Source organism: Pogona vitticeps, chromosome 6, assembly GCF_051106095.1.
Source record: "Pogona vitticeps strain Pit_001003342236 chromosome 6, PviZW2.1, whole genome shotgun sequence".
NCBI classification, from domain to species: Eukaryota; Metazoa; Chordata; class Lepidosauria; order Squamata; family Agamidae; genus Pogona; species Pogona vitticeps.
In genome coordinates, this window is record NC_135788.1 from 102413418 (window position 1) to 102680709 (window position 267292).

A 267292-nucleotide genomic window follows, 5' to 3' on the forward strand; every position below is an offset into this window, starting at 1 on the left:
TATATTTTGAGAATTCAGTCTCTATGGTACGGCATGCTTTTTCAAAGTCTTTTTTTTTTATCCTGTTAGAAATGGATCCCAATACTTCTAATCCTGGACCAAAACAAAAACACAGGTCATACGAAGCTGATTTCAAACTTAAGGTTGTGTCAAGAGCAGAAAAGAGCAATAACAGTATTTGCAAGTAGGGAATTTTGTGTTGACGAAAAACAAGTGAGGGAGTGGCGGAAAATGAAAGCTGACTTGGAAAAGATTCCAAAGGCAAAAAAAGCTCGATGTGGTTTAACGACTTCATATGGAGACTGAATTGCATAAATGGGTTATGGAGTGTCGTCAAAATGGTTACTGTGTAACACGCATGGGAATTCGCTTACATGCCCTTCAAATGGCCAAAGATGACAAATTAAAAACACCAGGCATTGAAAATTTTGTTGCATCAGCAGGATGGTGTACCCACTTTATGAATAGGTTTGTCTTGTGTTTGCGGCAAAGAACAAAGATTTCACAGAAATTGCCAGAAGACCTTGATGAAAAAGTGATTTCATTTCATTAATTCATCATAAAACAAAGAACGATCCATAACTATGACTTGGGAGAAATTGGTAATATGGATGAAACACTTATGACCTTTGATCTTCCAAGCAACAGAACTGTGGCAAGTTTGAGAGATAAAACTATTTTACTCAGAACCACAGGAAATGAAGAAAAAAAACATTTCACAGTCGTTCTGTCATGTTTGGCTAATGGAACTAAGTTGCAACCTGTCATTATTTTTAAAAGAAAGACCATGCCTAAAAAGGTCAAATTCCCACCACGAATTACAGTGTGGGCACATATTAAAGGCTGGATGGATAAAGATGGAACAAAAAATGGCTGGAAGAAATTTGCAACAGGTGACCAGGAACAGTCTTAAAGAAAAAAAAAAACATAATTGCTAGTTTGAGATAGGTTCAGAGCCCGCACATTTGATGATATAAAAACATTGGCAAAGTCTTCTCAAGTTACTTTGGCCGTTATTCCAAGTGGGCCTACATCTGTATTGCAGCCCCTAGATGTGTGTTTAAATAAACCTTTCAAAGATAGTGTGCGAAAGATGTGGCATGAATGAATGTCATCTGCTCAAGCTGGACTGACAAAAATTGGAAATATGATGAAACCCAACATAGAATTGATAGCAAAGTGGGTTCGTGATGTATGGGAAGACATTCCAGAGGATATGGTGCAACGCACCTTCAAGAAATGTGGCATAGTAATGCTATGGATAGCAGCGAAGACTGCTTTGTATGAGAGTGACAGCAGTGAATGGTGGTGACGGCGAACTCTGATGATGATAATGTCTATGCTGATAACCTCACACCAGCTGAAACTGAAGCTCTGGACATACAGATGATGATGAATCCAGTTTTGAAGGATTTTAACTCTGTGTGTTTTAGCTTGGTTGCTGATCAAGCTAAGGTTTTTGTACTTTTAAAGTTACTGTTGATAGCTTATTGTTTTCGTTGACCCTCTTTTCCACTTACAGAGCTAGTTTACTGTTTTTCTTTGAAATACAGTGGACCCTCGACTTACAGACGTCTCGACTTACAGACTTTTCGAGTTACAGACTTCTCTGGCTGCAAAATTTAGATTCAACTTGCAGCCAGAGAATCGACTTACAGACCAGAAAAAAATCAAAATGGAATAAAAATAGAATAAAAACCACTAGTTATAGGATTAATCGGTTTTCAGTGCATTGTAGGTCAATGGAGATTCGACTTACAGACTTTTCAACTTGCAGCCACCATTCCAATACGGATTAATTCCTTAAGTAGAGGGTCCACTGTAAATATTCAAAAACATTCAACCTACTGATGTCTCAATTAATGTAATTTTATTGGTATCTATTTTTATTTTTGAAATTTACCAGGAGCTGCTGCATTTTCCACCCTTGGCTTATACTCAAGTCAGTAAGTTTTTTCCAGTTTTTTGTGGTAAAATTGGGTGCCTCGGCTTATATTTGGGTTGGCTTATACTCGAGTATATACGGTACATATCATAGAAGACATATTAACTACAAAGGTCCATGAAAGAGATCACTCACAATAACCATCCCATATCTGATATAGTATGGAACAACAGAAGTAAATCATGGAGGCCTGGACCATTAAAGCTATCTAAAAGAAAATAGAAACATCCTCTTCTGATGCCTAGAAGATTAGAGAGTGCCAGGCAAGTGAGAGCTACTCATAAATTGTACCTGGTCTTTTGGGGGAGTGTGATACTTTCTCAGATTGGCTGCATTTCACACATGTGAACTGAAGAGCCACCTATCAACAAGGTTTGTGCCTTTTCTAGAGTTACAGCTAATTTTCAGTGAAGTCTGAAGGGTTTCATATACATTTTCACTTTTGACTGATAACGACACTGGCTTCAGCACTGGGATAACCTGCTTAGCTACTTTATGTATTGAGTATGAACTTGAAAGCCAACAACTAGGGCCAAGTATGATTTTCCAGCAGAAAAATGTCATTGAAAAATAAAGCTTTAGATTGATTAAAAAATACATAGCTGTGTTGGTCTGTCAGAAAAAAAATCTAAACATTTACAGACCAAATGGGTCTAAGCACTATTCTCAGCAGTTAATTAATGAATGCAGACTAAATTAGTTAAAACATTCTAATTTTGTACATTACCTCTCTAGGTTGAATTTTGTGTTAAATATAACAAGGCGGGCAGATCATGGTGTGCTTTCACAACTAAAACAGTCACTTCATGTCATGACTCATGATACTAGTGTATGTGTGGGGAGGTTGCTAAAATGTGTACTACCTCCCCCTGCTTAACCTTTGACTAGGTAAAAATAGTAAAATGTTAATCTTCATTCTTGAACCTGTTGGAACCATGGATAGATTTGTATATAACAGGAGTGTAATTTTCTTTATTTTGTGGCTGACCATGAAAATTAGGCTTTGTTTTCTTATTTTTGCTTAATTGAGTTGAACAGTATGTAACAAAAATAGTCTGTATAAGTGGATTTTATTTTTGTCAAGAACACACACAGAGTGTAGTCAGATAAAATCTCTTGAGTGAGACCTGTATTGTCATTGGTTGGATTGCATTTTGAATATTGAATTAAAACAGTATAATAAGATCCAGCAGTTCTATACTAAACAATAACATATCCATTTGTTTTATTATTTGTAAAATAGTATGGTTAGCTGAATCAAAAGTTCTGTGGAATTTTTTTTTCTCAGGCATGTGTATATCTTGTACACAAGCCTTCCACTCTCATCTATTAACAGAAAAACAAGACTTGAAAAAAATTAGGCTCCAGGTACAAAAATGTTAGTTTGTATTTGGTATTAAAGATGTGCATGTTGATCTCTGTGCTTCATGACCTATGTACTTCTCCCATTATTGTCAAACTTTACATATGAGTTGATTACACAAGGTAAAGCAGTTGCCCCAAGGAGCCTTAATGCCAAACTCTAAAATCACTTTTGTGTGAAATGGGTAGATAGAAGGAAAAATCAGCAGTTTCTCAAGAGTTTTGTTGTTGATTAGTCGTTGTGTCCGACTCTTCGTGACCCCATGGACCAGAGCACGCCAGGCTCTCCTATCTTGCACTGCCTCCCGGATTTGGGTCACATTCATGTTGGTTGCTTTGATGACACTGTCCAACCACCTTGTCCTCTGTCGTCCCCTTCGCCTCTTACCTTCACATTTTTCCAACATTGGGGTTTCAAGAGCAACATACACTAATAAGAACCTTACTGAGAACAATTATAAGAACCTTACTGAGAACAATTATAATTAAATAATTAAATTGTTGAAGTGCCAGTAGGGTATTGTGACAGAATGTTGGACTCATTTACTTCATTGTTAAGCACATAAACTCACATAAGTAAATACGTTAGCCACAAAATATTTTTGTTGGATGTGCAAGTCAGCCATAATGTCATTATTCATCAGAGATTGGGTTGAATTAAATGCTTTTAATGTGCTGTTTGAAATACAAAACTCCTCAAAACAAACAGCCATTCTTTTTCCAGAAGATGGAAGTTGATGCTCTTTAAAAACCACAATTTTTGTAATGAGTTAAAAAAAAATCAAACACCTTTGTTAGAGAACCAGATTTTCCATAAAAGATGAGGTATCCAGCCCTTCAGAACTGTTCATCAGATTTTTTTTTTTTTGGCCATTTTAGAAAAAAGGATGGGGATGGGGTATAAGAAGCATTTAGTTAGATACCAGTGCCACTGTAAATTCTTTTTCAGGAAAAAAAACCTTAGTTTTAAAGATACATTATATTCTTGCATATATTTAAACAAGGATACACAAATGTCAAATTACTGTACTTCCAGGTTTTGGTGGGAGTCTGATTCTGCTGAAAAGAGTAACAACGTGCTGTTCATTTTCCAGCTCTGCAGTTCTAAGATTATTAGTATAGAAAACTCAGCTTGTGTTGCCTCAAAAGATGTATTTTCCATACTGGACAAAAAACCCCACACCCAATCTAAACCCAAAGCAGTATTGTCCCCCAAAAGTGTTATTTTTCAATGGGTGTTCAAAGTGAAGCCTCTGGATTTCCTTGAGGTTTTCTCTGATGACTGCATCCGATGAACAACCACACTCCATGCAAGGGTGCGCTTTTATGAATATGTTAGTCTTCTAAGGTGCTAAAAGACTAAGCTTCTTTACTCCAGGTTGGTATGTGCCCTCAAATTGGAAACAACTTAAGGTGGCCCTAATGGGGTTTGTAAGGGAAGTGAGATATTTGGAGAGTGGTTTTACCAGGTCTCTTATGTTCCCAGTGTGGTGTAGTGGGTAGAGTGATGGACTAGGACTCTGGAGACCAGGGTTCAAATGCCCGCTTGGTCATAGAAAGTCACTAGGGGATTGGAACTCATGAAAACACTCCTTAAATATTTTATGTAACTGTATTTATTAAATTCTTATACCACCTCATTAGTGCAAAGTTAATGAATGCAACAATAAAAGCAGTAACAACTAACAAATGGAACAAATCAAATCAGCCAAGTCAAGAAACGGGCACCACAGCATTAACCGATGGGACGGGTGGCAGGGCAGAGGCACAGATTCATGTAAAGTTGCTGTGAATGACCGCTTTTAAAAACAGCATGTTGAATAACCTGAATGTGGATGAGGGGGGGCAAGGAACAGCTCTGCTGGGAGCCAATTCCAAAGGGCTGGTGCCACAACTGAGAAGGCTCACTTCTGATAAGTTTTCCTGGCCTCTAGTTGTTGTGGGTTTTGGGCTCTTTGGCAGTGTTCTGGAGGTTGTTCTTCCTAACGTTTCGCCAGTCTCTGTGGCCGGCATCTTCAGAGGACAGCACTCTGTACTCTGGTGTAGTTGGCTTGGGAGTGCACTCCCTTGGTGTCGGGATGTGGAGGACCACTGCCTGGGAAGATCTGGTGGCATGAGTTCTTAGGGACCAGATGTGCTGACAAGTACTGTAATGAGGGTCTGAAACCATGAAGAACTTTATAGGAAAGCACCAAAGCCTTGGAATTTGACCCAGGACTTGGGGGAGATGTAATCAAATTTGCTCACACTGACCAGCAGTCTGGCAGCTGCAGATCAGTTCCGTCTTGAGGGCACAGAGCTAACTTTCCTCACTCCATACCCCAACGCTGGGCATCACATTAAGGATGCTACCCCTTTGGATATTTGTTCCAAAACAATCCTGGCTTTAGATCGCGGCTATGTGGAAAAGATAAAGCCTCTCCTCTCGTTTATGTACGAAAATGGCGCTGTTTCTTCTTGGGGGGCCGCTGCAGGATGTGGACGTGAAGCACACCGAGGACAGAGGAAACCCCTTACTCCCAGTTCCCATGGCAAGGCTCTCTCTGCGAGCCAGCAGCACGGGGCAAAATCAGAAGAGATGGCACTTGCTCTATCCTGGCATTTATCGGGCATTTGCTCGGAGATTTCAAGCAAACGCCGTTAAGTCGATCAGAGGTCTGGCTGGGCTCGTACACCGCGCTATTCCAGTGGGGATCGGACGTATAAGGCTAACCTCCGTGACTGTGTCTCTTGGAATTCCAGCATTCTAAGATGCTGCCGAACGCCGGGGCGGAAATAGCCGAGGACGATTCGTCGCTGGGCTTACGGACTTCTTGGGTGTCTGATCCTTTGGGGGGCGGGGCAAATAAAGGGAAAGACGAGAGAGAGTGACAGAGACGATAATCGCCGAACGTCACTTGGTGCGACCGGAAAGGGCCGAATGCTGGGCGGAAAAGGCCGAGAACTTTGAAGCGACCCCTCTCTTCCCTTGACGAGAGGGGTCGAGTACTTCCGGAGAGCCGGAGCAGGTGGGCGGAGCTGGAGGACGGGAGGCGGAAGTTGCCGACGGTGTTCCGGGAAGGGCCGAAGGGGCTGTCCGTTGCCGTCCGACTCTCACACGCTCAGCCCGCAGTAGGAAAAGCGGCGGCGGCGGCACCAGGAGCGGCGGCGGCGGCGCTCTGAGGCGGGGCGGTCCCGGTGGCTTGGCCCCTTCCTCCCCTCTTTCGCTCTCTTGCCTCCCCCTTCTCTTCCTCCGTCCCTTTCTCCCTCTTTCCCCCTCCCTTCCCCGGTGTCCCGGCCCGCCCGAGTCACCGGTCTTTCTTCGGCCCACCCCGCCGGGCCACGCCGGGCAGGCCAAGCCAGGCCAGGCCGCCGGATTTGCCAGCGCCCCTTCTCCTTCCTTCCTTCCCTCCCTTCCTCCCTCTCCTCGGCCTTCGCCCTCCCCTCTCCCCAAAGCCCCGAGCTGGGATAGGGAGCCGGGCCGGGGCCGCGGTAGCCAGGTGGGGGGAGAGGTCGAGGTCGGGCCTGGGGCCGCCAGGAAGGAAGGAAGGAAGGAAGGGCGAGAGAGCCGCCAGCCAGCCCGCCAGCCCAGTCGCGAGCAGCCCGCCAGGATGATCAAGCTTTTCTCCCTGAAGCAGCAGAAGAAGGAGGAGGAATCGGCCGGCGGCACAAAAGGCTCGAGCAAGAAAGCCTCGGCCGCTCAGCTCCGCATCCAGAAAGGTTGGGGATTTCGGGGAGGGAGGCAGGCAGAAAGAAAGAAAGAAAGGAAAGTAATGGAGGCGCTGCCCCCTTTCCCCCTCGACAGGAAGGGAAACAAAGGGAAACTCTTTAAGAAGAGGCTTCTGTCTCCTCTCCTTTCTCTCCATCGTCCGTTAGGATGAGAATCAAGCGCTCTTAGCCTCGCTCTCATCTTCAGCAAACAATGGCAGGAGTGCGGGGCCCGGCCAGGGTGTCCTAAGAGAACGAGGTTTGCCGTTTAGGTTTTGTGCTCTGAGAGTTCAGATCTTTCCAGGCTCTCTCTGTTTTATTGTGAGCCTTTGAAACAGACCCACAAGAGTGATCGACTTCCCAAAGGCTGCCTGGGCAGAAATGGGAACCTGGGTTTAATATCATTTGTGGGCTCAGTGGATTTAAGGATGGTGCCCTGTTTGGCATTCTGATATCTTAGTACGAAATCTCCCATATTCAAAGGGATTGCTTTTTGTCCAAAAATGAGGCAGAATCCAACTCACTGGGTAGGATAGTTGGTTATTGCTTGAGCCCCTACTCAAATCATGTGCTTGTTAATTACTGTACATTTTCTTGTTTTCCTGTGTTCTTTCTAAGGAGTTCATGATGACATTATTCAGTGTCTTCCTCTCATTATCCATTGCAACAAAACTTTTGAGTTTTGATCTGTTCACCTCCATCATAGGAGAGAGAAAATAGTTCAAGCCATGCATGGAGCTTAATAGCTGTAAAAGGGCTTGGATTCCCTTTTCCTTGAATATTGTCATCTAAAACTTCATCTCGTGCACCTTACAAATGTAGTTTCTCTTAGAGTGCGGTATAGAAATAACACCTGTCCCCATTCCTTTAATGTGACTGCCCAAAGGTAGATGTGGATTCATGTGTGTGTACACATACATGAATGCATACACAGGTACACTTCAGTATTTGCAGCAAGTTGCAATGGACCAGAGAGACATAATCCTGCTGTGTTAGGCCACTTACTTTGTATTCGAAGAGCTGGTGACTCTCTTAGCCTTTCACTTTGCTAGAGACTTTTGGTGAGATGGTATCTAATTTTAGCAAGTTACAAAGCCAGGCAGGTGAAAAAAGAAGACCCATGGGTTTTGGTGTGAGAAAGGAGCTTAGTTTCCTAGTTGCCTGATCATCACTCTCACTAAGCTTTGTTCTGCAATCTGACCACTTCCCTTGTTTTCCTTCCTCAGATATTAATGAACTGAATTTGCCGAAAACATGTGAAATAGATTTTTCAGACCAGGATGATCTCCTGAACTTCAAGCTAGTTATTTGCCCAGATGAGGTGAGTGACAGCCAGGCAACTATCCAGCCTGCTTGACAAGAGTATGCTGGTGATTGTCATTCTGTTTGTGCTCTTAGAAGGCCTTGGTGGGTGTGCCAGGCAAGTGCATTGCATAACTACCCAGATCTTGGTGAAGTCAGAACAGAGAAGAAACTTCCATCAGTTGCTAGAACTGTCTCCACTCCTTATATGAAATGTTATTAAATTCCTGAACTCACTCTCACTGAAATGAGAGGCTATGTGTAGAGCTTGGCTAGATATTTTTTCCTGTAATTCCATTTGTGCATATTTGTGTGTCATTTAAAATTGTTTATAGGCTTCAGGGAATATTTAACATTTGAGATTATTGAAAACAGCATATCTAAGTGACATCACTGGTCAGTGATAGTCAATTTTGTTGCTTGCTGTACTGTAATGACATGATTCCTATCTTTCTCACATACATCTGTTATTCTGCTGCTGTGCTGTAAAGTCAGTACTCAGCCCATTCAAATTTCCCTCGTGTCAGATTGCAAATGCCTGCCTACAGTAAGTGTGTTGCCTTCGTATTTTGATTTAGTTTAGATGGCACAGCTTAGCTTTATCAATGCATATGAGAAACACTTCAGCAGTACTGTATTTAAAAGCACTTGCTTGTGCTTTTAAAATCTTACTGACCAAAATATTTGCTCTTGGTTACAGTGGGAGGGTGTCCAAAGAGTGCTGAAATAGTGCACATACACTGATCTTTTTATTTTGATTTTAGACACCAGCCTTGGCCCAGGTGTCTAGCAGTGTCTTCTAATGTTTGTGGAGAAATGCTTCATCAGTTCAGTGGACTACTTTTCTGCCCATTACTACATGTTGATTGTATTATTAATTATTGCTTTAATTAGCATTTTCCACATTTTAAATACACAAGCTACTTACAGAACTACTGGGTCATGTAGGTGGGATAAAATTTTGCTGTAGATTATTTCTCCCAGTGATGTTGTGGTTTTCACATGAAGAAAAGTATACACAGTCCCAAAGGAGGGGTTTAACAAGCCTAACAGTCTTGTTTAGTTTTTTTTCTGTTCAAGTATTATTAAAAAATACAATGGATTTTTTTTCCCATCTAAACCCTTAGGTCTACTCAAATACTATACATATTCTTCTAGTTTGGCTTATTCTATACATGTGGAATTCACAGCCCATGTTGTAAGTAGCCTGTACATAGCTTTCACCAGTCTGTGCTACTTGTAACTCTTAGCTACATACATGTTATTTAGTTGCAGTTCTGTTTTATTTAGGGTGATAGTGGACTTGAGTTGTTCTCATCTACTGTGACCTTAATAGGAATTTTAAGGTATGTGAGACATTAAAGGAGTTATTTACCATTGCCCTCCCCCCACCTCACTGAATAAGTATCCATAGCTCAGTAGGAACCTGAACCATGCCTCCTAAGTCTACTGCAACATACTGCCCACTACATTACCCTGCCTGTCAAGAACATGGGTGTGTGACATTTAAGACAGTATTGTTTTCTTTGTCTTTTTACTTGATATGTTGTCCAGGGTAGATGAAGGTGTGAATTGCCAGGTGAAAAAGAGCTTAAATCACAGAACATACAGTCTAGCTTTTAATTTTGGTTGACCTCAAATATTGGGTTTATCTTGTAACAATTGCACTTTGCCACTTGATAACCTAAACATATGTAGCTGTTGACATTTGTGATGATGGCTTTTATCACCATGCGGTGGCTTTTGCTATCATTTTCATATGAGTGAATTTCTTCCCGAACTTGATGAGACTGCAAATGAACAAAGCCTAAGTTGCTCAGGGTTGGTGTCACATCATTACATATTCAAGGCATGTGTTCCACAGAAATTACAGGAGGAAATTGCTTTGTGGTGTTTTTGCATTGTATAAAAAAATAGGCCTATGAGTCACCCGTGCATTGTTGCTTTCTACCATCTGGAATAAGCACTCAAAGTTAGGAGGCTGGCTGGGGATGGCACAATAGGGAAGTCAAATGTGGTCACTGGTGCTGGTGAAATAGCATATGTGAAACTGGGAATCTTGGTTTACCTTTTAAGACAAAGAGGTCTTCGGGTCCTCAGGAATACTGAAAAGCAGAAATGCATTGGCACGCTGCAGAAATCCAAGATGTTGTCATTCTTCTTTTTTAAGTTCAAAAACAGTTATTTTTATTCATATGTACACCAGCATTTCCTATCTTAGTATCTTATGACAGATTGCAACAAATATTGATTCCTATACTAAGTGAACTGATTGAGCATCCAGTATACAGGAAGCAAAGCAGGAGATTTAGACAGTGTTCATCACCTTGAAAAAGCTACTGTATACACTCAAATTTGACTGTTCTGCTTTAGGGATTAGGGTGTTGATTATCTTGCTGTATTTTATGCATCCCCAACTCCTCCTGGCTGATCTTTTTTGGAAGCTCGTTCCATGTGAAAAAAACTTGCTTAGAATTTCTACTTCTTGCCTTACAGGGTTTCTATAAAGGTGGTAAATTTGTTTTCAGTTTTAAGGTAAGTAACTCCCCCTTTTTTCTCTATCTCAGCCCCAGGCCTTTAATGGGGGAAGCAAGCGGTGGTACACATTCAGCTGCAAGGACTTGTCCTGGCAGAGAATCAAGATAACTTAATACTGATAACTGCCTTTCCATGCTTTTAAGGAGCAAATTATGAAATTACTTTGATACCTAAGCTACAAGCATTGAGAATTTTGGAGGAGGGGTAGTGAGTGGATAACAGTCATGATTGTTAATCCAAAAGTAAAATGGAATTTCATGTATCCCTGGGTTCTCTAGAGTTTCACTTTTAATGCTGAGTGTTTCTCTGCTTTTTGGTATTGAAGTAATGCATGGGATGAATTTTATGAATGACCGTGCAAATTTCAGTTATGACTGAGAGGGGAGCAGGACAGGGGATAGAGTTTGCCTTTGTTATTATTGCCTCTTAAGTAAACAAAACTTACTTTCTTCTCAAGGGTGTTTGGGTTGTCTACTTATAGGAAGGGAGGCACCTCTTCCTTTTAAAAAAGGAGACAATAGTAGAATATTTTGGGATTTGTGGGAAGGATGGGATGTAGCTCTTAGACAGTAACCAGGGTTAGGGGTACTGCTCAGAATGTCTCAGAAATGTGAAACAATATGTGTTTGCACAATAAGTGCAAATGACTTCTAAACCAAGGAAATGCAAATTCTGAATTTTTAATAAACTATGGAGTTTAGCTGCAAGGTTGTGGTTTGTTTGGTCAATTTGATTTTGCCTGTAGGTTTGTTTGTTTGTTTTTGGAGGGAGGGTTACCTTTAAAAATATTATTACAGTGCTTGAATTGATATTTCCCAAGGACATGGTCTGGAGAGAAGAGGTAAGGATGCTAAGCTTGACAGCTCCACTTGAGAAAGCAGCAGCTTCTTCTTATCAGCTTGTAGACAGTGTTCTCAAGCCTTTCTTTGCAAAGAGATTTTATTGTTTAATGTTAAGTATTGCCAGATATATGATTCTTTAATGCACTGCATGGTTATAACACAGCTTCTGTACGAATCAAGAGCTAGCTGTGTAGTTTGGTTACAGAACGTTTCGCCCACCAAATGTTTTGGACTGCATTTCTCATATACCTTGCCCAGTGTGACCAGTGGAGTTTGTAAATTTGAACTGCCTGAAGGTTAAATGTTTCTATGCCTGTCATCACTTCATGGCTTGGAATTGGCATCCCAACAATTTTCACCTTAATTTCAAGAAGAATGATTTATGAACAAGAAAATCATGAGGTAAAAATATGCTGAGGAATCACAGTGGGAGAAACTAAAGCTTTCTGTATATTTGCTGGCCCTTGTTATTTATTAAAACGTTCTTTCCCAGACTTTCTGATTTTAAAAAACCCAAGGTAGACTTACTTTTCTTGTTCCAAAAGCCAGTTATATTAAAGCTAAGCAGCATCTGGGGAAAATGTCAGGTTGTAGCTTTTACTTTGAAATTCAGAGTAAAAGAAACTATTATTTAGAGTTTTGCTTCACCATTCTTAAAGTTGATGAAAATTTGCCAAGTGAGTTAGAACCTTTAGTAGAAATAAGGAATTTTGCTGGAACTTTGGTCTTTCTTTAACAATATTTGAGCCAGGTTTTGCTTCCAGACAAGATGAAGGAATTTACTTTCAGTGATAAATCCTTTAGAACTAGATGTTTAGAACCAATATTAATGGGACAAACCTTGCTTTGGTTATAGAAATGTGCCTGTCTGATAAGGATGTTCAGCTTCCCTTCTCTTTGTCCACTGGGCTTGATACCTACATGGAGATATCCGTTATAATTTTATCCCATTCTTGAAGGTTCTCAAGATGTAACATGTAGTCCTTCCCACTTGGTGTTTTTTCTCATAATAAACCTGTGAAGTAGGTTTAGACTGAGAAGTTGCCTTCTTGACTAAGTAGGGATTTGAACCTGGCTTTCTCCAGTCTTTCTGCTATACCTCATTTATTCTCAAGGGTGGTGCCACAACAGATCTGTCAAGAGGATGCCCAAAGTTGTTCTTGCTAACATATCATTTCCTGATGACTTGGGACAGTTTATTATGCCTCTGTAGAAAAGATGGATCTCTGTCTCCAGAGGGCATGTTTGACTTCTCTCTTCCTTTCAATTTTAATCCTCCCTGTGTCTTTACTCACAAGGACTCACTTAAGCACCTTAGTCTCATTAGCCTACTTAGCACTATTTTCATATAGTTTTATCATATTTTCTAGGTAATTTGTGAAGAGCATAAACCTATTAAAATGCAGATTCTAAATCTGAATGTTATTTTGAAGTTTGTTGAAGTTGTAATGATTATGATGTAGTTGGTCCAAGGCAGTGGTTCTTAACCTTTGTTACTCGGATGTTTTTGAACTGCAACTCCCAGAAACCCCAGCCAGCACAGTTGGTGGTGAAGGCTTCTGGGAGTTGCAGTCCAAAACTCCTGAGTAACCCAAGGTTAAGAACCAGTGGTCCAAAGCATACATTGTGTCAGCTGTATGAATAGAGATGTTAGGGGCTTCCCACTGGTATTAGTCTGTTGCAGCAAAAGCAACAGAGTCTTGTGGCATCTCAAAGACTAACTGGTGTAATTTAACATTAGATGAAGTAGCCTGCAGTTCAGGAAAGCTTATGACTAATAGAACTTGCAGGTTTTTCTGGCCCCATGAGACTTTTGGTTGTTCTCCCTAGCATGGTGAGCAAAGTTTTGCAAGTACTGATTTAACTGACAACTGTTTTTCTTTCTTGTCTTTCAATTTCAGGTGGGACAAGGGTACCCACATGACCCGCCCAAGGTCAAGTGTGAGACCATGGTGTATCATCCAAACATAGACCTAGAAGGCAATGTGTGCCTAAATATCCTCAGGTATGTACAAAGCATGCTTTGTTGTGTTAAATTGCTCATTGACAATCTGTCTTAACTTCTAGATATTTTCTTCCTACAGATTTTGGTGAAATTTTTAGATATGCATCGTGATTACATCTACTATTTCTCATTTGTACAGTTTTCCATCCCATTTTTGCAGCTTGGTATTGCTGTGTATTGCAAAATTATTTTTCACTAGATTGGAGAAGATATGTAAAAGCCTTCGGGTCTAGTTTAGAGATAATAAGAGTTACTGGTACCTAATTGTCTTCACCAGCCTACTATGACATGAACACACTGGCTAATGTACAAGGCAGAAATGTGCCATTCTGTCTGTAGTGCTAAGTGTTTGAATATTTTAATTTAAAATGTTGAATTTACATGTGGTTATCTGGAAGTAATAATTAAATTGGTGGGTGACTGTTTGGATGTCTCAGTAAGTAATCAGAAGCACCAAAAAAGCACAGCATTCCTATGCTATCTTAACCAGAGACTCTGACTGGGATCTAGATTCCTAAGCCATGGCATGTTCTTATCCTATGACTTGGGCTTCTTTGGGACAGAGAACCCAAAATTCCAGGTTCAGATATCACAAAGGTCTATGGTTGTAAATAGTAAGTCACAGTTCCAGAGACTTACATAACACGTGAACCTGGTCTCCATGTTTTACATGTAAGATTGCTGTGTAAACATCATAAATGTGCATATAGTTCAATTTTACACCCCAAGTTATATGTAACAAATTTCTGTGTGCTTTCCAAGAGGGTAACCATATTCAGGTATTACATATATTCAGTTCTGCCCAGTGTGCAAGCAGGGCAGTGTATATCTCTGCCTCTCTGTGTTATCACGTTCTCCACAGGGTAAGCTGTCTTTGCAGAAGGGAGGTTCCTACTCATATGAAGTCTTTCCATGTAGGGAAGAATCCCAGAAAATTGGGGTTCCTCATCTGTGAAGAGCCTACATGTGATGATGAACCTCACCTCTGGATACCTTTTTTTTTTCTCCATGTGAGGCATGTGATGGTATAGAGCACTGGTTCTTAACCTTAGGTTACTCAGGAGTTTTGGACTGCAACTCCCAGAAGCCTTCACCACCAACTGTGCTGGCTGGGGTTTCTGGGAGTTGCAGTTCAAAAACATCTGCGTAACAAAGGGTAAGAACCACTGGTATAGAGGAATATGGTCCGCACTGTCCTGCTCATGTATTGGACAGAACTGGGCTAGTAGCATCTGAATAGGGTTTCAGTTTGGGAAAAATGACAGAGGCTTGTGGCAGCTTAAACGTTTACCATTTTTATTTTGCATAAATAAACAAAGACTGCTTTCATTTTAAGCAGCCACGTGGATCTGTGCTGTTTGATGTTGTTTAAGTGGTAACACAAAGTTTGAGATGTGATAAGAATATAAGTAGGCATATTATCAATATTATTCCCCATAAATTTGAGTGAGTGGGTGGTGGGGGAGATAACAAGTGTGTTTAAAGTTCCATTGTGTGCTGCTTCACAATGATGTTCTTCTTTTTGAGTAGGTGACATTTTAAACATACTGTCATTGCTCTTTGCAAAATGACATCACCTTTGTCTGGTGGAGTAAGCTGTAACCTTGCAATCAACCTAGATCTGCTCTCTTATTGTTTGTCACTTGGAGTTGCTCTTCTGTTCCTACGTTCTTTGTTTTGTATCCCACAGAGAGGATTGGAAGCCTGTACTAACAATAAACTCTATAATTTATGGCCTGCAGTATCTTTTCTTGGTGAGTATATTTGGAAATAAAAAAGCATAAGGGAGGGGAGTGTGGGACAGCTGTGACTTCCAGAATTCTGACTTCCCACCCGTCTGCACTCAGCCTGTGTGGAAAGTGTGGGTGTAAAATAGGGAGAAGGTAGAACGCAGTATGCTCCTGAAGATTATGTGGGTGTTGAGTGTGAGACGGAGTGAGTGTGAAGCATAGGCAGCTTTATATAGCTGTGTTTGGGTAAGATGTTGGATGCTTTTATGTCTGCCAGCCTGCAAGAATAACTTGAGATGGGGGTTGCCTTTGCATAGCCATGCATCTAACACTATTGGTAATGTCACTATTGTGGGGGCATTGAAGAGTGTAATTGAAATGACTGTCTCTGCATCCGTGGGAACTGATCTAAGTCTAGCTCTAACTTTCAAATACTGTATATTTTTTTCCGGATTGGCCGTATACACTATAATTTGGTGCTATAGCAATTGGAACATCTGTTTGCAACAAACTGGAGCCACAGTGATAGTACCCAGGAGCATAATCTTGAAACATCTGGTTGTGTAATATGTCTTTTACACCTTGGAATCTTAGTGCAGTTCTGTATGTATGCACTCTACTTACAGACACTTTGCCAGAAATTGACAGCACTCTAAAGTAAGTTGTATTGTGTTCAATGGGATTTACTCCCAGGGAAGTATTCCTTGAATTGCAATTTTTATCTATTTTCAACAGCAACTTGTGATGCTAAGCATTTTTGTTTGGAATTATCTATACTAAGCAAGATTACTTGAAGACCAAGTGCTGAAGATGTTGTAAATTTGAAGCTGATCGTTGCTGAACAGAATATGATATGGAAAGTAAATGTCCGTAATCCTTGGCAAACAGATCTAAAGCAGGGGAAGGCATCTTTATGGCACTGGAGACCTAGATTGCTCTCTGCACCCACACATTTTCAGGGGAATGTTCAGTGGCTCTATATTGTATTTGGGTTCTAGAGCGTCCTCCTGTGCCACAGTTTTATGAAACCACAGATAAAATTGTATTGTCAGTCCCTTTCCAAAAGATACAACAAATGTCAGCAAAACCAATGAAGTTTGGAAGGGTATTTGTGTTAGTAATGGTGGTGCAAAAGTGGTTTCAAGGATTATGAACTCTCTGTTGCTTGGCAACTGAACTGGTATAAATATTCACACATTGTACAGTATGTAAATAGTCCAACCTGTTGTGCAAGTAACACTTGTCATTAAAATACATATGTTTTGGCCTGTGTTTTGTATTAAATACCTGCATATAACATTTACCCATTATTTAAAACCAGATTTTTAAAAAGTGGAACTCAGTATAACTTTTAAAATTAAATCTAAACTGTGTGTGTATATATTAAATGAAAGAAACATTTAAATTGTTAAACATCTTAGTTTATTACACATTTATTTGCAATCATGTGCCAGGCGTTCACATTCCTTTTCCCCCCGCTTTTTGAATAAGATAAATCTGCTGGATATGTTTAACTCTAAAGATGGAGAAGTTGAAGTTGATCTGGTTATTGGATTGCAGCTCTGGGTGGCTAAAGTGAAAGGCAAGAGAGCATTTGAGGTCATGGGCACTGACGATTTGAAGCACTTCTGCCTGCTCTATGACCAAGGAGGAGAGCACCGTGTACTATCTCTCTCTTGGGAGTCAAGTCTTTGGCAGGAGGCAGGTCTCCCTCAGTTAGCATATGAAGTCACTAGACAAGCCTCAGTCTTCTTTTGAACCATTGCAAATAAGTATCTTCATTAGGTAAGGAAGCAGGATTCCAGAATAATGGAAGAAATGTCTGGCGACACACATTATCTCCTGCATTGATAATTACTGATGAGGCCGTAATCACACTTCTGCAGACTATTATAATAATTTTTTCCTATAAATCATTAAGAGGATTCTGTGGACTTCTTTTTCCCTGTATCCCTATTTTCTTGCATTCTCACTTCCTTTCTGCAGACATGGATTGATGTTATCAAGCAAAAAACCTGGTGTATTTCACTTTGATCATGCTACGGAAATTTCGAATGTTCTGTCTTAGGAATGGTGGCAGGACAAGAGTGGTGGTTCTAGTATCTTGAGAGCTTGTAACCTGGACCAATGCAGCCCCAAGTGTTGGAAGCCTTTGGCTCATGTAGGCTAAGGGCCATTGCATGTGATCTGTTCAGACAATAATTTGGGGGCTAGTTTATATTCTTGGCAAGTGAGATCAAGGTATGAGATTAGTGGCCTGGGAAGAGCTTTACCATTTGATTCTGCTTTTATATGCGATGCTTTTGCTGTTGCTTTGCTTTTTCCAGTTGACTGAAAATACGTTTGTAAAGGTAAAGCAGGCAAAGTGTAGTTGCTCAGACGCTGGATTTCTATTCCCATCATCCCTCACCATGTAGGCTTGCTAGGGCTGCTTGGAGTAACAAAGGCTACATTTTGCCCGTCCTTGTTTTAAGGACTGCCTTGTATTTTTATTCCTTTTTTTGGAAGAGATTTGCTTTTGGACATGGATAGCTGAAATGAGCATTGGCCAAATGGAGAAAAAAAGCTGTGTCAATGGGAGAAACACCAAATCTATCCGGTTAAATTTTGGTTTGGTATGGAGTGAGTTGTTTACCCCTGCTATAACATCAGCATCATTTTCCGGTAAACGTGAACCTGTTGTTGGGTCTAGTCCAGTGGTTCCCAGCCTTGAGTCCCCAGAAGGACTAAAACTCCCAGAAGCCTTTACCACTAGCTGTGCTGGCCAGGATTTCTGAGAATTGCAGTCTGATAACAAGTGGGGACCCAAGGTTGGGAACAACTAGTCTAGATGCACGTGCTAACTGCTAAACTTTCCTGACTCAAGGCCTGAGAGAGAGAAGGAGTACAATATCCTGCTGGGCATGGGTTACTCGGCAGTGGCAAGCTGTGCTTCCCAAATAAGCTGTAGGTCTTCAGAACTAGAGGACACCTTGAGGGGAGGATGCAGCTGTTTGTATTTGTGTATTTGCTGGCAAATCATGTAGTGATGATGACAACACAGGCTGACCTAAACATGCACAACAAAATGCTAAAATCCTCTTTGATATTCCGTTTTGTTCTTTTCCCTCCCTAGGAGCCAAACCCTGAAGACCCCTTGAATAAAGAGGCTGCCGAAGTTCTCCAGAACAACAGACGCTTGTTTGAGCAGAACGTCCAGCGGTCAATGAGGGGCGGCTACATTGGCTCCACCTACTTTGAGCGCTGCCTCAAATAGAACTGACCAGCTCCGGGCACAAGCCTGCCCTCCCCTTGCCCCTTCTTCATCTCCCTTCCAGCTCTCCTAAGGGACTCTGCCAACACCGCTGCCTTCAGCCATCAAGGGGGCACAGGAGTCAGGAATTGGCAGGGACCCCCTTCCATCCTCTTCCCCCCTCCTCACCCCACCTGCTCGCCTTCAGACCTTCCCTCTGCCAGCCTGGGGCCTTGGCAGCCACTGCCTCACCAAATCCCTCGTACCTCTCTCACCACTCTCCCTGTGTGCTGCTGTGGAGTGAGGGGGTGAGGTTGCTGCTGCTTTACCCCACCCACTGCATTGGGGTCACCACCTGCCCCCTGGGTGTGGGAGACCCCTTGCTGGTGGCCCATCTGCCTTTATGTGGGGCTGTGGTTTTGCTGCTAAGAACAGAAGGCTCCCTCTGCGCTCTGGCAGTCCTTGCCTATAGCGCAGTGTCATTCCGCTGTGTGATCTGCAGGCCACTTGCCCCTCCTAAAATCCTCCCCTCCTGGGCAACAAGGCTTTGATCATAACTATTTATTATACAGGGGAGGTTCTGGGCGGGGCTGGGTGAGTCTGGAAGGCTGAGGGGGGATTCTGTGCCACCTTCACCCTGCCCTGGGCACTGTGGCGCTGGGGAAGCTGGGTCAGGCCTGGAATATTCCTTTTAGAATCGACTCACTTGTGTGTCTGGTTTTTAAGGAAAAATAAAAAACGACAACAATGGCAACCAAATCAAACAATGCTAATAATAAGTAGTAATAAAAATGTAACCAGGGCCGTGCTGTTCCCACTGTGTCCATCAGGGCCTACCTGGCAGTGAACTCTCTGTCTCTCCAGTGACTCCTGCAAGCCCTTGGTCAAAATCAAGCCACTGTACTTCTAGTGTGTTGGGTTATTAAAGGGGAATGTTAGCGCACTCAATTTGCCCCTTGCCTCTCTTGCTTTCCACTTCCTTTCCCCTGGCAGTGGTGTTTGGGGGTGGGGATGGGCACATGGAATATAGACATTTGATAACAAGAAGGACGTCGTGTCTGGTGCAGTCTTTTATGGACCTGGTGTCTGATCATCAAAGATGATGCCTGTTTGTTGCTGAAGACTGAAAACAATCCACGAAAGAAGGGAAGAGTTGAAGGTGTGTGTTGAAGAGGCTTTAGAAACAAGACCTTTGAGAAAAATGCCTCCTGCCCCCAGACCTGTATTTAGAAGATGTAGTTTTGGAACAGCTCCAAACAATTTTTAAAAATGAAAATTTGGGTTTTTCTCATCAAAAGTAAGGTGCTTGGTTCTTATCACTAAGCAGAAGTTGCTTATTTTGTTGTCTGTAAACAGCATATTACCATCATAACCCTATACCTATTTACTGAGAAGTATGTTGTGCTGTGTTGAGTGTGGTTTACTTCCAGGTAAGTATACAGTTCTCCAGTATGAATGCCAAAAAAACATTTGGCGTTTCCCTCTTCAGCAATCCTAGTTTTCACCTGCTTCCCATTTTTAAGGGAACAGACAGACTTTCCCAATGCAAGTAAAGTATATTCTGTGGCAAAGCAGTCCTGCATTCTGGGTAGATTCTGCTGGTATAAAAGTTTCCATTTGTGCTCATTTCCTGAGGTTCAACTTGCACTAGAGCTACTCATTTGCAGAACAGCTTTTACTAGGGATATCTGAAGTAGTGACTCTTGAGCTACTTTAAATACTGTTGTTCAGATGTAGTAGAAAAACATAATTAGAAAGAGCTTCTGTGCAATGTCATCAAGATAGCAAAATTTCAGCAATTCTACTGGGTCATTCAGAAGTTAGCACCTCATTCACTGTATGAACAGAGGTAATGCACTCAAGAGGGAATGAATTGAATTGAATGGAGTGTCATGTTCATAGTACACCCTGTACATCCCTGTCAGTTAACCGTCTAAAAGGGAACTTTTGAAGTACCTCCAGCCTGTGATGAAACTAAGAATGGTCTCAGCTTAGTACTTTTCTTGAACAGCTTGGTAACTGGCAGCCTTGGCCCCATAACCTTACCCCATCTCCACTGAAGGAATAAAAATGAGTTCTCAAAAGGCAGCTGGGATCTATGCTGTTCTTTTGCCAAATGCTGCTATAGAAGTGGGTAACTTAGCCCTCCAGCTATGTTGGACTTTTCCTGCAAACCCCAGCAAGATTGGCTGGTGATAAGTGATTGTGGGAAATGCAGCCCCAAGCATTTAGGAGGGCCAAAAGTTTGTATCTGTTTCTCAAAAGCATGATAGCTATGGTAGAATCAGATGTGGCATCATTAGGCGATAGACCAAAATTGTAGCCCACTGTCTTTTCAACCTGGTGTCCTCCCAAACTAGAGCAGTTACCATCATTCACAGCCAGCACAGCCAGTGATGCTGAGTGCTGAAGATGATGGATGGATGAGTTGTGAGCCAATATATATGGGAGGACACTAGACTGGAAAAGGCTGCATTTGCTTCTGAGATGTAGATGGATTTAACCCCCATCCCTTGATCTAATTGCTGAGTCAAAGGTATTTGGAATTCAAGTCTGGTGTTGTCTCTGTATATCCATGATCCTTGGCTTGGACAGAGGAGAAAAAATAGCTCTGCAGTGTGGCTGCCTCTTACATTCTGCCCTTTTGCCTTGTTTGACCTGAGATGCATATGATCTTGCTACAACGTGTTGACAAAATGGTCAGAGATGGTTCTGGCTGGCATTGCTCTTCCTCACCCCCCCCCAATACATTTGCAGCTGTGGCTGTTGATACAAACATTTCTGCATGTGAATGTTTGGACCTGTCCTGTGGCATCCTGCTGATGCTCAGTCCTGAAATATCCGTTCTTTGTTTTAAAACCTGACAAGCAGCTAATCTTTCACTTTCCTGATATATTTTTTAATTGACTAGATTTCTTTTCTGTCCACCCTGAGCTTTCCTTTTTTGAAATTGCATTTACTCCATGGTAAAGATGCTGTCCTCCTGTTGACCCTTGATGGTCTGACCACTGTGATGTCCAGTTCTACTTTGTTGCAAAATAATTAGAGAAGATGGTGCTCGTTTTCTGCCATAGAACATGCTTAGAAGCCCCCAAATTTGAAGAAGTAATGTTTTCAATTCATAGCTCATGTCTTGTTAGGTCTGTATGTTGTGATTTAGCTAGTTTGTGTAAGAGAGCTAAGGGTACAGAAAGTCACTTCCTAATAGGAACCCCATTCAGTAAAATTCATAAGATCTTACCTCCCTTTGATCTTCTGATCTTTATCTCATTTCGTTTCATTTGATTTCATTCATTCATTCATTCATGTATTTATTTATTATTTATAGGCCACCTTTCTCTTGATAAAGGGATTCAAGGCAGCTCTCAATGTTAAAAAAGTAAAATTAAAACCCAGTAAATTATACATTCCAAAAGTAAAGTATAACCGGTATTAAAATACATTGAATCATTTAAAAATAAAACTGAAAAACAGCATTCAGGGACTTAGCTTTGACTGTTAAGAACCTGCCTGAAGAGGTGTGTCTTTGATTGTCGGACAGAAGGATAAAAGGGAGGGACCACCTTAAAGTCATGTGGGAGAGCATCCCACAGACTTCGACTTTTTGCACTTCTAAAACTGTTCTTAAAAGAAACAAAAAAGGAGAGCAATCCATAAGCTTGTATGTAATTTATGGGACACAAACTTCAGCCCTCTGATGATACCAGTGCATGATGTCTAGTATAGTATTGTGCCATGGATATATAACTAATTCCCTTTAGCAAAAGCAGTTCTTTGCAGTGCTGTCTTGTATATATGACATTGCCTCTGTGCAAGATTTCAGTTTGATTATAAGTAATAAGTGTGGTTATGGAGGCTCTTTTGAATTGCTTAATGGCTTCAGTTTGAAATTGAAAAATTGATTTAATACAGATAATATTCTTATATTTGGAACTAATCAGGGTGATACTAGAGGGTTTTTTTGTGGGGTGAGGAGGGAGAGGGTACTCTGAGAGACTATGAGCCTCTGGACTGGAACATTGTAGGGCATATCTGTGAAGATTGTCAGTCATCCAGGTGAGGTTATCTGGAGGTTGAGTCATGGCATCTGGACTTCTTGTTAGGTTGAAACATTTTGCTACTCATCCAAGTAGCTTCTTCAGTCAGATGAGAGTTGGTAGGAGATCCCTGATATACCCTTCACATTGATTTCACTTCCCCTTTGTCTGAACAGGCTCCTTAGAAGGACAAAGGACTGGGGGTAAGTGAAAATCTCCCTTCTGCAGTCCTCCTTCACCCATTGTAATGGGTCATTAACTGTCTAGCAGTCTCTCTTTCTGGTGGGTGTCTTTGTGGGGACAATGAAAGGGCAGCATGATAAATAGGAGACAGATTGTATCTAAGGCCTCCACCCCTGTTGAGTGAGGGATTTTCTGTATTCACATATGTGGCCTCCTTGATCCCTCTCTCAAACCACCTGTCTTCTCCATCCAAAATAAGTACATTGTAGGGCATCCTTTGCTCTTGTGCCAAAGGTTCATCTCTAGAAAAGGTTTCATATTGGAGAAAGGGAGGATTTATTTGAATACAGAAGCCTCACAACAGCTTGAAATTGGAGAGTGCACATTGCTGGTAATAATTTAAGAATTTGAAAGAGCTGAGAGAATAGGGAGAGGCAGAAAGCATATGAAAACTGCCTTTCTTAGGTTATAACCTAAAAAAAGCATTCTTTTTAAGATTTCAGCATGTGACATCTGGTACCGAAACTGCCTTTTTCAGCAGCTATTAGCAAAGCTGGTAATAGAACAGATCTTGGTTACCATTGTGTCCCTAGTCACCCACAGCTTGAAAGCAAGGTGGCAAGAGAGAGAAAAAATTAGTACTGTATAGTTAAACCAAGAATACTCCATAATTTTACAGGGTTTTTTGTTCTTTGCAGCTGCATCTCCATAGGGGGCCTGCCCACCCCCTCCCTCTCTTGCTGCCGTCTTCCCCGTATCATTATTCCTACATCCTTCTTGCCACTGGGTGAGTGGAAGGCATGTTTATGACAAGATGTACTGTGTATATGTTAAATTAAAGGAAAGTTATCAGCCTTTCTGGTTGGCCACTCTTGGAAGCAGGATGCTACAGGGAACCTTTGGATGGATTTGGCAGGGATCTTGAATCACTCCTCCTTAGTATACAGTATGTTAACTATGCAGAGGTAAAAAATTAATTGTACTTGTTCATCTGTTGCAATCACTGTGGCTAGGCACTGTGAATTTCTGGTCTTGACTCAGTAACACACTTAAGATACTATACATCTGTAAGTACAGGTGTGTATAGGAAACTATAGATTCTTTTGTCCATTTGCCCACTGGTATTTACTGGGATGGGCAACATCTGTATAGGATTCTGGGTGTAGTCCATCACTCAGTTGCAGCTCTTCCCTGTATTGCAGTAACACCGAAGATGTGTAATATAAAAACAGCATTATGCTGAGAAATGGATAGGATATTGTGAATGTCTGGAGATGGTCAGCTATCCTGCTTGTGTGCTTGCCTTGTAGGACTGTGTTACTGGACATAAAACAAGATGTAGCACACATGGTTTGTCAGCCCCTCCACCAGAATCTCTGTTCCAAGGAGGAGTAAGAGAGGTGAGGAGCTGTACTCTCCCTACTACTTTACAGCACAGATGAATTTAGTGTTAATCTGAACTAACAATAAATATTGTGATGCATTGGAGTTTGCAAGATTAATCATGGCAGAAGTGTTTGTACATCAGTGCCTGTGTCGCAGAATATGTCGAGTGTTATATTTAATTGGCAGACATGGAGGTGGGATAATAACTCTTCCTGTAAAATAAAACAAGTTATAGCCTGTAATAACTTTGATAAAAAATTGAAAGGGACAGAATAAACATAGTGTCCATAACATAACGATGATGATGATGATGATGATGATGTCCCATCAAGTCAATTCAGGGTTTTCCAGATACAGAGTACTCAGAAGTGGTTTACCATTCCCTCCTAGGGGCATCCTGGGACTGTGCAGCTTACCAAAGACCACACAGGCTGGCTCTACTCACAGAACACATTAGCCACTCCAAAATGATGAGATTTGTGTCTCCTCCACTTCCCCCCGTTAGAATAAGATCACAATTTTGTACTTTGAAAATCCATATTAACTGGATTTTTTCCCCAGGTATCATTATTTCAATATTATTTGCTGAATTTGAAGATGTCCCAGATTTCACAAACACTTTTTATTAGAATATCTAAGTGATTTGCTATTTGTGCTTTCTTAGAACAGCAGAGTCTTGTGGCACAATGCAGTCCAACATATTTTTAATTACACGCAATTTTGTGGACTTGGTCTGCTTTACCAGGAGCATGCCTAGGTTCACGGAAGCTGATGTCGAAATACCTTTGCTGCTTCATAGCCAGTCAAGCTGCATGTATAAGTGGAAATTGAACCACTCTTAAAATATATGCTGAAATGAAATTTGTCTATGAGGTGTTGCAAGACTGCTTTAGCTGCAGCAGGTTAATACAGCTCCCCTTCTGTAAACTGTATTCTGCCAGTTCTCAGCAACTGGTGCCATGGCATCTTAAAAAACCAGTCTTTACCAAGTTGAGTGTATGTGTGTAGACACAATTCTACCTTTTGAAATGTAAGTTTTCTATTTACAGATTTTATACACATCCAAAAAATTGCATTCTGCTACCATGTTGGCAAACTGGATGAAGAAAATCCATAGTGACAGTACAAAGCTGTTTTATTTTTTAAGGCTCAACCATCAGCCTGCTAATTAATGAGTTCCGTGGGATTCAAAGTTCTTTGCGACTTTTTTTAGTTGGTCCCAATAAAGTCATTACGTATATTATTATTGAGTCGGTAGTATACAGGTTGATCTTCAATCAGCTTGTCAACCCACACAGTGATCATTTCAGCAGGTTGACAAATTTTGGTTGTTAACAGTAAATGTAAACACGTACAGTACGTACTTTAATAAGGGGTCGTTTCCATCAGAGACGAATCTAACTCTTCCAAGCCCTGGGTTGTGTGGTTAACTATGGCTTTCCTTTAATAGCTCACGTGTGGGGTATTAGCGGCTTTAATGGGGACAATTATATATATTTTCTTTTTTAAAACATTTCATCTCATTACCCACACGGGGACTTTCTATGCAGGGCTTCAGATGAAGATAGCATTTTAAAATTTCCACTGGAAAGTATCTGTTGATAATGAATGAGGAAACATCTCTGAAACATCGAAAGGAAACCCAAATTAGAAACATCACTATTTTATTTTAGTTTATTGAGAGGGGATGCACGTTAACCAAAAATACGTTAAAACGGAGTTTCTCCATTGGCAAAAAAACCAATTTCCGCGCTATGAGGATATTCTGTCGAAACCTGGAAGTAAGCTTATGATGGTCCTGTCTACACTTTTCCTAACTCTTGTGCGACACTCGTCTCCCCTGGAAACCGGAGGAGCCCGCTCCCCAAACAGTCCCCGGGCCGCGTCTTTAGCCTTCCGTCCCACGCGACTCTATTGACCCCACCCCTCCCGACATCCGGTCCTTTTTTTTCTTTCAACAACATAACAAGGCGGGCTCTTGTCTCTGAGGCCTCCCTCCGCCTGCGTGACCCTGACGCTTAGTGGTACGTCTGTGACGTCACTGGGCCAAGGGCGGAAGCAGAGCGTGGAGGAAACAACAAGCAGCTTAAGGGAGATTGCAGGCTTGGTAAGCGGGGTCGGGGTGGGGTTCCTAGAGCGGTCTGGTCTTTTTGAGGTGGGGGGCCTGACTCGAGTCTTACCGTCGATCCTTGATAAGGTGAGAGGCTATTTTAGGTGTGGGGGAGAATTCACCTAAAGGGAAGGATTTGGGGGTCGGGATTGAGTGGACGTTCTGGGGGATCGAGGGGCAACCACTCCCAGCCTCCACCACCACCCATTTCCCCCTTCCTTCTTAATCTATTCACTTTTGAACTAATGACAGACCCGTTAAATAATTAGACACGTGTTTATTGCCTTCCTTTCCCCTTCCCTCCTACCAAATCCCATAATTTCAGTGCTCTTCCTCTATAAGACGAAGGCCCTGTTGTAAATTTCTGGTTGCTATTGCTCCATATCAGGAGTGAGCAATTAATTTCTATAAGGGGGGCCACATGAAAAATCTGAACTGTGTTCGGGGGCCGAGCCAACTTTACTTAAAAATGAAATGAAACTGTGATGTTATGATTGGTTTTTTTTTAAACTTGTAAATTTTCACAAATACTAAAGAGGGTTTTTTGCGATATGTTAAAGATAAGCAACTGATCAACTTTAGACAAAAAGCTATAAATGGTTTTGATGTTCATCTTGTTCAGTGAGAGAAATCCAGTCTGTCTTGGGCTTGAACAAGTGCTTGATCACCGGACTGGAGAGACGACCAGCGAGCCGGACAGGAGCGGCTCGTGGGCCATATGTGGCCCTCGGGCCGCACTTTGCCCAGGTCTGCTCTATATAATATGAAGCAGCTTCTTTTTGCCCTCTTTTTGTAAACATCAACTTTTCATGCTCCACTTCTGATTTGCTTCTCACAATAATTAGGTTTAACATTTCATCTCTTTGTAAGTAAGAGTAAAAACATTCGTTTAAGGAGACAATTTTTTTTAGAACACAAAGGAAGTGAATTTCGTTGTATGGTATACTGTGTATATACTTACAATGACAATAAATTATATTATTATAAGTGGCAGAACTGGTGGTGTTAAGGCGAGTCGACAACAGCAGTCCATATACAGTGACGTCTACAGTCCAGTGTAACTCATAGGTAAAGATACAGGAAATTAATAAAGGCATTAACCTCTAGCAACAAAGCATAGGTTTTAGTGGCATTTTCAATTCTTTTGATTTTCTTTTGAGATAGCTATAATACTGATTTTTTTTAAGTTGCATACATGACTCCTCTGAAATTTTAATTAGCCCCTTCAGGGAAAGATGTAGGCCATTGGTTGAGAATTGCTACTTTAAGGTGTTCTGTTTGCTTGCCACACCTTACCTTCTTTCTTTGATTTCCCTGTATACTGCTTACTACATTGTGATATACATTTATTCCATTTATAAACCTGACTTGATTCCGTGGCTGTAGAAGGTTTTAAAGTGTAAATAATAAATACAAATCTTACGCAATTGTTTACAAAATATGGAACAACAGTTTGGAGCTGTTGCTGGCTGCCTCAGACATGAGGTTATGGCATGAGTTGTTTGAATATGATCTTGTAGCGTTCCCCATTTATTAGGTCAATGGTTCATGTTTTGTTATGTAATGGTTCATGCATATTCATGTTGTTGAGAGGCGGAGCCAAGAGAGATGCTATAAGAGGCAAGTCAGAGAGTAAGGGTCAGTCAGTAAGAGTAACAGAGTCAGTAAGAGTGAAGAGGGAGTGAAGCGAATAGAGCAGTGGTCAGGGAACGGGTAAATTACCCCAAATGGGGTAAAAATGATAATCCTGGGGGAAATGAGGATGCAACCCTAAACCCCTTTTCTACTCCTCCTCTGCCCGGAGGGGGGTCCCTGGCTGCCCGATCACCCCCTTTCCACCCCCTTCTCCGGCTGCAACCGAGTCATGGCAAATGGCGGCTGGCGACGTGCCCCGGCCGGCGGAGTACAGCAGTCGAGGCGGTGGCAGGGCCAGCCATGGCGGCAAGGCCAGGGCGAGTGGCTGCAGTGCCCCATGCAGGAGGAGCCTCTCCTTCCAGTCCCTGGAGGGGGGGGAGGGCACAGCCATGATGGCGGCCCAGGCCAGGCTCAACCTCCTGCCACCCCACGCCCCGTCCCTGGAGGAGTCCGTCAGGCAGCAATGGAGGTGGTACCAGGTGCCCCTGGAGGGCGAGCCACCTGCTGCTGTTCGATGGCCACCCAGGAGCCGCCCGGGACTGAGCACGGCCCCGCCAGGCAGTGGCGGCGGCGAAGGAGGTGGCAGCCCAGGTGCAGGTGGCGAGGCTTCAGCGGTGGCGCTCGACTGGCCACGTGTGACCGAGATCCTTTCAAATCAAGGGGGCAATGTCGGCGTATATAAAATTTTTACGGGGTAAAAGGTAAAAAAGTTCCCTGACCCCTGGGATAGAGTGTGGATTTTGGGGAATTCTGAGGTGTGATTAGAGTTAGGAGTGTATTATCAGATAGAAGATTGTTGTTCATAATAATAGATTTAAAGAAGAGATCCATGAATCACTATCAATAACTGTAATCAATAAACAAAAGTTATATTTAAAAGACCTTGAAGTGTGGACTGAATCTTCCTGAAGCAATGGTGATTTAGTGATCACCTGGTGGCAGCAGTGTAAAAGAGGGGATTGTTTGCCTTCGTGTGCTCTGAGGCTTGATGGTCAAGCAAGGGGCATGAGGGTGAATGCCACAGTTCCCTGTAAGGTGCCCCTTTGTGCAGCTTTCTTTCTCAGTGCATGCACAGTGGGTGTTTCCAGCCTCTTTGGGGAACCCAGTGGGGGGGGTGGAGTCATGTGGGGGCTGAGCCCTGCTCCATGGGGCTGAAAATTAGAGGGAACGTTGCAACCAACCATTATCTCTGTATTTTGATGCCATGTATAAGTATTTGCCATGTTCTATCTCTCTCATGTGTGAGGAAGTGGACTTGGCCACGAAAGCTCACATTAAAACATAATGTGCCATCATATCTTTGTTTTTCTTTATTTGATCTTTTTCTTTTATTTCTTTGTTTTTACCCATAAAATATGGTAAATAGTGAGATCTTAGTTCTAAAACCACACATGTTCTTGAGTGTTAGGCAAGATGTGGAACTTGGGGAAAAATTGCCATGTTAGTTGTGGTATCTATGAGTTACAGTAATGTTTCTGAGAGACTTCCTAAATGCTAGCTTGGAATCTCTCTCTGGCTCTGGTCACTGCCCTGTGATGTCAGGCATTGTGATGCTACATAGGTTAGTGTCTTGGGTTTGTCCCTAGCTGCAGTTATCTACATCTTCTGTGTGAGTAGACTTTGTCCAAAGGTACAGCTGTGCTCCACTCCAGAGATCTAGTATGGTAGAAGTGCTTATTTTAAAGCAATTGAACAGGAAATAATTGAGACAGACTAACTCATGTAAATATCTTGAAATGACATTTAAAAGTTTAAGAACATGGTCAGGTCACTTAGAATCTGTAGCTCTGTAAGCTGAGTTATCTGCCAATGCTACGTATGTATCATTTTTCTTCTGGACTAGGGTGCCTTTAATACAGCTGTATAAAGATAAATGGTTTCCTCAGGTGCTCTATGGCAGTGGTCCCCAACCTTTTCCCAGTCATGGACTGGTTGGGGGATGGGGTCCATGCATGAGCAGGCACCCCCTGCATGTGGGGACGTGTGCACATGTGTGAGTGGGTGGGGTGCATGCATGGACGGGGGGTGCGCACAGGTGGGGGCACCCGTACCCACATGCGCAGTGGCAGGGCATCTGTCCATGCATGCGTGCATGGGGGAGAGTGCTGCGGGGGGTGGGAGAGCTGTCTCCATGGCCTGGTCCTGAGAAGACTGCAGACTGGAGGTTGGGGACCCCGGCTCTATGGAATCCCAGTATGTGCTTTTTCAAATATGACAATATTGGATTCTGTCCAACATAATTTTTTAACCAGAGCATTAGGGGTACCAAGATCTACGTCCATGGATACATAGTCTGTTCGGAGACATTGTGTTATTCTGTAGATGCTCTTTCTAAGAAAGCAACTGTGCTGTTGTGGTTCAAGATAGTTTATCATATGGCCTCACCGCTGATTTCATTGGCCAGTGAAGAAATAGGAATGGACTCTTGGTCAGTGAAGATATCCACAACTGTATCTAAGCTGGGTTATTCCAGGAGAGGGGATATGAGACCACCCAAGAACATGTTATTAAAAAATTATATGATATCAATATTTAGATTACCATGGTGTGTATGGTTGGCTGCTGCTCCAGTAGGATATAAAAAGACTTTACCTTGCCTTTTGGAAAGGTGCCCCCATTATTAGCTCACATGAGCTGAGACAATTGTCAAGTAAATGCAAATTGAACTCCTTACAGTTGAAATAGTTTTAGGGAAGTTATATGGACCCACATGGTACATGAAGATATTGCCCAGCAGGATGCTCTAAGACATGGAGGACATGGTTCATTTCCTAACATAATGCCCTGCATATGCAGATTTCAGGGATCAGTATCTTAAACACTTAACAATTGGGATCAAAAACAACTCCCCTTTATGTACAGTTTTATTCCTGCTGTCTGGTGCAGACTACTTATATATATCTTATCGTGCTTCTAGTTTATTAAATAAACCATGAGAAGACAGAACACATTGCCTACTTCACAATCTCCAAGTGAATCTTACAATTGAAACTTGATTGATAATGCTTATTTTATTATTTTATGCTTTTCTTGTTATTTATATGTATAGGAAGCAAATGTTATTTTTAAGAATAACATTTCTCTTTACATGTACAACTAGATTAGCTATCAGTCAACAAAGTAGAGTATTTGTATTTGTAAAACTGTTGAATGTGCTTTGAAACTGAATTAAGCTGCCTGATAATTGCCTTTTTTGTCACTTGTTTTTTCTTTTGAAAAAGTGATATTTCCTTGTGTGAACCAAATCACAGTTTCTCTGCATGGCTTTAATGATCAATCACAATTCACCCCTCTCTCCCTGGTTCTTCTTAGTGCCCAGTGTAAGATGGTAATTGTTAAATTCTGTTCGTAGTTTCCTTGTTCATCCGTTATTCTCATTTTGTAGTGCTCTACTCTGGTGGTGTAAGTTTCTGAAATGCAGAGACAGGCGTGTACACCTGTCTGACCCCTCTTCTGCTTTGTTTCTAAACAATTGCAGACTGATTTTTCTGTCACAATGGATCTGCTGTTTGGACGCCGAAAGACCCCGGAGGAGATGCTGCGGCAAAATCAGCGGGCACTGAACCGTGCCATGCGAGAGCTGGACCGTGAGCGGCAAAAACTGGAAGGCCAAGAAAAGAAGATCATTGCTGACATCAAGAAAATGGCCAAACAGGGACAGATGGTAAGCTTGAGAGGGATAACAAAAAAACAAGCAAACAGACAGACAAAAAAAAAAACACACCATGAATGTTGTGCATCTGTATCTCACATCTCTAACCTGTTTCTCACCCCTGCTCCATCCTAGGATGCAGTGAAGATCATGGCAAAAGACCTAGTACGAACACGGCGCTATGTCAAGAAATTCATCATGATGCGGGCCAACATCCAAGCAGTGTCTCTCAAAATACAGACCCTTAAATCTAACAACTCGATGGCTCAGGCAATGAAAGGTGTTACCAAAGCCATGGCGACCATGAATAGACAGGTGGGTCAGCTTGAGTGGCCCTCAGTGGAGAGGGGGAGCTCTGCATGGTCAGGAGAGATGTTTGACATTGTTGGGGGAAGCTATAGTTTGGTGTTGTAGCTCCTGATCTGTATGCAGAAGATCTTGGATTTCCTTCCTAGCGCTTAGATAGTGATGGGGAAAGCCTCTCACTAAGACTCTGGGGATCTGGTGTCAACCAGAATAGACGACAGTGGACTAAATGGATAAATGGTCTATAATAAAAGGCAGCTCTCTTAAATCATGAAAGGGCGTGTCATAGAATAGACATTGAGATGTGGTTTCACAAAGCATGTTAACTAGCCACAAAGCATGTTACCTAGCCACATAAAGGAAGCTTTGATTGGCTGAACAGTGTGGACAAGTGGTTGCTGGCTAAGGAAACACTCCCAGTAGGAAAGTTTTCTAAGAGAACTTGCACAGAGTCTAACCTCTGAAGAGGAGCCAAAAATATGTATAGTGATTAGGATGGGTCCTGTCCTGATCTTCATAGAATAATTGAGTTGGAAGGGATCTATAAAGCCATTGAGTCCAATCCCTTGCTTAGTGCAGGAATCCAAATCAAAGTACATCTGAGAGATGATTACCCAATTTTCTCTTGAATGCCTCCAACATTGGAGTGCTCGCCACTCAAGGTGGTGCTTAAGTATGAGCAGAACTTCTCTAAGGAAGCATCCATGATCTAAGTAGTCTCTTTGAGATCTTTTGCCATGTAATTTGTCCTTTCCAAAATGAACAGGCACACTGAAGTTCTTAAATTACTCAAAAGTATTTTTTTAAAGAATCTAAAGTGGGGTCTCGACTTACAAACGGCTTGACATACGAACGTTTCGACTTACGAACCACTCTCATAGGAATATATGGACTCGACTTACGAACTTAGATTCGAGTTACGAACTCTTTTTCCCCCTTTTTTAAAAAGCTAAGTCATCTTAGGTTAAAAGGAAAAAAAGAAAAAAATATCCCCCTCTAGTGGCAGAAGGCGGAATAGCAGCTTCCCATTAGTTTCTATGGACGAAAAGAGCAGATACGGATTAAATGGTTTTCAATGCATTCCTATGGGAAATGCAGATTCGACTTAAGAACTTTTCGACCTGAGTACTGCCTTCCAATACGGATTAAGTTCGTAAGTCGAGACCCCACTGTATAAAATGCAACCCTAGAGGAAAGAAAGCAGGATGAAGAAGGGAAGGAGCCCAACAATACCTGCAATGCTGTTGTCTGAATTAGGTGTTGTGAGTGTTATCAATGCTGGATTCTGAAGAGCAGTCATAGCAGGATTGCCATCAACTTTTTATGTTGTTCAGTTAAGATAATCTGTCTTGATCACCTGTGGCTGGGCAAGGACTGGAGTTTTCTAGTTAACTCTGCATTCTTTTAATAGTTTTTTTTTGTGTGTGGAACGGTTAAGGTTTGCTGTAAGCCTAGGGCAGGAAATATCTGGCATTCCCTGATGTTTTGGGCTTCAACTCTCAGAAGCCTCAACCAACATGGCCTGACAGTCAGTAGTTATAAGCCAGAATTACCTGTTAGTCTCACTCCTGCTAAGATGGAGGACTGAGTGAAGTGGATGTAAGCCATTTAGGGCTCTTTGTACTGAGGTCTCTTCAAGTACTGATGCTTTTAAAATGTTAATTAATTGTTTGCATCTGTTGGTGTTTCCCCTTCCTTACACAGTCAGGAAGATGCCACATTTAGTTGTGTGACTCAATTGTGTTCAGTGTATGGAAGGGGCAACAGTATCTTTATCTTCCTAGGACGTTGTCATTGCATAACTTTTTGGCTCCTTTTTAGCTCAAATTGCCCCAGATCCAGAAGATTATGATGGAGTTTGAGAAGCAATCGGAGATCATGGACATGAAGGAAGAAATGATGAATGACGCCATCGATGATGCCATGGGAGACGAGGAAGATGAGGAGGAAAGGTGTGTGAAATGGGCCCTTGGGGCAGGGGAGAGGCAAGGATAATAAGGAGTGGTCAGGGCATGAGATGGGCACGAACCATGGTTTGACGTTTTGGCCTGGTTCGGCATGGTGCTTGCACAGGCATTCCCATGGGCACTGCGTGCGCCCCTTCTCGGGCGATCACCCACTTACCAATGGCCGCGTGGGCTTCCATCTACCACCACCTTCGGGCGATTGCTCATCAGATGAATGAGTGATCCTCCACTCATTGCTGCTGCCACCAGTGAGTGTGGGATTGCCTGGAGGAGGCCAGTGTGCTACTGCTGGTGAGTAAGTGATTGTCCAAGGAGGTGGAGGAGGAAAGCACACTTCTGATAAGTGAGTGGGTGATGGGACAGAGGAGGGAAGTGCATGGTGCCTGCAGAATACGTGTGCAGGTACTGCATCAAGCTGAGTCAAACTGCTGTTCGTGCCCATCTCTAGTCAGGATGCATATCCTGTCCCTTCTTGTCTTATACAAAGAGAGCTAGAATGGAACATTACATCACAGGGGCCTCTACCTTATTTTCATGGTAGCAGCAACTTCTGCACCTGTTTTCCTGCTCCCCTGCCATGAAATGTCACAATGTGCTCTTACTGGGATTTCTGGATTGGGTATGTGTAGGTACGTGGTGATCAGGAGAAAGTGGGGAGATGTTTCTGTGGACACCACTGTGTGGCACTCTTCTAAAGGAGGCCACAGAATGAGCTGGAGAGCCCACAGAAAAGACACTGTTTTCCCTTGTAACTATCTTTGTACACATCCAGTACAGAGGAGTAAAATGTCTGTGTAAATAGATAGACTTTTTATATGTCTGGCTGTGTGTGCTGTTGCAGAGTCAGATCAAATGGTGTAATTGTAGAGCTGAAGATAACTGGAAAGAGTGGCCACTGGATTTCTTTCTTCTTAGGTTGAAATGTTTCGCTACTCACCCAAGTAGCTTCTTCAGTCTGAGGAGAGTTGGTAGGAGATCCCTTATATATCCTCCATGTTGGTATCACTTCCCCTTGGTCTGAATAAGCTGAAACCTACATTGGTCTGAAACCAACATGGATCTCCTACCAACTGTTCTCAGACTGAGGAAGCTACTTGGATGAGTAGCGAAACGTTTCATCCTATGAAGAAAGAAGTTCAGTGGCCATGACTCAACTTCCAGATAACCTCACCTGGATGACTGACAGTCTTCACAGATAAACTGGAAGGAATATGCACTGACTGTTGCTATTACAAGGAAGAGTTGGCGGTTGATTTTAAACTTTTTGTCTTTCTTTGCTGTGCAATCCAGAGTTATATTCAACAGAAACAAATGTGTAAATTGCTCCCTGAATCTCAAACAGAAACTCTATGTCTGGGGATTGAGAGGAGGTACATAGCACATGTAGACAGATGTGTCTTTCCAAGCTGAGAACTCATGCTTTCCCCTCCTCTTCTGTGTACAGTGATGCTGTCGTCTCCCAGGTGCTGGATGAACTCGGTCTGACGCTGACGGACGAGCTATCTAGTGAGTATCTCAGTGTAGTGGTGATTGGGAGTAATATGGGAAAGGCAAGAGGTCATGAATCTCTTAGACAGGGCAAGGCATGGAGTCCAGCATTCAAGTGAGCCATTTCAAAGCAATGCATTGATTCAGAGGTTCAAGAAGGAAACCCCTTGGATTCTCTAGGGCAGTGGTCCCCAACTTTTTTAGGTCCGCAGACCGGCTGGGAAAGGCGGAGCACCCCCCACTTGTGTGCATGTGCGAGCCAGCGCACTTGCATGTGTGCACAAACTTGTGTGCATGCACGAACAGTGGTGTGCTTGTGTGGGCACGTGCTTGTGTGCATGTATGAGTGGTTGCACTGCTGTTTCCACATGTGCACGAGAGGGAGAGAGCACCTGCACAAGCGTGCGCAGGCGCAAACAGCCTTTGCGGGGGTGAGTGCATGCAGGGTTGGGGCGGGAGGTCTGTCTTTGCGGCCCGGTCAGGTTCAGGCCATGGACTAGCACCGGGCCGTGGACCAGGGGTTGGGGACCTCTGCTCTAGGGAACTGATTACTGGCCTAGATCAGGGGTGGAAGTCAAGCAGCTCTTATCTCACAAGGTTTCCAAGCCTCTCAATGTCTAAATTCCACATGTGATACTTCAGCAGCTCAGTCTTCATATTTAACAGGGTGCTGGTGCCTTTCTTAGGCATAACCAGCTACAAGGTTGAGATGCTGAGAGTGTGGCAAGAACCAGGAGGAGAGCATGGAACAGTGTTTGTAGAGACCCGTGTGGGGTACTGGTTAGAATTGTTTTCGTATTGAAAATAGTTGGGTTAACATCTTGGTTGAGCTGGGAAGCTTTCTTGGGAACCGTGGACTGGCCACGCTCTTCCAGCCTGAACCTACCTCACAGGGTGGTGGTGATAAAGTGGAGAGGAAGAACCCTGTATGGTAGGTTAAAATGGCATCTAAATGTAATAAATCCTGTGCCATCTGAGACTTTTTCTTCTCTTTCGCAGACCTGCCTTCGACCGGCGGTTCTCTGAGCATAGCAGCAGGGAAGAAAGCCGAGGCCTCAGCAGCTCTTGCGGATGCCGATGCCGACTTGGAGGAACGGCTAAAGAACCTACGGCGGGATTAGTGGACCCACAGTTCGGCACCCCTCCCCTGCTAGGGTTTAGCCTCTTAAAACACTATTGATATTGGGATGATCTTTGCTTTAGCAAGGAGTGGAGCCTTGCAGCTTTTTGAGGGGTAGGTGGTGGCAAGTGGCTTAAGGCAAGGACAGGGGTTAAAATGGAGTGAGGCAAGTCTCATATTTTCCGCTCCACTTCCTTTTAAAAGGACTTTAAATGCCACTTGCTGAGGTAGGGGTGGGTAAACGGGTTTTCTTCTTTTCCTGTATCTTCTACATGCCTCCGTTCCACAAGCCTCGGAGGTGTTTAGCTCCTTGCCGAATGAAGGGCGGGCGTGGGGTGACAATAGCCTCATGTAATCCCTGCCCATTCCTCAGTTTTCTCATATTGATGGGAAGAAGGTGGATGGGGGAGAGAAAAGATGTGACAGTCAGCACCTTGGTTGACACCTCCTGCCCCTGTGAAGGTGGCAAGAGATGTTCCAGCACTTTCCAGGCCTAAAGCTTTATGTTCGGCTCAGCCTCCTGGAGACAGGAGTGCCTCATCATTGTGTCTGTCTCCTTCTTGTAATAAAGGTTGTAGATTTGTACTGAAAGCGCCTGTGGCATTTGGTGTTGCTGCTGAGATGGAGCATTGAGGGCCTGCAGCCCTGGCTATATGTGGTCCCGAGAGACCTGGTGCTGCCGTTTGTTCAGATTTCATTTGGACTGCAGCCTTTGGCCCTCAGAACAGTCTGTGTTTGCCACTGGGTTGTGTTGCATATGGGATTTATTTTTGACTTTTTTTGTCTAAACTGTTATTAGCTTTCTCCTGAGCCTGAAATTAGTTGACCATTGCTGACGCTAGCAGACCTACCACCAAGCTCTGTTTTTCTCTACTCCGTATCCACCCCGTCCATCACCTTGGAAGTTCGTGAGATGGACCACTAGGGTCCAAGTGCTCCATGCAGGAAGTTAAGCCGCTAGCTTTCAGGAACAAACTTTCTTGTTCCTGGCGTCTTCACCTGTGATGTGGATGGAACCTTGGGGCCTTTTCACATTTTTATCTGAAACTTGGAGAGACAAATGATTGCTATACAGCAGTAGGTTCCCAGATGTTCTTTGACTAAATCTTCCAGAAACCTTCACACCACTAGCTATGCCAGCCAGGGTTTCTAGGTGTTGTAGTCCAAGAACATCTGGGAACCCAAGCTTGGAAAACAGTGATATGGAGGTACAGAGAAGAATCAACAATATTTGCAAGAGGCAATGAAAAAGAAATCTACACAGATTCTGGAGGTTATGGAAAGCTTTCAGAGAAGCCCATGAGGAATGGAAATGGGTCTGGATTTAGACTAGAGCAGCGCTTCTCAACCTTGGATCCTCAGATGTTTTTGGACTACAACTCCCAGAAATCCTGGCCAGCACAGGTAGTGGTGAAGGCTTCTGGGAGTTTTCATTCAAGAACATCTGAGGACCCAAGGTTGGGAAGCACTGGAATAGGGCATGGTGCCTTCTTGTTAGATTTATATCTTGTCACTGTACTGTTTTTTGTCTTTCTGCTGCTTGATCTAGGTACTCTTGAATGAAACCTTTGCCTGCAACAGCATCCAGGATTTAAGGCTTGCTATGTTTTGCAGGTAAACATGAATGCAGCTCAGGAAATCTGTGGGCAATTGATAGCTGGATTACACTCGTGTCCTGTGCAAGAAATTTGCACCAGCTGGCTTGTCCCTTGCAGCACAAGGTCCCCAACCAGATCATGTTGGCCAGGTGCTAGTCTAGTTTAGTCCTTAAAGGTGTTTTCTTCCCTCCTATATACTTGTGGCAGGAGATCAAGTGGGACTGGCCTAACATAGGTGTCATTATTATCATCATTACCACTCAGATATCCAGCAGGTTTATAGAAGGAGACTTCTCTTTTGATGGGTAATGCGTGTTTTAAAAATCACTACTAGAATGTTAGTATTTGGAATGAGAGACCACCAAGGATTTGTCATAACCCTAAAGGCTCCCAGGTCATCGCAAATGTATCTTGTTTCCTCTGAACTGTTACCTTGGAATTCGGTGGAGGCCTCCGAGGTGGCAGAAGGAAATTTCCTGTCTCTTTCAGCACCCTGCTCCATCCCATGTAATGTAGAAAGAAGGGGATCAAATTGCTCATGGGGAGAAACAGAATACTGGACTACATTGGCCTTTGGTAGGATCTAACAGAACTCTCTTCTGTTCTTAAAATCAGAAATGTCTATTTAATGCCTCACATGCAGGTTTTTGTGGGCAGAGACAAGATCTGTGCATTTATTCCTGAGAATTTTCTGTAAAATCATTGGTGATTTCATAGGTTTGGATTTGGGCCAAAGTACCCCTGAGGATAAACAAAGTTTAAAACAGGACGGGGGAAGACAGATGCTCATGAGTTAAATACACATCACAGGCTTGCACATTCGATTATACCAGGATTCTAGTTTACTGTGTCCAAGATAACATGCTGGTACACGTTGTTGACTAATGCCACTGCAAACAAACAGTGAAGCAAACTAGGAATTTATGGTGACCATAGCTTCTTTCTATGACTTTTTGTAGGGGAGGTAAAAATTAGGGCTGGGCAATTTGTCAGGGTCTGGGTCCTTTTTATCCCTCCCCAGACCTTTGAGAATCCTGCTGCCTTGAAACACCCTACCTAGTCACTTTATATTTGTAAATAAGACCTTTAAAGATTTAAAACTGTTTGCAACTTTGTACATTGTTTTTTCCTCCTGGGGTGGGGTGCAGCATGCAGTCTGTGAACCACATTATGCATAACCCTGTGCTAAATAAACTCCCTTTGGTTTGCACAAATCCTGGCTTACTGTGATGTGCAGATGTGCCCGGTATCTCCAAAAGAGGATAACAGACTTGCTTTGTTCTGGAAAGCCGGTAATGTGCCATCTTTTGGTGCAGGGTGAACTCTCCTCTGGAGCTGGTGTGCTCTGCTGGCTTGTCCTGTATTGTTTGGAAAGACATTCCTGTGAGTCTGTCATAGGCTTGATGCACCTCTGTAAATGACCCATGGAAATTATTCCATTCTATGGTTGTCTTGACGACAACCATGTGGAGGCTGCTGCTCTGAAGTTCTAGAGCAGTGGTCCTCAACCTTGGGCCTCCAGATGTTCTTGGACTTCAACTCCCAGAAATCCTGGCCAGCATAGGTGGTGGTGAAAGTTTCTGGGAGTTGTAGTCCAAGAACATCTGGAGGCCCAAGGTTGGGGACCATTGTTCTAGAGCACTGGTTCTTCATCTCAAGTCCCAAGACGTTCTTGGATTACAACTCCCAGAAATCTTGGCCAGCACAGCCAGTGGTGAAAGCTTCTGGGAGTTTTAGTGCACAAATATCTGGGGACTCAAGGTTGGGAACCACTGGTTCAGATCTCTTCTGGGGTCCAGATGCACAACTGCTTGGGAGAGCAAGGACAAGGATTTGACAACCCAGCAACTGCATGGAAGTAGCAATAGATTTACCATGGGGCCCTGGATCGATGGGCAATTTATTTTAAGCAATAAAAGATCATAAAGCACTGTTCGAACTCTTTTTTAAAAGGTGCTATAGAAATGAATACATAGATACTGCACAGAAAGGTGCTAGTTATGTACATTCGGAGTGTCTGGAGCACCCTGATGGTGGCGTAATAATAAGCAGCAACGCAGTAACTAATGCAGGTCCAGCCTGAGTAAAATGCAAAGGGCTTTATTGCACACGGAACTCCCTTGCCTCAGTGCCTGCAGGGAGCGTAGCATCCAGCCCTGGGCAAATCCCGCTCTGGACCTTTGCTCCTTGAGTGCCATGGAATAATTGTGAGAAACCCGGAGACTTGGCCATAGAGGATCTTCAGTGACTTGACGTCTGAAAGAGAAAAGATGCACAAGGTGATGTAGCTTTATTTTTCAGTCCCCAACAATCTAGGCTGCAGTGGTTCTGCCCCCCCCCCCCCCACAACTCCCAGAGACCCACCAGTGTTCCTTTCCTGACATATCTGTCATCAGTGGAGATATCAGAGTGCTGCTAATTGCAGGCCAAATGGGAACTGAGAAGACTGAGTTTCTTCCACAGTCCTTTATGCTTGATAACATGTTTCCCTTGCATGGCTCTTGTGTTCTTAGCATACTTTGGACTGTCAGGAGATCTGCTGGTGGGGCTTCTCTTCACTATTCTGTGAGGAAAAGCTTTATCCCATCAGTTCTTACGAGACAAGGCTCCTGTAGTGCAAGCATAAAGGTCCTGCCACAAAAAAAGTTGGCAGCGCTCCTCATTTCCAGGATCTCTTTGCTAAAGGGATAGATAGGAGTGGGATGAGTCATGAATTGGGCTCCCCTTCCATTTCTGATGAAGCCTCACAAACCCCTTCTGGGCCTTAATTCCCTTTGTTAGAGACTAGGTATCCTAGAGCAGTGGTCCCCAACCTTGGGCCTCCAGATGTTTTTGGACTTCAACTCCCAGAAATCCTGGCTAGCAGAGGTGGTGGTGAAGGCTTCTGGGAGTTGTAGTCCAAGAACATCTGGAGGCCCAAGGTTGGGGACCACTGTCCTAGAGGAGTCCTGTTAAGAACAAATCCAAGGTTTTGTTGCTGTAGAGATGCTCCAACCTTGGATAACTCGGGTTCCTGGACTGCAACTCCCAGAAGCTTTTATCATCAGCAGTGCTGGGTGGGGTTTCTGCGAGCAGCAGTCCAAGAACACCAGCGTTGCCCAAGGCTGGGCACTACTCCTTCATCTCCGCAGCCTCCTTTTTGTCTCTGTGGGCATGGATGAAAACCATGTGGTCCTAACTTCCCTTTTTATGATCTGACTGCAGTTTTCCATGCTGACATAGTTCTGAGTCCTGCCATTTACCAAGTTGTTTCTGAACATTTGCGTATGTCAAGATTATACTCAGTGTAGAATGTCAGTGCCTTACCGTGGACCTGGCTTCTAGATCTGGGTGGGCTGTGCCCAGTGCACGTAGACAGGAGAGGTAAGCCTCCAGCAGCTCCTTGCATGCATCTTCACCCTTTTCTTTTATGCTGCAGGGATAATGAAGCAGTGAAGAAAAAAGTCCTGCCCTTGCAACATCAGATTCCATACAAAAAAACCAAGCATATCCTGTTCTTCGAGTGTAGCCATTCTGGTGTTATTTACTACTATATATTTATATCCCAAGGGACGTGGTGGCGCTGTGGGCTAAACCGCAGAAGCCTGTGCTGCAGGGTCAGAAGACCAGCAATCGTAAGATCGAATCCACACAACGGAGTGAGCTCCCGTCGCTTTGTCCCAGCTCCTCGCCAACCTAGCAGTTCGAAAGCATGTAAATGCGAGTAGATAAATAGGTACCATCTCGGTGGGAAGGTAAAATGGTGTTCCCTAGTCAAGCTGGCCACGTGACAACAGAAAACTGTCTTCAGACAGGCGCTGGCTCTACGGCTTGAAAAGCGGGATGAGCACCGCCCTCTAAAGTTGGACACGACTGGACTGAAAATGTCAAGGGGAACCTTTACCTTTACCTATTTATATCCCACCTTTCTAGCAAAGTACTGGCTTCCAAAGTTAATGATTCAATCAAATAAAGGCAAGTTAAAATATTAAAAGTACATCAATGGAAGAAAAAGGAATCGGTCACCCTATGAAAAACTTCTCTCTTAGCAATCCACCTTAATTGCTTAAAGTGCACTTGAATAAAAGCATCTTTGCCTCTTGGGTGAAAGGACTACATGACAAGGATAAACAAAGCTGATGTATCTCTCTTCTTTTTCACCACTTTCTTACTGTTCTCCTCCTCCAATCCAATGTATTAGTAATTCCCAACCTTGGGTGACCCCAGATCTTCTGGGACTGCCATGCCCGGAAGTCTTCACTACTAGCTGGGGTTTCTGGGAGTTGCAGTTGAAGAACACTTGGGTCAACCAAGGCTGGGAACCACTGCAACAGATGGAAGTCTAGATGTTGTTTTGCACTACTTGTATAATGGGTTTGGTCAGCCTGTTGGTCAGTTCACAGCCACACTGTCCTGTTATCTGTCACATAATGGAGCTAATAGCAAGTGAAAATACTAGTAATAAAGTGCAATAAAAAAAGAAAGATAACCCTGTAAACAGGTGCAGTCGATGAATCTGTTAGCAGCTAACATTTCCATTTTGGGTGAGAAGAAGTCTTGAGATACTTCTGAAAGTTTCTACGGTAACTAACTTCCCGTGAAGATTTAGTGAGAGCAACTGTGCTTGTTTCTCACAAAGTGCTTGTTTTGACATATAAAGCCCTAAACGGCTTGGGCCCTGGATACCTGAAGGACTGCCTCCTTCCATATGAACCTACCTGGCAGTTAAGATCTAGCCAGGGGGCCCTTTTGAAAGAGACATCCCTCAAGGAAGTAAGAGGGAGGGCTTGTAGACAAAGGGCCTTTTTGGCACCTGCCCCCAGACTATGGAATGCCCTCCCAACTGAAATTCGTCTGGCACTGACATTGATGACATTTCGGCGCCAGGTCAAAACCTTCCTGTTCCCGAAGGCTTTTGATTGAAATACTGTAACATCAACTGTGGGTCCTGATGGCAATTTTAATTGTATTTTAATCATTTTATCTTTTATTGTATTTTAATTGAATTTTAATTGTAAGCCGCCCAGAGAGTTTTGGGTAGAGTGGGCGGCATATAAGATAAATAAATAAATAAATAAATAAATAAATAAATAAATAAATAAATAAATAAATAAATAAATAAATAAATAAATAAATAAATAAATAAAGTCATGGGAGAAAAATCCTGGAGTTTGTTTTGCCATACATTCCAACCCTGAATCAGTAACTTTGGAAACTGATCAGAAGCTATTTTTTTATTTTTTGGAAAGTCAGGTGCTATAAAAAAAATAATTTAATTATAATAAAACCTGTAGTGCAGAATAAACACATCAAAGGCAAGAATACTGTACTGTACATGTGTTTCAGTGATTTGGCCACTAGATGGTAGCAGAAGGTCATAGACGAGAGAAATACCATTCTGGTTATCTTTCTCCACAGAATATATAAATATATTCAGATAAGTCTGCCCCCATTGGATGAAATGAAGCATCTGAAAGCAGTCTTCATGCAGAGGCATTGCTGAAGAATCACTCTTGTTTTTTGTTTTGTTTTGTTTGGCTGCTCTGCATGTGTTCCTCAAGGCACTAGAAGCTTTGCCAAATTATAGGGCTGGCGGTTTGGGATGGTGCTCACTTTAAAAGATTGCACTGCTTAAAAGTACTTTTGCAGAGTCCAAAAAGAGACCAAGACAGATACAGTTGCCTGTAGGCCAGAGATAAGAAACAGCTCTGAAGCAGGTGGCCGGAGGAGCACGTCTGCAATATAACCACAAGGAAGAGACTTGGAGGGGGGGGACTTCCAAATAGGGGAAGTTAGAGTGGTCTGGCTCACAATTAAGTTTTTATCTTTAATGTGATCTGTTTTACTTCTAATTTGAGATCCTTCTGTTCACACCGATTGATTTTGTTTCTACTGTGAGAAGGATCCAAATAGGATCTTTGGATCACTCCAATTTATCCCCCTTTCAATTAAAGATTCTCCCCTTCCCACCCCCTTCCCTGCACTTTTCCACAGCCATTGTTCACGACGTTTTAGCAACTTTCCTTTTGCTATTGTCGTTAAATAATGACATAGCGAAACAGCAATGCATCTATGTAGCATGACACACGTACAGTAATACTTCAGAGACTCCTCTCCCTTTTACATTTTCCTCCCAAAGAGTCAACGCTGCATCAGAAACAATGCAAGCACTGAAAGACACTTCCGATGTATCTAGAACTGCCCTGCATCTGTTAGGAATATTTTTTTAAAAGCTAGAGAAAACGAAAGTAGAGGAAGGGATTTCTCCACTTCAATGGCACAACTCACCAAAGATGTCATGGGGTTGTCACTTTAGGTAAGTCCGCCCACAGGTCTATTGTGGTGTGAACTAATCACTGCACAGGTTAAGCAACGGGCTAATTAGGAGTGCTCCTGTAGCTCTGGTGCTAATCTAAAAAAGGTGCAGGATGGATTGCTGTAAGTCAGTGGTTCCCATCCTTGGGCAACCCAGGTGTTCTTGGACTGCAGCTTCCAGAAACACTAGTCAGTATAGTCAGTGATGAAGGCTTCTGGGAATTGCAATGCAAGAACTCCTGGGTTACCCAAGGTCGGGAACCACTGTTCCAAGTCAAGGAACACATGGACAATGTAAACCAAACAACATCAACATCAATTTAAATAGCAAGTTATTTTGCCAGTGTGGAATGCTCTGGGTGTATCCAGAGAGCCTGGGTTGCCAACTCTTTGCAGTTGTCTATGTCCCACAGATTTAGATGGTGGTGCTTTTGGTGTCATAGAGATGTGTAGTTGTAACACGGAAAGGGTAACTGGGGCTTTGTCTTTGGGTGCTTGAATTTAGAAGGTGCAAACAATTGTTGTTCAAAGGGCATGAATCTGCCTATTGGTGTTTCCTGCTGAAAGGGAGCAAACCCAATATGACCATCACATGGTCAGACCCAGTTATATCTCTATATTTCTCTCTCTTCTCCCTGCACCTGCTGATCTTGTGTGATCCAAGCCTGATCAACAGGGCAGTGAAGGCTCAAGTAACGAAATGGCAAGTTAGAGTTCTGTCTATGTACCCAATAGAGATGATAGATCCCAGAGGCTACAGTTCTTAGTCCCTTGTGTTAGCAATCTTTACAACTGATCAGAATTAATTTTGAGTAGTAATCATATTTGGATTGCAAGAAAGGAGGATGTGGGAACAGCAGACTCCTCTTGGCCAGCCCCTGTCATGGAGACACAGTGGGGAATCAAACTCCCCAACACCTTGCTCCATAATCAGAAACCTAAACCACTGAATTCTATCCAGCTGTAATGTTCATTAGCACATGGATAAATGTGTGTTGGACCATTACTATTCTCATACAGCCCTTGAGATAGGACATGCTGGTAATAAGGAGTGTACAAAGGAGTGTTACTTGCTGGAGCGTTTCTCCTTAATGTCATCTGTCCGACAAGATCATCCTAGTCAAGGGTCCTCCAGGTGCCCACCCCAAGGGAGGCCCATAAATCTTTTACAAGAGGTAGGGTCTTCTTTGAGGTGGCTCCAACTTTATGGAACCAGCTTCCTTGTTTAGAGTTCTTGCATCCAAAGTCAAAATACCCAACAGGACATCAACATGACTCTAGCGGGACAGGACTGAGATGTTCCCAAAAAATACCTTGATGAGATTCTGAGCCTACCTTCGTGAAGGATCAAGATCTGCTTACATATACTTCAAATTACCGCACATCTGAACTAGACCCATGTAATCCACTGTTGAGTGATAAAACAATAGTTATGTAAATCCATTGAGTTAATGGGTCTGTTCTGGTTGGGACCTGCCAGTAGGATTCTTGCCAAGGAGTTTAGTTAGAAAACTAAAACTAAACCAAAACCCTACAGACACTTCCGTTAATAGCTGCTTAATCTGCATTAGTTGTTGATTGCATTAGTTTCCTACTGTGAAATATTATTGGCTGCTGATTTCTTGATGTCATAGGGTAAATCTGGAAGCCAGGCTGCTCTTTCTTCGTGAGTGGGAAATCCTAGAGCCAGCTCTTCGGCAAGCTGGCAATTAGGTTTGGCATTGTTGCCAGCCAGCATAACACAGCATATGCGTCAGGGATGACTGGAGCTGTAACCCAATACTTACGGAAGATGCCATATTGGGAAAGGCCTTCCTGCAGATAGATGTTCTGTACCTTTTGGAGTGAGAGGCATTAGAAAAGGCCATGTCACTTTCCCCCGTTCCCCTCGGGTTGAGTGGTTGTAACATTTCACTCTAGTGACCTGTCTGTCTCTCACACTCTCCATTAAGCACATCAGCCATAATCTCCTTAAAGCTTGAGCAGCCTCTCTCTCAGGTTGGCCTTTCCCAAAGGTGTTCTTTCTTAATACCTCTTTTGAACTAGTGATCCCTATAAAGCACCACACGTACAAAGCAAATTGTTTGCTTAATAGAAATAGGGCCCTCTTGTTCTCTTGACAGAAATAGGGCCACAGTGGATGTGATGGCGGGAGTTTAACAATCTAATATGGGAAACCATGTTTACAACTTGGACCTCCATCATGATACTGTACTGTGGAGGGCTCCTGTTCAGGTTTCCAGCCAACCAGACAACAAATCATGGCTTTTGCCAAGCTATTCCATTGCAAATGGGATCTTGTCTCAGACACTATGGTACAGCCATGAAGAATGGTCAATGGACCATGTTTGAAATGTGAAGGGAGGCGGAAACTGACTGGTTTTTGTTCCAGAGGTTTGAATTTCTGGTTAGAATTCTCCTTTTGGTACACAATAGAATTATGTAGACTACACAGAAGAGAATAGCTTCAAGTTCCTCAGATAGTCCACTCCTTTTTCATTAACTGCCACATTGAGTCTCAATAAATTACTCCCAGAGATTAGTGGCAGAAAGAATAAAAAATGTTTCACTGCTTACAGTGCATTACTTATAAACGTCTGACTTCAACAGACTTTCAACAGAAGGAAATAGAACACTCAGCAGAGAAGCAGAGCTTTCTTTGACTTCTGAGGTGGGAAGGAACAATTGGGTAATGCCGGATAAATTGACAGTTATCCAAGCCCAGAAAGATCCCTCCCACCCAAACAACAAACAGCATGCGAGATTGTAAAAACTCCAGCAATTTTAACCCTTGGTTGCTGTAGGTTTCAACCCCCCCCCTCTCTCACACACACACACTTTAAGAGGACTCATCACAGAAAGTAAAAAGTGGACTACTTCTATTTCCCAGCCTTTGTAGCTTGAACTCTAAACTGAATCACAGCGAGGACAGCACTTTATTAGACACTGCAATGGCTGTTTAATACATCACCCAAGCTATCAATAGTAGAGGACACTGATCTGTGTACAACAGCATTTGTTAATTTATAAGCACAGCTACAAAATGGGTGATAAAAAAAGTTAAACAGAATTGAAATACATCTAGATCAAGTGGAGAAGACAAGAGGCCTGTGTGCCTGCTGAGTCTGTTGTCCAGGTGTTTCCTGCAGATGGGCCACTTTAAGGTCACCAATTGTCTACTTTATGATGCCCCCGAGGCGGAACAGTTAGGTTGGATGGCACTTCAAATGGAAGATACCTTCCGAAAGAGGATTGTTGTCGGGCAGGCTTTCAAATGAAAGAGTGTCCTCTTTAAAAGTGGATGTATCACCACCTAACATAGACTGTCTTGGTGACATGGAAGGCACCGCTCGGCTCCAACACTGCAAATGTGAAGGAACCAGTCTATTTCTCCCCCACCTCTGTTTATATCATTCCTTTAAAATTACATAAAGCCTATTTAGAATAGTAACTACTGTAGTTAGCTAAAAAAAATGACATACATATTCTATGAATACAATGGTGGGATCCTTGAAATGGGGTAGCTAGGCACCTGTTTGATATTTCAATGGAAGAACTGTCTTTCCAAAATGGATATTGGCTTGGGTGGAACCATGTGTTGGGGCTCTGCGGCAGAGAAGGAGTTAATGATGTGGAACTAGGCTAGCTCCATTATTGCCGTATGGCTGCCTACTCTGTCCAGCGCTAATGAAGCTAGAGATGAGTCAGCTTCTGCCTTGATTGCTGCCTGTTGGGCGCTCATAGGTAAACATCCTTTTGCTCTTCCGATTCCTGTCTTCCCCATGTTAGTGCAGATACAGTGGTCCCCAAACTCAGGGTCCTATATGTTCTTGGCCTTGAGAGTCAGTGGATAGAGTGATGGATTATGATTCTGGAGATCTGGTTTCAAATCTCCATTGGGCCATGGGAACAGGAGGGTTGGTAATAATAGCAATATCACTCCTTAAATACAGTATCTCATATACAGTAATGCCTCCCAGGACAAAAACCTCGCAAGACAAATGGTTTTCGCAATGGGATTGATGACTCGCAAGATGAATTGTTCCTATGGCTGTGCTTCACAAGACGAATGTTTTCCATGTTTTGTTCCTGCCTCATGTTTGCTGATTTTTAAATGTTTTTCTATGATGTTTAAAAAGTTAAAGTTTTTTTTGATTGAAATTTTTGAAATCATCTGCACAATATGTATGGCTTTAAAGAGCGCTTAATAAACCCCTTGTAAACCAAATCTGACTTTGTTCTGAATTTTTTTGCCCATAGGAATGCATTAATTAGATTTCAATGCATTCCTATGGGGAAAACTCATTTCGCAAGACAAATTTTTCGCAAGACAACATTAACCGTGGAACGAATTAAATTCATCTTGCGAGGCACCAATGTATCTTGAAAATTCTTTTGGGCACTGTCATGAAATGGATGCCACTTGGTGGGGTGCAACTCAGTGCAACACAACATTTTGTAATGTTTTAGGACTACAACTCTGACCGTTGGCTATGCTGGCTAGAGTTTCTGGCAGTCGTCATTCAAGAACACTTATTCATTTTTATTTAATTCATTTGAAATATTTTTACCCTCGCTTTCTCCTTAAAAGGACCAGACCTACCGTTAGGCTACAGGATGGAAGCACTTCAGGATGCTGTGGAGTGGGCAGCAGTGACAATCACCCACCATTCTTCTTAAGCCATTTTTTCTTTCTTTCTGACGACAGGGCTGTGCGCACCTCACAGCCTGCCTTGTACCCCCAAACTATACTTTTGCCTTCAGGTGCAGTGCAGGACACTATTCCACTGCCTTCGCTGAAGTTAAACACAGGAAGGCCAATTCTTGTGTGTATGTGCAATGCAGGCAGGAAGAAGCATCTCTTTGTACCCATGCTTGCCTTAGGCAGCAAAACATCTCGAGTCTGCCCCGAACTGGATCTATTCCCTGGTGCCGCTCCTATTTTGAGAGGAACAGAGATAAGAGAAAGTTTAAACTTTCAGTGATGCCCTCAGGGCAGGGCTTTGAGGAACATGTCCAGGGCCTCATTTGGTAAAATGAGCGAGAAAAGAAGGCCCTAAAATGCAGCAGGACTGGATGACCACATTTCAAAGCAAGTGAAGCAATTAATACCTACCCACAACTCTAAAGGGTGGGTGATTGTCACAAGCCAGAGTCCAAAATTACCTAACTGTGCCATCGTAGACGCTTATGTGAGGCAATGGGTGTTTTCAAGGGAATCAAAATGTTCAGGAACAAAAGCAACAACAACAAATGCAGAAGCATTTGTGTCACTTTTCGGATGAACAAATTTATTTCAGTGTGAGCTTTTCTGGAGTGTAATCTGCTTCTTTCAGATATGAGGAGCGTAATCCACAGGAGCTGACACTGAGGTAAATTAGTTGAGTGGTAGTTTATCCATTGGGGAAAGTGGAGTTTTGTCCTACTGCATGTGCAGATTACCCCAAACCACCTGATTTCGGCCTGATTTCGGCCTGCTTTCTTACTAGAGTGTGTGTGTTTATCTAGATACTGTCTTCCCAGTAGCTCCGTGCAATGCCTGTTGCCAGGGCAACACAGCAGGAAAAGCCCAATATGGGTCAGCAATGTGCTGCTGGCAGTGGATTAGCTGGGACCCACGTGGCTGCGTGGGTGCCAGACACTGAGGCTGCTTGCCATTCAGAAACAGGATTGAGTTTGGTGTCTCTGCCTGTCACTTCCGATCACGTTCCCAAAAGGCCATGTGATAAGTTGGCATGGCAGACCAAATGTGAAGGGACACCTTCACTAGGGTTCCTTCCTTCCTTTACATACTTTTTTTGTAATAAGGCTGGTTGGGCATGGTTTACTCAGTTCAAATGTACATCAGAATACACAGTTAAAAGGCTTGAAACCTGTATTTTGTTTCAAAAGATCATCTTGGCCAGATGGGCGAATGAATTCTGATGAATTTGAATGAAAGAACAAAATATGGGCTTAAATCACTTCACTGAAATTAGAAGAGCTTACAAACACTGGATGATCACCCTGTCATATTCCAGAAATTTATATCATTGGGTACACATGCTTCCTTAATTACGTTTTTTAAAAAAAAACAACAAAGCCTCATTCAAATGGTACAGAACGTGGCCCAAATTTTGTGCAATGATAAGAAACCCTTTGTCTTGATTACAGGCTCTTCCAGAGGGAAGTAAAATTGTACCCCTTTTCTGCGGTCCTGGTTAGCTTTGTAGGACACAGGTTTTGTTTCTAAAGATTATTTTGAAAGCCACTTCTCTAAAACCTCCTTCTTTTCAGGAAATGCATTAAATTCTATAAGAAATACTGTATGTAAGACATCCACTTCTCAGCTCGAGCTTCTATTCTAAAGCTCTGTGCATGTGCATGAGAGAGAAAACTGAAAGGTAATTTAAGGCTTCCAACAAGAAATGAAAACGAAGGAAAGCCCTCTACGCTCTGCCCCTCTCTGCCCCAAATAGAGACTAAAAATAAACCATGCCTTCAGGAGAGACCGAAGAAAGCATAGAAAATCATGGAAAACGTAATCTTTTAGCCAAATAACAGAAACATTATATAGGTAGCAGGAAAAGTACCAGTGTCATCGGTATGAATCAAGTGTGTTGCAGAGGACAGATGCTCTGTCTAGAGCAGCTCTTAAGCTCAAACTAAATAACACAATTTCTTTCTTACATTTATACCCTGCTTTTCCTCTACAATATCACAGTTTACAGTCTTCATTCAATTAGCACATCATTAGAAGCAGAGCTTTCCTAAGAAGCAAAAGCAACTGGTTTCTCCTCACACATTATTGCCTCTTTTCTCATGTTGCGAATTAGGTTTCTATTTTCTAATTGACCATTTGGTTTCATTTGAAAGTCTGATAGGAGCTGAAATCAGATAGAACTGATAGATCTGGGGGGATAAGAATATAATAGCAGGAAATACACAGTTGCTTGACCACATGATTTGACCTGAGCCTCACAAGATCACAGTTCAACACACTCTAACCTCTACATCACTCAGGCTCTTTCACAGAATCCACCTTCCCACAATATTTTGCCCCTGCCTTTCCTATCACCCTTGTCCCACCTTGCCTTGTGATAAGATTTATTTATTTATTTATTTATTTATTTATTTATTTATTTATTTATTTATTTATTTATTTATTTATTTATTTATTTATTTATACCCCACCTATCTGGACCGATGGACCACTCTAGGCGGCTTCCAATATAAAATTAAACAATAAAACACAACAAATACATAGCTAATACAAAACAACTAGAATAAACTAAAAAATAGGAAAAATAATAATAAGAAGAAATCAAGAATTGGCTGGAGGGAAGGCCTGAATGAATAACCATGTTTTTAATTGGGTTTTGAAGATGCCCAGCGTAGGGGGCGCATGAATCTCTGAAGGGAGGTGTTCCAGAGGTGAGGAGCCACCGCCGAGAAGGCCCGGTTTCGTGTCATTTCCTTCTGGGCCTCTCTCAGCGTCAGGCTCCTCAGCCTCACCTCCTGACTCGCGCGGGTGATCCGGGTAGACTTTGGTGGAAGTAGGCGTTCCGCCAAGTATCGAGGTCCTCCTTTTAAGAAAACCACTTCCGGGCCTGTGGTTTTGAGGCTAAATAAGTTCTGACACACCTCTGCCTTTTTTCTAGGTGCTCTCAAATGCTCTAGACAGCTCACTCTTAGCACAGGCTTTTCTTAAATCACATGCTGAGCGGAAACTATGAGCATTGCATTACAGTCCCTGCTCTTCCGATGACCTTGGCAAGTGCTCTCTCCGTGTGTCCTTTTCCCTCCATCCACAGCCTATGAATGATGCTCAGCAACTATCAATACAGTCCCCAGACATCTCTTGCAACGAGTGACGTCTTGTCCCTACCCAAGTTATGTAATGTATTGTCCCCTGCTGATTAAAATCCCTATGGCCTCATTAGTGACAGCTGTGTTCTTGCTCCCCATGTCCCCAGGCGAGCAGATGGCAAATCACAGGGTGTTCCTGTCACCCAGCATTAACGCTGAAACGGCAGATCAGAGCCACCAGGGTTCAATCGCAGGCAGTGAGGGGCTGCGCTGCAATGTTTAAACCACTGATGCACCAACAGGATGTGACGCCCGCCTCTCCTGTCCCTGTGTAGACGTGAGAGCAGCTAATGCTATAAGCATGGAATTCTAGGCATTAAAAACAAAACACAAGACAGTAGATTTAGATGAGTTACCTAACAACACGCATACACACATAAAGCTGAAACTGTTTCACAGGGCAAAACCCAAAGGGGGAGGGGGATAATCAAAAAAAGACAAAATCTTGTGGGGACGCTGCTAATTTTATTCAGCGTTTCCCCTTAATTTGTAGTGACAATTCTCTCCCCCTCCCTTTAGGTTCCTATGTATACCTTTTACTTCTTTAATAAAGACATCCATCATGCAACTAATAAATAATTATGTCAGATGTGCCTAGACAATGGGTACAGTGATTCTTCCTGAGGGAAGTGACAGTTTGTCTATCTTGGTTTCCTAGGATCTCCTCTACAGTCTCATTCCATCCCAAGTTCTTTACTGGGATGTGCAATTTCTCCCATTGTCTTCCTCCATGTGGAAGTTGTGTACTTTTAATTCTTTTACTAACTGATGCATTTTTCTCAGTGACAACATGTGCCTGTGCACATTTTCCAAAGGCATATGTTTTAAATCATGTACAGTGGTGCCTCGCTTAACGATTGCCTCATTAAATGACAAAACCGCTTTACGATGACGTTTTTGCTATTGCTTTTGTGACTGCAAAATGATGTTCCTATGGGGAAAATTCGCTTAACGATGATCGGTTCCCTGCTTCGGGAACCGATTTTTCGCTAAATGATGATTTCGAAATAGCTGATTGGCGGTTCTAAAATGGCCGCCCGCTGTGCAAAATGGCTCCCCGCTGTGTTTTCAGGATGGATTCCCTGCTTTACAGGCAGCGAAAATGGCTGCCCCTATGGGGGATCTTCGCTGGACGGTGAGTTTTCAGCCCGTTGGAATGCATTGAACCAGTTTCAATGCATTTCAATGAGCTTTTTCATTTTGCAAGACAATGTTTTTGTAAGACAGTGATTTTTGCGAAATGAATTAACATCGTCTTGCGAGGCACTACTTCACATGTATGTGCATATAATGCTGAAAGAATTACAATACAATTGCCTGTACTGTACTTGTTTTTATTGCTTGTGATTTTCTTTCGACAAAAGGGGACTAAAAGAAACGTATACACCTTTGTTAATAGTTTCAGGGGGCACAAATTCATTCCAGTTATTGCAAACCTCCCACGATAGAAAGGCACCCTTTCAAGCTATTTGGAGGGTGAAAAACTGTTATATGCTGTACCCACCTACACCATTACCTCATCCCACCCTCTAGTCTAAAGCAATTACAGGCTTCAGAGAAGACAAGGACGACAACTTAGAACAAGACTAAGAAAAAATGCCTAGGCCAAGCCACCAGGCATTGTTAGACTACAGCTCCCAACAGCCTAAGCCAGCATAGCCAATAGGGAAGAATTCTGGGAGTTGCAGTTCAATAACAACTAGTGGACCATACTTAAAACAACAACAATTTTAAAATTAAAGAGCTGGGAGGGATACATTGGATCATCAAGTCCATCCCCTGTTAAGGAGGGCCAGTGAACAACTGAACTCCCAGTCTCTGGTTCCATAGCCAGAAACCTAAACCAGCAGCTTGTCTATGATTTAAAATAAGGGTAGCGAGTAAGGGGAGAAATTAACTGCTGCCTTCCAGGACACCACCTTTCTAGTCCTCAAAGCAAATCTACAGATTGCCACATTTTCCTGCTACAGGACAATAAATTAGAATTTTAAACCTGCATTCACAAATTTCCCCCAAATGAAGTCTAATCTGGCCCTAAAACAACTGGGCACAATTTCCTATGCTGTTGTTGCCACAAAAATGTATGCTGATAAATATTGAAGTTTTTGATTTGTAGAATTTTTGGCTACTAGGGCAAGAAGAGGAGAAACAAGAGGGGGGATAATATTATCAGTCCTAAAGCCTCTGATTGGGTAAGCTGTCAACGTTTCTGAATAACAGGGATGCTGGCATGTCTTTGGGTCCGAGTCCCGAGTTCAAGTCTCTATTAAGATCAAGCTTGGGTGGGTTCCGAGTCATGAGTCAGGTTCGAGCCATTGAAACCCCCCCAATATGAGTTGAGTCGCCAGTGTGACTTAAGTCCAACTTGACAGCGAATCCCACAACTTGACTCCCCATCTCTGAATAATAATGGTTGTGTGAACAACAGCTTCGAATTTTTCTCTGGATGTGAAAAGCTTTCAACTCGCGAGAAACTTTAGGCACCATGATAGTTTGGTGATTTGAAGATGTACAAGTGGAAGTTCTATGAGTGCGATTACATTTTTGGTGTTATTGTTTTCCAAGGGACTCTGACCTGAAGATTGCACCTTTGAAAAGTCATGATAAAGCCAATGCCTTTTCTACTGTTCCCTTTTCTTTTTCTGCAACCAACAGCAGCCTCAGATTAAAGAGTGTTTCCAGAGATGGGATTTTTTAAAGGGTACCATTCAAAAGAAGTTATGGAGATATTCTATCTTCTCCTCCTTAACAGACTGCCTGTTGTGAGAAAGAAAACAGAAAAAGCAGTGGAAAAACCCTGGAAGGTAAGACATGAAAGATAATAATGTCTGAATCCCTTGTAAAATTCCATGAATGGGATATACTCTGAAAAGGCAGAAAAGGCCTTGTAAAATTCCGTGAATGAGGTAGGGAGATTGCATAATTAAAGACCTATCTGGAAATACCCCAGGGCAATATAATTTATAGCACGTCCACCACGTTTGGAGCAGAAAGCTAAAATTTTAAGTTAATATACAAACAGAATGCATGGACATATTTATTTATAGTTATTTTGAAGAAAAAAGTGTTAGTATACAAATGGAAGGCTGCAAAATATAGCTTTGCGTATTGTCTTAGTGTAAGCCAATAAATAAGATTTAAAAAATCTGTTTCTGAATAGAATGGATGTAGTAGTTGATTGTATTGAATATTGAAGCTGAGGCTCGAATACTTTGGCCATCTCATGAGAAGAGAAGAGTCCCTGGAAAAGATCCTGATGTTGGGAAAGTGTAAGAGAAGAAGGGGACGACAGAGGACGAGGTGGTTGGACAGTGTCATCAAAGCGACCAACATGAATTTGACCCAACTCCGGGAGGCAGTAGAAGACAGGAGGGCCTGTCGTGCTCTGGTCCATGGGGTCATGAAGAGTTGGACACGACTTAATGACTGAACAACAACAAAATAGTTAAATGTAAACAGATGATATGTTTCAGAGTAACATATGCCTTCCTTGTTAATTTTCTCAGTGGAACAATCGCTACTAGGGAGAGGGTGAAATTTCATTCAAGCTCTTTAGAAAACTTAGAAATGTTAAATGCAGTATATGGAAGATCAACTTAGGGTGCGACCACACTGTCCTACAACTTAGGACTGTGATTTGATTTGCAGCCTGTAATATGTTTGAAATTGCAATCGGTCCTCACATACTGGATAAGATGCGAATTACATTCCAGCCCATCGCTGCCCTTCTTTATTTTCTTTCTTTGGTCCCACCTCTGCTGATCCTTCCTACCTCTGGTCCCACCTCTGCTTTTATGGTTCACTGTGAAGTTTGAACATTATTTTTGCAAAATATATCATAATTCACACATCAGAATGATTCACTAACAGAGGTCACCATCTTCCCCTTCCCATCCATTACTCTTTTCTCCTTCTTTCAAGTAATGTGTGAATCTCTGGTTACATATGGTTTCAAACTACTGTACTGTCATGATAAACTTTGCAAAATTACTGTTCAAACTTTTGATGTTCTGTACTCTTAGACTGCAAAGTACTAAAAGTGGATATCAAGCACCCGGGACACCCGGGGCAAGGCAAGTATTTTGGGTCATGTGTCTTCATGAAATGCATAAGCATGGTGGGACATGTGGCCATGGTGGGAGGAGTCCCCGGGATGGTGCCAGGAAGTGGTCACAGAACTGCTTGAGGTTTGTGCTGGTGGTGGCAGCGGCAGCAGCAGAGGTAGGCCTGGCGCCTCTGGTAGCTTGGACTCAGACTGCTGGGAGGGGGAAGAGGAGTGCAGAGTGGGTGTGGGAATGTGCCAGTCATTTTAAGTGGCAGTCATTGTCCGCCTGAAAGTATGTTTCAGGTTTATAAGATAATTGCTTTTGATTAGACATCTGCCTGAACTCTAGAGGGTAGCATCTGCCCTACTCCAGTTTCACGAGTCCTGACTGAAACAAACTGAGAATTAAAAGAAAGAAAGAAATGGCATATTATTCCTATCAGTGTCGATGGGCCCATCCACAGTTGCATATGGATATGGTAAACGGATTGCTGTTAGCACAGTTTGGATTGGGGAGGGGAAGACCTCATCTGCAATTGTTTCTACGTAGAACGATCCATCCTTTCCCTTTAAGAGCTGTCACGCACCTTTCTGATCCCAGCAGTAGAGCATGCATTTTTTTTGTCATATATGTTGTATGGCCTGAAGATAGCAGCCTCCAGCAGTTTCTGCCATGGTGGCTGCAGGTTCCAAGGGGAGGGGAGAAAAAAAAATACAGGGAGAATAAGGGAAAGGAAACGGAGGGGGAGGGTGAAAACAAACAGCTCTCTCTCTCTCTCACTCACTCTCTCTCTCTCTCTCTCTCTCTCTCTCTCTCTCTCTCACACACACACACACACACACACACACACACACACACACACACACACACACACACACACACAGAGAGAGAGAAATAATGTAAAAAAATCACTTCCCCTGAACTTCCACAGGGGAAGTGCTTAATTGACAGTTGATCAACTGCAAGGGGTCATTTACTGCCGAAACAGGGGGAAGCATGCTAAATGGCACATTGCTCCTCCCCCAGAGCACTCCACCCCACAACCCATACAGGCAGTCTGGACAGGCCCAATGTCTCAGCCCCCGTCACAAAATCCCCTTGCCAGGCACATTAGGATTAGCCTGATAAACAGGAATGAGTTTAGGGGGATTATAAAGTCATAGCTATGTCACGATGAATGAGAAGCAGGACTAGTGGGAGTGGGGGTGATGTGACGAGTGGGGGAATGAGTGGGAGTGGAAAGACATAAAGGAGGAAGGATTATTTCCAAAGTTGCAAAGTAAAAATGTCTTCTAGTGAGCAAGAAGGATGGAGTCCCTGGGGCACACTGCCTTGTTTTAGCTATTCCATTATCAGAGCTGAAAACAAGAAGCAAACATAACTTCAATGGCATTTGTGACTTTTTAATGCTCGCCCCCCCTTTAAAGTTGAAATGCAGCCAGTGGGTACGGCCAATCTAACTGGAGCAGGATGTCTGTCTGTCTGTATCTTTGCTTCAATCTTTTCCCTATTATCCTTGCCAGAAGCTGTGGCACAAAAAGACTTGGAAAACTCAGATAAAACCTGTTTCAGCTATTTGGACCTCTTAATGAAGTCTTTCTATTTCCAAAAATGACGATAGAATTAAAATGGGATGTTTCATTCTGCTTAAGCATCTACTACAGACAAAATCCTGATGGTAACAAACCGTACACAGAGTTCAGACTCTGGAACTGTTGTCCAAATAGGAGGACTCAAGCTGGGGACCTAGGAATAGATTATCAAGTTATAGTCTCTGGACATGTGCAGAGTGCATTTTCCACAGTGACCTCATCTCAGTAGCATAGTCACAAATTCAGACATGTAAGGTCCCTCCTTGAGACTTGCACATATACATGTACACATACTCTTTCTTTCCTGAGCATGCATGCACCCATGTTTATCTTCTCCTAGAATTCCAGAGCTGGAAGGGACCCTATGGATCATCCAGTCCAACCTCTGTCAAGGAGGCACAGTGGGGAATCAAACTCCCAACCTCCGGCTCTGCAGGCAGATGCCTAAACCACCGAGCTATCTGTCAGTTATGTCCTAGCTATAACTATGGAGTTGGAGGTGGGCAGGAGTCCATGCAGAGGGAAGGGAGAAGCTGACATCGAGAAACCAACCACTCTCTCACTCTTCTTATGTGGGGGAAGTGGCAGTTACCAAAGATTTCCTTCTAACCCTCCCCCCCTCCTGCTTCTACCCTGCCCTCCTCCTGGGCTCATCAATAGGACACTACAAAACATACCGAGGGAGTTGGGTGAGGAAGGAGAGAAGCCATGTTTTCAATTAGTGAGTTGCAGGGCAGCCCTTTTTTCTAGGTTTTGGCTGACACCTTGCATGCAAAGGCAGGGGAGCAGAAAGCCAACCAGCACCCAAGCCATCCTGCTTAGGCAGAAAGGTAGGCAGACTAGTGAGAGGACGAGCTGGCTCCCTTGGCCTTGTATGGAACTTGTTGCAGAGTTCTGAATTCTTGGTTACATTCTTTTATCGGCCCAGCAGAAGCGCAAGGGATTCACAGAGCAGGATAGCTTCAGATTCACCAGATTAGTCTACTTCTTTTCTTGTTAACTGGCACTTACAGTCCCAATAACTCACTCTGAGATACTTGTAGGAGAAGGAATAAAAGGTGTCATTACTGTACTTATAGTGGAGCAGATCATGATAGCTTGGACAACATGATAGCTTTCCGCAAATGACTAAAGAGAGGCAAAGGAACACATAACAGTGTGGTGGGGCTGTCTTTGAATTCAGAGGCGGGGGAAAATGATTGACACAGTCACTCAGACCAGAAAGGTCCCACCCAGCCAAAGACCTCTGAAATAAGGGGGGAAAAATATCTGTATGAAACAGGAAGGGAGGGCAGTTTTGAAGGATAGGCCAGTTAGAAAAGCCAGCAACCAGTTGCGACGAGGAAGTGATTTGACAGAACCAACAGGGGGAGGGATCCTGCAGGGTCCTGGTTTATTTCAGGACCAGTGTCAGCACCTTGACTCCAGACAGGGTAGCAGGAGTTTACACCTTTGCACCTTTTAAACCCTTGGCTAAAGGAGTACTAATCATAGCACTTGTTTGCTAAAACTGTACACTGTTCGTTAAAAATGCTTTGACAGACTATCTCTGCTGGGTGCTTGACACCCTGTCTATTGAATAGGGAATTACGCTGGCCCTTGGCCCAAATGGAAGATTTTCCTCTTTATACTCTAATCCTCCTGGCTGAGCTTTAGCTTCTTGAGTTAATTGATGAGGAGGAGGATCAAGGTCTGAACATTATCTCTCTAGCAGCACAGAGGGGCCCTTCAGCTCCCCATCGGTGATTTTCTACAGCACCTTTAATGTGCAAAGTCCTTTGCGATTTTTTCTGCCTCACCTTCCCACAATAGGGAATATAATTATGGGACTTGAACCAGAGTTCATAGTCATTTATCAGTTGCATTTATACCCCATGTTTCTTGCAGTAAACTCAAAGCAGAGTACATGGTTCTTCACACTATACCCAACATCCAGATTAGGTAGGTTACTCTGAAAGAGAGTGACTGGCCGAAAGCTACTTAGGAAGCTCACGGCATATAAGGATTTGAATCTGGATTTCCCAAATCTTAGCCCAGCACTCTAGCTTAAAATACCAGGCTGGTTTGTTGTCTACCACATCAATCAAATGTAGCTGATATGATAGTCCCTAGCTGCCTGGATAGCTCAATGGTTTAGGTATTTGGCTAAAGCCAGACATTGGGAGTTCGATTCCCCACTCTGCCTCCTGGGATTAGAGCCAGCCTATGTGGCCTTGGGCAAGCTGCACAGTCCCAAGGCACCCCCAGAAGAGGGAATGGTAAACCACAAGGGAAACCCTGAAGAGTCACTATGTCAAACTTGACATCATCATCATCACCATCTCCTCCTCCTCTATGGCAATCAATAACTTTTTGACATGGGCAGAATCCTGACTATGCAACTGCAGGAGATTCTGGTCTTATGACTCTTTCAGCTGCCAGTCAAAACACCTTGTGGAGATATTTAATCTTTCCCTCCATTTTATTTGATTAAAAAAAAAGAACAACCAATGGAAAAGCATGGGAGGTTTACAAAGGGAAGAATATCCCTCTCCTTTTTAAAATTATGCAAAGGACCTGCCCTTTTCATGAAATTCCATGCAAACTAATGATGCCTGTATATACTTGCACGCATCAGTATGTGAATAAAATAATGTCAACCTAGGTATACTTCCTTAAATACTATTATAGACCATGGGTACTAATACCACTTGGCTATAGGTCCCAGAATTCTAATCACCCGGACACCATGCTGGCAGGGGATGATGGGAATGGTATTGTGAAAGCTGCTAGCTGAAGAAGGCTAGAGAACAGCACATAATCAAGACCAGATTGCCATTTCTCATCCCTTTTTACTTAATTCAAACCATAGTATCTACTCAATACTTCTATTAAACCAAGTTTATGTAACTTAGTATATGCTAGAAGCTAAAATGTCCATTTGCTTTAGCATTTCAATTCTTCAGGGGGGTAGGGAAAAATCTGACCGAACACAGGGGCTTAGCTATGGCTTCTGATGTCTTTAAATATATACATATATACACGGTACATTGTACATCTGTTCTGTTCTGCTATGGGGCATTTAATGGTCTCCCATCCAGAATACTAATCAGACTGACATCTGTTTGACTTCTGGAATGCTCCAACATCTGGTATTCCTAGATTATTCATGGCCCTTCTGTGAACTCACTCTTTTAAGTTTGAATACTAAAGTTTGATTTTATTTTTATACTCTGTCGATGCTGCTGCAGATATTGCTTGGTACCAAAGGGAAGTCTAAGGTTGTGCACTTTCTGCTGCCGACAGCTCAGCGCTGGCGTAAGTAGCAGCTCCCGTCTAGCAAAGTTTCAAGTTATATTTAGATATTTGGTTCTCTTTGTGTGATTTTTTTAAGATTATCATTGCTATTTTATTATATGCGGATCTTATGATGCTGTTATTTTGTAATAACCAGAGTTGTGGCCTAGCCGCTAGATGGGCAGGATAAAAATTTAACTAATTAAAACAAACAAACAAACAAACAAACAAACAAACAAACAAACAAACATTTTTGCCAAAGAGCTGACATTTTGCTATGCACTCAGCTATGAGCTCATAAACTGAGCTCCTGAAAAACTCATCTGACAGTTAACACTGTTGAGGAAATCTCCATGAAGATAGATAGATTCAAATGGAAGAGAAGGAGGTAAGAGGTCCAGACAGGTAGTAATAAGGTGAGATCCGTGTTAAAAAATTCTTGAAAGTTGCATACTTGGTAGTGTTGTGGATTTGGTCACAAACTCAGCTAGTGCCTGGAAAAGCAGAATCCCGAGGGCAGGGCCAGGCTTTCTATGAGGCAAAATGGTGCTCCTGCCTCATTAAAGCAGATTAAAGGGTGACAGTGTGACAGTAATCTTTATTGTTCCATCTGCCTCATTTGTCATTTTGCTACAATGGGTATGGTATGGGAACATGAGTAGCGTTTTTCTGATCAGGTACCATTCCTCAGAGACCAGCACTAGGCCTGTGTGGTGAATTCAAGCATCTGTGAAAAACAGTATTCTAGATTGGGGCGATTTTCACCGTCAAGGAAGTTTTGCCTTCAGACGCTCATAAAACCCCTTGCTTAGATGTGCATTGTTTCATGCACGTCCACTTTTGCCTTCAGGCCTCCAAACCATTTCCTACGTGCGAAGCAGAAGTATCCCTGTACAGAGTGGCATTCTGTTACATTCAACCTAGAATAACTTCTTCAGTTTTCAGGGTTCCCCACTGTTGGCTTCTACCCATCCACAGCTTTTGTTGACTGGAGGAGGGTGCAGCAGGCATGTGGCTACCCCCACTCCCGTCCTCACTAGCCTCTTCTCCCCCCCCCACCCTGGCTCATCCTGCCCCAGTGGGATTTTCCAAGCAGACATGAACCTGCCCACCGCTGGGACCCATTGCCCCCACCCCGCTTCCCCAGTTTGCACCACTTACCATTTATCAGAGGCGTCTTTCAGCTCCGCACAGGGCAGCTCTTCGGCGGGGGCAGCTGGGGTGCTGTCTCCCTCCGCGGGGGCTCCCCCGTGGCTGGGGCTGTCTGACATTGCTGAAGCTGGACGTGCGTGCTGATCTCTGCAGAGAAGGAGGGGAAGCGACAGCGATCCCTCTGGCTGGAGAGGCAGCCGGAGCCCTGCCCAGTCATGCAGGAGGTGTGGATAGAGAGATAGAGCGATGGGTGGGTGGATCTTGGGTATTTGAGATATGCTCAACCGGCCCAGCACTGGGGCTTAATTCACAGAAGCTTAGCTGGGAGAGGCATCTTCTCTCTCCCTTCCTCCCTGCCTTCTGCAGCTGGATCTAGGGCAAAGAGGGGGGCAGGGCATGGCCGCAAGTGGAGGCCAAGGTGATCAGCTTGTGGCCGAAGAGTGACAGCTTTGTGCAAGGAGAGTGACAGACGCCTGCCTCTCTGGGGTTCTCGTGGCCTTGTGTAGCTGAAGGATAATCAGCCACAGACGGGACCAAGCTGTACAGGAACACTGGAGGGGTGCCAGGCAAACCAGTCCTAACCCCTAAAAAGAGCCGAAACTGATTGGTGGATCCATGGCTTTATCTCTGAAGATGGAGTCGGGAAGGATGTCAGGGTCCATGGCCCTTGCAGGCTGTAGGGCTGTCGTCCCGGGAAGCATGCGTGTGGGGAAGTGCATTTTAGATAATGTTGGGGACGTGTTGCAGTTGAGGCCTGTGTGCTTGTCCTTATTGGTCATGTTGGCATTATCTGGATGTGACCGAGAGATGCTGAGGGGGCGCAACCATGGCTTCAGTAGCTGCTTCCAGGCTGTGGAACCACTTGCCAAGGGAATCTAGGCTGACTCCTGTCCCTGTTGATCCTTTTTATTCAGGCTTTGGACGCTTGGCTGCCTGTTAATGAAGGGACTTCTAGTAGACTGATGAGGTGTTTTTTTTTAAAATGTGCGTTTACATAGCCTTTTAACTCTATCAAACAACCTTTTAATTTGTATTTTACTACTGTAAGTCCAATTGTATTTTATAACATTAAAACTTTAAAAAAAAACCATTTGTACCTCTGTCTGCTTAGGTTTCTTTTTCTCTGAACCTGATTTTTATCCTCTTGTGTGCAACCTTGAGTTCTCCTTTTGGGAGAAAGCCAGGATCTCCATTCAAACGAATAAACAAGCACACAAATGAGGACCAAGTCTGTCTTCTCTTCTGTGTGTGGAGACTAGCTATGATTATTTAGGGTTAATACTCTGGGCACAATCAGAGGATTTTGAAAGCAACAACCCTGTTCTGGGCTGTGTAACCCAGCAGCACTGAAAGCCAGGGCTTAAACCTTGGTTTAAGCCAGGATTGGTTCAGTTATGCCTGCCTGCAAAGCTGTAGACTTCCTTGGGTCTAGAGTGGATGGAAAAAAAATACTATTCATTGACTCAGTTAATGGTGGAAACTGTGGCAGGGGTGGGAATTTCCATGTCCCTGGAAGGAGTGAACATGGGTGGGATGCATCGGGCATGGAGAAGTGCTGTTTGCATTTCAGATTGTGCCTCAGGGTGGAAAGAAGCGAGATAAACACACAGACATCAGATGTTTTTGTGACAATGGAAACTGTTGCAGTGGTTGCCGGTTTGAGTCTGGTTCCAGGGAACTGGATTTCCATTTGTTGACTTGTGTTTGCTTTTGCTTGGATCTTTTCGTTCGAAGGCTAGCTGCGATGCCATGCTACAAGTACTTGACAGTGGAATGCCATATTTGTTTATTCAAAATGTATCCCCCGTGGCGTTCAAGGGACTTTACTTCTGGGGAGATGTGTGTGAGACAGAAGTCTTAGCCCCGCTGATTTCAGTGAGACCTCTGTGTTTATATAGATTGTGGTCACATATCATGTATGTGTATGAGTAACAGTGCCTGTTCATATCTGTAAATTGTGTGTATGTGTGTCTTTGTGTTTACCAATGTATGTAATGGGATTATTGTTCCTCAAAGAGAGTGCAGAGGAGGGTTGCTCGGGAAGCTGTGTTGAGTTGCACAAAGTCCCTGACAATATAATCTATGCATATTTACTTAGAATTGAGCCCAACTGAGTACATCTTATTGCCAGATAAGTATGTTCGTAATGCCAGCCTCAAAGAGTCATGTAGTATAATGCTTAAGAGTGCTGCACTGAGAGGTGAAGGATCTGGGTTCAAGTCCTCACTGAGCTGTGAAGCTCACTGGATGATTTTGGCCTGCCACTCTTTCTCTGTCTGTATGTGTTTTTGTAACTGACCTACCTCACATGGGTGTTGTGAAAATGAAGTGGGACAGAAGAGAGCCCAGGCATGCCACCTTGAGCTCATTTGGGGGAAAGACAGAATAAAAATGAATGAATGAATGAAAGGAAGGAAGGAAGACAGCACATACTTTTGTCAAGCTATGTTCATGTGAAAAGAGTGAGCAAGTATTAGATTATATATTAAATATACAAAATAATGCATGTCGACGAAGAGCCCCACGGCGCCATGGTTAAACTGCAGTACTGCATTCCAGCCTTTGCTCATGATCCGGGTTCAATTCCAACAGGTTCAGGTAGCCAGCTCAAGGTTGACTCAGCCTTTCAAGGTCAGTTAAAATGAGTGTCCAGCTCACATTCTAGAGAGTGCTCTAGAACAATGGGGTGACATACAAGCCAAAACAATAAGAACAACAATGAAAGGGTACGTTAAGAGTCACCTGATAACCTTGTTGAAAATGAGCTAATAAAGAAAATGTCTTCAAAAGAAAACACAAATAGACAAAGAAGTATGAACACAGGTTTTTTCTGATGATACAGAATCCCAAACTTTTGTAACTTAGCCATTATCCTCTTCCTTTGTGGAATTTTGGCCAATTTCTTGTTGTAGGCAAGCAGCGTGAAAGAAAAGCAACAAGGAGATGGAACGGCTGTCATTAGGCATCAGTGATTCACCATGAGATTGGACATTATATAAAAACCATGTTTGCACTTTCCTTATGAGTTCATCGGATGGTGCAGAAGCAAAAAAGGTGTCCCCAGCAGTTGCCTGTTTTAGAACCAAAAGTACTGGAGTTTTTCTATGTAGCAGCAATGACCTCTAGTGGTCAGGTATGCCAAAATGTATTTTTATGTATTTCAGTTATTGGTGAGAAGGATCTACATGTCCCTTTTATTTCCTCTTTATTCTGCAACCACTCCAGATCTAGCTTGGAATTGCCCAGATCCACACATCAGATCACAGACCCACAAGCAGAATGTAGTGCTTTTGTGTTCCTGGTCATTATTTGGGTAGAAACAATAGGAACCCCTGTCAGGGTTGAAGAACCCAGCTTCACAGCCGATTTCAGAACAAGGATATTCCCTACTCTCAGCATATCCATTCCAGGTGAGCACAGCCCCCTTAGGGAGGGATCTTTAGAACTCAACCCAACTGAGGTTCATGCCATCCAGAACTTCAAGGTTTCTCTCCAGAGACGATGCATTGCTGCTCAAGTTTACAGCTTCTCTCTCTTGCCTTTGCCTTGACATAGAGCAGCAAATAGTGGAGATGTTGAATTCAGTCCAAAAGACACAGTCAAGTAGATGCCCCACTTCAAGGCATTTCACTTCCTTTCCAAACGGTCAAGTAAATCTCCATTAGAGATGTTGCTACATCTTTCCAAAATTTAGGGGGAAATCGTTGTGTTTCACCGCATAGTTCCTGTTTCTCCTTAAATTTTTTTTTTGCAATACCACTCTTTTGATATCTTTCCTCATTATCTATTTAGATAGTGCAATTACTGTCTTGTTCTTACTTGTCTTGGCTCATTCTTTTGATGCAATCACATGTTGATACAATCATGCGGAAACTCCATGGCAGCAGAAAGTCTTAACCCTTTTCAAAATAGACTGGAGTAACTCTATAGGAGGAGAGGCTGGAGTCTTGCAGTAGTCTTGCTGGTAGTTAAGCAGATCTTGCTGCAAGCAGACGGATTTTCATTCTTACGATGGATCATAAGGTGAGTAATCACTGTTACGCATCTAGGTAGCATTTTTCTGTGTTGCCCAGTTGCTTGTCCCTCCACTTAAAGTATTTAATTTTTCCAGATAGAGAATACTCAGCAGTGGTTTACCATCCCCTTCTTCTCACAAGGGGGTTTGTGCAGCTTGCCCAAGGCTACACAGGCCGGCTCTTCTCCCAGGAGACCCAGTGGGGAATTGAACTCCCTACCTAAACCACTGAGTTATCCAGCCAGCACACTAAAAGGAATGTACATGGCCAAAAAAAGCGTACATTGAACCATGGCTCTTCCTTTCTGTCACTATGAGAAGGTTTCCTTTGTAGGAAATAACATTTAAAAATTAATCTATTGATGGTAAAATTCACATTAAACAAAATTAAATTCATTAATTTATTGAGAGAGATGAAGTAGCTATTTAAAAGGTGGGGGTGGTGATTGGTAGGAATGTGCCCGGGGCACACATTTCGATTTCATTCATTTCAGGTTGTTTCGAGGGGGTGTGCCATTCGTTCTCAGGTCCTTTCATGAAACAGGAGAGGGACCGGCTCTGTTTGTTTCTTTCATTCCGGATTTTCCTATTCGGGTTCTGTCTGGCACTCATCCAATCACACTGTCTGGCACGGCAGACTTCACAACAGTATTTGATTAAACACATCCTGGTAAACTGAGAGATGAGTGGTGAAGAAGATGAAGGGGGAAAAAACTCTGAAAGTTAATGTCTTTTTTGTGTTTTTCCCATTTGGGTTAACTCAAAAGTTCTCATTTCTAGTGACTTGTCCCTGCCGAGCAAGGCGATGAAGCATCTTTTAACAAGGAGAGAGAATGATTATCATTCTTACCATGGAGTTAACGGTGTTTCATCATTGCTTGGAACCTGGACAGCAAACTCTGTAAGAGGGATCGATCCAATCTCTGTCTCATGCTTTGAAATTAAGGACTTTTAGGGTCGAACTAGAGAAGACAGCAGCTTCACATTTAAAAACAGATCTCCTTGAAATATTGAAAGATGGCTGTTCATCATAGCACAGCCTTTTGTCTCCAACCCCATCTTGCAAACCAATTGGGTTTGCTTTGTGATTGGTCAGCAGGAGGAAAAGTTTCATTTGCAAGTCTGATTGATCAGGCCCATGGTTGTCAGAAAATACTGTTGCTAGAAGAGTGACGTGTTCAGTGCTTCTAAATACAAAGCTGCTTTCTCATTGAGTTTGACTTGTAGACTGTCTCCTACATCAAAATATGAACAGCCTCCTGATCCATTCTGAGCCCTTTTGGTGACATTTTTGGCCCGCCCAGGTTTGTAACAATATTTGCAAATGTTCGGTTCTTTGTGGAGGCTCCATTCCTGTGAATGAAGAAGTCCAAAAGGCAAGGACAGAGTATAGACTGAATGGTGCAGGGAGAAGAGAAGAGCACCAGGGAGAGTCTGCGGAGCTGGGCAATCTGTTTTATTTTTATCCTATCTCCCTTTTCTCAACAACAAAGAGAAACTCCAAGCCAGCTGGGGGCTGCTCTTCTACATTTTCCATCCTTTCTCTTTCTCCCCCTGTTCTTTCTGCTCCCTGGATCTGAAACCAGTGGTACCATACCTATAAGACTTTGATGTAATCAAATACATTTTAGTAAGAAAGACAAGGCAGGTGAATTTCTAAGAACACATTTGCTTTCTTAGTGGGTTGTTAACCAAGTATCTTCTTCAATTTTTCCTCTTTCCCCACTTCTAATTATGGTGCAGGAATGCCGTGTCAACAAGGGGGAACTGGCACTCCAATATATACATGCCTCTGGGCTTTTTGCTCTAGCCCATGGTCAGCCTATAAATGCACAAATATGCAGAAATACTCACAGTTCAATTTGTATTTACACAGTTGCCCAAAGACAGTGTATGTCTCTATTCCTGTGTGTATTGCTAACTTATTTTTCAAGCTTTTGTACGCCTGTTTTAAGAATAGTCTTTGTGTTATCTTGAAATCAATTGTAGACACTTTTCAGTGATTTCAAATTACTGAGTTCCCAGCATGAATGTGTTATCAAAATGTGAACACCACTTGGAGAATCAGTCAGTCTCTTACCTTGTATTTGAACGTTGCCAGTATTTGAATGTTTATTTTTCTAATAAAATGGGTTTTGTTTTGTCTTTTACTTTTTGTTTTTTTCCTCTCTTGTAGATGTTCAGATCATGGCCAGGTTTCATCCTCTTCTGTGTGACTTTCTCACATTGTTGGAGGAGTGGAGCCTTCGACTCCATGGAGAAAGCTCATCTGTCAGCAATCATAGACTACATCAGATGGTACCTTTGTGGCTCTCTGAGTGCTTTGCATAGCAAGGGCTCCATATATGGGAGTGGGGGACTAATCAGAATACTCCTGTAGAATTGATTTGTGAACCATATTCAAACATCGGTAAATTTGTGACTATTACTGTGTAACCGTGTTCTAGGCTGTGTGTAGACTTGAGTGGTGTGAATTTGGATAGCTTTTGCATTAAATTTCTCTTTTAAGATCAACTGAATTTCTCACCCATCACTGCTCCCTATCTTTATTTTTGCTGGTTGCACCCCCATGTATATCTGCTTCTGCAAGATAAGAATGGGGACGGGGAAAGGATATTTCAGGTAACTGGGAGGCTGGTAAAGAGGGCTTTTTTGATTTATCTAAATTGAGCCTACTTAGTTAGATTTGTACTTCCCACATTCCATCTTCCAGTTATTTGTAATGTGCAGTATCAGAGTTTTCTTCTGCATCTATGCAGTTCAGCAATTTAATCCACTCCCTCATTACCAACAATACTGTTTGTACTTTCCTGTTGCTCTTTCTTAGTAGCTGAAGGAACACTTTCTGACCTGGGAGTTTCATCTTCCAGCTCTATCTCTTGTTTTATTTTGGATTGCCTCATCAAAGGTTTCTGAGGGATAAAGTATGTGAAAGATCTTCCATCAGTGCCATCTTCCACTACTGCTGCCACCTGTTTTTCAGTGACAGCTTTCATGTGTCTGTTAATGTCAGCATATGTGTAAGCACACAGAGACATGTACGCCTACATTAACACACAGAGGCAAGAGAAGCAGTCAAGGATTCATATGTACCTCTGGTAGCGAAGAAGTCAAAAATAAGATGCTAGGATTAAGCTGAGCAGCAAGAGGCGCAGTGCCTCATTTCCCCAGGTAAGTAGGTGCCAATGTTTTTTCCTCACTGACTCTCCTCTTTCTTGTTTTTATTCTCTCCTTTCTTAGTTATGGTGTTGACTCCCATTATGCTGTGGCTGTAAGACTGGATCCAACATACTGCAAAAACCCTACACGGAGTAATTTGAGAAGGGCTTTGCCTCCAAGAGTGATGGAGGACATGAATACTGCATTAAGAAGAAAGGATGGCTTATACAACCCAAATATAGGAAACATTGTGGCAGCTAGACCTAAACTTTCATTGCCTCGAGAGCATGCTGAATGGCGCTTACTGGCTGGAGGCAAGGCAAGTCCCATAGAAAAGATGCTAGCCAATAAGGACCAAAATAGTTGTCTCCTCTTCTTCAGCAAACTCTCTCCCTGTGTAGAGCGCTGTCTCAATGAAAATGACGCAAGGAACATTGTCCGGACAATCAACCCCATTTTCAACCGGTACAGAGAAGATTCCAGGGCATTTGTTTTTGAGACTGTTTATGGCAGGGATGCAGAAAAAGAGGCCAAAGTGGTGGTGGATGCTTGGAAGCTCATCCAGAACGCCCCACTGTTTCGGTATCCTTTCCCTCCTGCCAAATGCTTTGGTAACAGCAACCAGCCTCCTAACAGCACTCCTTGCTTGGACCAATAGATGTCCAGAAAGCCAGCAGTGCAACTCGGTGGAAATGGTTGTCCTGCCTCCTGTTTGTCAGCTGGATGTTGGGCTTGATTGCCCCTAGAATCAAAGCTGCTGCACCCTCCCCCCTCGCCCCAATTTTGTTCCAGGGAAGCTTTGCATGCGAATGTCAATAAATGTTCTGAGCATTTTACAAAAGCTTTTTGTCTTTTCTCCCCCTGTTCCTGATAAATCTACACTGAGTCCACCAGAGGATTACAGTCAATATAGAGTATTTACTACTCCTCATAGCATGGCTATGCAATGTTTGGATGTGTCCATGTATGTGAGACAGGGGTTGAGAGTGATATCTCTCTCGCCGGAGTGCCGTCCCTCCTCCATACAGCAGAGAAGGAAGTATAGTGGTGCCTCGCAAGACAAATGCCTTGCAGGGCAAAAAACTCGCAAGACAAATGGTTTTGGCAATGGGGGTTGATGACTCGCAAGACGAATGTTCCTATGGTCATGCTTCACAAGATGAATGTTTTCCGTTTTTTGTTCCTGCCTCATGTTTGCTGATTTTTAAATGTTTTTCTATGATGTTTAAAAAGTGAAAGTTTTTTGATTGAAATTTAAAAAATCATCTGCACAATATGTATGGCTTTAAAGAGCATTTAATAAACCCTTTGTAAACCAAATTTGACTTTGTTCTGATTTCTTTTGCCCATAGGAACGCATTAATTAGATTTCAATGCATTCCTATGGGAAACTGCGCTTTGCAAGATGAATTTTTCGCAAGACAACATTAACCATGGAACGAATTAAATTCACCTTGCAAGGCACCACTGTACAAACTCAGCCTGCCTCATCTCCCAAGAGAACAGAGCAGCAAGGGACAGAAAAGGAAATAGAAGGAGGATTACGTAAGCTAACTATTGAGGAGACTCAGGGAAAAATGGCGGGAATAGAGCGGAAGAAGGGGGTGGAGACAGAGGCAGGGACAGCTGATATAAAGAGGAGGGAGGAACAGTTGCCACCAGGTTGGGAGTGGGTCTGGCTGAAGAATCCCTGGACTGGAGCGTGGGAGAGGCTGAGAGTTCCTAAGGAAGAGGCCAACTATAGAAAAAGAAGAGAGTTCCCCCTTGAGACCATCTTATTGGGGTGAGGCTGAAGCCAGAGAATGGAGGAGAAAGCTGAAAGAAGAAAAAGAAAGAGTAGAAAGAGAAAGGAGAGAGAAAGGCTAAAATGGAGGGTGAGCGAAATGAGGGATACAGGGAGGACCCTGGAAGACCCTTACACCTGTTGAATGTCCTGTGTGGGTGGATGGGCGGGATGACGACACCGTGCCCCTGCTGGAAGGGAGCCATTATATCCTTTAACTGGTGACTAAGTAACTTCTGGAGGCACTGAAGACCATCTGAATGAGTACTGGGTTTCAATCTGTTCTCTGAGAAAGACAACACAGAATATGGGACCAGCAACAACTTATAATGCATGAATTACTGAAAATACTGCATTTTATGAATTACTGAAAATACTATGTTTCATGCTTGGACCTCTAATTGTTAAACTCCTCAGTTTAAGGCCACAGTATTTTTTTCAGTTATAACCCAAAGCCTTTTTTTTTTTTAAGATCTATGTGAGAGCAAGGATCCCAGAAAATCCAGGTTCTTGCTGACCTGTAGAGTCTATACACAAAAAAGACCCTTCACTTCAGACAGGTCATTGCATAGACAGGCAAATTGATTAGGAAGGGCAGAGCCAACCACCCCTCTCTACCTGTGTTGACAACAAGGGATTTCAGAACAACTGAATAGGGCTTCTATCAGTTCTTGTCCATGTTGATTTCCTCCTTTCCAATGTTTTGCCTAGACACTTTTCTCTCTGACTTTCTTATATTATATCTCTGGCCTTACTTGAGATGTTCCTCCTTGTCCATTTATCCCCATGCCTGTTGTTTTTTTCTGCTGATGTCATAATCTACAAATTTGCAGGCCAATGCTCATCCTTTCAGCTGGAGAGGTGGGGGCCACTTGCATTGATATACTCCCTGTCACAGGCCACATTAAGGCCACCCCCCCCCCTTTGGAAGATGAAATTCAGGCTCTGTTAGGAAAAGATGTGATTGTTCCCTTGTACCATCCCCAAAAATGATGTTGGCATCCGGTCAGACCATCGACGCTTTCTCGGGTTTTCAGTAGGCGGAATCTCTGTTTACCCATATTTGGATAACTGGATAACCTGGTTGCTGAGTCCAAATCGCAAGCTTCTAAATACACGGTATCTCTTATTCCAAGTACTAACCAGGTGAGACCCTGCTTAGCTTCCAAACCAAACCTTCAGGGTGGTACAGTGGTTCAAAATGGTGGGCTCGTGTAAGATTTAGTTGGAACCTCTCATACCCAAAGAAAGAATCAATGGGTAGTTGTGAATGGGCTCTCAACACTAGAATCTTGGCAACTTTTTCCTTATAATGTCCTTATTGGCCAAATCTTAAATTTGCACCCTTGACCTGAGGCAGGCTCCTCCCAGTGATGGGTATACAGCCATCCTGCGACTTCCTTTCATTTCTGCTGCTACTGCTGCCTAACAACGCCCCAACAGCCCAGCCTCTGTTTTTTCTGCTGATGTCACAATCTACAAATCTGCAGGCCAGTGCTCATCCTTTCAGCTGGAGAGGTGGGGGCCACTTGCATAGAGGCCTCCCAGGGGAAAGCATCTGGGGACTTCAAAGGACTGGACCCCCCAGCCCTGTCCAGGATTATAAACTGGTGTTTGGTGGGCATAGAAACGCACCTGCTTTTGTACCAGGATAATCAACAAAGTTAGTCCAGGAGCTCCACTCTGTCCTAGTGATGATGACATCTCCAGGTAGGGCCTAAAATGTTCAGACTCTGGAGTTGAGGCGTGGGGGGAGGAAGCTAACGCATTAAGAGCCAAAGAACTTAGGAGGAGTTTGGGTTTCACAGTACAGTAATGGGCCCCAATTTAAAAGGGACGATCCCCAAAAAGGATGCTGGCATCCGGTCAGACCATCAATGCTTTCTCAGGTTTTCAGAATCTCTGTTTACCCATATTTGGATAACTGGATAACCTGGTTGCTGAGTCAAAATCACAAGCTTGTAAATACACGTCCTTGACACTGTCTCTTTTGTCAGCGTTAGGACTAAAGGTCAACATAGAGAAACCAGTGGGAGCTCACTCTACTAGAGCTGCAGCATCCTCAATGGCCTTCCTCCATGGAGTGGACATCATTTATATCTGCCAAGTTGCCACATGGCCCACTCCGTCTACCTTTGTCTCCCATTACCGCCTAGATATCCGGGCCAAGGCTGAGGCTGTGGTCGGTCAGTCGAGCTGTCCTGGCTTCGATACTTTTGTGATGTCCCTCCTCCTGGGCTTGCTAGTCACCCATTAATGAAGGTTTGTCTTCATTCATGGTATGTGGTAAGCCTGAAGCAGGAAACACAACCATGGCTTGCCACCCCCCAAGACTGTATTTAGTAATTTTGGATGGTAAAAGTGTTGAAGGAGCAAACAGAGAAGGGGTTAACAAATTATCACAGGGCTGGATGTTCTGGGAAAGATAAGGATTCAAACCCAATGTGCTGGCCAGCTGCTTCACAGAGATGAGGCACTCAGTGTAGTAGAATATTTTCGATTCTTGTTAAATCCCAGTGTTCAAGGGATTCCAGGCATTCTGCCATGCATTAAACATCAGACCCACCTGTCAGTGCAACTAACAATAGTCGCTCCCATCTGTGGGAAGAAGGACATGGGAGACATAGAATTCCACAGGCCCATTTATCACATAGTTGGATGAATGGAGATCCGGGCTGGGTGGAACAAGCTGTGTCGACAAGTGACTTTCTGTTCTGTTTTTCGTACAGGTCTTCTTCAGAACAGGCAATGTCTCTTTTCACTTCTTAAGGCCGGAGTAGCTTCCTTCTCACAAGTTCAAAAGAGACCCTCTTCTTCCTCCATTCAGCTGTTCGTCATTGGAACAATCTGTAAACCAGACGAATTAGAATTGCCTCAACATCTCTCAGGTTAATTTCGCCGACTGCTTATAAGAGCACAAGATGCTAAGTTGGTGGTATGAATCAAGCTGTCCTGTTTAAACACCATTCTCCACACCAGCGATGCCCTTGTCTCTGAAATAAGACCTAATAAAACAGTGGTCCCCAACCTTGGGCCTCCAGATGTTCTTGGACTACAACTCCCAGAAGCCTTCACCACCACCTCTGCTGGCCAGGATTTCTGGGAGTTGAAGTCCAAGAACATCTGGAGGCCCAAGGTTGGGGACCACTGTAATAAAAGATGCTCTTAAGCTTTCATAAAAAGCAGGTTCCAGACAGACAGGCTCAGGGGAGATGTCTCCAACTCCAAGTGGGTCAGGCACAGTTGCCATCCTCAATGCCAAGAAAAAGTCACGATCCAAATAAGTAAATGGGAAATGTGAATGGATTTGCACAAGAACCTGTTCAGATGGAGAAGCAAGTGCTGAGGCTGGGCCTTCATAAGCCCCGTGAAGTTCACTGATTGGTCCTTGGGTTCAGCTGACTGAATGCTTGGACAGGCTGATCCCACAATGTCAGTAGCCTCCTGGAAGTACAGAGCTCAGTCCTACCAGCCTTGCCATGTCAACAGATCTCTGTTGGCATAGGGTGATACGGCACCAGTTTCTGAATGCTGGGTGCCCAGTTTGAGAAATGGCTTTTCAATTTGAATTGCATGCTTTGTTTGCCTATTTCAGAGCCTCCGGAAGAGATGGTGATGAAGGAGGAAAACATCTGGATGTCACTAAGTGAGAACAGTTGCTGTGTGTTTACCTTAGTAGAAGAATACAGGTGAGTTTTCAGAGAATCTCATATTGGAGGAATCCAGACTGTGCTGCAGTCTGGAGCAGGCCCTTTCCTAAATGTCACTTTAAATGCCCTTTCCTGCTGCATCCTCTTGCATCCTCTTGAATTAGGTCCCAAACAGATCAGCAGTCTCCCACCCCCAAAAAGCAAAATACAAGTACAAATGGAGAATGGTAATCCAATCACTTTGAAATGAAGTGACATCCCCTTCATTCTCCTGACCAGTCAGATTTTCGCTGCCTTTGTCATCAACTTAGAACTGCAAAGCTGGAAGGGACTTTATGGGTCATCATGTTTGGCTCCTGTCAAGGAAGAGAACTGAACTTCCAATCTTTGGCTCCACAGCCAGAGACCTAAACCAATGAGTTATCCAGCAGTTCTTGTGTCACATTGGAAGAGAGACAACACAAGAATTAAGAAGGGATGAGAAGCAGTCGGTTACTCCAGTACAATGGACCTCGCTGGTCTTCTGAGGGCAGAAGGACTCTTGTCCAGCCTATTTCCCACCTAGATCTTCATGGATGTTGCGGAACATCAGCTGTACGTCTATTAAGGTGAACAAACAACTAGCAGTGTGTTCCGTCACAGTACAGCAGTTTGGAGCAAGACAAATCCCCACCCTCTTCTGGTGTCTGTCACTGTCATTTCCAAGTAAAAATTGGTTATAGCCTCAGACGGCAAGACTTTGGCTATAAAAGCATTCAGGTGAATTGAGCTTCTCTGTGTCTCTTTGAAGGAATGGCAATCAAGATCCTTGCCACGTTGCATTGCAACTTCAGATAATTGTAGTCCTTCGAGGAGGATGTGACAAGAACAAGAATTGTTCATGCTCTAGTGTAATAGTATGGCTCTGCTGCATGACAGTTTTGGCAGTTGGCCCCATGACCACATGGCCCTTAGAGAGTCATTTATGGGTCTTGATAGGAAACAGGGATCAGTACGGCTGCCTTTTTCCAATTTCAGGTCTCCAGGTCTTTTTGGGCTGCGACTCCCATCATCTCAACCCTTGGTTATGATGGCTGGTGATGATGGTAGGTGTTGAAGACCCACAAGTTTTGGGGACATAAGATGGTGACAGAATGGCTCATTGTAGCTAGCAGGAAATTTATGGAAACACAATCTATCATATTGTTCCACCAATGGTCATTGGTCTGTGGTGACCTGACAGCTTCTGCAGAACATGGCAAACAGCCACGGCTGTTGTCCAAGAAACAAGGAAGGGAAAACATTATTTATATGCTTCAGTTTTGCTACAGTGAAGGAAATGGCCACTTTGGCTGGCAAGGCGACATGGGGAGAGGCCAAACAGAGATTATATAGCAAGGGGAACTGGTAATCCATTTACTTCCTACCAATTTACCAGCCAGCTAAGGCAAGATGCTTCCCTCCTTGGCCTTCCTGATAGTGATCTGCAATCCTCAGCCAGTGAGTGCAGCGGGCACAGGTAATGGTGATGCCAAGGGATACCCCTTGAGTCTCAGGTAATGTCTTCAGGGGGTAATCACAGAGGACTGGAAGAGTTTCTTCCAGCCATAACAATCCCTGAAATGACTTGCCACAGAGCTGGCTTATCTGCAGCAGGACAGAACAAAAAAATGTATTCGCGAAGGCTTTCATGGCTGGGATCTAATGGTTGTTGTGGGTTTTTCGGGCTCTTTGGCTGTGTTCTGAAGGTTGTTCTTCCTAACGTTTTGCCAGTTTCTGTGGCTGGCATCTTCAGAGGATGGCACTCTGTACTCCACTCCCAAACCAACTACAACCTTCAGAACATGGCCTAAGAGCCCGAAAAACCCACAACAACCATCAGAACAAAAGTATCATGGGGACAAGCTGGAATTTCTACGAGCATGTGTTGAAGTTCCATTGAAGCTCCAATTTGCAATTGAAATGTGTAATTTATTGAAAACAGCAAATGTCTTCTTATTAGGGATGAGGGGATGGAACCTTACAGGCTCAAGCCAGAGGTGTCTAACAAGATTGGGAGAGATATTTCAATCAACACCACTAGAGCTGATATCTGAAACCTAAACCTCAGATTTGAGCTCCCATTTTGAGTTATTTTTGACAGAGGAACCTGGCGTGCACATCTGGCTATGATTTTTGGAACTTTAATGTGTTTTGTGCCCCATCCACAGCTCTGCAGTGCTTAGACTGATAAACAGCTGTCAGAGGTTGCAAGCAAACATCTGCTTCTCATTTTGTTTTGTTGTTAGTGGTCTAATAAAGGTATCATCCACTGTTGCCATTCAATTAAGAAATAAAGAAAATCTATTTGGAAAAAGCTTAATCCATTTTAACTGAAAATATCATCATCATCATCATCATCTTAGAACTGCAGAGCTGGAAGGGAATTGAGTCCAGCGTCTGTCCAGCTCCTCAGCCAGATGGCTAAACCACTGAGCTATCCAGCAGTTCCATATATAGTTGGGATTTGTAGTGCATATTTAATTCATAATATATACAATTTCCCTTTTAAATAGATTTAAAATACAATCAATAAAACATTAAAAGCTCTGAAATTTATTGATGGCATACATATATTGTACTCCAATGCATCAGCTCTCTTATCCTTAGGCTGTCTCATGGAAGCAGGAATTATTACATCTCCAAACAGGGGAAACTGTATATTTAAAGCAAGGATGAATGGACATAACTTTGTTCATAACTCGAGGCAATTTTGGAGTGCCATTTGGGCTATAATTCAGATAATATTAATCGAAGGTACGGTTGAAATATCAGATCTCCAAAGGGGAATTTGCTGAGCTTATAACCTCCAGACTTGGTCCAAGGAAGGCAGAGGTAGGAAATCTAAGAGTTGGTGGCCATTTCTTTGGCACCAGGGATCCCCAAGGAATACACAGGATTCCAAAACAGGAATTCCCCAGCAAAAATAAAAAAAATTAAAAAATGGGAAATCCATTTTCAAGTTTAAAAATGGTGAATTGTGTATTTGTGTTTAACTGGTGAGTTGCAGTTCATTTATTTTAAAGGGGAATTGCAGCTCTTGAAAATATCCAGAAGCTGCAACACATCATTTTTTGGGGCAGGTGGGTGGGAGATAGAAGAACCCAATGGCCTAGGATGCCACATTTATTTTATTTTATTTATATCCCGCCTATCTGGTTGGTTAAGACCACTCTAGGTGGCTAACAGCATAAAATAATACAATAAGTATATATAAAAACAGTTTTTACATAATAAAAGACATTTCAACAAGATGGGAACATGTGGCCCCAGAACCAAATTTTGAGCATCTTTGAAGTAAGGTAATATATAATAACTATACTGTAATCCATATGCAAAAAGCAGATTTCTGTAAGCATATTCTGAGTTGATTAGCAAGATTCTAGTCCTTTTTCCTTTTCTAATACAGTGTAATTGATTAGCAAGATGCTAATCACTTTTTGTGTGCTTTGATTCTTCAGTGAGCCCATACTGATTTTCCCCTTGATTTCTTATTCTTTGCTTTCAGATGTTGTCTCTTGTGTCTTCCCTTTTGTTTTTGATGGGAGATCTTACTCATCCTGCACCAAAGATGGAGCTATTGATGAGCAGTTGTGGTGTGGTACAACTTCTAACTATGATGACGATGGCCAATGGAAGCACTGTTCTCTTCAGGGTGAGTGGTTCATGCCTTGCCAGAAATGTCTTATCTGCATGTTTGATAGTATAAAAATGGGAAGTAAGGACAGAAAGATTAGCTGACGGTCACCATGCCTATATTTTCTGCATCTATAACTATTTCTTGAATTAACAGCTCTGGTTGTTCACATCTTTCATCTTCTTCACGTTTTCAGAGCATGGGGGCAGTTCTGGAGGTCAGCCTTGCATTTTCCCCTTTGTTTACAAGAACCAGACATACTACACCTGCACAGAAGAGGAGAAAGGAGGATTTTGGTGTGCTACCACAAGAAATTATGACAGGGATCATAAATGGAGCTACTGTGCTGACATCAGTAAGAGAAATGATGGCAGACAATGACTACCATAATTATGAGTACTTGTGAAAATAAAGATCTTTAAGATTTGAGTTACTTTGAGTTACGGTACTTTGGCCATTGGAAAGCTATTTCTAAAAAGAATTGATGTGACACTAGCGAATGAATATAGAGAGTAAGGAGAGCACAGAGAAAGGAGAGAAAAGGAATGGGGCAAAAATAAATCTACAAGATTGTGTGATGATTTCAATTATACATGTTTAGGGTTAGTAATCACTGGGAACTGGAGAATCTGCTTATATAATTGCATTTGTTCATGCATAAGTTAATCTCATCTAGATGATGGATCTGTTTTCATTAAGCAAAACTTCAACATAAATTCCGTATTCATATCAAATAAAGACAGACCGAATTACCTAATTTCCAAGTATAGCAGGCTGGATATGGTGGCAACTTGTCTTTGTGTGGTTTTCTTTGTTTGGAAATGAAGTGGGATGTGAGTGTTTAAAATTTAATAATAATAATAATAATAATAATAATAATAATAATAATAATAATAATAATAATAATAATAGCACTTGCTGAGATAAAATTTGCAACAGTTCTTCCTTCCCCTGACCCCTCTACATCTGCAGATCCAAAGTCAACTCTCTGTCTGCTAAAGCACAGTTGCCTTTTTGTGTATTGTACCAATATTTTCCTAACAATTACCTGGCCTTTCTGTCTTTCTACCTGCTCACCTATTTAGGACTAGATGCCAATCCCAAGGGTCCTTGTGTCTTTCCTTTCATCTACAACCAAACATCCTATTCGTCATGCACAACGGATGGGATGTCCAACAAGAAGCCCTGGTGCTCCCTTACCAACAACTATGACATTGACTTACAATGGACGTATTGTGAACCTTCAGGTGGGAAAAGGAAGAGGAAATGTGGAGGAAGCTGGGGGCCATTTGGCACTCCTATCTGACATTCTTTCTTTCTTTCTTTCTTTCTTTCTTTCTTTCTTTCTTTCTTTCTTTCTTTCTTTCTTTCTTTCTTTCTTTCTTTCTTTCTTTCTTTCTGTGAAAATAATAATAATATTGTGACAACATGATAAGAACATGGAAAGTCCACCTTGCCTCTTTGCATTTAGCTACAAAGGCATGTTTTACTCCATTTGTAATGTGGCTGGGTGAAATTAGGGAAAAGTTGCGTGTCAACAAATCTTGGATTCACCTTCTCTTCTGTTTTAAAGATCCAGATCCTAAGGTATCTGCAGAGCAAGAGCCAAATATCCAGAATCCGTCCTGTGTCTTCCCATTCATCTACAAGGGCACCTCCCACAATGCATGCACGAGTGAGGGCAGGATTGATGGAAAATTGTGGTGTGCCACCAGCCACAACTATGATGTGGATAAGAAATGGGTGTATTGTAATGTGACAGGTAGGAAGAGAGCAGAATGACCATATTTGCCAGTTTAACAGGAGTAGATTCAATTATGATGAAGGAAGGAAAGTGGCTAAAGAAATCCAACAAATATCAAATAGGAATACAAACCAATCTGGAAGGGTCCAGGTATGAAAACTTTTGGCACCATCCATCTGTATTAGCTTCTTGTTTGTTAGATGCAGTGTTCATGATGGGCAAGGCAATGGGGGAAATGAATCAATGTTCATGCCTGTACGTATTTTGTGGAATATGGGCACAATAAAATTATCCCATGAGTATCAGAACTGTTCGTCAAAATTTTTCTTTAACATAACTGCACATCAGAAAACTCATGCAAGAAAATTTAATTCAGTATAATTTGTTCCAGTAGTTTTTGAAATCAGATAGTGTGTAGACTATGTTGAAGACCTGGATTCTCACTGAAAGAAGTTTACTAGAAGCTGGTGGGTCTGCAGTGTAAGCCCTGCTTACATCAGTAAAGAAATATATAGGTCTTAGTACAAGAGTGTTAGATAATTTCGGTCCTGGGGGTTGGAATGGCCTCAGGGTGGAGCCATGCTTGCAAGTCCCACCCCTTCTCTGACACCATTGGGTCCTACTGGTCCTGACACTTGCTTCAATTTTCTGTGGACAGAGAGAGGGAGAGAGAGAGAGTTCCATGCATCAATTTCTGCACAGAGAAAATCCCTTTGGGTGCTCCTGGCAGCCCAACTGGATGGTGAGGAGTATGGAAGAGTGCATGGAGAGACTGAATGGCAGAAGGGAAATCCCATCAGACAGAAATAAGTCAGAAATAACAGCAGGATTCCTCCACATTTTCTCTCAAATGGTTTTCTCTCAAACGGTTCAGGCAAATTGTGTGTGCAAGGATGTATGAGTCTCTATATAGATGTGCATATGCCCAGGTGTATATATGTGTGCATGATTGCTACCCTTCCCAGGGCTGAAGTTTCATGAAAGAGTGGTCGAAATGACCAGATAGGCGGGGTATAAATAGAATAGAATAGAATAGAATAGAATAGAATAGAATAGAATAGAATAGAATAGAATAGAATGAATGAATGAATGAATGAATGAATGAATGAATGAATGAATGAATGAATAAATAAATAAATAAATAAATAAATAAATAAATAAATAAATAAATAAATAAATAAATAAATAAATAAATAAATAAATAAATAAATAAAGGCAGAGGGGCAGACAGCCGTCTATGCTGTGTGTGCTGCAGAAGACAAAATCTGTGGTTGCTCTCACAGATCGTTAGTCATAAGAGTACATGAGTCAGTTTGTTTCTATTCATGTGCACTTAAATTAATCTGTACAATAATTTGCATTTCAGCAAATATATAAACACACAGGGCTTCTTCCCCAAATGCATTTTCTCCTGAAGTACACCATTCAAAATATACATTATTCCTGTCTTTTGTGTGTTTGCGTGTGAAAGAGTTGAGAACTGCATCAGAACAAGCGGAACATCTGAAATCTGGTGGATTAACTGTTACTCTCTGTCCTAGTTCAAGAGGTGTGAATCTCAACAGGTTTGAATTTGTGTTGTGCAGTATCATAACTTCAGCTCATGACACATACATGTGGCTCCCACTTTCTTCCCTACCTTGCTTTTTACCTTGACAATAAACATTTCTAATTAGAGACTAAACCTTCTGATGACACATTGAGTCACAATTTGAATTTGGGATGGAGAATTCATACTGTACACGGTGTAATCTGTTCTTGTTGGATTTCAGCATCATGACTTTGTAAATTGGCCGAGATGAGATGAGCACTATATTCAAGCCCAGCTCTCTACCTTCTGGAATACAGTTGTGCCTGCTTTAAATCTACTGTACCCAAATGTCTTGGCCTTTCCTTCCCTCTTTCTGCTTAGGAGAACTGGATGTAGATCCCAGGGAACGTTGTGTCTTTCCATTTGTCTACAACCTCGAGTTCTACTTCTCATGCACTACAGATGGAATGTCTGGTGTGAAACCCTGGTGCTCTCTCACCACAAACTATAATGCAGACCTTCAGTGGACATACTGTGAATCTATAGGTAGGAAGAATGGGAGGAGCAGGAGGAAGCTCAGAGATGAGAGATGAGACATATTATAACAAATGAAACATAAGGAAGGTCAAATCAGATGCTGCTGACAATGTTCTTGGTGATAAAAGATGGAACTATCCAAATTTTGTAGAACAAGAATGTGGAATCTTTGGTCCTGTAGACCAGTTGTTTCCAAACTTGAGTCTCTAGGTGTTCTTGGGCTAAGACTACAAGAAGCCTTCACCACTAGCTGTGCTGGACAGGATTTCTGGGACTTGCTATGTGGATAGTATCATTCTATATATGAGCCACCAAATGACTCTTGACTTAGTTTTGACCAGATAAGAGTGAGGCATCTCCTGTTGTTGTACAAGAAAAATGATGAGCTTTTTGTTTAGATTTTCCCCTTGTGTGACCTCAAGACTTTCTATAAAAGCTGCATTCGGAGACCCTAGGCAGAGAATTGGAACCCATGTGCAAATTTTAATAAAGAAATAACTACCAGCTGCATTCGGAGACCCTAGGCAGAGAATTGGAACCCATGTGCAAATTTTAATAAAGAAATAACTACCTTTCCCATTTGCTTTTATTGCCTTTTATTTATTAAAATAACAGGACCTGATGAGGCTGTGGAAAGTCCACCTTGTATCTTCCCATTTATCTTTGAGGGGAGAATTTACAGAAACTGCACCACTGATGGGCAGAACAACGGGATGTTATGGTGTGCCACCACCAGCAACTATGATGCTCATAAGAAATGGAAGTTCTGTCAAGATTACACAGGTAAGGAAATCAACCGGCAGGAGATGAAAATACAGGTAAGATCCCACAGGGAATGTTAGAAGCTGCCTTTCCTATAAATGTTTTGAGTAGAAGTTAGTGACTCCCTACATCTAACTGGTACAGGATGACATACCTGTGAGGTGGCAGCTCCAAGCTAATTCATGAGAAGGTTACATTTGGATCATAGGCCTCCAATTTCTTTCCCCCTTGGTTTCTCTTTTTATTGAGATTCTGGAAAGTACACAAAGTAGCAGCAGTTGAGGGTGGAGAGAGAAAAATTTGGACAGCATCCAAACGGCAACTGTTTTGCTTTTGGTGTCTGCCACTATTATATGTTGGATCCAGTATGTCAGCCATAGGTGGGAAAATTTCCACAAATCCTTACTCTCAACTTCTTCTGTTTTTTTAGAAACTCCAGATCCAGGTCCAAAGGAAGATCATCCATTTTGTGTTTTCCCATTCATCTACAAGGGCAACACCTACAATACATGCACTACGGAGGACATGAGTGATGGGAAGCTGTGGTGTGCCAACACTAGCAACTATGATGTGGATAAGCAATGGGTATACTGTAATGCCACAGGTAAGAGTGTCACATATTTGTGTGCCTTGGTTTAAGACAGAGGTGGATGGCATGGGGCCTTGTGGGCAGCCTGCAAGGTCTCAGAGCCCCAAATTTGGCCTCCCAGCCCCCCCCCCCCCCAAATAGTTCAAAATACTTGAGGAATGTTTCTGGCTTGAAAAGCCTATTTGTATCCTTTAGGGGCCGGAGGCATCGTTTTGTCATGTTTTGAGAACCATGTTTTGAGAACCATCTCAAAACGAATTTTGAGAATTTTGATGAAACAGCTTATTAAGTTGGGGTAACTGACTGCAGAGCCAGAGTCTGGGAGTTTGATTCCCCGTTGTGCCTCCTCAGAGAAGAGCCAGTCTGTTGTGTAGCCTTGGACAAGCTGCACAGACCAGAGGGACCCCAGAAGAAGTGTGAACCACTTCTGAGTACTCCCTGCCCGGAAAACCTTGAGAAGATTTTGACAGCACACAATTATTATTATTACCATCACTTTCATGCTTTAATTTTTTTAAAATTGGCCACTAGAGGGTGCAAGAAGACTTTTTCAATTTAAATTCCCAGTTTTTAAAATAATATTCTTTGGGGGGCTAGGAGTTGTGGGTGCAGCCCCACAAGGCCCTGGGATTGACACATGTGGCCCTTGGACATCTGAAATCTGCCCACCCTTGATTTAAGAGGAAGGGGGTTCGTAATCTCTGGAAAGAAGAAACGAAAGGGGCCGTGGAATAGAATAATGTGAGAAAGGAATAACTGGGCTTTCGTCTCTAATTGCGTGGGTACATAACTGCATACAAGAATATTTTTCATACGTATGTCCAGCACAGAAGTGCTGAAAGTATGTGGATGGGCAACATAGATACTAAAACATGGTTGACAAAGGATATATTTTTATTGTCAGTAGACATAAGCGATTTGGGCCACGTATGTTGTGTGCAAAATATTCTCCACTAGATTTTCCAGGTGCTGGAGAGAGAGATCTTAGCGGAAAGAAAGGACCTACTAGATCAGTGATTCCCAACCTTGGGTAACCCATGTGTTTGTGGACTGCAATTCCCAGAAGCCTTCACTATCAGCTATGCTGGCCATGGTTTCTGGGAGTTATAGTCCAAGAACCCCTGGGTCATCCAAGGTTGGGAACTAGAGTATACTAGAGTTTGATGAGTCTCCTATTGTCCTTCACTGCTCTTCTTTGTGACTTGGAAAATCACCGAGAATGAGAATTTTTGCTGAGTATTAATTATCACACACCCAGTGCTTAGCACCTACACATGAATGGATGCTTTATTTTCACTTTGACAATTCACAGCAACTTTTGCCTCCTTTGAATGCAGCTTTCCCCTCCTTCCTTACTAGATGCCGATCCCAAGAGCCTTTGTGTTTTTCCTTTCATCTACAACCAAAAGTTCTATCTCTCGTGCACAACGGATGGGATGTTTGGCAGGACGCCCTGGTGCTCTCTCACCCAGAACTATAATAAAGACTTGCGGTGGACGTACTGTGAGCCCACAGGTAGGAGAAACGGGAACAATGGTAGACGGCTGGGTGTGAGAGGCAACACATCTCTTTGAACCAGAGCTTGGAAATTACTTGGTACAAACTAAGAAGCTGCTTGTTCCTTTGTGCAACAACTTCTGGAAAACTATGTTATACTTTGATATCAGCACTGGGAATGATTACTCTGCAACTTTTTTCATATGCTGGAACTGTTTTAGTTACTTTTGTAGTTCTGGAGGGGGCACCACTACTTAAGTGCGCTTTGTACCAAAGCTCAGCAGTTTTCAAATGTTACTAAAAGTAATTATCTTAGTTAATATTGAATAACACGAGTTACTTATTAAAAATGAACTAGAATGGTTACTAATTACTTTTGAGGGCCCAAGCTTTGCTTAGAATCTTCTCAAATGCAGTGTATGGAGGGCTGAACTTAATACAGGGGACAGCATTGCTCTGTATTACAACAGAAATGTTCCAGTCTTGTGGAAAAGATCTGCCAAGTTTCAATAAGAAAAATGCACACCAGGGAGATGATCACTCAACCCTCAGGTTTACAATTTGTTTCTGTGAAGCCATCATGCTTTGTGTATTATTCTTAGCCAAGTAGACTATTTATGTTCGAAGTTAGAAATTATACATTACAAATAGCCTGTCGTTAGAAGCTGGAATCCAGAGCGTGGTACTCCAGAGATGTGATACAAGCAGATTTTCATCACTGAGCAATCATATCTCAAAGAAACCCTGTGCTCACTTCCAGATCATGAGTCTCGAAATAAAGTAAGCTAATGGTGTGTAAATCTCTTGTTATGATGATCATATATCTTTCAACACTTGAGGAGTTCCCTCTTCTAATGACATATAATATGTAGTGCGATGTAGTAATGAGCAGAAAAGTGCTTGTGAAAGGATGCTATATGGAAGTATCCATTTTGCTGGTCTGTCTGACTGTGTCTGTCTGTCTGTGGTACTTTTTGCTGCTATATCTGGCTGAAATCCTTTTCATAGCCTAAGTCAAATTGTAACTTTTCATCTGTTCCTCCCTGGTAAACAAAGTGCCTCTTGTCAGGATTCTTGGGCCTCATGGCACAGTGGTTAAACTGCAGTACTGCAGCAAAAACTCTGCTCGGGCTCAATCCCAGGTAGCTGGCTTGGTTGATTTAGTCTTCCATTCTTCCAAGGTTGGTAAATTGAGTACCCAGCTTGCTGGCAGACGAGGGTGGAACAATGTGTAGCCTGCATAATTAAATTGTTTACCATCCAGAGAGTGCTTTAAGAGTTATGGGGCACTATATAAGCAGCACATGTTTGCTTTTTGGGAGACACATGCACACACTGGTTTGTGTGTACATACATAGTCTTGAAAACAGCAGCTGAGCTGCTTCATCTAACAGGGACGAATGGACAGAAAGTGACAATTTGGTTTATGGTATGAACAGGATTTGAGCCTCTATACACTTATCCCATCTCTTGAGATAAAGAAATGGAGGTCTCAGCTGGGTAACTCAATATGAATTATTTTCCAGATAGTCCACCGATGTGTGAAAATGCCTGCTTGCAAGATGTAGTTCTCCTTCCAGTGAGAAAGGGAAGGCAATGCAACTAATTACCAACTGGAATGACACTGCAAACAATTGTACTTTAGAATGATGTACAGTGGTGCTCTGCATGACAACGATAATCCGTTCTGGGAAAATCGCTGTTAAGCGAAATTGTTGTCATGCGAAAAACAATTCCCCATTGGAATGCATTGAAACTCATTTAATGCGTTCCAGTGGGGAAATTACCTTGTCATCCAGCGAAGATCGCCCATAGGGGAAGCCATTTTCCGAGCGCCGATCAGCTGTTAAAATGGCTGCCCTGCGAAGCATGGGTCTGGAAAACACAGGGCAGCCATTTTAGGAACCCGACGATCAGCTGTAAAGATAGTCGTCTTGCGAATAAATGGTCTGCGAAGCACGGACCAAATCGTTGTCAAGCGGAATTCCCCCATAGGAATGACTGTTTTGTGAATTGCTATAGCGATCGCAAAAAGTCACTGTCCTGCAGATTCGTCATACAGCGGGGTCATCATCTAGCAAGGTACCATTGTATTAAAATATTATGTAGAAAAATGTTGCTTATTATGTTTTCCAATAAAAATCCAGGGCCTGGTGAGATCCGGGAGCGTCCACCTTGTATCTTCCCATTCACTTACAAGGGAAAGGAGTACAGTAATTGCACTGGAGATGGGAGAAGAGACAGGAGACCGTGGTGTGCCACCACGGACAGCTACGATATGGATAGCAAAGGGAAGTTTTGTCAGGTTTCAGGTAAGGGAATCAAAAGGTGGGAGAGAAAAAAAACAGACCTGAGCTCCTGTAGAACTTAAGCTGAGGGGGAAAAGCTCAATTAAAAAGGCTAGAGAGGATTTTTGAGGCCTCTCTTCATATGCTCTACATGTGCTGATCTTCCTCAAATCTGTCAGGAAGTGGGGCCATTGTTCAGGTCCCACCCCTTGGTATCATGCCTCTACTGCTTGTGTTTCCATGATAGGGTTGCCAGATCTTGGGGCACCAACTGTAGGAATCAATGTGCTTTCCTTGGTCTTCTGGCGGGGTGACCATCTCAGGCTGAGCAGCCCTGGAGGAGAATTATGTTGATTCAAAGGTTCTCCTGCTAACTTTCACCTGGGTTTCCTCTCTTAGTCCTTCCCTATTCCTCACTTGGAGAAATAAATATTTCCATTCCTCTAAGGTCACCATTTCAGCACAAATAATTTCACCTCAGTTTCCCCCCCAAAGGTAATGTGTGGAGAAGTTAAGGCTGGATGGAGAATATTCCATTGGAGTTTTTGCAACCTCGCATGTTAGCTCTAGTAGGTGTGGCTGGGAGGGAACTTTCTCAGCTGGGGCAACTGTCAATCACTAACAACACTAACCAGTAGTTCCTCCCCTGCCTCTAATTTGGGGAGAGCCCTGCCCCTCTGCTCTGCCTCCCCACCCCTCTCCTGAGTCTGTTGAAAGACATGACTCTGTGGAGGCCTGTAGCTCCAGGCAGCCATGTTTTGTTAGTTTGCTTTTCAATTTGTTCAGTACTGGAAGAAAAGGAACTGGTTTTTTATTCTTTGTAGTTCAAATGTCTCAGATTGAATCATTGAGACTAAAAGTGCCAGTTGATGAGGAAAAAAAGGGATGGTCTACTCAGGGGAACATGAAGCTATTCTGCTCTGTGAATTCCCCGGACGTCTTCTGTGCAGCTAGAAGAATTTAACCAAAAATTTTAAACTTGGCAACATGTCCAATACCTAACACCAGTTTTTCCACCATTTCCCACCCCCCGGCATTGTCTCCAGCTGGCAGCTTTGTCAGATTTCAGTGAGTTGCAGACCAAAAAGTGACTTTTTCTATCCTCTGGGTGAGTGAAATGCAGCCCCCTGGATGTTACTGGTTTGCAATGCTTAGCATTTGTCATTTCTGGCTGCACTGGATTTGCCTTCTCCTGGTCTAAAAAGTCACCTGTTCCTGTTACAGATGATCCATGTGTCCATCCCTGAACATTTTTTTGTCTCAAACTTCAGGACCCGATCCAAAATTACAGAGCCCAACTTGCGCCTTCCCATTCATCTACAAGGGGAACTTCTATAGCACCTGTACGACTGAGGGCATGAGTGACGGGAAACACTGGTGTGCCACCACCAGCAATTATGATTTGGACAAGAGATGGATGTATTGCAACATTACAGGTAGGCGGAGGAGAGCAGAGCCGTTTGTGTTGGTTCCAGTGTGATCAGGAAACGGAGGATGGATCAACACGTTTAATCCCTGCAGCTGTCAAAATGGGATGAAAGAGGCTTTGGAGAGGTTTGGTTAAGAGGAGGTAACAATGTATACGTGGTTGCCTTTTCTTGTGCTCCCTGTTCTGTCAGCATTAAGGTTCTGTTGCAGGAGGGAGGGACAAATTCTGACTTCTGATCCAAGTCACCTTCTAGGTGTATTCAGCGAAAGGACTGGCCTTGCAGGTAAGAACAAGAAACAGTTATAGACTGTGTGCTGTCAAGTCAATTCTGATTTATAGCAACCCTTTCAGGGTTATCTTGGATACTTTACTATTCCCTTCTTCTGAGGGTGCTCTGAGACTGTGCAGTTTGAGGCTATACAGCCTGGCTGTTCTCCCTGAGAGGCAGTGGGGAATCAAACTCCCAACCTCTGGCTCCACAGCTGGATATTAAACCCACTGAACTATACAGATGGCTATAGATGGAAAAGGAGAATATAAAGAGGTAGAGCTATTGACCATTCTGACTGGAGGATTTTGGGAGCTTCATCCAGCAAAGGCCAGAATCTTATTAGTAATTTATACTTGTGTAAGAGAAATGGAGGACATTAACCAGCTTCTGGTTCTCATGCTTGAACAGGCAGCCTGGAATGCTACCAGCAGGAATTTACTGGCAAGACTTACATTAGCATGCTGGATAGTTCAGTGGTTTAGGTAGAGATTGGGAGTTCAATTCCTCATTGTGCCTCCTTGAGAGGGACACAGATGATCTATAGCAGTGGTCTCCAACCCTGGGCCTCCAAGATGTTCTTGGACTACAACTCCCAGAAGCCTTCATCACCACCTCTGCTGGCCAGGATTTCTGGGAGCTGAAGTCCAAGAACATCTGGAGGCCCAAGGTTTGGGACAACTGATCTATGGGGTACCTTCCAGCTCTGCAGCTCTCTGATGATGATGATTCTATGATGAAATCATCAGTAGGATGGCAACTTTTCCCAGCTGTGCTCTGAACTTTACCCAGCTGTGTTCTGAAGTCAATGTGTCGGCATTATTCTGGGCTGATGTCATCTCTCCCCTAGATGGGGACTCTGTGCAGTCCATAATCCCTTTCTGCGGCATTCCTTTTGATCAGGGCCAGATCCAAGCATTGAGGGTCCATCTTGCGTCTTCCCCTTCATCTTCAAAGACAAGCCTTACAACATGTGCACTACAGAGGGCAGGAGTGATGGGAAACATTGGTGTGCCACAACCAGCAACTATGAGACGGACAAAAAATGGAAATACTGCAATATCACAGGTAGGAGAAGAATCACATAAGGTTCTTGTTGCTTTAGGAACACTGAGCATCCATTTCCAATTATCAGTAGGTAAGTCTTTTAATCATCAGTGGGGAATAATATTCTGTGTATCTTTTCCAGATGATGAAGGGTCTTGAGAGAGCTCCCTAGAAGTTACAGGACTGAGTTCCAAGAAACTCCAGCCAGTGTAGCAGGGGTGCTAGTCTTCCCATCACCCCACCTCTTTTCCTTATCCCCCAAAAGAAGCATTGTTTGCTTAGAGAAAGCAAAAGGAGGATTAAAAGGGAAATGGGGGATTAATAACCATAGACCCAAGAGGAAATTTAAAAACCACATATTGCTGTATTAGTCTATCACCAACAAACCAGTTGAGAAGTTTCAGTTCCACTAGGAGTGGCTCTTTTGAAAAGTGGATGGTACTTTGTTCAGGTTCAAGCCACCCTCCAAAACTTTGCCAAGAAACAGGAATTTTGTTGTTGTTTAGTCGTTCAGTCGTGTCCGACTCTTCGTGACCCCATGGACCAGAGCACGACAGGCCCTCCTGTCTTCCACTGCCTCCCGGTGTTGGGTCAAATTCATGTTGGTTGCTTCGATGACACTGTCCAACCATCTCATCCTCTGTCGTCCCCTTCTCCTCCTGCCTTCACACTTTCCCAACATCAGCGTCTTTTCCAGGGAGTCTTCTCCTTCTGAGATGGCCAAAGTATTGGAGCCTCAGCTTCAGGATCTGTCCTTCCAGTGAGCACTCAGGCTTGATTTAGAATGGATAGGTTTGTTCTCCCTGCAGTCCAGGGGACTCTCAAGAGTCTCCTCCAGCACCACAATTCAAAAGCATCAACAGGAATAGCTCACAACAATATATAGAGTTGTGGGATGAATCCATCCCCTTCTCCTTTGCTCCGGTGAAGGCTGCAGCTGAGCTTGGAAGGAACAGAGAAGTCTCAGGGTGTTGCAGATGATATCTGTGGTGACGGCCCACGTCACTCATGCCATTCCTATTCATGAGCTGATTTGCATGAACCTATAAGAGGACTGGAGAGGTGGAGTCAGCAGCAACATGAGGCTTGGCGAGAGATAGAGATTGGGATGAGATCCAGATAGAGATAGAGCTGATTAGTCAGAGAGAGAGAGAGAGAGAGAGAGAGAGAGAGAGGGAACTGAAACTGATACTGATAGAGAAAAAGATGAGATACTGAGAGAGATAGAGCTGGTTAGAAAAATAGGTAGAGAAGGTGGTAATGATATTGCAAGAGAAAAAAAGTATGTACTGAGAGGACTGTTGATGATTTGCTTATGTGTAATGTGTATCTGAGAAACTTCTGTTATTATTCAATCTGCTTCACTTCAATAAATAAGTTCTGTTTCTGTTCATAAAACAAGTGTTCTGACAAACGTCATTTATATTCCGGATTGAGGTAATCCATTCGTGGCAGTGAGAAGAAAACGCGACATGAGCCTTTGTGATGGAAAGACACGCAGGGGCCACTAGGGCAAACGCCACAATGTCATCATCCCCGTGAATGCTTGCATTGCTTTGACCCTCTGAGACCTGATTCCACTACAGCATTGTTCAGAGTTCTCTTTATGGTAGTTCTTATGGCACACTTGAAATATATTTCTGACTTTTTTTTTAAAAAAAAAGCACAACATCTACTGGGATGCTCAAAAGATTGCTGAGTGAATCATTGATGACTTTTCACCCTCTGCTTCTTTTGTTGTTTATTATACATATGTTCATTTTATCAGCTTTATGCATCACAGAGTCTACCTGCCAGGTACCTGCATTAATGTGTCATAAAACTAGGAACAAAATCCCATTCAATGAGCCCTTTTATATTGGAAGATCGCACTAGTAGTCCCACCACCACATCAGGACCACCGACGGTGATCTGCCTAAAATGCTTCCATATTGAAGACCCCACCCTCATCCTCAGACCCTGAAAGGCTTCCCTGGGGCAAAAGAGATCCCTAGGGAGTCTCAGAAACTGGAAGAGAAGAAAAGGAAGTTGTTAATTAAATTACAATAAAGATGAAGGTCACAGGGTGATAATATCGTCTTCACTGCACAGTGTAAAGATGCATGGCAGGATTTCAGCCATTGATAGTTAATGTGTTTCTTTGTCCATTATTTCTCTGTATGCAAATAATTGTAAGAATTATGTGCTATCAATTTGTTTTTGACTCACAGTGACCCTCCTACAGTGACTCTCCCAGGGTCTTCTAGGCATGAAAAACTTTGACATGTTCTGCCAATCCCCTTTCTGATGGTGCTCTGGGATTGTGCATTTTCTTCAAGGCTACACATATGCCAGAGTACTTAACCACATCAGTCACACATTGATCCTAGATGGTCAAGAGAAATATAAACATGAGCAAGAAATAATTAGAACCATCTCTGTGTAAATGGTCCACATAGGGGATCAATATAATGTGATTTCGTCATGAACTTGGATAGGTTGACTCCGTTGACTTCAGCACTGCCTGTGAATTGTGGTGGAAATACTGTCTGTGGTGTTATATCATCCTTTCACTTATGGACAACACCATTTGATGCTATAGTCATCCAATGGTGAGCAAGTTTTCTTTGACTGTGAACTGTATAGTCCTTCACTAAATGTACAAGACTGATTGGTCATTGAGAGCAAGCAAACAAGTTAATAAAGCTGAGATAATATTGCTGTCTATAACAATACTCTTCCTTTCTCCAATGTGTTTAAAAATCAGGTCCTGATAAGAGTGTGGAAAGTCCACCATGTGTCTTTCCATTCCTTTATGAGGGAAAGTTTTACCTCAATTGCACTGCAGATGGACGAACTGATGGGAAATTTTGGTGTGCCACCAGCAGTAACTACGATGCAGACAAAAAATGGAAGTTCTGTCAGGAGGACTCAGGTAAGGATAGAAAGAGGCAGGAGAAAACAACAAGAGACAAAGTCCCTGGAAGGATGCTCAGAGGTGATTTTACCTACAATTTTCTGAGTGAACATTGTGAATGCTCAGTGGTATAAGTTGGCAAAACCTGAGGCAAACAGTGGCTCCAGCTGCATTCTCAGCATGTGATATTCGGCTTCTGGGCCTCCAACCGGAGTCCATTTTGTTCCTTTGTCTAGTGAGGCTTTGTTGCTTACTTGAAACAGCAGTTGGTGGGAAGTAAGAAAATACTTTTGTTGGCAATGACAGAATCAAAATCAACTGGCATTTTAAAAAGGGATTGGGCCAACTAGCTTCTGAGAACAAGCAAATAAGAGTATCTAGATGAGGAAACCCTTCCTGCAGATTAAAAACTCTTGTCCTTTTCCTTCTCTTTCCCCCCAGGAACAGCTTCAAGTAAAGAGCCTCCAAGGTGTGTCTTCCCATTCACCTACAATGGCAAGTATTACAACAGCTGCACAGAAGATGGACGTGAAGATAAGCAGCTCTGGTGTGCCACCACCAGTAACTACGACAGAGACAAGCAAATGACTTTTTGTACCGTCACAAGTAAGTGCACAGAGGGCCAGAGTTAACTGTTCTGTAGAAGCGGAGTGGTCTGTGGAAAGAATAACTAGTATTTTAGTCTCTCTCTCTCTCTCTCTCTCTCTCTCTCACACACACACACACACACACACACACACACACACACACACACACACACACACACACACACACACACCCCAACAACAACAACAACAACAACAACAACAACAAATCAGAGACAAAAACATTGTGGCACCTCTAAGATTAACTGTGATATTTTAATGTGAGCTTTTGTGGATGAAGTCCACTTCCTCAGACATATGACTGAGGCTATATGGCTGTTATAATTTTACATGGCCCCATGACCAAGTGGAGATACAGATAATGGACAAAGTGGCAATGATTCGTTAGTAATGGAATAGGCTATCAGACTGCTATTTGTTACCTTGTAGGCTGATAATTGAGATTATTCAGAGCCTGATAGACTATTCCACTACTAATGAACCATGGTCACATTGCGCCTTATCTGTATCTCCACCTGGTCACTGGATGCTCAATTCCCCACCGTGCATCTCAGAAGAGCCATCCTGTGTTGCACAGTTCCAGGATGGCTCCAGAAGAGGTGAATGGTAAACCACTTTCGAGTACTTACGTATTTACCTTACGTCAGCTCTGTTTTGTGCTGTCACCTAGTGGTGGCTGAAAAAAAAGAACTGATCCATTACAAGTCCCATAAAGGGCGGTGGCGGAGCGGGGCAGGGGGGGAGGGAAATCAGGAATCAGGCTGCAGTTTATAACAAGCTCCGTCAACCTAGAAATCAGCTCTTGTATGGAGTGATTTAAAACAGGGACAGTTTAAGAGATTTAAAACAGCAAAGAATTCAGAACATTCGACACAACACATCCCCATAGTTGTAATTGTCAGGATTCCTGGGAATTATGGAGCCTGGCTAAAGTCATTCACATTTGGGTATTCAGTTACATTTTTTCTCTCCCTGTTTTTCCTTCAGAGACAGGGTGTGTCTTTCCTTTCATCTACAAAGGAAAGGCATACCAAAGCTGTACCTCTGTGGAGAACAACGAAGGGAGAGCATGGTGTGCTACCACACCGGACTACCAAACAGATTACCAAACTACCAAAGTACAGAAGTGGAGATTATGTAATGGTGAGTAAAATGGGGAGGGCCAATAAGCGGAGGGAGGTGCTTTTGTGTTTATACACTGGAGTTTCGTCCAATCAAATAGTTTTTGCTTAACCATGTATAGTATGGGTTGTGGTCAACATGTCATTAATGCATGTCCTAAGTCCCATACATTTGCATATGGGAACAAATAGCTTTAAAGGCAAAATAATGCTTTTGTCCCTCTTATAAAGATGGCACTAATGTATGTCACATCAGATAACACATTGCGAGACACGAGACCTACCCACCAAAGGGGAGAGAGAATGCATCTCCTCAGATGCCGTCTAGCATCTAGAATGTTTTGAAGTGATTGTGTAGAAAATAATGCGGAGGGTGTTTTTAATTCAAATCTGAACACATTAATTTGGAGCTGCTCTTTAATTTTCAACATTTCTTTTTTAAATGTGGAAGTGTAACCAATTATGGCAGCTCACTAGGAGTTGCTGGCTGTCAGCAAGCTGGAATAGCTCAGTATGTTGGACAACTAGGCTGCATAGGGAAGGGCTAGGAGTTGAAATCTTTATTGCATTGCCTGGGAGAGAGAACAGCTGAGATTGCCCAAGGATCATGTGATCAATAGGATAACGTGCCCTGCCACGTGTGCGGTCTTGGAGAAGCTGCGCAGTCCTAGAGCATCAGTAGTAAACCACTTCTCAGTTCTTTACACCTAGAAAACACTGAGAGGGTTGCCATAAGTCAGAATTGACTTGATGGCACGCAAGTATTGCAGTTAGCAGCCACAAAAACAGAAAGGTTCTCTAGCACCCAATGGGGCACTTTTTGTGGCTCATGAGCAGTTGTATATCTTGAAAATACTTATTTTAATACTCACCCACAGCTGTATCCAAGTGAGGGCATATAAATGTAAGCAGTTGACATGATCCACATCAGTCTACCGCTTTTGCTACCAGAAACAAGTCTTTTTTACTTTTTGGTAACCTAAGAGATCAGAGTATACAACATTTATATGCTATGGAAAAAAAAAACCCATTAAACCATTCTTCTTTCTTCCCAATTAGAATCAGACTGTGTCTTCCCCTTTGTCTTCCATGGCAAGTCCTACCACAGCTGCACCAGAGATGGCCACAGTGATAAGAAGCGCTGGTGTTCCCTCACTGCCAACGCTGACACCGACAAGGCCTGGCTTTTGTGCTGATTCAAGCAAGAGAAAATTCAGGTGAGGGACATTTTGCAATAAAATTGAATCCTATCAGTTCCCATTCATTGCTCTTCTGTGATCAGGGCGCATTTCAGTCATCACAAGCCTGCTGACCTCCATGTGTTCCGAAATCCCCAGATAAGTAGTGTGTATGAATGTATGTGTGAGTCAGAGTATGTGGGTCTGGTCAATCACATTAGGGGGCACATTCCAGCGGGGGGGGCTGTGACCACATTCAGATGTGCCACCATCCACTGGTATATACCTTTTAACTTGTCTAGCTGAAGCTCTTCAAAACCTGTGTCAACCCAACCCTTACCCAACCCAATCCAATCGAATCCAAATTAACCATCATTGTTTTAAAGCAGGAGTCCCCCAAAAGCAAAAGCATATCATCCCCAGAACAGAAACAAAGAATGTGTTGCTCTCCAGATGTTGCTGGGCTACAGCTCCTATCAGCCCTAGCCAGCATCCTCAGTAGGGAAGGATTGTGGGAAAGTTGCCACCTGACATGAAAGGCCATATATTTCCATCTTTGCATAAGAGCAGTCATTCCCAGTCTTGGATCCTCTAATGTTCTTGGACTACAACTCCCAGAAATCCTGGCCAGCACAGCTAGTGGTGAAAGTTTCTGGGAATTTTAGTTCAAAGTGATCTGGGGACCCCAGGTTAGATGGGCTAGGGCTTCTTGCCAAAACAGACATGTTCTTTTCCTTCCCCACCTTGTGTTAAGACCATTAAAACAACAGTGCTGAATTTGACCAAAGATCTATCTAGTTCAGCCTCTTGTTTCTCTAGATATCACTCTTCACTGATTACACTTTTGAAGGAGGGGAAAAAAAAACTTTGAAATACAAGTTTTCTCCACACAGGCAAGGTGTTGAAGGTTTTCTGCATTTTTCACATTTTGAGACTTCACTGCAATACATTTGCAAAATTAGTTTCTATGAAAAAAAATTACAAAGTTTTAGGTGTTTTTAACATAGTTTTTTTGGCTAATGCTCTTGATGATGAAAGAAAAAGTTGTAGTCTTTTTTGTACAAGAATGAGCACTCTCTCAGCAGTTGATAGTTTTTTTTCACACACTGGGATATATGAGACACTCTTATGGGGGATGCTGCATTAATGCTGAGGTTAAATCTGGGAGTCTTGTTGGAGTCACATCATGTGTGGCTGCTGCCTTGCATTTTGCTACATATGCAGAGTGGGAAATCAGCTTCATTTTGTCACAGAGATTGGGCCTTTGCAGTAGCATTTCTAGACCTCTAAGGTCACTTCAGTGTGCATCTGACATGCCACGCTGGTGAAAGAACAGTAGTTTACTTAGATATTTTCTATATCTCTTGATCTTTTTTTCAGCTCTTCTCCATAAAACTGATCAAGCAGTCATGAGCCTTTCTGAGATGTTCGGAGTTTGTGCTTTGATGACAAGGACTTGGAGAAACCTGTAATTAAATGGATCCAGAACAACTGCATTTCTTCTATTTTGATAACTTCCATAGTTGGGAAGAAAAATTCTCTTTAACACTAACTGGTATGCCTTTTCCTTGTCTTCCTGCCTGAATCTTCCTGAAAAACAGCTCTGTTTCCCAAGTTGTTTCCCAAAAGCTAAGGATAGTACTCTACTGACTCAGAGGGTGACTACATGGTCAAATACTGCGGGATTCGCTCTGCTTATAAAATGGGTGAATTTGAAATATATTTACTGTCTGCATGACGAAAAGGCTGACTTGACTCTTAGGTAGAGGTAAAGGTTGCCCTTGACATTTAGTTCAGTTATGTCCGACTCTAGGGCGCGGTGCTCATCTCTGTTTCTAAGCCATAGAGCGAGTATTTTGTCTGAAGACAGTTTCCGTGATCACGTGGCCAGCGCGATTAGACACAGAACACCGTTATCTTCCCATTGCGGTGGTACCTATTTATCTACTTGCATTTACATGCTTTTGAACTGCTAGGTCGGTAGGAGTTGGACAAGCGACGGGAGCTCATTCCATCGCATGGATTCAATCTTACGACTGCTTGGTCTTCTGACCCTGCAGGACAGAGGCTTCTGCAGTTTAACCCACAGCGCCACCACATACCTGTTACCAGCCCATCTTGCTCTCAAAGCAGTACTTTTTCTCTGCCTCTAGGGGGCTTTTTCATACAGTGGTGTCGAACTGTGGCCCTCCAGATGTTCTTGGCCTTCAACTCCCAGAAATCCTGGCCAGCAGAGGTGGTGGTGAAGGCTTCTGGGAGTTGAAGTCCAAGAACATCTGGAGGGCCGCAGTTCGACACCACTGTCTTTCATGGAGCTTTCATCCTTGTGGATGTTCTTGTAAAGATGGAAGGGAATGTCTGTAGGTTGTGTGTTTCAGTGATGTAGCCTCTTGAGGGAGGACAAACTCAAGTGTGCACACATGTATATACACACTGAGAGAGAGAGAGAGAGAGAGAGAGATTGGGGTGGGTGAACATATGTAAAAGCAAAGCACCGCGAGTATGGTTTGCTATGAAGATGCTTTCTAAATTGAAGCTTCTCAGACTGCTACATTTCTGAAAAACCTTTCCGTAGAAAAATGACATGAGAAGGTACTTCAGAGTCTCAGAATACAGAACATCAAGATTTGAATAGTAATTTTGCAAAATTCATCATAAATAATTCCATTTGGGATAACCTCCTACACTGAATGCACTGAAGACCTTCTTAAAAAAGGTCCAAGGTAACTTACATCATTAAAAGACCATCTTAAATTCACCATCTTGGATTTATTGCATGTTTATTGGTTTTACTGTTTTTAAATTTGTAATGCCGCCCAGAGTAGATCTTTGGTCTAGATGGGTGGGGTATAAATCTAAATCAATCAATCAATCGATTGATAAAATACAGTATTTCAAAACCAAAAAGAGTAAATATAGGCATATTAAAAAGAATCAAACAAATCCCCATGTTAAAAAAATGGTAAACAAAACCAATGCTAAAAACAGATTCAAAGCAATAAGGCATAACACTCCATTAAAAACCTTTCTCAGATAGCCATTTGCTAATGGAAAGCCTGCCTGAAGACAGCATTGCAGGACAGCAATGACGGGGTAAGCCTGGCCTCCTGTGGCAGGGAGTTCCAGAGTCTGGGTGCAATGACAGAGAAGGCCTTATTTCATTTTTCCAGCAGACATGCAACATGAGAGAACAACCTGTTAAAACCCTTCAAGTGGGGAAAGCACATTAAGCAGTATTTTCATAACTCATAAAAGAGAAACAGGCAGAGGAAGAGAGAAACGGAAAGAAAGAAAAAGAAAGAGAGACAGACAACTATTTCCTTGCTTCATCACTTCTATAGTTAAGGTGAACTTTGTGTTTGTACCAAAAAAATGGAACATTTTGAAAAAAAGGGATATTCTCTGCAATGATACTGTCCATTCTACAACCATCTCATTCTGCTGCTTGTGGAGTCCATTTGCAATTGTTCCTTTAGATTAGTGGTTTCCAATTTTGAGTTCCTCTGTGTTTTTGGACTAAAAAACTCCCAGAAGCCTTCATCCTCTAGCTATGCTGGCCAGGATTTCTGGGAGTTAAAATCCAAGAACAGGTGGGGACCCAAGGCTGGAAACCACTGCTCTGGAACACAGTTAAGATTCCCCCAACTTTCTTTCCCAGTTTCAGAAAATGTGCAGCCAACAGGAGTTGGCGATTTGCCAATTTTGGAAGGTCTGGAGAAGGTAAATTTCCCACCCACCCTCCAGGGCCTGCCTGTGTGAGTGAGGCACGCAGATCACAAAAGAAAGAAAGAAAGAAAAAAGAAATTAAAAGTGGCTAGATGTCTACTTCTTTTTGGAAAGAAAAATCTGATCAAGTGGATGGTTAATAGTGTGGAGGAACCCTGTGACATCTTCAGATGGTGAACTTGGCACTACTGGAGGCCTCCTACATCATATATGTATAACAATACGTGATTTCAGCTCATAATGATAGGATATCTGTAAAGTCTAATTTGGTCCTTAGTTCTCTTGGATAAGATAGCGCTTAAGATTTAAGATGCAATGTATAAAATCTAAGATGTCATATTTTTGTCCATTTGAAATGTGCACCCAAGCACTACGAGGACTTCTTAGAATGCAGAAGATCCACCTCTCCTTATTGGATAACTGCCAATGCCTGCACCTCTCAGTCACACACACCTTTTCTCAGGTATAGGGTCCTCCCAAAGTCGAGTGAGACATCTTTAAATACACAGAGAGATCCTCCATCTATCAAAATATCATAATGATTAGCTCTCACAGATAAAATAGCACCAGGCTGCCCTGAACTATTTCTGCTTAACAAAGGAATGACCAACCCTGAACATTCATTTGGATCCTGGTGACTTGCAGACATCGGTAATTACTAACTGTGGGAGGAAGGAGTGGCCGGGTGGAGCTTATAAAGAAGGCACTCCTTGGGCCTGCCATTTTATCTTAGATGAGACATGGCTTCTATTGTGACTTCTCTCATATATGGCTGGGTGCTCCTACCATTGCTGACAACAAGTATAGGTAAGGAACATTTGCTGTAGCTCATTTAAACTGGATTAAGATATTCCTTATTCCTGATTTTGGTAGATCTCTGGCAATACAACAAGGATTATGCAAACATCTGTATATTTATTACTGGACTGTAATGAAGTCAGCTGAGAAAAAACAGAAAAGGAAGGGTTCAGAATAGCGAAGATTAACTCAAAGAAGGTGGAAGTAGGCCTTTTGTTGTGGGGGCTGCTATACAAGAAGGGAAATCAGAATAGAAGGGAAACAGATGCCTGGATCCATGGATCACAACTGTATAGAAGAGTGATGATATGCAGGAGAACGAAGAACTGGATACTGTATACGGGCACGGAACTGGGTGTAGAGGGGTTGCATGTGTTATGTCTCCATCAATTTGAAACTGGCTTATAGCCACCCTGATAGGATTTTCAAGGTAAGTGACATATTTAAGAAGTAGCTTTACCAGTTTCACACCCCTCCCCGGTGACTTCACACCCAAGTCTCCTGAATGCTCATCTGTTACTCCATACACTTCACCACAATGGGCTGTAAAACATAGTGGAGCTTCCACAGAGGAAAAAATATATATATATCATGACCTACCAGGCTTCTGATCTGGGGAGTTATAGGAGAAAGCTTGTACAGCCACCAACTCTGCATTTAAAAGAAGATACTTGGCAGACATCCACCTCTTTGGGTTATTATCCTGTGCCCTCACAAGTACTCATCCTTAAATAGCTGCCTACAACCAATAAGAAGTTACTAGGTTTAAGCATATTGTGAAGTCATAATCTAATAGCAAGTGTGTAGGCATAGCTGTAGATAGGACAAGACAGCTGTTTGCAGTCTGGCAGGTGTACAGAGATTTTAGCTGATTCTCACTGGGTCTCAATGTCAAAATTTGTTCCAGGTTCCAGACCTGTTGCTTTGTAACTAGGAACAGTCTAGGAACGAGTGGATCAGGAATGCGATCTACTTTTTTGCTTGCCTGTTCCTATATAATAGATCTTATCTGCATTCAGATAGAAGAGATCTGCTGAAATAATGAGGACTTAACTTCATCATGATAAACTTAAATTCAATTGTTCTTAATGGGGTTAATCTACATACAAGTCTAAAAATTATATTTCCACACTGCTTTCCAACCATAATGATTCTCCGAATGGTTCTGCTGAAACGAAAGAGTGCTGTGTGGTCATAACATAATACAAATGCAAGAGATGATACTGTATCTTTATGGCACACTTAAAATGCATACAATTTGCTGTCTTTCGTGGATCAGGACTATCCACTTCTCAGGCTTGTATTGGTGTAAAGAATTTATAATCCTGATAGATTTAAAACTGGGTGACGATGAGGATGAACCCTGTGACGTGTATGTTTCTAAACATTTGCTAGCTGGATAGTATGGTCGCTTCCCAGGTCCTGTGCCAGATTTGTCACATGGGACATGCTGCTCTAAAACAGGACTAACCATATGCCCCAGTGCATATGTAAGTGCTACCTGTATTTGTTGCTGCCACAATGCAAGGGACCACATTAAAATTGTTTCTCTGTGTGTGTGTGGGGGGGGCAGGATACCCGCTTTCCCTTTCTTTTATGGGTTTTGGCTATGTCTTTTGCTGTCTAACTCCATCAGATTCTAAATGGGTCATGTCAGATGACAGTGATATTATTATTATTCAAAAATACCAGGCACAGTCAATAAAAAAATAAAATAAAAACATTGATTGGTATTACATAAGAGATACAAACTTTAACAAAAAAACCTAATTATCTTTTAAATATCAGTTTCTCCTTCTCCTTCAGCAATCCTTTTCTACTGAGATCTTGATATTTTCCCTGTTTGTATCTTAGCATAAGGAACAGGGGAAGTCTGTTCTTCCCTTCAGCCATATTCTCCTGCGAATACCAAACAAAACCACAACACAACAAAGAAATCCCATCTCTCTCACACTGCCATTTGCAACAGTGCTGGGAGGAGATGTTTTCTCTTTCCCACCCAGCTGCATTCCGTATGGCAGCTTGCCTCCCTCATGAAACACAGAACTCTGTGGTAATGTGAAGATCTTCCTTTGATAGTGCCTCCTATTGAATTAACAACGAGCCTTGACTTGATTGGGCAGGGAGACACCTAGTGTCTAGAAGCTGTGTACAAATAGTGAATTTCACTATTATGAAAATAGTGAAAGTAAACTCACATGAAAGGCTCAGAACTGATTCATAGAACCATAGAAAAGTGAAGTTGGAAGGGGCCTACAAAGCCATTAAGTCCAGCCCCCTGCTCAATGCAGGAATACAATCAAAGCATATCTGCCAGGTGATTATCTTTCTTGAATGCCTCTAGTGTAGGAGCACTCACCACCTCTCGAAGTAAATGGTTCCACTGTCGTACTGCTCTAACAGTTAGGACGTTTTTCCTGATATTCAACCAAAATCTGGCTTCCTTTAACTTGAGCCCATTGTTGTGCATTCTGCACTCTGAGATGATCGAGAACAGATCATCTACACACATCATCATCATCATCATCAACAATCTACCACCCATTCTAGACAACAACACTTTGCCTTGGGGGCTGCCCTGCACATGCTTATAGATAGGCCCCAATACTGCAAACCAGTATTGACAGACAAGAGATTATATATTTTAGATATGGGGACAGGGAACAAACCCTGCTATGAACCTAGATGCCAACTCCATTCCCACATCTACTCTGGCAGCACAATTACTAGCCCCCAAAAGTCACCCAGAATATCTGAGACTGTTTTTCTTTTTGGTTCATCTGATAATGTGATCCATGCCATCCTTTGCTTGCAATGCCCTCCTCCATAATCTAGAGGACAAACAGGGCAATCTCTAAACAAGATCATTAACGGACATAAATCTGATATCAGAATTTCGCAACAGACAAAAACCTATTTTAGAACACTTTAGTTTCCCAGGACACTCTACAAAAGACATGAAAATAACTGTTGTAGGAAAAAACATAACTACAAAACAAGATTACCAAGAGACACAGTTGGAATCAGATCCATGCAAAAATTCCAGTGTGTATCAGAAGGATTAAGTATCAATCAGGGTTTCTTATTTCAAGATATGCATAAATAGTTCTCCCCTCAATCTTTTGCATGGATCAGACTCTTTGGCAGGCCTTCCGAAACTAAGGGCAAGTGATATCTTTTTTAGATTACCCAAATAATTACCTGCTGTTGATTGTAGGGTTGACCCTAAAAGGAATCGTTGTCTGCTTTCCCACCTCACAGCAAATGTGAAAACACCCACACAAACCAAGACAGCATGTAATCAACATTCTTGCAGTTAATTACTCATTTCAGCAATGCCACCTGAACCTGCCTTGTATAAACAGGTAGTTTGTTTCACTCCACATCTGATGAAGTGGATTTATCCTTGAAAGTTCACAAGGAATACAAAAAGTTAGTCTTTAAATTGTCATTATGTTTTTGTGTTTTGCTTGGTTTTTCCCCTAGATGTGTTTGCACAGTCTAACCCAACTACTTTATTGGAAACCACATGAAAGGCAGTGTGTTTGCTTTTTCCTGCTGTTGTTTTCTTCACACGAAGAGGAGAGCTTTCTCTGAGTCTGGAAGCTATCCACCATGATTTTTTTTTTTTTAAAAACTGCGGTTCAGGCCCATCTCGAAGAGAAAGGAGGCTTTATGTGTATTTCAGCTACACAGAAAGCCACCCTTCATGGATGCCAGCACCTATCTAGGCTTCGTCCTCCTCTGTTGCTGTACTTTACAGCTGAGTAGGACGGCGGTCTCGGTTCTGCTCCTGTCCCGGTACTTTCTCAGAAGCTTAGGGTATTATAGGAAGTGTAGTTATTTCAGGGTTCCCTAACTATATAGCTCAATGAACAGCAAAACTGCGCTTCTCATAATACCCTCAGCCTCCCAGGAAGGACTGGGGCAAGAAGTGGGCCTCAGGCAGCCTACTGCCCTACTCAGCTGGGCAGTGGCAGAGCAAGTAAGTTAGATGGTGGGACCCATCAGGGGGAGATGAAGCAACATGAAACACCAAAGATGAAAAAGTTCAGCATTTCACTTCACTTCATGGAAGTGTGGTTTCCTGAAGTGCCCAAGAAATAAACCAGGAACCAGCCCAGTTTGTGGGGTCGTTTTTTTTTTTTTTTTTTTGGTTCATGATTCATTTCGTGCCCATCTCTACTGCCAAATCATTCTCGCAAAACGTGTTCCTTGAGAGGTAACTAGGACGGTTAAAACAGTTTGACAGCTGTACATTTATAGGATATTTTCCAAGGTGTGTGAAAGCTATACATGAGAATTTCATTTCAGAAGCATGCTTTCACCTCAGGAAAACAGTAGCTCTCACTTGTGCAGCTGAATCACATTGCAGTGGAGACGCACCACTTTAAGTCTCTCCTGAACTGCAGTTTGCCTCAGATACATCTCCTGTTTGTCTGAAGGTCGATTGCGAAACAAGAGTGCTTCTGAGCGTATGCAGTGTCATTTCCTCAGCAATCACTTCAGTCGCCATATATGTAAATAAAAGAATATGGCTCTTGAAAACCTATTGTTTGGCTAGAGTTTGTAACAGGGGTCGGGAGAGCACTGTTCATACATGGTCATCTCTTGATTACCTTTAACAGTGTTTCATACTGTAATGGCCACTTACATCTTATATCTAACGGCTGGATAGCTCAGTGGTTTAAGGCAGAAGTTGGGAGTTCAATTCCCCACTGTGCCTCCTTGACAGGGGTTAGACTTGATAATCCATAGGTCCCTTCCAGCTCTGCAGTTCTTAGATCATTATTATTATTATTTTAAAAAGAGGAAATGAATGGCTAGAAAGGAAATCAAGAGAATACGATCCATATGCTGATTTATATTTGCAGCTGCAAAGTTAGAAATTATTTATGATTGTAACAGAATTAGAATGCTTCCTCCATAAGTGGGAGAATCAGGCACCACCTTTTTTAGTTTGCTATCCAGATGCTCAGTGTGAATTGGAAATGCCAGGGTATCAGATCTTTCATCCGTTGGTTCCTCGTCTTTAAATCAGATGGCTGGGTAGCTCTGAGTTGCAGTACCAAAGTCAGGTGTCAGGAGTTAAAATCTTCACTCTACCAACCTGGAGAAGAGCTAGCAGAAGAAGGGATTGGCAAACCGCTTCTGAGTATACCTAGAAAACTATGGAAAGTGTTGTCATAAGTTAAAATCAAACCAATAGCACGTAATTATTGTTATTATACTTAGATCAGAATTTGAAGGGATAGTTCTTCAGGCAAGATACCGTTAAAAGAAGGAATTGTCTTGTAGCAGTCTATGAATGGAAGATGTGTCCCCTATAAGGAAATATTTGGACCCGTAATTCACACTGAAGTGATACATTGTATTCCTAGCTCCATCTCGTTTGTGCCACTTCCTCTGAATGGCCCACAACCCCTTTTCTTTTAACCTCTTGTGTTTCCTTTCCAGCTCCTCGTCCTTGTGTCTTCCCATTTATATATAAGCAGAAAAGCTACTCTTCTTGCACCAAAGATGGTGCGATTGATCTGAAGCTGTGGTGTGCCACAACGGCAAATTTTGACAGGGATCGTCAATGGAAGCATTGTGCTCCTTACGGTGAGAGATGTTGAATGTCATTGAAATTGATTCTTCTGAACAATACATTGCTCTACAACGGGCATGAATCAGGAAAACATGTGATTTGTTTTGATTTGTGATTCATCAAGGTTGATGAATTATGAATTACACATTTATGATTTTTTTTCTAGTGACAAATTGATTTGTCAATTTGTTTTTGAATTTAAAATGCTATAAAACAGCCTTCCAAGCACGTAGAGACACCAAATTCACAGGAAAGCTTCTCCGACTCTCCTCTACAAGGCCTGCAAAGTTGGTGAACTTTGGGTCTTGGACATCTGAGGACAAGGAGGATCCCCAAAAGAAAGTTCTCCCCAGGCACCTAGAGACACCAAAATCACAGAGAAGCTTCTAGTTACTCTCCTCTACAGTTCTTCCATGTTTTGTGAACATTGGGTTTCATATCTCCAAGTTCTATATCCACAAAGCAGGATCCCCCAGGAAAGTGCCCTCTAGCAGGCATTCCTGCATTTTTGTTGTCCATAGACGCTTTGGGTGGCTATTTTATAGCCAAATAACTCAATGAATCAAAAGTCACTAAAAATTTGTTGGTTTGTATTCATTGGAGGCATCGTTTCATAGGAATATTAATCGATGAATTAGCAGTTTTTGAATGAATTTGGTGATTCATTTTAAAAATCTGTGCTCATCTCTAGTATGAACTGGGTTTGGGCTATCTTATTGTTGGACCCATGTATGAGTTTATCAATTGCTGCAAGGTAGATCATCACTTATGTAAATCTCATTGATTTTGGAATTAGCAATAGGATACTGGCCTTTGTGACCTTTTCTGTTAAATGAGTACATTTGTTCTAGCTTGTTTGTGAATGGTGTGTGTGTGTTTGTGTGTGTGAGGGAGAAAGAAGGCGTGTTCTCCACTCTTTTTACATGGTGTCCTTGCCCTCTGCTGGCACAATGTTCTCCAAGATCCAGACCCAATGTGAATCTTAGGCTGAAAAAAAAGGGCTCGTACTGAAAGCTTCTAAGTAATGAGTCACAAATAAGGCAGTAACCAGTGATTACTTAGCTTTTGTGTGTGTGTGTTAACAATGCTGTAGGAAGTGAAGGTGTTCTCTTTTAGATGTTTGGTTTAACTTCTGGAATCGCAGCCCTGAAACGGAAATCAGCACATCTGCAGATTTCATCCCCTGCAGGAAAGGGCTTTCTGGTGATTTATCAGCACCATTGGATTCCTCTTGCCTTCCTGCTTCCTGTGGTTGATATATAAAAGAACAAAGGAAGCTCCTGCAGTTTTTTCCTGGGAGGTGTAGTTTTTCAAGAGGAGTCCTCTGTAGATCCTCATGGGAGATTCATCTGTGCTTATGTTTGAATGGAAATAATTCACATATTTTTCACTCTATTTTTTTCCTGAATGTCAAAAACAGATGAACAGTTGGCACAATGAAAGGGAGCAGGCAAATACAAGGCTGGGATAGAACTTCCTGAAACTTTGAAAGTTCTGCCCTGATTGTGCTCAAGACACAGTTATCCTTTCACAGGATCACAGAAAATTGTTTATCCAAAACAGTCTCCGAAGAAGTGAAATAATATATTCCTATTTGTATAGCAGCATCTCTTTCTCTCTCTTTCCAGAATATGGAGGTAATTCTGGTGGGCAAAATTGCACCTTTCCCTTTGCCTACAAGAAACGGACATTCTATACCTGCACCAGTGAAGATGCGTTGTACGGGAGGTTCTGGTGTGCCACTACGGGGAGCTACGATAAAGATAGGAGATGGAGCTACTGTGCTGACACCAGTAAGAATCTTAGAGGGGCTTAAATGAAGAAATGGGTTGAGATTGGTCAAGGAGATTCTTGGAACACTGAGACTGCAGGAGAAAGAAGGTCTGGGTTTCTGAGTGGGTGACAGCAGTATGTATTCAGCAGAAAGGCTCTGCAGTTGCAGAACAAGTGTCACATAGAACTTTGGGAGATGGTGATGGTGAAAGGTGCATTGAAAGAATATAGGACCTTCAGACCTAGAGTCCAAGGTGCTGTTCCTTGTAGAAACATCCATGAATTCATTCTGGCTAATGTTTCTGTGAAGTTTACCCAATTTTCATGGCCTACAATGTCTGCAGGCTAAATGCAATTTAGATGGAGCCTTTCTGACAGATGCCTGTCAAGTTGTGCCTGTCTGAAAGATGTACATAGAAAAACTAATGATGCAGTTGTAGCAAATTTCATGTTCCTTAGGAGCAGGTCCATTTTAAAAAGGGTTTTTAAATTGCCCATTAAAGACTAGATAAATATTTTGCATTCCATTCCAATGCAAATGGATCACAATGCTGTGTGTTGAGAAAGCCCCTTTCCCCAAGGACTGCAAGGATTGCAGCTAAACAGAAGGGAATGGGAAATCCGATGGGGCAGATGACATAATTGTCCGCATTAATCAAAAAGTCTCAGCACTGTGACCCCATGCACCCTGGATCCACTACACCGGTGCATCATTTCCCTGCTTGAATGTTCCCTTTGAAAAATTCTTTTAGTCCCTCTAGGAAGGTAAAGCAGGAATAATACAGATTCCCATCCTTACTCCTAAAGTCAGTGGATTTATTGACAGATATGGCAGAGGGAAATCGGCCTCCCCCAAGGGACTAAACATTCTGCCTTTACTTCCTGATGTCACTGTTTTACAAAATTTCACTGCCCCACCTCCTTGCTTTAAAAAAACATGTTTGGAGATCTAAGAATAAAGTTCATGTATAGCTTGGCCTGGGAAGATCTTGAAAGTATTTGTCGTAAAAGAACAACTCTCTGACACAGGGACTCTCTCATGTATTCCTCTGCGTCTAGGATTAGCTGCAAATTCTCAAGGGCCTTGTGTTTTTCCTTTCATCTACAACTTCAAGTCCTACTCAACTTGCACAACAGACGGAGAACCTTCTGGGCGGCTCTGGTGTTCTCTCAGCAGCAACTATGATATAGATTCCAAGCGGGCATATTGTGACCTCTCAGGTAAGGGTTAAAATGGGGGAGAAAAGGCCCTGCTCCCTCAAAAATCTGCTTTGGAAGAGTTGATGTAGAGATGGGAAGAGCAGGATGATACAGCATGGTGGGGTAATATGATGTCCTAAAAAGAGAATTCATTCTGTAGTGACAAGGTTTGGAATTATAGCTACACAGAACTCCAGGAAGCATGAACAGACATTCTTCCTCTTCCCTCCAAAATAGAAGCCAATTTTCTGAGTCCTCAAAGTTGCAACAGTGGTTTTCCCATGCAGTTCTTCCCGGAGTGTTGTGAGCTCTGTGTGTTTCACATCACGGTATCCGTCTGCACAACCAAGTCCAACAGATCAATATGGCTGTGGGAATATTTTTATGTTGAAGTTAACTTGAGCACACACTACATTTGCGTAGGATGCATGAGCAGTAGGTTTCTTGTTCAAGTTTTGGATCCATGTAGAGTTCTGTAGAGTTTAAGGCTGGCTCAACAGAACTAAATTGCCCCTGGACCATCATCATCACTCCTCTAGCTGCCTAAGTCCACCAATCCATTTTATTAATGCTTTTGACGTGCTGCCAAGTTGCTTCTGACTTATGACAACCCTATGAAGTAATGATCTCCAAAAGGTCCCCGTTGGGTCTTGCAGACAAAAGACTATGGCTGTCTTTAGTCAACACCACCTCATGCTTGGTTTTCCTTTTTTCCTATGGCCTCCAACTTTTCCTAGCATTATTGTCTTTCCAATGAGTGTTCTCATGATACCTCTGTATTACAATAGTTTCTATTTAGTACTTGTATCTTCTAGGGAGACTTCAGACTTGATTTGATCTCAAACCCATTTATTTAGGGTTTTTTTTGGTGGTCCATATTTTCTATAAAGTGCTCCTTCAACACCACATTTTCAATTCATTGTTTTTACCTCTAGCAACCTTCCTCACACTCCAGCTTTCATATCTTACAGCACCCCTTAAACTTATTCTACTTCTCCCTCTGTATATCCTCTTCAGAATCTCGTCCTTGCATTTTTCCCTTCACTTACAAGTCGAAATCCTACTCGGCATGTACCACAGAGGGATCTGCTGAAGGACAATTGTGGTGTGCCACAACAGCTAACTATGACAAAGACAGTAAATGGAAACTGTGTTCCCTTCAAGGTAAGGTATAAGATGGCGGCAAAAAACTGCTCTGATATTTCTTCTTATTGTTGTTGTTGTTATGTGCTGTCAGGTCACCTCTGACTCAGGGCAACCCTACGAATGGAGATATTCCCTATTTGGATATCATTATTATGTCCTTCCTGCAAAATCTACAAGTCTCATTATTTCCTCTTGCCTACTATATCTGTATACTGCTGCTTGCTGTTTAACATGGCCGTCCCTGTTGTTAGGCAGAGTGAGGCATTGGCTTTAAGCAGCAGGGTGTTGGGACATAACAGCAGACTCTTGGAAGAGAGAATTGTGTGTCATTCAACCTGCTGTTCAAATGCAATAACTGAAGAAAGACTAAACTGCCAATCCTGTCAGCTTCAGCACTTGGAACTGGAGGGAGCGCCATCCTGTCCTTTGCCTCAGGCTCCAACACATGTTGGGCCAGCCCTCATAGTTACAAATAATTACCTGGTATATATATTACAGGACTGTACAGGAGATGTCATTCATGTGAGATGGAAGAATGGCATGACCCCACCATTTATTCTGTTCTTATCTTCTTGTATGAGTGAAGCTCTGTTTCCAGTTACACAAATGTACTCCTTATCTGTTTGCTTCCAATTGTTTGCTTGCTCCTTGTCTTTCTTCTTCCCTGACCATTGCTCACCTCAGAATCTTGCAGTTATGGGGGTCTCTCCTCTTTTGAGATGGTCGAGAGACCAATCCCTCTTTTTTATTCTTTTTCTTACTCTTCTGACTTTAACTGATTATCAAATGTTTTTCTACTTAGGTTACTTGTAGAATGCTTTTTTTTCTTTATATACAAGGGGCTGGTGAGAACAAAGGACTGGGCGGAAGCTGGGATTTCTGCTACTTCCTCTGATGTTTCCCCTGTGCAGCAGGAGTTGTTTTTACAGTGGTACCTCGACTTGAGAACATCCCTACATAAGAATGATTCGAGTTAAGAACAGCTCCGTTGACAAAACTTGCTTCGTCTTGAGAACGGAGCCTTGACTTAAGAACCAAACCCTCCCTTTCCTGCCCTTTTTTTGACCCAAGTTCACCTTAGGTCAAAAGAAGAATTTTTAAAAAATAATTGGCCCCCTAGTGGTAGATATGGATTAACCTGCTTTGCATTAGTTCCTATGGGAACTAATGCTTCGACTTAAGAACAGCGCCTCGACTTAAGAACGAAAAACAGCAGATACGGATTAAATGTTTTTCAATGCATTCCTATGGGAAATGGCGCTTCAATTTAAGAATGTTTCAATTTAAGAACGCAGTCCCAATACGGATTAAGTTCTTAAGTAGAGGTACCACTGTTGTACTTGTGTTCTGCTAACCACAAAAGGGAATTACCAAATTTCCACAATATATATTCTATTCTCTGTCCCAGAACTAAGACATCATGCTTTCAAATACTAGCTGCTGGGGAAGAAGGCAGGAAATGTCCCTTACATCAGTAGTCTCCAACCTTGGGCCTTCAGATGTCTTTGGACTTCAACTCCCAGAAATCCTGGCCAGCAGAAGTGGTAGTGAAGGCTTCTGGGAGTTGTGGTCCAAAAACATCTGGAGGCCCAAGGTTGGGGACCATTGCCTTACATCATTCTTTGAGCTTCCCAGGGACACCTGCACATCCACTTTAGACTACATAGACCTTTGGTGTGATCCATCAAGATTGTTTTCATATTCTGACATATCTTCTTGTTCCTTACATCCACAGAATATGAAGGAAGTTCCAAAGGGGGACCCTGTGTTTTCCCTTTTGTTGCAGAAAAACAGACATTCTACACCTGTACCAATGTACCTGCTAAGAACCAGAGGTACTGGTGTTCTACCACGGGAAGCTATGACAAGGACAAGAAATGGAGCTACTGTGCCGATACAAGTAAGATCACTGGAGCCTGGTACACCTGGACCAGGTATTCGTTTGTTGGGTAGGGCTACAAAAACGTCAATTAGACAATCTTTTGTTGTGCCTGGATTGAGCTACAAAGGAGAACTATCCTCTATTCATTACCAAAAGTCATTGCTGAGGCTATTCAATAGAGAAAACACAGCTGTGCCTGCACTGTGCATAAATCCAGCATCAAAACCTACTGAATATCAGTATTTCATCAGTGGCTACTCTGGGTGAAATTAGATTTAAAAAATTGCAGTGGATTGTGTTGGAAAAGCTCACTACCAACGTGTTATCTTAAAAGTGACCCTCTAAAGTGACCCGTCTGTTTGCTCGCGGACACACCAACCCACTCCAAAAACAGAGCACCCCTGCTGCTTGACCAAATAAACTACCCTGTTTCCCAGAAAATAAAACCTAACCTGAAAATAAGCCCTAGTATGATTTTTCAGGATGCTCATAATATAAGTCCTACCCCCAAATTAAGCCCTAGTTAAGTGAAACCCCGCCCTCCACTATTGTGCAGCAACCAGAAGAAGATGACGTGACTGTATTTGAATAAATGTAGATTGTTGTACATGAAAAAATAAAATAAAACATCCCTGAAAAATAAACCCTACTGCATTTTTTTGGAACAAAAATTAATATAAGACTCTGTCTTATTTTCGGGGAAACATGGTAGAAGAGGGGAAGAAGCAGGGGTAGGCTGGTTTGCAATCTGCAGTGTGTTGTCTGGTTGCTGGCAAATGGAGAGAACCAGACCATGGTGTCAGCCCTCCAAAATGCAGTCTAAAATCCTGCCAAATCACACATTTACTTCTAATGGACATAATACATTTGTTCTAGCTTTAATCCTACTTTATAGGAGCTGTCCAGGGTGCTAAACCCTCTCCCTGAAATATAAACCGGAGGCAATATAAAGCAATGTGAGGGAACCTTCACTCATTTTGTCCGGCAACAACAGGAGGGATGTGATTGGCTGGAAGACGTCAGAAGGACAACCAATCCTGAGGAGCCTGAAAGGGATATAAAAACAACAGCTGGAGGTTTTTCAGAGGAGTTAACCAGAAGGAGTTAGATTGTGTGTAAGGACAGGAGTTGGTGTTCCAGGGAGCTGTAGAATATAATTATTTTGTTATCAGGAAGAGCTGGTTCTGGCATGGGAAAGTTGACACTAATAATACATATAACTTCAAGCTTAAGTAGGTGCCTTTTAACCGTTGTGCTCTTTAAATAAATAACATTTTCAGCTTAAAAACCACTTAGCTCTAATGATTTGAGCTTAGGGCATCTATGGAAAGGAGAGAACAATTTAAAGGGGATTAGCCAGATTGGGCTGGTCACAACCATCAAAATCCTTTCATCTGCAGCACAATGTTGCAGAAACTGAGGACAGCCCTGCATTCAAGGAGGAAGGTGGAACCAGAATAGGGGGAAAGCAGAAGGCCTGGAAAGGAGACATGTGAAGAATTCTGTTCCATGATCTGGTTCCATTTATCAGAATCCCACTTATATTTTCCATATGCTTTTTTCTGTAATCTTTACATTTATGTATGCCTTTTTCCCTAATGGATTAATTTGTTCACATGGTCCCTGTTGAGTACAGTGTGTTTGACTGAATTTTTCAATGGTATACACTTTAGCCATTCACATTATAAAAATGGATGCACTCTTTCCTGTTTGCGAGCATTCCTGCAGGCTTTACAAAGGCACACTTCTTTGAGATGTGGTTTATTCCTCCCTCCAACAAATCTTGAGGTTGGGAAATTGTTAATTTCAAGGAGACTCTGAAAATGACCAAAATTATTTTCTATTCCTACCACAAAGTCACAAGACGGGGTAAAAAAGACATAGTGGGCCAGACATTTAGATTATGGAAGTCGTAGCTCAATCCATTTGGAGAGTGTCAAATAGAAGAGGGCCTCCTGATCATCTTTGAATTTAAAACTCCCAGAAGCTTTCTCCGCTAGCTGTGTTGGTCAAGATTTCTGGGAGTTGCAGTCTGATAACATCTGGGGACCAATGGCTGAGAACCACTGAATTAGAGGAAAACTGAGATTGACAGTAATGACCTACAGCAGTGGTCCCCAACCTTGGGCCTCCAGATGTTCTTGGACTAAAACTCCCAGAAGCCTTCACCACCACCTCTGCTGGCCAGGATTTCTGGGAGCTGAAGTCCAAGAACATCTGGAGGCCCAAGGTTGGGGACCACTGACCTACAGTGAAACCATGGCTTTACTGCGTGTGTTGGTATGCTCCCTTTTCCAGGATTAGATGCAAGCCCCAAGGGACCATGTGTCTTCCCTTTTATCTACAACGGCACATCCTACTCAACTTGCACAAAAGATGGGGAATCCAAAGGAAGGTTGTGGTGCTCTCTCACAAACAACTATGATGTGGATCTCAGGCGAACATACTGTGATCCGTCAGGTAAGAAAAATATAAAGTATATAGGAGGGTTATTCAATACAAGTTGGTATGATCAAGGAATGCAGTGGTGGAAGAGCAGATTCACATGACTTTTGGATTCTGTTGTGGTGAAGCTGCATGTGGCATGAAATAATAATCTTAGACCTGCAGAGCTGGAAGGGACCCTATGGATCATCAAGTCCAGACCCCTGTCAAGGAGGCACAGTGGGGGAATCAAACTCCCAGCCTCTGGCTCCACAGCTAGAGACCTAAACCACTGAGCTATAAATATGGAGCACACAGGTAAACATCCTTCCCCACGCTCCCAAAGCAAGCGTGTTGTTGTGGACCAGGACTTGTTGGCATGAGCAGAACCTCCTTATCAACCACGGCCTTGCTTCAATTCACCCTTTGCTGTTTGGAAACTGCACAAGAATTGGAAAACCCTTCCACTGGCACCAGTGCAGAGGGGCTTTTCTTTTTCTTTTTAAAAAGTTCCATGAGAGCACGAGATTACGGAAGGATAACTATTGGAGGATGGTTTGTGTCTCATCTAACCAATGTCCATGGTCTTGGTCTAGATCAATGGCACCTTGTGTATTTATGTTGGACCCAAGTTTGGAAATGGTTGTTGTGGATTTTTTGGGCCGTGTTCTGAAGGTTGTTCTTCCTAATGTTTTGCCAGTCTCTGTGGCCAGCATCTTCAGAGGACAGGAATCAGAACTCTGTCTGTGCTCTGGTGAGACTGGCGAAATGTTAGGAATAACAACCTTCAGAACATGGCCAAAGAGCCTAAAAAACCCACAACAACCATCAGATCCCAGCCATGAAAGACTTCGGGAATACAAGTTTGGAAAATTACTTTTAATACAAATAACTGCAATGATGTACTGCAGCTATCCATAATTGAACATTCCCTTATTTAAGTTTTGTTGTAAAATGTCACTGACAGTCAAAACAAATAAGCTTGGACTAGATAGACAAATACCTTGATCAGCTGTAAATCAACCTTTCGGTTCCTAAGCACATTATTCTTTGTTGGAAGGAAAGCAGTTTATGCTTGTATAGATGATGGTTGTGCCACTAGGGGGCAATAGAGACAAAACTATTCAGAGTTTCCTGCAGTAGCTCCTCTTTATATGTGGCTTCTTTGTCTCCAAAACTAATATGCTAATGCAGTGGTTCTGAATCTTGGTTCCCCAGATGTTCTTAGACTACAACTCCCAGAATTTCTGGCTGGCACAGCTATTGGTGAAGGCTTCCAGGAATTTTAGTCCAAGGTCATCTTCTGGGATTGGGTATCATTGCTCTTCACTTCCTCCCATATCTCTTGTTTTCTCCTTTGCTGTGTCACAGACCCCCTTAACAAATAATTATTACTGTACTTTTCTTTAATAAATCATTTTACTGAAGACAGCTCTTTACTTCAGATGTCAGCTTGCATTCTCTATTTCTTTGCACTGTTCGTTTAAGAAGACCCTCTTGTCTCTCCTTGCTGTTCTTTGGAAGTCTGCATTCAATTTTCTGTAACTTTCCCTATCTCCCTTGCATTTTGTTTCCCTTCTCTTCTCTGCTCTTTGTAAGGCCTTGTTGGACAGCCTCTTGCATTTCCTTTTCTTTGGGATGGTTTTTGTTGCTGCCTCCTGTACAATGTTACGAGCCTCCATCCATAGTTCTTCAGGCACTCTGTTCACCAAATCGAGTTCCTTAAATCTGTTATTCTCTTCCACTGTGTATTCATAAGGGATTTGGTTTAGATTATACATGACTAGCCCAGTGGTTTTTCCTACTTTCTTCAGTTTAAGCTTGAATTTTGCTATAAGAAGTTGATGATCAGAGCCACAATCAGCTCCAGGTCTTGTTTTTTCTGACTGTATAGAGCTTCTCCATATTTGGCTGCAGAGAACATAATCAATCTGATTTCGGTATTGCCCATCTGGTGATGTCCATGTGTAGAGTCGCCTCTTGTGTTGTTGGAAAAGAGTGTTTGTGATGATCCAGTGCCCTATAATGAGAAGAATTTTTTTCTTTGGGGTCAGTTCTAGAAAGTGCTGTAAGTGTTCATAGAATTGTTCGATTTCAGGCTCTTCAGCATTGGTGGTTGGTGCATAAACTTGGATGACTGTGATGTTGAAAGGTCTGCCTTGGATTCATATTGAAATCATTCTAGCATTTTTGAGATTGTATCCCAGTACAGTTTTTCCCACTCTTTTGTTGACTATAAGGGCTACTCCATTCCTTTTATGGGATTCTTGCTCACAATAGTAGATATGATTATCACCTGAATTGAATTCTTCCATTCCTGTCCACTTTAGTTCACTGACGCCCAGGATATCAATGTTTATTCTTGCCATCTCCTGTTTGACCACATCCAGCTCCCCAAGGTTCATAGATCTTACATTCCAGGTTCCTATGCAGTATTTTTCTTTGCAGCATCAGACTTTCCTTTCACTTCCAGGCATGTCTGCAGCTGAGCGTCCTTTCAGCTTTGTCCCAATCACTTCATTAGCTCTGAAGCTACTTGTACTTTTCCTCTGTTCTTCCTCAGTAGCATATTGGATGCCTTCCGACTTGAGGGGCTCATCTTCCAGCATCCTATCTTTTAGCCTTTTGTTTCTGTCCATGGAGTTTTCTTGGCAAAGATACGGGAGTGGCTTGCCAGTTCCTGCTGCAGATGGATCACATTTAGTCAGAACTCTCCACTATGACCTGCCCATCTTTGGTGTCCCTGCATGGCATAGCCCATAGCTTCTCTGGATTACTCAAGCCCCTTTGCCACAAAAAGGCATCTTAGGAAATAATAAATAAAAAATGTAGTTTTGTAACTTTGCTGTATGCTGCTTTGGGATCTTTTAGCTAAGTATGAGGATATGCATTTCTGTGTATCCATATTTAATGTGCCATCTTCCTAATTTTTCCCCAACCTTTTCTGTCTTACTCAGAATCCCTTCCTTGTCGTTTCCCTTTCGTTTGGGGAGGGATCTCCTACTCTGAATGCACGAAAGAGGGATCCACTGATGGCCAACTATGGTGTGCCACAACTGCTAACTATGACAAAGATACTAAATGGAAAGCCTGCGCCCTCCAAGGTAGGCAATCTGGTATTTACCAGAGCAAACACTTGACAATCTTGCCCTATTCGTCCTGTAAACTCTTAGCCATTACTGTTTTGCTTCATACTTGCAAAGTCTTAAGAATCGTACAGGTGGTTAATGTGACTGTTTCCTGCCTGGACATCTCTCTAAAATCAATGATCCAGTCAAGGATGGATGGCTACGGCATGTGTCTCCACCTTATTAGTGAAAATGGGGAAACCGAAAATAGCGCTGAAATTCTGTTCAAGTTGGCATAAAGATATGCCTGAAGAAGTATGCTGGATGTTACTCCCAGGCATCTAGTTGTGTCATCAACTGTGTGGTTCACAATTGTGCAGTGGTTCACATGGTTCATGGTTGAACATGCAACATTGACTGCAGAGGTGCTTGGCAGATATTGCTTCCATTTTGCTGCAGCTTTTCTGTTGCTCCCACAGCTTTGTGTCACATGTGCATAACTGTGCAACAGGATTTCAACCTATGTAGCAGTGAGTGGTAAAAGGAGAATCCTGTTGTTGGCACATGGGGTGAATGAAGGCACTTCTAGATGAAGGCACTGGTTATGGGAGCATTCCTGCAGCCATCACCTGGGAGTGAGAAGCACTGCATTAAGTGGGTGAATTTACCTGCTGTTATCTCCATCCAGAGACTGGAGATAACAACAGCGATTCCTCCACATGCCATTGGCCTTCACAATTGGGAAAGTACAGGATGGGGGAACGCAGTGGATTCACTCTTGAGAAAGCAGTGGGGTTTAGAGAAGAAGGTTTTGTATCTCCCAGAAACTTTGTGAGCTGGTATATCCTCTTCCTTTTTTGAAAATAGAGAACTGTCAGTCAGACACCCAGACAGTTTAGGATATTTTCCCCCATGCTCTTTGAGGAGACCCTGTAGACTTCTGTTGCAAAAGTTGGTTTTCTGGCTTGTCTTTTATGGAATGAGGAAAAAGCCTTTTTGTGCTATTATGGTCTGTTGTCTTCTTCAAAAAAGCTATGACTTGGGTCCAATCTCCCTGTATTATTGTGCTCCACACATCTGCAGAGTATGAAGGAAGCTCTGGAGGCCAGCCTTGTGTTTTCCCCTTTATCTACAAAAACCAGACCTTCTACACCTGCACTAATGAGACCTCAAAGGATGGAAGATTCTGGTGTGCTACAACTGAGAACTATGACAAAGACCAATTGTGGAGCTACTGTGCTGACACAAGTAAGACGAGTGGGGCTGTTATGTCAGCAGACAGTGTTCAGACATCAATTGGGGAAACCTCTAGGTTTTTTTGGTCTGCAAATCCCAGAATCTACTGGTGCCTATGTTGGCTGGGGGTTCTGGAATCCAAGACTACTACCATTACATGAATGGCTGTAAGAAGAAGGTAACATTATTTTTGCAAAGTTCATTACTATATTCCAGACTCAATATCGGAATAGGAGCAAAATGAATTCTGAATTGTCTAGAAGTCCACCCTGAAATGAGAAGTTCCATTCCTCCCACCTACCATGCCAACCTGGTCAAGAACAGAGATGTTCTGAGCAAACTGAAGCCCAAACTCGGGTCTCCATGTGTTGTTGGACTACAACTCCCAGAATGGCCAAAGGTCAGAGATTCTGGGTAATTTAGTCCAACAATATCTGGGATTCCAAATCTAGGAACCATTAACACACAAATCCATTTAGAGAAATGGTTCCCAACCTTGGGTCCCCAGATGTTCTTGGACTACAAGTCTCAGATACTTGGCCATCACAGCTATTGGTGAAAACTTTTGGGAGTTTTAGACCAAGGATATCTGGGGACCCAAGGCTGGGAACCAGTGAACTAGAGGAAAGCTTCTACAGTGCAGAATAGCTCATTGCCTTTCATGGAGACCTACTGCATTAGCAGAAGGAGCTTCTTCCAAGAGTAATGGTTGCATAGGTTGCAAGCCCATGCAGTCTTCTGTATTGGTTTCTGCTGGACTTTAATGCCATCAAATAGAGCAGGAAAATAAGATGTTTTCTGAATGCTACCATTAACTGATAACATGAAATTAAAATTTCAAAAGAGTGATCCATTTCTCTTGGTATCTTCTCATCTCAGCTTCTCCCCAAGAGTAATATTATTTGGTTGCAAATCTACAATACGAAACAATTTTTTTTGAAAAATTCACTTCCTCTGCCACTCTGTGCAGAAGGAGAGGAATTGTTTAATTAACTAATATCCTGAAATGGCTCTTTTATTAAGCCACTTGATGATATTGGCAATTCAACGGAGGAAGGCTTTGGGTTCATTTCCTAGCAATCACATGTGATGGGAATGGACCAAAAGAGAGTGATCCTGGCTGCCGACACACAAAAAAGCAGAAGCCCCTAGCAGGGGCTAGAAAAGTGTGGGTAGACAGGTTGGAGGTGGCTGGGTGGGCTGGTTCTCTCTAGCAAAGACATCATCTGATCATCATCTTTAGGAGTGAGCCAAGCCATCTTGACAGTGGACCAAACAGCAGGCTAAATGCCTGTGTAGTCAGCCTCTTTGTTTGAGAGCAGGATCTTGTCTTAGGCATTGCTAGATTTCTCATTCTTTCTTATTCCTTGCATCCCTTCAAGGATTAGATGCTAAACCCAAAGGGCCATGCACCTTTCCTTTCATCTACAAAAGAAAAACCTACTCAACATGCATAACAGAAGATGAAATCACTGGGAAACCGTGGTGCTCTCTGACCAGTAACTATGATGTGGATCGCAAATGGACATACTGTACTGTGATCACTTAGGTAAATGGAACTGAAGAAAAGAAAGTTCAGGCAGGCCATGTTCATGAGCTTTAGGGTGAAGATTAGAGGATATATATGGGCAGAAAAGGTCTGTTCTAATGGGAATTTTAGAATTTCAGTCATGCCCACTTCTGTTCTGCTCTCCTAGTCCTGTATTATTTGAAAGCTATTTTGGTGGTTGGTGACTATTGTTGAAGTGATTAGTGTTGTGGGAATGTAGTTACCATCTGGAATATGAAAGAACTGGGTACATTTAGCCTGAGCAAAGAAGACTGGGGGAAGATATGATAGCACTTTTCAAATACTTGAAGGGTAGTCATACAGAAGGGGGACAGGATCAGTTCTTTATTATCCCAAAGCACTGGAAATGTAATAATGGGCTCAAGTTACGTACAGGAAGCCAGATTTGGGCTGAACATTACGAAAAACTTCTTAACTGTTAGAGCAGTACAACAATGGAGCCAGTTACCTTGGGAGGTGGTGAGCACTCCAATGCCAGAAGCACTCAAGAGACAACTACCGTATTTTTCTGTTTATAACATGCCCCTGTTTATAAGACCCCACCCACTTTTTTACCCCCAAATTAAGAATTTAGCTTTGAGTATTCAGCCTCTGGGCTCAGAACGTTGGACATTTCGAGTGGCTGTTGAATCTGAGCCTATAAGTTCCACCTCCAAGAGGTGTGTTCCAGTTGTTTGTTCAGCATCAGCTGACATCAGTTCCATAAGGTTTGTGACTGGAGGAAACAAAGGCTCCTGACTGTAGGAAGCTAAGCCTCATGACTGTAGGAAGCTAAGCCTTATGACTGAAGGAAGCCTGTTTACAGAGGCAATGTATGTGCCATTTTGTTGGTAGCTGTCCCCTATGTTGTACCTCCACGATGCCTCACAACTAGCTCCACTCTGGGGACATTCTGGTGGTGGAGAAAGGAATATGCTAGCAGTGACTTCAGTTTTGGGGGTGCTGTGGATCAACTGCAGGTTTTATTCTGCACTTTACAGTGACTATACAAAGTGCTGAACTCTATCCTCAACTTCAATAAGTTTGGTGAAGTGTGGACTAAAGCCTGGAGCAGATCGAGAGCACTCCCAAAATTTCTATGCCCCATTCAAAAGATTTTTCCCCTTCTCCTTAAGAACCCTTTCCTGAAAGCAATTGATTTTCTATCAAATAAAGTGAGAATGGTAACCTACAAATACATGGAAGAAGTGTTCAGCATAGTGCCAGTCACCCCCATTTATTTTGAGTGTTATGGGTCTCTGGCCTCATTGTTCCTTCTCAGTGCCAGCCAAACATGTAACTTATTTTTCTCTCTCTTTCCAGTTAACAAGCCAAAGAATGTCCGATGACTGATTCCAAGTCTGGTATTTCATTCCCAGCATTTGTCCTAACAGATTGCCATCATGGTTCAGCTTCTGCTCATCTTCTTTTTGGATCTCATATGGGCCTTAACCAGCTTCCTTGGATCTCTATCACAGCTGCTACTGAATCTATTTCTATTGCTAAAGAAAGAAATCTACTTAAATCAGCAGCTCTCCTTGATTGCCAGGGAACATTCCTCAGGCTGAACAGGGCTGAACCTTTGAGAAACAACCTCAAAAGTAAATAACTGTAAATAAATTTAATGCAGTGTCTTTTTCTGCATCTGGTTTGTTTCAAGCCCCAATAGCAGAGGCTGCATTTTAGGTGCATGCATTTGTTATGCTTGTTGAAATTTTAGCAATCTTTGTATGCTGCCTTAAAAGTTTTGCCTGGGAGCGACCTTTCTGGGCTGAGGTGACTGTCAATCAGTCCGTCAGGAACCACTTGTTCCTTCTGCACCTGTGATTTTGAAGACAGCCATATCTTTTTGCTTAAGAGTGTGTTCCCCTCCTTTTTTTAAAAAAAGTAATTTAGTTATGTGGTAGTCTGCTGGAAGTTATGTTGTTAGTCATGCAGTTATTAGTCAGTTAAGGTCTGCTCATGTAAGTAGTCATTTTATACAGTATACTATTTTTGTTCTGTTCAGTTTTGTTTTGTTCTGTGAGTAAATGGAACCTTTTATTCTTTCTCTTACCAACATGTCAGAGTGAGTTATTAAGACAGTATGTTTCAGTTGATTAAACAACAGAAAGTGGGGTGTACTCTGGGGAGGCTTGAAGCTAATTCTGTAGGTCCCTGCACTTTCTGTATAGCTAGAGGTTTTTAACCAAAATTCAAACTCTGCCAAGAATGGCTTCACACTTCCCATTTTCTACCAAAAGACATATTTTGATACAGCAAACCCTATTTTCTTCTTATTATTATTTCTTCCCAAAAGGGAAGGGATGACTTTGGGGTGCCAGAAGAGCCATGCTGTGGTATAGGAGGAAGCTCTTGCACTCTTCTGCAGGAACTATAAACTTGTTCAAATCTCTTTTACCGCACGATAAATCCCTGTTTCTTCCTTTAGCTGAAAGGTGAAGAACATGAAGCCTTCTTGAATATGAAGCAGTGAGTTAGGTATTTGCCTGCAGAGCCAGTGTCTGGGAATTCTATTCCTCACTGTGCCTCCCAGGAGTGGATCCAACCTGTGTAGCTTTGGGCAAGCTGCACAGCCCCAGACTGGTCCCTGAAGAAAGGAATGCTACTTTAGTGCTTGAGCAGTAGACGTGGTACTGTATATCTATGAAACTCTATAAAGGATTGCCACAAGCCATGATTGAAGTGATGGCACATGATGATGATGATGATGCTGGCTAGAACTGGTGAGACAACATTTAGAAGGCCATAAGTTCCCCAACGTTGCTCCAGCCTTTGCCTGCTCTCATTTTGCACTGCCACATAGTGATGACTAGCTTAGCTCCTGGGTTTACATCACTTTAATAGCTATGACCTCTATTAAAAATTGCTCAGGATTGAACTAGATGAGACAATCAGTTCCACATTTAGAAGTAGTCCTCCTTAAAATATAAAAACCCCAAAAACCAGCATATTCGTTCAATTCCAAATATGCATCCTCTGCACTTTATTAAATTATTATTAAAATGAACTGGAATGGGGTTCTCATGTGTTCTCACTCATCAGAGTATGCAGAGAAGGACTGGTGGTTGAACTGGAGTAGCTTCTCTGATGCAAGTCCTCTGTGCTCCTTAATTGTGGCAAATCATGTCCGAAAAGGGATCTGGTATAGATAAATAGTATGTAGGTGTGGGTGATGTATGTGACTAGAATGATGTGACTAACTCCATCATCCTACGTGCACTTTCTTCAAGGCAAGGCTCACTTCTTACTCTAGAGTAAATGCACATCGGATTTGCTACAATCCTAGTCGCCAGAAGTAGGCTATACGTGGCCCCAAAGGCTAAGCCTGGCTGTAGCCTCCCAACCTGTGTTGACTTTCAGCTGTTGCTGCAATTGCTCTTTCAAGAAACTGTAAGAGTGTCAACAAACCCAATGCTCTGAAAGGAGCGAATACATACTCAAATCTCCTTCACTTCCTTGTTTCTGTCTGAGGGGAAATAAAAAAGAAACTGGGCCAATCTTCTTCTCGTTATTCCACCCTACAAGCATAACCACAATGCGAAGTTGCCACCTCTGCTCCTCTTCCTTCTCTTGCAACAGGTCATTATGGTATAAGAAGATGCTCTGAAATCTTCCAGGGGAACAGAAGTAGGGATGAGATTTTTGGATTTCTTGGACTACAAATCCCATGGTTCCCCATTCTTGGTGTTCTACCTTCATTTGCAGACCACTCACCGGGGAGAAAAGGCTGAAACTGGAAGGCTTTGGAGCTCAGCTAGGCCTAGGCCCATCTGACTTCCTGTTCAGAAGGAATACTCCCAGCTAGCACTGGGGCAGGAACAGAAAGCTTCAGTAAAGCTAAGCCTCAAAGCTTTCCAGTTTAGGCCTCTGCTTCCAGATCAGTCACATTTAGGTGTTTGTGAGGTGTGTCTAAGTCATCTAGACCAGTGGTCCCTAACCTGGGGCCTCCAGATGTTCTTGGACTTCAACTCCCAGAAATCCTGGCCAGCAGAGTTGGTGAAAGCTTCTGCTAGTCCAAGAATAGCTGGAGGCCCAAGGTTGGGGACCACTGATCTAGAGCTCCCATGATGGGGAATTATGGGATATGTAGTCAAAGAAATCCAAAAATCCCACCCTAAACACAAGTATAGCATTTGCCATTTAATTTTGGCAATGGCTGAAAAGTTAACGCAATGACAGGAGAACAATGAGCCCCTTTAAAGATAGCAGGCAAATAAATAAAGTCCTCCCCTATGGGGAAAAAAAGCAGTTTCTGTTCTGCCCATTTAGTTCCATGTTAAGTGCAAACTCAGGGGGATTTGGTTTTGAATAGATGTGCATAGAATCGTGCCAGCTGAGAACACTTCCTTCATAGTTTCATACCTGGTCTTTATGATAATACTTGAGAGACCCTGGAGGAGGATGAAAAACTGAACATCTTCCAAAAAAGCAATTAATATCAGATCTTTTAACATACCCAGCATTTATCATGCCATGACAAATACACACTTTCAACAGTACATGTCCATTGTCACAGAAATACTGTCACAGGCATTCAAAGCTAAGTTATGTAAGAGATCTAGTTCTGGAACCAGGATCTTTATGGATGGGTGTATTCAGAAAGAATTTCCAAGATTCTCACATAAACATGCATTAGAAAGAATTATTTTGGTAGAACCTTTTAGTTGTTGTTGTTTAGTCATTAAGTTGTGTCCGACTTTTCGTGACCCCATGGACCAGAGCATGCCAGGCCAGATAGAACCTTAGGTAAAGGTCCCCCATGACATTTAGTCTAGTCGTGTCCGACTCTAGGGCATGGTGCTCATCCCCGTCTCCAAGCCGTAGAGCCAGTGTTTGTCTGAAGACAGTTTCTGTGGTCACGTGGCCAGCGTGACTAGATATGGAACGCCATTACCTTCCCACCAAGGTGGTACCTATTTATCTACTCACATTTTTACATGCTTTCAAACTGCTAGGTTGGCAGGAGCTGGGACAAGTGACGAGAGCTCACTCCATCATGTGGATTCGATCTTACGACTGCTGGTCTTCCGACCTTGCAGCACAGAGGCTTCTGTGGTTTAACCCACAGCGCCACCACATCCTGAGGTAGAACCTTAGCTTGTCATAAATTAATGTGGCAAGCAAGGTAGAACAGATACCCAGCTCCAACCGCAAAGCAGCTATCAGGCCAACCAGCCAAATAAATAAAATAGCACAAAACAGTATTGAAAATATCCTGTAGACTCTAACAGGGAAAGTAAATAAACCCTAGAAGACTATATCTCTCCAACCATCTAACTTTTCTAACTAATAAAAGCAGATTTCAAAGAAGTTACTATGTTAGTCTGTGTGATTGTATCAGACAACAACAATAATAACAAAGAGAGAGAGACAAAAATGTTGTGGCACCTTTAAGGCTAAATGCTTAGATTTTAACGTGAGCTTTTGTGGATCAAGTCCACTTGCTCAAACATAAGAGTGAGGCTATATGGCGGTCATATTTATGCATGGCCCATGACCAAGTGGGATTACAAATAATGGACAAGGTAAAAGTATTTCGTTAGTAATGGAATAAGCTTATCAGGCCATGAATAATTTTAGTTATCAGTCTACAAGGTAACAATAACATAGTTGACATGAGTGGCAAACTGTGGGAATCAGTGTAGGATTTCACAATTGGTAATGGCTTAAATATCCTTGATGATATTCAACCCTTTAAAAGGACTGAATATTTAAAAGGACTAAAAATCAATATACATTTTTTAAAACATGTGGTGAAAAAATAATAAAAAAATAAGAGGAATATGAAATACTTTAAAAACACCGTAACACATACAGAAAGTGTTTTCCCCCAACTGTGTACTTTCTGTATCTGTAAAGATTAAATATTGTTGAGATGTACAAAGAAGTCTGGCTTTCATTTTCTGCTGATATTTTACAATATGTATATATCACAATAAAGTTGAAACAGTTCATTGAGAGTTGATTATGGGAATTCCTTGAAAGCTTTAAAGTATGAATCCCTTTAAAAGACCTTAAGTTGGATTCAAATTTAGTTGGGTTCAAAGGGAGATGATGGGTGGGTTCTGAGTCACGACTCACGAGCCAAGTCCAAGTCACTGAAAACAACAGCAACCCCCAAGTTGAGTTACTGGTGCAACTTAAGTCTGACTTGACAGCAAGTCCTGTGACTTGAGTCCCTGGTGGACTCCCTGTCATATGCTGATTCTCACATTATGTATGAGATTGGTCATACAATAGGAAGCCTGTCAGAGAAGGGTGGATTATTATGTGACTTCTCTTCCATGTTTAAGCAATAGGATACTAACCAATAGGATTGAATATATATCTGACCCAGTACATTTTGTGTTACCAATCACTGAGAAACAATATTAAGTTTTACTATTTATTACCTGTGAGTTAAAAGGTGTTACACTTTGCAAGCAAAAATGTGTGCTTCTGATTGATTTTGGAAACGCTGTTTCGAAAAGTCTCCGTCAATGTCTACAACTGCACCTCTTACGTATTTATCTATGTGTTGTAGTGCTAGCCTCTACCAAGAAGTAAAAACTATGAGATGGAGCCACACTAACAGTAGAAAGCTATACAGTGTGTCCACAGATTATGTGGAACCTTGTTCAACACAGGGGCCATTAAATCTCACAGAGGCTCTTAAGAGGTTGCCACATGGGAGTGGACATGGCAAGAGGAGAGAATCAAACATACCACATATTCTAGTTTAAAGCTGTTTTCACTGTAATTAAGCTTTAGGAAAGATATTCAGCTTTTGGAACGGGATAAATTAATACTGCACACAAGCTGGAATGCCACCAATTCCATTGGAAAAGCAGCATGGTAATCTAAGGCAGTGGTTCCCAAATTGTGGTCCACAGATGTTCTTGGACTGCAGTTCCCAGAAGCCTCCACCACGTTCTGTGCTGGCCAGGATTTCTGGGGGTTGCAGTCCAAGAACATCTGGAGATCCCAGTTTGAGAACCACCAAGCTAGGATATGCACAGAAGGCCAGACTGGAACCTTACAAGGGACACACTGAGCCCCAAGAATTGAAGTTGTGAAAAAATATTGTCAGTACACAGCATCCATTCAGTGCATTTGGCTAAAACTACAAGAGTTCTCAAAATGTGGGCTTGGCCATGGGACACCAGAATGGGATATGCAAAAACCAGGGCGCCTTAGGAATCTGAGACATGCTTTTGGGAAAAGTTTCAAAGTTCATCACTGAGGACTTTCCAAGAACCATACTGTGTGCATAGAAATTGTCCTTCTCCCAAACTGTGTCTTCCACATGTATTGCAGCACAACGTCTAATTTTCCCCAGCCAGCATGTCTTGCATAATTTGGACAGGAAGTCACTTGGGTAAGTCTCTTGCTTTGTGACAACAACAACAAGAACAGACCCTTTGTGTAGTTTTAGGAAGAGGCTATTGGTATCACAACTCACTTTCAGAGCCGGGATCAGATATTTTGCAGCCTAAGTTGGAGGAGCAAATGGTATCCAAGACTAGGACAAGAATTCAGATCAAATTAAACATCAGTTTGCTGCTCTTTGATGCTTTCAAAGTAGCTGCCTGCTCTGGCTGCCTCATTCTACCTATTAGGAGAGCCAGTCCCATATAGCTAGAGGCAGTGTAAAATTGATATTGCAGTCCACTGAACCTCACATGCCACAACAGACCCATTTGTCTGAGGAACAAGTCATGGATGTTGAGCAAGGAATGATGATGGGGAAGCAACAAAGTTCAGAAATGGACCTCAAATTTAGGAAGAAAGAAAAAGATAGTGGTTGTTGTGGGTTTTTCGGGCTCTTTGGCCGTGTTCTGAAGGTTGTTCTTCCTAACGTTTCGCCAGTCTCTGTGGCCGTCATCTTCAGAGGACAGCCCTCTGTGCTCTGGTGTAGTTTGCTTGGGAGTCAAAAAGAAAACAAAACACACATCACTCCCAAGTGAACTACACCAGAGCACAGAGGGCTGTCCTCTGAAGATGCCGGCCACAGAGAATGGCGAAACGTTAGGAAGAACAACCTTCAGAACACGACCAAAGAGTCCGAAAAACCCACAACAACCATTAGATCCCGGCCGTGAAAGCCTTTGATAATACAAGAAAAAGGTAGTTAGCCTGAGTCATTAACCTCTGCAAAGACATCAAGTTCTTTTATGGGTACTCTGAAGTTGTTCAGTAAGATGAAAGTCTAAGCAGAAGACCGTTTTTCTCAAGACTTGTGTTAAAAGGGTAGTAGGAATCATGTGGACAAAATTTCTGCTATTTGCACATGTTCTTTTGCCTCATTAGACAGTCTTTTGGTGTTCCGGAGATACTGTAATTGCAAAAAGATTACCAGTTGATTGCCTTGGGGAAATGGCTTTTGTTCTCTTTGCCAAGACTGACAAGCCTGAGTGAAAGAGCGAATTTGTGGGGCAAGTTCCTTGTAAGAATTTAACTCTTCCTTCCCAAAATGCACATTCCTGTGAGAGATGGAAGTTTTGAACAACAGTTATGAACATCTTCTATTTGTCTTGAAACCTCCAAGTTTCTGAGCTGAGACTTCATCCATCTTCCAAAACCCTTGTTTCCCTCATAATATCTCACCTAGTTTAAGAAGTAATTTCCCTTTTACGTATGGGCAAGAATTACAGTTCTCTTACCTTTTGATAAGTGGTTACTTAAAGGATAGGACATTAAAAGATAAATGTGGAAGGAACCAGAACTGATCTCTTTATTTGTTTGGGCAAAGGGTATTGGTTGATTAATTCTATAAAGTCTGAATTTATATTCCCGTATTTCTTAGGAAAGTATTGCCACCTTGAGTTCTTTTGAGGAGAAGGGCAGGGTAGAAATATTTAAAATAAAATAAATAAATAAATAAATAAATATAGCTGAGTTCAAGGCTGGTGGGAAAAAAGCAAACATTCCCATTGGCCAAAGGAATGACAGAACTTTCTCTTGATTGGTAGATTTTGGTGTAGTGCTACATTACTTTGTTTTGCAGGTGAGGCCTGATTGGGTATTGGGGTTCTAAGGGGCAGTTGGGCAGTTAGAAGAATGAAATGGAAAGCTTGGTGAAAAGGGAAGAGATTTGCGAGGCAAGTGATTAAGAAGGAAGCACCATCAACTGTCTCTGTCCAAATGGGATGTCTGATTGAGATGGCCTTTATAGCTTGCCTTCCTCTGAGCAACTCAGGATGGCATCCAGTACTCCACTCATTTATCTTGTTTTAATATTGTAAGCAACTTTGGGTCCTCTTGGGGAGAAAGGTGATGTATGTATGTATGTATGTATGTATGTATGTATGTATGTATGTATGTATGTATGTATGTATGTATGTATGTATGTATGTGTGCGTGTGTGCGTGTGTGCGTGCATGTATATGTGTGTGTGTCTCTGTGTGTCTGTGTATGTATATATGTATGTATGTATGTACATACGAATGAACAAGCGAATGAATAAATGAATGCCTGATGAAGTAGATTAGGTTGAGAGATACTGACTTCACCTTCAATCACAGTGTTTTGTGGCCTCGCACCAGCTTGATTTTGGCTCTGTGTTCTGCCTCCAGTAGTAAGGGTGAGGAGAAGGCAATCTGTGGGCCTATAATTCTCAAGGCCCAGTTTTTACAGGTGAGTCAGTATTCCTGGACCCCTTATAGAGTGGTGATTCTTAGGGGCAGGGGGAGATTTGTGGATCTTGCTTACCTCTATCTTGCACTTTGGCTTTTTCAGAGCCTTTTTGGGCAGCTTCATCCATATACCTGATGGTAAGGCTGGCCTGGGGTCCATTCATCAGTAAGTGATAGTATCTATTTTCATCTGAAACTTAATTTTGAACGATAACTCTGGGAGACTCAAGAATGAGATGTTGTAAGGAAAGAGATCAAAGTAGTACAAGCCAAGGTAATAAAAAAATTCTCCCTACCAAAATGGATGTTTCTTCTTTTCAAAGGGAACATCTGTCACTTCCTTGTGGGATGGGTGGATGTCATGGGGACCAATGTGATCCAAGCATGCCACATCTATTGATATACTGGGCACCAAAGTTCAAATCCTCACTCTAACCTTCTCCAGTCTATACACCTTGTCACCAACTGGCTTTCAGACTGGAGAACAGAAGGAGGAAAGAGCACTCAGGATCTCCACCATTTTTGCTAAGGGACTAGAAACCATGAACAGTCTCTCAATTGCTGCCTGATGGCAGCTATTCCATCTGTATCAAAGTCAAATTAGGTATTGAGGAAAATGCTTCCCTCCCTCCTATCACAATGTTTCCTCTTCAGGCATACAGTTCTCTTCAGACATGCAAATGAAACCTGTGTTTAAACTTCCATATACCAATCAGAAACCAAAAGCAACTTAATTTGCACCATATGGATGGAGGGAAACTCATCAGGATAAACCTGTGGCTTTTACCTCTGAAAGGTGCTGTCTTTCTAACAACATGCTAACATTTTCATCATCTTCTGCCCATATTAGTGATACTTGTAAACTGTTCCAGTTTTTTTTAAAAAAGAGGGGAAATAAAAAAATAAAAAAAATACAAAAAATAAGGGGCTCCACTGGATTAACTGGCCAAACTATTCATGACACTAAACATACCACTTGCATTTTTGTGAGCATTTTCAAAATGATAATTAGAGGGTATGGGGACATGCTCAGAATCAGTACCTTCATTGTGTTCGTCCCCCACCCCAGTTTGTCACAAGCTTTTTGCCCTTGCTCTCTCTCTCTCTCTCTCTCTCTCTCTCTGCTGTCATGTCAATTCTGACCTATGGCAATCCTTTTAAAGGTTTTCTAGGCAGAGAATACACAGAAGTCGTTTACCATTCCCTTCTTCTGGGGGGACATCCTGGGACTATGCAGCTTGCCCATGACTACATGGTCTGCCTCTTCTCACAGGAGGCACAGTGAGGAATTGAATCACAACCCTTGGCTCTGCAGTCCGATACCAAAACCAACGAGCTATCCAGCCAGAATATAGTTCCAATGAATATTGCCTTAGAAGGTTCTGTCAGCGCCAGAGAGAAACTCTCATTGGCGCCAATCCTGGGAGTGGAAAATGAATGATGAAACCCCAGACTTAATGACACAAATGCCCTTTCTGTTTCATTAAACATGGGATTATAATAATATAAAGTCGCTCTTGGCAATCATCTTTGTTGTGCTTGAGTGAGCTCAGAAAAAGGAACATCACATGGGTTTTCACCACTCACGGTGAGTGGAGGCATTATTGAAAAGAAGGAGGAAGAAAGGCGGCCTTTTGTTTCAAAACACAAGGGCAGTCTTTGTCCACCGGGGTGACCTTTGGGTCAAACATGGCTCCCATCCTAGTCTTCTAACCAAAAGGTAGGACATGTTCCTCCCTAAGCAGAGTGTAAGTGGCAGGTGCACCCTGACCCAATGCTTTAAAATGTTTGTGAGCTACTTGTGTCTCTCTAAGACTCTGGCTTCCATGATCTTTCACAATTGGCTATGCTGGCATCAGCTGATGAGAGCTGTGTTTCAGCAATATGTGGAGTTTCATAAGTTTTCTGCCCCTGTTCTAAAAATTCTTGGCAAGCTACATCTGCTAATGGTCTCATCTATGTTGCTATTAAATGTGGAGGAGACCTGTCCTCTGTTTCATCTGCACACCTAAACATTAACTCCAACTTTCATCAAGTCTCCTTCCTTCACAGTCTTGTCTTTAGCTGGACCTGAGTCTGCCACTGCCCAAGCAGGGATGGTACCTCATCCCCAAAAAGGGTGGGGTCTCTTTGAATGAACCAGTGGATTTCAGGTAGTTTGCTGGGAGAGGAACCTGAGGAAGTAACTAAGGAACTGTCTGTGGAGGCCAGATTCTGTTGGTACAGCTATTTTCAGCTAGAAGAGGACCAAGTTGCATCTTCCTGCAATGAAGCTGTTCAAGACACAGAACCTGTTGGGGAAAAATGGGGGCTGCAATTCTAATTCAGCACTATAAAGATTACTGGATACACAGAGGTTCAGACCCAGATTTTTGAGAGCAACATCTCATGTTGTGTCTATCTAATTTCTAATGAAATGTGCAAATTTTGTAAATTTTTGTTTTGGTTTATTCAAATAAAACAACAGAATTCTCACTCAGACCAAGGCCCTGATTCTTGCAATGACACTGCAGTTGATAGGCTTCTCTTTGAACCCTCCATGCTTGCTAATGAAGCAACTAGAGGACATGTTAATGATTTCTCCAGTATTATTGTGGTCTCTCAGACGTCATCTCATTTTGTGCAACAACACATGCCAATTGTGAAACAATATTCTATGTGTTTCAAACTGACATGGAGACGAATAAGAAAATGGATTGCGATATTTGTCACAAATGGTTGATTCGTTAAATATTCATCCCTTCATAGCTCCGTGTATGCTGTGAGGTTGAGGCCATCATCAGTGGTATTAGGGTTAAATCATCACAGATTTTGGAACAAATGCAACTTATATACAATATAATAAACCCCAGAATTGCTAAAGGAAGCCTTCAATGTCTATTGACATTAATATGGGAGTGACAACCAGTGACAGTTGGAAAGGCAAAGATTAACGTACTATTTATTATCTTCCAGTGATGGCAGCACTTGAATGTTTTCTTTGGTTGTAGTTGTTGGAAGAAGATGAGGCCAAGCGAAGCTTATAAAAACAGGGAGCAAGATGCACTTTCTTCACACCTGTCAGATTCCGTGACTGAGTGCAGTGATGGCTTCTTCTTTTATTTTCTTCATTTGGGCATTTCTGCTACTTTCTGCTGCATGTCAAGGTAAGAAACATGAAAACTGTTCCTTCTGGCTCTTGGTGTGTCACAGATCCCTTCCTTCCATAAACTCCTTTCTCAGGTATTCAGATGTCTGTTAGCTATGATTCCCATGTCGAAGATTGTGTTGCTGAGATATAAAGCAGGAAGACGTGATGATCATCCCTCCCCAGTTTCTGCTCATAAGCCATGGAGTGTTCCTACCCCACTGTTTTTCCTGTTGTTTTGACAGAATATGATTCACCCCATACAACTCCAGCTCTAATGTCAAATTGGCCTACACGGATCACTTTTGCACCAACTGAAGTTTCCCAAGACCAACCTTCAAGGGCAGCTTCATATATATGTATTACAGTAGCCGAGTTTGAATGTTATTAGTTGTGGTAAGGGCATTCATTCTCAGGAGGAAGAACAACTAATACACTCTGTGGAGCTGGGAAAGGGCACTCGGAGCCATTTCCAATCTTGTTCCTTTTTGTCACAGAACACATTGTCTCTGAAGCAGTGTTTTCCAACTTTGGGTCCCCAGATGTTCTTGGACTAAAACTCCCAGAAGCCTTCACCACCAGCTGTGCTGGCCAGGATTTCTGGGAGTTGTAGTCCAAGAACATCTGGGGACCCAAGGCTGGGAACCACTTCTCTAAAGGGATTTGTGTGTTCATGGTGGTGGTGGTGGTGGTGGAGATGTTGGTGGTAACAATGATGCCAGGTAGTAAATTGGCTTTCTCAGTTCCATTATATCTTCTAACCAGACTTTTGACTTGCCTAGGGAAGATGGAACTGTCTCTCTTCACCAGGAGGCAAGGGTGCAAGTCCTCATTAAAAAAAAAGAAGATGAGGGGAATGTGGTGCCTCCCTAAAAAGGAAGAGAAAGTTTATCGTTTCAAAACGATGAAAAGCGAAGAGAAATAATAGAGCTGGGAGATGTTGCCATTTATTTAACCCTCACCACAAGATTCACCTCCAGATATCAGTGTCCTTTAAATTCTGCTGCCCTGGGGCAAAGTCTCAGTTGCCTTGCCTTAGTTACAGCCCCTTTTATTATACAATACAGTATCTACTTAGTGTGACATAGCTTCTGTTACATTCCTTGTTTCTCTTGTTTCTTTTCCAGAGCCTCCGCCCTGTGTCTTTCCCTTCATTTATAGGGGCATGTATTACCCTTCATGTACCACAGAGGGTACTGGGCAGGGTCGGCCATGGTGCGCCACAACTGAAAATTATGATCGAGATCGCCAATGGAGGCCGTGTGCTGTGACAGGTGAGAGAGATAGCATCCCATCAGAACTACCGACCTATGGGGTCATGAGCTGACATATACAATGCTGTTATTTTTCACATGATGACATGTTTTATTTGAAGAAAGGAAGCAGAGTAGGATTCTGCTATTGAGTCCAGAAAGGCTGTGGGACTGACCTGTGGTACCACTATTGGCCCCTATTAGTACAGGCTGTTATGTTAGTGTGATAAAATGGCGGCAGAATGGGAGAAGACCTTTTTTTGTTTCTTTTCCATGTTAGTGAATTTTCATATTTATTGTCTATATGAGACAGGCAGAACAAAATCCATGGCACTCCTTGTTTAGCTTTCTCTGTAAGGGAGGTTATTCTGAAGGCTCTAGTTACAAATTCACAGAAGGTTAATGGAGGGTATATTCAATAGAGTCCAGTATAAAAACACAAAACATTTCTAAAAAATGCAGTGCTACTCTACAACCCAAAATATATGTGAACAAATGATTTATTCATAGTAAATAAACAACAAACAGAAACTTGGGGTGCTTTGGTTTAACCCAGCAACAGTATTTTTTTTAAAAAAAACTTTATTGCCATTAAAAAAAGAACAATCAAAGTAAGTAAATAATTATCACAATGTAAGCACATAACCAAGATAACTTTCTATTATCTCTTATGCAAAATAATAAGTCTTTAACATCTTTATTTCCTTCCCAGAGACCTTTGAGTAGTGTGGGCGGCATATAAATTAAATAAATAAATTAATTAAATAAATAAAATTTCCACCAGATATTTATTTTCTTTGCAATCTTAATAATACCTTTCTTAATTCTTCTTTTATATCAGTTTTATCTGCTTTACTTTGTTTTTTACCGCTATCAATGTTGAGAGCAGTTCTGTATCTAATTTATGCCTGAGTCACTTGGTACAGGTTTGAAATCTTTCTTCCATTTCTCTCTAAAATAACTCTTCACTTTCCCCCACAGAGATTTGTGCTCCATTCTACTCTTTCCTTTCAATGAGTCTGTTGATTTATCCATTAATATTAAAAGTATTTTAATAAACACACACACACTGAATCGGCTTCAGTGGAAGACAGCTTTCCTCAGGTAAAATTTGACTAAAGGGCTAGCCAACGTATTCTTTATGTAGAGAATTCTTTACAATCCTTTATGTAGGATTCTAAATCAGAGTGGAGAATTCTCCAAATTAGTGGGTAACCTTGGGCCTGCCCAATGTTCTGATGTAACATTTTGACCATTTCTTACAGCTGCAGGCTAGGACTTAAGGGACTAAAGTCCAAAAACATCTGGAGGGCTAAGTATTTCCCCACCACTGGCTTAGACAGAGACATCCAATACCTTTGGTGTGCTTCTTTTTAATGAATGGGATAGGAAGGAAGAGGGTGTAAATATATACAGTATATGCATAAACTCTCTGGTCTTGTTTTTTTTAGAATATGGAGGCAATACCAATGGACAGCCATGTGTCTTTCCCTACCTATATTTGGGCCGTGCTTATTATACGTGCAACACAAAATTTTCTAGAGGACGTTTCTGGTGTTCTACAACAGGAAGCTATGATAAAGACAAACGGTGGAGCTTCTGCGCTGATACCAGTATGTGACCTGAGGGTTTGTGAACTAGAAGCTGGGGTAGATTTTCCCACATGTTTATGGGAGAACTTTTCTTTAAACACAGTCAGACATTGAAAACATCTGCCACACTCAAATTGTTGTCCTCTGTATTTAATGTGCACCAAGATCAGATGTCCACAATGGCAGTGGAACTAGGAAGGGGCTAAAGATGAGTTGAACTATGCTGCAAAGACAACATTTGTTTTGTAGGAGCTGAGATAGAAGGCTGTGATATGTAGAATGGAAGTGTAACAGGTGTCAATAAGCTAAGTATGCATTTACATTTCTCCCTTGGAGAATGAACAATGGGACATAGGCTGAGAAATTGCAAATGCTTATGTATGTATGTATGTATGTATGTATGTATGTATGTATGTATGTATGTATGTATGTATGTATGTATGTATGTATGTATGTATGTATGTATGTATGCATGTATGCATGTATGCATGCATGCATGCATGCATGCATGTATGCATGTATGCATGTATGCATGTATGCATGTATGTATGTGCATGTGTGTGTGCGCGTGCGTGCGTGCATGCGTGCGTGTGTGTGTGTAAGTACAGTGGTGCCTCGCTTTATGATTGCCCTGCATTACGACGAATCTGCTTTACGATGTTCTTTTTGCGATCGCAATTGCAATCACAAAACGATGATCTAAATGGGGGAATTTTGCTTTGTGATGATCGGTTCCTTGCTTTGGGAACCGATTCTTCACAAAACAATGATTTTTCAACAGCCGGGTAAATAAAATGGCTCCCCGCTGTGTTTAGGGATGGATTCCTCGCTATACAGGCAGTGAAAATGGCCGCCGTATGGAGGATCTTAGCTGGACGGTGAGTTTTAAGCCCCTAGGGAACATATTGAAAGGTTTTCAATGCATTTCAATGGGCTTTTTATTTTCACTTTATGATGTTTTCGCTTAACAGCGATTTTCCTGGAATGGATTATCGCCGTTAAGCGAGGCACCACTGTATGTATGTATGTATGTATGTATGTATGTATGTATGTATGTATGTATGTATGTATGTATGTATGTATGTATGTATGTATGTATGTATGTATGTATGTATGTATGTATGTATGTATGTATGTATGTATGTATGTATGTATGTATGTATGTATGTGTATTATTGGATTCAAAGGGATCTTGAAGGCCCATTAGTATTTAAACTTCAGCTAGACCATGCTTGACTACTAAATAGGGCTTTGATCACAAAGTGCCTTTCATGTCATTGGACTGGGTAGAAATCTGGTTATAAGAGTAGCTTCACTGTTTTCTCCCCTTCCTCCAGGGCTAGGTGCAAATTACCCTACACAACCATGTGCTCCTACTTTCACCTATGATGGCAAGCTTTACTCAGGCTGTACCACGGCTGGGAGGACCGATGGGAAGCTCTGGTGCTCCCTCTCCAGCAACTATGAAGTGGATCCCAGAGGACTATTCTGTGAGCCCTCAGGTAAACAAAATAAGGGAAGGCAAAGAACCAGGCAAAGTTTAGCGATGCCCCAGAAAGTGCTTTGATTCATGTGACAATAGAGGGAGGTGGAAAGATGTGCTTTTGCTATTATGGAATAGAAACGTCTCATCAGCACTACTGCAGTGCTGTCTCAACATACAAGCTAAGTACACTGTAACTTAGGGCCTCAGGTTATGAAGGGATATGGCTGTGCAGCCTCTTAAATATGATGTAACCTACATCCACACTGTGTCATGTGAGCTGATCCCAGTCCCTGACATCAGGTCTGAATAAGAAGTGATGCCTTTCACTTTTTCCAAAAAAGTAGAGGTGTGCTACCTGTGGCATTAGGAACACATACAGTTTTGGCCTCATTTCAACAACTTGAGAAAGAATCATCCAGACTTCTGGCAATAGGAATAGCTTCTGGTCAGTTTCCAAAGTTACTGATTCAGGGTTGGAATGTATGGCAAAACAAACTCCAGGATTTTTCTCCCATGACTTTATTTATTTATTTATTTATTTATTTATTTATTTATTTATTCATTCATTCATTTATCTATCTATCTATCTATCTATCTATCTATCTATCTATCTATTTATTTATTTATTTATTTATTTATTTATTTATTTATTTATTTATTTATTTATTTATTTATTTATTTATTTATTTATTTATTTAACTTATATGCCGCCCACTCTACCCAAAAGTCTCTGGGCGGCAATTGATCCCTCCCTCACAACCCATGGATAGGGAAGAAAAGAGACAAACGAATAAAGAGAGGGACTGAGAGAGAAAAGGATGTTGTAGAAAGAGAGACAGAAGCTGAAATCCTGTTGTGCTGCTATGCAAAAGGCGCAACCTTTGGAGGCAAATTGCCTAGGTTAAGACATCTTCATAGGCCCTATCTGCTCCATAGTGAGTCACTTGACTCGGTGTGTCAGAGATAATGTCTATGGAGATATCTTAAGTTGGGGCAATTTGGCTCTAAATGTTGCAGATTTTGTGCAACAGTGTAACGGAATTTCATCCAGCAAGAGAAAGAAAGAAAATGGGGTAGCAGAAAATGCCCCTGGCCTACCTACTTTTGTTACTGCTCTTGTCTCTCACTGATTTTTGGCCCCATCTGCTATCACTATCCTGATTATGAGCTATCCTTACCGTCAAGCAAAATATTTTGGTATGATTGGGAGCTGAATGAATTATTAAGACTCATAAGCTTTACGATAGACCTAATTGGGAGATGAGAGCGGCAAAAATTGGATTGTTGACTATGAGGTAAAATGGGTCAGCACAGATGCTTGCATTTTTAGAATTTTCCATGGGGATATCACACAGACTTCAAAACTTACCATTAAGCAATGGACTATGGATATGGACTTCTTCCTTTCGCCATACTAACTTCTTTTTGGTCTGTCTGTTGATGTTCTCTTCTTCCCACTGTGCTTCGTTTTCAGAACCTGCTCCCTGCTATTTCCCCTTTGTGTACAAGAACAAATCCTACTATTCCTGCATCAGAGAAGGGCCATTAAAGACACAGCTCTGGTGTGCCACAACACCAAATTATGACACGGATAGCCGATGGAAAGCATGTTCTTCACAAGGTAGTGGGTCTGTTGGGGATGGCACCTCATAATGCAAACAACGTGATGATGATGATGTCACTTGTTAAAATGACCACTTTTAACTATGCTTTATATGAATCTTAAATTATGTGACCATCTAAGATTAGTTGCAGCAGACATAAAGCAGAGACCAGGGAGAACTTACTGTATGGTTGGCGGGGGGCATTTGGGCATTCAGTAGGAACCAGGGTGAAGGAAGGGTGCTTGAGAAAGGATTTTTCCACCTTTCTAAATGGTTCAGGTTTAGAGGGGAAGTGATGAATGAATGAAGCTGAGGCTCCAATACTTTGGCGATCTCATGAGAAGAGAAGACTCCCTAGAAAAGACCCTGATGTTGTGAAAGTGTGAAGGCAAGAGGAGAAGGCGATGACAGAGGATGAGATGGTTGGACAGTGTCATCAAAACTACCAACATGACTTTGACCCAACTCTGGGAGGCAGTGGAAGACAGGAGGGACTGGCGTACTCTGGTCCATGGGGTCACGAAGAGTCGGACATGACTAAATGACTAAACAACAAAAATATGCATATGAAAGGAATGTGTCCGGCTGAAACGCAAACATTTGAAATACATGCACAAATACACTTGGGTCAATAGGGAAAACGTGCAAAAATGAGTTTAAAAATAGGTACACTTTTTAAAGAGACAGAAATATCCTGCAAAAATTCTCTTCAGGAATGAAAACCAAAGTCTTGCAAACTGCTATGAAATAAGGGTAGGACAAGAATACAGGTGAGTTTTTGAGCAATGAGATAAGGCTGAGAGCATAAGTTATCTGAGGTCATGAAGAAACCAGAATCTGAAGGACAAGCTAATAACTGGGTCTGAAAGACAAGTCAGAACTGGATACCAAATGAAGAGGGCAGAACAAGGAGCAGGTCAGAGAAAATAGGAACATGCACTGGTTCAGCAAGATCTATTTGTCTTTCCCTTCTGACATCACTTGCCAGCCTGCCAGCTTGCCATAAAAGTCAGGACCAACCAAATATGTACTAAGACAGTGGTTCTTAACCTTTGTTACTTGGATGTTTTTGAACTGCAACTCCCAGAAACCCCAGCCAGCACAGTTGGTGGTGAAGGCTTCTGGGAGCTGCAGTCCAAAACTCCTGAGTAACCCAAGGTTAAGAACCAGTGTACTAAGACATACCTTTATTTGACCATCCATAAAAAACACACAAAATGGGCAAAAGCGCAAATCACCGTGCAAGTTTTTCAAGGCAACAACTCAGATGTACAAAATACACAGGACACGTCCTTGTTGCCCACATGCTGCTGTGAGATGTAATGCAGGAGGGTTGCTGCAGACAAAGAGCTGGGTCTCACCAGGTATTATTTCTGTAAGATATCACCTAGTTTAATGTATTAATATTTATTTAAAACATTTTTACCTTGAAAAGGACCTAAGGTGGCTTACAACAACAAAAGACAATATTTAAAGTTGAAAACAATGAGTATATAATGGTAGTTAATATTATTAAAAGGAGATACTTAAAAATTATGGACAATGAATAAGGAGGCATCTTACATGAATTAAATTTAAAAAGTCACTCTGAGAGGAAAACACAAGTACAGTGGTGCCCCGCATAGCGACAATAATCCGTGCAGCAAAAATCGCTGCAAAGCGATTTCGTCACTATGTGATTTTAAAAAGCCCATAGGAATGCATTGAAACCCCTTCAATGCATTCCTATGGGCTTAAAACTCACCTTAAAGCGAAAATCCTCCATACGGCTGCCATTTTTACTGCCCGGTAAGCGAGGAATCGGCGCAAAAACACAGCGGGGGCCCATTTCGTTTACCCAGTGGCCATTTTGGAACCGTGATCAGCTGTTAAAAAAATCATCATTTTGCGATGATTGGTAATGATGATGACAGGGTACCGATCATCGCAAAGCAATTTTTCCCCATAGGGAACATTGCAATGCAATTGCAAAAGCGATCACAAAATCTTCGTCGCTATGCGGTTTCATCGTTAAACAGGGCGCCCGTTAAGCGAGGCACCTCTGTAGTACTAAACAATCCAGTCCAAGCAGTAATGCATAATAATTAGAGATGGAGACAATTTTTTAAAAAAATGGTGATTTGTTTTGATCCATTATTCGTCAATGTTAATGGATCAACGAATACAACTATACGAATATTCTTCAATGAATTGACGGATCGATTTATCAATTCATCTGCACTTTAAATGGCTACAACACTGGTCCCCAACCACCTAGAGATACCAAATTTGCAGAGAAGCTTCCTCAGATGCTTTCCTACAACTCCTGGAAGTACTGTATGGTGAATATTGAATAATGGACCCCAGGGTTATATAGTCACAAAGAGGACCCCCAGGAAAGCTCCCCCCAGGTACTTAGAGACTCCAGAATCACAACAGCGCTTCCTATGTCTTTTCTCAGCACGCCTGCCAACTCTGGTGAAGACTGGATATTGTACATCTGAGTTATTCACCCACAAACTGCCCCTCCCAGGAGAGTATACCACATGGCATAGAAGCCCATTCTGCCTACCGGCTGACGATCAACTGATCAGAAGCCAATAGGCAGCCACCCCCCACACACAGCCAGCCACCACAACAGCCTACCCCAACACCCCCTTCCTTTCCCTACTTAGCCCCCACCTCACCGACACCCCCTTACCTTAATAGCAGCTGCCGAGGTCTCCATCAGGCCTTCGTAGCCATGGCATGTAAAAAGGGAGACTGGGTGCCTTTTGCAAAGATGGTGGCTCTGGCTTCACTTAGGGTAGGGAAGCTGCAGCTGCCATCTTTGCAAAGGGCAGCCTGGATTCCCTTAAGGCAAGCTAAGGAAATCCAGACTGCCCTTTGCAAAGATGGCAGCTGCAGCTTCCCTACCCTAAATGAAGCTGGAGCCACCATCTTTGCAAAGGGCAGCCAATCTCCCTTTTTACATGCCGTGGCTCCGAGGCCGGAAGACCCTGGCAGCAGTGATTAAGGTAAGAGGGTGTCGGTGGGGGTGGGATGGGGCCTAAGGTATGGAAAGGAAGGGGGTGGGGGCAGGCTGTGGTATTGGGTGGCTGTGTGGGGTGGTGGCTGCCTTTTGCTGCCGATCAGCTGATTGGTGGCCGGTAGGCAGAATGGTGTGGGTTTTTTTAATATGAAGGAAGAATAAGAATGGATAAATATTCATCCCTTCATATTCATAGGGTTCTCTGGAACCCACAAATACAGATTGTTGAATATTTAACGAATCGGCTATATTCATCAGAAAAAGCGATCCATTTTTATATTCGTCTCCATCTCTAATCTATCTAAAAATCACACACAGGTTCCTGGTTACTGGGGGAAAGCTTGCCTGAAGAGAAAGGTCTTTGCCTGCTTGGGGAAGGATAGCAAAGATGGGGCCAGTTTGGCCTCCTGTAGGAGGGATTTCCAAAGTCTGTAAGTAGTGACACAGAAGGCTCTCTCCTGTCCACATCTAAACTTGTGGCCCTCCAAAGTTTCTATTTCCATTGACATTAATGCAAATATACATCTAACAACAAGCACAAGTGTACATCTGATGACTGGTGGATGTATTAGGGAAAGGTTGACACCATCTCTGTGTGCATCCAGTCCTGATCGATCTCTTCCTCACCCCCTTGTGGCTGTTATTTTACATTTTAAAAGCTAGATATGCAATGACACAAATACAATAATCACACAATTAATATCATGTTTTGTTTGGCCCTTAAAAAAGGAAATAGAAGTCTGAGGCTGGAATGTGAGAACATTATTATTTTTGCTTCTTTCATATTGACAGAATATGGAGGGAACTCTAATGGCCAGCCTTGTGTCTTCCCCTTCACCTACAAGAACCAGACATTTGAAACCTGCACAAATGTGGATGAGATGACTGGAAACTTCTGGTGTGCCACTACAGAGAACTATGACCGGGACCAAAAATGGAGCTTCTGTCCTGACACCAATCTGGGAAGTGCTCGCCCTCCATTGGCAGGTAAACAGGAGATGTGCGGGTGGGATTGGAAGGAAAACATGGCCCCAGATATGCAGAGCTAATCTTGCCTAGGCTTACATGAAGAAAAGACTGCTGAGTTCCATGATGTCAAATCTGAAATAAAAGCATGTTAAATTGCTATTTGCATCGGGAAGAAATATTCCATTTCAGCTAGTAAGCGAATTTTTCAGGGAACTATCAGCTTCATAGGAGTAATTCTGGTCAGGGGCACAGTGGAGAAGATAAGAGTTAGCTTCCCCTCACCTGCTTGCTGTGATCCCTAAAATGGCCGGTATACACTTGTGTATAAATAAAATGTGCACATTCAATGCAATACCATGTTTATGGTCGTTTCTAGAACGGTTCCTGTGGGAGGCAGGTGAACAAACAGGGAAGCCCAGAAGGAAGAGCAGCAGGGCCTGAAGTGTTTTGAACAGTTGCAGTGCTACACCCTATGGTGGTTTGGGCCTTGGCAAGTCCTCAGTGCTGCTGGTTATTGGCTCTATCTGTGTGAGTGCACACTACGTACAGTGGTGCTTCGCTTAACGATGTTAATTTGTTCCAGCGAAATCGCTGTAGAGCGAAAATGTCATAAAGCGAAATAAAAAAGCCCATTGAAATGAATTGAAAACCATTCGATGTGTTCCAATGGGCTGAAAACTCACCGTCCAGTGAAGATCCTGCATAGGGGCAGCCATTTTCAGTGCCTGTAGAGCGAGGAATCCGTCCAAAAACACAGTGGGGAGCCATTTTGAGCACCCAGTGACCATTTTGAAAACCCGACGATCAGCTGTTTTGATTGGCGTAATGTGAAGAATCGGTTCCTGAAGCAGGGAACCAATCTTCGCAAAGCGAAAAAACCTCATTTAAAACATTGTTTTGCGATCACAATTGCAATCGCAAAAACATCATCGTAAAGCGAAATCGTTGTTATATGGGCCAATCGGTAAGCAGGGCATGACTTTATAATTTCTGCAGATTGTTATCCAAAAGAGTAATGTTCGTGTTCTGAATGAGATGGAATACATCTTTTTTAAAAGCATCAACCAGCATGCCAACCACATGGATTGTAAAGCTGATATGATTGTTGTCTGTGGTTCACACTCTCACATGGCTATTTTCAATTCTGTCCTCTCCTTTCCCTCTCCCTCCATCTCCTCACAACCACCGCTGGAAAATATGCAGAGTGTGTCTTTCCTTTCATCTACCGCGGCAAATCTTACTCAGATTGTACAGAAGAGGATTCCGTTTCTTGGAAGCCCTGGTGTTCTCTCACCAGTAACTACGATGTAGATCGGAAGTGGAAGTACTGTGAGCCTACAGGTAGGAACGATAGGTAAAGCCAGCAGTGGTTGGCAACTGGTGATTGAAGATGGGCACAAACCGGATTTATGACCCTGAGAAAAAAAGAACTGAGGTGATTCATGACCTGATTCCTAATTCCCATTTTGATGAATTGAAACAAAGCACCAAACCTTTTTTACCTGGTGCTTTGTTTAGCTTTGTCCTGCCCCTCTCCCTGCCCCTGTTGCCTCCCTATCTGCTCCTGTCACCTCCTCCTCCTCTTCTTTCTCCTCCTCCACCATCATCTTCAGAGACAGAGCTTGTACTGCTTTATCACCTCATGGGCTGCCACCATCTTCAGAGACAGAGGCCTGGCGCCACTTCTGAGAGCCAGGTTTGATGTCTCTGCCCATGTACCAGCCTATGATGTAGTAGGCTGGTGCATGCATAGAGACAACAGGCCCAGCTCCTGGAAGTGATTGCTCTCTCTGAAGATGGCAGTGGAGGAGGAGGGAGAGGTGGGAGCAGAAGTAGTAAGTAGGGAGGCAACAGGGGCAGGGAGGTAGGGGGTGGTGGTGTTAGGTCCCCCTCCCCCTGCATGAGCCCGAAAAGAATCGAATTGTGAATCAGTTCATTTTTTCTGTGTTTTGGGGGTCATTTGTGGGTAGCCACAAACCACAAACCATCCTGATTCATTATTGTTCTGGTCCATGCCCGTCTCTACTCATTATGCATTTTGTTTGGACCAGAGGGGCTGTGGGGGGGGGGGAACAGAAGGAGGGTGGCAGTAAAGTATGATGGCTTAGAAGTAGTTTGCATTCTAGTTCTCCCATTAAGCTAGGGAACAAATCAGCCTCTAGAGCTTTGTTTCTAAGTTATGTCCGTTACCATGTAAAACACAAAGCTGTTTTTAAACGTTTCAACAGATTTGCAAAACCAAAATGCAACTCTGAGCAAAGGAGGAGTGGAGACTTAACAAATATCAGCAAGGTAGGTGTGTTTCATGCTTTCTGCCCCTTGCTGTGTTCTTTGTATTTCCCTCATTTGTTGAAAATCCCATCTTCCACACAGCTATGTAAGATACAGTAGCCCCGCTCTTATGTGTGTGCGTGTGTGCGTGTGAACCCCAAATGAAAAGCTGCAGGGCCTGCAATGTCTTGGACAGTCCTGGTGGAAAGAGAAGTGAGGTTGTACTTCCCAGCCTCACCCCTAAAATCCACACTCCTTGCAGTCACACCTGTGACAGAGTTTGATATCTTTGGATGAAAGTCCACCCAAGCCTTTCTTGGCATACCATGTACAGTGGGGTCTTGACTTAAGAACGGCCCGAGTTAAGAACATTTTGACTTACAAACCACTCTCATAGGAAAATATTGACTTGACTTACATACTTAGATTTGAGTTAAGAACTGAAAAAAAAAACACGTGGGAGGCAGGGAAAGTGCAAAATGTGAACTTTCAGTTAACTGTTGGCCAGTGAAAAGGGTGCCTGTCTGCTTCCTCACTCCTCCCAGCGTTTAGAGAGTGGATTGGGAGACAGTCTTCAGACCGCCTGGTACTGTACTGCCTGGACTGTATTTTCCCTGCCTTCCCTGAACCTTTCTTGACCTAAGAAAAAAAGAAACAAAATATCCCCCTCTAGTGGTCGAAGGCGGAATAGCAGCTTCCCATTAGTTTCTATGGATGGAAAAGAGCAGATACGGATCAAATGGTTTTCAATGCGTTCCTATGGGAAATGCAGATTTGACCTGAGAACTTTTTGACTTGAGAACCGCCTTCCAATACGGATTAAGTTCTCAAGTCAAGACCCCACTGTACTTAGTTCTTGTGGCTGCTTGCCCAACACTGAAAGCATTGATTCTGCATCTAATTTAAAAAGAGATTTGATACTGAGTCCTTTGTACCCATTTTAAAAAATTGTGTGATCATTTATTTCTAAATTACTGAATATATCCTATTTCCTTTTCTTATAGACAACCCATGTGTTTGATAAACATAAAATGACCGTTTCTTCAGCCTTTCTCAGCTGTGTTCCTTGGACTTGCTCCATGCCTCTCTGATGCCATCTGCTATATAAATATTGTGAAACTAAATCCATTTGATTCTGTCTGCAGATTACCAAAACAATCAACCAATTTCCTAGGTATATGAGAGTCCCACAATTTAAACAACTTGGAACAAAGCCTTTTAGACCAGTGGCCATTACTGTTTACTCTTTGCCTTGGACTCCACCTTTGCCCAGATCTCTGCAGATTCTTCACCCTCAACAGAGTACTTTAGAAACACCCATGGTGCCTTCCTACCTTCTCTATTCTGTTTTACTTCCACGGAGAGTGCTATGTGCTGAAACAAACTACTGCCTTCCTTCTCTGGTCAGCTATGTAGACCCTTGGTTTGTATCAGGGGTGAATAAGAAGGGTCTGGCCACCCACATGTGCCCCATGATCCCCCCCTTTCATTCCTTATTAGTTTTCAATGCCACAACCATACCCACCATCTGAAGAACCAAATTGCACAAATTTGGTGGTGCAGCACCCCCTCTTCCCTTCTTCCCACTGCCCTCCCTGAAACTAAGGAGATGTTCTGGAATGATCCACCATAGCATGGAGAGATACCATGGCACATCCTTGTACCGTAGAAAGCCAGGGCAATAACTCTTGAATTCTGATCAATTTGCTTTGGCTCCAGCAGTTGTGCTAGTGTGAGCTGCCAGATATTGGTAGCAGAAACAGCGGTGGTGAAGCCCCTTATGCAACCCCAGGGGGGATGTCCAAATGTTCATAAATGATTTCCAGTCTCTACGGTTCAGCAGAAGGACTAATGAAGGGGACAAAATGGTGCCTGGTGAAGTTTCAAAATCTAGGGTAGGGTGAATGTACCAGTTAGCAGTGAGGGCAAGAGATGATCCCATACTAAGAGCATCCCTCCATTACCCATAGTTCCTATTCTTTCTCTTGTTTATCAGCACAAACAATTCGAAGGAAAAAGAGCAGAATACTGTATATGGCTCAAATCTGAAACATTCCAATTTCACTGGAAAAAAGTGATGCTGCAGTTTAATTTGGCCTGAGTCAGCATGAGGCTGTTTTGTCCAGATGCCAGTTCAACGGACTCCTTTTTCCCCATTGTTGTTCCATGCAGTTTGATATTGACACAAGATAAATGATATTAACTTTTGTACAAACAAGATACAAATTTCTGGTGATTGTTATGGTGAATGAGTGGCACAGACAATCTCACTGCATTCTCGTTTGATATAATAATAATAGTAATAGTTGGATGAGCTTTTAAAACACTCAAATAAATGATGATTGCTAACTATCTCATACATGGAGAATGGAAATTCCTGCCGCCTTCTCTTAGAAGCAAGGAAGAAACTGATCATATGTTTTGCCTTCATCCTAAATAAAATCTTTCTTTGCAAATGGCCAAATGGATTTTTATGTGAAATCAAAGATCAGTCGGGAGGATACACTATTTTAGGAAGGAGGCTTCTTAAGTGGTAAAAGATAGCAGATAGTTTCCTTCATCTATGCATCTTGCATGTTTTGTTTTGTGATCATCACTGGAAGATAAACATTGGCTTAATCTGCATCCTTCATTATTGGGCCCATGTCCAGATGTTCTTGGACTTCAATTCCCAGAAATCCTGGCCAGCAGAGGTGGTGGTGAAGGATTCTGGGAGGTGTAGTCCAAGAAAATCTAGAAGACCAAGGTTGGGGACCACTGCCTTAAAGTATATTTTGATCCCAAGACACAACAGTCAAGCACTTGGAGTCACATCTGAAATGCCCCATAGCAGAGGGGTGTGTGTGTGTGTGTGTGTGTGTGTGTGTGTGTGTGTAAGGGAGAGATATCAGACACCATTTTTCTTTCACCAGTATCCTCAGGCATGGCCCCAACTGCACAGCAGGTGTGATATCACCACCACCAGCATATTGCTGCTATTTGAAAAATTCCTTTTTCAGTGTTGAGGTGTGTGTGTGTTCTTGTACCATTGAGCTCAAGTTACAAGCACCCCAAAACTGAGAGGAAAAAAAACCCTCTTCAATTAGCAGCAACCTGCCACTGCTGGTAACATCACTCCTGTTGTGAAGATGGAGCTATACAACAAAATATTGATCTTTCTGTATTATCTCAGTTTGCTGAAGATTTCCCATTTCTTAAGAGAGCTTTCAGGGATGACGCTGATATATAAGCATATCTCAACTCACACTACAACACAGTATATTGCTCTGTTAGGCAAAATAAAGGTAAAGGTAAAGGTTCCCCTTGACAATTTTTTGTCCAGTTGTGTTCAACTCTAGGGGGCAGTGCTCATCCCCATTTCCAAGCCATAGAGCCAGCGTTTTGTCTGAAGACAATCTTCCGTGGTCACATGGCCAGTGCGACTTAGACACGGAACGCTGTTACCTTCCCACCAAGGTGGTCCCTATTGATCTACTTGCATTTGCATGCTTTCAAACCACTAGGTTGGTGGGAGCTGGGACAAGCGACGGGCGCTCACTCCGTCGCGTGGATTCGATCTTACAACTGCTGGTCTTCTGATCCTGCAGCACAGGCTTCTGCGGTTTAGCCCGCAGCGCCACCACATCCCATTTGGCCATCTCATGAGAAGATGGGGTGGGCAGGCCTTCATTTAAAATGGGAAGTAACAACCAGCTGCTGATTGCCTGTGCACAATCCTGACAGAGCTCTGAGGGAGCCCATGTGTGCACAGCCTAGAGGGAACACTGCACTTGCTCCTTTGCTTGTGATTCAAGCATTTGTTTTGACATATAAAGCCCTAAATGGCTTGGGCCCTGGATACCTGAAGGACCGCCTCCTTCCATACGAACCCACTTGGCAACTGAGATCTAGAAAGAAGGCCCTCCTGAAAGAGCCGTCCCTCAGTGGAGTGAGAGGGATGACCTGTAGGTGGAGGGCCTTTTCAGCAGCTGCCACCATCTTCAGGAGCTGGGCCTGCAGTCTCTGCACATGCATCCGCCTATCAGCCCGGTTCATGTTTTTTTTTTCCTAGTTTGCAATTTGGTTCATGCCCATCTCTAGCCATGAGCCAAGGAAACTATAGCTGGTTCTTGTAGCGGTGTGACAGAGGATCTGTCTGTGCTGGATGTTTATCAAATGTTCAGCAGTAGCTTATAGCAATCAGATGTCTTGAAGCAACTCTTTTGTTCCTTTAAGAAATCGGTTAATAAAATCTTACATTTTAAGACTTGTAACTATAACAGGAAATAGCTATTGGTGGCAGTGTCTTAAAATAATACCTGTATCCTGAAGGCTAGCGATCCATCCTCTCTCAGTAAATCAGCCAGATTGTTTTTTTAGGCCTTGCAGGCATCCCATCTCTGGATTGATATCTGCAAGAGCTCATCCATTGTCCTTGTTGGCCAATCAGGAGCTCTTAGGTGTCAACATGTTTATGACATAACTGCAAGATAATAATAGAGGGATCCCATAAATGAAGCCTTACTGCTGATACTTCTGTAGGTTGATCATCTTCCATAAAGGCTGGCTGATACGTAGAACCCTTTTCTTTAGCAGAGTCCCCCGGTTTTCAGATTATTTCCTCAAAGTTCTTTGTTTGGTGTCGTTGCTTTCTCACGATCTTTCTCTTATTCTGTTCTTTATTTTCATTTACGCTTCTGCTGTAAAGTCTTAAAATTATATTGTTGTTTTTTACTGTAAGCCGCCTAGAGTGGTCTAATATGATCAGATAGGCGGGATAGAAATAAAATAAATAAATAAATAAATAAATAAATAAATAAAAATAAATAAATTGCTGCATTTAAGTCAAGACTTGGTTAATTAAGACCTTTTTATTTAAGGGACAGCAATGGTGAGTTTTTAGACTTCCAGGTTATTCCGCCTTGCCATGCTTACGTCAGGGAGGATTCCCCTCCAGCTGGCATCAATCATCATTCTCCCACCACAATCAATATGGCTTTTGCAAAGATATGCCCTGTTTCACTAGCATTTTAGAGTTTTTTGACGCTGTCGAGAAGCTTGAGGGTGGTTGGTAGACATGACTTGTTCCTCTTTCTTAACAAAGTCTGTCACTAAAGACTCCCTGTCAGACTTGGTAGTCAGGAGATAGAAGACAACCTCTTTCACACTAGCAAGAGAACAGGGAATGCTGGTAGAATGCACATAGTGGCCCCTTTCAAGGTTACTGAGAGGAAAAGCAAATTCCACACAGAAATTGTTAGGAGAGAGAGCAAAAAATCAAACTGCCATGATTATAATGTTGCTATGGAAATGTGTGGCATGACCACATTTGTTTGCCGGTCTTGTCATTGCACCACAAAAAGCATATTATAAAGCTAGAAAATGTTCAGAAAAGAGCAACCAAAATGGTCAGAGGACTGGTGCAAATCCCCTATGACGGTCAGCTAAAATGTTTCAAGCTTTTTTTGTTTAGAAAAAGGGCAAAGAATAAGGAACAAGGGTGTATAAATTATGCATGGTGTGAAAAAAAATGGATGCTTTCTCAATGTTTCCCATAATAGGAGAAATTGCTGTCATTTAGTGAAGCTGTATGATGGTACAATCAGGACAGGAGGTAAAAACAGGAGGTATAAACAAGACAGAACAGAGTTAAAAGTATGGGCCTGTGCACTTATATAATTGCACAAAGGGAAATCACATAAGTGATGTGAGTTGTTTTCCAGGTCCTCCACCACATATCAGATCTTTCTTTGGTCGCTCTGTTTACTCTGCCATTCACCTTGTTACAAATAGTCAGCTAAATGCTAATAGCTAGGGATGTTGGCAAGTCATCCCTTGCCAACATCCCTTTGTGTTGAGGCACAAATCTGAGTCCAAATCTTTGGTACCAAGTCCTGAGCCCCATGCCCCAAATCCGAGTCCCTATTAAAATCAATCTTTTTTCCTCAGAGAAAAAGGAGGGGCGAATGGATTCTGAGTAGCGAGTTGAGCTCAAGTCATTAAAAAAAAATCAAGTCCAAATTGAGTCACTGGTGTGACTTAAGTACAACTTGGAGTGAGTTCCACAATGCAGGTCCCTATTCTTGCTAACAGCACTGCTGCAGATGCCCTTGTGCATGCTTATGTGGGAACTCTAGTTCAGTGATTCCCATCCTTGACTCCTCAGGTGTTATTGGACTACAACTCCCAGAAACCTTCACAACTAGCTGTACTGTTCAGCATTTCTGGGAGTTATAGTCCAAGAACATCTGGGCACCTAAGGTTGGGAAGCACTGCTGTAGTTGGATACTGGCCGTGGAATCTGCTGACATCAGTTATAACATGATATTTAAAGGAGAACAAGACAAATTCATAGGGGAGAAAGCTATCTGTTTCTGCTGGTCATTATGACTTGAAATTGTCCAGAGCTAATATTCTGGTGACACACAAAAAACACAAAGGATGGGGGGGGGGGTTTGAGGAAGTTCTGTTCCAGATTCCATGACAACACTAGCTTTCTGGCCCATAGAATTTAAGATTCAGTTGCATGACTCATGTTCTTTCTTTCACCATTTTCTGTCAAGAAGCATCCTCTTGGTTTGAGCTGCAAGATGGACACATGCCTTAAAGAGTATGCATTGCTTTTGCATGTGTCATTGTCCATAGACTATAGCACATTTAATCAGTATTTTGCATACACTGGAAATGTGCACGCTTTTATCTACGTGTGCTTTTGCCCCAAGTACATCCATGGCTAACTGTTGGTGCAGTGATGCAAGATCAGAAACTGTGTAGTTAGTTAGACTGAAGAAGTGCAGCTTGAGATGATCCTTTTTAGCTTCAGATCAAAAATGGATTCTTCACCTATTCCTCCTCCTCATTCAGTTAATGGCAAATTTATACAGACAGGCAGTTCTGTCTGCTTGACACCTCATGGTATGAGTCACATATTTTGCTGCATTCCTATTTTACAAGCGTAGGAGTATCTATAACCTTGTTGAGTGTACATCTAAAACTCATAATGGGTACAAGACCCAATTAGTTTCTTGTGGAACAAGCAGATTGAGAATATTAAGAAGAAATTCTAGTAGGGTTTCATTAGCAATGACCCCAAATTGTGCATTTTGCAAAATGTCTTAATCATTTCCCCCCAGAATTCTGTGTAACAGCCTCTGCAACTCTTTCCCATTTGCTTTCCTGAGCTTTACTTCACTTTGGTTACAGGTATAACAGCTTGAAACATTAAATTTTAAAAAAGGACTGTGTTACTCATTACTTTTTCTCAAGTAATCATTGCATTGTATGTTGTGAACGTGTTGGATTGTGGTTGTCAAAAGGCCAGAAAATGTAAGAGAATGCTCCCTGGTTCCTTCTAGTGCACCCTGGAAATATTTATAAAACATAGGAGACAAAACAGAGATTATTTCCACTTCTCATTTGGGATTATTAACACAGTAGCATAAAACATGAACTATTCCTCTAAAACAGTGGTTCTTAACCTTGGTTACTCAGGTGTTTTTGAACTGCAACTCCCAGAAACCTCAGCCACCACTGCTGGTGGTGAAGGCTTCTGGGAGTTGCAGTCCAAAAACACTTGAGTAAACCAAGGTTAAGAACCACTGCTCTAAAATATCTTAAAACATTAGAAAGTTACTAGGTGTTATTTGTTATACTTGAATAAATTGGGTGGTGCTTGTTGCACCAAAATGGTAACTTTGCATCTATATGTTCCTTTAATTGTTATTCCACATCAAACTAGTTTCAAGTAATTTCAGATCATGGAAGAAATTGGTTTGAATGAAATTGCTTGAAACTAGTTTGATGTGGAATAACAATTAAAGGAACATATAGATGCAAAGTTACCATTTTGTGAATGTCCTTGGTTAGTTCTGTGGACCCTGGAGTCCCATACTGCCTGTAAAAGACTCTAAATTGTAACAATTACAAACAAAAAGGCATACATATTTTGCTGACTCTCTTCTTATTTTAGAAGAGAGTCATTCTCTGACACAAAATCTCTAGGAGGCCCAGTTCTCTAGAATGTGTGCACTCACTATGTGTCATGTTTGTGCGTGAAATAATCCCCCCACTTCTGCTGTAGAAGGTGTTAGAACTGTAGCACTAGACACAGCAGTGCATTATTTATTTTATTTATTTATTTATTTATTGTATTTATACCCTGCCTATCTAGTCATTTCGACCACTCTAGGCGGCTTACAACAAATGATAACAAGTTCTAAAAAATTTATAACAATTAATTAATTAGATGATTCTATAAGATGGGAAAAATAAAAATAAATCAAATAAAGAGAGAGAGAAAAAGGAAAGAGGACAGGAATTAACTGGAAGGGAAGGCCTGCCTAAACATCCATGTTTTTAGTTGGTTCTTAAAAGTACCCAGCGAGGGTGCAGCGCGAATCTCCGGAGGTAGGTTATTCCAGAGACGAGGAGCCACCGCTGAGAAGGCCCGGTTTCTAGTTCTTTCTTTCCGGACATTAGGACAGACAACATTGTTAAAACGCCTCTAGGGAGTACAAATCATTTCTATAATAATGTGTGTGCTCCTCACACATCTTATTTTAGTAGGACACCTCTCTTCTCTCCTTTGTTGCCTCTCTTTCCTTGTACAGGCAGAAAGGAAGTAAATATAAAAAATTAAATTCCAGTTTACCGTGATGTTACTGACATTTTGTAGCAGTAGGGTAACATGATCTCTTGTAAGAAAGGCAAAGAGACTCCAGGATCCATCAGAGATGCTCACCCTTGCTTTATTAAGGGGTATTCCATTCGCCAATCTGTTGAGCAACTGATTTCAAACTTTATTGTGTTGTGCATTCTGTGCATTTTGTGCACTCAACACGTAACATGGGATTTCCCCAGTGGGAATGCTGTCATTCCATCCAAACTCCATTCTTGACCTTGTTAATAATGTGTACCAATAATGGAGGTTGCAGCTGGGGGTGGGGCAGAGCAGGTTTGTCAGGAATAAATGTCTTTTTGGGCAGCAGCTTGTTTAGAATGGTGCTGATGAAGCTGAGCCATTGCCTCTGGAATTTGGCAGGCTACAACAGATTGTAGCAGATGACAGCAATGTAATTGCAGAGAGCCTCTGTGTCTTGAACCTTTCTGCCAAAGACGTGCAATAATGGGAGAAGCCTAGAGCAAGACTGTTATGATTTACTAGTGGAGACAAAGTCTTCCTTTTGGAGCAGCCACACCTCTTGTGTCTTCTGTCTTAGAATGTGGGAGCTGATATTTGGTTTTTATGAGCGTCATGATTATGTATGAATAGTCAAATAGGTGTTGCAGTCCTTAATTGTGTGGAGACTGTTCCAGAAAAACAAAACACCATGAGCAACTACTGGTTCTTTCAGCCTTTTGCAGTGATCCGCAACTATGAGGTCCATCATACAATTCTTAGTCTGCTCCTGGGTATTGTTGCCCCTCGGTGAAGCATTTCCAGGTAAGATCTTCCATCTTTATCTGAAATAGCCTACCAGGGAGATAATCTTTTTCTCACTCTCCATTTCCTCTTTTCCAACTTATCTGTCTTTAGGGTGGAAGCCCTTACATGAACTTCAGCAAAGGTTTGAAAACATGCAGTTCAATCTTTGCCATACCTGCGTAGAAGTAAATACTATTGTGAAGAATAGTCCTAAAGTGTGTTTTTGTAGTTTCAGGCTACACTTTGGGAGAAAACGCAGGGTCTTGAAGTATGAATTTTGGGCTTTCAGATATTCCAGTCACCCCACATTAGAAATAATTTAGTTTTAGAAGTGGTAGCCAGTCTGCACTAACTTATCAGGTCAAAAGAAAATAATAATAAATAAGAAGACATATAGGATAAATTTTATAGAACTTTATTTCCCCCCCTCTTTTTTTGTCTTTGATCGCTGACAGACCTTAATCAGGGCTGTACGTGGGCCCTCCAATTCAGCTCAGAGGACAGTTGGGGATTCCGAGATGGATCCAGTCCAGAGTGATTTGGGCCATATCTAATTCAATGTAAGGTGTAGATTTCAATCAGTTTGTAAATTCGCTTCACCCCAAAAGTGAATTTGGTCATTCCATTTTGATCCAGCCTTTGAACAAAACAGCTTGAATAAGTGGATTCTGTTAGTAATTCAGACTTTGCCTATTTTCTGATTTCATCATCTGGTCCTTTAGACTTTTCAGCTTGTGTCTTCCCATTTATATATGGAAACAAGACATATACTACCTGCACAAAGGATGGATCCAGCAGAGGTTGGCTGTGGTGTGCCACAACTCGTAGCTATGATAAAGACCACAGGTGGAAGCGTTGCTATGAGACAGGTAAGAATGTATTCATGAACATTGGAAAACTGGAAAAAGAGCATCTTTCTGCCTGTCTGCCTGCCTGTCTGCCTGCCTGCCTGCTTGGCCGGCTGGCCAACCGGCTGGCAGGCAAGGATAATGTCCCTTCAGTAAGCTGGACCTTAGTAGAAAGCTAGATTCCAGAGAAAGGGCTTCCAGCCCAGCTTCTATCTGAAATGACTTTTTAAAAAGAAAATGATTCAATATAGACTTAAGCATGTTTAGATCCTTTCCTTCCATTTAACAGTACTGTATATCATGCAAACCGCAGAAGCCTTTGGGCTGCAAGGTCAGAAGACCTGCAGTCGTAAGATCAAATCCATGCAATGGAGTGAGCACCCGTCGCTAGTCCCAGCTCCCGCCAACCTAGCAGTTCAAAAGCATGCAAGTAGATAAATAGGTACCACCAGGGTGGGAAGGTAACAGCGTTCCGTGTCTAGTCGCGCTGGCCATGTGACCATGGACATCAGACAAATGCTAGCTCAATGGGTTGGAAACAGAGATGAGCACCGCCCCCTAGAGTTGGACACAACTGGACAAATTGTCAAGGGGAACCTTTAGCTTTACCTTTATATCATGCAAGTCAAAAGAAAGGATGTGGGTTGAAATAGATTGATAACACACAGCAAGACAGCCTCTCAAGGACTCTGAAGCTCCTAGAGATATATCATCTCTCGCATGAGACTGAGAGACCAAATGCTTCCCCCCACCATTGTGGTTTTCGCAATTTGCACAATATTTCTCTAGCATCATTTTCCTTCCAGGAGCTGAATACGTATAGAGGGACAGGCTGTGCGGTCATAAAGGCATAAGTAGCCCATCTTATGGTCTTTTCTTTTTAAAAAAGTGCAAAAATAGCACTACACTTAGTATGGTTTTCTGTTCAATTGCACAATTGATCAAATGTGCAAAAATGAAGCATGTATGTTCTCTAAGACTAATCAAACAACAGCAACAAGAACAACAAATAACTCATCATCTTTGCAAGAATAGCTCCCATGCTCCACTTCCTAAAAACATGTTTTTAAAAATGTATTTAAGGCACCTAACTTTATACAGCGGTGCCTCGCTTAGCGATCGCTCCGTTGAGCGACAAAATCGCTTAGCGATGGTCCCTATGGGGACAATTCGCTTTGCAATGCTCACGGGGAAGCGATCATGGCAAAGCGACCCTTTTTAAACAGCTGATGGGTGGTTTCAAAATGGCCACCAGAAAAACAAAATGGCTGCCTGCTGTTTTGCCTCACTTAAGAGGCAGTGAAAATGGTGGCGCTATGGTGGATTTTCACTGAAAGGTAAGTTTTTAAGCCCATAGGAATGCATTAAACACATTTTAATGTGTTTCTATGGGCTTTTAAAAATCGCTTAGCAACGTTTTTCCCGGAACGGATTAATGTCACTAAGCAAGGCACCACTGTACTGGAAGTCAAAAGTAGGGATGCGAAGAAGGGTTGTCATAAGTTTGAGGTGACTTGATGGCATACAACAAAAACAAAAACAACACACTGGACTGTAGTTATTATATGTGCCTATTTACCTTTTCCTGAGACAGAGCATGGTGGCAACTCTAACGGAAAGCCCTGTGTGTTCCCCTTTGCTTACAAGAGGCGGATGTTCTACACCTGCACAGATGAGCATGCTAGACCCAGGATGTTCTGGTGTGCTACAACAAGCAGCTATGACAAGGACAGAAAATGGAGCTACTGTGCTGATACAAGTAAGCCTGCCTATGATTGTTTGCTTCTTGGTAGAGAAGCTACTGCTTAGCTGCGAATCTCTCCAAATTCAACAAAGAAGCATTATGTGGTGACTACTAGCTGAAGCATGGGGAAGTTATTATTTTGGGCTGTGTGGTTGTGGGGAGATCTAGGACCACTGTTGTTCAAAAGAGAATTTGCAAGCTTTGGTCTGGGTCTAATGGTGACCAACAAGATATGACATAACAGTAGAATGGAGAGAGAGCCTCCAAAACATCTTTGCTAATATCCATTCTTTCAATGGCAGGTGCCTGTAAACCAGAATAGTCAACTTGTCACTCTCAAGATGTGGTTGAATTGCAGCTAGCCAGCAAAACCAATGGTGAGGTGCAGTCCAACAACATCTGGAGGTCCAAAAATTGCCCAGCTGTGCTGTATACCTTTATGGATTATTGAATGTAGACTTCATCTTGCTTAGAACCTAGGTTCCCAACCTTTGTTACTCGGATGTTTTTGAACTGCAACTCCCAGAAACCCCAGCCAGCACAGTTGGTGGTGAAGGCTTCTGGGAGTTGCAGTCCACAACTCCTGAGTAAGCCAAGGTTGAGAACCAGTGGCTTAGAATAATCCAATTAAAATCAAAGAGATTTCATTTGGCCTATGGTCTAGACTCATGATCCAGCGATCCAGTGAGAGCAAGTGAATAGAGTGTTGGACCAGGAAATGGGAATCCTGAGTTCAAATCCCCATTCAGCTATGGTAACCTATGGGAGTGTTGTGGCACAAATAAATCCATCCCTTAAATATATCACATACCTCACTAAGGTTGTCATAAGTCAGAATTAACTTGACAGGGCATATGACAAATGACTGAACAATTTTTAAAATTTAAATGGTTCTGTCTTCTTGACAGAAAGTCCATTTAAGCTCAATTACCACCCAAATATTAGTTGCATTTTGGCACAAAGGTACAGTTCAGGAAACTTCCATAAGAAGAAATTTGAATCAGGGCTAATATTTTCTGAATTTGTCCCTTAAACTCCATATCAGTATCAATTGCACAATAGACTCCAGTTCATTTTCTATACAGCAACCATATCACATAAAAATGGAGATTCCAGGTAGCACTGAAGCCTCACTCATTCACTCTGTTTATGTGTGCATCCTACGTGGGATGAGAAGTGTGTTCTACCTATGTCATCTCCATTGTTACTTTGATCATAGAAATAAATAGCCTGAAGAGAGAGAGAGGCTATTATCCCAAGGTAGGTTTTCTGTGAAAACAAGAACCCTTATTTTGGAGTGGGATTTTTGGCTCATATGGAGAAGCTACAAGAGGCTACCAAGATACACAAATATTTCAATTCATATCAACAAACAAGTTATAGCAGGTCATTTTCACCAGAAACAGGTCTTTTTTAGAGTTAATGAATCATAATTGCCTATTCCAGACCAAGGGATCCCCCTTTTGTTTGACTCCCCAAATGTCTCACACTACAAATAATACTGCTCGTGATACATCTCAGTTAATATTTTTATGTGCTTTGAAGCTACGCACCTCTGCTTCACTGCACTACTAGATAGAATTCCTTATAAATAATATTTAACCCTTAATGTTTCATTTCTTATCTTGTTCTGGTACATATCGACACCCTCATCTCCATTCACCTCTGCAAGATTCTTCAGGTTGTGATCCTCCTGGCTTTTTGGAGCATTTATGACTAGACTAGACATTTTCGGACAGTAAGAATGATTTTTTTTTTTTACAAGGGAAACAGAACATTTCTGTAAAAATGCTGAGGAAATGGAATCCAATCACAGTGCAAATCATCTATAGCAGCTGGCTGTATAAAAGAAAGGTGTGTCAAGAGCATCAGGAGAGGCCTTCCCACCACCTTCATTTGGATGGAGACACAGGAAAGGGCTCCCTCCCATAGGAGGCTGGCCTGGCCCTATCTTTGCTATTCTTCCACAAGCAGGCAAACACTTTTCTCCTCACGCAAGGTTTTCTTGAAAGAATGGCTGCTGAGTAGGATTTTTAAAATGGATCGTGGTACCTCACTGCATTGAATGTCCTTTTTAAGGAGAACGGGGATTTACAACATTTTAAATGAACGAACGAACAAAAAATATTGAGGAATATTGTACATTACTGAGAGCAAAGACTTTCAACCACAAAGCTTTGTACACTTCCTTTGTCCTCAGAAAACCAGCTTAACAACATAGATTGACGATTGCAAATTCTTGCTCTTCGGGAGCAGCCTGAGCAGTACCTGGCCTGAAAGACATAACATAGTTTTTTTTATAATTACAGGCAGGAACATCAAAATGCAATAATCATAGGTATACTTGTCATATAATTACAGGACAAATAAAATGTGTAGTTGGGTGTATCGGCAGAAGCTTTTCTGGAACCAACCTTTTGTTCAGACTCAATATTTCTTTGTATTGGTCTGTCTGGGTTAATGTAGGAATTCCAGCTCATAATAGTCGGATTTGGCATTTGAACAACTGAAACAAAGATGCAAATTGAGAAGTCTTTGATATATGAGGTAGATAGCAAGGTATGTTGTGACATTGCCAAATTTGCAAATGGTAACTTTAAAGCCAACCTCAGTCTGTCAGCCTTGGGCTGTAGCTTCCCAGGATGTAATAAACTTCCTGTTTTAGCTGCTGCTTCAAAACAGATGGTATGTTTGGTAACTAAATATATACAGCCGGAGCTTTGCATTCAGTCTAATAGGGTTGGGCACCATGTTGCCTTCAGAGGGAAAACTGCAAACTCCTGCAACTCTGAGGTCTCCCAGCATCCCCACCACCTATTTTCTAAAAAGTCGATTTTGGCTTTCTAGAAGCTGTGGGGAAAATATTTTGCCATGTTTTGAGGGCTCCTCCGGACATTTGAGACCCCCACACCCTAATATTTTTCTACTTTTTTGTGGGCACTAGAGGACACAAGAGAGGTTTTCTAAGAGAGAAAAAACATAGTTTTTTCCTCAGGAAAAATTGAGATGACGATTGTAGGAGTTGGGTATGGACTGCAAAGATTCAGGTGTGTGCATACCCTGGACTTCTGGAGATGAACCATTCGTGCAGTTCGATAGAGTACCCAGTGTGGGCAGAGTGATGACTAGCACTGAGGAGACCTGGTTTTGAGGCCTCACTTGATCATGGAAACTCAGGGGAGAGGGTAGCACAAGTAAAACCATGCTTTGAATATACAGTGGTGCCTCGCTTTAACGATTGCCTCACTTAACGAGGAAATCGCTTGATGATTAGATTTTTGCGATCGCAAAAGTGATTGCAAAATGATGGTTTAAACGGGAAAAATCCACTTCACAATGATTTTTGCATTACGGTGATCTAAAAACAGCTGATCATCCCATTTCAAAATGGCCCCCCACTGTTTTCTAGGACAGATTCCTTGCTTTACAGGCACGGAAAATGGCCGTCTCTATGGAGGATCTTCGCTGGATGGTGAGTTTTCAGCCCATTGGAATGCATTGAAGGGTTTTCAATGGGCTTTTTATTTCGCTTAATGAGGATTTCGCTCTACAGCGATTTCGCTGGAATGGATTATCCTCGTTAAGCGAGGCACCACTGTATCACTTACCTGGAAAGCACTACTGGCTCACTATACTGGTTCTAATTTGATAAAACATTACATATGCACAGAATCTGATGAATTATATACTATATTCAGGTCTGAATATCAGGGTGCAGGGCCGGACTGGTCATCTGGCGTTTCTGGCAAATGCCAGAAGGGCCGATGGTGAGAACGGCCGGTTCCTGCCTTGCGAGGCCGCCGCCGCCGCCCCGCCGCCGCCGCTGCTGGCCAGGGCGCAGTGTCCCTCCGCGGCTGCCCGGGTTCCCCTTTCCCGCCGCAGCGGAGCCCTTGCGCTCCATGCCCGCCCTCGCTGGGGCTGCCGCCGCCGCTCCGCTCCCGATCGCGGACAGTGCGGCGCCTGGGTCCCGCGCCCCCTGCCTGCCTGCCTGCCTCCTTCGCTGCGCGGCGGAGAAATCGGGCTGGTGCCACCCCTCGGCTTGGCTGGGCTCCGGCTTGGCTGGGCTCCGGCTCCCGGCGCCTGTCCTCCAGCGCGGCCGTCCAGTTGGGGAGCGGGAGCCGCCTCCGCCTCCACCTCCGCCTCCTCCCGCAGGGTGTTTGGCTGGCTGGCTCCTGATTTGTTTTATGATGGTGGGGATGATTACGGGGTGGGGGAGGAGAGAGGGAGACGAGCAGGGTAACCAGAAGGAGCTCCGCGCGCACACCCGGGCGCACAGGCGAGGGGAGTGGCAGCGCAGGGAGTGGAAGTCTTTGCCTGGGAGCCCGCCGAGCGCTCCCGTCAGGCGAGGTGGGGTGGGGTGGGAGGTTGAAATGAAGCGAAACGAGAACCAGGAGCTGCGAAACTGGGCGAGGTGACGAGGGAGAGCGGAACAAAGCAGAGCCCCAACCCACTTACAGCGGGGTCCGGGGGGGGTCCCTAAAGACTCGAGCATCCTTTAGGAGGAGAGCGCTGGTGGAGAGGGGGAAGGAGGGCGGGGAGAAAGGGACCGGGCTTGGGAGGGGTGGGAGAGCCAGAGCCTGGAAGAGGTCAAGTTCTGGACGGAGACTGTCAAGATCGGAGAGTTATACTTTCCCATACTTATATGCGTAGGCTATATGAGCAGCAGTGAGCCGCGGGTTAGTAGGTAGTATCCTATTGATGGGATAGGATGGCCTTTTAGGCCAGATGGGCGGGGTATAAATCAAATAAATAAATAAATAAATAAATAAATACCAACATGAATTTGACCAAACTCCGGGAGGCAGTGGAACACTGGAGAGCCTGGCGTGCTCTAGTCCAAGGGGTCACGAAGAGTTGGACACAATTAAACGACAAAACAACAACATCTATTGAACCCATGAAGGAGTGACCTCCAAAAGGTCCTTTCATTAACAGCTTCATTCTTCACTTGCAAGCTTCCTTTATGGAGTCAATCCATCTCATATTTGGGCTTCCTCTTCCCTTGTTGCCTTCAGGTTTTCCCAGCATTATTGTCTCTTGAGGAAAATCTTATCTTACAATATGACTAAAGTACCGGTAGGATGGCCTCGCTTTTGACATTTTTTGCTTCCACAGAAGGGCCAGTCTTGACTCAATCTAGAACCCACTTATATGTCTTTCTGGTGTTTTGTGAGAAAGTCCAGACAGTCTGTGGAACTGTCAGGGATGGACCTTGGAGAGGATGATGGTAATTTGGGTGCTTTTGCCCTTTTAGTCACCTTGAAAGATATGTTCTTGGTCATGATCTACCACACGAAAGATGCTCCTTATTTCAAAGTACAACAAAGCCAACAGTTATGAATGATACATCAGCTTTCTGGTACCTCACAGTTTGAAATTTTGATCCGAAAGATCCTGTTTCTTCCCTTCTGGTTGTCCTTAACTCTCAGTAGTCACTGGCCCATGACTCCTGGACAGATGTGCACTTTGGGGTGAGGGGAGGTTTTGCAATTATCCACCTGCTTCTTCTCTGCCGAGGTGCTTAGTGACTTTGTCACTTGCCCAAGGAGCCTTTGCTCACAGGGCACCTCTCTTGTAGCTTGTATTTGACCCTGGGATTCATGAGAGCTCTTGAAATGCTCTTCAAACACAACCCAAGCCTCTTCAAGCACATACAGCCGTTTCAATAAAAGGTACACAGCAGGGCATAGAACATTACACTGAGTGTTTCATTTGACAGATATTCAGGATGTAGCCCCCCTAAATGATGAAGCTCACCACATGGCCTTGAGCCACTCACTTTCTCTCAGTCTGATCTATCTCACCAGGTCACTGTGAGGGTAAAGAAGAGAGAGAGAGAAAGGCATGTACAAAAATAAATAAAGATGAGCATCTGCTCCAGACTTCCACAAGATCCCTGTGGGACTGAAACACCTTTCCCAGGACACAGTCTATGTCATGCTATGCCTTGCTGAGTCATCTTCTGAGGCGGATGATGATCTCTTGCATTTGGAGGAAGTCAGTGGCCCTCTTGGAAGCCTGGCAGAGAAAGGCAAGTGCCAGTTCTGCCAGTGAAGCATCAGCCTGCCATATAGGCGACCCATTTGCCTCATGGAATGGCAAGGAGTCAAAAGATTAGAACATCAATGTTTTAAGGGTCCATGATAGCTGATTACAAACCACTGGAAGCCTTGAAAGAGGCATGCTAAGAGCTAGGAATACTGTGAATCTGGACAATTATCTTTGTGGGAGACAATTCACAAAGCTAGCTCTTGCATGTTACTCAACTTTGCCTTGCCAAAATTCCTTGGAACCTGTTGTGACCCAGATGGTGTACCAAGTTGCCTTTGCCTGTGCCCTACATTTAAGGTGATGGATTACTTGGACTGGACTTCTAGCTTGACCCATGGACTGGGATTTGGAATTGGACTGACTTTCAAGATGTAGCCAAGCACATACTACTTGTAGACATAACAATCTGATCCTGATCATTAGCTAAACAGAGTTTCTTTTGGAGATATTTAAATCAGTTCCACCCTTTGCCCTTGTTGTTTAAAATCTTGATTGCATGGGCATCATGGCCCAGTTCTTCTTTGTGCTGCGCGTGTTGCACAAATGGCATATGTTTTGGAAGCAATTGTAGACATCTGTTGCATGCTGAATTGTATGAGATAGTGGGCAGCTGATGATGTTAATGATGATTTCTTAACTTGAGGCAGTATACCTCCTAAAGTCATGCCATTTGCATAGCTCAGATTAGATTAGGCATCCTTCAGTCTCGAGAGACTATGGTATTGTGCTCTGTATTGAGGACTTGGAACAGCGTCTAGTGTGGCTGAGAAGGCCATTTCGAGAGTGACAATCCCTTCCACACTGAAGACAAATACAGTCTGTACCCCATCTAGCTCCCTGATTTTGCTGAGGAATACTGTATCCCAGGACCATTTGGATTCATTCATGTTAATGGCTACAGAAAAAGAAATCCTCATGAGTCTTGATGTGGATGCCATCATCAACAGAGTTGCAGAGAGTAGTGAAGCCCTGCAAAGTCTTCTTATTCCTTGATAACGTATCATTCCTAAGTCTTTCCAGTATTAGTAGGGTTCAAATTTAAAATGTTCAAATCATAAACGAGGTGGAAAGTTCTTGAGCCGAGCCTTTTGTTCCTGGTGGAAGTGTTGATGTAGGAGGATCTGCTACTTATGGCTTGTTCACATTGAACGTTTTGTTGCAGTTATGTTTAATGATCTAATGTTTCAATACATTAAAATAGCTATAAGATCTCACATTGTACTGTTGGTGTTTTTTGTTTAGAGAGCACTAGCATTGACAAATTTAAACATTAAATTTTAATTACACTTTTTGTTAAACGTGATGATTTTATAGGTTTAGATTTCCTGATGCTCCTTGTTATTTTTACAACCAGGGCAATGATTAGGATAGGGAGAACTCATAAGCATGTACCAATACCACTATACCAGCAACGCCCTTTCAGCGTGCCACAATATCGTGAATGGAGCCCACAACAGGTGGGCCTGTGTCCCCACAGCCGGTGGGCCTGTGTGCTCTAAATGCCAGGGCCGATTTTTGGTCCCAGTCCGGCCCTGTCAGGGTGTAAAGACCTACCTGAGCTCAGAAAGGGTATATGAGTGTTCCACAATCCATTGCAATCCACTGACTGAGAACTTTTGTTCAACTTCTGTACCCATGTGGCAAATCAAAAAACAAAAGGCATAAATAAGAGACGGGCAGTGCCCCAGCTTCCCGGCTCCACCTCCTCCAGACGCTGCCTCTGAGTGGGTGCCCCTTGGAGGAGGTGGGACTGGGTAATGGTAAGTACCTGTCTGGCCAATAAACAAACTGGCACAAACTGCTGAACCGGTTCAAGCATTACAAAATTACAAAACCGGCACAAGCCATTACAAAATGCTCTCTGTTATATGTATTTATTTTTCTCTTCTTTGTTTTTTAGTACTTACTGAGAAGCCTAACAATGATACCGATCAGGAAAAAGTGAACCTCTAGGTAAGAACATAACCATGCAGAAGTGAATGCGTTCTGTGGTTCCATTGTTTTGAACTGGAACTAAGACTAATAAATTAATGCAACGTGAAGACTTAATTTTCTTCCATCATAGATCTAAAAAGCTCTCCTAGCTTTAAAGACCCCAGGAAGAATGGATGGGACGAAGCTAAGAAACAATCAAAATAAAGTATTTGTAAAGACAAATACTACAAAAGAGGACCTGAAACAACAGTCTATCATTATGTCTCATTCTTCTGATGATCTCTTTCCCCTGGTTATCTTTGCAGAATAGTTATATTAGCGGATTTTGTCATTGCTGTTTCACTAACACATAAAGGCCACCACAAATATGGGTGGCTTGGCTGTAGTCTCAAAAATACAGTTTTTTTGACTGTCCTACAGTGGACCCTCATCTTACAGACGGCTCGACTTACAAACTTTTCGAGTTACAGACTTCTCTGGCCGCAAAATTTAGGTTTGACTTGCAGCCAGAGAATTGACCTACAGACCGGAAAAACACCCAAATGGAACAAAAACAGAACAAAAACAGCTGATTATGGATTAATCGGTTTTCAATGCATTGTAGGTCAATGGAGCCTCGACCTACAGACTTTTCGACCTGCACCATCCCAATACGGATGAATTCCATAAGTTGAGGGTTCACTGTAGTTCCTTTTAGCTTGAGCTATTTAGTTTATAACTCTTGCAATATTTCCTTTTCCTCTCTCCACTCAGCTGTATTGTTTGTCAAAGGCACTCTTCTTCCTGTCAAATCTATACCACACATCCCAGTGTTAATTGTATAAGAAATGGCTGTTTTTCCCATTTCAAAGGCCTTTTTTGAGGATCAATATTTCAGCCTCTGCACCCTCATTTTTTCCAAATAAAGAAAAGTAGGTGAGGCCAACAATTCACTTTCAAGATAAGCAGGATTGATCTTTTCAATTTATACGGGGTATCTTAAATCAGCAGGGGCTTGGGGTCACCTATTTCTGAATGGGAGTCTAAAACAGTTTTGCATTTTATTATTACTTGAATCCTCTTCATCCATACTTCCGCAAATTTGGCAGAAAGTAAGAAAGGACTGTATGCTTTATGGCTGAGAGGCAATTGCTCAGGCCAAATAAGACCCATGGATGGTGTTTCTGCTCCCATTATGCTGACTGTGAATGTTTTTGTAGGAATAGATGGATAATATGTGTCCCATGTAAATCCCATATATTAAGATAGATAGCTATAACATTCTGTTTGAACATTAATCTGCATGATTATAATAGGCCACATGAAAAACTGAGTTTAATGGCTATTTAACTACATATTTTAAAGTTATTTGCCTTCTTCACTTCTTTCATGTCTTCTCTTAGGATACAGATCTTTCTTTCTGTTATTTCCTTGTAGGAATGGACATGACTTCATGGAAAAGGTCAAACATTTTTTGTCAAGGATCATTTTACTTTTTTGGTATACACTTGCCAGATATGGACAAGCCAAAATGCAATCATCTGTCAACATTCATAATTTTGAGAATTTTGCAATTCAGTTTATAAATTAGAAATGTACATAATAATACATTATTCAGAAAAGTACAAACATAATGCATGTGGAAGGAATGTATTCTATCAAGCAGAAAACATTTGCTATAAGATCACAGGGAAAGGTATATAGCAAAAACATATAAGGAAATGTGCTGCCTTTTCACTTCAAGAACTGAAGCTTTGTTATAGTCACAAACTGACATCAGTGGTGGCCAGAATAACCTGGGGCAAATTAGAACATCACCCAAACAAAAATGAGTAGACTATCTTGTTCTTAATCCTGATGCTTACGTACAAAGCCCTAAACGGCGGTGGCTCCTCGCCTCTGGAACAACCTACCTCCTGAGATTCGTGTGGCTCCCTCGCTGGGTACCTTTAAAAATCAACTTAAAACATGGATGTTTCGGCAGGCCTTCCCTTCAGTCAATCCCTGATGCCCTCTTTCTTCCTTCTATTGTCTATTTTATTATGTTTATTTTTATGTAAAATTGTTTTATATATGTTCACTGTTCTATTTTATGCTGTTAGCCGCCTAGAGTCGTTTTAACCGACCAGATAGGCGGGATATAAATAAATAAATAAATATATAAATACCCCCAGGTCACATGATGAATTTGTTTACTTTTTCAGTATGCTTGGATTAGTCATTAAACAAGAATAAAAGTTTCTGTGTTGTTGAATTTAATTTTGCATCATCTAACTTTAACAAATGAAAAGAGTCTATGCCTCATTTCTTCCCAGTCTAAAGTTTTACTGCTTGGCCTAAGGTCTAAAAACAGAACTTACTGGTAGTTTTAATACACATATTATTAAAAATTTCCAAGGAGATTGTGACTTCCCCTTGGGAAAGGAGGAAAGCAAAGACTCAAAGGGATTGATTAGTCTTACAAAGCATATAAGGTTGAAACAAAGTGAAGGTGATAACAAACATGCTTTAAATCATTGCATCGAGGTGTGTGTTCATAAGGAGGATGAAGGAAAGGAGAGACACCGTATCCAGAAAAGAGACACTGCAGAGAAGGTAATTCTAGTGCTGTGGTCTCTCCATAATATTATATGCAGAGATGTGGGATGGAGATAGTGTGAACAAATAATTTCTGAAGGCTAAAAATTTTGTTTATTTTGAGTATTAGTGAATGATGGTCATGCTTTGTGAATTCTTCAATGCACAGGGTAATTTCTGGAAACTGTTTGCTAAAATCTGCACCATTCCCTGAACCATTTATCCTTCCCTAAATAAAATAATTTGTTGAAGACTTTGAGGATTTGTAGCTGTGATTTGTAACTAAAGTCGGGGGGGGGGTGTAATTCATGCAGCTTGTAGATTTGACGGAACTTGCCAGATTTACACATACACAAAGAGGAATACAGCTCAGTTTTGAAATCTGCATTTTACTGGATTTTGTGGACAAAACTTGGAACTCAGTTGTGCATGAAAAATGTGCATGGTACAGAAAAGCACAAACATAAATTCACGTATTATAAAGACATTTCATTAAGAATGCTTTTTAAAAAAAAGATTTGCAAGCATTTGTGCAATTTGAACAATTTGAGCAAAAAAGCACATGAATTTAAGGAAATGGGAACAAAAATAGGTACAACTTTATATTTGCGTATTCATGCACAAAAAGGAAAGACTGAATTTGTTGGAAAGCATGGCAAATCAAATAGAATCCACACACTTATCTTTTCCCATTCCTATTGGGAAGCAGCAATAGAAAACCTATTTCCACCTTTAGTTATTTACCTTTTTTGTTTGTTTATTGCCTGTTTTAGCATTGTGTGACTAATTTTTTTTTTTGAGGAAAGGAATCACATTCATTCGTTTCCATGTGCTTACAACAGAGTTGTTTATCCTTGCAGGTGTGAATTGACGAGATGGAACAACTGATACAGGAAAACCGAACATTTGTCACTGAATTTCTCCTTCAGGGGTTTGGAGACGTGGGGGACCAGTGGTTTTTCCCCTTCCTGCTCTTCTTGGTGATCTACATTGCTACCATGACTGGGAACATCCTCATCATTATCCTGGTTATAATTGACCACCACCTCCATACTCCTATGTACTTCTTCTTAGCTAACTTATCCTGCTTGGAGACTTGTTATAGCTCCAGTATCCTTCCCCTGATGCTAGCAAATCTTTTCAATGGGGGTGAAGGAACCATTTCTGTAACTGGCTGCTTGGTGCAATATTATTTTTTTGGTTTCTTAGCGGCTTCCGAATGCTACCTGCTTGCAGCAATGTCCTATGACAGATATGTGGCAATATGCAAACCACTGCTCTATAGAAGTCTTATGAGTGGCCAGGTTTGCCTGCAGCTAATAGCTGGATCTTGGATAAGTGGTTCTTTGGCTATGAACATAACCATCTATTTGATGCACCAGTTACAGTTCTGTGGCTCTGGTATAATCAATCATTTCTTTTGTGATTTCAATCCAATAGTAAAACAGGCATGCAATGACACGCACATGATTAAACTCTTAACAGATATCTTTGCTGTTATATTTCCCTTGCCTCCCTTCGTGTTGACCTTGGCATCCTATGTTTCCATCATATCAGTCATTCTAAGAATTCCATCCAGCAGTGGGAGGAAAAAAGCCTTCTCAACCTGCTCCTCTCATCTCATTGTGGTCTCTGTCTTCTATAGCACAATAATAATTGTCTATATGCTGCCCAAAACGGAGACACTACGCGATCTCAACAAAGTCTTCTCTCTCTTCTATACAGTCCTGACGCCTTTCTTCAACCCACTGATATATTCTCTGAGAAACAAGGAAGTAAAGGAAGCTTTCAGAAATGTTTTTGTTAGATTATGTGCATTTCTAAGAACACATGGTTCTAATTTTCTTCTTTAAATTCTGGTGTTTCTCTCATTCTATTAGGAATATAATTTTTAAATTCTGTTTTGTCTGAACTCTTCATAATGGGGTCTTTTTTATGCAGTTGGTAGTAATTGAATGACAATAAAATTTCTCTTTTTATGTAAGCAGGAATAATAAATCTCTATTTCTTTTGGTTTTCATTCTCCCAATGTTGTAGATTCTATATGTACATTCTTTGAATAAATTAGAGCAGTTTTCTTCTTTCTTTATTCAGATCAGATCAGTACACAATTTAAAATTATGGATGTATGTGAAATGTAGGTAAAAATAAAAATAAAAATATTAAGACAGACAATTTTTGACAGCCTGCTTCAATAGCGAAAGCTTGTCTAATTGCTAGATTGTCTTTTCATAAGTGCTGCATTGACCGAATTTCTCCATAGTCACCGAAATTATGTTTTCTATTCAAGTAGCCCCATGTTACTCAACAGAGTTGCTTGCAAGTGTCCATTAACCATTCAAGTAAAGCAACGGTTTTAAAAATATGTGCAAATTATGGAAATGCTGGGAGAGGTGTGTGAGTCTTTGGGATGTGGGCATGTCAGATTAGATGCACTGGGATACCTAGATGTATTTTTCCTTCTACATAATGCAGGAAGAATAGATAATCCCTCCCCACCCCATTTCTTTAGCATGGGGTCTGGTGAGGGGAACAGAACAATCCTCCTTCTACCACCCGGACATGGTTTTCTCCATCCAGGCCAAAGTGCAGCCAGGGATCACATGTTTGAGGTCTACCCACTACCCACTTCAGGCTTCCACATATCCTGTCACCAGGCAAAGGGATCCTGGAGTGTGTGTGGTTGTGATGTGTAGGCAGAAAAATTTAACATAACAGCTGAAATCCTTTTGGCACAAGATATGGAATGAACTTAGCGGTGGTGGCAATTTTTTGTAATTAAAGATTCTCTGCTCCAACTTGCAAACTCAACAACTTCTGAAGAATGAAAGGGATTCCACAGGAGCCTCAGGACCATTTTTGGAAAAATCAGAAATGTTTTCTTTCTGGGGTAAAAAATCATTTAGGTGATAATATCCTCAGCCTTTTTCTCCCTGGAAATCTCTGAAAAGTATCTCCACAAGTCAGAATTGACTTCACAGCACATTATTTATTATTATTATTATTATTATTATTATTATTATTATTATTATTATTATTATTATTATTATTATTATTATTATTATTATTATTATTATTATTATTATTATTATTATTATTATTATTATTATTATTATCAATTCTCCCAAAACAAAAAACCTTCTGGTTTATGGATGTGGAATATTATGTTTCTGTACCCACAATTCAAAAAGCCAGGAAAATGGGCCAGTATTGCTACACAATATATCTGTGAAGATTCTCAGTCATCCAGGTGAGGCTAACTGGAAGCTGAGTCATGGCAACTGGACTCATTCCTTATTAGGTTGAAACATTTTGTTACTCATCCAAGTAGCTTCTTCAGTCTGAGGAGAGTTGGTAAAAGATCCCTAATATATCCCTCCAGGTTGGTTTCACCCCCACACCCCTGCTCTGAATAGGTTCCTTAGAAGGACAAAGGACTGGGGAATGAGTGAAAAAAACCCTTCTTCAGTCCTTCTCCACCCATTGTCATGGGTCATTTATGGTTGTTAACACTGGTCTTTCTGGTGTCTGTATGGTCCTAATCTTCCTGGGAAGGATGAAAGGGCAGCATGATAAACATGGCAGATATGTGTGAAAGGCTCAAAAGGATTCTTGGTAAACACCACATACCCATGCATTTCAAACCCACAAACACACTAAGGCAGAGACTTGTCCACCCAAAAGACCTGACATCAAAACATAATATAGTATGTGCGGTCCAATGCAAAGAGTAGTGTTCGGAGCTCTACTTTGGAGAAACCAAACAGCCACTAAACAGGAGAATGGTCCAGCATAGGAGGGGCAATGGCTGAGGACTACAATCAGCAGTATTCCTTCATTTGAAGGACAAAGGAAACTCATTTGATGACCAAGATGTATTCATTTTGGACTGAGAAGATAGGTAGTTTGAGAGAAGGGTCAGGGAGGCCATATATGTGCATATAGAATATCCCCCACTCAACAGGAGTGGAGGCCTTAGATATAATCTGTCTCCAATTTATCATGCTGCCTTTCATCAATTCCCAGGATGATTAGGACCACAGGGCTGTCTTTCAACAAGTGTGAATGCGAGTGAGCAGAAGAGGGTATCTTGTAGATCATCTTGACTGCTATGATTAGTGTTGTCAAAATTCAGGCTGCCTTTTGCAATGTAAAACTTGGCATCCTTTTTCCTGCTGGCAACATGGTCATGAGTAGTAAGATGTTATGAAGCAATATCGGGCCATTTCTTGGCTTTTTGAATCATGAGTACAAAAGCACAATATCGGACATTCATAAACTGAAAGTTATCTGAAGAATTGAATTTCCTGGCTTTTAAAATGGAGTTTAAATATACATACGCTACATACAAATTCAATCAGATTTTTTTCTCTCATATAGAATTCCCAGCAGTAGAGAATGAAAGAATCTATGCCCACCTCCTCCCAGTCAACAGTTTAACTGCTCAGCCAATTTTCTATACATGGAACTTAATGGTAGTCTTAATATATGTATTATAAAAAAAATACCGAGGAGACAGTGACTTCCCTGTGGGAAGAGAGGGGAAAAAAGCCTCCAAGGGACTGATTATTGTGACTAAGCATATGAAGTTGAAGTGAAGGTTGAAATAGACATGCTTTAAACCACTGGTTCTTAACCTTGGGTTACTCAGGAGTTTTGGACTGCAACTCCCAGAAGCCTTCACCACCAACTGTGCTGGCTGGGGTTTCTGGGAGTTGCAGTTCAAAAACATCCGAGTAACAAAGGTTAAGAACCACTGCTTTAAACCATTATATCAAGAAGCATGAAGAAAAGGAGAGACACTGTGTCCAGAAGGGAGACATTGCAGAGCAAGTAAATTTAATGCGGTGGCCTCTTCGTAATATGCAGAATTGTCGCTTGAGGATAATGTGGGAACACATAATTGCTGAAGACTGTGTATTTTGAAAATGGCAAAATGATGAACTCTTCAAAACACAGGAAGATGTATAGATATTGCTCGATAAAAGTCTGCATCATTCCCTAATTAATTTGTCCTTTTCTAAATAAAAATAATTTGTTGAAGACTTCGAAAATGATTCAGCTGTGATTTGTAACTAAAAAAGGATCTGGGTGGGTGGGGTGTAATTCACTCAATTTGTTTGTTTAAGGGAATTTAATGTTGACTCTTGGACCTGATACATCAAATAGAAATGTAGTCCAGTATTTCACATCTGAGCATTCGGCCTGCAGGCAGATGGTGCATCATGGCCTCTCCCAATTTGAAGAGACCTTTGTCCAGCAGGCTGAGGCAAAGAGACAGTCCCGAAAGCAGCAAAATCAGGAACTGGACAGGGGACTGATTGTATTTGTCTTCAGTGTGGAAGGAATTGTCACTGTCGAATTGTCCTTCTCAGTCACACTAGACACTGTTCCAAATCCTCTATTCAGAGCATGTTACTATAGGCTCTCGAGACTGAAGGATGCCTAATCTAATCTCTAAATACAGTATTAAAATCTGTCTTTTACTGGAATTTGTGGACAAAGTTTGGAACTCAAAAATTCATGAAGAACGTGTATGCTGGAAAAAAAAACCCACACACAAATTCATGAAGTATAGAAATTTCTTTAAGAATGTTTTTAAAGAAAAAATGCAAAAACTTGTGCAATTTGAAAAATAGAAGTGCACATGCATTGTAGATTTAGAGAAAAGAAAACAAAAATACATACATACTCATATTTGTCTATTCATATAAAAAGGGATAGACTGAACATGTTGCAAAAATAGTATGTCAAATAGAAACTATACTCATGTTTACCCATTCCCTTATTGGGAAGTTGAATTAGAAAACCTGTTTCCACCTTTAGCTACGGTATTTACCGTAGCTTTTTTTGTTTGTTTAATGCCTGTTTTAACATAGTGTGGCCAATAATTTTCAGCAATGAAAAACCTATTACCACATTTACCTTTTTACCCTTCTTTTCTTTAATGTCTCTTTTATGAGCGTACGGTAGAGAAAAGGAAACACAAATTCATGCAGTATATAGAAATTTCTTTAAGAATATCTTTTTAAAGGAAATCTTGCAAAAAGTTGTGCAATTTGAACAATTTGAGGAAAAATGCACAGGAATCGTTGATTTAGAGACATGAAAACAAAAATATCTAACACAATTTGCAGATTGATGCAAAAATGGACAGACTGAACTTTTAAGATATGACAAGCTATCCCTCTAGAAGCTTTTGATTACTGCCAGCTGAATACACTACTGTTTGGGGAAGATTTTAAGGATGTCCTCTAGTAAGTTATTTTTACAGGCATTACCATAGTCAGTTATCCCTTTGGGTTTATATTGTTATTATATTTGTGTTAGTTGGTATTTGATTATTCATTTATGTGTAAACCACTTAGAGTAGCATTATATACTAAGTAAGCAGTATAGAAACAGATGAATGACTAAACAAACAAACAAAATACACATATTGGAATTTTTTTTGAATCAAATAGAACTGATACCCACATGTTTGCATATTCCTATTGGGAAGCAGCAATGGCAAACTTATTTTCACTTTTAGTTTTTTACCTTTCTTTTGATTACCGCTAGTTTTAGCCTTCTCTAACCAAGAATTTTTTCCCAAGAAAGGAACTACATTCATTCATTTCCACCATTTCAAATGTGGGTTATTTGATCCTTCCAGGCTCGAATTGTCAAGGTGAAAAAAGTGAACAGGAGAATCACACAATGGTCTGATTCTGGGATTTGGAGACGTGGGGAATTAGTGGTTTCTTCCCTTCCTGCTCTTCTTGGTGATCTACATTGCTACCACGGCTGGGAACATCCTTATCATTATGCTGGTTATAATTAACCACCACCTCCATACTCCTATGTACTTCTTCTTGGCTAACTTATCCTGCCTGGAGTCCTGTTACAGCTCTAGTATCCTTCTCCTGATGCTGGCTAACCTTTCCAATGAAGGACAAGCAACTATTTCTGTAACTGGCTGCATGCTACAGTTTTACTGTTTTGCATCCTTAGGAGCTTCTGAATGCAGGGGTTGGCTGATGGGATCCTGGATGAGCTGCCATGTGTAGATTGACCCAATACGCTGCAAGAAGTAATCACTCTATGCCTTCCCATTGATGGCCGCCTGGAAAGCCGACGCCTGGCACAGGGCGGTTCCCGTCCCTTGCAGGCACCCCTGACATCCACCAATACTAGACAAGAGGATTCTGAGCCCATGCAGTTAGGAGCTGTTCGGCCACGCCTTAGCCCTGAGGAAAAAACACGACACCGCTCTCAGAATCTCTGCCTGTACCGTGGGGAGCAGGACACTTCACTTCTGGCTGCTTGGTTAAGCAGCATAACCCCGGCTCCGCGCTACCCCCGCCAGTAAAAAATTTGCCCCATGGACCCTCAGACGTGGGGCACTTAGCTGGGTCCCCTGAACCCTACGTTAACATCCTGGGTCCATTCCTTGTACCAGTAAAACTGTGCCTGCTGGATGGACATTGTTTGTTTGTTCATGCCATGATCGATTCTGGAGCTGATCGCTGTTTCATTGACACGGCCTTTGTGAAACAGCACTGGATCCCTGTACAGGATAAAGAGACCCTGACCCTAGTTGAGTATATAGATGGTCGTCTCCTTCACTCCAGTCCTGTGACCCAGGAAACCCATCCAGTCGTTCTCCAGGTCCAACACCATCAGGAGCAACTACAATTCAATGTTGCACGCATGCCCCATTTCCCACTTATTCTGGGACTTTCCTGGCTCTGAACACATAACCCCCTAATGGACTGGACACAAGGGGAGTTGCGTTTCAGGGACCCGTGTCCACATCTGGGTTCACTGGCTACCTTGGCTGCAGCAGGGTCAACAGAAAGTCCCATGATACCCTTGGAATACAAGGACCTTGCTGATGTCTTTGAGGAGAAGGGGGCTGACCAGCTACCTCCACACCGCCCCTATGATTGTGCTATCAATTTGGGGCCTGGCGCACCCCTTCCTGTGGTGAGAATCCACCCCATGTTGGAACCAGAACTTGTGGCCTTGCGGGCCTTTCTTGATAAAAATCTGAAACGGGGATTCATCCAGCCGTCCACGTCGCCCCTGTCTGCACCTGTTATCTTTGTTAAGAAGAAGAGCGGAGAGCTCCGCCCCTGCAATGATTACTGGGCCTTGAATAAAATAACCATTAGAGACTGCTACCCTCTGCCGTTGATCGGCAAACTTTTGGATCGCCTTAAGGGGGCATGTATTTATACCAAGTTGGATCTCCCTGGCGCCTATAATTTGGTGTGAATCTGTGCTGGCGACGAGTGGAAGATGGCCTTCGGAACTCATTATGGCCAGCATGAATATCTGGTCATGCCTTTCGGTTCAACTAATGCTCCGGCAGTGTTCCAGCAGTTCATGAACGTCATCTTTCACGACTTGCTTGATCGTCTTGTGATCATCAACCTGGATGACATTTTGATTTACTCCTGAGACCCCACTTGGCACACGGAACACGTTCGTCAGGTTTCACAACGATTACGAGACCACCGACTCTATGCCAAGCAGGAGAAGTGTGAATTCACTTGTAAGAAGTCGAGTTCCTAGGTCACATTGTATCTCCCCAAGGGACCCAGATGGACCCAAAGAAAACAGAGTCGGTTCTGACTTGACAGAAACCCCAGAACCGCAAGGATGTACAGCGGTTTCTTGGCTTTGCAAATTATTACCGCCAGTTCATACCAGCTTACGTGGACATAACCACGCCACTGACCTGCCTCCTCTGGCTCAAAGAGTCATTTCTTTGGACTCCAGAGGCAGACCATGCCTTCACAACACTAAAAACCTGCTTTACCACCAATCTGATTCTACGCTATCTGGATCCCCGACTACCGTTTACTGTGGAGACGGATGCCTCAAGTTCGCTCTGGGTGCAATTCTGTCCCAGTGGGAGGACCCCTCACAGCCACTGCAGCCCTGTGCATTCTACTCCTGGCAGTTCACACTCCCAGAATGCAACTACACCATCTGGGAGCAGGAATTCTTGGCCATCAAAACCGCTTTTGAGGTCTGGAGGCATTACCTCGAAGGGGCCTGTCACCCTGTCCAAGTTTTGATGGACCACCGGAATCTGGAACACTTGCAGACAGCCTGGCACCTTAATCAATGCCAGATCCATGCAGCCCCTTTGCTGGGCATCTTTAAAAACCAACTGTAAACTGTTTATGCAGGCCTTCCCTCCAGTTAATACTTGATTTCTTTTTTCTTTTTCTTCTTATATGTTTTTTCTTTTTCTCTCTTTTTCCATCTTGAATAACATGTCTATTGATGTTAAAAAATTTTGTTATATTTTATAGGTTGTTCTATATGTTGGAAGCCGCCTAGAGTGGTCATTCGACTAGACAAGCAGGGTATAAATTAAATAAATAAATGAATGAATGTATAAATAAAATAATGAATGAGGCAGAATTCAATCATCTGTCAAAATGGATCCTTTTCAGAAGTTTGCAGTCCAGTTTGCAACAGAGAAATGCACACAACATACATAATGGAAAAGTGCAAAAATAATGCATATGGCAGGAGTGTATTCTCTTAGGGGGAAAACATTTGCATGGGCAAAGGTTTACAACACATGCACATATAAGGACATTTTTTGTTAAAATAAGTATTTACAGACAGATACAAATTTTGCCCAGAACAAACTAGGACAAATTAAAATATCACCTCTAAAATGCACAGATTACCCCCTCCTTATACATCACACTACACAGAGCACAAAATGCATTGATTTGTTTCTTCTCTGCATGCATAGATTAGTGATTAAACTAGAGTGAAAGTCTCATTCTTGCAAAAATTAGTTTTGCATCATCTAAGTTTAGCAAATGAAAGAATCTGTGCCCCACCTCCTCCCAGTCAAAAGTTTAACTGCTTTGACTAAGTTCTAAACATGGAAATTAAAGATATCTTAATGTAAGTGTTATAAAAAATATTCCAAGGAGACTGTGAGATCCCTTTGGCAAAGAAGGAAAGTGAAGACTCAAAGGGACTAATTATTCTGCCGAAGCATTTGAGGTTTAAAAGAAGTGAAGGTGAGAACAAACATCATAAGATGAAGGCAAAGAAAGACCTTGTGTGCAAAAGAGAAGCCATTCAAGAACCGATCAAGCAAAAACAGAAGAAATAAGATGAAGAAGGCAGAAGAATTGTGTCACCTTAAAGTCTAACTGCTATATTTTAATGTGAGCTTTCATGGACAAGTCCACATGCACAGAACAGAGAGCAGGTAATTCCAGTGTTTGGTTTAATTCACATGCAAAAGTGCGTAAGGTGGAGGAAATGCAGACAGGAATTCATGTATTATATAGAAGTTCCTTTTAAAAGGAAAAATTTGCTAATATTTGTACTGTTTGAAATTTTTTTATAAAAGTGAAGAAGAATTATGAATTGGGAGTAAAGTGAAGAAAAATCTGTAGAAAGATGAAAGCAGACTTTTTCTTTTTTAAACAAAAGGGTGGGAGAAGGTGTGGGAGAAATGAGACAGGCCAAATTTCATGGTGTAAAAAATGTGGAAATCAAAGAAAATCCATATGTATAAGTTTTCTTATCCCTATTGGGAAGCAGTAATGGAAAATCTATTACCACACTTATCTATTTACCTTTCTTTTGCTTACTGCCTGTTTTATGCTTATGTTCCAAAGAATTTTATTCTAGGAAAGGGACTTTATTCATTCTTTTCCATATGTTTTACAATAAAGTTGATTTGATCCTTATAGGTTTCAATTGTCAAATGGAAAAAACGGGACAGGAAAATGAAACAGTGGTCACTGAATTCCTTCTCCTGGGATTTGGAGATTTGGGGGATCAGTGGTTTCCTCTCTTCCTGCTCTTCTTGGTGATCTACATTGCTACCATGGCTGGAAATATCCTCATCATCATGCTGGTTATAATTGACCATCACCTCCATACTCCTATGTACTTCTTCTTGGTTAACCTATCCTGTCTGGAGTTTTGTTACAGCTCCAGTATCCTTCCTTTGATGCTGGCTAACCTTTCTAAAGGGGGTCAAGGAACCATTTCTGTAACTGGTTGCATGGTGCAGTATTACTTCTTCGGTTTCTTAGCAGGTACCGAATGCTACCTGCTTGCTGCAATGTCCTATGACAGGTATGTGGCAATATGCAAACCACTGCTCTATAGAACTCTTATGAATGGCCAGGCTTGCCTGCAGCTAATAACTGGATCTTGGATAAGTGGTTCTTTGGGTATTGATATAACCATTTATTTAATGCACCAATTAAAGTTCTGCAGCTCTCATGAAATCAACCATTTCTTTTGTGATCTCAATCCAATAGTAAGACAGGCATGCAATGACACACACCTGATAGAACTCTTATCAGTCTTCTTTGCTGCTGTGTTTTCCTTGCCTCCCTTCTTGTTGACCTTGGCTTCTTATGTTTCCATCATATTAGTCATTCTGAGAATCCCATCTAGCAGTGGGAGGAAAAAAGCCTTCTCAACGTGCTCCTCTCACCTCATTGTGGTCTCTCTCTTCTACAGTTCAATAATGATTGTCTATATGTTGCCCAAAACGGAGGAACTACGAGATCTCAACAAAGTCTTCTCTCTCTTCTATACAGTCCTGACACCTTTCTTCAACCCTCTGATATATTCCCTGAGAAACAAGGAAGTAAAGGAAGCTTTTAGAAAAAATGTTGCAAGGTTGTGTGTTTCTCCCATTCTATTCAGAATATAATTTTAAGATCTGTTTCTGTCTAAACTGGGGGCATGGTTCTTTATATGTTTGGGACTAATAAAATGGTACCTTGATTTTCCTTTGTGGGAAGGGTAAATCTCTTTTTCCTTCAGTTTTTACTTCCTATATGTTGTAAATTGTGCATGTATAGAACATAAAGCCTGTATTACTACCTTGAATAAGTTAGAGCTGCTGGATTGTGTCCTTTTTCCTTTTAAGTAAAGCACTGATTTAAAATAAATATGTCTAAGTTGTGGAAATACCAGAAGACTGTGCAAATCTTTGGGGTGTGAGCATGTCAAATTAGATGCACTGAGGCATCTACATGTATTTTTTCTCCTACACAAAGTGAGAGGAATAGAACCCATTCATATCTTTATATGAGTAATTCCTCTTCTGCCAGCTGGATGTGGTTTGCCCACCCAGAATGAAGTGCAGCAAAACTGCACAGGTCCTCAGCATGACGTTTGACTAGCATCGGTGATGGTCTCTTCCCTCACCTTCTTCAGGCTTCCCTGTGTCCTGCCCTGAGGCAGGGGAATCCCAGACTCTCTATGGCTGGGGTATGTCAGCAGAAAAATCTAAAACACAATGGCTGAAATCCTGTTGGCACGTTGCAGAATGAATTTATCAGTGGTGGCAATTTTTGGTAATTAAAGATTTTCCACTGTTGCATTCAAAACCCAACAATTTACCAATCTAGAAAGGTATTCCTTGGGAACCTTAGAACCTTGGGGGAAAGATCAGAAAAATTTCCTTTCTGAAAAAATATTATTTAGTTGATGAAATGCTCAGCCTTACATGGCATAGGTTACACAGCAGGACTTCACCTACAAAGTCCTACATTTATCAGGGAAGCAAAGGGTAGGAGATCTGGAGTCCAAATGCAAGAGCAGGTTAAAAGACAAGCCATGCCAATAGTCATCATAAATAAACAAAAAGAGCTCAAGAAGTCTGGCTTTCTGCCCTCCTGGGCTATGGTGGTGGTGATGGGGAAGTTTCACTCAACATGCCTTCCATAGACTCAGGACTCCAATATGGTGCAAGGAAGTTTCTAAAGAAACCAGACTTCCATTCTAGTTTAATGATTAATCCATGCACACAGAGAACAGGCGAATCCATGCACTGGGATGTTTGTGTGAGGATTAAGGAGAGGATAATTTATGTATTTTGGTTTGGGCAATGTTCTAATCTTAGAAATATGTGGGGAAAATGAGGACTTTTTGTTATGAAAACAAAAATGGAGGGTAGAAAGTTATGGATGCCATGTTGGAGGAAAAATGGGGTATAAATGTGAGATGTAATGGATTGAGTGCCAGATGAAGACTCGGGATCCCTCACTTCAAATCCCTGATCCACTCATGGTAAATCACTCTTGGAATCTCTTACAATCCTTGACTGCTCACTGTGACAGTACATAAACTAAAACGGGTTTAAAAGAGAGAAGATTAAACTGGCTTTTACATCCCTAAAAATCCTAGCATAATATCAGCACTCAAAAAAATTAGTTTTAAAACCCTTGCTTGGTTGTCTATGGGAACTTACTATGGGCAGCAAGGGAAAACAACTCCTTAAATGCCTCACATAAACTCTAAAAAACTTCTAAGTTGTAAGGGGTGGGACACCACATAATAAGAAATGAAGCCTATTAAGGCATGTCTCTTTGAGGGTAAGCTCTACCATGATTCAAGTATTCAATGGTCATTGCTCAAAGTATTTATCGGTACTTTAAAAATGGATGAGTCTCTGTGAGGTGAATGGGGCTTACTTTTGGGTGAGACAGCCTGTGACAGCAGCCTTTCCACAAGCATAATTGTCTTTGAACAAAGAAACACACACAAACAGAAGCTAAGGCATGCGGAGCGCAAGCAAGTGAAAGATGAGTGAAAGAAGGAGAGAAAGAGAAGCCACAGAGAGAGAAACATATAGAGTGAAAGTTCAAAACCACAGAGAGAATTGAAAATAAAGTTGTCCTTGACATTTGCTTTTGCCAGTAGATAATTGACTGAATGAGGTCAGTGAAGGAACACTTAAATACTGTGGTCCAGGCACATTTTGGAAAAGACCTTGAGGTATCTCCTGAAAAGCCAGCTGGACACTCCATTTGACAGTTGTGGTGGAGGGGAGGGACTCACCGTGGCACTCAGGGGGATTGATATCCATTTATTCCTCTGGAACATGGTAAGAGGAGTAGTAGAAGCACAGCCATTCCCTTAGACATTCTTCTAGGCTTGACCTACTCATAAGGTAGCTGTGCATGTCAACAAAAATAACATGCAACATATAGTGTGTTGATTTGAACTATCTTTGAAATTTTGGACTGGCTGGATAGCTCAGTGGTTTAGGTCTTTGGCTACAGAGCCAGAGGTTGGGAGTTCAATTCCCCATTGTGCATCCTGGGAGAATAGCCAGACTGTGTGGCGTTGGCCAAGCTGTGTAGACTCAGAACTCCCTCAGAAGGGGGGAATGGTAGCCCATGTCTATTCTCTACTTGGAAAACCCTGAAAAGGCCAACTACAAGTCAGAATTGATTTGACAGCACATCATTATTATTTTCTATGAATTTTAGGGGGGGGGCAGATTTAAATCAAGTAATTTCCTATCCCACAACTGCTCTAAGAAGCAGGAGTTAGTCATTTACATGCAACTACTTTGGGAAGCATTTAATTCACATTATGCATGTATGGAGAGGTTATACATTCTGAAAATATTTAAGACAACTCAGGGAAGGAGTCTAAACGTGGGCACTTCGAGATTAATTTGGCCATGCTGGCTAGGGAGTATTTTGGGAGTTGCAACCTTAAAATGTACCTTTTACAAAAAGTACCAAATTTTGATCTGCCTGTATAACAAATGACTCAGAATGAATTGTCTGTCAAAATCCATCCTTCTCTGATGCTTGGAATTCAATTAGCAACTTAAAAATGCATACAACAATGCATGCATAATGGAAAAGTGCAAACAAAATGCATATGGAAGGAATGTATTCATTTAGGGGAAAATCATTTGCAATAATTTACAGGTATATAGCAAATTCATATAAAAGGAAATAAGAATGGTTGATTAGAGCCATTATGGGGGCTATAATTGATTGGGTTGTGAATGTTGAGTGAGGGAACTCGTCGCTCCTGTCTAAAAGAAACCATAGTCTGACCCATCATCAAACACACCCAATTAGCGATAGACAATCTCAACACCTTCCATCCAATCGCTAACATACCATTCATGGACAAGGTGATTGACAGGGTGGTGGCAAATCAGCTGCAGACATACCTTGGAAGAGCAGAAACGCCTTGACCCACTCCTGTCTGAATTCAGGCTACGACCAGGTGCTGAGATGACACTGATTGGGCTTCAGGGTGACTTTTTTTTTTTTAATTACTCATGCACACAAAACATACAGAACGACAAAGACCTGACAAAAATAACACAAATAACAAAAGACAGCAAAGCTGCTACATATATAGATCAGAGATTTTGCTCTCGTCTGGTCATCTAATATCATCAAAGGGAGCACTGGTTCGCCATGACTATTTCTTCCCCTAAGTTCCTGTCTGTTTCTGGACCCAATTATATATCATCTTCCAGCTTTCCTTTACAAAGTATCTCGGTTGATCCTGTACTGCCTCTGAAAGCATATCTAGTTCTGCAATATCCAGTAGCTTCTTTAATAACGCCTCCATCGTTGGTATTTCTCCATTCTTCCATTTTTGGGCCCAGAGTAACCTGGCTGCTGTGTATATATATACACAGTAGATTATATTTTATTGTTTTTATCAATGATCTCTGGCATGATATTCAATAACAACATTTCAGGTTTAAAACTTAATTTTTGCGGAACAATTTCTTGTGACATTTCCCAAACCTTTAACCATTTTTTTTTTGCTTTTTTGCATGACCACCGTACATGATAATAAGTCCATGGATATTTTTTTACATTTCCAACAAATATTGCTGATCCCTTCTGACATTTTTGCCAATCTTACCAGAGTGAAATGCCATCTGTGAAACATTTTAAGGATGTTTTCTCTAAGATTAACTGGTTTAATCAACTTATCTTTCCATATTTTTGTCCAGTCATCAATATCAATATTATTTTGTGCCCATTTGACCATCATCTCCTTCACCCTCTCATCTTCTAGGTCATACTCTAATAGATATTGTACATTTTAAAAATTATTTTCTCATTTGTGTAGATCCATAGTTCATCTATCTGAACTTTCCCCTCAAAAAGGCCCATGTTTTTGTCCTTTTTATATATTGATTCTAATTTCAGCATTGATCACCAATCTGTTGATAGACCCAATTTCTCAAAGTTTTGTTTATTTTTCAGCATTTGATCTTTAGTTAACAAGTCTTCATATGTGAGTAAAACTCCCTCCTGGCTTAACACTTTCAATGTGAAGGCCTCTATTGGTGCTACACATATTGGAATATTCTTATAAGTTTTCACTTGAAATTTTTGCCATATTAAACATAACACTTTCATCACAATATGTTCTGAGAAATGTGTCTTTTTTATGAATTTTCCATGCCATACATATGCATATCAACCCATCTTCATGACCTTCCAATTTCAACATTATTTGATTTTCTAGTGTTATTTATTCTTTTATCCAAATCATAGCACAGGCCTTGTAGTATTATAGTCAATCTGGCAGTCCTAGCCCTCCTCTCTCTTTTAGGTAGTACTCTAAGTTTTATTATTGGTTTTTTGGCCTTCCAGACAAATTTTGAGATCAGGCTGTCCAGGTCCTTGAAGTATTTATGATTTAATAGAATTGGTAAGTTTTCAAACAAGAATAACAATTTTGGTAAAATGTTCATCTTTATTGTTAAGATTCACCTCATCATTGAGATTTGTAGCTTATTCCAGTCTTCCAAGTCTCTCTGTATTTCTTTCTGAATTGTAAGATAATTTTCTTTCATCAAACTACTTGTCTTTTTTGTGATAGTGACTCCCTAAATATTTAACCTTTTATACCTCCTCAAAACTAGTTTCAATGAAAACAGGGCGACCTTTTATCAAAATATCAGATGAGGTAGATGCACCCTGTTGGGTACTCCTAGAATTCTCAGTGGCTTTTGATACCATCAACCACAGTATCCTCCTGGACAGACTCTTGGAGATTGGGATCTGGGGCTTAGCATTGAGCTGGCTCTGATCCTTTCTCAAGGACTATGTCCAGAGAGTTTGGCTAGGGAGAAGAGATGTCAACCCCTTGGACCCTAAGGTATTGGGTTCCTCAGGGTCAGCATTATCCCTGATGCTGTTTAACGTCTATGTGAGGACACTGTGGGAGGTCATCAGGAGAGACATAGCTCTGTCTCTCCATTGCCACCTCTGCAGTGGAAGCCATCTAGACACTTGAGCACTTCCTGGCTTCAGTACTGGAATGGATCAGGGTTAACAGGCTCAAACTGAACTTGGACAAGATAGAGATTTTGTTCCTGAAGGGTGACTTGTGGGGGGATTGTCCTAGGTTGGATGGCACTGTCCTCCTCTTTAAGGACCAAGTGCATAATCTGGACATCCTTCTGGTTCTGGCTCATTCTTGGGAGTCCTGGATTGCAGCTGTGTTCAGATCAGCTTTTAACGAGCTTAGGCTAATCATCCAACTCCACCCCTAGCTCAGGGCTTTGATGCACAATTTGGTCATCTATAGATCAACTGCTGCAACACCCTCTATGTGGGGCTTCCTTTGGGCCTGATCTGGAGACTTCAGTGGGTTAAGAATGTGGTAGGTAGACTGGTAGTGGGTGCAAGCAAATTTGACTGCATCACCCCGGAGCATCTTTCCTTAATGTCATCTGCCCAACCCACAAGATCATCTCAGTCAAGGCTCTTCTGGATGGCCACCCTGAGGCCCATAAGACTTCTACAAGAAGTAGGGATGTATTTGCAGTTGTTCCAACCTTGTGGAACCAGCTTCCTTGTTGGCATTTAGGAGGCAACTGAAGTCCTGGCTTTACAGGGAAGCTTTGCACACCAACCCTGGTTGATCACCTATTCTTTTTTCTTCTGTCTGCATTGGTTCCTATATAATTGTTTTGTCATCTGCTTTTATGGTTACTTGCAACTTGCTTTTAGTGCTTTTATTTTTATTCATCATTTGTTTTATATTTGTTGTAACAGCCCAGAGTAGTGCCTCAGGACTAATGGGAGCAGGATATAAATTGAAGAGATAATTAAATAAGTAAATAAGCTACTTTTTAAATGAAAAGAATTAAGTTTTGTTGTATTCACAAACTGATATCAATGTTGGGCAGAACAAACTTGGAACTGGGGAAACATTATCCCATCCTTAACCCTCGCAAACAATGCATTGTTTTGCTTCTTTTCGGTATGCATAGATTAATAATCAAACTAAAATGAAGGTCTCCTTGATGAGTTTTGTTTTGCATGATCAATTTAGCAAATGAAAGAATCTATGCCCCACCTCCTCCAAGTCAAAGGTTTAACTGCCTGGCCTATTTTCTAAACACGGAACTTAATGGCAGTCAGATCAGATCAGATCAAGTTTAATATGGTCATAGACTAATATAATGGCATTCTTAATGTACGTATTATAAAGGAATTCCGAGGAGACAGTGACTTCCTGTGGGAACACAGGAAAATGAACACTCCAAGGGAATGATTACTCTTATGAAGCATTTGAGGTTAAAAAGAAGTGAAGAACAAACATGCTTTAAGTCATTATATCAAGAAGTGCATTCATAAAGAAGATAAAGAAAAGGAGAGATACTGTACCCAGAAGAGAGACACTGCAGAGCAGGTAATTCTAGTGCTGTGGTCATTTCATAATATGCAGAGATGGCTATATATATTGAGAACTGTGAATTTCAGTGAATGATGAACATACTTCGTAAAGTCTTCAGGACAAAGGGAGATTTATAGAAATTGCTTGTTAAAAATTGCCCCATTATCCAATCCATGTCTTTTCCTAAATGGAACAAATTTACTGAAGAATTTCAGGACTGTCAGCTGTGATTTTTTTACAAAGGAAACAGCTTGGGAGGGGGCTGTATTTTATTTAGTTTGTTTAAAGGAATAGACCACATCTGTACTGTATAAGCCTGTGCACAAACAGGAATATAGTTCAGTACTGAAATACAATTTTATTGGCATTTGCAGGCAAGTTTGCAGACCTCAATAATGCATTAAAAATGTATATAGTTGAGAAAAATGTGAACACAAATTCTTCTATTAAGTTCAATGAAGATTGCCTTTTTGATTGGGGACTTGAAGAAATGTGTGTGATTTGAACAATTTGAGCTAAAAATGCACATGAATTGTAGATTTAGGGAAACAAGAACAAAATACACAAAAATTCAAATTTGCAAGTTCATGCAGAAAAGGGACTGTCTGAACCTTTAAGAGGATGCTTGAGACGCTACTGGGAATTTTTAAAGGACTTTCTACTGTAAGCTATTTTTTCAAGCATTACAATAGTCTATCATCACTTAGAGTACATTTGGTTGTTATACTTGTGTTTGTTGAAGTTTTGGGTTATTAATTTTATGCACATAGTGCTTAGAGTAGTGTTACACACTAAGTCAGTAGTATGGAAATATGCAAATAAATAAATACATAATTAAAACATAAAAATGCTGGAAAGGTTGTAAATCAAATAGAACTGATACATATATTTGCCCATTCCTATTGGGAAGCAGCAATGGAAAATGTATTTCCACATTTAGCCATTTACTTCTCTTTTGTGTACTGCCACTTTTAGTGTTGTGTGACCAAAAAAGCCTGTAGAAAAGAGACCACATTCATTTAATTTCTACTATTTCTGTTACAGCTTATCAGATCCTTATGGATGGAAAAAACAAGCCAGGAAAATCAATCACTCATCAGTGAGTTCCTTCTTCTGGGATTTGGAGATGCGGGGGACCAGTGGTTTCTTCCCTTCCTGCTCTTCTTGGTCATCTACGTTGCTACCATGGCTGGGAACATCCTCATCATTATACTGATTATAACTGACCACCACCTCCATACTCCTATGTACTTCTTCTTGGCTAACTTATCCTGCTTGGAGACTTGTTATAGCTCTAGTATCCTTCCCCTGATGCTGGCTAATCTTTCCAAAGGGGGTCAAGGAACCATTTCCGTAACTGGCTGCATGGTCCAGTACTACTTTTTTGCTTCTTTAGGAACTTCTGAATGCTTCCTGCTTGCTGCAATGGCCTATGATAGGTATGTGGCAATATGCAAACCACTGTTCTATACAACAATTATGAATGGCCAGGTTTGCTTCCAGCTAGTCACTGGATCTTGGATAATTGGTTCTTTGGTTATAAATATAATTATGTATTTAATGCACCAGTTAAGGTTCTGCAGCTCTCATGTAATCAACCATTTCTTTTGTGACTTCAATCCAATAGTAAAACAGGCATGTAATGACACGCACCTGATTGAACTCTTATCAGTCTTCTTTGCTGCTGTATTTCCCTTGCCTCCCTTCTTGTTGACCTTGGCATCTTATGTTTCCATCATATCAGTCATTCTAAGAATTCCATCCAGCAGTGGGAGGAAAAAAGCCTTCTCAACCTGCTCCTCTCACCTCATTGTGGTCTCTGTCTTCTATAGCACAATAATAATTGTCTATATGCTGCCCAAAACGGAAGAACTACAAGATCTCAACAAAGTCTTCTCTCTCTTTTATACAGTCCTGACACCTTTCTTCAACCCTTTGATATATTCTCTGAGAAACAAGGAAGTAAAGGAAGCTTTTAGAAAAAGTGTTGCTAGGTTGTGTTCTTTTCAAAGAACACAAGGGTCTAATTTTATACATTCTCTGATTTAAATGTTGGCATTTCTTCAGCTCAGCTTAGAATATAATTTTTAAATCTGTTGTTGCCTGGGCTGGCTGGGTGCTTCCTTATGTAATGGGGAGTAATGGAATGGTCCTTAGATCACATCTCTCTCTCTCTCTATGAGTCTGCCTGGGTATTAAGATAATCAGGGGAGAACCTTCTCTCAATCCCACCACCCTCACAATTAAGCTTGATGGGGAAACAGGAGAAGGTGGTCTCTGTTGCTACTCCCAGACTCAGGAATCTTCTCCCATAGTAAGCTAGGCTGACACCCCTTTGCTATCCTTCCATAAGCAGGCAAAGACCTTTATCTTCTGACAGGTTTTTCCTTAGTGACTAGCAGCCTGAGAGGGGTTTTTCAAATTGGTTTTAAATTGCTGCTTTTAAATATGTTTTTACTGTATTGATTTTATTTGTCATTTTTAATATGAGACTTGCTTAATTCTTTAAAAATATTTTATACTTACTGTTTCTAGCTTTTAAATATTGTTCTTTTAATGATGTAAGATGGATTGGGTCCTTTTAAGGAGAAAAACAGGATAAAATATTATAAACAAATAATATGCAGGAAAGGTAAACCTCTTGTTCATTTGGCTTTTCCATTCCAAATGTTGTAAGTTTTGCACTCACAGTTTATATAGTCTGTACTGCATAAATACTTTGATTAGAGTGTCTTGCCTGTGTCCATTTTCCTTTTAAATAAAGCAATAGTTTAAAAAAGACGTGTAAGCTGCAGAAATGCTGAAAGAGATATGCATGTCTTTGGGATATGAGCACATCAAATTAGATGCACTGGGGCATCTACCTGTATTTTTTTCTCTTCAATAATGTGGGAGGAATAGAATCCCTCCATTTCTTAAGGAAGAGGTAAGGTGAAGATAACAGATCCCTCTCCTACCACTTGTATCTGGTTTGCTCTATCTGGACTAAAGTGCAGAAAAGGTTAACAGATTTGGAACATGAAATATGAATATCAAGGACGATGATCTCCCACCCATTCAGGCTCCCCTGTATGCTGTCCCTAGGCAGGGGGATCTCAGAGTCTGTGTGGCTATGGCATGTAGGCAGAAAAATCTAACACTGCCTGCTCAGCCCGGAATTACGAGTCAACATAAATAAGGAAGAGTCCAAGAAATCTAGTTGTGGGCTCCACTGGGCTGGGCTGTTGGGGAACGTTTTGGCCAACATGACTTTAAGAGACTCAGGACTCTGGTCTGGTGCAAAGATGTTTCTAAAGAAATGAGGTTTTCATTCCAGATTAATAGCTAATCAATGCACAGTGAAAAGAAACAAATCAATATAAAAGCACACAAGCAGCCCTTATGCTGGTCTATTCAGATATTGAACCCATAGACTTTGGACAGGTTGGGTCTGACAGCCAGTGTAATGTATTGGATGGAATGTTAGATGAGGATTTAGGATCCCTCAGTTCCCTGATTCAACTCATGGTAAACCGCTCCTTGAATCTCTTACAGTCCTTGAGTGCTCACTTTGACAGCACATAAACTAACACTGGAATGACAAAGAGAAGATTAGCAAGGCTTTTACATCCCTCAAAAGTCCTAGTGTGTGAACCAGGACTAGGTTTGAGAAAAAGCAGATTTAAATTTCTTGCTTTCTTGTGTATGAAAACTTACTGGGAGGTATTAAGGGCAAACCACTCCTTAAATGTTGCACATAAACTCAAATTTTTTTTTTTGCAATTTCAATTTGCTAATAGTAATAGTAATAGTAATAGTAATAGTAATAGTAATAATAATAATAATAATAATAATAATAATAATAATAATAATAATAATAATAATAATAATAATAATAATAATAATAATAATAATAATAATAATAATACCTTTATTGGCATATAAAATCAACATAATCAGGCTAGTTTGTTAGATTTCTGGATTCACAGGGCATGTGAAACAAATACATTCATTCTAGGTCAGGGCTTCGCCTCCTAACAATTGACCCAAGAAAAACAGCTACTTGTTCCATAATGTTGACCACCTCCACTGATAACATAAAACGGACCTTGTCCAGATTGAATTTCTCCTCCAGTTCTAATAATATTGAGGTGACATACTTTTTGCAAAAGTCTTGATGAAGCGGATAGTGCAAGAGCTGTAATTAAGGATTTCCAAAGCGCCCTGCTCACATGGACAATATCTTTCAAGATAGGGGTTTCGTTATACCTACTACTATACAGCACCAGGCATGACGTTACATGTGGCCAGAGAAAAGTGCACGCGTGCACGAGTGGCGCATTTTCGTACCATCGAGTTTTGCAGCGTTTTTGCTTCCCTGGGTCAGGAAGGAGTAAGCAATGGGCCACGTGACACTTGGAAGGGGCCAGCGCTGATTTAAGGAAGCGCCGGCCCGTTTGCAGTTGCTCTTTCGCTTCTGGCACCCACCCGCCCATCCTCTTTCTAGTGTGTTTTTGGGGTCGCCTGTTATGGGGCCGGATAGGAATTTTTGACCTCTATCCTGACTGGCTTGGGGATGGGGGGATTTTTCGCCTATCCCACACTGGAAAAGGGTTTGTTGGTATTTAAGGGTGGTTTCTAATTGGTCACACTGGCGGGTAGTGCGGGAATAACTGGTTGTCACGGTGTGTCCCTTTTGTAATTATCATAAAACAAACAGCGTGTCAGTTCTGACGGTTCTGCGGATCGTGCGATTACAGGGCCGAAGGCAGCTGATGCGCTGGAACACTCTCGGACCAAAAGTCATCAAATATGATGGCTAGAGGTCCGGGGTGTTTAATTGAGGCCTGACAGGTTTCTCCAGTCGTTAGACAGCTGGAACCTGGGGCCTGGGACTCGCCCATTGACTGATAAGGAATTATTTGGCATTATTTCCCCGCACTACCGCAGGCCCCCTCAATTTTGGAATTGGTTTATCAGGTTGAACTTGAATTGGTATTAATAAAGTGTGGCCCATATTTAAATTCCAAAGAATTGTTGTCTTGCGTCTTCATTTCGGGGCTTGGGGAAGCAAGGCCCTGTGGTTTTGTGGACATTTAAGCAGCATGAGGAAAGCAGCTGATGTCCCATTTTAAAGGGGATATGAAGAGACAATGGGGAACAAGTCTTAGCTGTGCTCCATAATTCCTGAAACTCATGTCCATAATTCGTCTCTTAACTGTTTGAAATGCTGGCTGTAGACTTAGTGAAGCTAAAAAGCCAATGTCTAGGACAATCAATTTCAGTTTTTTTTAAAGGGCAGTAGACTCAAAAGGAGGGTTGAAATCTTGCAGAAACTCATATAATAAGCTGTCCTGGTCTGAATTGAAAAGTTCTCAGCCATGCCATCGTTTCCAGTGTGGATAGGCTGCTCTAAGGACAGACTACCGAGTAGGGGACATATATACCTTATGTAAGAAGTGAGATTTTGCCAAATTGGGATGCCATACAGAATTTGTGGAGTAATTATAGATTTAAAAACTTGTAGGGCTGCCGGGACATATTGGCTGCCAGTGTTGTAATAAAATTGAAGTAAGGACTGCACAGAAAGCCTGGCTATGTTTAAAACTGATTTGTGGTGAGGAACCCAGGAATGTTTATAGTGAAAAAGAATACCTAAATATTTGTACTGTTCGACCCGTTCAATATTGTTACCATTTAGTTTCAATTGTAATTGTTTCCAGGACTTAACAAAAACTAGTGTTTTAGACTTGTTATAATTCAATTGCATTTTGTTTTTGTCCAGATACTCCACACATCTATTAATCAAACATTTCAGACCAGGACGGGTGTATGAGACAATAACGGCATCATCCTCATAAAGCAGTAGCGGAACAGAATATGTTCCTAACTTGGGAGGGTGACCATCCACATTCACTAAATAAACAGCCAGATCATTCATAAAAAAGTTGAACAAGGAGTGAGCAAGGATGCATCCTTGCTTCACCCTCTTGTTGGTTGAAAACTGGTTGGTTAATTCACCCTTCCAAGAAGATCTAACTTGACAGGCATGCCAGAGTGTAATTTTTTTATGAGAGAGAGAAGTCTTTTATCTATCCCCAGTTTATCCCATGAGGACTCTCTATCTAAAGAGTCAAAGGCTCCTTTAGATCAAGAAAGGTTACATACAATTTTGAATTTTTTTTCTTTAAGGTAAAGGTTCCCCTTGACAATTTTTGTCCAGTCGTGTTTGACTCTAGGGGGCGGTGCTCATCCCCGTTTCCAAGCCATAGAGCCAGCGTTTTGTCCGAAGACAATCTTCCATGGTCACATGGCCAGTGTGACTTAGACACGGAATGCTATTACCTTCCCACCAAGGTGGTCCTTATTGATCTACTCGCATTTGCATGCTCTTGAACCGCTAGGTTGGCGGGAGCTGGGACAAGCGACGGGAGCTCACTCCGTCGCATGGATTCGATCTTATGACTGCTGGTCTTCTAACCCTGCAGCACAGGCTTCTGCGGTTTAGCCCACAGCGCCACCACGTTACCTCTTCATTAATGAGGTGTGAAAGTATTAGGCAGTTATCTGCAGTGGCCTTTCCTTTCCTGAAGACAGCTTGCTCAGGGTCAAGAATACCCTGGTTATTAATTCTGGAAGTAAGCTAATTTGCAAATTGAAAATGCATGCAGTAATGCATATATAATGGAAAAGTGTAAACAAAATGCATATTGAAGGAATATTTTGTATTGGGGCCAAAAAAAGCAATAAGATCACAGGCAAAAATGTATAGGAAATGCATATATAAAGGAAATTGCTTCAGTTTTAGCTAAGAGAATTACGTTCTATTATATTCAAAAACTGGTATCACTGTTGGCCAGAACAAAGTTGTAATTGGGGAAACATTGTGGGTTTAATTTTGATTCTACATTTGTTGTTTTGAATTGTTTTCTGATGTCGTGTTTATTTAATATGTAAGCTTCCCAGAATGGCCTTGTCAGTCAGATGGGCAGTACAGAAGACAAATGAATGAATGAATGAATGAATGAATGAATGAATGAATACATACATACATACATACATACATACATACATACATACAATGAATTGTTTTGCTTCTTTTCTGTACAGATGGATTAATCATTAAACTAGAATGAAAGCCTCCTTCTTGATGAATTTAGTTTTTCATCAACTCACTTTAGCCAATCAAAGAATCTATGCCCCATCTCCTCTCAGTGAAAAGTTTAACTGCTTGGCATATGTTCTAAACATGGAACTTAATGGTAATCTTAATATATGTATTACAAAAAAATTCCAAGGAGACTATGACTTCTCTGTGGGAAAGGAAGAAAATGAATGCTCAAAGGGACTGATTATTTTTACAAAGCATATGAGGTTAAAAGGAAGTGAAAGTGAGGACAAACATGCTCTAAATCATATTATCATGATATGCGTTCATAAAGAAGGCGAAGGAAAGGAGAGACACCGTATCCAGAAGAGAGACACTGCAGAGCAGGTAATTCAAGTGCTGTGGGCTCTTCATAATATACAGAGATGTGGCTTGAGGAGGGTATGGGAAAAATAATTTATGAAAATGTTGAATTTCAGTCAATGATGAACACACTTTGGAAACTCTTCAGAACAAAGGGAGATTTATGGAAACTTTAAAAAATTGTACATTTCCCTGAAACTGTTGGCCTTTTCTAAATGGAAAGAATTTGCTGAATGTTTTGAATATTGTATATTGTGTACTGTTCAGTTGTGATTTGTAACTAAAGAAGGACCTGGGAGGATGGGGTGGGCTGAGGCGGGGCGGTTCTTATTCATGTAAAATGTAGCTTTAAAGATATTAATCAGATTTGTACTGTTGGAAAGCATATACAAATAGGAATACAGTTCAGCGCTGAAAGCTATAATTTACTGGACTTTGGAGATAAAGTTTGGACCTAAAAAATTCATTAAAAAATGTCAAGAAAACCATGCAAACAAATTCATGCATTATATAAGTTTCCTTAAGAATGCTTTTCAAAAGATGACTTGCAAATATTTGTGCAATTTGAAAAAAAATTGTGTTGATTTAGAGGCATGAGGAAAAAACACTTAAACACTCAATAATTGCAGTTTCCTACAGAACTGGGCAGACCCAATCTTTAAAAGAATTTTTAAACTACTGTTCCTGGAAGCTTTAAAGGACATCCTATTGTAAGTTATTTTTATAGGCATCACTTGGGATTAATTTGGTCATTATACTTGTGTTTGTTGATGTTTTAGGTTAATGATTTTATGTGTAAGCTGGTTACAGTAGTGTTATACACAAAGTCAGTGGTCTGGAAATATAAGAATAAACAAACAAACAATTAAAATAAACAAATATGCTGGAAAGAACTGTAAATCAAAGAGAACTCATATACAAATGTTTGCCCATTCCTATTGGGAGGCAGCAATAGAAACTCTATTACCACATTTATTTATCTACCTTTCTTTTATAAGTTCTAGTCTTGTGCAGCCAGGAAAACTTTCCTAGGAACGGGACTACATTCATTCATGTCCATATAATTTCATTGCAGGTTACTTGATCCTTATATGTTTGAACTGTCAGGAGGTGAAAAATGGAAAATCAAACACTGGTCATGGAATTCCTTCTTCTGGGATTTGGAGATGTGGGGGATCAGTGGTTTCTACTCTTCTTGCTCTTCTTGGTGATCTATATTGCTACCATGGCTGGGAACATCCTCATTGTTGTGCTGATTATAACTGACCACCACCTCCATAGCCCTATGTACTTCTTCTTGGCTAACTTATCCTGCTTGGAATCCTGTTACAGCTCTAGTATCCTTCCCCTGATGCTGGCTAATCTTTCTAAAGGGGGTCAAGGAACCATTTCTGTAACTGGCTGCATGGTGCAGTACTACTTTTTTGCTTCCTTAGGAGCTTCCGAATGCTACCTGCTTGCTGCAATGTCCTATGACAGGTATGTGGCAATATGCAAACCGCTGCTCTATACAACACTTATGAATGGCCAGGTTTGCATCCAACTAGCAGCTGGATCTTGGATAAGTGGTTCTTTGGCTGTTAATATATTTATGTATTTGATGCACAAATTAAGGTTTTGTCACAAAAGTGAAATTAACCATTTCCTTTGTGATCTCAATCCAATAGTAAGACAGGCATGCAATGACACACACATGATTGAACTCCTAGCAGTCCTTATCACTGCCCTATTTTCCTTGCCTCCCTTTTTGTTGATCTTAGTCTCTTATGTTTCCATCATATCAGCCATTGTGAGAATCCCATCCAGCAGTGGGAGGGAAAAAGCCTTCTCAACCTGCTCCTCTCACCTCATTGTGGTGTCTGTCTTCTATAGCACAATAATAATTGTCTATGTCTTGCCCCAAACGGAGGCACTACGAGATCTCAACAAAGTCTTCTCTCTCTTCTATACTGTTGTGACGCCCTTCTTCAATCCCCTGATATATTCCCTGAGAAACAAGGAAGTAAAGGAAGCTTTCAGAAAAGGTTTTGCTAGGTTATGTGCACTTCGAAGTACACAAAAATGTAATTGAATGCATTTTCTGATTTAAATGCTGGTGTTTCTCCCATGTTATTAAGAATATAATTTGAAAAATCTGTTTTTGCCTGAGCTGGGATGGGTCGTTCATTATGCATGAGGGAGTATTGTAGTGGTACTTAGATGTTCCTCTTTATGTATCTTGAAAGTATTAATCTCACATTCCTTTGGTTTTCACATTCCAAATATTGTAGATTTTGCACTTATGGAATATAAAATGTGTATAAATACTTTTAATAAAGTACAGCTGCTTGCCTCTGTCCATTTTCCTTTTGAGTAAAGCAACATTTTAAAAAAGTTGTGGAATATAGAAACGTCAAAATAGATGCACTGTTTTTTTCTCTCTTACACAATGTGGGAGGGTTAGGACCCCTTCCTTCTTTAGCAGGAGGTCAGGTGAGGTTAAGAGAGCCAAAACTCTTCTACCATCTGAATGTGGTTGCTCCATCTGGACTGAAGTGCACCAGGGCTCACCAGTTGGGAGCATGAAGTACCAATAGCAGGGATAATTATCTCTTCTTCCACCTACTTCAGGCTTCCCTGTATCCTGCACATAGGTAAGGGGAAATCAGACTGTATATGGTTGTGGCAGGTAGGCAGAAGTCTAACATAACACATGACACAGAATGAATTCATCAGTAGTGCCATTTTTTTTCCTCCTGAAGCTTTCAAACCCCAACAAGCACAAGGGGGCAAACCACTCCTTGAAAATCTCACATAAGCTCCCTCTATCTGGGTCACTTTCAGTTGGAATGGATGTGGTGGAACGTAAGAAGAAACCAGTCCTAGGAGGGTACATTTCTAGGGCATACTCCACCATGATTTAGGGACGTTCTCTCCTTCTGCACAGAATCAGGCTTTTGGACTCCTGTGTTCTCACAGCCTTGTGTGAGAGGTGTGAATCCAGTACCATGGTAATTCCAAATATTACCCAGAACTATATTTTAACAAATAATTGATTTCCTTTCCTCCTTAGCCTACTGAAACATTTCATAGCCATTTCTCATACATCTTGCCAGTACCTCAGAAAACTCATTGTGGTTACTGGTGTTTACTTCTGGGCAGGATAGAGAGGGACAGCAGACTTTCCGAAACATAATTGTCTTTGAACAAATAAATGCTCACAAACAGATGCCATTGGTTGGGAAGAGCAAGAGAGAGAGAGAGAGGAACCATAGATAGATAAGGACAATGAGAAGCCACAGAGAAATTGGAATATGAAGCCTTTGTTGACCCTTGCTTTTACTGGTAGATGATTGTTTGAATGAGGACAGTAAAGGAACACTCCAATTTTGGAGAATTTTGCCCTCAACATGTCAGATATGGTTTGAAAAAATATATATCAAGGTTTCTCCTGAAAAGCCAGCTGGGTACTTCATTTGACAATTGTGGTGGAAGGCAGGGACGGACAGTAGCACTGAGGGTGGAGATTGACATCCAGCTCTGGAACAAGGTAGGAGGAGGAGCACAGCCATTCCCTTAATCTTTTTCTCTCAGCCTGACCTACCATGTATGTAAGCTATACATGTCATCATAAATAATACAGTATTCTCTAGGAATAAGATAAAGACTCTGTCATAATGTGCATTTTAGGAGTGGCTGGATAGGTCAGTATTTTTTCCCCTCTGGCTGCAAAGCCAGAGGTTGGGAGTTCAATTCCCCAGTGTACCACTTGGGAGAAGAGCCAGTCCCTGTGGCCTTGGACAAACTGTGCACACCCAGAATGCCCCTAGAAGGAGGGAATGGAAAACCATGTCTGAGTATTCACTACCTGGAAAACCCTGAAAATGGTTGTTGTTGTTTAGTCATTTAGTCGTGTTCGACTCTTCGTGACCCCATGGACCAGAGCATGCCAACCCTGAAAAGGGTTACCAGAAGTCAAAATTGCACATCATTTGGCACATGAGTTTTTATGAGCCTTCCTCCAGATTCAGATCAGGTAAATTCTGTCCTAGAACTGCTCTGAGACGCAGGAGTTGAAAATGCAGTCTAGGAACAAGAACTTGGAGATTAAATTTATCATGCTGGCTGAGAGTTTCCTGGGAACTGTAATCTTAAAAAGTATCTGTCCCAAAAAGTACCAAATTTTTGATATGCCAGAATAACGAATGAGCCAGAATGCAATCATCTGTCAAAATCCATCCTTTTCAGAAGTTTGCAGTCCAGTTTGCAACAGAGAAATGCACGCAGCAATGCATACATAATGGAAAAGTGGAAAAATTATTGCATGTGGAAGGAATGGATTTTCTGACATCAGGAGCAAAAGTGGACAGTACATGCATATAAAAATAAATATACTCCTTTTTGTTTAAAAAGTATCAACAAACTGACACAATTTATGAACAGAAAAAATCTGGACAAATCAGAACATTGCCTCAGCCAAAATACACAGATTATCCCATCCTTAATCCTGACATCAGAGAGAGCACGGGATACATTGATTTGTTTTTCTCCCCTGTAAGCATGCATGGATTACTCATTAAACTAGAGTGAAAATCTCCTCTTGTTGAATTTAGCTTTGCATCATCTAAGTTTAACAAATGCAAGAATCTATGCTCCATCTACTCCCAGTCAAAAGTTTAACTGCTTTGTCTCAGTTCTAAATATGGAAATTAAAGGTAGTTATAACTTTAAAAAATTCCAAGGAGATTGTGAGGTCCCTTTGGAGAAGAAGGAAAATGAAGACTCAAAGGGACGGATTATTCCGACAAAGCATACGAGGTTAAAAAGAAGTGAAGGTGAGAACAAACAGGCTTTTAAATGTTTATACCAAGATCTGTGTCCATAAGGAAGAAGGAGAAGAGAGACACTGCATCCAGAAGAGAGACATTCTAGTGCAGATCAGGCAAAAACAAAACAAAACATGAAGAATACAAAAAAGTCACGACACCTCACAGTCTAGTTGCTACATTTTAATGTGAGCTTTCATGGACTAGTCCACTTCTTCAAATTGCTGATCAGGTAATTCTATTTCTGTGGTCTCTTTTTAATATGCATGGATGTGAGTTGGGAGTAACACAAGAACACATAAAGCTGTATATTTGGAGAATTACATAAATCAGTGAACGATGAACATGTTTGCAAACTCCTCATAAATACAGGAAGATCTCTGGAATCTGCTTGCTAAAATCTGCTCCATGTCCTGAACCATAGTCTTTTCTCAAACAGAAATAACTTGTTGAAGACTTTGAGGATTGTTGAGCTGAGATGTGTAAGTACAGAAGGAAGAATGCATGAATAGTTCATTTGGTCTTCATATTTATGAGAATATACCTGATTTGCAATCTCTGAGCTCATACACCAACTATAATACAGTTCAGCGTTGAAAACAGCCTGTTTCCTGGCGTTTGTTAGCAAAGTTGTCAGCACAAAATGCAGGCAAAAAGTGTGTGTAAGATGGAGAAAAGTGCAGACAGGAATGCACGTATTACACAGAAGTTCATTGTTTTAGGAAATCTGCAAATATATGTGCCATTTGAACAATTTGTACAAAATAGCAGGAGAATTGGAAATTTGGACAAACTTGTAGAAAAATCTGGAAAGTAGACTGGGGAACAGATTTGCACAACAGGGGAGAAATGAGACAAATGAAATATTATGTTAGAAAAAGCGGGACTCACATAAAATCCACATGTATATGAATATCCCTATTGGGAAGAAGCAATGGAAAACTATTACCCCATTTATCTAGTCACCTTTCTTTTGTTTACTATCTGTTGTGTGAGCAAGAAAATGTTTCTGGGAAAGGGAGAATGTTCATTCATTCCTAAACATTTTAATTATAGGTTATTTGATCTTTACATGTTTAAAAGTTCAAGATGGAAAAAACAGGACAGGAAAATGAAATGGTGGTCACTTCATTCCTTCTTCTGGGATTTGGAGATTTGGGGGATCAGTGGTTTCCTCTCTTCCTGCTCTTCTTGATGATCTACGTTGCTACCATGGCTGGGAACATCCTCATCATCATGCTGGTTATAACTGACCACCACCTCCATACTCCTATGTACTTCTTCTTGGCTAACTTATCCTGCCTAGAGTCTTGTTACAGCTCTAGTATCCTTCCCCTGATGCTGGCTAATCTTTCCAAAGGGGGTCAAGGAACCGTTTCTGTAACTGGCTGTATGGTGCAGTATTACGTTTTTGCTTCCTTAGGAGCTTCTGAATGTTATCTGCTTGCTGCAATGTCGTATGACAGGTATCTGGCAATATGTAAACCACTGCTCTATACAACACGTATGAATGGCCAGGTTTGCTTTCAGCTAATAGCTGGATCTTGGATAAGTGGTTCTTTGGCTGTAAATATAGTTATATATGTAATGCAGCAACTGAGGTTCTGCAAATCTCACAAAATCAACCATTTCCTTTGTGATCTCAATCCAATAGTAAGACAGGCATGCAATGACACACACCTGATTGAACTGTTAATAGTCTTTTTGGCTGGCTTGTTTTCCTTGCCTCCCTTCTTGTTGACTTTGGCCTCGTATGTTTCCATCATATCAGCCATTGTGAGAATCCCAACCAGCAGTGGGAGGAAAAAAGCCTTCTCAACCTGCTCCTCTCACCTCATTGTGGTGTCTGTCTTCTATAGCACAATAATGATTGTTTATATGTTGCCCAATACGGAGGCACTACAAGATCTCAACAAAGTCTTCTCTCTCTTCTATACAGTCCTGACACCTTTCTTCAACCCCCTGATATATTCCCTGAGAAACAAGGAGGTAAAGGAAGCTTTCAGAAAAAGTGTTGCTAGATTGTGTGTGTTTCATCGATCTCATGGGTCTAAATTAATGCATTTTTTCATTTAAATGCTGGTGTTTCTCCATTGTATTAGAATATAATTTTAAAAACTATTTTTTTTTCTGATCTGTGTGCAGCAGCTCTTTTATGAAATTTGGAGTAATGGAATAGTGCTGAGACATTTCTTTTTTAGTTTTTTGGAAGGAGAAATCTGTACTTTTCCTTTGTTTTCACTTTCTAAATGTTGTAGTTTTTGCACTGACAGAATATAGAGGGCCTATACCTTGAATAAAGTGGAGGTGCCTCTGTCCATTTTCCTTTTGAATAAAGCAATTGTTTTAAAATGATGTGCAAGCTGTTGAAATGCTGGAAGAGGATTGTGTGTCTTTGCAATGTGGGCATGTGAAATTAGATGCACTGGGACAGCTACTTGTATTTTTTTCTCCTACATAATGTGGGAAGAATAGAATGTCCTCACTTCTTTAGCACTTGCTCAGGTGAGAGGAGCAGAGCAATCCTTCTTATACCATCTGAACATGGTTTACTCCATCTTGGCTGAAGTGCACCAAGGCACACAGGTTTAGAGCATAAAGTATGAAAAGCAGGGATGATTATCTTTTATTTCACCCACCTTTGGCTTCCCTTTATCCTGTTCCTATGCGGGGAGATCCCATAGACTATGTTGCTGTCATATGCTGTCACATATAGGCAGAAGTCTAATGTAACAGGTGAAATCCTGTTGGCACAAGTTGCAGAATAATTTATAAGTGGTGCCATTGTTTTTCCTAATTAAAGATTCTCCTCTTCCACCTTGAGCACCCCAAAAACTTCCCAATAGTGAAATGGATTCTGCGAGAACTTTAATATTCTTGGGGGGAAACTTCAGAAATAGTTTCTTTCTGAAAACAAATCACTCAGGTGATAAAATTCTCAGCCTTACATGGCATAAGGTACATAGCAGGACTTCACCTTCAAAGTCTTAGGGAAGTAAAGGATGGGAGAGCAGAAGTCCAGACACGAGAGCAGGTTAAAAGCCAAGCCAGGACAGTAGTCACCAGAAATAAACAATGAGAGCCCAAGAACTTTGTGTGCTCCACTGGGCTGTGGTGGTGGAGGAGAAATTTCAGGGAATGTGACTTCCATTGGCTCAGCACTCTGGTGTGGTGCAAAGAACTTTCTAAAGAAACTAGACTTTCCTTCCAGTTTAATGACTAATCCATGCACACAGAAAAGAAGCAAATCAAAGTCTTGTTCACCCTGGAATTTATGTGAGGGGTTAAGGCCAAGATAATCTAGGCATTTTGGCTTCGGAACCATAGTATCAGTGCATCCTCATGCAGTGATAATCCCATGTTGAGTCCACTTGGGGAACAATGGACTATAAATATACATTGCAAATTGTGTGCTGTAGATTTTATTTCCCATAGTACTGTAATTAAAGAAATGTCCAAATCCACAACCAGCACTTATACTGGTGTACTAGCACTTATACTGGTGTACCAGCACTTATACTGGTGTACATAGACATCAGACCCATAGTTTCTGGGTAAATTGGATCTGATAGCCAGTGTGATGCAATAGATGGAGTGTCAGACTAGGTGTTAAAATCCCTTCTTCACTAATGGTAAATCACTCCATGAATCTCTTACATCTCTTGAGTGCTTGCTTTGAGAATGTCATATGACAGGTACTGTATGTGACAATATGTAAACCACTGCTCTATAGAACACTTATAAATGGCCAGGTTTGCTTCCAGCTAATAGCTGGATTTTGGATAAGTGGTTTCTTGGCTATTAACATAATAATATATTTAATGCACCAGTTAAGGTTCTGCAGCTCTCATTTAATCAACCATTTCTTTTGTGATTTCAATCCAATAGTAAAACAGGGATTCAGTGATACACACATGCTTGAACTGTAATCTGTTTTGCTGGCCTGTTTTCCTTTCCTCCCTTCTTGTTGACCTTGGCCTCATATGTTTCCATCCTATCAGTCATTCTGAGAATCCTATCAAGCAGGGGGAGGAAAAAAGCCTTCTCAACCTGCTCCTCTCACCTCATTGTGGTCTCTGTCTTCTATAGCACAATAATGATTGTCTATACTTTGCCCAAAACAGAGGTAGTTGGAGATCTCAAGAAAGTCTTCTCTCTCTTCTATACAGTCCCGACACCTTTGTTCAATCCCCTGATATATTCCCTGAGAAACAAGGAAATAAAGGAAGCTTTTAGAAAAGTTATTGCAAGATTGGGTGCATTTCAAAGAAAACAAGGTTCTAACTTTATCCACTCTCTTCTCTAATAGCTGGTGTTTCTCCTATCCTATTATGAATATAATTTTAAAATCTGTTTTTTGCCTGAAGTATGTGTGGGCTATTTAAGAAAACAGAATTGAGAGTAATTGACTGGTTTTTAGCGTTTACCTTGGGTTGGCATTCATGTCTACAATCTGAAGAAAAGCATTCCAAATATTGTAAGCATTTTATACGTTGGGTTCTTACTCTTACTTCATTTGTTTCCTTTTTGGCATGAGCTAACCTTCATACACTTTCATACCAAACATTAAAACATAATTATCCTTTCATCATTTGACTATTTCCATTCTAAAAGCTATTGGTAAGAAAAAAAAATCCTTATGGGGCAGTCTTGCTTTCATTTGTCAAGATATTTCAAAGGACCAATTCAAAAGAAATTAAATTTTACTGATTGTTATATTTCTTTCTATATATTTAACTTCTTCCCCAAAGTTTGCTACTAAAGGGAGGATCACCATGCACGTACATATGTACCTCTTTCCTCACATTGCTCCCAACATCCTATATTCATTTTTTTTAAATATAGAAACTAATTTTGTGGGTGATGAATAATAGTCTTTTCCCTAACATTAGCTGAATAAATCTCAATGATAGTTTTCTCCAAATCACTCCTCATTTTTCATCTGCAGGATTAGTATTGTTTCCCCATACAAGTCTTAAACCTACAAAATATCCAGATATTCTGCCGTTCAATATTTTATAAATAGAGGAAGTAGTACTTTAGATTCATTTTGATAAGATAATACCTTCTCAAATCCAGTTTAAACTCTGGTACCTTGTTGTATTATTTTTGAATTATTTATAGAGTATGAGATGTTTAGAAGCAAAGCAAAACCAAAGCGTGCTGCTTATATACTGGCCCATAGTGCTTCAAGCACTCTCTGGGTGGTTAACAAGTTAATTATGCAGGCTACACGTTACCCCCACCCAGCAAGCTGGCAAAACTATATTTCATTCTGAAAAAACCCTCCCCAGATCTGTTGTCCTGTGATTGGTTTATGACCATAATACAAGTCCTTAAATCTAACAATGGTTTTCTCTTTCAAATTGTGTATATTTTGTATGTAGACAATATAGTCTGTATTTAAATATGTAGAATAAATTAAACCTGCACCCCTGTGCTCATTTACCTTTTAGGTAAAATATAGTTTTTAAAAAGATGTCCAGGTGTGGAAATGCTGGAAGAAGTTGGTGTGTCTTCAGTATGTGGGCCTGTCATATTGGATTCACCAGGGCATGCATACATATTTCCCTCCTATACAATATGGGAGGAAGAGGACCCCCCACATCTTTAGCATGAAATCAAGTGAGGGGAACAGAGCAATCCCTCTTCTGCCACCTGAACATGGTTTGCTCCATCCAGGCTAAAGTGCACCAGGGCTCACAGGTTCAGAATGTGAAATATGAATGTGATGCTATGGGATATGTAGTCCTTTGTTCTCAGGATTTTCCACAGGTAATGTTTACTTGCACAGGAAAGAAGAGTGTTTTCAGCCAGTCAAGGCGAACCCACCCATGAGCTGATACCACACATTCCAGTTGCACTTGCTGAGTTGCTCACCAAGGAAGGATCCCATGAGAAAGAGGGGCAGCACTGAAGGAAAAATTATATTCGGGGATTGGAGCTACCCCACGAAAGGACTTTAATCTGATTGGCTAAGGGGATGCTTAGCAAAAGGGTATTTAAGACCTAGCAGACGAAATGGAGCATGACACCCCCCCTTTCTTGCTTGTCAGCTACTGTATTCTGTTTTTTAGCATTATGGAGGAAGGAGAGATTTATGCCTGCTTGTTAGAACTAACTTAAGCTATGCAGAGACAATTAGAAAGCATTAGTTAATTAGAGATATTATTATTTTAATTAGGAATGCTTCAGCTAGCCTAATTACTTAAGCATTTGCATGCTATTTAGCTGTATGCTTCAGCAATCTTTTTAAATGTACAACTTGTTTCTTTTGACCTCTTTATTTTTATAATTTTAATAAATCATTTATATTTTACCCAAGTGTGGTTCTTGGGGAAGAAGGAGTGAGTGACTCTACCAGGAACCCTAGCCTTCAGTTATGTTGGCTACTTTTGTTATTTGGGTGACCTAACCTGTCTTGTTGGTGTTAGTCTTAAGAAACACAAGCAAGAAGACCTCTGTCCCGGGAAATGTGACAGGTGAAAACTTAAGTGCAGAGGCCTGCTTATGATTGCCAAGACACACACCCTCTAGGTATTCACCCAGCCAGGGAACAAAGGGTGGTGGTCTTTGGGATCAGAGAGGCTCCTTCTAAAGATAATTACCTTCTCATGGCGAGATAAAGAGGGCTTGATTCCATTACAGTGGTGCCTCGCATAACGTTTGCTTCGCTTAACGTTTTTTTCGCTTAACGTTTATTTTTTCAGAGTCAGATTGTGCTTTGTATAACGTTTTTCCCTATGGGCGATTTTCACATAGCGATTTTGGGACCATGCTTCGCTTAACGTTTTTTGTTTTAGGTCCCCTGCTTCACTTAACGATGTTCATTTTTTCAATTACAAAAGTGTCTTAACATGTTGAAAAATGGTTTTAAATGCTTGGAATCGTTAGTGCACCTTCTAAAATGTGTGCATACTTAATTTGGCATTGATCTGACTTTTCGTTAATTTTCTGTGAATTTTTTTCTCCCCCATAGGAAACAATGGAGCTGTCAGATTTTGACAGCTGTCAAAAGTTGGGGGGAAAAATTCACCATAAATTAACCAAAGCCAAAATTAACTTTTGCATCCGTTTTAGAGGGTGCAGAAGCTAATCCAAGCATTTAAAACCATTTTAACCCTTTTATGACACACTTAAATTTGCAAAAATTGACTTCGCAAAGCCATTGAAATGTATTGAGTCGGCTTCAATACATTCCAATGGAGGAAACATTGTATCGTTTAACGATGTTTCCTATGGGTTTTTTCGCTTAAGGACGGCAATCCGTGCCTATTGGAACGGATTAACTGGTTTCCAATGCATTCCTACGGGAAATGGTGTTTCGCATAAAGTTTTTTTTGCATAAGGTTTTTTTTTTGGAACCAATTAAAAACGTTATGCGAGGCACCACTGTATATTGAATGGCAGGGAAGATGATCTCTTCTCCCACCCACTTAAGGCTTCCCTGTATCCTGCTCCCAGGCTGTAGGATTCCAGAGACTGTGTGGCTATGACATAAAGTCTAACATAAAGGTGGAAATCCTGCTGGCGCAAGCTACAGAATGAACTCATCAGGAGTGGCCATTGCTTTTGTAATTAAAGACTGCCCTCTCACATGTTGATAAGCTTCCAAATTGTGAAAGGGATTCCATGGGAGCTTTGGCACTTTTGGGAGACAGTTCATAAATGTTTTATTTCTGAAAAATCACGGTGTGTAACTTACACAGGAAGATTTCAGCTGCAGAGTTCTATGGTAGTCAGGGAAGCGAAATTTGGGAGATCTGAAGTCTAAGTACAGTGGTGCCTCACTTAACAATTACCTTGTTAAACGACGAAACCGCTTGACGATGAAGTTTTTGCAATCGCTTTTGCAATCGCAAAATGATGTTTAGATAGGGAAATTTTGCTTGACGATGACCGGTTCCCTGCTTCGGGAACCGATTTTTCGCTAGACGATGATTTTTAAGCAGCTGATCAGCGGCTCTAAAATGGCCGCCCGCTGTGCAAAATGACTCCCCACTGTGTTTTAGGATGGATTCCTTGCTTTACAGGCACTGAAAATGGCCACCCCTATGGAGGATCTTCGCTGGACACTGAGGTATTTAGCCCATTGGAACGCATTGAACTGGTTTCAATGCATTTCAATGGGCTTTTTCATTTCGCTTGACAAGGATTTCACTTAACAGCGATTTCAACGGAACAAATTATCCTCGTGAAGCGAGGCACTACTGTATGAGAACAGTCCATAAGCCAAGCAATGTCAGTAATCACCACAAATATATAATGAGAATCCAAGACGTCTAGCCAACACAGTCAAAAACATAAAGGGTCTCACCTTCAAGGACTAGGATACATAGCAAGCACAAATCAGAAGCACAAGAGACATTACCTCCAGCAAACCCAGTGCCTCATGGTGAGGCTTTTACTGAATTGGAGGCTTTGGGCTAGCTAGAACTTCATAAGCTTATGTTCTTTGCATCCTGGTGAATATAGGCAGGCATTGATACAAGGCAGCACTTATTGTCTTGATAGCTTTTCAGGGCTGCAGAGTGACGTGACCTAACAAATGGAAGTACTCAGGTAATGAAAGGATACACTGTGGAGCCCCCCTGGGACCTGATTCAGATGAGAGACTGACAGCATTCCTCTCGACTTCACTACACAGGGACTACTATGTGACGTTGACAGCCAAAAGGTCTTTGTAGATCGGCCTCCCTTGGCTTGAAAGAAATTGGGGATAACAACAGACCATCCTTCTCCAATTTGAGTGATACAAACACCTTCTCTGGTCAAGTCAGTGTGTTATCACCTTGATGTGAGGAGCTGCTCCTGAAAGAATGGCTGAAACCTGTTGCATATTAATGCAAAACACATAACATTTGGAAGCAAATGGTTGCACATTAAGAAATCGCATACAAGAGATAATGCCTCTTTTGAGCCAATTGTCTCCAGATGTCCATATGCTTGACTGTTGAGATCATACCCTGAGGCATTTGGTCAGCTAGGAATGGAATTCAGTCCTGTGTTTGCTGATTTGCTGCTCCACAGGAACAAAAATGGAGGAGTAAATAATGTCAGTTATTCTCCGACTCTCTTCTTTAAACATCATGCTATGTTTTGAACATTGACAGCATCTCAGAATCAAAAATGAGACAGCAGCAAAGATCAAGTCAATGTTGGGATCACAGAATCTAACCTTAATGGACACTTATTAAAGGACAAGATTTGCTGCTTGCAGTTGGCCTTCCTTTTAAGTAAATATGAGTAGAATTTGTGTGTGAGTTCTGCTAGGTGAAACACACAGAGGAAGCATATTAGGATTCTTAACTGAGGCTGTTTAGAATGAACATACTCTGCTACAGCACCTCCAATAGATGTAGATCCATTTCTGGGCATAATTTTAAGTGCTGGTTTTAACTTATAAAGCCCTGAAAAGCTTGGGTCTAAGCTTTCTAAAAAGATTGTATTTCCCTTTATGATCCTGTTTGGATGTTATGATCATCAAAGAGGCCTTTCTCTCAGTCTCGTCACCCTCACAGACATATTTGGTGGGGTTATTGGAGAGGCTCCCACACTCTGGAATTCCCTCCTATATGCAGAGAGACACAGACACACGCACACACACAAGCAATATATATTTGTGGCAGTGAGGACTGAGATCGAAATCCAGCAAACCACAAGAACATTGTAAGAGGAAGAGGGGAAGAGCAATTCTATTCTTATGCAGGCTCAACTATGGATAAGGTAGCTATGCATGTCCTCAGAAATAACATGGTACAGATAGTGCGTTGCTTTGAACTATTTATGCATTTTAGGACAGGCACACGGTGATTCATATATTTATGAATTTTAGGTAGGCAGGTTTTACACTCTCAAATGTTGACATTTCATTCCTCTTGGAATTAATTCAGGACAATTGAACAAGATAAAAGTATTGATTTACGTCCCTTCACCGGTCAGGGAAGGGGTCTGTGAATAAGCATTTGGAGATTATGTTTGGCCAAGCTGGCTGGGAGTTTCCTGAGAACTGTATTCTTAAAACATACTTTTTCCCAAAAAGTACCAAATTTTGAACTGCCAAAATAAGGAATAAGCCAGAATGTAATCATCTCTCAAAATCCATCCTTTCCAGATGTTCAGAATTCATTTTGTCACTCAGAAATGCACACAATAATGCATATATCATGGAAAAGTGCAAACAAAATTCGTATGAAAGGACTATATTCTCTGGGGGGGGGGGATGGAGAAATCTTGTAATAAGACCACAGGCCAACATGTGTAGCAAGCATGTATGTAAAGAAATATTTTTCCCTTTTAATGAATAGAAGTAAGTTTTGTTATCTTCACAATGTTGACCAGAAAAAACTTACTACTGGTGATACATTATCCTAATCTTAATGCTCACATTCAATATATTGATTTGATTCTTTTCTCTATGAATTGGATTAAAAATTAAAGTAGAATGAAAGTCTCATTTTGGCTGAATTTAGTTTTGCATCATCTATATTTAGCAAATTAAAGAATCTAGCCCCCTACCCTCTCCATTAAACTTTTTAGTTTTCAACTGCTTTCCTCAATTCTAAACAAAGAATTTAATGATAATCTTTAGATACTGTATTTTTCCATGTATAAGACCCCCATGTATAAGACACCTGCACTTTTCTAACCCAAAATTAAGAAATCTAAGTGGGGCTTAGCAAGTGTAGGGGGAAAGGGATCAAAGCACTGCAGGATCGCTTTGATCCTTGTTTTCTCCCCTCATGCTAAGCCCCGCGGGGCTTCGCAAAAGGAGGGGGAAAGGGATCGAAGCTATCCTGTGACTACATGATTGTTTTGATCCCTTTACCCCTTATACAGCCATGGGATTGCTTTGAGCCTTTCCCCCTCATTTTGCCAAGCCCCATGGGACTTAGTAAGCAAAGGGAAAGCAAGGATCAAAGCCATCCTGCAGCGCTTTGATTCCTCCTTTCCTTTTGCTAAGGCTTAGCAAGTGGAGGGGAAAACAGAGATCAAAGCCCTGCAACATCACTTTCATCCCTGCTTTCCCCTCCACTTGCTTTTCTCTCCTCAGCATACTTCCATGTATAAGAAAACTCAAGTTTTAGTCTAAAGATATTTGACAAAAGTATTATCTTATACATGGAAAAATACGGTACGTATTATGAAAAATTCCATCGAGACTGTGGCATCCCTGTGGGAAGATAGGAAAATGAATGCTCAAAGGACTGATTAGTTTTAAAAAATAGATGAGGTTAAAATGAAGTGAAAATGACAACAAATCTGCTTTAAATCATTGTATCAAGTTGTGCATTCATAAAGAAGATGATGAAGAAGAAGGAAATGAGAAACACTGTGTCCAGAACGAAGACACTGCAGAGCAGGTAATTCAAGTGTTGTAGTATCTTCATAATATGCAGAGATGGGACTAGAGGGTTGTGTGGGAACACATAATTTGTTAAGATTGTATATTTTGAAAATTGCAAATTTCAGGGAATGATGATCATGCTTTATCAACGTTTCAAAACAAAAAGATTTTTAGAGATTACTTGTTAAAATCTGCATTATTTTTGAATCTTTTCTGTTTTCCTAAGTGGAAAAAATTTATTGAAGACTTTGAGGATTGTTCAGCTGTGATTTGTAATTAAAGAAGGAATCAGGTAAGAGGTGCAATTCATTTAGTTTGTATGTTTAAAGCAGTTTATGAGATTTGCATCATTTGAGCCCATAAATAAAGAGAAACAGAGTTTAGTATTGAAATCAGCATTTTACTAGAATTTGCAGACAAAAATGAATGAAAAAAATGTGTATGGTAGAGACAAGTGTGCACAGAAATTCTTGTGTTACAGAGGAGTTTCCTTAAGGATGATGTTTTAAAGGAAGACTTGTAAAAGTTTGTGCAATTTGAACAATCTGAGCAAAAATGCACATCAATTGTAGATTTAGAGATGGGAGAACAAAAATATGTACAGATTCAAATTTGCAAGTTTATGCAGAAAAGGGATACTGTAGATCAATCTTTATGTTGGAAAGTACAGTAAATTGCACAGAATCTACATACATGTTTGCCCATCCATATTGAGAAGCAGCATGACGGTTTCTGGGTCACACACCTTTGATAGCCACTCTGCTTTCCTGTCCTTCTTTGTCTGGTGCCGATGACTTTCAAGAAAGTGGTAAAGGGAAGATGGTCTATCAAGCCTAATAGACACCTTTTTGCTCCCAAACACTCCATCCCCCTATTTCAGCAGTGCTTCCAGAAAGTTTGACTTGAAGACCTGCTTCCACCCTTTCCATTATTTAACATTGACCAAACCACAGCTTGGTGAGGGACTGCATTTCATGTTGTAGCACTAAAATCTTGTGCCCCAAAAATCAATCAGCAACTGGAAAGGATTTTATGCATTTTGTGTGAGGCGGAAAGAAGGAAAAACAGTTACAAAAAAGTAAAAAGATAAAAGTTCCACACAGTTCCTCAAAATGGATTTCATGGTATCATGGAGCAAAAGCACATACAGACTGAGGACAACTTAATAGCAGGAACACATTAGAGAATAACAAATTCTTTGCTAACCTATCTGTTGCTCAGACCAAAGCAGAGCTGGCTGCCATGAACATGGTTTATTTGGGTGTAAGGCCAAGTCACGGGGAGGCAGATTTCCCTCATTTGAGAGGGTGCTGAGACCCTCCATTGGATAGGTGGAAGTACCATTGGGGTGACTGGATTAACTTTCATGCCCTCTAATCCCTTTCATCTCTCATAGTTTTTTATATATATATAAATCAAGGGGCTAAATTGCCCCTTAAAGCAAGAGAGAAAATAAACCAGTACCATGGTGTAGCTAGCCATAACAATACAAACAGGAGGAAATAAATTGGTCCTGATAAATGTTCTTGGAACTTTCTTTCTGGGATACAAACCATATGATCATAATTCAATACAACAGAGGTATGGAAAGTATTGTAAGAACTAGAAACCATTCCCCTTGTGTGACCAGGGCCTCAGTTCCTTCTTACAATTTCTCCTTTGAAGCGATCAGAAAAGGAAGGCAAAATGAACATTGTCCCTTCATATGCTGACCTTTCTGTTTGTTTTTCAGGTTCATCAGGTCATGAACAGGTAAAAAGCATTATTTTCATATTTTCCCAAATTCCTAGTTTCTTCACACACAGCAAGGTGTTTGCACTTTCGGATCTCTAGCTTTTCCTTGCTGACTGCCTGTTTTAACATTATTTGAATAAGAACATGTTTCTAGAAAAGGAACTTCATTCCTTCATTTCTATACTTTTACAATACAGTTGGTATGATCTTTTTAGGTCTGAACTGCCAAGATGGAAAATAACTGGACAGGAAAATCAAACACTGGTCACAGAATTCCTTCTTCTGGGATTTGGAGATCTGGAGGACCAGTGGTTTTTCCCCTTCCTGCTCTTCTTGGTCATCTACATTGCTACCATGGCCGGGAACATCCTCATTGTTGTGCTGGTTATAACTGACCACCACCTCCATACTCCTATGTACTTCTTCTTGGCTAACTTATCCTGCCTGGAGTCCTGTTATAGTTCTAGCATCCTTCCCCTGATGCTAGCTAACCTTTCTAAAGGGGGTCAAGGAACCATTTCTGTAACTGGCTGCATGGTGCAGTACTACTTTTTTGCTTCTCTAGCTGCTTCTGAATGCTACCTGCTTGCTGCAATGTCATATGACAGGTATGTGGCAATATGTAAACCGCTGCTCTATACAACACTCATGAATGGCCAGGTTTGCCTCCAGCTAGTAGCTGGATCATGGATATGTGGTTTCTTGGCTGTTAATATAGTAGTATATTTAATGCACCAATTGACATTCTGCGGCTCTCATGAAATCAACCACTTCTTTTGTGACTTCAATCCAATAGTAAAACAGGCATGCAATGACACACACATGATTGAACTGTTAATAATCTTTTTTGCTGGCTTGTTTTCCTTGCTGCCCTTCTTGTTGACTTTGGCCTCGTATGCTTCCATCATATCAGTCATTCTGAGAATCCCATCTAGCAGTGGGAGGAAAAAAGCCTTCTCAACCTGCTCCTCTCACCTCATTGTGGTGTCTCTCTTCTATAGCTCACTAATGACTGTCTATATGTTGCCCAAAATGGAGGCACTTCGAGATCTCAACAAAGTCTTCTCTCTCTTCTATACAGTCCTGACACCTTTCTTCAATCCCCTGATATATTCCCTGAGAAACAAGGAAGTAAAGGAAGCTTTCAGAAAAAATTATTGCTGGATTGGGTGCATTTCAAAGAAAACAAGGCTCTAATTTTATGCACTCTCTTCTTTAAACCCTGGTGTTTCTGTCATTCATTTAAAAATGTGTTTTTGCCTCCAGTGTAGGGGAAGCTGCTTCAATGAAATTGAGAGTAGCTGAATGGCATTTCAAATTTTCTTTTGTGTGTGCACTATGTTCTTTTTATGTATGCAAGATAAATATCTTTTTGTTTGCTTTTAAAAAAATACATTTTATTTAAAATAAAACATTATTTACAAATATACATTCTAGCATGCATCGATAAGAAAAAAATATTTTGCATTATTAAAAAATATTTAAAAGGGTTAAATCTGGTGTCAAAACAAAATTACATTTTACTGATTGTTATATTTCTTTCCCAACTTCTTTCCCAAAATTTGCAACTAAATGGCAGGACCACCATGCATGTACATATGTGTCTCTTTCCCCACATCTTTTCCAACACCCTTTATTAGTTCTTTTTTAAATATACAAATTTTGTTTTTTTATTTTCCAAAATAAATAAAAGAATACAAAATACTTACTAATACAATCTAAAACACAGTGCACCCCCATACCTACAGGACCCTTCAGAGCAATACTTTTCTTACAAACCTCCTTCCCAAAATTATATTTATTGTTGCTTAGAGGCTTTCCCCTTTTCTTTCAGTAATACAAATTCAATAAATCTACCCCAAATACCATTAAAAATATTTAAACTTATTTCCCCTCTTTTCATTTTAAGTTCAGTAGTCAATTTATAATTTAACTCAATGTCCCATACTTCATTATATCAATTTTCTAATTTACTATCATTTTTAGCTTTCCAGAATCTAGCTATATTTCATTTGAACAATTATCAAGTTCTATCTTATCAAAAATTGACACAAAGCAATTTTATAATAAGTTCAATACCTTTTCCAAATATATCACATCCTTAAAAATCAATTTCCAAAATTTCTGAATCAATTTACACTCCCACCACATATGATAGTATTTGTGAAGAGAAGGTGGTGCAAATTCAGACAGGCCTGAGCAGAACATGATGGTCAGGTGTATCAAAATGCTGAGTCACTGTGACTCAGGAGGGCTGGCTCAACGATGATGCAACATCTGTGCGGACTGGACACAGCCGGATGCATAAGTGTATGTATGAGGACTGTGCAGAGAAGATGTATTCCTGCTTTTCTGATGAATTCATGGTGTCATGCTGTCACTCTGTATATTTGTAAATATCCTGTAAATACATGTCTGATGGTGGAAGAAGCTGATCATGTCTGTGTGAGTCATTTTGCCACAAGGACCTTGAAGTTACTCTGCTAGAATTTTCTGCGTGTTCACGCACTAACAAATACCCCTTCAACTTCAATCAAAGCTCTACTACTATATGTATACTATATCGTATATTACTTTTGAATTATAGATAGAGTACAATAGGTGATATATTGAAAACCATAATATTTCATTTTTAAAAAGTGCTTCTCAGATCTGCTGTCCTGTGATTGGTTTTTGACCATAATACAGGTCCTTAAATCTAACAGTGGTTTTCTCTTTCACATTTTGTTCATCTGGCATGTAGACAATGTGCTCTGTATATAAATACCTAACATAAAGGTAGATAGCCTTCTGGCATGAGTTATGGAATGAACTTGGAATGGCCATTTATTTTTGTAATTAAACATTCCCCTCTCACATGTCGATAACCTCAATCGCTTCTCAACGCTGAACGGGATTCCATGGAAGCACCGGCAGTTTTGGGGGACACTTCAGATATGTTTTATTTTTGGAAAAATCACAGTGACTGTAAGTTACACAAAAGGATTTCACCTGCGGAGTCCTACAGTAGTCAGGGATGTGAAATGTGGGAGATCTGAATCCTAAGTCCAGGATCAGTCTATAAGCCAAGTGATGCCAGTAATCACCACAAATAAATAACAAGAATCCAAGACGTCTAGCCAAACGGTCATAAGTAGCCAAGGATTCATCTCTAAGGGCTAGGACAGAGTTCCTCAACCTTGGGCCTCCAGATGTTCTTGGACTACAGCTCCCAGAAGCCTTCACCACCACCTCTGCTGGCCAGGATTTCTGGGAGTTGAAGTCCAAGAACATCTGGAGGCCCAAGGTTGGGGACCACTGGGCTAGGATACACAGCAAACCCGGTGGCTCAAGGTGAGGCTTTTTCCTACTTGTAGGCTTTGGGCTAGCTAGAACATCATAAGCTTATGTTCTTTGCATCCTAGTGAATACAGACAGGCACTGATACAAGGCAGCACTTACTGTCTTGATAGCTTTTCAGGGCTGCAGAGTGATGTGACAAAACAAATGGAAGTACCCAGATAACGAAAGGATGCATCCACACACTGAGGAGCCTTCCTGGGACCTGATTCATCCATTAGGCCAGATGAGACACTGACAGCATTCCTCTCACCCTTACAACAGAGGGGCAACTATGTGACGTTGACAGCCAAAAGGTCTTTGTAGATTGGCCTCTCTAGGCTGAAACTCATTGGGAGGAATGACAGACTGTCCTTCTCCAATCTGAGTAGTACAAACTCCTTTTCCAACCAAATCAGGGTGTTATCAACTTGATAAAAGGAGTTGTTCTTCAAAGAATGACTGAAACTTGTTGTGCTGTTATTGGAAAAGGCATAATATTTCGAAGCAAATGGTTGTACATTAAGAAATCTCCATAGGCATGATCTGCTGTGTTTTGAACGCACAGCTCAACATACAAGAGATAATGCCTCCTTTGGGCCAATTGTCTCCAGATGTCCATATGCCTGACTGCTGAGATCATACCCTGAGGCATTTGGTCAGCTAGGAATGGAATTCAGCCCTGTGTTTGCTGATTTGCTGCTCCACAGGAACAAAAATGGAGGAGTAAATAATGTCAGTTATTCTCCGACTCTCTTCTTTAAACATCATGCTATGTTTTGAACATTGACAGCATCTCAGAATCAAAAATGAGACAGCAGCAAAGATCAAGTCAATGCTGGGATCACAGAATCTAACCTTAATGGACACTTATTAAAGGACAAGATTTGCTGCTTGCAGTTGGCCTTCCTTCTAAGTAAATATGAGTAGGATTTGTGTGTGAGTTCTGCTAGGTGAAACACACAGAGGAAGCATATTAGGATTCTTAACTGAGGCTGTTTAGAATGAACATACTCTGCTACAGCACCTCCACTAGATGTAGATCCATTTCTGGGCATAATTTTAAGTGCTGGTTTTAACTTATAAAGCCCTGAAAAGCTTGGGTCTAAGCTTTCTAAAAAGATTGTATCTCCCTTTATGATCCTGCTTGGGTGTTATGATCATCAGGAGAGGCCTTTCTCTCAGTCTCATCACCCTCACAGACATATTTGGTGGGATTATTGGAGAGGCTCCCACACTCTGGAATTCCCTCCTATACGCAGAGAGACACAGACACACGCACACACACAAGCAATATATATTTGTGGCAGTGAGGACTGAGATAGAAATCCAGCAAACCACAAGAACATTGTAAGAGGAAGAGGGGAAGTGCAATTCTATTCTTTCGCAGGCTCAGCTATGGATAAGGTAGCTATGCATGTCCTCAGAAATAACATGGTACAGATAGTGCGTTGCTTTGAACTATTTATGCATTTTAGGACGGGCACACGGTGATTCATATATTTGTGAACTTTAGGTAGGCAGGTTTTACACTCTCAAATGTTGACATTTCATTCCTCTTGGAATTAATTCAGGACAACTGAACAAGATAAAACTATTGATTTACGTCCCTTCACCAGTCAGGGAAGGGGTCTGTAAATAAGCATTTGGAGATTATATTTGGCCAAGCTGGCTGGGAGTTTCCTGAGAACTGCATTCTTAAAACATAGCTTTTCCAAAAAGTACCAAATTTTGTACTGCCAGAATAAGGAATGAGCCAGAATGTAATCATCTCTCAAAATCCATCCTTTCCAGATGTTCAGAATTCAATTTGTCACTCAGAAATGCATACAATAATGCATATATCATGGGAAAGTGCAAACAAAATTCGTATGACAGGACTATATTCTCTGGGGGATGGAGATACAGTGGGGTCTTGACTTAAGAACGGCTCGAGTTAAGAACATTTTGACTTAAGAACCACTCTCATAGGAAAATATTGACTTGACTTAAGTACTTAGATTTGAGTTAAGAACTGAAAAAAACCAATGTGGGAGGCAGGGAAAGTGCAAAATGTGAACATTCAGTTTACTGTTGGCCAGTGAAAAGGGTGCCTGTCTGCTTCCTCACTCCTCCCAGCGTTTAGAGAGTGGATTGGGAGACAGTCTTCGGACTGCCTGGTACTGCCTGGACTGTATTTTCCCTGCCTTCCCTGAACTTTTCTTGACCTAAGAAAAAAAGAAACAAAATATCCCCCTCTAGTGGTCGAAGGCGGAATAGCAGCTTCCCATTAGTTTCTATGGACGGAAAAGAGCTGATACGGATCAAATGGTTTCCAATGCATTCCTATGGGAAATGCAGATTTGACTTGAGAACTTTTTGACTTGAGAACCGCCTTCCAATACGGATTAAGTTCTCAAGTCAAGACCCCACTGTATCTTATAATAAGACCACAGGCCAACATGTGTAGCAAGCATGTATGTAAAGAAACATTTTTGCCGTTTTGATGAATAGAAATAAGTTTTGTTATCTTCACAATATTGACCAGAAAAAACTTATTACTGGGGATACATCATCCTAATCTTATTGCTCACATTCAATATATTGATTTGCTTCTTTTCTGTATGAATTGGATTAAACATTAAAGTAGAATTAAAGTCTGATTTTTGCTGAATTTAGTTTTGCATCATCTATATTTAGCAAATTAATCTAGCCCCCTACCTCCATTAAACTTTTTAGTTTTCAACTGCTTTCTTCAGTTCTAAACAAACAATTTAATGGTAATCTTTAGATACCTTATTTTTCCGTGTATATGACCCTCTATGTATAAGACACCTGCACTATTCTAACTCAAAATTAAGAAATCTAAGTGGGGCTTAGCAAGTGTAGGGGGAGAGGGATCAAAGCACTGCAGGATTGCTTTGATCCCTGCTTTCTCCCCTCGTGCTAAGCCCCGCGGGGCTTAGCAAAAGGAGGGGGAAAGGGATCAAAGCTATCCTGAGACTGCATGATGGTTTTGATCCCTTTCCCCCTTATACAGCCATGGGATTGCTTTGGGTCTTTCCCCCTCCTTTTGCTAAGCCCCATGGGACTTAGTAAGCAAAGGGAAAGCAAGGATCAAAGCCATCCTGCAGTGCTTTGATTCCTGCTTTCCTTTTGCTAAGGCTTAGCAAGTGGAGGGGAAAACAGGGATCAAAGCCCTGCAGCATCACTTTCATCCCTGCTTTCCTCTCCACTTGTTTTTTCCTCTCCTCAGCATACTTCCATGTATAAGAAAACTCTCAAGTTTTAGTCTAAAGATCTTAGACAAAAGTATAGTCTTATACATGGAAAAATATGGTACGTATTATGAAGAATTCCATCGAGTGTGGCATCCCTGTGGGGAGACAGGAAAATGAATGCTCAAAGGGACTGATTAGTTTTAAAAAATAGTTGAGGTTAAAATAAATTGAAAATGACAACAAATCTGCTTTAAATCATTGTATCAAGTTGTGCATTTATAAAGAAGAAGAAGAAGAAGAAGAAGGGGTAAATGAGAAACACTGTGTCCAGAAGGGAGACACTGCAAAGCAGGTAATTGAAGTGTTGTAGTATCTTCATAATATGCAGAGATGGGACTAGAGGGTTGTGTGGGAACACGTAATTTGTTAAGATTGTATATTTTGAAAATTGCAAATTTCAGGTAATGATGATCATGCTTTATCAACATTTCAAAACAAAAAGAGAAAGAGATTTTTAGAGATTATTTGTTAAAATCTGCAGTGTTCTCGAATCTTTTCTGTTTTCCTAAGTGGAACAAATTTATTGAAGACTTTGACGATTGTTCAGCTGTGATTTGTAATTAAAGAAGTAATCAGGTAAGAGGTGCAATTCATTTAGTTTGTATGTTTAAAGCAGTTTACAAGATTTGCATCTTTGAGCCCATAAATAAAGAGAAATAGAGTTTAGTATTGAAATCAGCATTTTAATAGAGTTTGCAGACAAAAATGAGTAAAAAAATGTGTATGGTAGAGACAAATGTGCACAGAAATTCTTGTGTTACAGAGGAATTTCCTTAAGGATGATGTTTTAAAGGAAGACTTGCAGAAGTTTGTGGAATTTAAATAATCTGAGCAAAAATGCACATGAATTGTAGATTTAGAGATGGGAGCACAAAAATATGTACAGATTCAAATTTGCCAGTTCATGCAGAAAAGGGATAGATCGATCTTTATGTTGGAAAGTACAGTGAATTGCACAGAATCTACATACATGTTTGCCCATCCATATTGAGAAGCAATGCCATGATTTTTGGGTCAGATCCCTTTGATAGCCACTCTGTTTCCTATCCTTTGTCTTGCAAGGATGACATTCAAGAAAGCGGTAAAGGGGAGATGGTCCCCTTTAAAGGGGAGTAAGGAGTACCAATTTATTTCCTCCTGTTTGTACCGTTATGGCTAGCTACACCGTGGTACTGGTTTATTTTCTCTCTTGCTTTAAGGGGCAATTTACCCCCTTGATTTTTCAGTACCATGGTGTAGCTAGCCATAACGATACATACAGGAGGAAATAAACTGGTACTGATAAAAGTTCTTGGAACTTTCATTCTGGGAGACAAACCACATGATCATGATTCAATACAACAGAGGTATGGAAAGAATTGTAAGAACTAGAAAACATTCCCCTTGTGTGACCAGGGCCTCAATTCCTTCTTACAATTTTTCCTTTGAAGCGATCAGAAAAGGAAGGCAAAATGAACTTTGTCCCTTCATTTGCTGACCTTTCTGTTTGTTTTTCAGGTTCATCAGATCATGAACAGGTAAAAAGCATTATTTTCATATTTTCCCAAATCCCTAGTTTCTTCACACACAGCAAGGTGTTTGCACTTTCAGATCTCTAGCTTTTCCTTGCTGATTGCCTGTTTTAACATTATCTGGATAAGAACATGTTTCCAGAAAAGGAACTTCATTCCTTCATTTCTATACTTTTACAATACAGTTGATATGATCCTTTTAGGTCTGAACCGCCAAGATGGAAAGAACAGGACAGGAAAATCAAACACTGGTCACGGAATTCCTTCTTCTGGGATTTGGAGATCTGGAGGAGCAGTGGTTGCTTCCCTTCCTGCTCTTCTTGGGCATCTACATTGCTACCATGGCTGGGAACATCCTCATCATCATGCTGGTTATAACTGACCACCACCTCCATACTCCGATGTACTTCTTCTTGGCTAACTTATCCTGCCTGGAGTCCTGTTATAGTTCTAGCATCCTTCCCCTGATGCTGGCTAACCTTTCTAAAAGGGGTCAAGGAACCATTTCTGTAACTGGCTGCATGGTGCAGTGCTACTTTGTTGCTTCTCTAGCTGCTTCTGAATGCTACCTGCTTGCTGCAATGTCGTATGACAGGTATGTGGCAATATGTAAACCACTGCTCTATAGAACACTTATGAATGGCCAGGTTTGCCTCCAGCTAGTAGCTGGATCATGGATAAGTGGTTTCCTGGCTGCTAGTATAATAGTATATTTAATGCACCAATTGAGGTTCTGCAACTCTCATGAAATCAACCACTTCTTTTGTGATATCAATCCAATAGTAAAACAGGCATGCAATGACACACACATGATTGAACTGTTAATAGTCTTTTTTGCTGGCTTGTTTTCCTTGCTGCCCTTCTTGTTGACTTTGGCCTCGTATGCTTCCATCATATCAGTCATTCTGAGTATCCCATCTAGTAGTGGGAGGAAAAAAGCCTTCTCAACCTGCTCCTCTCACCTCATTGTGGTCTCCGTCTTCTATAGCTCACTAATGACTGTCTATATGTTGCCCAAAACAGAGGCACTTCGAGAGCTCAACAAAGTCTTCTCTCTCTTCTATACAGTCCTGACACCGTTCTTCAATCCCCTGATATATTCCCTGAGAAACAAAGAAGTAAAGGAAGCTTTCAGAAAAATTATTGCTGGATTGGGTGCATTTCAAAGAAAACAAGGCTCTAATTTTATGCACTCTCTTCTTTAAATGCTGGTGTTTCTGTCATTCATTTAAAAATGTGTTTTTGCCTCCAGTGTAGGGGAAGCTGTTTCAATGAAATTGAGAGTAGCTGAATGGTATTTCAAATTTTCTTTTGTGTGTGCACTATGTTCTTTTTATGCATGCAAGATAAATATCTTTTCGTTTGCTTTTTAAAAAATACATTTTATTTAAAATAAAACATTATTTACAAATATACATTACTAAATGTTGAATTAGCCTTGCATCATTTGGTTATTTCCATTCTAGCATGCATCGGTAAGAAAAAATATTTTGCATTATTAAAAAATATCTCAAAGGGTTAATTCTGGTGTCAAAGCAAAATTACATTTTACTGATTGTTATATTTCTTTCCCAACTTCTTTCCCAAAATTTGCAACTAAAGGGCAGGACCATCATGAAAGTACATATGTGCCCATTTCCCCACATCTTTTCCAACATCCTTTATTAGTTCTTTTTTTAATATACAAATTTTGTTTTTTTAAAATTGTCCAAAATAAATACAAGAATACAAAATACTGTACTTACTAATACAATCTAAAACACAGTGCACCCCTATACGTACCTACAGGACCCTTCGGAGCAATACTTTTCTTACAAACCTCCTTCCCAAAATTGTATTTATTGTTGCTTAGAGGCTTTCCCCTTTTCTTTCAGTAATACAAATTCAATAAATCTACCCCAAATACCATTAAAAATATTTAAACTTATTTCCCCTCTTTTCATTTTAAGTTCAGTAGTCAATTTATCATTTAACTCAATGTCCCATACTTCATTATATCAATCTTCTAATTTACTATCATTTATAGCTTTCCAGAATCTAGCTATATTTCATTTGAACAATTATCAAGTTCTATCTTATCAAAAATTGACACAAAGCAATTTTAGAATTAAGTTCAATATCTTTTCCAAATATATCACATATTTCCTTTAAAACCAATTTCCAAAATTTCTGAATCAATTTACACTCCCACCGCATATGATAGTATTTGAGAAGAGATGTTATGGCCACAAGGTGGTGCAAATTCAGACAGGCCTGAGCAGAACCAATGTCCTAATGAGCAGCCATGATGTTCAGGTGTGTCAAAATGCTGAGTCACTGTGACTCAGGAGGGCTGGCTCAACGATGATGCAACATCTGTGCAGACTGGACACAGCCAGATGCATAAGTGTGTGTATGAGGACTGTGCAGAGAAGATGTATTCCTGCTTTTCTGATGAATTCATGGTGTCATGCTGTCACTCTGTATATTTGTAAATATCCTGTAAATACACGTCTGGTGGTGGAAGAAGCTGATCGTGTCTGTGTGAGTCATTTTGCCACAAGGACCTTGAAGTTACTCTGCTAGAATTTTCCGCATGTTCACGCACTAACAAATACCGCTTCAACTTCAATCAAAGCTCTACTACTATATGTATACTATATCGTATATTACTTTTGAATTATAGAGTACAAGAGGTGATATATTGAAAACCATAATATTTCATTTTGAAAAAATGCTTCCCAGATCTGTTGTCCTGTGATTGGTTTATGACCATAATACAGGTCCTTAAATCTAACAGTGGTTTTCTCTTTCACATTTTTTTCATCTGGAATGTAGACAATATACTCTGCATATAAATACCTAGAATAAGCTAGAGCTGCTAGCCTGTGTCTATTTACCTTTGAAGTAGAATAATGGTTTTAAAAGGACATGCAAGCTGTGGAAATACTGGAAGAAGTTGGTGTGTTTTTGGTATGTGGGCCTGCCAAACTGGATGCACTGAGGCAACCTACATAATGTGGAAGGAATAGGAACTCCCTCCTCTATGTTTTCAGCATGAGCTGATGTGAGGGGAACAGAAAATTCCCTCGTCTACCATCTGTATGTCGTTTGCTCTATCTGGGCCGAAGTGCAGCCAGGGCTCACAGGTTTGGAACCTTAAGTATGAATAGCAGGGATGATGATCTCTTCTCCTACCCACTTCAGGTTTCCTGTGTTCTGCTTCCAGCCAGGGGTATTTCAGAGTCTATATACATGTAGTCAGAAGTCTAACATAAAGGTAGATAGCCTTCTGGCATGAGTTATGGAATGAACTTATCAGTAGTGGCCATTTATTTTTGTAATTAAACATTCCCCTCTCACATGTCGAAAACCTCAATCGCTTCTCAACGCTGAACGGGGTTCCATGGAAGCACCGGCAGTTTTGGGGGACACTTCAGATATGTTTTATTTTTGGAAAAATCACAGTGACTGTAAGTTACACAAAAGGATTTCACCTGCGGAGTCCTACAGTAGTCAGGGATGTGAAATGTGGGAGATCTGAAGTCTAAGTCCAGGATCAGTCTATAAGCCAAGTGATGCCAGTAATCACCACAAATAAATAACAAGAATCCAAGACGTCTAGCCAAACGGTCATAAGTAGCCAGGGATTCATTTCTAAGGGCTAGGACAGAGTTCCTCAACCTTGGGCCTCCAGATGTTCTTGGACTACAGCTCCCAGAAGCCTTCACCACCACCTATGCTGGCTAAGATTTCTGGGAGTTGAAGTCCAAGAACATCTGGAGGCCCAAGGTTGGGGATCACTGGGCTAGGATACACAGCAAACCCAGTAGCTCAAGATGAGGCTGTTTCCTACTTGTAGGCTTTGGGCTAGCTAGAACATCATAAGCTTATGTTCTTTGCATCCTAGTGAATACAGACAGGCACTGATACAAGGCAGCACTTACTGTCTTGATAGCTTTTCAGGGCTGCAGAGTGATGTGACAAAACAAATGGAAGTACCCAGATAACGAAAGGATGCATCCACACACTGAGGAGCCTTCCTGGGACCTGATTCATCCATTAGGCCAGATGAGACACTGACAGCATTCCTCTCACCCTTACAACAGAGGGGCAACTATGTGACGTTGACAGCCAAAAGGTCTTTGTAGATTGGCCTCTCTTGGCTGAAACTCATTGGGAGGAATGACAGACTGTCCTTCTCCAATCTGAGTAGTACAAACTCCTTTTCCAACCAAATCAGGGTGTTATCAACTTGATAAAAGGAGTTGTTCTTAAAAGAATGACTGAAACTTGTGCTGTTATTGGAAAAGACATAACGTTTGGAAGCAAATGGTTGTACATTAAGAAATCTCCATAGGCATGATCTGCTGTGTTTCGAACGCACAGCTCAACATACAAGAGATAATGCCTCCTTTGGGCCAATTGTCTCCAGATGTCAATATGCCTGACTGCTGAGATCATACCCTGAGGCATTTGGTCAGCTAGGAACGGAATTCAGCCCTGTGTTTGCTGATTTGCTGCTCCACAGGAACAAAAATGGAGGAGTAAATAATGTCAATTATTTTCCGACTCTCTTCTTTAATCATCATGCTATGTTTTGAACATTGACAGCATCTCAGAATCAAAAATGAGACAGCAGCAAAGATCAAGTCAATGTTGGGATCACAGAACCTAACCTTAATGGACACTTATTAAAGGACAAGATTTGATGCTTGCAGTTGGCCTTCCTTCTAAGTAAATATGAGTAGAATTTGTGTGTGAGTTCTGTTAGGTGAAACACACAGAGGAAGCATATTAGGATTCTTAACTGAGGCTGTTTAGAATGAACATACTCTTCTACAGCACCTCCACTAGATGTAGATCCATTTCTGGGTATACTTTTAAGTGCTGGTTTTAACTTATAAAGCCCTGAAAAGCTTGGGTCTAAGCTTTCTAAAAAGATTGTATTTCCCTTTATGATCCTGTTTGGGTGTTATGATCATCAGGAGAGGCCTTTCTCTCAGTCTCATCACCCTCACAGATATATTTGGTGGGATAATTGGAGAGGCACCCACACTCTGGAATTCCCTCCTATACGCAGAGAGACACAGACACACGCACACACACAAGCAATATATATTTGTGGCAGTGAGGACTGAGATAGAAATCCAGCAAACCACAAGAACATTGTAAGAGGAAGAGGGGAAGTGCAGTTCTATTCTTTTGCAGGCTCAGCTATGGATAAGGTAGCTATGCATGTCCTCAGAAATAACATGGTACAGATAGTGCATTGCTTTGAACTATTTATGCATTTTAGGACAGGCACATGGTGATTTGTGAACTTTAGGTAGGCAGGTTTTACATTCTCAAATGTTGACATTTCATTCCTCTTGGAATTAATTCAGGACAATTGAACAAGATAAAACTATTGATTTACGTCCCTTCACCAGTCAGCGAAGGGGTCTGTAAATAAGCATTTGGAGATTATATTTGGCCAAGCTGGCTGGGAGTTTCCTGAGAACTGTATTCTTAAAACATACCTTTCCCAAAAAGTACCAAATTTTGAACTGCCAGAATAAGGAATGAGTCAGAATGTAACCATCTCTCAATATCCATCCTTTCCAGATGTTCAGAATTCAATTTGTCACTCAGAAATGCACACAATAATGCATATATCATGGGAAAGTGCAAACAAAATTCGTATGACAGGACTATATTCTCTGGGGGATGGAGATACTGTATCTTATAATAAGACCACAGTCCAACATGTGTAGCAAGCATGTATGTAAAGAAACATTTTTGCCGTTTTGATGAATAGAAATAAGTTTTGTTATCTTCACAATATTGACCAGAAAAAACTTATTACTGGGGATACATCATCCTAATCTTATTGCTCACATTCAATATATTGATTTGCTTCTTTTCTGTATGAATTGGATTAAACATTAAAGTAGAATTAAAGTCTGATTTTTGCTGAATTTAGTTTTGCATCATCTATATTTAGCAAATTAATCTAGCCCCCTACCTCTATCAAATTAATCTAGCCCCCTACCTCCATTAAACTTTTTAGTTTTCAACTGCTTTCTTCAGTTCTAAAGAAAGAATTTAATGGTAATCTTTAGATACCTTATTTTTCCATGTATAAGACCCTCTATGTATAAGACACCTGCACTATTCTAACTCAAAATTGAGAAATCTAAGTGGGGCTTAGCAAGTGTAGGGGGAGAGGGTCTTATACATGGAAAAATAAGGTATCCTGAGACTGCATGATGGTTTTGATCCCTTTCCCCCTTATACAGTCATGGGATTGCTTTGGGTCTTTCCCCCTCCTTTTGCTAAGCCCCGTGGGACTTAGTAAGCAAAGGGAAAGCAAGGATCAAAGCCATCCTGCAGTGCTTTGATTCCTGCTTTCCTTTTGCTAAGGCTTAGCAAGTGGAGGGGAAAACAGGGATCAAAGCCCTGCAGCATCACTTTCATCCCTGCTTTCCTCTCCACTTGTTTTTCCCTCTCCTCAGCATACTTCCATGTATAAGAAAACTCTCAAGTTTTAGTCTAAAGATCTTAGACAAAAGTATAATCTTATACATGGAAAAATACGGTACGTATTATGAAGAATTCTATCGAGTGTGGCATCCCTGTGGGAAGACAGGAAAATGAATGCTCAAAGGGACTGATTAGTTTTAAAAAATAGATGAGGTTAAAATAAATTGAAAATGACAACAAATCTGCTTTAAATCATTGTATCAAGTTGTGCATTTATAAAGAAGAAGAAGAAGAAGAAGAAGAAGAAGAAGAAGAAGAAGAAGAAGAAGAAGAAGGGGTAAATGAGAAACACTGTGTCCAGAAGGGAGACACTGCCAAGCAGGTAATTGAAGTGTTGTAGTATCTTCATAATATGCAGAGATGGGACTAGAGGGTTGTGTGGGAGCACGTAATTTGTTAAGATTGTATATTTTGAAAATTACAAATTTCAGGGAACGATGATCATGCTTTATCAACGTTTCAAAATAAAAACAGATTTTTAGAGATTACTTGTTAAAATCTGCACTATTTTTAAATCTTTTCTGTTTTCCTAAGCGGAACAAATTTATTGAAGACTTTGAGGATTGTTCAGCTGTGATTTGTAATTAAAGAAGTAATCAGGTAAGAGGTGCAATTCATTTAGTTTGTATGTTTAAAGCAGTTTATGAGATTTGCATCATTTGAGCCAATATATAAAGAGAAATAGAGTTTAGTATTGAAATCAGCATTTTACTAGAATTTGCAGACAAAAATGAATGAAACAAATGTGTATGGTAGAGACAAGTGTGCACAGAAATTCTTGTGTTACAGAGGAGTTTCCTTAAGGATGATGTTTTAAAGGAAGACTTGTAAAAGTTTGTGCAATTTGAACAATCTGAGCAAAAATGCACATGAATTGTAGATTTAGAGATGGGAGAACAAAAATATGTACAGATTCAAATTTGCAAGTTCATGCAGAAAAGGGATAGATCGATCTTTATGTTGGAAAGTACAGTGAATTGCACAGAATCTACATACATGTTTGCCCATCCATATTGAGAAGCAATGCCATGATTTTTGGGTCAGATCTCTTTGATAGCCACTCTGTTTCCTATCCTTTGTCTTGCAAGGATGACATTCAAGAAAGCGGTAAAGGGGAGATGGTCCCCTTTAAAGGGGAGTAGGGAGTACCAATTTATTTCCTCCTTTTTGTATCGTTATGGCAAGCTACACCATGGTAGTGGTTCATTTTCTCTCTTGCTTTAAGGGGCAATTTAGCCATAACGATACATACAGGAGGAAATAAACTGGTACTGATAAAAGTTCTTGGAACTTTCATTCTGGGATACAAACCACATGATCATGATTCAATACAACAGAGGTATGGAAAGTATTGTAAGAACTAGAAACCATTCTCCTTGTGTGACCAGGGCCTCAGTTCCTTCTTACAATTTCTCCTTTGAAGCGATCAGAAAAGGAAAGCAAAATGAACATTGTCCCTTCATATGCTGACCTTTCTGTTTGTTTTTCAGGTTCATCAGGTCATGAACAGGTAAAAAGCATTATTTTCATCTTTTCCCAAATCCCTAGTTTCTTCACACACAGCAAGGTGTTTGCACTTTCAGCTCTCTAGCTTTTCCTTGCTGACTGCCTGTTTTAACATTATCCGAATAAGAACATGTTTCTAGAAAAGGAACTTCATTCCTTCATTTCTATACTTTTACAATACAGTTGATATGATCCTTTTAGATCTGAACCGCCAAGATGGAAAGAACAGGACAGGAAAATCAAACACTGGTCACGGAATTCCTTCTTCTGGGATTTGGAGATCTGGAGGAGCAGTGGTTGCTTCCCTTCCTGCTCTTCTTGGGCATCTACATTGCTACCATGGCTGGGAACATCCTCATCATCATGCTGGTTATAACTGACCACCACCTCCATACTCCGATGTACTTCTTCTTGGCTAACTTATCCTGCCTGGAGTCCTGTTATAGTTCTAGCATCCTTCCCCTGATGCTGGCTAACCTTTCTAAAAGGGGTCAAGGAACCATTTCTGTAACTGGCTGCATGGTGCAGTGCTACTTTGTTGCTTCTCTAGCTGCTTCTGAATGCTACCTGCTTGCTGCAATGTCGTATGACAGGTATGTGGCAATATGTAAACCACTGCTCTATAGAACACTTATGAATGGCCAGGTTTGCCTCCAGCTAGTAGCTGGATCATGGATAAGTGGTTTCCTGGCTGCTAGTATAATAGTATATTTAATGCACCAATTGAGGTTCTGCAACTCTCATGAAATCAACCACTTCTTTTGTGATATCAATCCAATAGTAAAACAGGCATGCAATGACACACACATGATTGAACTGTTAATAGTCTTTTTTGCTGGCTTGTTTTCCTTGCTGCCCTTCTTGTTGACTTTGGCCTCGTATGCTTCCATCATATCAGTCATTCTGAGAATCCCATCTAGCAGTGGGAGGAAAAAAGCCTTCTCAACCTGCTCCTCTCACCTCATTGTGGTGTCTCTCTTCTATAGCTCACTAATGACTGTCTATATGTTGCCCAAAACAGAGGCACTTCGAGAGCTCAACAAAGTCTTCTCTCTCTTCTATACAGTCCTGACACCGTTCTTCAATCCCCTGATATATTCCCTGAGAAACAAAGAAGTAAAGGAAGCTTTCAGAAAAATTATTGCTGGATTGGGTGCATTTCAAAGAAAACAAGGCTTTAATTTTATGCACTCTCTTCTTTAAATGCTGGTGTTTCTGTCATTCACTTTAACATGTGTTTTTGCCTCAGGTGTAGGGGAAGCTGCTTCAATGAAATTGAGAGTAGCTGAATGGTATTTCAAATTTTCTTTTGTGTGTGCGCTATGTTCTTTTTATTCATGCAAGATAAATATCTTTTCGTTTACTTTTTAAAAATATATTTTATTTAAAATAAAATATTACTTACAAGTATACATTACTAAATGTTACATTAGCCTTCCATCATTTGGCTATTTCCATTCTAGCATGCATCGGTAAGAAAAAATATTTTGCATTAGTAAAAATATTTAAAAGGATTAATTCTGGTGTCAAAGCAAAAGTACATTTTACTGATTGTTATATTTCCTTCCCAACTTCTTTCCCAAAATTTGCAACTAAAGGGCAGGACCATCATGAATGTACACATGTGCCCATTTCCCCACATCTTTTCCAACATCCTTTATTAGTTCTTTTTTTAATATACAAATTTTGTTTTTTTTAAATTTTCCAAAATAAATACAAGAATACAAAATACTGTACTTACTAATACAATCTAAAACACAGTGCACCCCTATACGTACCTACAGGACCCTTCGGAGCAATACTTTTCTTACAAACCTCCTTCCCAAAATTGTATTTATTGTTGCTTAGAGGCTTTCCCCTTTTCTTTCAGTAATACAAATTCAATAAATCTACCCCAAATACCATTAAAAATATTTAAACTTATTTCCCCTCTTTTCATTTTAAGTTCAGTAGTCAATTTATCATTTAACTCAATGTCCCATACTTCATTATATCAATCTTCTAATTTACTATCATTTATAGCTTTCCAGAATCTAGCTATATTTCATTTGAACAATTATCAAGTTCTATCTTATCAAAAATTGACACAAAGCAATTTTAGAATTAAGTTCAATATCTTTTCCAAATATATCACATATTTCCTTTAAAACCAATTTCCAAAATTTCTGAATCAATTTACACTCCCACCGCATATGATAGTATTTGAGAAGAGATGTTATGGCCACAAGGTGGTGCAAATTCAGACAGGCCTGAGCAGAACCAATGTCCTAATGAGCAGCCATGATGTTCAGGTGTGTCAAAATGCTGAGTCACTGTGACTCAGGAGGGCTGGCTCAACGATGATGCAACATCTGTGCAGACTGGACACAGCCAGATGCATAAGTGTGTGTATGAGGACTGTGCAGAGAAGATGTATTCCTGCTTTTCTGATGAATTCATGGTGTCATGCTGTCACTCTGTATATTTGTAAATATCCTGTAAATACACGTCTGGTGGTGGAAGAAGCTGATCGTGTCTGTGTGAGTCATTTTGCCACAAGGACCTTGAAGTTACTCTGCTAGAATTTTCCGCATGTTCACGCACTAACAAATACCGCTTCAACTTCAATCAAAGCTCTACTACTATATGTATACTATATCGTATATTACTTTTGAATTATAGAGTACAAGAGGTGATATATTGAAAACCATAATATTTCATTTTGAAAAAATGCTTCCCAGATCTGTTGTCCTGTGATTGGTTTATGACCATAATACAGGTCCTTAAATCTAACAGTGGTTTTCTCTTTCACATTTTTTTCATCTGGAATGTAGACAATATACTCTGCATATAAATACCTAGAATAAGCTAGAGCTGCTAGCCTGTGTCTATTTACCTTTGAAGTAGAATAATGGTTTTAAAAGGACATGCAAGCTGTGGAAATACTGGAAGAAGTTGGTGTGTTTTTGGTATGTGGGCCTGCCAAACTGGATGCACTGAGGCAACCTACATAATGTGGAAGGAATAGGAACTCCCTCCTCTATGTTTTCAGCATGAGCTGATGTGAGGGGAACAGAAAATTCCCTCGTCTACCATCTGTATGTCGTTTGCTCTATCTGGGCCGAAGTGCAGCCAGGGCTCACAGGTTTGGAACCTTAAGTATGAATAGCAGAGATGATGATCTCTTCTCCTACCCACTTCAGGTTTCCTGTGTTCTGTTTCCAGCCAGGGGTATTTCAGAGTCTATATACATGTAGTCAGAAGTCTAACATAAAGGTAGATAGCCTTCTGGCATGAGTTATGGAATGAACTTATCAGTAGTGGCCATTTATTTTTGTAATTAAACATTCCCCTCTCACATGTCGATAATCTCAATCGCTTCTCAACGCTGAATGGGATTCCATGGAAGCATCGGCAGTTTTGGGGGACACTTCAGATATGTTTTATTTTTGGAAAAATCACAGTGACTGTAAGTTACACAAAAGGATTTCACCTGCGGAGTCCTACAGTAGTCAGGGATGTGAAATGTGGGAGATCTGAAGTCTAAGTTCAGGATCAGTCTATAAGCCAAGTGATGCCAGTAATCACCACAAATAAATAACAAGAATCCAAGACGTCTAGCCAAACGGTCATAAGTAGCCAGGGATTCATTTCTAAGGGCTAGGACAGAGTTCCTCAACCTTGGGCCTCCAGATGTTCTTGGACTACAGCTCCCAGAAGCCTTCACCACCACCTCTGCTGGCCAGGATTTCTGGGAGTTGAAGTCCAAGAACATCTGGAGGCCCAAGGTTGGGGACCACTGGGCTAGGATACACAGCAAACCCAGTAGCTCAAGATGAGGCTGTTTCCTACTTGTAGGCTTTGGGCTAGCTAGAACATCATAAGCTTATGTTCTTTGCATCCTGGTGAATACAGACAGGCACTGATACAAGGCAGCACTTGATAGCTTTTCAAGGCTGCAGAGTGATATGACATAACAAATGGAAGTACCCAGATAACGAAAGGATGCATCCACACACTGAGGAGCCTTCCTGGGACCTGATTCATCCATTAGGCCAGATGAGACACTGACAGCATTCCTCTCACCCTTACAACAGAGGGTCAACTATATGACGTTGACAACCAAAAGGTCTTTGTAGATTGACCTCTCTTGGCTGAAACTAATTGGGAGGAATGACAGACTGTCCTTCTCCAATTTGAGTGGTACAAACTCCTTTTCCAACCAAATCAGGGTGTTATCAACTTGATAAAAGGAGTTGTTCTTAAAAGAATGACTGAAACTTGTGCTGTTATTGGAAAAGGCATAACGTTTGGAAGCAAATGGTTGTACATTAAGAAATCTCCATAGGCATGATCTGCTGTGTTTCGAACGCACAGCTCAACATACAAGAGATAATGCCTCCTTTGGGCCAATTGTCTCTAGATGTCCATATGCTTGACTGTTGAGATCATACCCTGAGGCATTTGGTCAGCTAGGAACGAAATTCAGCCCTGTGTTTGCTGATTTGCTGCTCCACAGGAACAAAAATGGAGGAGTAAATAATGTCAGTTATTCTCCGACTCTCTTCTTTAAACATCATGCTATGTTTTGAACATTGACAGCATCTCAGAATCAAAAATGAGACAGCAGTAAAGATCAAGTCAATGTTGGGATCACAGAATCTAACCTTAATGGACACTTATTAAAGGACAAGATTTGCTGCTTGCAGTTGGCCTTCCTTCTAAGTACATATGAGTAGAATTTGTGTGTGAGTTCTGTTAGGTGAAACACACAGAGGAAGCATATTAGGATTCTTAACTGAGGCTGTTTAGAATGAACATACTCTTCTACAGCACCTCCACTAGATGTAGATCCATTTCTGGGCATAATTTTAAGTGCTGGTTTTAACTTATAAAGCCCTGAGAAAAGCTTGGGTCTAAGCTTTCTAAAAAGATTGTATTTCCCTTTATGATCCTGTTTGGGTGTTATGATCATCAGGAGAGGCCTTTCTCTCAGTCTCACTACCCTCACAGACATATTTGGTGGGATTATTGGAGAGGCTCCCACACTCTGGAATTCCCTCCTATACGCAGAGAGACACAGACACACGCACACACACAAGCAATATATATTTGTGGCAGTGAGGACTGAGATAGAAATCCAGCAAACCACAAGATCATTGTAAGAGGAAGAGGGGAAGTGCAATTCTATTCTTTTGCAGGCTCAGCTATGGATAAGGTAGCTATGCATGTCCTCAGAAATAACATGGTACAGATAGTGCATTGCTTTGAACTATTTATGCATTTTAGGACAGGCACACGATGATTCATATATTTATGAACTTTAGGTAGGCAGGTTTTACATTCTCAAATGTTGACATTTCATTCCTCTTGGAATTAATTCAGGACAATTGGACAAGATAAAACTATTGATTTACGTCCCTTCACCAGTCAGGGAAGGGGTCTGTAAATAAGCATTTGGAGATTATATTTGGCCAAGCTGGCTGGGAGTTTCCTGAGAACTGCATTCTTAAAACATAGCTTTTCCAAAAAGTACCAAATTTTGAACTGCCAGAATAAGGAATGAGCCAGAATGTAATCATCTCTCAAAATCCATCCTTTCCGGATGTTCAGAATTCAATTTGTCACTCAGAAATGCACACAATAATGCATATATCATGGGAAAGTGCAAACAAAATTCGTATGACAGGACTATATTCTCTGGGGGATGGAGATACTGTATCTTATAATAAGACCACAGGCCAACATGTGTAGCAAGCATGTATGTAAAGAAACATTTTTGCCGTTTTGATGAATAGAAATAAGTTTTGTTATCTTCACAATATTGACCAGAAAAAACTTATTACTGGGGATACATCATCCTATTCTTAATGCTCACATTCAATATATTGATTTGCTTCTTTTCTGTATGAATTGGATTAAACATTAAAGTAGAATTAAAGTCTGATTTTTGCTGAATTTAGTTTTGCATCATCTATATTTAGCAAATTAATCTAGCCCCCTACCTCTATCAAATTAATCTAGCCCCCTACCTCCATTAAACTTTTTAGTTTTCAACTGCTTTCTTCAGTTCTAAACAAAGAATTTAATGGTAATCTTTAGATACCTTATTTTTCCGTGTATAAGACCCTCTATGTATAAGACACCTGCACTATTCTAACTCAAAATTAAGAAATCTAAGTGGGGCTTAGCAAGTGTAGGGGGAAAGGGATCAAAGCACTGCAGGATTGCTTTGATCCCTGCTTTCTCCCCTCGTGCTAAGCCCCGCGGGGCTTAGCAAAAGGAGGGGGAAAGGGATCAAAGCTATCCTGAGACTGCATGATGGTTTTGATCCCTTTCCCCCTTATACAGCCATGGGATTGCTTTGGGTCTTTCCCCCTCCTTTTGCTAAGCCCCATGGGACTTAGTAAGCAAAGGGAAAGCAAGGATCAAAGCCATCCTGCAGTGCTTTGATTCCTCCTTTACTTTTGCTAAGGCTTAGGAAGTGGAGGGGAAAACAGGGATCAAAGCCCTGCAGCATCACTTTCATCCCTGCTTTCCTCTCCACTTGTTTTTTCCTCTCCTCAGCATACTTCCATGTATAAGAAAACTCTCAAGTTTTAGTCTAAAGATCTTAGACAAAAGTATAGTCTTATACATGGAAAAATACGGTACGTATTATGAAGAATTCCATCGAGTGTGGCATCCCTGTGGGAAGACAGGAAAATAAATGCTCAAAGGGACTGATTAGTTTTAAAAAATAGATGAGGTTAAAATAAATTGAAAATGACAACAAATCTGCTTTAAATCATTGTATCAAGTTGTGCATTTATAAAGAAGAAGAAGAAGAAGAAGAAGAAGAAGAAGAAGAAGAAGAAGAAGAAGAAGAAGAAGAAGAAGAAGAAGAAGAAGAAGAAGGGGTAAATGAGAAACACTGTGTCCAGAAGGGAGACACTGCAAAGCAGGTAATTGAAGTGTTGTAGTATCTTCATAATATGCAGAGATGGGACTAGAGGGTTGTGTGGGAACACGTAATTTGTTAAGATTGTATATTTTGAAAATTGCAAATTTCAGGTAATGATGATCATGTTTTATCAACGTTTCAAAACAAAAAGAGATTTTTAGAGATAATTTGTTAAAATCTGCACTGTTCTCGAATCTTTTCTGTTTTCCTAAGTGGAACAAATTTATTGAAGACTTTGAGGATTGTTCAGCTGTGATTTGTAATTAAAGAAGGAATCAGGTAAGAGGTGCAATTCATTTAGTTTGTATGTTTAAAGCAGTTTATGAGATTTGCATCATTTGAGCCCATAAATAAAGAGAAATAGAGTTTAGTATTGAAATCAGCATTTTACTAGAATTTGCAGACAAAAATGAATGAAAAAAATGTGTATGGTAGAGACAAGTGTGCACAGAAATTCTTGTGTTACAGATGAGTTTAATTAAGGATGATGTTTTAAAGGAAGACTTGTAAAAGTTTGTGCAATTTGAACAATCTGAGCAAAAATGCACATGAATTGTAGATTTAGAGATGGGAGAACAAAAATATGTACAGATTCAAATTTGCAAGTTTATGCAGAAAAGGGATAGATCGATCTTTATGTTGGAAAGTACAGTAAATTGCACAGAATCTACATACATGTTTGCCCATCCATATTGAGAAGCAGCATGACGGTTTCTGGGTGACACACCTTTGATAGCCACTTTGCTTTCCTGTCCTTCTTTGTCTGGTGAGGATGACTTTCAAGAAAGTGGTAAAGGGAAGATGGTCTATCAAGCCTAATAGACACCTTTTTGCTCCCAAACACTCCATCCCCCTATTTCAGCAGTGCTTCCAGAAAGTTTGACTTGAAGACCTGCTTCCACCCTCTCCATTATTTAACACTGACCAAACCAATGGTGAGGGACTGCATTTCATGTTGTAGCACTAAAATCTTGTGCCCCAAAAATCAATCAGCAACTGGAAAGGATTTTATGCATTTTGTGTGAGGCGGAAAGAAGGAAAAACAGTTACAAAAAAGCAAAAAGATAAAAATTCCACACGGTTCCTCAAAATGGATTTCATGATATCATGGAGCAAAAGCACATAACAGGCTGAGGACAACTCAATAGCAGGAACACATGAGAGAATAACAAATTCTTTGCTAACCTATCTGTTGCTCAGACCAAAGCAGAGCTGGCTGCCATGAACATGGTTTATTTGGGTGTAAGACCAAGTCACGGGGAGGCAAATTTCCCTCATTTCAGAGGGTGCTGAGATTCAAGGGACTTGTTCTGCCTGACCCTCCATCGGATAGGTGGAAGTACCATTGGGGTGACTGGGTAGTCGTTAACACTGGATTAACTTTCATGCCCTCTAATCCCTTTCATCTCTCATAGTTTTATATATATATATATATAAATCAAGGGGCTAAATTGCCCCTTAAAGCAAGAGAGAAAATAAACCAGTACTATGGTGTAGCTAGCCATAACAATACAAACAGGAGGAAATAAATTGGTCCTGATAAATGTTCTTGGAACTTTCATTCTGGGAGACAAACCACATGATCATAATTCAATACAACAGAGGTATGTAAAGTATTGGAAGAACTAGAAACCATTCTCCTTGTGTGACCAGTGCCTCCGTTCCTTCTTACAATTTCTCCTTTGAAGCGATCAGAAAAGGAAGGCAAAATGAACATTGTCCCTTCATATGCTGACCTTTCTGTTTATTTTTCAGGTTCATCAGGTCATGAACAGGTAAAAAGCATTATTTTCATCTTTTCCCAAATCCCTAGTTTCTTCACACACAGCAAGGTGTCTGCACTTTCAGCTCTCTAGCTTTTCCTTGCTGACTGCCTGTTTTAACATTATCTGAATAAGAACATGTTTCTAGAAAAGGAACTTCATTCCTTTATTTCTATACTTTTACAATACAGTTGATATCATCCTTTTAGGTCTGAACTGCCAAGATGGAAAAAAACCGGACAGGAAAATCAAACACTGGTCACAGAATTCCTTCTTCTGGGATTTGGAGATCTGGAGGATCAGTGGTATCTTCCCTTCCTGCTCTTCTTGGGCATCTACATTGCTACCATGGCTGGGAACATCCTCATCATCATGCTGGTTATAATTGACCACCACCTCCATACTCCTATGTACTTCTTCTTGGCTAACTTATCCTGCTTGGAATCCTGTTACAGCTCCAGTATCCTTCCCTTGATGCTGGCTAACCTTTCTAAAGGGGGTCAAGGAACCATTTCTGTAACTGGCTGCATGGTGCAGTACTACTTTTTTGGTTTCTCAGGAGCTTCTGAATGCTACCTGCTTGCTGCAATGTCGTATGACAGGTATGTGGCAATATGTAAACCACTGCTCTATAGAAAACTTATGAATGGTCAGGTTTGCCTCCACTTAATAGCTGGATCTTGTATAAATGGTTTCTTGGCTGCTAATATAATAGTATATTTAATGCACCAATTGAGGTTCTGCAGCTCTCATGAAATCAACCATTTCTTTTGTGATATTAATTCAATAATAAAACAGGCATGCAATGATACACACATGCTTGAACTGTTATTAATCTGTTTTGCTGGCCTGTTTTCCTTGCCTCCCTTCTTGTTGACCTTGGCCTCATACGTTGCTATCATATCAGTCATTCTGAGAATCCCATCCAGCAGTGGGAGAAAAAAAGCCTTCTCAACCTGCTCCTCTCACCTCATTGTGGTCTTCATCTTCTATAGCACAATAATGATTGTCTATACTTTGCCCAAAACAGAGGCACTTGGAGATCTCAAGAAAATCTTCTCTCTCTTCTATACAGTCCTGACACCTTTCTTCAATCCCCTGATATATTCCCTGAGAAACAAGGAAGTAAAGGAAGCTTTTAGAAAACTTATTTCTAGATTGGGTGCATTTCAAAGAAAATAGGGATCTAACTTTATGCACTCACTTCTTTAAATGCTGGTGTTTTTCCTATTCGAGGTTCCCCTTGACATTTAGTCCAGTCGTTTCCGACTCTAGGGCATGGTGCTCATCCCTGTCTCCAAGCTGTAGAGCCAGCGTTTGTCTGTAGACAGTTTCTGTGGTCACGTGGCCAGCGTGACTAGACACAGAACACCGTTACCTTCACACCGTGGTGGTACCTTATCTACTTGCATTTACATGCTTCCGAAATGCTAGATTGGCAGGAGCTGGGACAAGTGACGGGAGCTCACTCCGTCGTGTGGGTTCAATATTACGACTGTTGGTCCTCTGACCTTGCAGCACAGAAGCTTCCGGGTTTAACCCGCAGTGCCACCAGATCCCCACTTTACTATTCTACAAAGAATATGATTTTAAAAGCTTTTTTTTGCCTTAGGCATGTGGGGGCTAATTTGAAAATAATGGAATTGAGAGTAATTGACTAGATTTTTTTAAAAAATATAATATTTGAAAGGTTAATCTTCCGTTTTTAGTTTTTAAAAATCCTGTACATTTTACTCCTGTCCTCTGAAGGGGCCTGCCACAGAGACTGGCAAAACATTAGGAAGAAAAACCTCCAGAACATGGGCAAGCAGCCTGAAAAACCTACAACAACCACTTTCACCCAACTTAACCTTAAATTCCAGAACCTCACCTCACCAGTGTTATTACCTAAATTCTAATATAAAACTTCATTTTACCAGTCCTGTCAGATATCCATGTATGTTACATGTGGCTTGTACCTTGGGTTAGCATTCATGTCTACAATCCAAATAAAAGCTTTCAAAGTATTGTAAGCATTTTAAAACTTGGTGTATGTTGGGTTTCTGTCTACTCTTACTTCATTTGTTACCATTTTGACATTAGCTAACCTTCATACTCTTTCATACCAAACATTAAAAGATAATGTTTCAATAGCCTTTCAACATTTGACTATTTCCATTCTAGCAACTATTGATAAGAAAATAAATCCTTATGGTTTCATTTGTAAAAAATTTTCAAAGGGCCAATTTTGGTGTCAAAAGAAAATAAATTGTACTGATTGTTATATTTCTTTCTATATTTCTAACTTCTTCCCGAAAATTTGGTACTAAAGGGCAGGATCACCATACATGTACATATGTACCTCTTTCTCCATGTCACTCTAGTACCTTGTTGTACTACTTTGGAATAATTTATAGAGTATGTGATGTTTAAAAAACCATGATATTCCATATTTAAAAAACCCTCCCCAGATCTGTTTACTGTGATCGGTTTATGACCATAATATAAGTACTTAAATCTAACAATAGTTTTCCCTTTCAAATTTTGTATGTTTTGCATGTAGACAATATAGTCTGCATATAAATACCTAGAATAAACTAGAGCTGCACGCCTGTGTTCCTTTACATTTTAAGTAAAATAATGGTTTTAAAAAGATGAGGAAACTGTGGAAATGCTGGACGATGTTGATGTGTCTTTAGTGTGTGGGCCTGGCAAATCGGATGTCCCAGGACAACTATATGTAGTTTTTTTCCTCATACACAATGTGTATGAGGAAAGTAGGACTAGGAATAGGACCTCCCACATCTTTAGCATGAAATCAAGTGAGGGGAACAGAGCAATCCGTCTTCTGCCACCTGAATGTTGTTTGCTCCATCTGGGCGGAAGGGCATCAGGGCTCACAGGCTGAGAATGTGAAATATGAATGTGGTGCTACGCATGTATGTGAGGAAATATTTTTGCCCTTTTAATGAAAAGAATGAAGTTTTGTTATCTTCACAGTGTTGACCAGAAAAAACGTATAACCAGGGATACATTATCCCAAACGTAATGAGTATGAGTTATGGAATGAATTTATCAGTAGTGGCCATTTATTTTTGTAATTAAAGATTCCCCTCTCACATGTCGATAACCTCAATAGCTTCTCAACGCTGAAGGGGATTCCATGGAATCACCGGCAGTTTTGGGGGACAGTTCAGATATGTTTTATTTTTGGGAAATCACTGTGACTGTACGCTACACCAAAGGATTTCACCTGCGGAGTCCTACAGTAGTCAGGGATGTGCAATGTGGGAGATCTGAAGTCTAAGTCCAAGATCAGTCTATAAACCGATGCCAGTAATCACCACAAATGAATAACAAGAATCCAAGACGTCTAGCCAAACGGTCATAAGTAGCCAGGGATTCATCTCTAAGGGCTAGGATAGACAGCAAACCCAGTAGCTCAAGGTGAGGTTTTTTCCTACTTGTAGCTTTGGGCTAGCTAGGACATCATAAGCTTATGTTCTTTGCATCCTGGTGAATACAGACAGGCACTGATACAAGGCAGCACTTATTGTCTTGATAGCTTTTCAGGGCTGCAGAGCGATGTGACATAACAAATTGGAAGTACCCAGATAACGAAAGGATGCATCCACACACTGAGGAGCCTTCCTGGGACCTGATTCATCCATTAGGCCAGATGAGACACTGACAGCATTCCTCTCACCCTTACAACAGAGGGGCAACTATGTGACGTCGACAGCCAAAAGGTCTTTGTAGATTGGCCTCTCTTGGCTGAAACTAATTGGGAGGAATGACAGACTGTCCTTCAATCTGAGTGGTACAAACACCTTTTCCAACCAAATCAGGGTGTTATCAACTTGATAAAAGGAGTTGTTCTTAAAAGAATGACTGAAACTTGTGCTGTTATTGGAAAAGGCATAACGTTTGGAAGCAAATGGTTGTACATTAAGAAATCTCCATAGGCATGATCTTCTGTGTTTTGAACGCATGGCTCAACATACAAGAGATAATGCCTCCTTTGGGCCAATTGTCTCCAGAGGTTACGTCTTCTCCCTAAAAGCACACCGGGATTTCAGTCAAAAGATTGTTAAGTACAAGATGCAACATGTAGTGTCTTTCCATGCTTGTGGCTCCCACTCAGCTGGTGACACGTTTTCCAAATAGTGTATACTCCTGTTTCACACAGCAGTTTTTCCTTTCAACACATGTCTATATGCCCGACTGCTGAAATCACACCCTGAGATGAGACAATGGTATTTAGTCAGCTGGAAAGGCAACTCAGCCCTGTGTTTGCTGCGCCACACAAAGATGAATGGTGGAGCAAATAATGTAAACTACTCTCTTCATCTCTTCTTTAATCATCACACTACCATTTGAACATTGACAGCATCTCAAACTCAAAAATGAGACAGCAACAAAGATCAAGTCAATGTTACCATCACAGTGTTAAGAATCTAACCTTTAATGCACACTTATTAAGTGTGCAGTTGGCCTTCTTTCTGTGTAAACATGCATAGGATTGGTGTGTGAGTTCTGCTAGGTGAAACACACAAAGGAAGCATATTAGGAGTCTTTACTGAGGCTGCTTACAATGAACATATAATTTCTCTGTTACAGCACCTCCACTGGCTGCCAATCCATTTCTGGACATAATTCAAAGTGCTGGATTTAACCTACACTTGAGCTTAGAAAAAAGGCCACGATGTGATGGTTTTAACCTATAAAGCCTAAACAGCGTGGGTCCAATCTATTTAATAGATTCTATCTCCCTTTATGAGCCTACCATGTATTAGGATCATCAAGATAGGCCTTTCTCTTGGTTCCACCACCTTCACAGATGTTTTTGGTAGGGATATGGGAAAGGCCTTCTCTGTTGCGACTCACACACTCTGGAACTCCCTCCCACAGGAGGCCAGGCTGGCCCCATGTTTGCTGTCCTTCCATAAGCTTTTAACTTCATTTCTTTTAATACTGTAAACTGCCATGGATCCTTTGGGAGAAAGGTGGCATATAAATATTGCAGAAATTATTCTTAATCACTAGTAGTTAAGTTATCCTGGGAAGAATTTAATTCACACTACAAATGTATGTAAAGGTTATATATTCTTGAATTTTGAAATTTTCATTCTGCTTCGAATAAATTCAGGACAATTGTACAAGATAAAAATATCAATTTAAGTTCTTTCGCCAGTCAGGGAAGGAGTCTAATAAAGAGCACTAGGAAATTAAATTTGGTCAAGCCGGCTGGGAGTTTCCTGATGACTGTAGTCTTAAAATATACCTTTTCCAAAAAGTACCAAATTTTGAACTGCCAGCATAAAGAATAAGACAGAATATAATCCATCCTTTCCAGATGTTCAGAATTCAACTTGCCACTCAAAAATGCACACAATAATGCATATACAATGGAAAAGTGCATGCAAAATTAGTATAGAAGGACTATCTTTTCTTAGGGGGGAAATCTTGCAATAAGACCACAGGCAAACATGTGTAGCAAGGGCGTATGTAAAGAAATATGTTTCAATTAAAAGAAGTAAGTTTAGTTATATTCACAATGTTGGCCTGAAAAAAAAATGTAATTTGAGAAACATTATCATGTTCTTAATCCTCACACATGATGCATTGATTTGCTTCTTTTCTGTATCAATGTATTTGTCATGATGATAGGATATGTAGTCAGAGAAATGTAAAATGGAGTCAGACAGGTTCTATGTGAAGATGATTTGAGAGACATTGGAATGAGTTTTTCTAAGTGCTTTGAGAATGTTTTATAGCCTAATTTGAGATAAAGCCGAAGGTCGAATCAAGCGCCCCATGGAAGACTCAACATTCTGAACTAATTGGAGAAGAGATAAAACACCTGGAGTTCCATGGGAATCAAGGGCTGACGAAGGTGTTACAGCCCCTTGAGGCTAATTGGTTAACAGCCAGAATTGTCAAGAAGAAGGGAGGAGTTAGAGAGTGTAGAAAATGGATGATGGGTTATATGAGATGGGTTATATGAGCTCTGTTCTGGGATACGATTCCATGATGATGGTTTGAGTATGTGACTTGATTGAGAGAGGATGTAAGTACAAAGAAAGAAAGAGGTGGGGCTAGCCCACTGTAGTTCACCTTAAACTAGTTTAGTAGTGTTCAGTATCTGAATGGGAAATAGTTATTTTATTTAACTGTAATGATCTTTGAATATGTTCTTTATGCTAAAGTTTGAGCAATATAAACTGATTCTATAAAACTGTATTTTTCTAATAAAAAATTAATTATAAAAAATTCTGCAAAAGGACTGGTCTCTCGAACAGCAGGGTCTGGTTAAATCCAGGAAGTGGAGAGGGCCACAAACTAGCTATCTTTAAGAGTCCTACCTAACTGCGCTGTTGTGAGTTCTAAGGAATCACAAAGCCCATGTGTCTGTACTTGCAAAGTACTGGGTAAAGTGTTCTTTTAAGGTCAGACTTGTTCAAAAGGCTTACGCTACAGACTGCTAAGGTCTTGGGATTTTCCCCAGCATAAATGTGGTAGGTAGGCAGCCTGTCAAACTCTCTGACTAAGTGCTAGGTGCCCTTTAGTGGGGCCCAGGGCACCATAGTATTAATCACTAAACCAGAATGAAAGTCTCCATCTTGCTGAATTTAGTTTTGCATCATCTAGCTTTAGCAGATGGAAGACTCTATGTCCCACCTCCTCCCAGTCAAAGGTTTAAATGCTTTGCTTAAGTTCTAAACATGGAACTTAATGGCAATCTTAACATACGTATTATTAAAAATAATAATTCTGAGGAGACGTTGGCTTCCCTGTGGGAAGAAAGAGAAACAATGACTCAAAGGGATTGATTATTCTGACAAAACTACTGAAGTTAAAAAGAAATGAAGGTAGGAACAAACATGCTTTAAAATATTTATAACAAGAACTATATTCATAAAGAAGAAAACAAAAGGAGAGACACAGTACCCAGAAGAGAGACGAGGTAATTCTAGTGCTTTGGTCTCTTTATAATATTTAGAGATGTGAATTGAGGGTAGCACTGGAACGCATAAATTCTAAAGACTATATTTTGAGAATTATATAAATCAGTAAATGATGAACATGGTTAGTGATTTTTTTCAAAACAGAGAGATTTCTGGAAACTCCTTGCTAAAATCTGCTCGATTCTGTGAACCATGTCTCCTTACCTAAATGGATCCATTTTATTGAAGACTTTGAGGATTGTTCAGCTGAGATTTCTAACTAAATAAGGATCTAGTGAGGGGTGTATTTCATTTAGTTTTTATGTTTAAAGGAATTTACCAGATTTGTGCTATTTGAACCCATACGTAAAAGAGCAATATAGTCCAGTATTGAAACCTGCATTATACTGTAGTTTGTGGACAAAGTTTGGACCTAAAAATGCATGAAAAACGTGTGTGGTACAGGAAAGCACACACAAACACATTCAAGTATTTTATACAAGTTTTTTAACAATGCCTTTTTGAAGAAAGACTTGCAAAAACTGGAGTCATTTAAACAATTTAAGCAAAAATGTATGTGAATTGTAGATTTAGAGAAATGAGAAGAAAAATATGCACAGATTCAAACTTGCAGATTTTTTTTAAAAAATGGACAGACTGACCTTTATGTTGGAAAGAATGGTGAATCAAATAGAACCTATATACACACTTTTGTCCATCCACATTTGGAAAAAAAGTTCTGGACAGAGGATAGCCATTCTGCTTTCTTCTTCTTTGTCTTCAGATGGAACACTCAAGGAAGTGGTAAAGGAGAGAGAGTCTATAATAGGGAACATTTTCTGCTTCCAAACATTCCTTCATCCTATTCTGGCGGTGCTTCCAGAAAGTTTGACTCAAAGGCATGCTTTCACTCTCCCCATTATTAAACATCGACCAAAACTCAGCTTGGCAAGGGACTGCACTGTATTCTGCATCACAAAATCCTCTGTGCTCCAAAATCCAACCAAGAAGTAGAAATGATTTTATGTATTTTATTAGAAAAAAAAGAGAAAGTAATTACAATAAGTAAAAAGGTGAAAGTTCCACACAGTTACTCAAAATTGATTTCTTGATATAATGCAGTGAAAGCACAAAACAGACTGAGGACAATTCAAATGAAGGAACATGTGAGAGAATAACAAGTTTTAATCTATACTATCCCATACTTGTGCTGAAGCAGAGTGGGCTGCCATAAACATGGTCTTCTTGGGAGTAAGATCAAGCCACCGGCATGCAATGTTCCTCCTCTTGAGAGGATGTTGAGACTCAAAGGACTAGTTCTGATTGATCCTCCTTTTACAGGTTAATGTGTCATTGGGGTTTCTGGGGGCCATTAACACTTAATTACCTTTAATCCACTGTAACCCCTTTCATCTCTTATCAGGACAGTGGATCGTTCGTTTAGTCGTTTAGTCGTGTCCGACTCTTCGTGACCCCATGGACCAGAGCATGCCAGGCCCTCCTATCTTCCACTGCCTCCCGGAGTTGGGTCAGATTCATGTTGGTTATTTCAGTGACACTGTCCAACCATCTAATCCTTTGTCGTCCCCTTCTCCTCTTGCCTTCACACTTTCCCAACATTAAGGTCTTTTCCAGGGAGTCCTCTCTTCTCATGAGATGGCCAAAGTATTGGAGCCTCAGCTTCAGGATCTGTCCTTCCAATGAGCACTCAGGGTTGATTTCCTTTAGAATTGATAGGTTTGTTCTCCTTGCAGTCCAGGGGACTCTCAAGAGCCTCCTCCAGCACCACAATTCAAAGGCATCAATTCTTCAGTGGTCAGCTTTCTTTATGGTCCAGCTCTCACTTCCATACATCACTACAGGAAAAACCATAGCTTTGACTATTCAGACTTTTGTTGGCAAGGTGATATCTCTGCTTTTTAAGATGCTGTCAAGGTTTGTCATCGCTTTCCTTCCAAGAAGCAGGCGTCTTTTAATTTTGTGGCTGCTGTCTCCATCTGCAGTGATTATGGAGCCCAAGAAGGTAAAATCTGTCACTGCCTCCATATCTTCCCCTTCTAGTTGCCAGGACAATGGATAGCTACCTCAATTTTTCTTCTTCCCACAGCACAAATGTTTATATTCTTAATCAAGGAACAGAACTCACTTCGAGATGCCTGATACACATGAAAGAGAGTACTTTGAAATGTATGATAATCATGAAAGCATAATTTTAGTCTACTTTGAAATAAATATTTGAAATATTCTTCACATTAAGCAATGGAAACAGACTTCCACCTTCAGCTTTTTCCTTTTCTCTTGCTTACTATCTGTTTTAGCCTTGTTTGACTTAGAACATGTTCCTAGAAAAGGGACTTGATCCACTCATTTCCATATATTTACAATTGAATTGATTTGATCTTTACAGGTCGAATTACCAAGATGGAAAAAACAGGACAGGAAAATCGAACACTGATCACTACATTCCTTCTTCTGGGATTTGGAGATCTGGAGGAGCAGTGGTTTCTTCCTTTCCTGCTCTTCTTGGGCATCTACATTGCTACCATGGCTGGGAACATCCTCCTCATCATGCTGGTCATAATTGACCACCACCTCCATACTCCTATGTACTTCTTCTTGGCTAACTTGTCATGCTTAGAGTCCTGTTACAGCTCCAATATTCTTCCCTTAATGCTGGCTAACCTTTCTAAAGGGGGTCAAGGAACCATTTCTGTAACTGGCTGCATGGTACAGTATTACTTTTTTGGTTTCTTAGCAGTTTCTGAGTGCTACCTGCTTGCTGCAATGTCGTATGACAGGTACGTGGCAATTTGCAATCCACTGCTCTATGCAACACTTATGAATGGCCATGTTTGCCTCCAACTAATAGCTGGATCTTGGATAAGTGGTTCTTTGGCTATTAACATAACCATCTTTTTAATGCACCAGTTACAGTTCTGTGGCTCTGGTGAAATCAATCATTTCTTCTGTGATTTCAATCCAATATTAAAGCTTTCATGTGATGATACACACATGATTACACTGTTAACAATCTTCCTTGCTGCCCTGTGCTCCTTGCCTCCCTTCTTGTTGACTTTAGCCTCTTACGTTTCCATCATATCAGTCATTGTGAGAATCCCATCCACTACGGGAAGGCAAAAAGCCTTCTCCACTTGCTCTGCTCACCTCATTGTGGTGTCTCTCTTCTATAGCACAATAATAATTGTCTACATGTTGCCCAAGACGGAGGCACTTCGAGATCTAAACAAAGTCTTCTCTCTCTTCTATACAGTTCTGACACCTTTCTTGAACCCCTTGATATATTCCCTGAGAAACAAGGAGGTAGAGGAAGCTTTCAGAAAAGTTATTGCTAGATTGTGTGTGTTTCAGAGAACAATAGAGCCTAATTTTATGCATTCTCTTATTTAAATGCTGGTGTTTCTTTATTCTATTGCCCATATCATTTTAAAATATATTTTCTTCTTTATACAATTGGGAGTAACAAAATGGGATTTTGATTTTCCTTTTTCATGTGTGTGTGAATAGTCAATCTCTTTTTCCATTAGTTTTTACGTTTTAATTTAGTGTATTTTTCATGTAGAGAATATGGTCTGCTTATAAATACAGTACCTTGAATAAACTAAAACCATTTGAATGTTTCTATTTACAGTATCTTTTGAGTAAAGATATGCTTTTAAAAATGGTGTGCAAGCTTTCTAGAAGCTAGAAATTTAAAGGAAAGAGCTTTATCTCAAGGAGCCCTCCACTCCTTATGGAATGTTTCTCTGCAGCTGAACACTTCATCAGAGTACTTCCATCCAGGCTTGGGCCTTTAATGTGTGGTATTTGTATTGGAGGGAGGGGGTGTATCTGTCTCTGACTCAGCCCCAGAGCCACCTTTGTTTGATGGTTTAAGCTCTTGCCCCCCCCAAAGGTCCAGAATTGTGCACAGAGAAAGTGTCATCAGGGGGTGGTCTCCTTGATCTCTGCAGGTTCAGAGTTTATGGGATTTGGCATATTGCATTTTAGGGGGTCTGGTTTGCCTTCCATGGAAGTCTCATCCATCAGGGCCATGACACCACTTCCCTCTGAGATTTGCTGCAGCATCTATATTAGTTCAGGGATGGGAATTTTCCAAGCAATAATATATTTCTATCAGCTTTCCCAGATTTATAGTGATGGTAGTTTGATACTGACTGGTTCCACTGCCTTTCCAAAAATCATGCTCCTAATGGAGATGATAACTGCTCTGAGTATTGGTTCCTACAGATACACAATTCTTGGAATTTTTAGAGTTTTCTTCATAACATGAAATGAAAACGGCAATGATGAATGCCTGTGTTCCAGAGTTTACATCATTGCTATTGTGCTCCATTCCGCCATGCCCTCATGCATCTGGAAAAATGGGTTGCAGATATGTATGGTCAATTTGAACTTGCCATTAAGATGCCGCAGTACTCTATTGATTTTGTTATTATAGTCAAGGTAAGATTAAAGTGCTTCAAAAAGTAGATGGCTACTGGATGAGCCAGTCTTCTGTAGGGAAAGGATGGGGAGATGCTAATGAGCAAGAAACAGACCTGTTCAATGCCTTGTTTCTGTCTGGAAACCAGTGATGAACCTAGCAAAACAAACAAACAAATAAAATAAAATAAAAGGATTAAGCAGGCAGTGACAAACTGCTGGCCAAAGTAGCCAAAGAATTAGTATATGCACACGTAGCTATGTTAAATGAATTTAGGTCTCTAGGGCCCAAATTGGCTTCATATTTAGAAATGTAAGAAAAAGACATGCCAGGAAATAGTGACTGGTTTACTTCATGCTGATACAATGAAATGTATCAGTAAATGATCAGCTTGTGAGCCTTCAGTAAAGGAAGTGGTAAATACTGTACTAAGAGCCAGCATAGATTTCTGAAATACAAGTGTGAGCACCATCACCCTACATAGGTTGGAGGTGGTGGGCAACATTTCCTCTGTCCTGCCTCCGTAAGCTCCCAGCCATTAGAACTGTCCAAACTGGAATTTATTGAGCTAAGGAAAGGGTGTACAACAAAGGAAGGAAAAGGAATCTCCACCCCACTTGCCCACCCATTGTGGGCTGAGTTTCTGATATGAGCTGTCTTAGGTGTTCAGCCCACTCGGATTCCCAAATTGACTTCATTAGAGCTGGTGAGTCCAAAGTCTGTTTCTGACATTGCATAGAATGCTGTCCCACACAACCAACCACGTGAATGGAAGGACTGAGACCTAGCTATGCCCAGAATTGCCCATCTGCTGCTGCTGGAGGCACCATTGCTGCTCCTTCTGCCTCTTGCACCTCCAATGCTGCCTTTGGGTAGATGTGGGGTGTGGCCTCCCCTCTGGTTGTATCCTGTGGGATATGGGCATGGCTGGCAGGGAACTAGCTCAAACCTCCTCCACCTCAGCATCTCTCACGTGGAAGCTGAATCTGCACAAAAATGCCCCTCCAGGGGTCCTTGTAGTTCACCACCTCCTTGATGCTCAGCAGTTCATCCAGCATATCTCTGCAGGCTGTTCCTCCTCAGCATCAGTGGTTTCTGGTTCATTGACCTACATTCTCCCAATCGTTATGGAGATTGCTTCCTCTCCTTGGTGGTTCCCCTTCCTACCTTTCTCTATTCCTCTTTTATTGCTCCCAGATGGAAGCATGGGCCTGCCCCCCCAACTCCTCGCACAGATGACTCCCATCTATAGCCATCTCTTCTCTGATGTGGACTGACTGGCCTTGTTCTGTTCCCTCAGTGGTTCCTAATTCTGATGGGTCCTCCAAGAGGTATGGGGCATACATAGGCAGACAACCTGCCAGGAGTGCCAGAATTAACCCTTTCACAAGTTACATCACATTAATCTTATCTATTGTTTTTGACAGAGGCAGGTGCTTGGTAGATCACGAGAATGTTTTAGAAGTACTGGACAAGTTGATAAAATATAGCCTAAACTGGAGACAGACAACATGGATCTGTGGTTTTCATGTAGCCTCCAAAGGCACCATTCAGGCCTTCAGCTTCCAGCATCCAAAAATATTAAACTTTTTTTAAAGTCCCCATCTGCCATCTAGAGCCAGGAGAGACAGTTCTAGCATGTTCTGAGGACCCTAGCATGCCTATACTGTAGTTTCAGGATTCTGGTTTTATTTATTGTTTTTAAATTGGCCACTAGAGGGGGCAATACAGTTCTCTCTTTCATTGAGAAATTTAGGAGATGGGATCATGGCAGTGGGCATAGACCTCCACTTTCCACAGAAGGGTATGAGTATCCCGTAAAATTCTTACTGCTCACCTAAACAATGGTGTTAGGTTTATTTCTAGCTGCTTATAGGCCTAATATTGGTCAGTCATCATCCTTGGCCCAGTGTAGTTCAATATTTTATCAATAATTTGGATGAAGAAATAGAAATTTGGATGAAGAAATAGCTTGGCATCATCACATTTGGAGATGATGCCAAGCTGGAAGGGATAGCTAATACTCCAGAAGACAATCAGAATTTAAAATGACCTTGACAGGTTTGAGGTGAAATGATTTTCAAAAATAAAAATGCAGTATATGCACAAAGTTAAGGATGGGCAACATTTGTTAATAGCAATAAGACATGTAAAAGGAATAAAGATGCCTTAGTAAATGTTGAGGTAAACATGGCTCAACAGTGATGTGGTGGCAAAAAAAGCTAATACAATTCTAGATTGCATGAAAAGATGTATACTGTCTAGATCAAAGAAACAAATAGTACCTTTCTCTTCTGCATTAATCAGGCATCACTAAGAGTACTGTGCCCAGTTTTGTGCACCCCAATCTAAGAAAGATATGGACAAGCAAGGACGTGTCCAAAGGAGGTTAACTCACATGGTAAAGGACTAAGAAACTGTGGTTTATGAGGAATAGTTGAAGGACTGAGATGAGATACCATAACTCTCTTCAAATATTTTAAAGATTTCACATAAAAGATGGAGGAAGTTTCTTTATCATGTTCCCACAGGATAGAACCAAGATCTATGGGTTCAAATTATAAGAAAAGAGAATCCAAGTATATGCAAGAAGTTATTGACAGTAAATGTTGATTGGCAGAGAATGTACCACCTTGATGACGAGAATTTTATTGGTGTTCAAATAAGATTTGTGTAACTTGTCTTGGCCAAGTACAGCTTCTTCATTCAATTAGCCACAGTGAATTACACAAATCTTATGTGGAGACCAATAAGATTCTGACAGGAAATTGGAGACCCCTCTTCATTAGAGATTTTTAAATCAAAGTCGGATGGCCAATCTGTCAGAGATGTTTAGCTGTGGATTTCCTGCACTGCCATTGAACTGGACGATATGATTCTTACGGTCCATTTTAACTCAACAATCCTACCATTCTATTAAGTTTATGACTGCCACAAAAAGGTAGCTTCTCACCACTTGTTCATATTTGGGTGTCACGTAAATACATCTAGATGGCTTCCCCATGACAACTGGTTTGATCCTATATCTTGGACACAACCCCCTCATAACATATTCTGTGCTACATTGACAAGTGGATTTCAGAACTCTCCTCTCAAATATGCAAAGAACATGTGAAAGGATTATGATGCATTGCCTAACTTTGACCCTATGGCCAATCTGCCTGGTAGCAATGCTCTCCCACCATTTGTGTATTCGGTTTCCATGAGGAGAGACTGTGCACAAGCAAATGACAATCTGGAAAGACTTGTCCCTCAGTTCACATTTAGTACTCTTTTCACCATCTCGCACGAAGAAATGGACAAACCTAATTGTAGCTTACATTATCACAGCTGGCATTCCCAAGTGAACAACTGAACTGTAGTATTCCCAGATCTTGCTTTTCTGATTTAAGCTATCCCAGTGCTAATATTAACCTGAGGTGAGAAAATGTCAGGTAAACTCAGGAACACAACTCTCCTGTGTCACATAGAATTTGGCCCTGAATGGTTCTTAAGTGGTTCAGAACAGCCTGTAGCTCCCTGGTGTCTGAATATCAAAGGAGATTGTGTTTTCCTCTAGGATGAAAAGTGGTAAGGATTAAAGGAAGCCTAGTACGCCTTCTAATAAGCTAATATTATTAACTTGGGGTAATGTGCTTTGGTAGATATGTTACACAATGACTGAGGGTGAAGAGCTTCAGATGTCATTACCCTCTTCAAGCTTAGTTCTAGAATAAGATGAAATGACTTTTGAATCCATCTAGGCTCGGACTTTGTCAGTGACAGAAGTTACAACACCATCCCTTATACCTTAGATACACTGAAAGGTAAGTCACCATCTTCCATCCTCATTTCAACAATTAGCCACTGCATTTCCTGTTAAAAGAACTCACACACTGCTTTTGAAATTCAAGGATTTTAATAATTTTATATTTTATAATTTTATATAATTTTATATTTTCAAAACCTGAATAAACCTGGAATTTCACACTTTGGTATTCTCAGTTTCCTTAACAAAGGCCATTATGAAAATCTGAATATGATTTCAGTTTGCAAGTGAAAAAGTCCAATTTTTTTCTGAGTATAATGTGAAAATTGCTAGAAATATTCAAAATACCAAAATGTATTCTGAGATCTAAGATCCAAGCTTCTCAGTTTCTCCATTTGTTGCAACTCTGCTTTAGATCCACTCCTTCCTTTTCTCTGTTTTCTTTCCCCAGTGTACCAGAACTTATCTACATGTTTCCTCGACAAAAACACATTGGATCAAATCAAACCATGATCACAGAATTCATTCTTCTGGGATTTGGGGATGGTCAGGATGTGCAGATTGCTCTTCTGTTGCTATTTCTCATGCTCTACCTTGTGACTATCGTTGGGAACCTCCTCATTGTTCTTCTTGTTGTATTAGACCATAATCTTCATACACCTATGTATTACTTTCTGGGCAACCTGTCTTGCTTAGAGACCTTCTACAGCTCAACGATCCTGCCCAGGATGTTATACAGCCTCACCACAGGAGACAAGTCTATCTCATTCATAGGTTGCTTCATACAGTTTTACATTTTTGGCATTCTTGTTACCACAGAATGTTTTCTCTTAGCGGCAATGTCCTTTGATCGCTATGTGGCCGTATGCAAGCCGTTGCATTACAGCGCCTACATGAATGACAAGCTGAGCGTCCAGTTGGCTGCTGGCTCATGGGTGGGTGGGGGGTTGGCAATCACCATGACAACATCTTTAATGTCACAGTTAGTCTTTTGTGGTACAAATGAGATTGACCACTTCTTTTGTGATTTTGGGCCAGTAGTCAATTTGTCTTGTGGCAACAATGAAATAATAGTTACTTTTGTTTTCATACTGTCATCAGTGTGTGTCTTTCCATCTTTCCTGTTGACCTTGGTGTCCTATGTTTGCATCATTATGTCCATCTTGAGAGTCCCAACCACCTCTGGAAGGCAAAAGTTTTTCTCTACGTGCTCCTCCCATTTGGTGGTAGTTACAACTTTTTATGGAACTCTGATTATTGTCTATGCCTTGCCAAAGATAACTACCCTCAAAGATCTAAACAAAGTTTTTTCTCTTCTGTATACCATATTAACTCCTCTTCTCAACCCTCTCATATACAGCCTGAGAAACAAAGATGTTCAGGAGGCACTGAAAAAAGTTGTGAGAAAGTTAGCAATTCCTACAGGGATCAAGAAGACAAGGTTGCTAATTTGAAAACACCTATCATTTTTCTTGGAATATTTTGATCACATTTTTCTTCCCAATAGCAGGTCTCCACAGTGGCTGGTGATAAAATCTGGTTGTGTTAGAAGAAGATAAAATGTCCGCTCCCTAGGAAACAAATGTTACTGTTGCTGTTTCAGTGGCCAGAGAGAGATAACAGCTTGCCTGCTCCATTAGAAGGGATGTGGTGGCACTGCATGTTAAACCGCAGAAACCTCTGTGCTGCAAGGTTGGAAGACCAGCAGTCGTAAGATCGAATCCACACAACGGAGTGAGCTCCCGTCACTTGTCCCAGCTCCTGCCAACCTAGCAGTTCGAAAGCATGCAAATACAAGTAGATAAATAGATACCACCATGGTGGGACTGTAACAGTGTTCCGTGTCTAGTCACGCTGGCCGCGTGACCATGGAAACTGTCTACGGACAAACGCTGGCTCTACAACTTGGAAACGGGGATGAGCACCGCACCCTAGAATCGGACACGACTGAACTTAATGTCAAGGGGAACCTGTACTTTTACTTTATGTAGTGCCTAAGGTCAAAGAAGATTAATAGCTTTGGTTATTAGGGTATGTAAACCTTCACTTAGGTCATTGTCAAGGTAAGAACAAAAAAATTACAAAGATTTTCTACCTATTGGATGAGATCACAAGGGATTTCCCCCTTACATGTGAGGACTGTATAAATATATGTATTTTGCATGTAATATTTGATTTCATGCAATGAAGTATGTATATTGTGGTTTAGTATGAAAAAACTGACTTTTTCTTCTTCTTTGTCAGTACCACAGTTGAAAAACAAACTCTGGTCTTTTTGCTGTCATATAAGAGCAAAAAACAAAACAAAACAAAAAACGTGTAGGCTTTGGAGCTTTTTTCAACTGGACTTTTTTGGTGGTGGCTGTGACATTGTGAATGCATTCTTGAGGATATATGCCAGGCTCCCTCCCTCTTGACCATCAGGAAATGTGTGAAACCTGAGCTTTTAAATTAGGCCTTCTCCCGCTATGATTTCCTTGCTGTTACAATTTTTGTATTTGAATTTAGTTTGCTGTTTGTGTTGCCTTTTGTGTTTTTCCTTTTTCTGTTGTCATCTTTATGATATGGGTGTTTTCTGTGGGTAAGTGGGTATGTGTGTTTATTTGCTTTTAGCTGCCTGGATTAGTGACTCACCATTAGATGGGTGAGATATAAATATAATAGATAGCCAAACAACCAGCCAGCCAGCAACGCAGCCAGATAGATAGCTAGATAGTTGTTGTGGGTTTTTCGGGCTCTTTGGCACGAAAAACCCGCAACAACCATTAGATCCCGGCCGTGAAAGCCTTCGTGAATAGATAGATAGATAGATAGATAGATAGATAGATAGATAGATAGATAGATAGATAGATAGATAGATAGATAGACAGACAGACAGACAGACAGACAGACAGACAGACAGACAGACAGACAGACAGACAGACAGACAGACAGACAGACAGATAGATAGATAGATAGATAGATAGATAGATAGATAGATAGATAGATAGATAGATAGATAGATAGATAGATGTACACTTCCATCAAGGAATGGAAATGTGAGTTTTTATGGTTGCTTTAGAGAGCACCCTTCTTAGCCTACATAACTGACAAGTATACAGTTTCTGTCTGTTTTCAATGATATACTGAATTATGAACACACATTCTGACTGGGCAACAAACAATTGCTTATGTATCTCAAATTCAACCCCTCTCCTCTTCCCCTTTGTTCTGACTTAAATCCTCTCTCTGAAGGAGGTAGATACAAAAATCTGTGACCACCATCTATTTCTCACTGAAGAAGCTGATTGCACATGTGCGGGTGTGTCTGCGTTTCAACAGGACTGGAAATTGTCTAAGAATAGAGGGAGATCATGCTGCATCTTCTTACAGACTGAGCCTTCTTACTGAGCCTTGCGGTGCAGTGACAAGCTGTTGTATTGCAGCCAAAACTCTGCTCATGAGCTGGGTTCAATCCCAGCTGGCCAGCTCAAGGTTCACTTAGCCTTCCATGGTCAGTAAATTGAGTACCCCCCTGGGGGAGGGGGACAGCAGTGTGTAGCCTGTGCAATTGAATTGTAAACCACCCAGGAAGTGCTGTAAGCACTCTGGGGCAGTAGGTAAACAGCATGCTTATAGCTGCAAAATCTGCATAGAAAATACCTCACCAAATTAAAAAAACCGAAAAAACAAGTTCAGACATGGAATGGTTTTTTAAAAAATCTGTTTGATTTGTCTTTATTCTGGAGAGTGGCATGGTGCTTCATAGTGCTTTGGCCTAATTCATATGCACAGCAACACAGGTGTCACACATTCCATACGCCCTGGCCAACTGCCCCACTCACAAACCTCAGGGAGCTCCCCAGGTTGTCCTCCATCATTGGCTGCCCAGTCCAGGCAGGAACCTGGGCTTCCATGACCTGCCTCCTCCAGCAGCTGACCACTCATTGGCTGTGCAGGAAGAATCCCTGTCTCGCTTCCTTGTCTGTGTGATTGGCTGCCAGAGGAGGTGGGGGCAAGGACCTTGAGCTCCTGCCTGGACTGATCAACTGATGGCACAGGATGACCCAGGTGGCAAATTTAATGTCATCATCTAATGATTACAAAATATTCTTTTCTCTCTTTGATAGGCCTAACAATTTATAGTGTGATGCATGGATTTAACCAAAAATACTGTATATGTAAAACATAATTTATGACCATATTTGAAATTACAATTGTGTATGTGGTAAAAGTATTCAAAGCTAATGTACAGTCCTGTATATGATTGATATGATTGAAGTAGATAATGGTTTGATTATTTTTTGACTTTAATAACATTTTTTTAAAAAAAGAAAGAAAAAAGCAGAGAACATATGTAAGGTTGACACAACGTCCTTGTCTTATTGAGGTGGTCACCAACAATGTGTGTCTCCTTTATTTGTGCCAGAAGCAATCTAATGGAGCTTCCCACGTGGAAGGATCAGCTGTCAAAGTGCTGTTGTTGGCCAGACAATGCCCTAATGTATGTACTGTCCTCAAATTCTTTAGGAAGGCTCCTTCTGTGTTTGATAGTGATATGCGAGTCTTGATGATTAAAAAAAAAAACTCAATGGAATCTCCATGTGATCTAAGTTTTATTTCAGTTGTATGTTCAGTTTACTAGGCAGTGGTAATTCCCCATGGATGATAAAGTCCTTGTTCTTACTCTCTCAAGAAAGTTATGCTCCTTACTCCAAGTACTAACAGTATACAAAAACTGAACATAATAACCCCCCCTCTCTCTTGGATGTACACCTTAATCTGTTAATCATGTGGAGAGATCTTCCTCTTGGTCCCACCATCTTCACGGGCGCATCTAGTGGTAACATAGGAGAGGGCCTTCTCTGTTGCTGCTCCCATACTCTGGAACTCTTTCCCATGGGAAGCTAGGCTGGCTCCATCTTTGCTGTCCTCATGCAAGCAGGCCTTTCTCTTCAGGCAAGGTTTCCATGAATGAATGGCTGCCTGAGTGAGGTTTTAAATGGATTGTTGTATCTTACTGTATCAAATGTGTTTTGATATTGCTTATTTGGGGATTGTCTTCATTGATCCTTTTAGTATTGTCTACTCATTGTTACTAACTTCTATACTGTCTTTTAATTGTTGTAAGCCACCTTGGATCCTTTTTAAGGAGAAATGCAGGTTACAAATATTTTAAATAAATAAAATAAATAAATATTTATTTGAGGGGCTGAATGTGGCAGCATAGGTGAGAGCAATTCCACCAGGAGGAAAGATTTTGTTATGGGTTGGGGCTCCTAGCAAGGTCATTCAAGGTGGAATGATCAAACTGTGACACCAGAGGAAGGAATTCTTCATGAACTAACAGTCACCTCAAAAGACAATTGATAGTTCCAATCATGAAGAAACTGAAGGACAGCTATTGGACAGCAGCAATAGCAGAAACTAACACTGCCAAGAAGATCTTTCATAGACATCGACACTGACATTCAACAGCAGTAAGTCTTGGTGGTACTGCGTAAGAGTGGCAATGACATAACAATAATCTATTAAAGATAAGCGTGCGGTGTTTTCATTTTTGCAGCCATCTTTAAAATGGATCTTTAGCTGTTGAGTGCTATTTTCTGCAGGATGGAAAAATGTTTCGAAAAGGCGGATAAAGGGAGTTACGTTAGAGATTTATTGAATTATGCATAATATGGTGAAAGCAAATAAGAATTTCCTTCATCCTGTGCATAATAGTTTTATGTACTATTTTCTCTTTGTGTTGTTATACTAAAGCCCATGATCATATAATGAAGCTGAATGGTGGATTATTCAGGGCAAATAAGGGGAAGGGCTTCTTTTTTCTACATAGAAGAAGGAATAATTGTGGAATTCACTGTTTAGCTGCCACTAGTTGGTAGTTTTAAAACAACATTAAACACACTCATGGAGGATATGTACTATATATCTATATCTATGTACTAGACATAATGGATATGCAGTTTATCCCCTCTAATACTAGAGGCTGTGCATGTCTTATGTACCAATAACTGGGAAACAGGAGCAGAAGGCTGGTATGACACTAATAAGCTGTTTGTGAGCTTTCCTTAAGCATCTGGTTGGCCACTGTATAAACAGTATGTTGGACTAGTCAAGATCCAGCTGGCTCTTCTTACATATTTACCCTCTGCTCTCATGTTTTTGTTGTTGCAATTGTTATTGTCATGGAAGACTTTTCAGAACTATTCTTATGTTTGTGCATGTTTACATACATATACTGTACAGATATGTATATTCTGCTTGTGGACACTCCTCTTTTCTTTTAATAGCTGAAATTTTGTTGCTTAGCATAGTAAGTTGTACTGGAGTAGGCCCATTGAATCAGTGGGGCTTTGGTGACTCGACTCCTCGATAATGTCCCATTGATCCAAATGGGCTAACTTTAGTTGCAACTTACTTTAGCACAGTAAGCTGCAACTATATTTGAATCAATGGAACATTCAGAGGATTTGACTTACCAAAATCCCAATGGATTCAATAGGTTTGCTCTAGTGCAGCCTACTATATTAAGGAATAACATTTCAGCCATTGTACAAAAAATGAAATAAAATGTTATAGATTTTTATAAAACTCTGTAATGCATATAAAATCCTTCTAATGTGTACATATCATTGAGAAGATAGAATCCTCTTGCCAAGCATAGAAAGCAATGATCTCATGGGCAAGAGTAATTTCATCATTCAAACACCACAGTTTATATCTCAGTCACAGATTTTTCTTACTCTTGCCAGCCTCCACCTGTGAAGGAAATGGTTTGTAATTTCTCCCATGTACATACTTGCTGTTTATCGCTTCTCATTTTACCCTTGCTTTTTAAAATTGTTTACTATTTAATTTCTTCCATATAATGCTCTGAGACTGGATACAAACCAACAGGAACACAAAGCATCTCTCTCCTTTTTTCTTATCTTGATGCTCAAGAATGACGCCATAGGCATCTTTACTCAGATTTTATTTAATAGAATTAATCTTAAGTGACGTGGTGGTGCTGTAGGGACGTGGTGGCGCTGTGGGCTAAACCGCAGAAGCCTGTGCTGCAGGGTCAGAAGACCAAGCAATCGTAAGATCGAATCCACACGACGGAGTGAGCACCCGTCACTTGTCCCAGTTCCCGCCAACCTAGCGGTTAGAAAGCATGCAAATGCAAGTAGATAAATAGGGACCACTTTGTTGGGAAGGTAACAGCGTTCCGTGTCTAAGTCGCACTGGCCATGTGACCACTGAAGATTGTCTTCGGACAAAAACGCTGGCTCTACGGCTTGGAAACAGGGATGAGCACCGCCCCCTAGAGTTGAACACGACTGGACAAAAATTGTCAAGGGGAACCTTTACCTTTACCTTTAATCTCATATTTAATACATATGGTTGCAGCTATATTGACACACAGAGAAATCAAATGAATCAAAGACATACAAGGAGTTCACATAAAATTATTTTGTAAACTAGATTTCAGAATTTGACTTCAAGTATCTCTCATGTTTAAATGAAAAAGTTAATGGAGTTTGGGAGTTTAAAGACTTCCATTTCAAACATTGTGGCTTCCTGTCCCAAAAATTGCTACACCAATTTCTAGTGGTCCAAATCCTTTTACTATTTCACCAGTTCCATCAAGAGATTGTGAAGCTATGAAATTCTACTGCTGTGTTTCCTGGCCAATCTGAAAAAAGCCTCCTTCACCTCTCGGTTTCTCAAACTGTATATGAGAGGGTTGAACATGGGAGTCAAGGCAGTGTAGAAAATGGAGAAGGTTTTGTGTAGTTCTTCCAGTGCTTCTGTTTCAGGTATTACATAGACAAGGAAAAGTGGTGCATAGAAAAATGTCACAACAATGAGGTGGGAGGAGCAAGTGGAAAAAGCCTTTTGTTGTGCTATTTTGGACTGAATGTTTAAAACTGTGAGAAGAATACAGATGTAGGAGGACAAAGTTAGTAGGAATGGGGGACATGTTCCTATAAGAGCTAGAATAAAAGTTGCACGTTTTACTAGGTGAGTATTGCTGCAAGAAAGTTTTACCACTGGATATACATCACAGAAGAAGTGATCAATTTCATTGGGTCCACAAAATGTGAGCTTGAGCATAAAGGAGGTTATTATTGTGTTAGTCAACAGACCACACATCCAAGAGATGAGCACCAACTGGAGGCAGAGTCTTCCATTCATAAGAAATGTGTAATGAAGAGGTTTACATATGGCCAAATACCGGTCATAAGACATCATGGCTAGAAGGTAGCATTCAGTAGCTGCATAGAAACCAAAGAAATAGTATTGTGTGAAGCATCCCTTAATGGATATGGTTCTGTCGCCAGTTAGAAAACTGAACAGCATTCTGGGTAAGATAGCTGAAGTATAGCAGGCCTCCAGGAAGGACAAATTCAAGAGAAAGAAGTACATGGAGGTATGCAGACGTCGCTCAACTAAGACTAGTAAAACCACAAGAAGGTTTCCGAAAACTGACAATACATAGATGAGTAAAAACAATAGGAAGAGCAAAATTCGTAATTTGAGGCTACTGCCGAATCCCAGTAGTAGGAATGTGGTGCTTGATTGATTTCCCTCCATTTCTGCTGACTCTTCACTGTTGTAGTTATACTGAAATATAATTTAAAGAACATGAGGGAGCTACATGATACTGTCTCCAGGTTTTTACAAATACTTTAATTAAGTGTGTCTTTGAGAAGAAATATGTGCATTTCCATAAATCATTGATCTAGAATTTCACCTTGATGTGTAGCTGTGTCATGTGGCAAAGAGTATTTGCAAATAAACCAAATGGATATCACACAGCAACCCATTTCTTTTTTGTTTTTGTTTTTGTTTTGTTTCTTCAGCTATGGAATGGGTCAGATCCTGTTCAGGCAGTTACACAGAACAAACCTCTAATGTTTTTGATTAATGTTGAGGCACACAGAAGTCAGTGGGTGGTTAGACTAAAAGTCTGTGGAGTGGTCTTCCATTATTGGTGGAAAAAAATGGGGAGCAGCAGTTGCAGTTTACTATGGCATTTCATTGGCTGACCTGCCATTTATGTGAGCACACTGGGAACAAGACTCCAGAAGTTATATTGCGAGATAGATGAGCCATAAATAGAACAGAAATCCCACCTAATACTATAAATGTTCATTAATCGATCATAAAGAACACAGACACTTGGAGAACAAACCCGAACAGGCATTATACAACTGAATATGGCATAGACTGAATTTCTTTGAAGATCTTTGTTTTAATACCAATTATAATATTTACAAATTTTGTAACATTAATAACCAAAGGGCTATTCCCATTTAGACGTATTTCCAAAAGATCTACTTTGGATCAAACAGGAAAGTATCAAAAATTGGGTACAATATTCTATCCCTTGCATTTCTGTAAAAATGACAATACAGAAGCGTATGTGCTATGAACTCTACAGCTCAAGACTGCATGGACATAATCCGTGGTCATGAGATACACCTTGGAAGTGCATTTGAGGGCATAATATTAACCTTTGCTAAGAAAAAAAACACTCTCCCATATTTAACAAATATAACTTTATTTAATCCTAATACTTCAAGAGTACTTCATACCTGGGTGTACAGTCAACACAGTGGAAAATTGCCAGACATCCCTGCTGTGAATGTGAGAGACTGTGTTGTCCTTCAACTTTGCCAGTAGTCAGTCATGCCTGTTTCAATTTACTAGACTGTACTCCTGCCAGAGAAATTTACCACTGAATATAAATCACAAAAGAAATGATCAAGTTCATTGGGCCCACAATATGTGAGTCTGAACATAAAAGGAGTTATTTTTGTGTTGGTTAACAGAGTTTTACAATATCCACTCAAGCAATGCCTACTTTTTCTATCCTGGGTTGATGAAGAATCAAAATGTCTCCCTAACTCAAAACAATGATACATACTTAACAACTTCTCGGCTTTACGTTAAAAAAAAAAGAGAGGAGGAGGAGAGTGATCTTTATTTTAGACCTAATTCATTACATTACCAGGGACCTATACATATATAGGTCCCTGGTAATGTAATGAATTAGGTCTAAAATAATGATTACTCTCCTCCTGATAATGGGATAATTTTATCCTGCCTATTTTTCTCCGTTAAAAACCAAACAACCACCTTTAAATGGAAAATGACAAACTTGCGGGTATGTTTATAACACTTCAGGTAGCAGTGTTGTGAAATGCCTCCATTTTCTTTCTATTACAGTACTTCTGTATGCAATCTGGGAGACTAAAATGTCTGAAGAGTGGTTTATCCTGCAGTCTAATACTCACCTACCTAGGAGTAAGTCCCAAACAAGTTCATGGGACTTCCTTCTTTCTAACATTAATTGGTTCTGTTGTTTGATAAGCTACACTTGAAGGTTTGATGTGGAAAGATACCACAATTAAAAGTTACCATTTCAATGGAAAATGAACCAATTTGTACAAATAAACAGTAAGAAGTGTAAAATGGGGGGTGTTTCATCATGAGATCTTCAGGAAGAGATTTTTTGCTGCTGAAGAGCCAGGGAAAATGAATTATAGTGACTTTCATCCTTCCCATCGGTATACTAAAAGTGCAGTAGGCTTTGACATTCCTGACCCTATTTCTGGCATGTTGAAACACAGGTCAATAATGTCTATCCACCTCTTGTAGGTGGGCCTCAGTGATTATGGAGAGCCCCAACTTGTATATGTAGCCTGTATATGCAGAAACATATCAGATGGAAGTGCAGACAAAGGGTTGGGTAGATCCTAGGGATGTTGTTCCTTGAGTCTGAGCAGCTGTTTCCACATCTCCCATCAATGAACAGACCATTCAGAGCTGTAAAATCTTATTTTTTTGGAAGGCAAAACCCAGAAGTCACCATATAGTCCTCCAGCCAGCAAGTACCTCTTGCACATTCTTATACGCAGCCAAGTTGTTCTGGCACATTGGGTAGTAAACCCCACAAGCGAATCTTCCTGTATATAGCAGTTAAATATAGCAAAAATTAAGCAAGGGACTAACAATCAATTGATTTTGAAAGCCACATAAAGTTGTTGTTGTTTAGTCATTAAGTCATGTCCAACTCTTCGTGACCCCATGGACCACAGCATGTCATGCCCTCCTGTCTTCCACTGCTTCCTGGAGTTTGGGTCCCTAAATTAAATAATGTACCATACTGTAGGGGTTTTCTTTGCCTTTTTTAAAGGGAAGGGACTGACTGGCAGGAACCTAGTTAGTTCTTTACCTTACTGATTTCTTAAGCTTCTCAAATCACCAATTGAGAAAATATATTATTGCTGTGAAAAGCTAGACCCAGAAGAACATTATACGCAGTAGAGAAAGTTGTTCATGGTATTAAAAGTTCTAACATATATAGGTTCAATAAAATAAATTTCATTTTTGTCAGCTTACCTGAACAAACCCTTTAAGTCTACTGTCTTTCACAAAAGTGAGGAAGACATGTGAGGTAAATGTCGTTCATCTGATCAACCTGAAGAGAAATTGAATTGGCTAGATTTACTAAGAGTTTTGTATTTCATTTATCATTGGACAGCTCCCCTGAAAAAGAAACAGATAAACCTATGAACTGTTCAAAACTCTAATGAAATACAGTTTCTGGACTCAGACACAATTTTTAAAATACAAATATTTACCTCTAGATTAATTATATTGCTTTGTGAGATCTTCATTGTATTCCACTTGTTCTTTATCTCAACAAGGCAAGATTTTCTTCTGAATCTTCTCTGGACTCAGCAGCTTGGGAGTTGTTGAATCTTAATTTTCCACTAACAGCTAGTAACAAAATATACGTAGTTCTCTTGTATAGCTTTTCCTTCCAATTCCAAATAATCATATGGCTGCTGTTTCCTATGGATGATCATTTATAACACTTGAAAAGGAGAAGCAAACAATTCTTCAGAATGATTCTGAGAATCGTTCTAAGAAAACCCAGCTTTTTCCTACTGGGAATGGTAAGGAAGGAGAGAAACAGAAAAAGTCTAACATCTGGGAATATATGGCAACATCACTTGGCAACTGTTGTGTTTTTGAGATATTGATAATGATGACCTCAATTTGTGTTCAATAGATAACAACAAGAAGGCTGCTTAATTAGTACAATGTTTCTGAAAGAGGCTCCAAAGGCCATACAGTACTTTTAATCTTCCAACAGTTGAAAGAACATTGGACTATGTCCCAAAGTCATACAAATCAGATGTCTTTCTTTGAAGGAAAAAATTGATTTTTAAAAATTACATATTCAAAGAGTTGCAGGTCCATCTGTAATTTGACAGAGCCATAGTGTTCATAACAAAAGGCCCAGATTCAATCCATTGACTAGAATAAAGGTTTCAGAACAATGTGAAAGATGACTGGTTAAATGGAAACACTAATATATGGCCCTTCTGGCACCATTCTTGTTTTGTTAAATTACTTATTTGCATAACTTTACATTCTCAATAATTTTATTACAACATACTTTAATTTACAATAAGTAATTCATGGCGGTTCAGCTGTTCCCAAATTTCTTTCATATTTCTAAGTAGGCACAACAGATATGCAATCAATAAGGTCGTAAGGAGAAATTTCTCCAGAAATATCTTAGTAAGAAATGCTTTTCAAAATCATCTACCCACCTCTTTGCCTGTTCCCTGTGCTGAAATACCAAAGCACACAGCTCAACAAATCTTTTCATATGGAGGAGAATGAGTGTGTGTGTGTGGTCCACATTAAACCAAGCAGTGTTGTTATGAAGGTGAATTCAATTAGGTTTCTCTGACATGGCCATATTGTGGCACTATTGTGGAGAACCCCAATAGAGAGAACTGTTTCCCCTCCTTCTTTGTCTGTTTGAGTCAAGTGCTTATGATTTGTAGTTATATTTTTTGGAGGTAGAAGATTTATAAATGGACTTTGAATAACACAAGGTCCAGTGTCCCTAATCCCAGCATTGTTGAAGTGAGAAGGGGAAACAAAGGTATAAAGAACACAGAACAGATATCAAAACAGACAGGGTACATGGGTATAAATACCCTGAAATCTTGGCTTGATAATAAGAAAAACACTTTGAAGAAGGAAAAAATAATACTTTAAGAAGATTAAACCAGAGCTTGGAAATATGGCTAGTCAACAATGCTGGCTGAGAGATTTGAAGAGTCCTATTCCCAAAAAGTAAGGTTTCCAAGCTGCTCCATTAAAAATTATCAGGAGGCCTTCGACAAAAAGATGCAGAATAGTTCAAGGTTCCAACCAGCCAGCCAGCCATGGTCTGTGGCAGGACATTCCATTCAATTCTGTTCCATTCCTTGCTATTGTCTAGTTTTCTATCCACCCCAATAATCAGTCAAATGGTCCAAGCAAGATTAGTCTTCATTGGGCTATTTTGCTTCCTCAGCATCTGCAGGAAAAAAAATTCTTTGGGTTCTCCTGATCACCTTCTTCTGTGTGGATAGTCCTTTTTTTTTGGCTTCTTAAGGATTAATGCCCAGGGAACTGAGGTTGTGATGAAGCCTTTGGCTCACTTTTGAAACAGGCCAGAAAACAATAGAAGTTGTACAACATTCAACTTGCATCATCTAAAATAGCTGTAGGATAACAATCTGATTATAGCATTTTACACCATTTTATAGATTTATTTATTTATTTATTTAATTTATACCCCGCCTATCTGGCCCACCGGACCACTCTAGGTGGCTAGTGTTAGATACCTAACACTTCTCAAAGGAAGGCCTGCTTCAGGTCAAACTAAATATGTATTAGAGGTAATGAGTATTTCCTCTAACTAGTATGTTTTCCCTGTCACAAAGGGATTCCTTCAGATATGTGCTTCACTAATTCAACTCATGTCTATTTTTCAACAAAGTATGGCAAATGAGAGATACATTGGTAAGGAAAAATATGTGCTATGACTAGAGAGATATGATGGTGGTGGGGAATCTAGCTAGTGTCCAATTGTGTTTAAGAGAGCTCCTTTCCAAACACAACAACAACAACAAATCTTGGTAAACCTACTGAATTTGGTCCACATCTTGAAAAGCTGTGACATGCTAGGTCTCTGCTCAAAATATGTCTAATTGTCTTCTCATGGCCTCTGGTGGCCCTATTAAAGAGACCTCTCTTCTTCTAACCTCCTGCTTATTGCAATATCCACGTTGTTTATGCATAAGGTTGATTTTACATGAACAAGAGTGCAAAAATCAGTAGTAGAGGAGTTTATGTGGCTCCCAGGGGCCCCCTCCTCTGTCTTCAACTCCCTCTTCTAATTTTTCTCAATTGATTCACCCCACCTGCCTTTCATCTATGTCCACCCATCATTCTATAACACTTCCCAGCTGTCAACCATTTTTAAAATCATCACTTACATTGACTGAAAGACATGACAGTGAAGCACCCTTGGAATTGCTCTCAGTGTTGCCCTGGCCATAAAAAGTAGCCATTACAACTCTACTGTAGAAGTGTTTTGTTCTGAAGTGTCCTTCCTTAAAGTGAAACATGGGCTGGGATCATGTTTTCATGTTTAAACAAAAGACCCACATCATGAAGGAGAGCTTCTTTTGTGTATGTCCTTTTTTTCATCAAGGCCAAAAGAGAGCCTTTTTTAAAACAACAACAACAACATTTTATTAGTTTTTCAATCTATCTACATTGGTTTGCGCTTGTCAAACATCGTGTTACATGTTTTGCTTACAATTATTTGTTTTTTATATCTCAGTGACTTCCCGGTTGTCCCTCCAAATTCCAAACATCTTTCAAACATTCAAACCGTTCATGTACGTACATATTTTAGTATATAATATGACTACTATCATAATATTGTTGGCCCATTTGAATCAATGGGCATTATTGAGGGGTCGACTCACCAAAGCCCCACTGATTCAATGGGCCTACTCCAGTACAACTTACTATGCTAAGCAACAAAATTTCAGCTATTAAAAGAGAGCCTTTTAAACACGAACGTTTCGTGTTTATGGAAGAAGGATACACGAAAGGTAGGTGTTTCTGTTCCCAATTCAGTGTAACCATTCACTTTGTTTCAAATGTCATCTCTTAAATTGCTTGGGAAATGTTTCATCCAATAGGGTTGCAACTCAGCTGTCAGTAGCTTATCAGAATGTAAGGGATTTGGGGTGATGGAATTTTGAAGTTGTAAAAGGCCGCGGATTGATTGGAACTAGAGATGGGCATGAACTGGAAATCTGGTGGTTCATGATAGTATCACAGATCTCTCCCAAACAAATCAGTTTATGTTTTTTTTTTTCAGGTTCGTGCCAGGGAGGGGAGACATACCTCATTTTTTTGGGGGGGGGAGGAGTTGTTTAATTTTTTGAATTATTGTTGCTGCTGCCTAGCTTGCCTGCTACAATCCACAGGACTGAAAGAAAATAACAGAAGGCGTAAGTGGTGTGGGGAGGGAAATTTCACCATACTCTAGAAATTTTGGTTGGGCTGCATTTGATATTTATTTATTTATTTATTTATTTATTTATTTATTTATTTATTTATTTATTTATTTATTTATTTATTTGTTTGTTTGTTTGTTTGTTTGTTTGTTTGTTTGTTTAGTATTCATTTGCTTACCTGCTTTTCCTGGTTTTGGAGAGACAGGGCTGTGTATGTGGTTTTTTTTTTTTTTTTGCCATTCCCCCACCCCCTTGTTTTGGGATGCACACTTTCTCTGT

The 267292-nt window shown here is 41.2% G+C and overlaps 18 protein-coding genes, 1 long non-coding RNA gene and 1 other non-coding gene across 21 annotated transcripts; 18 read left to right on the top strand and 2 right to left on the bottom strand.

Moving 5' to 3' along the window:
- Window positions 1-6329: 6329 nt before the first annotated feature.
- On the top strand, window positions 6330-19591 carry UBE2M (ubiquitin conjugating enzyme E2 M). The gene is made up of 6 exons (XM_020815390.3): window positions 6330-7006; window positions 8221-8315; window positions 10793-10831; window positions 13578-13681; window positions 15372-15435; window positions 18527-19591. The coding sequence occupies exons 1-6, from the start codon at window positions 6898-6900 to the stop codon at window positions 18665-18667; spliced, it is 552 nt and encodes a 183-aa protein (XP_020671049.1). The 5' UTR covers window positions 6330-6897; the 3' UTR covers window positions 18668-19591.
- Window positions 19592-26098: 6507 nt separating this feature from the next.
- CHMP2A (charged multivesicular body protein 2A) lies at window positions 26099-39339 on the top strand. 2 transcript variants are annotated; one of them, XM_073004457.2, is made up of 6 exons: window positions 26099-26356; window positions 31473-31658; window positions 31782-31961; window positions 33774-33904; window positions 35364-35425; window positions 36407-39339. In XM_073004457.2, the coding sequence occupies exons 2-6, from the start codon at window positions 31491-31493 to the stop codon at window positions 36526-36528; spliced, it is 663 nt and encodes a 220-aa protein (XP_072860558.1). In that variant the 5' UTR covers window positions 26099-26356; window positions 31473-31490; the 3' UTR covers window positions 36529-39339. The 2 variants fall into 2 exon arrangements, with proteins under 2 accessions (XP_072860558.1, XP_072860559.1); XM_073004458.2 differs by having other exon boundaries at window positions 26229-26446.
- An 870-nt stretch (window positions 39340-40209) lies between these two features.
- LOC144583680 (uncharacterized) lies at window positions 40210-62548 on the bottom strand. Its single transcript, XR_013537606.1, has 3 exons — window positions 62343-62548; window positions 41432-41537; window positions 40210-40381 (listed from the first exon to the last, which is right to left on the bottom strand). It is a non-coding gene; the product is annotated as an uncharacterized LOC144583680 (long non-coding RNA).
- Window positions 62549-78524: 15976 nt separating this feature from the next.
- On the top strand, window positions 78525-81453 carry LOC110089947 (uncharacterized). The gene is made up of 4 exons (XR_013537607.1): window positions 78525-78613; window positions 78792-78950; window positions 79681-79842; window positions 80169-81453. It is a non-coding gene; the product is annotated as an uncharacterized LOC110089947 (transcript).
- Window positions 81454-85146: 3693 nt separating this feature from the next.
- On the top strand, window positions 85147-97999 carry LOC110089936 (epididymal sperm-binding protein 1). Its single transcript, XM_078378025.1, has 9 exons — window positions 85147-85273; window positions 87403-87567; window positions 88815-88979; window positions 90144-90308; window positions 93034-93201; window positions 93625-93789; window positions 94776-94931; window positions 95969-96126; window positions 97468-97999. Exons 1-8 carry the CDS (start codon window positions 85195-85197, stop codon window positions 96103-96105), a joined length of 1200 nt encoding a protein of 399 aa, XP_078234151.1. The 5' UTR covers window positions 85147-85194; the 3' UTR covers window positions 96106-96126; window positions 97468-97999.
- A 6483-nt stretch (window positions 98000-104482) lies between these two features.
- On the top strand, window positions 104483-110112 carry LOC144583834 (matrix metalloproteinase-9-like). The gene is made up of 4 exons (XM_078378730.1): window positions 104483-104596; window positions 105993-106215; window positions 107830-107994; window positions 109034-110112. Exons 1-4 carry the CDS (start codon window positions 104483-104485, stop codon window positions 109204-109206), a joined length of 675 nt encoding a protein of 224 aa, XP_078234856.1. The 3' UTR covers window positions 109207-110112.
- Window positions 109603-133352, top strand: LOC144583835 (epididymal sperm-binding protein 1-like). The gene is made up of 8 exons (XM_078378731.1): window positions 109603-109609; window positions 110192-110338; window positions 112056-112220; window positions 114501-114662; window positions 117584-117730; window positions 118778-118942; window positions 120313-120479; window positions 121803-133352. Exons 1-7 carry the CDS (start codon window positions 109603-109605, stop codon window positions 120477-120479), a joined length of 960 nt encoding a protein of 319 aa, XP_078234857.1. The 3' UTR covers window positions 121803-133352.
- On the top strand, window positions 133129-145705 carry LOC140708473 (epididymal sperm-binding protein 1). Its single transcript, XM_078378732.1, has 8 exons — window positions 133129-133242; window positions 134351-134497; window positions 135928-136089; window positions 137406-137570; window positions 139029-139175; window positions 142961-143155; window positions 144383-144478; window positions 145671-145705. The coding sequence occupies exons 1-8, from the start codon at window positions 133182-133184 to the stop codon at window positions 145703-145705; spliced, it is 1008 nt and encodes a 335-aa protein (XP_078234858.1). The 5' UTR covers window positions 133129-133181.
- A 19588-nt stretch (window positions 145706-165293) lies between these two features.
- LOC110089934 (olfactory receptor 5G9-like) lies at window positions 165294-170251 on the top strand. Its single transcript, XM_078378026.1, has one exon. It carries the CDS (start codon window positions 168821-168823, stop codon window positions 169796-169798), a length of 978 nt encoding a protein of 325 aa, XP_078234152.1. The 5' UTR covers window positions 165294-168820; the 3' UTR covers window positions 169799-170251.
- A 7466-nt stretch (window positions 170252-177717) lies between these two features.
- LOC110089933 (olfactory receptor 2AP1-like) lies at window positions 177718-180401 on the top strand. Its single transcript, XM_078378028.1, has one exon. It carries the CDS (start codon window positions 178636-178638, stop codon window positions 179647-179649), a length of 1014 nt encoding a protein of 337 aa, XP_078234154.1. The 5' UTR covers window positions 177718-178635; the 3' UTR covers window positions 179650-180401.
- A 1978-nt stretch (window positions 180402-182379) lies between these two features.
- On the top strand, window positions 182380-189138 carry LOC110089930 (olfactory receptor 1f45-like). The gene has a single exon (XM_078378029.1). The coding sequence runs from the start codon at window positions 187473-187475 to the stop codon at window positions 188457-188459; it is 987 nt and encodes a 328-aa protein (XP_078234155.1). The 5' UTR covers window positions 182380-187472; the 3' UTR covers window positions 188460-189138.
- Window positions 189139-191869: 2731 nt separating this feature from the next.
- Window positions 191870-196102, top strand: LOC110089929 (olfactory receptor 10A4-like). Its single transcript, XM_078378030.1, has one exon. The coding sequence runs from the start codon at window positions 194978-194980 to the stop codon at window positions 195929-195931; it is 954 nt and encodes a 317-aa protein (XP_078234156.1). The 5' UTR covers window positions 191870-194977; the 3' UTR covers window positions 195932-196102.
- Window positions 196103-199754: 3652 nt separating this feature from the next.
- Window positions 199755-204513, top strand: LOC110089928 (olfactory receptor 11A1-like). The gene has a single exon (XM_020813325.3). It carries the CDS (start codon window positions 199755-199757, stop codon window positions 200739-200741), a length of 987 nt encoding a protein of 328 aa, XP_020668984.3. The 3' UTR covers window positions 200742-204513.
- Window positions 204514-208836: 4323 nt separating this feature from the next.
- On the top strand, window positions 208837-212943 carry LOC110089926 (olfactory receptor 11A1-like). Its single transcript, XM_078378733.1, has one exon. It carries the CDS (start codon window positions 211891-211893, stop codon window positions 212941-212943), a length of 1053 nt encoding a protein of 350 aa, XP_078234859.1. The 5' UTR covers window positions 208837-211890.
- Window positions 212944-218387: 5444 nt separating this feature from the next.
- LOC140708226 (olfactory receptor 8D1-like) lies at window positions 218388-223520 on the top strand. The gene has a single exon (XM_078378031.1). It carries the CDS (start codon window positions 220054-220056, stop codon window positions 221038-221040), a length of 987 nt encoding a protein of 328 aa, XP_078234157.1. The 5' UTR covers window positions 218388-220053; the 3' UTR covers window positions 221041-223520.
- Window positions 223521-226605: 3085 nt separating this feature from the next.
- Window positions 226606-231649, top strand: LOC140708225 (olfactory receptor 8D1-like). The gene has a single exon (XM_078378032.1). It carries the CDS (start codon window positions 228062-228064, stop codon window positions 229046-229048), a length of 987 nt encoding a protein of 328 aa, XP_078234158.1. The 5' UTR covers window positions 226606-228061; the 3' UTR covers window positions 229049-231649.
- Window positions 231650-234639: 2990 nt separating this feature from the next.
- LOC140708227 (olfactory receptor OR9H1-like) lies at window positions 234640-238885 on the top strand. The gene has a single exon (XM_078378033.1). It carries the CDS (start codon window positions 236879-236881, stop codon window positions 237710-237712), a length of 834 nt encoding a protein of 277 aa, XP_078234159.1. The 5' UTR covers window positions 234640-236878; the 3' UTR covers window positions 237713-238885.
- A 1265-nt stretch (window positions 238886-240150) lies between these two features.
- LOC110089925 (olfactory receptor 11L1-like) lies at window positions 240151-249414 on the top strand. The gene has a single exon (XM_078378035.1). The coding sequence runs from the start codon at window positions 245878-245880 to the stop codon at window positions 246862-246864; it is 987 nt and encodes a 328-aa protein (XP_078234161.1). The 5' UTR covers window positions 240151-245877; the 3' UTR covers window positions 246865-249414.
- A 1985-nt stretch (window positions 249415-251399) lies between these two features.
- LOC110089924 (olfactory receptor 2AP1-like) lies at window positions 251400-254051 on the top strand. The gene has a single exon (XM_020813322.3). The coding sequence runs from the start codon at window positions 252119-252121 to the stop codon at window positions 253100-253102; it is 984 nt and encodes a 327-aa protein (XP_020668981.3). The 5' UTR covers window positions 251400-252118; the 3' UTR covers window positions 253103-254051.
- A 3031-nt stretch (window positions 254052-257082) lies between these two features.
- Window positions 257083-261148, bottom strand: LOC110089945 (olfactory receptor 11L1-like). The gene has a single exon (XM_078378038.1). The coding sequence runs from the start codon at window positions 260211-260213 to the stop codon at window positions 259278-259280; it is 936 nt and encodes a 311-aa protein (XP_078234164.1). The 5' UTR covers window positions 260214-261148; the 3' UTR covers window positions 257083-259277.
- Window positions 261149-267292: the final 6144 nt, after the last annotated feature.

Coding starts and splice junctions, on each gene's coding strand:
- UBE2M (XM_020815390.3), top strand. CDS start 6,898: ATGATCAAGCTTTTCTCCCTGAAGCAGCAGAAGAAGGAGGAGGAATCG. Junction 8,316..10,792: donor TAGTTATTTGCCCAGATGAG/GTGAGTGACAGC, acceptor CTTGCCTTACAG/GGTTTCTATAAAGGTGGTAA. Junction 10,832..13,577: donor AATTTGTTTTCAGTTTTAAG/GTAAGTAACTCC, acceptor TTTCAATTTCAG/GTGGGACAAGGGTACCCACA.
- CHMP2A (XM_073004457.2), top strand. CDS start 31,491: ATGGATCTGCTGTTTGGACGCCGAAAGACCCCGGAGGAGATGCTGCGG. Junction 31,659..31,781: donor TGGCCAAACAGGGACAGATG/GTAAGCTTGAGA, acceptor GCTCCATCCTAG/GATGCAGTGAAGATCATGGC. Junction 35,426..36,406: donor GCTGACGGACGAGCTATCTA/GTGAGTATCTCA, acceptor TCTCTTTCGCAG/ACCTGCCTTCGACCGGCGGT.
- LOC110089936 (XM_078378025.1), top strand. CDS start 85,195: ATGTTTGGCAGGACGCCCTGGTGCTCTCTCACCCAGAACTATAATAAA. Junction 93,202..93,624: donor GTTCTGTCAGGAGGACTCAG/GTAAGGATAGAA, acceptor CTTTCCCCCCAG/GAACAGCTTCAAGTAAAGAG. Junction 94,932..95,968: donor GAAGTGGAGATTATGTAATG/GTGAGTAAAATG, acceptor CTTCCCAATTAG/AATCAGACTGTGTCTTCCCC.
- LOC144583834 (XM_078378730.1), top strand. CDS start 104,483: ATGAACAGCAAAACTGCGCTTCTCATAATACCCTCAGCCTCCCAGGAA. Junction 106,216..107,829: donor GAAGCATTGTGCTCCTTACG/GTGAGAGATGTT, acceptor CTCTCTTTCCAG/AATATGGAGGTAATTCTGGT. Junction 107,995..109,033: donor GAGCTACTGTGCTGACACCA/GTAAGAATCTTA, acceptor CTCTGCGTCTAG/GATTAGCTGCAAATTCTCAA.
- LOC144583835 (XM_078378731.1), top strand. Junction 110,339..112,055: donor GAAACTGTGTTCCCTTCAAG/GTAAGGTATAAG, acceptor TTACATCCACAG/AATATGAAGGAAGTTCCAAA. Junction 112,221..114,500: donor GAGCTACTGTGCCGATACAA/GTAAGATCACTG, acceptor TCCCTTTTCCAG/GATTAGATGCAAGCCCCAAG.
- LOC140708473 (XM_078378732.1), top strand. CDS start 133,182: ATGGCTTCTTCTTTTATTTTCTTCATTTGGGCATTTCTGCTACTTTCT. Junction 134,498..135,927: donor GAGGCCGTGTGCTGTGACAG/GTGAGAGAGATA, acceptor TGTTTTTTTTAG/AATATGGAGGCAATACCAAT. Junction 143,156..144,382: donor TGCTCGCCCTCCATTGGCAG/GTAAACAGGAGA, acceptor AATCTTACTCAG/ATTGTACAGAAGAGGATTCC.
- LOC110089934 (XM_078378026.1), top strand. CDS start 168,821: ATGGAACAACTGATACAGGAAAACCGAACATTTGTCACTGAATTTCTC.
- LOC110089933 (XM_078378028.1), top strand. CDS start 178,636: ATGTTTTACAATAAAGTTGATTTGATCCTTATAGGTTTCAATTGTCAA.
- LOC110089930 (XM_078378029.1), top strand. CDS start 187,473: ATGGAAAAAACAAGCCAGGAAAATCAATCACTCATCAGTGAGTTCCTT.
- LOC110089929 (XM_078378030.1), top strand. CDS start 194,978: ATGGAAAATCAAACACTGGTCATGGAATTCCTTCTTCTGGGATTTGGA.
- LOC110089928 (XM_020813325.3), top strand. CDS start 199,755: ATGGAAAAAACAGGACAGGAAAATGAAATGGTGGTCACTTCATTCCTT.
- LOC110089926 (XM_078378733.1), top strand. CDS start 211,891: ATGTTTCTAGAAAAGGAACTTCATTCCTTCATTTCTATACTTTTACAA.
- LOC140708226 (XM_078378031.1), top strand. CDS start 220,054: ATGGAAAGAACAGGACAGGAAAATCAAACACTGGTCACGGAATTCCTT.
- LOC140708225 (XM_078378032.1), top strand. CDS start 228,062: ATGGAAAGAACAGGACAGGAAAATCAAACACTGGTCACGGAATTCCTT.
- LOC140708227 (XM_078378033.1), top strand. CDS start 236,879: ATGGCTGGGAACATCCTCATCATCATGCTGGTTATAATTGACCACCAC.
- LOC110089925 (XM_078378035.1), top strand. CDS start 245,878: ATGGAAAAAACAGGACAGGAAAATCGAACACTGATCACTACATTCCTT.
- LOC110089924 (XM_020813322.3), top strand. CDS start 252,119: ATGTTTCCTCGACAAAAACACATTGGATCAAATCAAACCATGATCACA.
- LOC110089945 (XM_078378038.1), bottom strand. CDS start 260,213: ATGGAGGGAAATCAATCAAGCACCACATTCCTACTACTGGGATTCGGC.